The sequence below is a fragment of the Mustela lutreola genome, chromosome X, assembly GCF_030435805.1.
Source record: "Mustela lutreola isolate mMusLut2 chromosome X, mMusLut2.pri, whole genome shotgun sequence".
Taxonomy (NCBI): Eukaryota; Metazoa; Chordata; class Mammalia; order Carnivora; family Mustelidae; genus Mustela; species Mustela lutreola.
The window spans coordinates 101,499,573-101,768,194 of NC_081308.1; the positions used below are offsets into that span (position 1 = coordinate 101,499,573).

A 268,622-nucleotide genomic window follows, 5' to 3' on the forward strand; every position below is an offset into this window, starting at 1 on the left:
GCTCACTCACTTAACCTTTCTGTATCTCCTATCTCATTTGTAAAATCTGGGCTACAATTACTTAACTGTATACAAAGCCTTTTTTTTTTTTTTTTTAACTTCACCACTGTCATTCACAGCATAACATTCCACCTCCTCAGTCAAAACAATCCTGCTTTTGTGAAAACACATTAACTCCAAAGATAGACTTCAACTGAATTTGATGATTATCTCTTGGAGCCTTTGCACAATGGGAAGACAAGTCAGAATAAAACACAGTTCTTGTCCTAAAATAGTGAATCCCAAACACCACTCCACGTACTGGGACTAGTACCTAACAGTTTACACAAGTCCGTGGCAAAACAAAAAGAAAAAAAAAGAGGATAATACAAGGAATGTTCCGTGACTCTACACTTCTATTCAATTTGAACGAATTTCCTTTATTACAAGTTTCTTATGAATATTTCCCTTTTAATATTTTCTAGGCACTGAAATGTTTTGTTTTATCCTATGGTGGGAGGATAGACTTTGCCCCACTTCGCAAAACCAAAAAAAGAAAAAGGCAAAAAATCAGTTCCTTTTTGTCTTTTAATTTTATTGGACGGATAATTTAGAATGAATGAGACTTGCTAAATAACTTCCACCTACTTAAGTCACAAGATCAATCCAGTTTATAGTTTAGTCAAGAAAATTGCTTAAATTTGTTCTATAGAAGTTTCTGTTCTGGAAATTGTTTGAATTTATAATTAGAAGCTCCAAAAAAAGAAAACAGATTTGGAGCTCAAGCTTCGGCGAAAACCAAAACACAACAAAAGGAGCAAAGCCAGTAATAACCAAATGGTGCCTGGCACAAAGAAGGCCTTCAACAAATATTTGCTGAATAAGTAAATAAATTATCAAACAAATACAGATTTGAGTAGTACCTAGTCAGCGCTACAAAAACGAACAAAAAACCCACAACAATAAAAAACAAAGAAACAACAACAATAACAACAAATACCGATAAGGGGATTTTCACTCTTCGGTCAGAATAACATGTAAAACGGCTTTTCTTTTCTAAGTTTTCTTTTCGGTTAGAGAGAACTCGTAAGTATTACATGCCTTCAGCCTAGGAAAGACCTATAGCTCACTTTTCTCTCTTGCCAAGAGTAAATAAAAAGGCAGTGAGGGGCGCCTGGCTGACTCAGTCACAAAAGCATGCAACTCTTGATCTCAGGGTTCTTAGTTCAAGTCCCACTTGGGTGTAGAGATCACTAAAAAAAGAAAACTTTAAAAAAAAAAAAAAAGGTGGTCAGAGGAAACTGAAAACAATTAGGAAATTATATAAACTCATAGAAGTTAGAGACCGAGAGTTAGAAATCACCAACCCATTCTTTTCAATTTATAGATAAGGAAACAGGCTCCGAGAAACCTGCCCAAGTCACCCATGATTTTATATTTGGACCTTGAGAACAAAACTAAGATACTTTTTTTTTTTAGGATTTACTTATTTATTTATTTAAGAGAGAGAGAGAGAGAGAGCTTGCAAGAGCAGGGCAAGGGGCAGAGGAAGAAGGAGAGGAAATCCCAAGCAGATCCCCCCACCGCCCCACATGAGCCCCAATCCCATGATCCCAAGACCGTGACCCGAGCCAGAATCAAGAGTCGGACACACAATCAACTGAGCCACTTAAGTGCCCTAAAACCAAGATACTTCTGCCATTTAACAGCAGTATATCCTAATTGCAGAAAGAAGATAAGCATCATTGAAGACACCTTGGATAGTCAAACTACAAACTTAAAAGCTTTAAAATACATTCAGAGGACAGAGGAAACAAAACAGTAAGCTAGGAAAGGTTCACGTTAGAATTCATGTTGGAGGGTAAGAATTCTAGGGGCAATGGGCTGTGGAAGAACAAAGGTCCAAAGACTAGAGGGGGTACGATGCACTTGGGGGAAACTGAGAGACAGCAAGTTTTAAGTGACTTGTGTATATATCTGCTATCTTTAGGATTACTCCTGTGCCAGAATTCATCAACACTAGATTGGCAAAGAGCTTTTACGATTGACCAGCTATGAGGATATGGAAATAGTCTTGCTCAGCTGAAGCTCACATTAATTAAGTACAGCCATGTTATTACACACAGACTGACAAAACCAAAATAGTATATGTGTAAGGCCATATGATGGAGAATCATTTGTAGTAGCAAAACACTGGAAGCAACTCAAAAGTCTGCCAGCTGGGGACTGCTTAAATAAACTATGGCACATACACACAAAGGGTACACTATTCAGCTATTTAAAAAAATTAAAGAATGAAGAAGACTTCCATATTCTGGTGTGGCATATCAACAGGATCTATTACTAGGGGAAAAAGCAAGAGTAAAACAATGCTTCTATTATGACACATTTTTAGTAGGCTAATCTGAAGGGAAACATACATACACCCCCATATACACACATTCACTTATAGTTTCAAAATGATACAACATAAAGAGGCCCCAGGTGGTTCGGTTGGTTAAGCATCTGCCTTTGGCTCAGGTCATGATCTCAGGGTCGTGGGATCAAGCCCCACATCAGACTCCCCACTCAGCAGAGAGTCTGCCTGTCCCTCTCCACTGTACCTCCTCAGGTTCACTCTCTGTCTCTCCCCAGTGAATAAAATCTTTTAAAAAAATGATACAACAGAAGGATAAACAATAACTAATAAAGATGCTTGGGGGGTAGGGTGGACAGCACAGGGATGATGTTGGGATTTCTTTAAATATACCTTGTTATATATGTTGACTTTGGAACTAAATTAATCAAAAAGAAAAAAATCCCTAAAAATAGAAAGCAAATGGAAACAAATGAACTGAACTTTATAATAAATTGGTGACAAAACAATATGGAGAAAAGAATTATTTCACCTTGACTTCAAAACACAGAATTTTGACTGGACACCGCAAACTGGATATACTGTCAGGACATAGAGAGCTACGAAGAAATTCTAAACTGCATTTGGTAGTTTTATTGTTAATGATAATGGTGTTATTTTTATTTTTATAAGGAGTTATAGGCAACTACATTAATGCTGTTAAGGACCAAGATGTTCAAAATAAGAGAAAGGAGATACATATACAAATTCGAAGCTAGATAAAAACCCTGCAATGTTCAATTTGAATTGGAAATATCACCATAAATTCAGGTTTGTTAGACAAAAAGGTCATTTCTTCCTTGACCACTGAGGAGTCCCATTAGCAATGACCACCTGATAGCAATGAGGAACTGGACACAAATTATGATCTCTGAATATCATCCCCCACTAAATAAACAGGATTCCTTAGAGAAATCGCTGACTCCAGGTCTGGGACAGGGACTGTCCTAGATGAGCTGGGGAGGTCTTCTTGTGCAGGAAAGCAAGGAAGCTATCAACAACTGTTATGATCATGTCAAGAGGTCTCATGAGTCAACTTCTAAAGGGGCTCCCACTAGCCTACTATGGGGCAATTGGGGTATCAAAGTGGAAAAAAAATTACTGACTTACTGAGACACATCCAATATATAAAAATCTCTGAATTCATCATGAGCTGATAAAAATATGTTAGTCGCCACTGAAACTTACTTGGAAGCCAAAATCATTCCGAAGATTGGTAACCACAAGGCAAAAATCAAATAGTTGTCCTACCTTTCCTATAAAAACTGCATTTCAAGATAGACACTATGTTGATGAGGGAAATTTCTTCTTTATAGGGGCGCTTGGAGGGCTCAGTCGGTTAAGAGTCTGCCTTCGGCTCAGGTCATGATCCCAGAGTCCTGAGATCAAGCCCCACATTGGGCTCCCTACTCGAGGTGGGGGGAGGGCTGATTTTTCCTCTCCCTCTGTCACTCCCTCTGCTTGTGCTCTATCTCTCTGTCAAATAAATTTTAAAAATCTTTTTTTTTTAATTTCTTCTTTGTAGAGTTCTAGCTAATGCAGAAGAAATGATGGCATTGGAAAATAATCTCCTCCTTCTAATGAAATAATGGACCTAGGTCATGATCATTGGTGACTGCTAAAATCAGCTTGAAGCTTGATAGGATACTATAATGCAAAAATCAGCCTGAACCACCTGAGTGAACCCCACTCATCAACCCTAGTATTATAAAAAGTGAGACCCCAGACAGTATAGGCCTCCTGATGTCAAGATCCAATATAGGATAAAGAGCACCACCCACAAGGGATTCTTAAAAAGTGAGCCCAAGTCTAATAAAATCTCTAGAAAAAAACATACAGTTATGAAAAGTGTTTGATTTATACTCGAGAAGTAAAAAAGCAAACCAATTCGCATAGCTGAAGCCACTTGAGTAACCCAACCCCACGCCTATAGATTCAGCCAGCCCCCCAAGTTCTGGAACAAATCCTACTTATTTGTTAAGGGGAAATTAAGGAGCCTGAGTTCCATAACTCACATGACTGCATATAGTCAACCTAGCCATTGACCCTGCTAGAACACTGTGACTTATACCCCAGACCCAATTATTAGTTGCCTGCATTGGGTCCCGTGACTACGTTTCTATCTGGTTAACTTACCTATTGTGACAGTTGTTCTGAACCATGGACTCAGCTTTATTCTTACCATATTCCTAATTTGGGCCCTGACCTTGAATTCCAACCCAGCTCCTGGGCCCCACTCAATATTGCTAAGCACCTCCTTATACCTTGTTTCTTGCCTGCTCCCAGGCTGTCTGTTTTTAACTCCTTGCTATCTTATTAGGTGTTTCCTGACCTAGAAATCTTGTGTTAATTTGATCCATACTGGGTCATATTGGCTCAGTGGGTTAAGCGTCTGCCTTTGGCTCAGGTCATGACCCCAGGGTTCTGGGATCGAGTCCCTCATTGGGCTCCTTGCTCAGCAGGGAGCCACCTTCTCCCTCTCCCTCTGCCTGCTGCTCCCCCTGCTTGTGCTCTCTCTCTCCCACAAATAAATAAATAAAATTCAGAGTGAAATTTAGAATAAATATCAGACTGTGTATTATTGCTAATTTGCAACATCCTCAGGAAGGTTAGGGACACTATCCTTGTTTGGAAATGGAACAAAAACATGTGAAACACTCGTTTCTGGCCCCAGAAGATATCTGGGGCAGCGCCGCTATAAACATCCTCAATCTATGTTACCTGGATTTGGCCCCAAACTACTGTCACTGCTGGCCCACTCCAACCATCTTTTCCTTCTCCACACCACTCTACCCCTGCTCCAAGGGGAATGCTTTTTCCCTTCCTTTGAAAGCTTCCACAACCAGGTCAGTCCCCAGGGGTCTAACTTAGCGCTTTGACTCTGTGGATAGGCCCTTCTTGCATTTTTCAATGCTTTATATTTTAAAGTAAAACAGATAAAGAACGCCACACAGGCATATGGCTTAATGAGTTCATATAAAGCAACACTCTTGCAACCATCATCAGGTCAAGAACTAGACCTTTGTCAGTGACCCCAGGAGTCCCTTCCATATGAGGTGGCCAGATCACAAGTTCCTCCTTTACTCATACATACCATTGTCTAAACTTCTTAAAAAATATTTTATGTATTTATGCATTTATTTATTTATTTGAGAGGGAGGAACAGACTCCCCACAGAGCAGGGAGCCTGACATAGGACTTGATCCTAGGACCTCATGACCCAAGCCGAAGGCAGGCACTTAACTGACTGAGCCACCCAGGCACCCCTTGTCTAGACTTTTACAGTCATCACGTCCATGCTTTTCTTTAGAAAGTTTTCTCACTTATGCGTGCATTCCTAGACACTATACGTTAGTCTTACCCATTTAAAAAATTACGTATGTCTTTCATGTGTCTTGTAATCTGTAGGTTCTCCCTGCATTCCCCTTTACCTCCTAAATATCTGTTGAAATACCCAGGCCTTTTGAATACTAGTTTCTCAGCCTGGATTTTGCTAATCAGCGTGCCAGCCTGGGGGCACCTGGGTGGCTCAGTCAGTTAAGAGTCTGCCTTCGGCTCAGGTCTTGACTCCCAGGATCCTGGGATCAAATCCCATGTTGGGGAACCTGTTTCTCCCTTTGCCTTTGCCTCTGCCTCTGTGTGTGTGTGTGTGTGTGTGTGTGTGTTTCTCATGAATAAATAAAGTCATAAGAAAAAAATCAGTGTGCCAGTCCATTGGTATTTTAATGAACTTACTTTCCTCTCATCTCACTAGAGCAGGTTGGCAGCTCCGGCAGCTCTGTGGGAGCTGTCCTCACTGAACTCCACAGCATGACTGACTGAAAGAAGCCAGCTTCCCTGCTCACAGATGCTGCCAGCTAGGGCTCCGTCTGGCTGTTTGGGTGGCTAGCTGACACCAGATACGCTAGTGCTAAAGCTACCCCAGTCCACCTCATTCTGTCCCTTCTTGGTGAGAAGATCCCTGAGACCTAGAAATCCCTTTGATCCCTTTGATCCCGAGACCTAGAAAAGCAGAAACAGAAGCATCCAGGGTGCCCAGGTGGCTCAGTTGGTTGAGCCACTGCCTTCAGCTCGGGTCATGATCCAGGAGTCCAGGGATGGAGTCCTACATCGGGCTCCCTACACAGCAGGGGGTCTGCCTCTCCCTCTGACCTTCCCCCTCTCATGCCCGCTCTCATTCTCTCTCTGTCTCAAATAAATAAAATCTGAAAAAAAGGGAAACAAACAGAAGCACCTGGACTATGGTTGAAACTTGAGGTCCAGGAACCATCATTCCTTCCAATTGCTAGTCAATTTCTCGCAGTGCTTTTTGGGGAACTGAGCAATGTACAATACACCAGCTGAGTTCCCAGATTGGGGCCAGGCTACTTAGGCTCCTGAGTATTTGGTATCTTTTGAAGGGATTTTGTACTCTTAAATGTACTTTACAAAACTTAAATAAAGTTTAAAATCATAGATGCAACAATATTTCAGTCACGCTGTGGGTGAAATTGAGTTTCTGTAGGCCCACCTTGAACCCTAATCAAATACAGCATTATTTCTGTGGGAAACCAAATGCCAAATTCCAAACATGGAACTTAAGAAGTATGGGAATAGATCTCTGCAAATTTGAGGGTTAGCTGTGCAGACAACTACAACATTTTAGACTCTGGTTTATACAAGCATAATGTGATAATACCTTCTTGAGGTCTTCTCCTAAAGAAGGTTTACATAGTCTTAACCCTAACCACCCTCTCAAATGATTTAGAATACCATTTCTTCATCTACTTCCAAATAACAAATAATAATAATAATAATAATAATAATGATGATGATGATTCCCTTTCTGTGATCTAGAAGAAAGGCCAAGAAAAGTATTACTTCAGGCAGCTAATGTCCAAAATCTGACCAGCATACAGAAAGCCACAACACTGGCCAATCCCTAAAAATTCTAGAAGCCAACACAGTGATTATACAAACTGAGCCTCTCGTCACAGAAACAAACCCACCCCCAAACCTTCTAAATTTCCAAGCAATATATGGAATTATTTAAGACATAAATGTGAATCACTGGCAGCTGGGAAATTTTTAGATTTTGAAATGTGATAGTCTCCATTTGCTGGCATCCGGTTAATATTCTCTGTTCTACTTTAAAAGCATCACATCAAAGATAGAGGCAAAATATAATAACACCAAAAAAAGATCTATTTTATTCTGGAGCCCTATGGTAATGATTCTTTAGATTCTTAGACTCATTATAAATTACATTGGGTCCAAGAACACCAACGCATTTTGTAAGGCCTTTCAAATTAGCCAAATAAGGGTATTCAGCCAAGACTCATTCATATTCAGATTTCTAGGACACTCTGATTTGTTAATGTATGTCCCATACAATGCAGTGATAGTTAAATCAGGGCCCTACTGAGGGTTGAGCCTCCTGGAGCAGAGCTGCAATTTAAAGCAACACTGTTCTGGAGGTTTCTATTTTACTAAATTTTCACTTCAAGTTCTAGCTCTGTTTAATAGTTTTATAATGTAAGAAGGGAGCAAAATACTTCAGCAAAGCTAGGAAGATTCAAAATTCGCTATGAGAGTTGGTTTATGCCTCATGTTGGGTATAGAGATTACTTAACAAAAAATAATTTGCTATGAGAATACCAGAAAGACTAAGAGAAAATATTAGGGTGGAAATATAAATATGTCATGATAACAAATACAAAAGTGTAGATACTTAAAAAACTCTTTGACATGTGCATGTAAATCATCACATCCATGTGTTTAAAAAAATTAGATAAAAGTACACACAATTTCTGTATTGAACTAACTGGAATTTAAATAAAATCTTGAAAGAAAAAAGTATAAAAAAACACATTTAGTAACTTAAATAAGTTAAATACTTTGTGATCAGCAAAAGTGACATGCTTACACAAACAAGTAACTGAGGCTTCAAAGCTAGATTTTCAGAACCTAATAATTATGTTGAAGAAGTGAACTAATAATCATACTTTTAAAAGTACATATTTATATAATCTTGAACATAACAATTAAAAAATAAATTCATTTCAAGTATATATGAAACATAAAAAATTGACCCTATCTAGCTGCAGCAATCAGACAAGAAAAAGAAATAAAAGGTAACCAAAGTGGTAAAAAAGAAAGAAAACGTTCACCATTCTCAGATTATGACAAAATCCCTAAAGACTCCACCAAAAAAAAAAAAAAAAAAAGATTAGAACTAATAAATGAATTCAGTGAAGTTGCAGAATACAAAATCAATATACAAAAGTCTACACTAAAATGAAGTGGACAAAAAAGAAATTAAGAAAATAATCCCATTTACAGTTGTATCAAAAAGAATAAAATATTTAGGAATCAATTAAACCAAGGAAGTAAATGGCCTGCCTTCTTAGAACTATAAGACATTGGCTAATGAAAAAGATGACACAAAGGGAAAGATATACCATGTTCATGGACTGGAAGAATATTTTTATAATGTCCACACTACCCAAAGCAATCTACAGATTCCATGCAATCCCTATCAAAATGCCAACCGTTGGAGCACCTGGTTGGCTCAGTCAGGTAAGGGTCTGCCTTTGGCTCAGGTCATGATCTCAGGATCCTGGGATCAAGCCCCACATAGGGCTCCCTACTCAGCAGGGAGTCTGCTTGTTCCTCTCCCTCTGCTCCTCAACCCCACCACACACACTCTTTCTCTCAGAAATAAATAAAATCTGTTCTTAAAAATCCCAACTGTATTTTTCACAAAACTATATTAGAAAAGTAATCCTAAAATTTGTATGGAACCACAAAAGACTCCTAATAGCCAAAGCAATCTCGAAAAAGAAAAACAGGGACGCCTGGGTGGGTCAGTCAGTTAAGCATCTACATTCAGCTCAGATCATGATTCCATGGTCCCAGGATCAAGCCTGCCACTTCCCCCATTTGTGCGTTCTCTCTCTCTCTCTTCTTCTCTATCAAATAAATAAATAAAATCTTTTAAAAAAAGAAAAACAAAGCTGGAGGTATCACCATCCTAGACATCAAGCAATACTACAAAGCTATAGGACTCTAAACAGTATGGCGCTTGTGTAAAATAGACACATAGCTCAACAAGACAGAACACAGATCCCAAAAATAAACATACGCTTATATGATCAATTAATCTGTGACAATGGAGGCAAGAATGTAAAATGGATGAAAGACAGTCTCTTTAATAAATGGTGCTGGGAAAACTGGATAGCTACAAGCAAAAGAATGAAACTCCCAGACCACTTTTTTATATCAGACACAAAAATAAATTCCAGATAGATTAAAGACCTAAATGTGGGCACTTGGCTGGCTCAGTTGGAAGTGTGTGCAATTGTTGATCTAGAGGTCATGAGTTCAAACCTCACACAGGGTGTTGAGATTACTTAAATAAATAAACTTGAAAAAAAAAGTTTTTAAAAAAGATCTAAATGTAAGACCTGAAACCATAAAACTTCTAAATGTAAGTATAGGCAATTATCTCTTAGACATTGGCTTTAGTAACATTTTTCTGAATAGGTCTCTTCCAGCAATGGAAACAAAAGCAAAATTAAACTACTGGAACTACATCAAACTAAAAACTTTTTGCATAGGAGAGGAAACCATCAACAAAATGAAAAGGTAACCTGAATGGGACAAGATATTCCAAATTATATATCTGATAAGGGGTTAATATCCAAAATATATAAAGAACTCATACAACTTAATACCAAAGAAACAAATAATTCATTTATAAAACACTGGATCTGAATAGAGGATCTGAATGGACATTTTTCAAAGGAAGACACAGATGGCCAACAGACACATGAAAAGATGTTCAATATCACTAATTGTCAGGGAACTGCAAATCAAAACCACAATGAGATATCATTTTATACCAGTCAGAATGGCCAGTATCAAAAAGACGAGTAACAAATGCTGGAGAGGATGTGGCAAAAAGGGAAACTTGTGCCCTGCTGGTGGAAAGGTAAATTGATACAGCTACTGTGGAAAACAGCATGGAGGTTCCTGAAAAAACTGAAAACAGAAATGCCATATAATCTAGTAATTATACTGCTAGGTATTTACCCAAAGAAAACAAAAACACCAAGATTAATGAATAAAGAAGATGTGGTATATACACAGACTGGAATATTACTTAGCTGTAAAAAAGAATGAACTCTTGCCTTTGCAACCACCTGGATAGTCCTAGAGAGTATCATGGCAAGTGAAATAGGTCAGAGAAACACAAATACCATACAATTTCACTTATATGAAGAATCTAAAGAACAAACAAAAAACAGAAACAGACTCATAAATAAGGAGGGAAAAACTCGTGGTTGCCAGAGGGGAGGGGGTAGGGGAATGCATATGCGAAAGGGATTAAGGTACAATCTTCCAGTTATAAAATAAATAAATCACAGGGATATAATGCACAACACACAGATATAGTTGACAATATTGTCAACATTTTGTATGGTCATGTATGGTAACTGTCCTTATGGTGATCACTTCATAATGTATATATATATATCAAATCACTATGTTGTACACCTGAAACTAATATAGTAATTACATGTCGACTACACTTCAATAAAAAAGATTTCTGGGGTACCTGGCTGGCTCAGTCACAAGAGCATGGGACTCTTGATCTCGCAGTCCTGAGTTCAAGGCCCAAACTGGGTATAGAGATTACCTAAATAAATAAAACCTTAAAAAATTATTTTGGTGGGATGTTATAAAAGCCATATGGAAGAACAAAGAGCCAAGACGAGTGAGAATATTTATGAAGAAAAGCAAAAGAGAAGAAATTTTGCTTTACAGATTTTCTATAGAAGTAGAGTTCTGGGGTGCCTAGGTGGCTCATTTGGGTAAGTGACTGCCTGGAGTCCTAGGATAGAGTCCCACATAGGGCTCCCTGCTCAGAGGGGATTCTACTTCTCCCTCTGACCCTCCCCTATCTTGTGCGCTCTCTCTCTCTCTCTCTCTCTCAAATAAATAAATAAAATCTTTTTTTAAGGTTTTATTTATTTGTTTGACAGACAGAGATCACAAGTAGGCAGAGAGGCAGGCGGGGGGTGGGCCCGGGGCAGGGGGAGTAGGCTTCGTGCTGAGCAGAGAGCCCATATGGGACTCGATCCCACGATCCTGGGATCATGATCTGAGCCAAAGGCAGAGGCTTTAACCCACTGAGCCACCCAGGTGCACCAAATAAATAAAATCTTAAAAAAAAAAAAAAAAAGGAACTAGAGTTGTGACAGTATGGTAATAGTACGGGGAAAAATAGCCCAAAATAACCAAATAGAAAACTATAAAACAGACCTACACCAACTTAAAACACAACAGAAGTGAAATTACATACAATGGGGAAAGGATGACCCCTATGCAGTAAACGGGGCCAGTTATCCTCTGGGAAAACAAACAAACAAACTACAATCCCTACCTCATGCCACACACAAAAATAAAGTGCATGTACATGTAAAACTATAAATGTGAAAAATGAAACCTGGATTTGTTTATAAGAGAAGAGAGGAGATTATCTTGGGGCACCTGGGTGGCTCAGTCAGTTAAGCGTCAGACTCGGTTTCGGCTCGGGCCACGAGCTCAGGGTTGTGTGATCGAGCCACGAGCTCAGGGTTGTGTGATCGAGCCCTGTGTCAGGCTGATGCTCAGCAGGAAGATTCTCTCTCTCTCAACTAAATAAATTATTAAAAAAAGAAAAGAGACAGGACTGTCTTTATGAAGTCATGGTAGAGATTTTAACAGGACACAAACTTACGAAAACATATAGGAAAATTATGAATTTGACTCACTGAAATCTAAAATGTATGCAACACTATAAAAAATGACAATATAAGCTACAGACTCAGAGAAAATATTTGCAACTCACGTAAGAAAGGATTTATATACAAATGTGTAATAACTACAGATCAATAGCAATCCAATAGGAAAACAGGCAAATAATGCTAGCTAACACATACTGTGTACGTTCTCCTGGGCATTGTTCCAATTGCTTTACTTATATTATTTCATTTTATCCTTAAGGGACATGAATAAGTAAGCCACAGAGGAAGAAACTCAAATGCTCAATAAATTCATGAAAATATACTCAACCTCTCCAACAATTATTATATTTTAAAAAATCAAAATCACAGAATAATGAAATTAATAGAAAAAGATAATTCTTAGTTATTAGCTTGACAAATGTTGTAAGATCTGACAATACCAACTGTTGATAAGGATGTGAAACAGCCTTAACTCACACACCACTGGTGGATTAAGTACACGAGTACAATTATGTTAAACTAGTACAATTAATTCGGAGAGCAATTTGTCAGTACCTGACAGAGTTGAGGATGCACAATTCCCACTGCTGCATATTTCCTAGAGAAACTCTGGCGCTCTGCACTATGTACAAGAATGTTTGTTGCAGCAACAGCAGCAACAGCAAAATTTTAGAAAAATCCTAAAGAATCCATTAATTGGGGAAAAGATAAATTGTGGTATCTTTATACAATGGAATTTCATTTTAAACTACTGAAATTAATGAATGAAGCTCCATATATTGGCATGGATAAATTCTATAACAAAGGGCTGATTTTTTAAAAATATTTTTTATTTTTTATAAACATATTTTTATCCCCAGGGATACAGGTCTGTGAATCGCCAGGTTTACACACTTCACAGCACTCACCAAAGCACATACCCTCCCCAATGTCCATAACCCCACCCCCCCTTCTCCCGACCCTCCTTCCCCCAGCAACCCTCAGTTTGTTTTGTGAGATTAAGAGTCACTTATGGTTTGTCTCCCTCCCAATCCCATCTTGTTTCATTGATTCTTCTCCTACCCACTTAAGCCCCCATGTTGCATCACCAGGGTTCATTTTTTTTTTAAAGATTTACTTGATATAGAAAGCAGGCAAGTGAGTGAGTGGGGGAGGGGCAGAGAGAAAGGTGGTGAATGTCAAGCAGACTCCCCACTGAGCGCAGAGCCCCACCCAAGTCTTGATCCCACGACCTTGTTCTCAGGGTCAAATCAAAGCAGAATGCTCCACCAACTGAGCGACCCAGGGGTTTCAGAATGGTGATTTTAAAAAAAAATCAAGGGGCCCCTGGGTGGCTCAGTGGGTTAAGCCTCTGCCTTCAGTCCAGGTCATGATCTCAGGGTCCTGGGATCAAGCCCCGCATCAGGCTTCCTGCTTGGCGGGGAGCCTGCTTCCCCCTTCTCTCTGCCTGCTTGTGATCTCTCTCTCTCTCTCTGTGTCAAATAAATAAATAAAATCTCAAAAAAAAAAAAAAAAAAAAGAAAAAGCAAGTTGTAGAAGGTTCAGTACAGAGCAGTACCACTAGCAAGGCTTAAACCTATAAAAGAATATCATTTAGGGATATGGTCTTAGGTGTTAAAAGTACAAAAACATGCAAAAGAATGACAAACATCTAACTCTGGGTCCAGTACTGCTATTGTACATTTCCAGGGAGCGCAATTGACATTGTATTCCATAGAACTGTATTCTGGAAAGAGGCATTCACAGACTGGAAGGGAGGAGAAAGTCTCCAGCAAGCTTCCATTGTATGTACAATGTCCCCCCGCCACCAAAGTAAGTAAATAAAAAGTAGTAATGAAAATAAAACAAATTAAGATTTTATAGAATTGAGTGGTGGACACATAGGTGTTCATGATGTTTCTCTCTATGCTTTTCTGCATTCTTATAATTTGTCATAATAAAAGATAAATGGGAATGGGGATAGGCACTCACTCAGTGGCACAGTTGCTAAACACAGTGCCAAACCATGAGACAGAAAAAGCAACAGTGAAATGAGGACTGCTCATCATTGATGGAATTAATTTCAAAAGCTATTTTTCCTTGATTGTCTTCCAGGAACTTTGTTAATTTCATTCTGTCTATGCGTACTCCCTCCTACAGACCTAGTCTTCCTCCCCAGAGCCACCCAGATATTTCCAGCCTGGGTGTTCCCAAGGTCCCCTCCTTCTGGTCTCCCTCTTCCTTTCAGTAGTTAGAAAAACAGTGTTTTGAGCCCCCGTTCCACAAACTGCTGGACGCCCCATGCTCTTTCCCAGAGCTAATACTCACCATGCACTGAATTATGTGTCTGGGGTGGTTCCAAACATTTTCTGACCATGATGTCACTTACTCATCACACAGAGAAGCTTGAGGAGATAGGTCCTATCTTTGTCCCCACTTTTAAGATGAAGAAATTGAGGCTTAAGAGGTCAGATGACTTCCCAAAAAGCCACACTCTTAATGAGTAGCAGTCCCCCACTGGTCTTACTCCAGGACTCTGAGACTTCGATTTCTTTTTTCTACTAAGCTCATGGTCTCAGAAACATCTCGCTTCCTGTAGTCATTTTTGTCTGCCCCATATAGACCTACCTAACCCAGAATGCAGCTCCTCCATGAATCTCCCTAGACACCACAATCAAGGGGATATTACACAGAGAAGCCTTTTGGAAGGAAGGAATCACATGACTCACAATATAATCAACAATTTAAAAAGAAAACTATACATCCCCATCTACTGCCATTAACCCAAATTGTCCAGCTTCATTCCTTAATCTTCCTGTCATGTTTTACTTCTCCTTTCTCTTACCCATTCATTATACTCAACTTCTTTTCTTCTTCTTCTTCTTTTTTTAATGATTTAGGTATGTGTTTTTTATTGTTAAAGATTGTATTTATTTATTTATTTGAGAGAGAGAGAGAAAGAGAGCATGAGCAACAGGAGGACCAGAAGGAGAGGGAGAAGCAGACTCCCTGCTCAGTGGGGCTCGATCCTAGGACCCTGAGATCACGACCAGAGCCAAAGTCAGATGCTTAACCAAGCCATCCAAGTGCTCCTATTTATTTATTTTTTAGAAGCAGGGGGGAAGGAGGGGCAGAGGTTGAGGGAGAGAAAGAATCGAGAGAGAGAGAGAGCGTGCAAGGGAAGGGGCAGAGGGGGAAGGAGAAAGAGATTCTCAAAAAGACTCCTCACTGAGTGTGGACTCTGACTCTGGGCTTGATCCCATGACCCTGAGATCATGACCCAACCTGAAATCAAGAGTCGGGAGCCAAACCAACTGAGCTGCGCAGGCTCCCCTCACATTCCTTTCTTCTTACACTATCTCCATTTGACCCACATTTTTCAAAGTCAACCTTTAGTATAGCGAGAACTTTCATTATTTGTTTCACTCTCTCCTTTCACACACAGTGCCCCCAGCAGGGGTAAGGGATGTGTGGTTCACCATTCAAACTCAAATATGCCATCAAGACATTTTTATGTGCTACTTTGTTTCAGGAGTACTAGAAAACTAATATGGTATCTTCAGCTTGGAACTCGGAGACCACTAAAATGTGGATGCAACAGCTCTGTTCAGTCTTCTCTTCCCCTATAGCTCTTTGACTACCGGAAACTCCAACCAAACCACACCTCTTGCTTTTCCTGCACTTGGCTCCACCCCTTACCCCGGTACAAGCCTGTGCTCAGACTCTGCCCTCTTGCTTAGCAAGATCTTTGCCTACAGCTAACTACCCATCCTTTAGGGTCCATCTCAAATGTCACCTACTTCATAAAGACTATACTAAGTCACCTACCTAGAAACTTTGAGGTCAACCAGACAGATCTAGATATGAATCTAGCTCTATAGCTTACTAGCTGTGTGGCCTTAGCCAAGATGCTAAACTCAGGGTTATCCATGGGCATGAGAAAAAGTTCCCACTTCAATAAGGTAAGCGTGGCAGGGACTGAGTGAGATGAATGAAGCATGTAAAGCATTCAGCGTAGTGCTTGGCACAGAGAAAGCATTCTGGAACTACAAGCTTTCATCATTTCTTTGACCGGAACCCCAAAGGCTTATATTCCCTCTCTTGCTGTCTTTCTCCCTCTATCAAATAAATAAATAAAATCTTAAAAAAATTAAATTAATAAAGATGCCATTATCATATTTCTTCTAATTCTTAGTAGAATACAGGAAATATATGTGTACATAGTATACTCTATGGAAGTTCGTTGAATTAAGTTCTGAATTTTGATTTAAACAACCCTGAAATGCTCATATCCACAGCATTGATCTTGGGGGGAAACCACATTTCTGTATGAAGTTAGAAGTGCAATTTTTTCAATAAGAACAAGTTTAAGGGATACCTGGCTGGCTCAGGCAGTTAAGCATCTACCATGGGCTCAGATCATGATTCCCGGGTCATGGGATCAAGTACCGCATTGGGAGCCTGCTTCTCCCTCTGCCTGCTGCTCCGCTGCTTGTGCCCTCTCTCTGACAAATAGACAAAAATCTTTAAAAAAAAAAAAAAAGTTTAAGCTATAAATACTGTCAACAGCGCTAACAAAATGGGTTGGAACTATTCAGTGTGTATTCACTATTCCTAGAACCAATGAAAAGTGTTGGGAAATAATTCACTGGGTTGTTTTATTTGAGCTTCGTTTTCACAGGAGAAAATACGACCACTTAAAATTTTATAGTCTTTTCCTGGTGATCTGCAGCCAGACCTGGTAACACGAACTAGCCTCTATTTTTAATATCCTTTTTTTTCCCAATCTTTGGCATTGTCAGTGCGCCTTTCCTCTCACAGAGCTTCACAAGCAAAAAAAGCCTTTATGATATAATGTTACAAATGCAGGGGAGAAACTGAGCCAGCGCAGTTGCCTGGTAAGTAGCAAAGGGTCTCCGGGCTACAGTATTCCAAGGGGGGCCCATCTGAAAACCTAAACTCCTAAGAGACTTTTTTTTTTTTAATCTCAGTGGATAAAGCTGACAAGGAAGAAACACAGCAACAACAAAATGTCATTTCCACGCTAAAAGCAATTTCTTTCTAGTAAGTGGTGGGGTTGCCCATGCTCCTTTAAAGGGGGCTCTTCCTTTGTTCTGAGAGAAAAAAAAAAAACACCCAGATGTTAAACAAAGACTCTCTTCTGAAATGGAAATGGGAATTCAGTTTCCCCATTTAGGGATGACAATGTGAAAGTTACCCTGTCTGGGGCACCTGCCGGCTCAGTTCATAGAATGTGACTCTCGACCTCTAGAGGTCACAAGTTCAAGCCCCATGTTGAGCGTAGAGCTTACTTTAAAAAATTAAAAATAATAAAGGTGCCCTCTTTGGAAAGCAGAGCTGCATCTGTGGAGCAGGATACTTTGGGAAAAAATGTGTCTCTGGCATAAGAGGGAGAGGTGACATAGCATCAGTTTGCTCCCTGCCTGGTTCCCTGGACTTGGTTTAAGTCTTGTGTTTAGAGGAGAATCACAGTCACATTGTGACTTTTTTCTGGAAAGGATTTGGAGAAAAGGGAACCCTCCTACATGGCTGGTGGGAATGCAAGCTGGTGCAGTCACTCTGGAAAATAGCATGGAGGTTCCTCAAAGAGATGAAAATAGAGCTACGCTACAACCCAGCAGTCGCATTACTGGGTATTTACCATAAAGATACAAATGCAGTGATCTGAAGGGGCACGAGCACCCAAATGTTTACAGCAGCAATGTCCACAACAGCCAAACTATGGAAAGAACCTAGATGTCCGTCATCAAATGAATGGATAAAGAAGAGGTGGTATATACATATACAATGGAATATTGTGCAGCTATCAAAAGACATGAAATCTTGCCATTTGCAACGATGTGGATGGAACTAGACGCTATTATTCTAAGTGAAATAAATCAATCAGAGAAAGACAATTATTATACGATCTCACTGATATGAGGATTTGAGAAACAAGACAGAGGATTATAGGGGGAGGGAGGGGAAAATGAAACAAGATGAAACCAGAGAGAGAGACAAACCATAAAAGACTCTTAATTTTAGAAAACAAACTGAGGGTTGCTGGAGGGGAGGGGGGCGGGGGGGGGGGTGATGAGGTGGCTGGGGAGGAACAACAGGGAGGGTATGTGCTGTGGTGAGTGCTGTGAAGTGTGTAAATCTGACGATTCACAGACCTGCACCTCTGAAACAAATAATACATTATATGTTAATTTAAAAAAAGATGTGTAATTATTACAAATGACCTTTAGCAAAAGGAAATAAACCCAGTGGTAAATTGTTTTAGTGATGAGCACATACAGGTCCATGACAGAAGGTTTTCAAATTGGATAATGAAATTTGGTCATTTAGTCGGCTTTCTTCGTGGCCCTCTAGCAACTATTCTGATAGCAATGGTGAGGGCTAGCCATACTTATTTTGTATTTACTACGTTTCTAATATCAATAATCAGTGTTGCTCAACTTTCAGTTTTTCTTTTACAGTTTACAGAGAGAAATCAAAGTGTCAGCAAATAATGACCACTTCTGACTCCACTTTTTTCAATAGCTAGATCTTTTAGTCTGATTCTTGGTTTATTAACATTGGCTATAATGTAAGCCCTATGAAAATTAGTTTTCTTGAGTAAATAAAAACACATATGTTTTTAGATGGAAAATCTAACCAAAATAAAAATTATTTTAATTCCTCCAAAATGAATATATATATATATATATATATATATATATATATTTTTTTTTTTTTTTTTTTTTTTTTTTGAGAGCTAGAACAAGCACAAGTTGGCGGGGGTGGGGGGTGCAGAGAGAAAATCTTAAGCAGGCTCTACACCCAGCACAGAGCCTGATGTGCGGCTTGATCTCACAACCCTGAGATCATGACCTGAGCCAAAAGTCAAGAGTCAGACATTTAACCAACTAAGCCACCCAGGCACTCCCCAAAATGAGTATATAAATTTAATGCAATTATAATTAGGATCCCATAATTTTTGTTTCCCTTATTTTATTATTTTTTTAAAGATCTTATTTATTTGCCAGAGAGAGAGAGAGCACAAGCAATGGGAAAGAGCAGAGGGAGACGGAAAAGCAGGCTCCCCATTCAGCAGGGAGTCTGATGTAGGGCTATGTAGGGCTCCATTCTAGGACCCCAAGATCACGATCTAAGCCAAAGGCTAACATTTAACCAACTGAGCCACCCAGGTTCCCCTTATTTTATAAACAGAGCACATGATCTTAAAGCTTCAATGGAAAAATACATACCTAAGAATAGCTAATAAAGTTATAGACAATAAAAACAGTATGAGATAGCTGGTTTTTGTTGTTGTTGTTGTTGTTGTTGTTGTTTTTAAAATTGGGCTCCAAGCTCAATATGGGGCCCAGAGTCAAGATCCCGAAATCAAGATTTGCGTGCTCCAAGGACCAAGCCGGTCTGCTGCTCCTATGCGATATCTGCTTTAAAACATTTTATATATATCATGAAGTCATTATAAACAAAATAGTATGATATTGGCATAGGAATAGACTAATAGATCAGTGGAACAAAGCAAAGCATAGAAACAGAGATGAGTATATGTGGGTCTTTGATATATGACAAAGCTGGTAATTCAATTCAGCAGAAAAAGGGAATTTATTTAATAAAAAGAGACTGGCACCATTGCCTACCAATCTAGAATAAAATTAAACTCTCTACAATATGCCACTTAAAAAATTTGAGACATAATAAAAACACAAGTTTAAACACTAAAACAAGAAAAACTGCAAGAACTTTTAGACAAACACATGTTTAACTTAATAGTTTCAGAACTCTTTTAACTGCTATGGATCACCCGGAAGCTATAAAGAAAATTTTAAACTTATTTACTATGTGCTGTTCTTTTCAAACATTAAGCAGGCTCCACACCCAGCTCAGAGCCTAACCAGGGGCTCAGTCTCTTGACCCAGAGATCATGACCTGAGCCGAAATCAAGACTCCAACATTTAATCAACTGAGCCACTAAACATGTTATTTTTCTAATCAGAAAAAGAATACACCTATTTTCATCGAATGAAAGACAGCTGGGAAGGAGAAAGTAGGGTTCAGTTTTTGAATAGCCACACACAGATGGATTTGGAAACAGCTAGAAACAGAACAATGTAACAGCTACCACAATAGTCTCCAGGTGCTTTGGGGATGATACAGGCTAGGATTATGGCCAATAGAAAAGAAAGAACTGGATATGTTTAAAAGTTATTTCAGGTAAGGGGTTAAGAATGGTTAGCAATTTGGAGGTGCGTATGTGTGTACACACCTACCACTTCGAAGCTTTAAACTAGTAGCCTCCAGGGGAGGGGGTTTTCAGCTCTGTGATTAACAAACAAATTGGGGCACCTGGCTGGCTCAGTCGATAGAACATACGATGCTTGATCTTGGGGTTGGGAGTTCCAGCCCCACATTGGGTATATGCTTTACTTAAAAAGAAATAAATAAAAATAAAACCAATAACATAGGATTAACCCATAAAACTGTCTATATTTAAGGTGTACAACTTGATGTCTTCATATACATATACACTACAAAATGATCACCACAATCAAGCTAATTAACATACCCAACACCTCCCATAGGTACCATTTTCTTTTATTTTCTCCTCTCATATGTGGTGAGAACACCTAAGATCTACTTTCTTGGGGCGCCTGGGTGGCTCAGTCGGTTAAACATCTACTTTTAACTCAGGTCATGATCTCAGGGTCCTGGGATCCAGCCCCACATCAGGCTCCCTGCTCAGCGGGGGGCCTGCTTCTCCCTCTGTCTGCCACTCCCCCTGCTTGTGCTCTCTCTTGCTCTCTCAAATAAATGAATAAAATCTTAAAAAAAAAAAAAACTACCTTCTTAACAAATGTCGAGTATACAATACTGTAGTGTTAACTACAGTGACCATGCTACAGGTTAGACTTCTAGAACTCATTCATCTTGAGTTACTGAAACTTTGTACTCTTCGACCACCAGCTCCCCATGGAGAAAGACACAAGGAAATTCTTTAGTTGTGTGGGTCTCTGGAACCGTTGTCCCTGGCACTGAGGTTTCTGCCTCCACTAATATTCAACAAATTTGTTCCCATCAGCACAGTGAACAAGGTTACATTATTTTTCCTTTCACTAACAACCTCAACAGTCCTCAGTCAAATATATTCCCTTTGCTCAAAGGAAAAAAAGGGGAAGTTTTTGTTTTTGTTTGGTGGGGTAGGGAACTACTCCAGTAGATTTTGCTTCGGGGTCATTTTTATCCATTAAGCCAATGTACAGATGCTAATTCATTACCTACTCATGTATGCCTATAGGAATGTATGGGAGTGCATAGATGTTGGCTTTTCCCATCATTTATCTATCTGCATACCTATCTATTTACTCACACCATTGCTTACTTGAGAAGGGATTTTAAGGGGTCATTAAATATACAACATTTTGTACTTTCAAGAGAGCTACTTCTTGAAAAATAAGTTCTTTCAGCCTTTACTTTCAGGACATGCCCCCCTCTGTGTAAGGACCAGGAAATAGCATCATCAATCTGGTGACTTTGGCTAACCCAAGAGCTCAAGTGAGTCTTCTGAGAATCGCTCCCATCTATCACTGTCCAAAGGATTGTGAAGATGGTCAAACAGCTCAAATCCTTTGTGGAGCAGCCATTTCTGTCAATAAATGCTTGCTGAACTGAGCATTACAGTTACTGTAAGCAGGCATAACAACCCCTCTGCAAAAGCACATCTAAAAGGACATAATCATCCCTGAAGTACTTGGAAGTCAGGCAATCATGTTCAGAACTGAAAGGCAACTGTGCTGACCCAAATTCTGTCCCTGCCCAGCAAATCTTTTGCTTCTGCCTAGAGCATGTCTTTCCACGTCCCCACTGGCCCCTGCTTCTCCCTCATAAAGGCAGCTTGATAGAGCAGACCCAGAGATGCTCAAGTTCAAGACCTCACTGACAATGACTAAGTCCATGGCCTTATTTGAGTCACTTAGTCTCTCTGAGCTTCAGTGTCCTCATCTGCAAACTAGAAACAAGAGTAGTATCGGGATCGCAAGTTCCACTGTAGGTCAAGTACATGGCTCTTGGCTCTGATTAATGTTAATTCACTCCATTCCCCCTTTGCCTTGAGAAATCCTACTCACTCTTCATGGCCCACTAAAAATGTCACCTCCCTTATGAAACCTTCCCTCACTCTCTTTACAGATTAAACCACTCCCTCCTCTGCACATTTATAGCACTCTGATCGGACCCTATTAGACCACTTTCCACATTAAATAGATTTCACAGGGGTGCATGGCAGGCTCGTTCGGAAGAGCACGCAACTCTTGATCTCGGGGTCATGAGTTCCAGCCACACGTTGGGTGTAGCCATGACTTAAATAAAACTTTCAAAAAATAAACCAATAGATTTCATTGCTGTCTCCATAGATCAGAGGCTTTTTGAGAGCCTGATCTATATCATATTCATATTAATATGCCCCAACCTCTTGTAACAATGCCAGTACTTGGCATATAAGAGATTCTTCGTAAATATTTGCCAGATTAATGTTTGCTGTGAGCAAAGAAATGATATCAGTTCAATAGTTCAAGTAAGTCTGGTGTCATGACCAAGTTAAGTGTCTTACTGTGGGGTTTTAGTGGTCTGTGTCATCATTCATCTCCAGAGTTCTCAAAGAGGGTAAATAGATCTCTTGGCCAAAGAGGAACCAGTGTGTCTACTTGATTTAGACTTTCAAAAGGCCTTTGACAACTAGGCACAATTCCAAGGGAAATATTTCCTGCAGGCAGAGAGCTGTCCCTGAAGCCTCTGCTATTCTGCAGGCTGAAATCCTAGCCCTCTCAACGTATCTTTACTATCATCTCCTTCAGGAACCCCTTTTTGGTTCCTCCAAGCTCATAGGGCCCATCCCTCTTTTGAATGCCAAGGGTGTTTTTGCCTGTCCTCTCTTGTGGCACAGTATCATTTTCTTGGCATCTATTATAACACCGTGAATGTATGTTTAGCCCCTCTCCGAGGCAGAGAGTGAGAGGCAGGAACCGGATCTTACTTCTGGTGTCCCTGCAGTGCCTACTGCGGGGCTGTACACATAACAGGCCAGTAATACGCCATCAATGGACTGATTACGTAGACAAGTGTGCTACTGAGTAGGAGAGAGTGTGCGGGCAAAGCCCTGTGATCAAGGTCAGAAGGGAACTTCCCCGGGACATAGCAGAGAAAGAAAAAAGGGAAGGAAGGGACCCGCTTTTGTTGAGTGCCTCCTCCTTAAGCATTTTCATGTGCAGGAAGGGAAAACTGATCTGCACATCTGCTGTGTGCTAGGCTCTGTGTTACGTAGTTTGATGTACCTCGCCTCATCTGGTTCTCCCAGCCGCAAAGACGAGCCGCCTTACTTCTTCCCGGTATTTTTCCCCCTTCAACAGATGTGTATATTCAGCACCTTCAGTTATTTCAGACCCAAAGCCAAAGAAAAGGCACAGAACCAGAGGGGTTCATGAGATGAGCAAGAAGGATATCCACGTAAACAGACAATCATAATACAGAGCATTGAGAAGTTATTTTATAAAAGGTCTTGGAGAGGGTTCCATGCTTAAGAAAAAAAATTTTTAAGATTTTATTTACTTATTTGAGAGAGAGACTAAGACAACGAGTGGGGGTAGAGGGAGAGGGGGAAGCAGGCTCCCCGCTGAGCAGGGAGCCCGATGTGGGGCTCAATCCCAGGACCCTGAGATCATGATCTGAGCTGAAGGCAGACATTTAACTGACTGAGCCACCTGGGTACCCCAAGGGGAAAAAAAAATGATTAAGCCTAGTATGTTTACAGCATCATGACAACGTTTAAAAAAGTCCAGTCCCCCTTCCTGAAACCCTATCCTTCCTCTATTAGCTTTATTCTCAGATGATGACCTAGTCTCTTCACTATGAAGATAAGGACCATCCTGTCTGAGCAATCTAGTTGCCTTAAATCCCCTTCCAAGCCTGGCCTGAGATAACCTGAGAATCACAAACTGGAAGCCTGCACAGGCCAAGGGGGCCACAGAAGAGTGCGAGGGTGGGTTCATGGTGGATTGGAGGGCAACTACTACATCTAGAGGGAGCAATAGCTACTCGGTTCCAGCTGACTGTGACCGTGAACATCCGAAGGCCCAGAGCAACCAGAACTTTGAGACTCTCACGAGAAAGCAGAATTTGAGATTTTCAAAATGTAAACTCTCCTGGCTTCTTTTTTTTAAGTTTATTGTTTTATTATTATTATTAGTAGTAGTAGTAGTAGTAGTAGTAATCTCTACACCCAATGTGGGGCTCGAACTCACAACCCTGAGATCAACAGTCGTAGGCTCTTCCAGCGGAGCCAGCCAGGTGCCCCAAAACCTCCTGGTTGTTAACTGTTGTCTCAAAATGCTTAAAATGTTGTATAGGCCAAAATAAGCACAAACACTGGTTTGTGTTCTTTAACACAAGCGAAGTGACACAAAAAATTAACTCGATTTCATTAACCTCTATGTTCTGCACCTGCTAAAGTTCTCTTGAACTCTGCACACGAAAGCAGTGCTATCACTACTTCCTGCTATCCTTGCCCTGAGTCCTGGCATCAGTGACTTCCTTTGAGACAAATTCAGGGCCGTTTCTCAGCCCTTCCATGCCTTGACCTCTACAGCATTTAGCCAGCGCTATCCTGAGTCCCTGGTTAGTACTGCTTCAACAGGGCCAAGTTTGAATCTCCGTCTCTCCCCTGCTGGAACCTTATAGCCAAACACCTTGCCGTCTCCTGGACAAAAACTGGGGATTTTTCCCATACTTCCTAACTGGTCTCTTGCATTGTGCTGGGGCATTCTGACTTCTCTTTCAATACTGTATTCTCAAAAACACTAACCTGATTATGTTGACTCCCTACTTAAAACCCTTCCCTAGTTTCCTGCTCTTTTCTGGCATGGTGTCCAAGGCCCTTCACCATCCTGTCTCTGCTTATCTCTCCAGCCTCATGTCCCACTACCACACCTCCTAATTCCTTTCCTTGCATCAGCTGAGCCATTGCAGCTCTAGAAATGCCATGCTCTCCGTGCCCCAGTGCCTTGGTACCGCTGTGTCCTCTACCTGGAAAAACCGACTCCCAACCCCCTGATCCAAGGATACAACAACTACTCCCATCATCTTCGGCTCGGAGGGCTGTCTTCCTTGAACGAGCCCCACCTCCAACTGCAACAATGCTGGCTGCTCCCCTTTGTGAAATGATCAGAGCACTTACCTCACTATTCTCATTGTCTGGTTCCTCTGCTAAACCATAAGTTCCTTAAAAAAAAAGGAACTTATTTTTTAAAACCCTGTATCCTCCCTCTCTAGCTCAGTGCACTGCAGGACACAGAGCAAACACTTATCATTTGCCAAATGACTGTATTGATAAATGAGGGTCCCCATACACCCCCCCCCCAAAAAAAAGCACACCTCTACTTCCCAGAGCAGCTGGGCATGAGAACAAAACATGGGACACATGGAAGAGGACTTGTAAGGCTTAGACAGGAAGAAAAGTATCAAAAACCCAGAGTGGTCAAGAACAGCAACAATCTCGAAGCCACACTCAGTTCAACGTTTCCCTGAATTCCTTATTGAAGAGGAAATTGGAAATTCACATCAGAATCCAACACTATTGGAACTGTAGTTTGATACAGATCATTATGCCTCAGTTTAAATTACATTAAAAGAGTTTATAATCCTTGGCTACATCGAGTCATTTCAGTTAAGTCTTTTTGTTGTCTTCAGGTAGAGTTAGCAGGACTACAAGGAACCCATCCGACACGGGCAGTTAAGATTTATGTCTCCAGGGATGCACAGGGGGCTCAGTCGGTGAAGCATCTGCCTTTGGCTCAGGTCATGATCCCAGGATCCTGGGATCGAGTCCCACGTGGGGCTCCCTGCTCAGTGGGGAGCCTGCCTCTCCCTCTACCTGCTGTTCCCTCTGCTTGTGCTTTCTCTCTCTGACAAATCAATAAATAAAATCCTTTTTTAAAAAAAAAGGAAAGAAAAAGAAATCATCTGGCTCAAGCCTTCCTGTTCCACAGGACTCCTATTTCCAGAGCTTCTGTCAGCCTGAGGGAGAAAGAGCAAAGGAGACTAGCAAGAGACCAGCTCCTTAAATGCCTCAGTTTCCCCAGTGGGGGCCCTGGGGCCATCATTGGCACTCACTGGCCAAGCCTGTCTTCTTCTGTAGTTGCTGGTATCCATCCACTCTGCCCCTAACCTGCACTCAGCTCTGATGCTGGGGCCCGGAGCCTCCATGTATTGAGATAACGGAAACTGACACCCGGAGCCGTGATGTGACCTGCCCTAGGACCCCAAGGAAGCAAGGGGGCAGATCCAGGACTTGACACCAGACCTTGCACTGCAGACTTCTGTCTCCTACACTCCCAAAAGGGAGCAGACAATGGGGACAGGTAGAACAGTATCTGATTCCATGAAGAGCTTTGGTTGCCACAGATTTGAATACCACCGACTCAAATACGCCCCTCTTTGTTGAAGCTGTAAGAGGCAATCTCAACATCCTTAGAGCATGGAGAAATTTTGAAATCAAAAAGACTGCCTGGGGAGGAGTCAAGATGGCGGAGAAGTAGCAAGCTGAGACTGCTTCAGCTAGCCGGAGATCAGCTAGATAGCTTATCTAAAGATTGCAAACACCTGAAAATCCATCGGCAGATCGAAGAGAAGAAGAACAGCAATTCTGGAAACAGAAAAACAACCACTTTCTGAAAGGTAGGACCGGCGGAGAAGTGAATCCAAAGCGACGGGAAGATAGACCCCGGGGGGAGGGGCCGGCTCCCGGCAAGCGGCGGAGCAACCGCGCACAAAATCAGGACTTTTAAAAGTCTGTTCCGCGGAGGGACATCGCTCCAGAGGCTAAACCGGAGCGAAGCCCACGCGGGGTCAGCGTGGCCTCAGGTCCCGCAGGGTCACAGAAGGATCGGGGGTGTCTGAGTGTCGCAGAGCTTGCGGGTATTGGAACGGGAAAGCCGGCTACAGAGACAGAGCCGACAGTAAGCTCGCAGCTCCGTGTTACCTTGAACCGGTCGCAGGCTCGGTGAGCTCGGAGCGCGGCCGGAGGTCAGGCAGACGGGAGTAACTGGGCGCTGTTCTCTGAGGGCGCACTGAGGAGTGGGGCCCTGGGCTCTCGGCTCCTCCGGGCCGGAGACCAGGAGGCCGCCATTTGTATTCCCGTCCTCTGGAACTCTACGGAAAGCGCTCAGGGAACAAAAGCTCCTGAAAGCAAACCCGAGCGGATTACTCACCCCGGCCCCGGGTAAGGGCGGTGTAATTCCGCCTGGGGCAAAGACACTTGAAAATCACTACAACAGGCCCCTCCCCCAGAAGATCAACAAGAAATCCAGCCGAGACCAAGCTCACCTACCAAGGAGTGCGGTTTCAATACCAAGGAGAGCAGCAGAATTCCAGAGGAGGAGAAAGCCAAGCACGGAACTCATGGCTTTTTTCCTGTGATTTTTTTTAGTCTTGCAGTTAATTTAATTTTTTCTTTTTCATTTTTTTTTTTTTTTCTCGCCTTCGGGTAAAATTTTTTTTTTTTTTAACTGTTACCTTTTTCTTTTTTAACGATTTTTTACTAGTTTATCTAATATATATATATATTTTTTTACATTTTTCTTAGGTGTTTTCTTTTTTAAAAAAAAATTCTTTTCTTTTTTTTTTTTTTTTCTTTTTTCTTTCTTCCTTTTTGAACCTCTTTTTATCCCCTTTCTCCCCACTCACGATTTTGGATCTCTTCTAATTTGGCTAAAGCATATTTTCCTGGGGTTGTTGCCACCCTTTTAGTATTTTACTTGCCCCTTCATTTACTCTTATCTGGACAAAATGACAAGACGTAAAAATTCACCACAAAAAAAAGAACAAGAGGCAGTACCGAAGGCTAGGGACCTAATCAATACAGACATCGGTAATATGTCAGATCTAGAGTTCAGAATGACAATTCTCAAGGTTCTAGCCGGGCTCGAAAAAGGCATGGAAGATATTAGAGAAACCCTCTCGAGAGATATAAAAGCCCTTTCTGGAGAAATAAAAGAACTAAAATCTAACCAAGTTGAAATCAAAAAAGCTATTAATGAGGTGCAATCAAAAATGGAGGCTCTCACTGCTAGGATAAATGAGGCAGAAGAAAGAATTAGTGATATAGAAGACCAAATGACAGAGAATAAAGAAGCTGATCAAAAGAGGGACAAACAGCTACTGGACCACGAGGGGAGAATTCGAGAAATAAGTGACACCATAAGACGAAACAACATTAGAATAATTGGGATTCCAGAAGAAGAAGAAAGTGAGAGGGGAGCAGAAGGTATACTGGAGAGAATTATTGGGGAGAATTTCCCCAATATGGCAAAGGGAACAAGCATCAAAATTCAGGAGGTTCAGAGAATGCCCCTCAAAATAAATAAGAATAGGCCCACACCCCGTCACATAATAGTAAAATTTACAAGTCTCAATGACAAAGAGAAAATCCTGAAAGCAGCCCGGGAAAAGAAGTCTGTAACATACAATGGTAAAAATATTAGATTGGCAGCTGACTTATCCACAGAGACCTGGCAGGCCAGAAAGAGCTGGCATGATATTTTCAGAGCACTAAACGAGAAAAACATGCAGCCAAGAATACTATATCCAGCTAGGCTATCATTGAAAATAGAAGGAGAGATTAAAAGCTTCCAGGACAAACAACAACTGAAAGAATTTGCAAATACCAAACCAGCTCTACAGGAAATATTGAAAGGGGTCCTCTAAGCAAAGAGAGAGCCTACAAGTGGTAGATCAGAAAGGAACAGAGACCATATACAGTAACAGTCACCTTACAGGCAATACAATGGCACTAAATTCATATCTCTCAATAGTTACCCTGAATGTGAATGGGCTAAATGCCCCTGTCAAAAGACACAGGGTATCAGAATGGATAAAAAAACAAAACCCATCTATATGTTGCCTCCAAGAAACACATTTTAAGCCCGAAGACACCTCCAGATTTAAAGTGAGGGGGTGGAAAAGAATTTACCATGCTAATGGACATCAGAAGAAAGCAGGAGTGGCAATCCTTATATCAGATCAATTAGATTTTAAGCCAAAGACTGTAATAAGAGATGAGGAAGGACACTATATCATACTCAAAGGGTCTGTCCAACAAGAAGATTTAACAATTTTAAATATCTATGCCCCCAACGTGGGAGCAGCCAACTATATAAACCAATTAATAACAAAATCAAAGAAACACATAAACAACAATACAATAATAGTAGGGGACTTTAATATTCCCCTCACTGAAATGGACAGGTCATCCAAGCAAAAGATCAGCAAGGAAATAAAGGCCTTAAATGACACACTGGACCAGATGGACATCACAGATATATTCAGAATATTTCATCCCAAAGCAACAGAATACACATTCTTCTCTAGTGCACATGGTACATTCTCCAGAATAGATCACATCCTCGGTCCTAAATCAGGACTCAACCGGTATCAAAAGATTGGGATCATTCCCTGCATATTTTCAGACCACAATGCTCTAAAGCTAGAACTCAACCACAAAAGGAAGTTTGGAAAGAACCCAAATACATGGAGACTAAACAGTATCCTTCTAAAGAATGAATGGGTCAACCGGGAAATTAAAGAAGAATTGAAAAAAATCATGGAAACAAATGATAATGAAAATACAACGGTTCAAAATCTGTGGGACACAACAAAGGCAGTCCTGAGAGGAAAATATATAGCGGTACAAGCCTTTCTCAAGAAACAAGAAAGGTCTCAGGTACACAACCTAACCCTACACCTAAAGGAGCTGGAGAAGGAACAAGAAAGAAACCCTAAGCCCAGCAGGAGAAGAGAAATCATAAAGATCAGAGCAGAAATCAATGAAATAGAAACCAAAAAAACAATAGAACAAATCAACGAAACTAGGAGCTGGTTCTTTGAAAGAATTAATAAAATTGATAAACCCCTGGCCCGACTTATCAAAAAGAAAAGAGAAAGGACCCAAATAAATAAAATCATGAATGAAAGAGGAGAGATCACAACTAACACCAAGGAAATACAAACTATTATAAGAACATACTATGAGCAACTCTACGGCAATAAATTTGACAATCTGGAAGAAATGGATGCATTCCTAGAAACATATAAACTACCACAACTGAACCATGAAGAAATAGAAAGCCTGAACAGACCCATAACCAGTAAGGAGATTGAAACAGTCATTAAAAATCTCCAAACAAACAAAAGCCCAGGGCCAGACGGCTTCCCGGGGGAATTCTACCAAACATTTAAAGAAGAACTAATTCCTATTCTCCTGAAACTGTTCCAAAAAATAGAAATGGAAGGAAAACTTCCAAACTCATTTTATGAGGCCAGCATCACCTTGATCCCAAAACCAGACAAGGATCCCACCAAAAAAGAGAGCTATAGACCGATATCCTTGATGAACACAGATGCGAAAATACTCAACAAAATACTAGCCAATCGGATTCAACAGTACATTAAAAAGATTATTCACCACGACCAAGTGGGATTTATTCCAGGGCTGCAAGGTTGGTTCAACATCCGCAAATCAGTCAATGTGATACAACACATCAATAAAAGTAAGAACAAGAACCATATGATACTCTCAATAGATGCTGAAAAAGCATTTGACAAAGTACAACATCCCTTCCTGATCAAAACTCTTCAAAGTGTAGGGATAGAGGGCACATACCTCAATATCATCAAAGCCATCTATGAAAAACCCACCGCAAATATCATTCTCAATGGAGAAAAACTGAAAGCTTTTCCGCTAAGGTCAGGAACACGGCAGGGATGTCCATTATCACCACTGCTATTCAACATCGTACTAGAGGTCCTAGCCTCAGCAATCAGACAACAAAAGGAAATTAAAGGCATCCAAATCGGCAAAGAAGAAGTCAAATTATCACTCTTCGCAGATGATATGATACTATATGTGGAAAACCCAAAAGACTCCACTCCAAAACTGCTAGAACTTATACAGGAATTCAGTAAAGTGTCAGGATATAAAATCAATGCACAGAAATCAGTTGCATTTCTCTACACCAACAGCAAGACAGAAGAAAGAGATATTAAGGAGTCAATCCCATTTACAATTGCATCCAAAACCATAAGATACCTAGGAATAAACCTAACCAAAGAGACACAGAATCTATACTCAGAAAACTATAAAGTACTCATGAAAGAAATTGAGGAAGACACAAAGAAATGGAAAAATGTTCCATGCTCCTGGATTGGAAGAATAAATATTGTGAAAATGTCTATGCTACCTAAAGCAATCTACACATTTAATGCAATTCCTATCAAAGTACCATCCATCTTTTTCAAAGAAATGGAACAAATAATTCTAAAATTTATATGGAACCAGAAAAGACCTCGAATAGCCAAAGGGATATTGAAAAAGAAAGCCAACGTTGGTGGCATCACAATTCCGGACTTCAAGCTCTATTACAAAGCTGTCATCATCAAGACAGCATGGTACTGGCACAAAAACAGACACATAGATCAATGGAACAGAATAGAGAGCCCAGAAATAGACCCTCAACTCTATGGTCAACTAATCTTCGACAAAGCAGGAAAGAATGTCCAATGGAAAAAAGACAGCCTTTTCAATAAATGGTGCTGGGAAAATTGGACAGCCACATGCAGAAAAATGAAATTGGACCATTTCCTTACACCACACACAAAAATAGACTCAAAATGGATGAAGGACCTCAATGTACGAAAGGAATCCATCAAAATCCTTGAGGAGAACACGGGCAGCAACCTCTTTGACCTCTGCCGCAGCAACATCTTCCTAGGAACAACGCAAAAGGCAAGGGAAGCAAGGGAAAAAATGAACTACTGGGATTTCATCAAGATCAAAAGCTTTTGCACAGCAAAGGAAACAGTTAACAAAATCAAAAGACAACTGACAGAATGGGAGAAGATATTTGCAAACGACATATCAGATAAAGGACTAGTGTCCAGAATCTATAAAGAACTTAGCAAACTCAATACCCAAAGAACAAATAATCCAATCAAGAAATGGGCAGAAGACATGAACAGACATTTCTGCAAAGAAGACATCCAGATGGCCAACAGACACATGAAAAAGTGCTCCATATCACTTGGCATCAGGGAAATACAAATCAAAACCACAATGAGATATCACCTCACACCAGTCAGAATGGCTAAAATCAACAAGTCAGGAAATGACAGATGCTGGCGAGGATGCGGAGAAAGGGGAACCCTCCTACACTGTTGGTGGGAATGCAAGCTGGTGCAGCCACTCTGGAAAACAGCATGGAGGTTCCTCAAAATGTTGAAAATAGAACTGCCCTATGACCCAGCAATTGCACTATTGGGTATTTACCCTAAAGATACAAATGTAGTGATCCAAAGGGACACATGCACCCGAATGTTTATAGCAGCAATGTCCACAATAGCCAAACTATGGAAAGAACCTAGATGTCCATCAACAGATGAATGGATCAAGAAGATGTGGTATATATACACAATGGAATACTATGCAGCCATCAAAAGAAATGAAATCTTGCCATTTGCAACAACATGGATGGAACTAGAGCGTATCATGCTTAGCGAAATAAGTCAAGCAGAGAAAGACAACTATCATATGATCTCCCTGATATGAGGAAGTGGTGATGCAACATGGAGGCTTAAGTGGGTAGAAGAATAAATGAAACAAGATGGGATTGGGAGGGAGACAAACCATAAGTGACTCTTAATCTCACAAAACAAACTGAGGGTTGCTGGGGGGAGGGGGTTGGGGAGAAGGGGGTGGGATTATGGACATTGGGGAGGGTATGTGATTTGGTGAGTGCTGTGAAGTGTGTAAACCTGGTGATTCACAGACCTGGGGATAAAAATATATGTATATAAAAAATATATGTTTATAAAAAATAAAAATAAAAAAAAAAAAATTAAAAAAAAAAAAAAAAAAAAAAAAAAAAAAAAAGCAAAAAGACTGCCTGTAAAGAAAGAAAAATGCAACCAGATATCTAAAGAGGAAAATTAGAGCCCAGGCACTGCTCTGGAAAGAGGGTGTGAGACCAACCACAAAATCACGTTATCAGTAAAACCACTCCTCTTAATTCTAGCTCCAGGAACCCTTTGCAACAGAAACAAGAAACACTGCACATGCTGCTGCCGGGGAGAGCCCAGGCGAGCAGTCAGCCCAGCTCATGGAAGGGGCAGGCCAAGAAGTCACAAGCTGTTAGCTTGAAGGGAACGGAGGACTACAGCTCTAAGCAGGAAGTGACAGAGCTCTGAGTCAATCTGGAGAGATTAACTGTGTCCTCATTAATTTCTGCTCGTTATAGTCCAGTAAGCGTTGTCAAGGGTTTTAAAGTAGATCATGACAGTGGCGCTGGGCCGTGCCGTGCTGCAGACATCAGCTGGCCGAGCAGTGTCTCAGGAAGAGAAGGTAGCACAGGGCTATTTAATAGATATTTTATAAATATAACACCTGCGGGGGTGTCTGGTTGGCTCCGACAGAAGAGCATGAGACTCTTGATCTTGCGGTCGTGGGTTCAAGCCCCATGCAGGATGTAGACATTATATAAAAAAACAGACTTTTAATTAAAAAAAAAATAGGGGCTCCTGGGTGGCTCAGTCATTAAGCGTCTGCCTTAGGCTCAGGCCATGACCCTGGGGTCCTGGGATTGAGTCCAGTGTCGGCCTCCCTGCTGGGTAGGAAGCCTGCTTCTCCCTCTCCCTCTCCCACTCCCCTGGCTTGTGTTCCCTCTCTTGCTGTCTCTCTCACCCTTTGTGTGTTAAATAAATAAAATCTTTTTAAAAATAAAATAAACAATAATAAATAAAAATAATGAATATATATATACATATATATATATATATATATATATATATGATGCCTATAGATGAGAAAGTGCATGTGTGTAATCATCTACAGACATTTTATCTATAAAATATCCATTAAATAGCTCTGGAGGTCCTAGTTCACAGAAGACACTAAATTGACACAGTATTAATAATAGCCAATACTAACTGAGCATTTTTCCATGCAGTATCTCCTTTAATCCTCCCATTAACCCCGTGAAGCCTTGCACTGTCATTACACTCATTCTACTGCTGCCACAGGAAGGTGAAATGACTTGCCCAGAGTCACACAGCTAGGGAGAAATTGAATTAGAGACTCACCCACTGGCTCCAAAGCCAAGGCTCTAAACGACTATGCCAGAAGGCTCTTCCCCTTTCTGGCTTTGACTTCTGCCTAAATACATTCTTCTCTACTTCTAAAAGAGACTGAAATGTAAAGGTTTTTTTTTCTTTATTTTTATACAGCATTGCTTCCAGGGGTGTCTGGCTGTCTCACTCGGTATAGTGTGCGACTCTTGATGGTGGGGTCATGAGTTCTAGTGCTACGTTGGGTGTAGAGCCTACTTAAAAAAAAAAAAAAGTATAGCTTCCATTTATTGAGCATGTACTATATACCAGGCACTTTTCTAAGTCCTGCAGTATTTAATCTAACCCTTACAATGACCCAAAGAGGTATGTACTGTTCAAATCCACAAGTTACAAATGAGGATACTGAGGCCCAGGGTGGTAAAGAAATGATGAGAGACACACGAAGAGAAAACAGTAGGTTTGCATGAAAGCAATGTGAGAGATCACAGAAGGAATCGCCTTACTTAGAGTCACAGTTGATACAGTCAGCCAGGAGCCTGCTGATGAAGAGCAACGGGCTCTTCAGCAAAAAAACAAAGAGCCCTCTGTTCCAGACAGCAAGATGGAGTAAGCATACCCGCCCTGTCGCATCCACTTAGTGCGGCTACAAATGCAAGACCGATTCACATAGCAGCTATTTGAAGACGCTGAAAAGCACGCGGTAACAGGCAGATTGAAGGAGAAAATCAGAAGGATGCCTGGGTGGCTCAGTTGGTTAAGCATTTGCCTCCGGCTCAGGCTGAGATCCCGGGGTCCTGGGATGGAGCCCTGCGTTAGGCTCCCTGCTCAGCGGGGAGCCTGCTTCTCCCTCTGCCTCTCCAGCCCCCCACCCTCCCCTGCTCTTGTAGGCACACATTCTGTCTCTCAAGTAAATAAATCTTTTCAAAAGGAAGAAGAAGAGGAGGAGGAAGGAGGAGGAGGGAGGAGGGAGAAGAAGGAGGAGGAGCAGGAAGAAGAAAGAAGAAGGAAGAAGGCCAGAATCCAAAGATATCACCAAATAGTGGTGCGTTCACCATCTTCCCCCTGCAGCATTCCCCAGCCTAAACAAAACCGGAAAGTGAGCATCGGCAGGAACACAGAAAGCTCCAGGAGAAACCCTCTAGCCCGGGCTCCAGGACCAGGAAGAGAAACTCCTAATGGTCAGAAAGGTTTTCTTTTCTCTCTCCTTCGTCTCGTGGCTCAGACACCAAACAACTCAGCCGTAACAGTGGCAGAAGAGCCTGCATGAGCCAAACCCGTCCTCTGCGATCAGCCGAGCTGGGGTCCCAACAGGGTGGGCCACACCCCCACTGCTCCTTGGCGGCTTGTGGGCACAGGCACAGAAGTACAAATTAGAAAGAGGGAACTAAAACCTCTGACTTCTGGCTGGAGGGATGAAAAAACTGAATGGTCCCAGAGAGGGCAGAGAGGGAGGAACTCAGGAAAATGACCTCATAGGGTCGTTTATAAACCCCCGAGCATCTGATCCCAATCACCCTGAACCTACTGACCACGATGACAACTTTGAGAACAGAACCATAAGAGAGATCACTGTTCAGGTCCTATACCGTGTACCACCGGGAGGCCCATCCATAGCTGAGATCCAAACAGCTTTAAAAAATCAAACTAAAATTGGAACTACAGCCCACAGAGGTGGGTTAGAAATTATAGCCCAAACCTAACCAGATTGATTGCCGACTAAATATTAACATCTTTTATAGGACTTAATACCGAGCATCTTATAAACACAATAATCAAAATGTCCAGGATGCAATCTAAAAAATATTCAGCATACAAAAGACAAAAAACAGGAAAATATCAATTCACACGGGAATAGCCAACCAACAGACGCCAATGTCAGAATGACATAGATGTTGTAATTATCTGACAATAATCTTAGAACAGCTATTATAGAGAAGGCTCAAGCAAAGCACTCATGAACGTTCTTGGAACAATCTGAAAAATGGAAAGTCTCAAAAAAGGAACAGAAGATATGAAGACATGTAACGTTTCAAATTGAAAAATACAATAACCACAAGTCAAAAACCCACTCTACAGGGTCAAGAGCAGATTGGAGAGGACAGAGGAAGGAGACAATAAACTTTAGGTCAACAGAAGGTATCCATTCTGAACGAGAGGGGGAACAAAAGATTGAAAAACTAAACGCCCCTGATTAGGAGTTTGCCAATTACCATAGTGCAAATAGTTTATCCTGGCTAAAGTTAGGGCACCACCTGGACATCACGGAATGCAGAGTTGGGGACAGATGAGCATAATTGCGTCTTACCACAAACACCTGTCATCCCCCAAGGCAAAACCAACAGGGCTAGAGTCTTTCACCTTCTAACAACACACTCCCCGGGGCCACTGATCACCCTTTTAGGCACGCCCAAGCCCATCTGAGCTGCATTGCAGTTCTCCCCCACCTAATTTGAAATGGATAAGCCTGTGCAGGGGGCATACAATGAAACCTCCAGGGGCCAGTCCCCCAGGCTCTCCGGGAGGCCCGTAAGTGTGAGACATTTCTCCACAAGGGAAACTAGGTAAATGAGCCCCGCTAAAACCAACACAGTATTTCTCAAACTGACAGACTGAGGGCTGACACAAATGGGAAAAAACGTAACCTAGATGAGCAAGTTCAGGGTAGGAACACGCCCTATACGGAGTGACAAAGCTGAGCTTTGAATTGATCCTCGGGTTCCATATTTTCATTTTTGGGCTTTTTCCCAAAAGCTGCTGGAACCTTCTGAATACAACCCTGTGTTAGGATTTTGCAACACCCTCCAAGAAAGGCTGGAAAGCAAGGAAGGCTGAAAGTTTCAAGGACAGGGATCCCATTTTGCCTAAGAATTTGCTTATTCAACAATGAGCAAGTTCAAGGTGGGGACAGTTCTGAGATTCTATTTTTTTTTTAAAGATTTTATTTATTTATTTGACAGAGAGAAATCACAAGTACACTGAGAGGCAGGCAGAGAGAGAGAGAGAGAAGGAAGCAGGCTCCCTGCTGAGCAGAGAGCCCGACGCGGGACTCGATCCCAGGACCCTGAGATCATGACCTGAGCCGAAGGCAGCGGCTTAACCCACTGAGCCACCCAGGCGCCCCGATTCTATTTTTTTTTAAAGATTTTATTTATTTGAGAGAGAAAGAATGATGGGAGGGGCAAAGGGAGAGAGAGAATCTCAAGCAGACTCCCACTGAGTGCTGAGTTCAAAACAGGGCTTGATCTCAGGACCCTGAGATCATGACCTGAGCAGAAACCAAGACTAAAGACTGAGCCACTCAAGACCCTAGTTCTGAGATTCTTTTTTTTTTTTTCCAAAGATTTTATTTATTTATTTGACAGAGAGATCACAAGTAGGCAGAGAGACAGGCAGAGAGAGAGAGAGGAAGCAGGCTCCCCGCTGAGCAGAGAGCCCGACGTGGGACTCGATCCCAGGACCCTGAGATCGTGACCTGAGCCGAAGGCAGCGGCTCAACCCACTGAGCCACCCAGGCGCCCCTAGTTCCGAGATTCTTAAACGAGGTTCTACTACATCTAAGGTCCATGATCCAGAGTTCCCAGGATGGCTTCTGACTGATAGATCCCCCAAAACCACTAATAGTCCCAAAAATAAACGGAACAGTCTTATTTGTACACATTAAGAAACAAAGTTGCAGAGAATAAATGACTTTCTCAATGTCACGTTACTCATGAGCTCCAAGAAAAAAAGGAGGTCTCCTGATTCCCAACCCCGTGCCTCTTTCTTGACATCACACTTCCTCTTACACTTTCTTCTCCGCCCCCGCCCCCCCCAATTCATTTATCTAGCCAGTTGTAACAGTGCTCAAAAAACACTTCGTGTGGTTTGAGGACAAATAAAAAATGAGAGAGTGGGGCCAGTCGCAGCTGAGTTCGATCGCATGGAGGGCAAGCTCGTAGGACTGTTGTTAAGTCAGCTAGAGAATGCTAACTGATGACAAACCTCAGAATCTGGATGATTCCTTCTAAGAGATTAGCAGGCATGCGGCTTCGGAAGGTGCTTGGGGTACAGCTGCAGGGTTATTAGAGCTATGGGGAAAGCTCGGCGCCCAAGGTGGCGAATGTAGCCTGGGTCCTCCCTGCCACCGCCCCGCCTCTGCCGCCCTCACTGCCAAGTCTGGCCAATTGTCTGACAAGGCAGCTGTGTGTGTGCCTGTTAATTACACTGTGGGGCACCAAAGTGCAGTGTCAGGCAGCTGCCTAGAATATCAAATGACTGCTCATGGAATAGGCCGGCTCGAAGGGTTCTCTTCAGCAAGGTCCGGGCGGCAGCTGATTTCCCCCTCCTCCCTCCTCCGCTGGTGCAGCCCCCTTGGAAGTCCTATTATGAAGTCTGCCCTGATGGATTTGCAGTTAGATTAGAATCCATAATGGGACTAGTGTTGCTGATCTTTCTGACATGCCTGGGTGGGATGGATATCCATGTGATCTTACGTTCCTGCGTCTCCTAACGGTAACAGCCCCTTCAAACCAACACACCCTTTGAATTAACGTAGTTAGTCCCATCTGATTTGAATGAGTTGGAAGGATTAAAGTTGCTTCCGAAAATAATGATGGCCAACATTTACACGAGGTTCCCTAGATGCCAAGCCCTTGATGCAGAGTAATTCATTTACTCCCGACGATGACCCCAGGTAGGTGCTATTCTTACTTCCATTTTACAAATAAAGAAATTGAGGCTTCAAGGTTAAATAATTTTGTTTAATATAACACAACTGGTACATAGTAGAGCTGATATTCAAACCCAGGCCACGTGGCATCTCCAAGCTCTTGACTCCACAGACAAAGCTCACAGTCTGGGACCATCGTTCAATATTTATCTGGCATCTGTAATGTGACTATTGGTTCTTCTGTTCTACTTGCTGCCTTTGGAGTCAATGCAATAAGCATTTTCTGTGATTCTACCCAGTACAACGAGGGAAAATTCACTTTGCAACAGGGTGATCATGTAAAGCTTCACGAAGGAGGCTGCTTTGGATTTGGATCTTGAAAGATCGGTTCAGTTTCACCTAGCAGAGATCAGGGAAGTCATGGGGCAAAAAGACAACTGTGAGCAAATTCACACAGGTAGGGAATGTTCATAGAAAAAATAGCAAAGCTGGGAGGCTGGGCTGCTGGATGTGGGCCTGGATCACAAGATTTGGCTTCAGTATGAAGGGTGGACTGATACACTGGTGAGGAAGAGGAGGAGGAGGAAGAAAAGGTAGCATGTACATCTGTGTGTGTCTGTGTGCTTCTGTATGTGTATGAAATAAAGAGAAACCAGAGAAGCTGATGGTCCTTTATTCACAATTGTTCCTCTCTCCTCGCTTCTTCTACCATGACTCTGTCCATCACATGAGTAATTCACTGCTAAGCAAAGGCCCAATGCTGCTGCATTCACAATTTCCCTGCAAATTAAAATCCAGGGGATCATAATTTAACTCGTGTTCCTCTAGAAACAAGATTAAGTTCTTATAGAGTTCTGATGGTGAACTGCACGCACTAGCTCCCTGAACATCCCCAAGACATAGCCACGATAGTGTATTTTCCACCATTTTGCCCGTTTTTATTTTTATTTTCCAACATTTTGAAGCTTGCTTCTTGTTGATACGCCCACGTCTTTTTCTATTTTCCTTTCTAAAAATTGAGGTACGGGGGTGCCCGGCTGGCTCAGTAGAGCAAACGATCATTGGTCTCAGGGTTGCTAGTTCAAGCCCCACACTGGGGGAAGTTTACTTTAAAAAAAAATTGGTTAAAATCAGAGGTATAATTTTCAAGAGTAAAGTTTACCATTTGTGATGTTAGTTTTGTGAGTGTTGACAAACCACGAACAAAATCAATATATAGAATACTTCCTTCACCCTTCAAATGTCCTTCCTGCTGCCCCCCTTTGTGGGCAACCTCTATCCCCCCACCCCACGAACTCCTGAAAACCACAGATCTTTTCTTGTCCCTATAGTTTCACCTTTTCCAGGATGTCACATAAATGGAAACATGATAGTCTATAGCGACTGGAACCTGCATTCTTCCACTTACACATAAAGCATTGGAGTGTCATCCATATTATGTGAATCGGGTATTTTTTCCCTCTCATTGCTGATTAGTATTCCATTTTGTAGATGCACTACAATTTTTTTGACCATTCAGAAGTTGCAAGATCGTTGGATTATTTCCAGTTTTCAGCAATTATGACTAAAGCCACTATAAACACCTGTGTACAGGTTTTTGCATGAACAAAAGTTTTCATTCCATTTCAGTAAATGCTTATCTGATAAAAGGCTTAGACCTGGAATATATGAAGACCTCTGAAAACTCAGTAATGTGGAAAAAGTAATCCAACTTTTAAAAAGGCAAAATAAGGACTCCTGGGTGTCTGTCAGGTAAGCATCTGACTTTGGCTCGGGTCACGATCCCAGGGTCCTAGGATTGAGCCCCATGTCGGGCTCCCTGCTCAGTGGGGAGTCTGCGTCTCCCACTGCCTGCTGCTCTCCCGGCTTGTGCTCTCTTTCTCTCTGTCAAATAAATAAATACAATCTTTTAAAAAAAATTTTTTAATAAAAAAGTTAAAACATAAAACGGCAAAATATCTGAATAGACACTTCACAAAAAAAGACCTACAGATGGCAAATAAGCACATGGAGAGATTCAACATTACGAATCAGGGAAATGCAAATTAAAACCAAAATGACATACCATTGTGCATCTATTAGAATATTAGAATGTTTAAAAACGGACAATACCAAGGGCTGACGAGGACATAGGCCAACAGAAACTCTCAAACATGGCTGGTGGAAATGCAAAATGACACAGCCACTTTGGAAAACTGTTCAGTCGTGTCGTATAAAGTTAAATGTAAACCTTCCATACAGTTCTGCAATCCTGTATCCAGATATTTACTCGAGTGCTTTTCACTTAATTTTTTAGGGTGGAATTTTTTTCCCGGCCTTCTAAATCAGATGAGGAATATAATCGTGTTACTTTTTGATGAGTTGAGTTTAGCATTAATCCAGCAATACTGGATTATACTGGGATCCTGCTTTCATGTCGACCTTCTTCAAAAAGCTGAGTGTCTTTGTTTTTGTTTTGGGTTTTTTTTTTTTTTAAGGTTTTATTTATTTATTTGACAGACAGAGACCACAAGTAGGCGGAGAAGCAGGCAGAGAGGGAGGAGGAAGCAGTCTCTCTGCTGAGCAGACAGCCCTATGCATGGCTTGATCCCAGGACCCTGAGCTCATGACCTGAGCCAAAGGCAGAGGCTTTAACCCACTGAGACACCCAGGCGCCCCAAGCTGAGTGTTACAGGCTGTGTGCTGGGAATACATACAGAGAGGCAAGACAATTTCTATTCTTTTTTTTTTTTAAGAATAGACATATTTTATTTTTTACTGAAGTATAATTCATATGCGATATTATAATGTTTCAGGTGTACAACATACTGATTTCACAATTCTATATATGACTCAGTGCTCACCACGAAAAGGGTAGACACCAATATTGACTACGTTCCCTATGCTGTACTTTTCATCTCCATGACTTACTTAATTTATAACTGGAAGCTTCTACCTCTTAATCCCCTTTAGCTATTTCATCCCTGCCCTCCATCTACCTCCCCCTCTGATATTTCCTATTCTTTGTTTTTTTAATTTTTTTTTAAGATTTTATTTGTTTGACAGAGAGAGATCACAAGTAGGCAGAGAGGCAGGCAGAGAGAGAGAGGAGGAAGCAGGCTCCCCGCTGAGCAGAGAGCCCGATGTGGGGCTCGATCCCAGGACCCTGGGATCATGACCTGAGCTGAAGGCAGAGGCCCTAACCCACTGAGCCACCCAGGTGCCCCTGATATTTCCTATTCTTAAAAGCAGAGAGGCACTCAAGGCGTTGTGGGCCCACATGCTGGTTTGCACCTTCACTCAATGGTCTCGGACTGCTGAGATTTTCTCAGCTTATATATATATATATATATATATCTTCTAAAATTGGACTCCTCCTTTGAATTCAAACTTTCGGCCATTATTTCTTCTGGCTCGTAGTGGACCTGCCGCTGATACCCTCTCATCTAATTTGCTGTGGGCCAGCAAGCCAGATAATGAGGTCTATTAGAATGGTGTACAAAATAAGGTTACTGATTAAAGGTAGAATCTGACTGCCTCTCCTGATGCTTTTCTGACAGGGTAAAGTCCATGGTCTTTGGGATAGTTCTTTCCAACTCCCAAAGGCGTTCTTTGTTTCCTTGTGGACTCTGGCCACCTTCCAGAGAGGTCAGTTAAGATGGCTGGAAGTCTTAACTACAGATAAAGGCGATATTACCAGAGTTTACATCAATCTAGTCTAATCTGCTGCAATGTTTGCTCTTGCTCCGTGCTAGACAGAAGGACCAATGAACCTTCTAATCTGGGAGAACTAGGTTTGCAGAAGCTTAATGTAGTCAGCAACGGAACAATGGAGAACAAGCCATAACCCAAAGACTGAAAGCAAGCCTGTTTGAACAAGAATATAAGGAAAGATAAAATAGGTGCCAAGTTCTGCCTCCTACACTCAGAAGCCTCTATTTCTCATTGGGAATACTGTATTTCAAAGGAAGTGCAGGTTTGTTTTTTTTTTTTTAATTATGTGTATCCCACTTGTATCCAACTCAAATTGAAAGTCCTTCAGCACACATCAGCCTCTCACTATAACTCACAACTGTCCTCTTTCGATCAGAATGGCAAAGCCTCACAGAGGGGCTGAATTACAATTAAAATTTAGCAGTAGAAACAGTTGTTCTAACAGATGCTTTTTTTTTTTTTCCTCTTCCAGCTTGTTAGAAAAGAGTAAGTCTTCAGAAAATAAATTTGAAATAAAGAAAACATTTACCTACTAAAACAAACTCCACTCTACCAAACCCATTCAGACCTTCTGTTGTCTTTTTTTTTTTTTTTTTTTAATCAGCAGGCTTTGGGCAAGGTCTGCTAGAAAAAAAGAACCTAAGACTCATCCTTGCTTTGTGCCAAATACGTGGTCTCAAATACATCAGCGATTTCCATTCCAAAGAAGGGTTCCGTCACTTGCTGAATAAAATAATTTTCCACAGCACAGGAAATGAGGAGATTGGATATTTTATCAGATGGGCAACTGAACAAACAGGGCTCCAGGTGGCTAATGTCACACGGATGAAGGCACCAGGGGAATAAACAGGCTTCTGGGTTTCGATGGCCTTCCCCCTCCATCAACATCCAACATAATATAACTGCATTTCCACCATGAGAGCCTTTTTCCAACCAACCCCCAGAGAATAATCTATTCTAATATAATGCAGTTTCTTTAGAAGGACACAATTTATTGGGATACAAAGCCATTTTTTTCCTTCCTCTTTTTTATTCTCTCTCTTTAATCTTAGTCTTTAAAACAAACAAACAAAGAAAAAAAACCCCACTCTTTCTTGGGCAGTTCCAGGAAAAAAGATGCCAAAGAGCCAAAGAAATAGACCCCTGTTATTTCCATGAAAGACTTTAAAAGGTTCAAAAATTATTTTGTCAGCTTTATTTTAATGAAAATCGACAATGCCATTTTCCCTTCTGAGAAACATCATTTCCAAGAGCTCTGGCTCTGATATAATCACAAGCTTTCTTTAAAAAAAAAAAAAATCTCTTAATGACTTTGTGTCAGTGAAGTGACTTACAGCATTCGCCACTCATAAAAAATGGTTCATTTCCATTATCTGCATTTAGGTAACTCTCTACACAACATCAAGTTCTTTCAATTAAATAAGGCAGCATTTTATACTTGGAAAGGCAGCCATCTTCTTTTCAGGGTTAGCACTGCCCTGTTCGTGGCCTGCTTTCTTCAAAACCCTTAAATTATTTTTAGGAAATACTGTGGGTTCTTTTAAGTGTGGTTATGGTTTGGTATCATGGTTATGTTTGTGTAAAGAATCCTTATATTTTAGGGCACCTGGGTGGCTCAGTTGGTTGGGCGACTGCCTTCAGCTCAGGCTGTGGGCCTAGAGTCCTGCATGGGGCTCCCACCTCCATGAGGAGTCTGCTTCTCCCTCTAACCTTCTCCCCTCTCCTGCTCTCTCTCACTCTGTCTCTCTCTTTCACACACACACATAAATAAACAAATAAATAAAACCTTTAAAAAAGGAATCCTTGTGTATTAGAGATACATACTGAAATATTTATGTATGAAATGATAGGTTGTCTGAGATGTCCGTCAACATGATATGGCAGAAATGGAGCCTGTGGATGAAACGAGAGTGGCCATAAGAGCATGACTGCTGAGGCAGGGTGAAGGCTACAAGAGGAGAAGACAACATACTCTTCTGTTTACTTTTGTATATCCTTCTCATTCTTCATACTTAAAAGGCAAAGCCTTTTATCACTCTAATGCCTAGAGAAGTAGCAACCACTCAGTCTGTCTTTCCAAGCTTTCATGAAGCTTTGCATTTACAAAGTTAACTCTCTTTGAGGGATCTCTACACCCAACATGGGACTCGAACTCATAACCCCAAGATCAAGAATCTCATTCTCTACCGACCGAGCCACCCAGGGGCCCCTACAAGGCTAATTTTGGAACCTACTATCTCCCTATTCCCACTCACACAACCTATGCACCAACCCAACCGGACTACTGATAATTTGCAGAAGATACCCAGTCCATCCACACTTTCGGATTTTAGCACATTTTATTCCATTGGCCAGAATGTCTTGCCTTTCCCACCTCTATTTCTTTTTTTTTTTTTTTTTAAGATTTTATTTATTTATTTTACAGAGAGAGATCACAAGTAGACAGAGAGGCAGGCAGAGAGAGAGAGGGAAGCAGGCTCTCCGCTGAGCAGAGAGCCCGACGTGGGACTCGATCCCAGGACCCTGAGATCATGACCTGAGCTGAAGGCAGTGGCCCAACCCACTGAGCCACCCAGGCACCCTTCCACCTCTATTTTTACCTGTCAGATTCCAACCACTTGTTATATACCACTTGTTCCAAGAAGACTTTTATGATACACACATTAGAAATTGAATCTTACCACACCATTTTCCCTATGCATTATCTGTTTAGGTGACTCTTAGATGATTATCCTATTGAGTGGTAGATAAGTTTAATAGTAAATAGATCACAGAAAATAATGATTTGGTGTGGTTAAGTAGTCAAATGGTATTATATCAAAATATTACCAATGGGACACCCGGGTGGCTCAGTCGGTTAAGCATCTGACTCTTGGTTTCTGCGCAGGTCATGATCTCAGTGCTTGAGATAGAGCCCTATGATAGGCTTTGCCCTCTGCACAGAGTCTGCTTCCCTTCTCCCTCTCTTTCTGCTCCTCCTCTGGTTCACCAACACATGAGTATGCATGCTTTCATACACTCTCTCTCACTAATAAATAAATAAATCTTTAAAAAATACACACACACACATATATATAATCAAATAGATATCAGACAAATGTCACTGTGACTCATTCCTGAAGCATTATATAAAGAACAGAATTTGGTCTCAAAATAAGCACATTTACATTTAACTTTTAATCAAGAATTTGAATGATGGGAGGAAAAGCATGATATTACCAATGAACATTTCCTAGATACCAATCAAAAAATATAAAACTTCCCAAAGAATAATCATAACCATTTGTACAAAAGTAGTTTCTATCACTTCAGCGCTCTTAAACTAAGCCTCAAAATAGATGCAGATGGGACAGACTCAGACAAAAAAAGCACTCAGATTTCAAGAATAAACACATTTGATATGGGAAATTTTCTCATGATATAATATTAAGTTGAAGAAAAACAGGATACAGTGGCGCCTGGGTCACTCGGGCGGTGAAGCGTCTGCCTTCAGCTCAGGCCATGATCCCGGGGTCCTGGGATCAAGCCCCCCATAGGGCTCCCTGCTCAGCGGAAGTCTGCATCTCCTTCTTCCCCTTTCCCATATGTTCTCGCTCTCTCTCTCAAATAAATAAATAAAATCTTTTTTTAAAAAAGAAAAAAAACAGGATAGAGAACTGTATATATAATATGATCCTGACTTTTGTAAGAAAAGAAGCTATGTTTCTATAAATACATAAAAAAAAGAAAGAAAATATATTAACAGTAGATACCTCTAAATAATGGAATAATAGGTGATTTTTCTTTCTTTCTGCTCTTCTGTATCTCTAAGGTTTTTAAAATGAGCAGCTATCACTTACATAACCAGGGGGCAGTTAAAAAGTATAAATTTATACTTTATGAAGAAGTTAAAAAGTATATTTGGGAAATTAAATCGCCACACCATTCCTTATACCAAATGAATTAAATATTTTTATTATTTTTGAATTAAATATTTAAATCTGAAATGGCAGACCATAGAAATACTAGAGGAAAATATGGGTAAAATTTTTTTTAAGATTTTATTTATTTATTTGACAGAGAGAGAGAGATCACAAGTAGGCAGAGAGGCAGGCAGAGAGAGAGGGGAAAGCAAGCTCCCTGCTGAGCAGAGAGCCCGATGCGGGCCTCAATCCCAGGACCCTGGGATCGTGACCTGAGTCGAAGGCAGAGGCTTTAACCCACTGAGCCACCCAGGTGCCCAAAATTTTTAATAATTCCAGGGAGGGGTAAGACCTAACATGCCCTATAAACCAGAACCCATAAAAGCAAAGACTGGTTAATTTGACGATATAATCTAAAGTTACTGTGTCACGCACGCGCGCGCACACACACACACACACATCAGGAAATTAAGACAAACTGGAAAAAAACAGCAATATACAACAAAGACAAAAGACTACTTTTCTTAATATGTGAAGTACTCCTACAAATCAATAAAACTAAGATCAACAACCCAGTTAAAAATTGGTTGATGGATACATATAGATAATTCACAAAAAATGTAACACAAATTTCTCTTAAAACGTATGTAATATGTTCATTTTTACTCATAAGGGAAATGCAAGCTGAATCTAGAACATACAGATCTATGGGGACACCTGGCTGGCTCAGTCAGGGGAGCACACAACTCTTGTTCTTGGGGTTGTAGGTTTGGACCCCATGTTAGGTGTAGAGATTACTTAAAAACCCTATGACCCTGCAATTGCACTACTGGGTATTTACCCCAAAGATGCAGATGTAGTGAAAAGAAGGGTCATCTGTACCCCAATGTTCATAGCAGCAATGGCCACAATCGCCAAACTGTGGAAAGAACCAAGATGCCCTTCAACTGACGAATGGATAAGGAAGATGTGGTCCATATACACTATGGAGTATTATGCCTCCATCAGAAAGGATGAATACCCAACTTTTGTAGCAACATGAACAGAACTGGAGGAGATTATGCGGAGTGAAGTAAGTCAAACAGACAGAGTCAATTATCATATGGTTTCACTTACTTGTGGAGCATAAGGAATAACATGGAGGACATTGGGAGAAGGAGAGGAGAAGTGAGTTGGGGGAAATCGGAGGAGGAGACAAACCATGAGAGACTGTGGACTCTGAGAAACAAACTGAGGGTTTTGGAGGAGAGGAGGGTGGAAGGTTGGTGGTGGGTATTATGGAGGGCACATATTGCATGGAGCACTGGGTGTGGTGCATAAACAATGAATGCTGGAACAATGAAAAGAAATAAAATAAAATGGAAAAAAATAAAATCTTTACAATATATAGATCTATAACATACCCAAGATAAAGAAAGATAAAGGGTTAGGATAATACATTCTGTTACAAAACAGTAAGGAAATAGGCAATCCCATACATTCCTGATGGGATTAATAACTCTTCATCTCAATGGAGACAATTTGGCAATTTCTGTCAGAACTAAAAATGCACCTACCTTTTAACCCAGTAATTCCCTATCTGGGGATTTATGCTTTAGATATATACTCCCACATGTGTAAAAAGACTTTATAAAAATATGTATTATAACGATGTCTATAATAGCCAAAGATTGGAAACCATCTAGATGTCTGTCAACAAATTATCGACCAATCAAGCATTTCTATGCATACAATACAAACTACTTCCAAAATAATATTAAATGATAACGTTGGGTGTAGAAGAGCATATAAAGCATGTTATTGCTTGCATTGTATAAATGTTTAGAATACCTTTGGAGAATAAGCAAGAAATTAATATTAGTTATTATTTCTGGGGGGAAGGGAACTGAATGTCTGGGATTAGGATGGGAAGAAAACTTTTCACTTTTTGAGTTTTTAAAAATTTTTTTAAACTTACTTATTTTTTACTGTTTAGGTTTTGCATTAAGTGTAGATATTACTGATTCTGAAATTATGTTAAAATGCATAGAGGTTAGAGGCATCTAGATGTCTCGATCGGTTGAACAGCTGACTCTTGATTTTGGCCCGGTCATGGCATTGGGCCCTGAGTCGGGCTCCACACTCTGCAGGGAGCCTGCTTGGGATTTTCTCTCCTTCCCTCTCCCTCTGCGCATCCTCCTCCTCCTCCTCCTCCTCCTCCTCTCTCCCTCTAAAATAAATAAATAAATCTTTAAGGGGGAAAAATAGATAGAAGTTAAAAGATCACTAAAAAAAGTACATAGGGGAGAATAATATCTCAAGCTCTGGAGGAAAGTATGAAAGCTTAAGCCTGCTGATCACAGATTTGTAGTAAAGCTTGAAATCAGGCAACGTGATGCCCCCAGTTTTGTCTTTCTTTTCCAACATTTCCTTAGCAATTCGGGGTCTCTTCTAGTTCCATACAAATTTAGGGATTGTTTGTTCCAGCTCTTTGAAAAATGCCGGTGGAATTTTGATCGGGATGGCACTGAAAGCATAGAAGGCTCTAGGCAGTATAGACATTTTAACAATGTTTATTCTTCTGATTCATGAGCATGGAATGTTCTTCCATCTTTTTGTGTCTTCTTCAATTTCTTTCATGAGTGTTCTGTAGTTCCTTGAGTACAGATCCTTTACCTCTTTGGTTAGGTTTATTCCAAGGTATCTTATGGTTCTTGGTGCTATAGTAAATGGAATAGATTCTCTAAATTTCCCTTTCTGTATTTTCATTGTTAGTGTATAAGAAAGCAACTGATTTCTGTGCATTGATTTTGTATCCTGCCATATTACTGGATTGTTGTATGAGTTCTAGTACTTTGGGGGTGGAATCTTTGGGTTTTCCATATAAAGTATCATGTCATCTGTGAAGAGAGAGAGTTTGACTTCTTTGCCAATTTGAATACCTTTTATTTCTCTTCGTTGTCTGATTGCTGTTGCTAGGACTTCTAATACTATGTTGAACAAGAGTGGTGAGAGTGGGCATCCTTGTCGTGTTCTTGATCTCAAAGGGAAGGCTGCCAGCTTTTCCCCACTGAGAATGATATTCGCTGTGGGTTTTTTTTTTTTAAGATTTTTTTAAATTTATTTATCAGAGAGAGAGAGGGGGAGAGAGCGAGCACAGGCAGACAGAATGGCAGGCAGAGGGAGAAGCAAGCTCCCTGCTGAGCAAGGAGCCCGATGTGGGACTTGATCCCAGGATGCTGGGATCATGACCTGAGCCGAAGGCAGCTGCTTAACCAACTGAGCCACCCAGGCGTCCCTCGCTGTGGGTTTTTAATAGATTTTAGAAGTTGAGGAATATCCCTTCTATCCCTATACTTTGAATCATTTTAATCAGGAACGGATGCTGCTGTACTTTGTCAGATGCTTTTTCTGCATCAATTGAGAGAACCATGTGGTTCTTCTCTCTTCTCTTAATGATTTGTTCTATCACCTTAATTGATTTGCAAATGTTGAACCACCCTTGCATCCCAGGGATAAATCTCACCTGGTCATGGTGGATAATCTTTTTAATGTGCTGTTGGATCCTATTAGCTAGGATCTTGTTGAGAATCTTAGCATCCATATTCATCAGGGATATTGGTTTGAAATTCTCCTTTTTGGTGGGGTCTTTGTCTGGTTTAGGGATCAGGTCGGTTGAACAGCTGACTCTTGATTTTGGCCCCGGTCATGGCAATACTGGCATACTGGCTTCATAAAAAGTCTGGAAGTTTTCCTTCTGTTTTTATTTTTTGAAACAACTTCAGGAGAATAGGTATTATTTCTTCTTTGAATGTTTGGTAGAATTCCCCATGGAATCCATCAGGTCCTCGGCTCTTCCTTGTTTTTTGGGAGGTTTTTGATCAGGGCTTCAATCCCATTACTAGATATTGCTCTATTCAGGTTGTCAGTTTCTTCCTGATTCAGTTTTGGAAGTTTATAGTTTTCCAGGAATGCATCCATTTCATCGAGGTTGCTTACCTTATTGGCATATAAAGCTTAAGCCTGCAGATGGAAGGTGGGGTCACTGAGTCCTCGGAATATTGAAAAGAGAATGTTAAGCTATAGATGACTTAAAGTTAAACAAAGATGATCTGAGAGTGTGTTATCGGAGACCACATGACACGAATGACACTGAGATGTAATAAGAGGAATTAAAGAGGCCACAACTTCCCACTGTATTTGGTATTGACATAACCTGCTTTAGGAGCTCTGACCCAATTCACTGCTCCAGGCCAATTCTATAATCAATGGGCAGTTCTTCAGTGATTTGTGGTCAGACATGCCATGGAAAAATCTGTGATTTTTCTTTTTTCCCCTGGGGAATCAACCCAATGGCTGGCGCATGCGTACACACACACACACGCAAAATTCAATTTACTTTACTTTTTCAGTTGTTTTTGTTTTTGCTCTCTTGACTCCAATGCCATGCACACGAGTCATGTCACACCACCACTGCCTTTAACCTTTGCTATGATCCTTAATAGAGTCTGACCCTTCTGTTCTCTCCTGCCAGATCCACCCAGTCTGACCCAGGAGCAAACCAAAAGAAGTGGAACTTAAAGGGAGAGCGGTAGTCCATCGGAAGGAAGCCAGTCTGTCTGAAAACAGAAAGCAGGTAGGATCTAGGGCAAGTGCTTTAAAGCTTCTAAATAAGCAAATGAAATATCACTGAAGACACAAAGGCTTCTTTCACATGAAGCCTAAGGCAGCTAGAAACAGGTATTCAGAAGAGCCACAAAAATTATCTAACTTACACAAAACCAATTAATAAAATTCCCTTGCGCTAGGCTGCTAAGAAGCTTTCTAGGTGAAGTGTGGTCTAAAAGAGCAAAAAGTACAGATTAAGCCTCAAGCCACTGGGAAATGCCCCACATACCCTCAATGGGCCACCATAAACCATTTGAAAGAGCTGGCAGTATTTCATTTGGCCTAATGAGGACTCAGACTATGAATATGTACTTTTGTACTTATTCCCCCCAAATGGAGCATATTTATTATATCCCGTCTGCATTTTACATGTCAATTATGATGTCCTTTCTGCAGTTTTTGCTCTTGTTTCATCAGGAATGCTACCCCAGGAAAAGACTGACGCAGCCGGTAGGAGCCTTGACGTTGTCTCTGCTGACATCTAGTGGAGGGATACCAGATACCACAGTAACTCTATTTTTAGAGCCTCTGTTCTGAGTTAGGTGAACAGTAAATGTGTATCTTTATCCCTCTCATGGTTTCTAAAGATGATCTAAGATCTGATCCGATTTCGAGGTGAAAAGCAAAACTACGTATCTGCAACTGACAGGTCTGAATTTTACATATGTGTACACACACACACACACACACACACTGTTTAAGTGTGTACCTACCAAATGGCCACATTTTCCTGTTTTTTCCTTAGCATGGCACTGTAATTCCATCAGCTCTCCTTTTGTAGGTATACAAGACAGCAAGACCTAGTAATCAAGCATTCATTTCCTGTGGTTGCCGTAAGAAATCATGACAAACTGGGTGGCTTAAAACAACATGTTTATTATCTTACAGTTCTGAAAGTCAGAAGTCCTAAACTTGAAGTGTTAGCAAGGGCTAAATTTCTGGAAGTTCCAGGGAGCTCTTTCCAGCTTCTAGAAGCTGCACACATCCCTTGACTCATGGACTCATAAGTCCATTGCCCCAACTTCATATTTCAGGACGCATATTTCAGGCAGTCACCCTCTCTTCAATGACACAGCAGCATTCGCTCGTCTTGGACCAATATCCAGCTTGCAGTGATCAATTAAATCATGAGGACATTCCTGAGGGGGCAGGCAATGCTCTGCTAGAGAACATTATCTTTAGCCCCTAAATGCTGTGTTTTTAAGCAAGTTTTTGAGGTACATAAGCCATTACACTGAGGTTCAGGAAATCTGGCCTCCTATTTCTAGATTTTCTATTTAACAGGACATGTGGATGGAATATGCAATGGCCTGACATGGCAGGTACCAGGAGAATTGCTGCTTACCTTCTCATCTCTCCACTAATTATTTCATGATAGCTGAATTTGAAGGAAAAAAAAGAAAAGGCAGTCGGCAGAAAGCCATTTATTCAGCAAATGGATAGAATACTTAATATGGGGGCACCTGGGTGGTTCAGTTGGTTGAGCGTCTGCCTTCAGCTCGGGTCATGATCTCTGGGTTCTGGGATCGAGCCCCGCGTCGGGAATCCCTGCTCAGCGGGGAGCCTGCTTCTCCCTCTCCCTCTGCCTGCCTCTCTTTCTCTCTCTGTCAAGTGAATGAATAAAATCTTTTTAAAAAGACTTAATATGATAATAATCCTATAAAAAGATGACATTGATGCCCTCATGCAAATAAGAAATGACCTATATAAGGTTTTTTTCTGCAAAACGTGTTGGTACAGAAGAAAGAGGCAGTCTGACTACCTGAGGGCCTACAGGCGTGAAGCTTTGGTAGAAGAGAGGTGAGGACCACTCACAAGCTAGTCAACTTCACACAGGTGCACATGGCTAGCCCCGTACAAGGAAATGGGGGCTGTGGAGATCTTCAGAAATAGTATGACAAATATAAAATCCTTATTGCTCCTGCGACAGGGACTCTGGGGATGAATGTCAATGTGAGGAGACATTCATTTAGGACTTCAGCAAGAAGTCCCTTGGCCACACCGAGAGAGCCAGAATTGTGGCAAAGTTGGGGAATGACAATCAGAAAGACCAAATTACTTGTCCCACTGTAAGGAAAAAAACGGACTTTTGCAGGACAGGTGGCTTTCCCTGAATAGAGATCTTGGCAAAGTTTAATCAAAACAAAAGCTCTCACCCCATCTAAAGTGAAGTCCACTTAGAGATGGAAAGGAGAGGCATTTCAGTCTTTCCTTGGCACACCAATTACTAAGTGTGACAGTGGCCTAGGAAAAAATATTCCTTCCCCAAGGCCTAATGTCTACCGGGGCTCAGGAGGACAGCTTCCAAAGCAACAATCTAGGTCTTCAGCCACCCCAAGGTTGTTCCATTCTGTACAAAGTTGCAAAGATCATGAGACCTACTGGGACTCGAATTCTGGGACAATTGAAATGGTAGAAAGTGTGGTTTCAGGGCATCCACCTCTTTTACAGGCCAACAGTCAGGCCCATTAGTGTGACAAACCAGTCAGCACTGACCAGACAATGGGGACCCCCGTCTGCGCTATCTTTCACCAAGACGTTCATTATTCCGCAGCGAATGACTCCACAGTCCAGGAATGGAGCCAGACTCTGGGTGATCAAGGTGAACAAACTGCCATCAGGGAGGGAAGGACAACTGCTCACAAATCCAGTAGGAGGTGGAGGGTGCCAGAAAAGCAGTAGGCACTGAGAGGCGAAGCAATGTCAAAGCAGGAATGACTCCTGCCCTGGCAAGAAGGAGAGGGGAGCCACAGGAAGCTTAACTTAGAAGCAGGTTGCTTCGGAGTGGAACGCTGAAAGTGAGAGCACTCTGGGTGACTATTTGTTCTCGTTTGTTACTTTACTAGCTTGCTTCACTGACTAGTTCTGACCCAGCCCCAATACCTCGATCACTCTGCTGCACACACCGCCTAAAGCCTTTCGTTCTCCACCCGTTGGTCCGTTCCTACCTACCCTTACTGCGAGCTTCCCAGCGGCTTAGAGCAACACTCCCCGCTCTCAAAAGATCCTTGCATCTCCTTCTGGCATCAGACAAATGTACCACAACTGAAGATGATTGGAGAGTGAAAGGGTCCAAGTTTCAAGACGCAATAAGAAAAAAAAGGGGGGGGCGACAAAAGAGGAAAAGCTCTTTCTTTCTCCATTTTGGACTTAGAGGACGATAAATAAGTAAAGATAAAAATATCCTCCTGTGGGTTGTCTAGCTTACTCAGAAGAGCATGTGGTTCTTTTTTTTTTTTTTTAAAGATTTGTATATTTATTTATTTGAGAGAGAGAGAGCACTGAGTAGGGGGAGCAGCAGAGGCAGAGGGAGAAGCAGGCTTCCTGCCGAGCAGGAAGCCCAATGCGGGGCTGGATCCCAGGACCCTGAGATCATGACCTGAGCCAAAGGCAGACGTTTAACTGACTAAGCCACCCTGGCGCCCTAAGCATGTGATTCTTGATCACAGGGTCACGAGTTTGAGCCCCATATTGGGTGCAGAGATTACTAAAAATGTAAATAAATAAATAAATTTTATTTTTCAAAACTCTAATAGAGATAGGAAAAGAAGATTTTTCAGGAACTAGGGATGAAATAATTATCACAGTTGAGCATTCAGTTTACTTCTGAGTATCCTGAGAACTGAGACTAGCCAAGCCAAGCCAAAAAACCCCATCTATAGCTCCTGCTGTCTCAACACCTCCACTTCTTACACAGAAACAAATTTTTTCCTGGTACTAAATTCTAGATGGCATTTTTCTTTTTTCTTTTTTAAAAAAATTTTATTTATTTATTCAACAGGGAGATAGAGAGGGAGAGCACAAGTAGACAGCACGGCAGGCATAGGGAGAGAGAGAAGCAGGCTCTCTACTGAGCAGGGAGCCTGATGCGGGGCTCGATTCTAGGACCCTGGGATCATGACCTGAGCCAAAGGCAGATGCCTAACAACTGAGCCACCCAGGCACCCCTGTATGGTATTTTTCTTAAGAGTTATTAGTTAAAAGATAACGAGTAGTACAATCATTTTTGACACATTATACTCTGAAAAATGGAAAATTTCTTTATGTGACTATTTTCTTAATACTATCTCTCAGTAAAAGTCATCTGACCCAAAGGAGTATATGTTTCTCATTACAGTGACAGTCTCTCAGATATATTCAGTTATTCCTTGACCTAAGCTGACTCGAAGTAATTTCAAGATGGACTTCTCTTGTAAGCACCTCAAACACAATATTGGTGTGGAAGTGAGTGGGAAGGTTGGTAGGCTTTATATAACAGAAAGGTGGGGACCAAGGTGGTGAAAATCAAGGAACACAACGTACATTTTATGAAAGACACTGCTGAATGACGGGACCAACTTTTTTTGGTTAATATTTTTTACTTTTTTAGCATGAACAATGATTCTGATCAAAATGTTAGAAGAACCTGGAACCATCCAGGGCAAAGCTATGTGCCCCATGACTCCCTTCTCCAGAACTTTTCCTGCCTTTCTTTTCCATCAAATCTTGCTGCTCCTATTTCTGTCAGTATGATTCTGCTTATTACCAATTATCCTGTAAAAATAGTTTTAGTTTCCTGGGTCACCTGGGTGGCTCAGGCGGTTAAGCGTCTGCCTTCAGCTCAGGTCATGATCCTGGGTTTCTGGGATCAAGTCAGCATCAGGCTCCCTGCTCAGTGGGAAGTCTGCTTCTCCCTCTCCTCCCCACTCATGTTCTCTGTTGCTATCTCTCTCTCTCAAACAAACAAAATCTTAAAAAGAATAAAATAAAATAGTTTTAGTTTTCCAATAGAGTTTCAAATCAACAGATAACGATTAATCAGTATCCGAGAAAGCAGATCTCAATGTATTACCACACTATAAAAGTGCTACCAACATCCTAATTCCAAATAAGATAAATTAAGAGCATCTTTGGTTCAACATTCCCTGCCTTATTCATATACAGTCAACTTGACCCTGAGAAATGACTAGACCACAAGTCTTCCTGTTGAGTGGTACTTCCTATCATCAGGGGGAAGAACAGTGTGTAAATACCAGTGGTATAACAGATGGTACAGGGGCGGTAGGTCTAATTGTGTCTTCTTTGAATGAAATGTAACAGTAATTCTGTTGACTCATATCCCCAACCACAGTTCATTCCGATATGCCACCTAGCCTTTCAGTCTTCCAAACGGAAGATAAAATTGGATCCATTCCTCATACCACAAACCAGGACACATTCTAAATGGATCAGATATTTCAGTGTAAAAATTGAAACTATTTGTTAAAAATGAACTCTTTCTGGGCACCTGCCTGGCTCAGTTGATAGAACACGCAAATCTTGATCTCATGGCTGTGAGTTTGAGCCCCACGCTGGGTGTAGACATTACTTAAAAATAAAATCTTTAGGGGTGTCTAGGTGGCTCAGTCAGTTAAGCATCTGACTCTTGATCTCAGCTCAGGTCTTGATCTTGGGGTCGTGAGTTCAAGCCCCACATTGGGTTCCATGATGGCTGTGGAGTCTACTTAAAATAAATAATAAAAAATTAAAGAATAGGGGCACCTGGGTGGCTCAGTGGGTTAAAGCCTCTGCCCTTCACTCAGGTCATGATCCCAGGGTCCTCAGATCAAGCCCCACATTGGGCTCCCTGCTCAGTGGGGAGTCTCCTTCTCCCTCTGCCACTCCCCCTGCTTATGTTGTCTCTCTCTCTCTCTCCATCAAATAAATAAAAAAAAAATCTTTAAAAAGAAAATATGGATATATTCCTCCATAACCTTAGAGTTAGGAAATCTAATTACAACTCGAACTCTGAAAACAAAAAGAGAAGATATCCAGGATCTATAAAGAACTCCTCAAACTCAACACACACAAAATAGACAATCATATCAAAAAATGGGCAGAAGATATGAACAGACACTTCTCCAATGAAGACATACAAATGGCTATCAGACACATGAAAAAATGTTCATCATCACTAGCCCTCAGGGAGATTCAAATTAAAACCACATTGAGATATCACCTTACACCAGTTAGAATGGCCAAAATGAGCAAGACAGGAAACAACATGTGTTGGAGGGGATGTGGAGAAAGGGGAACCCTCTTACACTGTTGGTGGGAATGCAAGTTGGTGCAGCCTCTTTGGAGAACAGTGTGGAGATTCCTCAAGAAATTAAAAATAGAACTTCCCTATGACCCTGCAATTGCACTACTGGGTATTTACCCCAAAGATACAGATGTAGTGAAAAGAAGGGCCATCTGTACCCCAATGTTTATAGCAGCAATGGCCACGGTCACCAAACTGTGGAAAGAACCAAGATGCTCTTCAATGGATGAATGGATAAGGAAGATGTGATCCATATACACTATGGAGTATTATGCCTCCATCAGAAAGGACGAATATCCAACTTTTGTAGCAACATGGACCGGACTGGAAGAGATTATGCTGAGTGAAATAAGTCAAGCAGAGAGAGTCAACTATCATATGGTTTCACTTATTTGTGGAGCATAACAAATAGCATGGAGGACATGGGGAGTTAGAGAGGAGAAGGGAGTTTGGGGAAATTGGAAGGGGAGGTGAACCATGAGAGACTATGGGCTCTGAAAAACAATCTGAGGGCTTTGAAGGGGTAGGGGGGTGGGAGGTCAGGGTACCAGGTGGTGGGTATTATAGAGGGCACGGATTGCATGGAGCCCTGGGTGTGGTGCAAAAATAATGAATACTGTTATGGTGAAAATAAATAAAAAATAAATTTAAAAAAAAAGAAGATAAATCTAATTACATAAAACCTTTCAAACTTCAGCATGTTGTAAAACAATAAGGAAAGTAAAAAGACATAAGATAGAAGACATTAACACACTGTCCTGAATTTTAATTGAGAACGGAACATCTTACCATACTAGACAGAATGGAAGCTATCTGAAACCACTAGGACTGTGTCTAAAGGACTCAAGATGCCAGATTGGAAGGTCCCAATGTTCAGAGTTGGGACAATTAAAGTATCAGTGAAAAGATTAGCTTCAGTGTACTGAAATCCATGACATTAGTGATCCATCCATTAGTTCATAATTTGGATAAAGGAAAAAATTGGTGACTATTGAAGGATGCTAATAAACCAATTCATTGTTTTGAAAGATGATAAATAAGGGGAAGAACTCAAATATTTTTCCTGCTTTTCCTACACATATTTGTCCTCAGGGTAACCAAATAGTAGATACGAGGAAGTCATACTCTTTCTAGAAGTATTCCAGCTAATAAATGACTTCTTCATTTAGTTAGAATTAGATCATCACCATTTTGCAGACTTTAATGAGTTAATATATCAAGGTACTGATCAATGGTGGGTGACCAACATTTTTTTAAGAGAGAGAGCAGGAGGTGGGGGGCGGAGAAGAGAGAGAGTGGGAGGGGGTGAGGGCGGGCAGGGAAGGAGAGAGAGAATCTTAAGTAGGCTCCATGCCCAGTGTGAGCCCGATATGGGGCTTGATTTCACGACAGAGATCATGACCTGAGCTGAAATCAAGAGTTGGACCTTAACGACTAAGGCACCCAGGTTCCCCAGCTGACTAACATTCTAAAAGAGACAACCAGACCTTCTGGGCTTTCTCATAGAAAATCTATATGATCACACAGTAGGGAACTCTACAGGAGAAAGGAACTACTTTCTTTAACAAATAAATTGCAATAAATTAAGAGATGGAAAGAGAATCTATAGATGAAAAGAATTAAGACACCTAGGAAATAATCATAATGTGTGGTCTTTTTTGATTCATGAGTCAAACAAGCAGTGGGGGGAAAAAGGCCAACCTAGGATGCAATTGGAAGTATGAACATAGACCTGATACTCGATTACAGTAAGAAAACAACTTTTCAGGCGTTAACAAAAGTATGGTGGTTATTTTAACTGTCCTTATCATTTAGAGATTCACATTAAAATATTACCAGTGAAATTTCTTTCATCAAATCTAATTCCTCAAAATATTATTTGCCTCAAAATAATATAGGTGGTGAAAAATAGTAAGCGGAGAGATGAAACAAGGCTGGCCAGGAACTGATCATTGTTGAAGCTGGGTGATGGGTACACAGGGGCACACTACACAAGCAGTGGTGTACTGAATCTGGTTAGTACCTGCTCATGAAAGCCCACCATTGATCTTCTGATCTTCTGGGCATTTTTCACATCAACCTGGGAGCTTGCAGTTGACCACAGTGTGGGTATGTCATCTGGAAAATCAGCACACGCTACAAATCAGCTCCCCGACCCAGAATTGAATGTTAAAACAGTCATCAGTACACCACTGTTATTCTGCCTACTCCTGTATAGTTTGAGCTATTTTCATTCAACAAATATTGATTGCATGCCAACCACATGCTAGGCACTGGACAGGATGCTAAGCATACAGCAGTAAACGAAAAAGCCATCATCCCATATTGATTTCCTAAGGCTGCCACAGCCTTAGGAAATCTTAGGTACAGTTAAAGTACCATTAACTGGGTGCCTTGACACAATAGAAATGTATTCTCTCAGGAGCGCCTGGGTGGCTCAGTCAGTTAAGTGTCTACCTTCGGCTCAGGTCATGATCCCAGGGTCCTCGGATCAAGCCCCATGCTTCTCCCTCTCCCACCCCCCCTGCTTGTGTTCCCTCTCTTGCTGTCTCTTTCTGTGTGTCAAATAAATAAATAAAAGCTGGGAAAAAAAGAAATGTATTCTCTCAGAGTTGTGGAGCCTCGAAGTCTGAAAATAAAGGGGTTGGCAGGACCATGCTCCTTCTGAAAACTGGAGGGGGATCCTTTCCTGCCTCTTCCTAGCTTCTGGTGGTTGCCTGGCTGGAATCTGGTACTCATTGGTTTCCAGCTGCCTTAACTCCAGTCTCTCAGTCATCAGATAGCATTTCCCTTCATGTGACTGTGTCTTCATAGGGCCAGCACCTTATAAAGGACACCAGTCATATTGGATTACAGGCCCACCCAACTCCAGTAGGACTTCACCATATTTGCATTTTTCTTAAACTGTGTTAAAAAACATACAATATAAAATTTCCCACTGTAACCACTTTGAAGCAGCACTGTTCAGTTAAGTCTATTCACATTGTTGTGTAACAGAGCTCTAGAACTTTCTCTTCTTGCAAAACTGAAGCTCTACCCATTTTCCCTTCCTCTTAGTCCTGGCAACCATCATCCTACTATCTCTCTCCCTTTTTTTTTTTTTTTAAGATTTTATTTGTCAGAGAGAGAGGGAGAAGCAGGCTTCTTGCCAAGCAAGGACCCCCACGAGACTTGAACCCAGGACTGTGGGATCATGATGGAGCCGAAGGCAGATGCTTAACTGACTGAGTCACCCAGGCACTCCTCCTACTATCTATTTCTATGAGTTGAACCACTTAAGATATCTCATGTGAGAGAAATCATATAGTACTTGGTTTTTTGTGACTGGGTTATTTTACTAACCATAATATTCTCAAGGTTCATCAATGTACCTTGTGACATAATTTCCTCCTTTTTGAAAGCTGAATATCCCACTGTGTGTATACACCACACTTTCTTTTTTTAAGATTTTATTTATTTGACAGAGAGAAAGATAGCAAGAGAGGGAACACAAGTTGGGGGAGTGGGAGAGGGAGAAGCAGGGAGCCCAATGCGGGTCTCGATCCCATGACCCTGGGATCATGACCTGAGCCAAAGGCAGATGCTTAACAACTGAGCCACCCAGGCATCCCTATATACCACATTTTCTTTATCCATTCATCAATCCATGGACACTGGGTTGCTTCTGCCTCTTGCCTATTGTGAATACAGCCATAATAAACTTGGTATGCAAATAACTCTGAAATCCTGCTTTGAATTGTTTTCTTCTGCATGCATTTTAATATTCCAATCATAAAACTTGTAAAAATATGTGAAGTAGGAAAAGGACTGTATCTCAGGGAATAAAATACATGAAAAGCATAACCAAATTATGTTACAGATGGGATTTTTGTAAATATTATTTAAACCCAATGTTTAGTCAATCTTTTCAACAATTAAATAGCGACTTCATCTAGAAATAGACTCAGGACTAAATTACATTTTCTAGGTAAACATGGCTTTTTATAAAATAAATATAATTAGTGTACTTATATCAAACAGCAGTTCTTCACTCTAGCACATAAATCAATGAAAGGAAGAATATATTTTCCTCCCATATTCATTTCCAAGCACATATGTTTGTATTCTCTATTATGTTTACAGGAACAAACACTTGAATTGAACTCCTAATGTTTCTTTTGATTATGAACACTGAATTGTAATTAAGTTGCATACACTTAGCTGCAATATTTGTGTTGTCTCAGAATTTGCGAGGATGTAAATTCAGACACTCTTCAGTTTCAAAGTAATTGTGGTTATTAGACTTGAAGTGGCCCTTTTAGTCTTCGCATTTTGCCTGGCTTTATGTCACTATAAATTAGCAGAAGGTAGGTAGCAAGCGATAGGATTGAAATATGGTTACTCTTTTCATCTAATGCATTACAATGGAGGAAAATGAAACAATAATTAGTGGGTGAATGGGAAATCAGAAGGAAGAGAAACATGTATTCTGTGTTTCAATAGTTAAGGACCAGATGTATGCTTCAGAATTATAAAGACGTGTTTCCATGGAGAGTTTTTTTTCCAAGGCTGCCCTTTGTTTATATGACTTGTTCTCACGTTTGTTAATTTTCTACAAGTTGTAAGTAATAATGTGATTCCAGAAACCATACTGGCTTGTTCTTCTTGGTCTTGCCTCCCTTCACAGTCTACGCACGCCAATCACATATAGGTATAGAGAGATCATGGATTGGTATTAGAATTCATGCCTTCAGCCAAGTTTTTTTTTTTTTTCTTGGATGGGACTACTTATTTGGTCTCCATTCCATTGGAAACCTAGTACTAGGATTTGGAGCTACAAGATGGCCACAGAGATCTGAAAGCTTAAACTGCATGGGTAAATATATTTCAGCATGAGCAATCATGTCAATACGCCTTTCTGTATCAATGTGGCCGGGGGTCCAGACACAACCCACAACATTCTGGAGGCACTAAGTCAGCTGCTGGGAATACACAACAAGCTTATTGGAGATGCATCACACACCTCCTCCAGTCTTTACCCTAACCCACTGTGGACCATTGCCCTCTGCTGCATAGATATAATGGCAGCACAAAAATTCTAAAATAAGGTGGGAACAAGCAGCAGCTAGAGGTTAGAGAAGAGAACTTGGAGCCCCTGTGAGTCTGGCCCGGAGAACGCCAACATGTAATTTTTCTGGGTACTGTACAGTGGAAACAAGCTCTAATTCTTCTCCCGGGGGGACAGACTTGCCACCTGTGCTCTCCTCTAATTATCTCTGATCAGGCTTATGTGGTAGGAAGTTATGTTTTGGTGGCTGTGATTGGGCCCAGGACATTGCTAAGTCTGTAATTACTAGCTGGTTTAAATCACAGCTCGTCTGGAACTTCACAGCCATTTGTGTAAATTGCCTCAATATTTTTTGACTGTAAGCTTGTCCTTTTATACCTCCACACGAACTCAGAGACGAGCAAGTAACAGTGAAGGAAAAGCAAATCTGTTAAGTGAATTAAGAAATGTGCAAAAATGGGGCGCCTGGGTGGCTCAGTCTTGTAAGCATCTGCCTTTGGCTCTGGTCATGATCTCAGGGTCCTAAAATTGAGCCCCGCATCGGGCTCTCTGCTCAGCAGGGAGCTTGCTTCCCCCTCTCTCTCTCTGCCAGCCTCTCTGCCTACTTGTGATCCCTCTCTCTGTCAAATAAATAAATACAATCTTAAAAAAAAAAAAAGCACAAAATGAAGATAGCTAGCCATGGGCAGGAAAAATGAGTCATCCCTGTAGAGAGAGGTATATGCTCTTGCTCAGTAACCTTCCATGAGGTAGAAAGAGAGGCCAAAACTTTAGAATGAGTCCCCCCAACTGACCACTGAGAATATCAGCTGTCAGAAGACCTGGATTCGGATTCCTGGCTTTCCCACTTATTTCTGGGCTGTATGATGGTACGGGAAACTACTGAACCTCTGTGATCATGAGGTTTCCCATTAAGAAGAAACAAAACTTCCTTGTCACACAATATGGCTGTCGTGAAAAATCAAACAAAATAACAAAAAGAAAATTTCACATCCCCATCAGCAGAGTAATGGCACTTAGTAAGCCCTTAGTAATAACAGCAATGATCATTACTATTACTGAAGTAACTTGGTTTTCCGGGCTCTACAGGGAAGAAGAGAGATTCCTTTGCCCATGCCCCAAGTCTCCATTCCATCCAACTGCTAATCAGAACTACATGGCAGAATAAGGAAAGGGAACTGTGCTCGGGAGAAAGTGAGGGTGCCATCCTCCTCCTGGAGATGAAGAAAGGTTACTCTGCAATGGTGTTTCTTCCCCCTCTCTCTCCAGCATGCCCCTGAGACGTTACAGTTGATGAAGTCCAAGAAAATGGTGCGTAAACAAGCTAATTATTTCCAAAGGAAATGAATACTCATAATAATTTAATGCAGGTGGTGCTTAATAAACAACCCTTTCGCTGAGTAAACAAAAGAGGGAAACTGTGAGTAATTTACAGGCACGTAAGTGAAATCGCTTGACGGTGCCTTCCACGCAGCGGTCCTAAGAACTATATGCTGTTCTACCGTTCACCTCTGAGATATGTGTCAATGGAAGAGTCTGACAATGCGAACACGAAAATATCCTTAATCAAGCGCATATGTGTGGATCCTGCACTTTGCTTAGCGAGGTGGATGAAAAGAATCAGAGCCACTCGCTTATACACTCGGCCAGCTGTGCCGTTGGACCCCTGCCAGCCTGATTCCCCACTGAAACAAAGGAAGCAAACGCTGTGTTCGAGAACAGAAAGCCTCACGCCTCACACTCTGGCCAAACAGTTGTCTCCAAATGTTACCCTCCTTTTAAAGAACTCCTATAATAATTACGAGTGTGTGATTACACGGCATTTGGAAAGATTACCTGTGGGCGTGCAAGATTTAACTTTTCTCATTTGAAGCCATGGTACTATGGCCATTTCCCTGGGCTTTAAAGGGCAACGTCTGACATTTGGTCTGTGGTAGATTTAACAGGCCGCTTGTAAGCTTAAAGGTTTTGCCTGGTTAAATCGGGTTTTTATCACAGAGGCTATTTGCAACTTTATGCTCTGTCTCACAGAAATGTCAGTGTTTGCCTTTACTCGGAACTGGACATGGAAACCCAAGGGTGGTCCCTGAGCAGCTCGAAAATAGAAGATCCTCGGCTTTGGGCCCCATGCTCTTAATCATCCACTGACAACCTCAGCGAAGCCTCCATTTTCACTGAGGGTGCTAGAAGGCTTCTGGACGACTGAGCAGCCGCCATCTTTTGAGAAAAACTAAATGCTTCTAATTCTCTGCCACACTGTAAGTTGCCTGAACGTTTTCTTTTATTCTCTTCTGGTGGGGGAAAAAAACCATTTGGATAATAAGCTTGAGAAATACATTTTCTATGGATTCTGTGGAAATAACTATGTCATTCGGTATGGGAATTCGGACCTCAGCTGGACTGGCACCGAAGGCTTGGCAGGCTTCTTGTTGACTCCCTCGGGAATTTCTTAAACAGTTGTTCGAAATCCAAACTGTTTCCACTGCTCTCAAGTCCCCGGTCCTACCCCAGCTGTCCCTCCTCTCGCGATGACCTCACCGGCTACTTCACTGCAAAGACCGCGACCATGTAGGCTCCCTTGTTCCCTGTCTTTCTTCAAGCCACACAGTGAGGATGGTGCTTCTCCCTGTATTCTCCCACAACCCTCCTGTCCCCAAGAAAGCCATGTCTCTCTTTTTGGGGCCACAGCTATGTCCTCTCCTTGGACACTTGATGCAAACCCCTCTCCACTCCTGAGAAAAATCGTGCCATGAGCTATTTTTCCTGGTCCATAAACACATTCAGGGCTCCTCTGACTTTGACCCAAGTCACCATTCTATCTATGTCTCCTCTTCCTTTTACTGTCACCTGTCACAGGTTCAACTTCTCACAGATGTAGCCCTGGCTCAACCAACCCCTTGTTCAGCACCTGTTCACTCCCCAACCCCTGGGAACCCAGCTTCCACTCCACACTCTATTATACTCCATTGAAACTGCTGTCCTGAAAGTCAGCAATGACCTCATAACTGGCAGATTCTATGGGCTTTTTCTTAGAATTCACCCCACCTGACCTAGCTGCAGCTTTGACCAATGTTGACCAGTTCTTCCCTCCTACAATGGTCTCCCTCGCTTCCATGAAATCACTACACTGGATCTGTGGACTATTTCCTCTATCTATCCCTTAAATGTGAGCATTCCCCATAGGTCCTGTCCATGACCCTTGTCTCATCTAGTCTCTCCCTTTGGATGAACTTATCAATTCTACAGGTTCCATTACCTTCTCTGTGGGGACAGCCACCTAACCTCTATCATTCATTCATGTATACATCCATCAACTATCTGCTAAATGTAGGCCACATGAGCAGAGCGACTATAGAATTTATCATCCCCCTTTTTTGAAGATTTTACTTTTAAGTACTCTCTACACCCAACATGGGGCTCAAATTCACAACCCTGAAATCAAGAGTCACACACTCCACTGACTAAGCCGGCCAGATGCCCCTGTAATTTATCATTCTAACAGGGACATTTTGAGTGTGAAAGGGGGCACTGTTAATACTTACATCAGAGAGGGTGTAAACCTGTATCATCTTAGACAAACCAAGACATGTGGTAACCTAAGCGTAAGGTACTCTGCCAAGTATTATGACACTATGGAAGCAAATCATAAATGCATCCAGCCTTCAAAGAGCACCAAGTCTAGTACAATGATAGAAATGAACATAAGGAAATGGAATACCATTAGAAGGCGATAACCGGGGCACCTGGGTGGCTCTGTCGTTGGGTGTCTGTCTTCAGCTCAGGTCATGATCCCAGCATCCTGGGATCGAGTCCCACACTGGGTCCCTTGCTCGGGGGGTGGGGGGGGGAGCATCCTTCTCTCTCTGCCTGCCACTCCCCCTGATTGTGCTCTCTCTCTCCAACAAATAAATAAATAAAATCTTTAAAACAAAACAAAACAAACAAAAAGAAAAATGGGATAGTGGCAGGTAATTGGCCATGTCTACAAAGGAGGTGAACTCTAGAAGATTGAGAGGGAAAGCCAGGGGGGAAAAGAGATGTCAAGGATGACAAGTTTTCTAGCCTAGGTAGTTAGACAAAGAGTTTTTCCTCTTATTTGAAACTAAACCCAATCTTGATATGGACCAGAGTGGATTTGTGTATTTTAAAGAAGAATTTTATTTATTTATTTTTATTTGACAGAAAGAAAAAACAAGCAGGGGGAACAGCAGAGGCAGAGGGAGAAGCAGGCTTTCTGCTGAGCAGGGGGCCCGATGTGGGGCTTGATCCCAGGACCTCAGGATCATGACCTGAGCCAAAGGTAGACACGGAACTGACTCAGCTACCCAAGCATCTCTAAAGAAGAATTTTAAAATGTTCTTCCTATTTAGAGCAACTCAGAAGACACTACTACTCTAGTCTCACTAGCAGATTTGATTATAGCCATGCAAAGAGCCACCTGGAGTCCTGGCTATTCTAGGCCGTGTCAGCAGTCGTCCTAATCTACACCACCAGACCCTCAAACACACGTTATAAGACAGTAGCCATGTTTTGTTATGATGATGCCTTCAAATGTATTTCCAAGGAGTTCAAATACATTACTGCTTCTTATCACTTTTAATCTAATATACATGATAGGCATAATGGGAGTTACAAAGAAGACAAATAATTTAATCTCCAGGTTATTAACAGGGTCTGTAATAAACTGATGTTCACGGTCAGAGGGTCATAGTGTTTCTCAGATGGCTTCAACAACCAGTTCTCTTTCAGGCTTTCTAGCAAGCAAAGTCTTTTTTCCCAAACAGGTTGGTGACCCCAGCCTTCCCTTCTATTACCCCTCTAAAGGGGACTGGGTGCATACCTTTAACCCTAAATAGGACTGAGGGACACCTGGGTGGCTCAGATGGTTAAGCGTCTGTCTTCAGCTCAGGTCATGATCTCTAGGTCCTGGAACTGGGCACCATGTTGGGCTCCCAGCTCAGTAGGGAGTCTGCTTCTCCATTTCCCTCTGCCTCTCCCCCTGCTCATGCTCTCTCTCTCTCTCTCTGTCTCAAATGAATAAATACAATCTTAAAAAAATAAAAAATAAATAAATAGGACTGAGATTAGGCCTAGATCCCTCAACATACCCAGTATAGCTCTACACGGGCCAGGTAAGATGACTGAAAACAAGTTATGTGTCCTCAAATAGAACTCCCCATTTTCAAAGACCAAGCACCCCAATGTATACAGAAAGTGCTGTCAGATTAGTCAAGAACCCAGACCAAGAGGCATGAGAGACATCTTGGAGAGAAACCTTCCCTACTCTGGACTTGATCAACAGATACAGGAACCGAGAGAAATGTGGAGAGAATATGGGGCGGGGGGGGGGGGGAGCTTATTTTGTGTTTAGCTTTGCTTTCCTTTGCTTTTGGGTAAAAAAGATATACTGTACCTAAATAATGTCTTAATGAGGCAGGTCAGTATTTACAGTCCTTCAAACCCCATTTAACCTTTCTGTGTCTCATCTGTTAAGCATGCTGGCCAAGATCACATACCAAATCACTGACACAGTCATCATGAGGCCCCCAGTGCCTTGTTCCCAGTTTCATATTTTAAATAAGCCAGCGACAAAATAGAGGGGAAAACTGGGTCAGAGAAACAAACTTGGCCTTTAAAAAAAAATCTGCATTTCAAAATAAAGGCAATTACACAAAGACATGACATTCCTTATCCAAACAGAAAAATAAGCTGGAGCCCTAACATCTTTCTTTTCCAACAGGATATACAGAGGCACTTTTAAGGATAAGAAGAGCAAAATGATGGGCCTACCATCGTTGTCAATTCTTTTATCTGATGAGGCTTTATTTCTTAGAAAATTTTAGTGGAGTTACAGACACAAACAAGGTAAAGAACTAGCTAATATAACACAGCTATAAAGATTCAAAAAAAATTTTAAGAAGGGTATATATGCTGAACAAAGCATGTTCAACACCGGAGATAGATTTTTTAAAAAATGCTAGTTGTTGGTATCCATCCTTTAGAATCCTGTTCATCTAGACTGTTTTAAACCAATTTCTTACCAATTTCTTGTTTCCTTAACTTTAAATTCCTAGATTTGTACTCCAACTTTGATGGCTGCCTCTAATCCCATAAATCATGGTGCCCTGTTCATAATTTTTTGAATCTTGGCTTTCTGATCCAGATATCAATGCTTCTGGCTCCATTGTCTATCTGTCTGTCTCTCTCTCTCTCTCTCTCTCTTTCTCATACGCACGCATGCACACACACACACACACACACACACACACCCATGCACAAAGGGGAAACTACAGCAGGTCAGGCAGCTTTCCAGAACTTTCTATCAGGCACCTGGGGAATATGGAAGAGGCCCAATTTTTCTTACTCCTGGGACTCAAGCACTGTGAGGAAAAAATGCAGTAACAGGCCCACACAGTTTTACTTAAGAGAGAGCAAACTAAAGCCAAGGCCAAGTTGCTGCAGTGACTCGGAGTACGCCTACCTGACTCGGCTTCTCCACCCAGACCAAGGCCACTCTAGCAAAATGTCCAGGTTTTCTCCCAAACCTGTAGCTGTTCAGAGATACCAGGACTCACAGCAGGCCTGGGAAAGGGGAGGAGAGGACTGGACAGATGAATTGTCTCAGGTCCTCCCTTAACCAAAGTGATTGTTCATCAACCAGAGATCCCCTCTGGGGGACTACGCAGCACACTGGCATATGGAGAATGCGGGCATGTTGCCAAAACCTCCCACCCTCCAGTTCACCTGTTGGGAACGGCCAAGTACTCCAGAAGAAGGGAGGGGCCTGCACCTGGACCATCAAGACTCAGCCTGCCACCCTCCAGCTCTGACGCACCCCAACAACTCCAGGCCAGAAACCTGAGTACTGGCCTCCCTCCTGCAACTCCAGGGTATGGACCGAGAAACAGGTTGGAGAACTTGCCTTCTGCTTCAAGCACACCACAGAAACTTGTCAGGCACCACGCTGACCTTGGGAAGATGTGGCCTTACCCACCCAAAAAGGGCTGGATTCCTGCCTCTCTAAGCACTTACTCAGGATGACCCATGGCCACCGTCCTTATTGTCCTCAAATCGATTGATGTTTGCTAACAACACCCAGAGCCTGGACTCTTGGCTCCCTACCCCAATGTCAACCTTCATATTTAGCCCCCTTCACTTTTAGTGAGGTTTGGATGATCTCATCTAGTTTTTGACTTGGCCTGTTTGTCCTTCCAAAGTTGAAATTGGGTTATTTTATTTTGATTATAAAAATACTATAGACTCAGGGCACCTGGATGGCTCAGTGGGTTAAAGCCTCTGCCTTCGGCTTGGGTCATGATCTCAGGGTCCTGGGATCAAGCCCCATGTCGGGCTCTCTGCTTGGCAGGGAGCCTGCTTCCTGCCTGCCTCTCTGCCTACTTGTGATCTCTCTCTCTGTCAAATAAATAAATAAAATATTAAAAAAAAAATACTATAGACTCACTGTAAAAAATACATTTACCAAGATCAGCCAACAGAAAATGTATAGAGATGAAACAAATTATTCATGGCCCCACCACCCAGATGATGCCCTCTTCTGACTCAGCCAAGAATTTCCTCATCGAGGAACCCTACCCATCCAAGTTATACCAGCCTCTGATATTCCCCCATGATTAGGTTTGGTCCATTAAACACAAAATGAAAGGATCCAGAACTTCGGCCATGAGCAGAGTGAGGATATTTGGAAATGTCTCTCTCCCTGTTTGCTGGCCACAAGATATATTGGTAAGGCCATCATCCTTATCGGCATTCAAGGCCTAAAAGCCATGTTGGACACCAGCAGATACCTGTGATATGTAAGCAAATGGTTTCAGACAAATGAGCTGGAGCTCCTCAATTCTCCCCAAAGCAAGCACATTCGGGTATCAATTTGAGACTCTTTAGCACTCTTTCGGAGATAGACATGAATGCATACACACACACACACACACACACACACACACACACACGATATTCATATGTAAAGTAATTTATATTATGCAACTCATTTTATTTTTTTTTTTAAAGATTTTATTTATTTATTTGACAGAGAGAAATCACAAGTAGTCGGAGAGGCAGGCAGAGAGAGAGAGGGAAGCAGGCTCCCTGCTGAGCAGAGAGCCCGATGCGGGACTCGATCCCAGGACCCTGAGATCATGACCTGAGCCGAAGGCAGCGGCTTAACCCACTGAGCCACCCAGGCGCCCCTATGCAACTCATTTTAGATTGCCCCATTTTTAAAATAATTTCTCCTGTTTCTGGTTTAAATCTAAAATCTTCAAATAGGGATACGTGGGTGGCTCAGTCGTTAAGCCTCTGCCTTCGGCTCAGGTCATGATCCCAGGCTCCTGGAATCAGGCCCCACGTCGGGCTCCCTGCTCAGCAGGAAACCTGCTTCTCCCTCTCCCACTCCCCCTGCTTGTTTCTCTCTCTCGCCGTGTCTCTGTCAAATAAATAAATAAAATGTTTAAAAATATATATATATAAAACCTTCAAATAGATGTTTTGATTTTTCTGGAAGCAAGCATTTGCCTATCACAAAATATTTAAAGCTCACTCTTCTGCAACGTTTTTCTTTTAAAGAACATGACTACTTTTAGTGTACCAAGTCTATAATCAACTTTAAGTGGCTTTCATTATTATCCCACCATGTACTCAAGTCTTAAAAAAGTTGAATTTGAAAGCTCTGGTGATTTTAGAGTAAGGGAAGAGCTCCACCTTATGGTGATGTTTTGAAGTACACAAAGAAAAGGCCGTTAAGCTCTCGGAACCCAATTTTCTGTCCTCTCTGTCACTCCACCTACAAGATTTTTAGAATTCTCCTAGAAATTTCTAGGGGGAAGGAATAAAAGAACGCAGACCACATCTTCCAACAAACAGCAAATCCTCTTCCACGATATGCTCAAAGTGCCAAAATGGCCAGGACTGAGTTAAGGTTAGGCAAAACGTTTCACTTGGTTGTCAGACGGGGTACTAGATAAGAAGCTACGCGTAAAACACTGGAGCCGTTTTTACTTGATACCGAATAATAATAATACTAGTAATAGCTAGTGATTATTGAGTACTTACTGTGTGTCAGGTTATGTGCCATATATATGCATGAGTGTGTGTGTGTGTGTATAAAATATATATATATATATATATATATATATATACACTAATTTAATACTCATACAACCTTATACGGTAGATATTATTATTAACTCTAATTTATGGATGAAGAAACTGAAGCCTAGAGAAGTTACATGAAACTGTTCAGGCCACATAGCTAGTAAGTGCTATTAAGAGCCAGGTACTTGAAACTCACCAGCCCAGACTCTAAAGCACTGTGCCATACTTCCCCTCTTTATAACTCAAATTTGGTATAAGCGCTCTTGAAATAAACAACTTGAGGCCATGGTCTTGTCCACATTCTTTGTCAAAATTAGCAAAGGTAGGACAAGACCCCTGGTTCGATTTCTATTCCTTCCATGGTCATCACAAATTTCTAATTATTTGGCTTACCTCCTATGTTCTTTCTCTACTCTGGCAAAGATTGTTTGTGATTTTTGAGTAGGAAGTCTTGTAGCAGAATGCTATACATTGAATGTTTGCGTCCCTCCAAAATGCATGGGAGCCATGTCCCATGACATAGGTTATGTTGAAACCTACTCTCCTCTACGATGGTGTTAGCTGGTGGAACCTTTGGAAAGTGCTGAGGTCATGAGAATGGAACCCTCATGAATGGGACTAATGCCCCTCTTAGACACCCGGGAGAGCTCTGTTGCCCCTATACCTCCCTGTGAGGACACAGCCGGAAGTCAGCCTTCTATGAATTAGGAATTGGGCTCTCAGCAGACTGAATCTACTTGATCTTAGATTTTCTGCCTCCAGACCATGAGAAATAAATGTTTGTTGTTTGTGTCACCCAGTCTTTGGTATTTCTTTCTTTCTTTTTTTTTTTTAAGATTTTATTTATTTATTTGTCAGAGAGAGACAGCAAGAGAGAGCACAAGCAGGGGGAGCAGCAAGCAGAGGGAGAAGCAGGTTTCCCACTGAGCAAGGAGCCCAATGCGGGCCTCGATCCCAGGACCTAAGATCATCACATAAGCTGAAAGCAGACGCTTAACTGACTGAGCCACCCAGGCGTCCTCAGTCTTTGGTATTTCTGTAACAACAGTGTGGATTGACTAAGGCACTGAGAGTCTAGATTTTCTGTCCTTTCACCATTTATTTTACACATTTTCCTACTCCCCATCTCAGACCCCTCAAACATCATTCATTTAAAACCATGTTGACGGGGCGCCTGGGTGGCTCAGTGGGTTAAAGCCTCTGCCTTCGGCTCAGGTCATGGTCTCAGGGTCCTGGGACCGAGCCTCACATCAGGCTCTCTGCTCAGTGGGGAACCTGCTTCCTCTTCTCTCTCTGCCTGCCTCTCTGACTACTTGTGATCTCTATCAGATAAATAAATAAAATCTTTTAAATAAATAAATAAAACCATGTTGAAAATCACACATTTCTAAAAAATCCACCAGTGTTAATTCAATTCAAATCAGGATTTTTCTGAAAGCACTTATTTCTGAGACAAAATTGGTCTCCTGTGCTATTTTTTAAAAATTTGGTAAAATCTATAAGCCTGGTGTTTGTTTTCAGTTTGAAGAAGCACTAGTTTTTGTTAGTTTTAAAGTAAGCTTTACTGGGGCACCTGGGTGGCTCAGTTGGTTAAGTGTCTGCCTTGGGCTCAGATCATGATCCCAGGGCTCCCTGCTCAGCAGGGAGCCTGTTTCTCCCTCTCCCTCTGCCCCACCCCCTGCTTGAGCTCTCTTTCAAATAAATAAATAAAATCTTAAAAAATAAAATTAAATAAGCTTTATTAAGGAGGGCACTTGATATAATAAGCACTGGGTGTTATATCCAACTGATGAATCACTAAATTCTACCCCTGAAACTGACAATACAGTACATGTTAACTAAATTGAATTTAAATACAATTAAATTAATTTAATACAATTTTTAAAAAACTTTATTTTGGAATAATTTTAGAATAAAGAAAAGTTGCAAAGATGATGGGGAATTCCTGTATGTCCCTCACCCAGTTGCCCTAATCTTACATAAGTATGACCCAGTACTATGGTACATTATTACTAATTAAACCACGGATTTTAGGTGGATTTTTAAAAAGATCTTATTTATTTATTTGACAGAGAGAGACACAATTGGAGAGGGAACACAAGCAGGGGGAGTGGGAGAGGGAGAAGCAGGCCTCCCACTGAACAAGGAGACCTATGCAGGGCTGGATCCCAGGACTGAAGGTGGACACTTAACGACTGAGCCACCCAGGCGTCCCTTTAGGTGGATTTTATCAGTTTTTCCATGAATGTTCTATTTATCACTCTAAGATCCAACCCCAGATATCACCACAGTTAGTGTAATGACATTTTTCACATCTACCAAAAATGACTTCATTCCTCATCAAATACCCAATCATTAGCCCCACTTCCCTGGCTGGCAAATATGGCTTTTAAGTTTCTTGGAGTCTATAACAGTTCTGCCTCCTTTGTGTTTTCTTGCCACTTGTTTATGGAAGAAACTGGATCATTTGTTCTGGAGACCATTCCACATTTGGGGTTAGGCTGACTGCCTCCCAACGGTGTTGGTTAAGGATACTCCTCTGTCCTCCATATTTCCTGTAAATAGGTATCTAGATCTAGCATGGGGGTTGGTCAAATTTTTCCTCTAAAGATCCAGATAATAAACATTCTAAGCTCTGCAGTTCATATGGTTTCAACTCTGCCATTGCGGTGCAAAAGCAGCCATTGACAATAGGTAAACAAATGGATGTGGTTGGGTCTCAATGAAACTGTATTTATAAAATCGGGTAAAGGGCTGAATTTGGCTGGGAGACCACAGTTTGATGATCCTTATCTAGAGGATCAGTCAGACCGGACTTTAGTGGTTTGGTTTTGTTTTTGTAAGAATAATTCTTTGACAGCACTGGGTATCTCCTGTGGCTTCATCAGGTGGCATATCACATCTGGTTGTGTCTTTTAGTGATGTTGCATTTGGAGGGGTTCAGATGTTACCAGCTTGATCCATCCATCATGAAGGTCTCCTTCAGTGGGCTGTATTTCAACCTTCCTCTCTCTTCTGTGGTTGGGAGCACTTGTGCAGTGCTTGCCTTGAACAACCACTCATGAGCACCTCTGCCCAACATTTGTTATTCCCCTTGGCATCTTTGGTTTCAAACAGCACATAAAATAGTAGCCCTAAACTTTCTTAGAGTGCCACAAACTCTACCACTTGGTAAAGAAGTCTTCAGGGGGGTACCTGGCTGGCTCAGTCAGTGGAGAGTGAGACTTGATCTTGGGGTTGGGAGTTCTGGCCCCCTGGGTGGGTGTAGAGATTACGTAAAAACAAAATCTTAGAGGCACGTGGGTGGTTCAGTCAGTTAAGCATCCTACTTTATTTCGCCTCAGGTCATATCAAGGTCATGAGATCAAGCCCCACGTGAGGCTCTGCACTCAGCACGGAGCCTGCTTGAGATTCTCTCTCTCCCTCTCCCTCTGCTCCTCCCCAGCTCATGCTCACACACATGCTCTCTCTCTCTAAACAAATAAATAAAATCTTCTAAAAAATAAATAAAATCTCTTTAAAAAAATGAAAAAGTTTCCAGATTTCTTGAGGCACAGATTCTGGACTCCTCTAGATCAGAGGTTGTGTACAGACTGCAGGCTTTTTTCCCCCAAAGATTTGTTTATTTATTTGAGAGAGAGAAAGAGAAAGAGAGAGGAGGGAAGATCAGAGGGAGAGAATCTTCAAGCAGACTACCTGCTGAGAGCTGAGCAGGGAGCCTGAAGTGGGACTTCTCCTTGAGATCATGACATAAACCAAAACAAAAAGCTGGACGCTCCCTGGAATAAATCCCACTTGGTCGTGGTGAATAATCTTTTTAATGTACTGTTGAATCCTATTGGCTAGTATTTTGTTGAGTATTTTCGCATCTGTGTTCATCAAGGATATCGGTCTGTAGCTCTCTTTTTTGGTGGGATCCTTGTCTGGTTTTGGGATCAAGGTGATGCTGGCCTCATAAAATGAGTTTGGAAGTTTTCCTTCCATTTCTATTTTTTGGAACAGTTTCAGGAGAATAGGAATTAGTTCTTCTTTAAATGTTTGGTAGAATTCCCCCGGGAAGCCGTCTGGCCCTGGGCTTTTGTTTGTTTGGAGATTTTTAATGACTGTTTCAATCTCCTTACTGGTTATGGGTCTGTTCAGGCTTTCTATTTCTTCCTGGTTCAGTTGTGGTAGTTTATATGTTTCTAGGAATGCATCCATTTCTTCCAGATTGTCAAATTTATTGCCGTAGAGTTGCTCATAGTATGTTCTTATAATAGTTTGTATTTCTTTGGTGTTAGTTGTGATCTCTCCTCTTTCATTCATGATTTTATTTATTTGGGTCCTTTCTCTTTTCTTTTTGATAAGTCGGGCCAGGGGTTTATCAATTTTATTAATTCTTCCAAAGAACCAGCTAAAATCAACAAGTCAGGAAATGACAGATGCTGGCGAGGATGCGGAGAAAGGGGAACCCTCCTACACTGTTGGTGGGAATGCAAGCTGGTGCAGCCACTCTGGAAAACAGCATGGAGGTTCCTCAAAATGTTGAAAATAGAACTGCCCTATGACCCAGCAATTGCACTATTGGGTATTTACCCTAAAGATACAAATGTAGTGATCCAAAGGGGCACGTGCACCCGAATGTTTATAGCAGCAATGTCCACAATAGCCAAACTATGGAAAGAACCTAGATGTCCATCAACAGATGAATGGATCAAGAAGATGTGGTATATATACACAATGGAATACTATGCAGCCATCAAAAGAAATGAAATCTTGCCATTTGCAACAACATGGATGGAACTAGAGCGTATCATGCTTAGCGAAATAAGTCAAGCAGAGAAAGACAACTATCATATGATCTCCCTGATATGAGGAAGTGGTGATGCAACATGGAGGCTTAAGTGGGTAGAAGAAGAATAAATGAAACAAGATGGGATTGGGAGGGAGACAAACCATAAGTGACTCTTAATCTCACAAAACAAACTGAGGGTTGCCGGGGGTAGGGGGTTTGGGAGAAGGGGGTGGGATTATGGACATTGGGGAGGGTATGTGATTTGGTGAGTGCTGTGAAGTGTGTAAACCTGGTGATTCACAGACCTGTACCCCTGGGGATAAAAATATATGTTTATAAAAAATAAAAAATTATATAAAAAAAAAAAAGCTAAAAAAAAAAAAGTGTAAAAAGCACTTTCAAAAAAAAAAAAAAAAAAAAAAAAGCTGGACGCTCAACAGACTGAGCTACCCAGCTGCCCCCAGGCTGCAGTTTTCACTTTCTACAAAAATGAATTCCTTGCTAACTTCTCAAATCTAGAATATTTTCCATAAAAAATCTGGCTTTTCCAGTCCTCTTGGAAAATAAAGGAATCTGGCCACTTTGGACCAGGAGTGGCAAGAACTGACTGGAACTTCAAGCGCCTGCCCCCTTTATATGAGGCCTCCATATTAGGTGCACACTAAGGAATGGTGGGGATTGTGGCCTCCTGCAAAGGCACATCCCCTGCTATTTACCACTTGAGCACCTGTGAGCTTCTCTGGCAACTTCTAAATGAGTTGTTAATGTTTCCATATTTAATACATTTACTTTATGCACCCTTCTCCAAGTTGTCCCATTCTCCTTCCCACTTATATCTCCCACACCCCCAACCTTCACTGGTTTCTTATATGTCTTTCCAGAGTTACTTCATTACAAACAAATGAAGTGTGCAGCAAGCACTAGTTTTCACGGAAAATACGAAATGGTATTTTTCCAATACTTCCAACACTATTACCAAAGTCATATTCCATTAAGAGGAAACCCCTTTCTTACTCATTCATCCAACAAAAATTTATTGAGCTTTTAACTACTCCTGAGCTCTGGGGACACAATAATGAAAAAGCCAAATATGGTCCCTGGTCTGATGGAATTTATGGTTTGGAATATAATTCAAAATAGAAAAGAGAGAAGATGACTGACCCAGGGATGCCTTCTAGATATATATATATATATATATATTTTTTTTTTTTTAATAATGTACTACCTTCAAAGAAGAGTTATCAGCATGCAATTCTCTATGTGACAAAAAAGTATGTTTATAATCTTTGTAATGCATCAATAGAAAGTAAAACCTATGAATATTCCAATGGGGAAAAACAGGATCATGTTCTATATTCGAAAATTACCAGATGACATTTTTCGTAGCCTGCCAAAACAAGGGAATTAGAGAGGTCTAGGGCTGCCCTCGAGGCCACCCTGCCATGGGCATCTTGCCTTTGGAATCTGGAATTCTTTACTAAGCTAGGGACAATCTGAAAGCAGCTCAGCCTGACCCAAATGAGAACCTTGGGTAAATTCCTCCTTGCCTTTTTATGCCTGTGATCCCCAGGCACCACCCAAATTGCAAATGCTGGCTGGCCATCAAGAATCCAACAATGTGTTCAATGCCATTCCACTCCTCCTCCCTTCTTTATCCATTTCTTGCCACTTTTCTCTCTCTCGTTTCCACTGCGCATTTCTTGCCACTTTTCTCTCTCTCGTTTCCACTGCGCAGTCTGGAACTCTTAGTCCATAATAAACAAAGTCTACTCCTATGTCTGCCACGTCTTCCCTGAATACTCACTCTACCTCCTGGTGCTAACTGAAAGCAGGCTCTCTCCTCTACAACACTATGTCCCATAAAGCCGTCTCAAGGCAATTTTTTCTTCGAGAGCTTGCATACTGGGCTGGAGTGAGGGTTAGGGAAAGCCCATTTACTATTCTCCTCATTCCAACCCCCCTGCCCTCACCCCCACACACTGCATTTTCTAAACCAGGGGTTGGCAAACATTTACTTTCAAATACCCGATAGTAGATATTTTAGGCATTGTGGGATCTACTGGCCCTGTTGCAACTACCTAACTCTACTGTTGTAACTTGAAAGCAGCCATAGACAATATGCAAACAAATGTGTCCCAATAAAACTTTATTTACAAAAACAGGCACCAAAACTAGATCTGACCCAAGAAAAGTTTGCTGACTTTGTATTCTAAACTATTACTCTTTCCGACTCCTGCAAAACAAAACAAATCCCTTCTTACTTGAAAATCACATTAACTATATACCCCATCTTACCTCTCCCTTGTTCCCGTCATGTACTCACCTTTGGGTCCAGCCATGTTTACTAAGGATCCTAGCATCTGGTTTATAGGTCACTCCTAGTCCCACCATCATCCTGGATGATTCTTAAATCCAGAAGTATAATCAATGGAACACGACATCCTCACAGTGCCTTGACTTCCTCAATTCTAATGACTGTCACCCCCATTCCATTTCAGTAACTTACTCCTTTGGGAAATATTACACACTTGATACCTCCAGACCAATATCCCAAGCTGACCACAATTCTTATCCTACGGACTTCCCCAACTCTTTGCTCCCCAATAAATCTGCTCTTTGACCTGAGAACCCCTCCATTTTTTCCCAGTTATTTGGCCCCCACCTGGCCTCACTTTCCTCCTCCCCACTATTCCTTCCTCCTCCTCCTCCTCCCCACCATTCCTTAGTGTGCGCCTAATATGGAGCCCTCATGTAAAGGGGGCAGTCGCTTGAAGTTCCAGTCAGTTCTTGCTGCATCTCAATCTCCTTGTACTCCCTTCTTTGTTTTTTTTTTTAATATTTTATTTATTTATTTGACAGACAGAGATCACAAGTAGACAAAGAGGCAGGCAGAGAGAGAGGAGCAGGCCCCACGCTGAGCAGAGAGCCCGATGCGGGGCTCGATCCCAGGACCCTGAGATCATGACCTGAGCTGAAGGCAGAGGCTTTAACCCACTGAGCCATCCAGGTGCCCCACCTTGTACTCCCTTCCTTTCACTGTTCTTCTTTTACTCTCAACACCATATCCCCCTCCTCAATCAATTCAACCCCCAAATTTCTCTGATCCTGTAGCCAAATGGCTGAAGGTACTTGGAGAACACTATACCACTGTATGAATGTGAGCCACAGAAACTTACGATTTTAAATGTTATCTGGTCCCTCACTACCTCTAGTCTATCTTTTTCAGTGGTTTAACTCCCCTATCACATTAAGCTTAGACAAGACAACATAATGCTATAAGGAGATTGTAAATAAATAAATAATCTTAAGAGAGACAGAGAGAGAGATTGATTGCAGGCTTAAAAACCAGAGTCTGAAATCTGATTCCACTCATTAGATGTATGATCTTGAGCAGATTATCTAACTTCCAATCACATCAGGTTTTTCATGAGGAAAATGGAAATACTTCCTACTTTATATATTAAATAAGATTACATATGTAAAACCATTAGTACAGTGCCTTACCCCCAGCAGATGCTCAATAAATGATAGCTATTAATACAAGCTCACATTCAGCAGGAGACTACAAGTACTTCGCCAAGACCCTTAAGTGTTTCTTAGCCCAAGTTCCCCAGAAAGCAGAGAGCAATGGCTGAGGTCCTATTTGATTGAATCATACAAAATTGCTGACATTCAGCTGTTGTGACATTCAGAAACCAAAGGCTTCAGCCTAATCTATTATTAGAGAGTGCAATCCCAGGAAAGCAGTGGGAGAGGTGGCGGGGTGCGGGTGGTATGAAGGAATAAGAGAATCAATACGAAGGTGCACTGGTATCACACTTGAGCTCATGGGGCCATTTCTTGAAAGATCATAAATACATGACTTACAACTCTGATCGGTCGACAAGGAAGATAGAAAGAGAATTTAACAGCTAGCTCTCAGCTTTCATCAGCCAAAGCTTTGCACCGCTAGGTCAGGTTAGCTCCTCTATACTGTGCATGGCGTCTGGGCACCCACAGGAAAGCCCCAGGGCACGTGGTGAGATGCTGGTAGATGGCACTGGTCTGAGCTGATCAGAGCCTACTCAGAGAAGGGGCTAGGACACAAGCAGTAGACCAAAGGCCACTGAAACAGACAAGGTCAAGAGGATCTGGACTGGTAAGAGGTGGCTGATACCACACATGAATTCCCTCCATTTCTTTTTACTCTGCACTTTCCTATAACTGTAATTCACTCTTTCTTTCTGTCAGAGGAAAGGATATCCCTCCACTCATTCAGGCCTAAAGCCCACTCCCACTTGTGCTCTCAATCTCTATCCCTCCCACCTCGGACATTTTACCTTCTTCAACTTCTCCCACTTTCCCGATCCCTTCCCCTCTACCTTTGTACCATCTTTAGGCTTTCCTTAACATCTCCTTCCTTTACTTCACACAGGCTTCCAGCTATTTCCTTCTCTCTTTCCTTTCTTTCTCAGCAAAATATCTTCAATGAACTCCAAAATTACTATCTCTACTTTCTCACCTTAGAACTACATGAACCGATCTCATCGCTGTCCTATAACACATTTGCTGAGGTCACCAACGACATCCATCTGACCAGATCCCTTAGACATGATGCTGGCTCTATCTATCTTGGTTTGGCTGCAGCATTTGGTCCTGTTGACCCCTCCATTCTTACTGAAATTCTTGGTTCAGTTACCACACCACCATTATTTGCTGCTTCTCCTAATTCCTTGGCTGGTCTCTTTCCTCTCAGCCTCTATCTGGTCCTTAAGAGTTGGTGCTCCCAGGAATACTTTCCTCAGCCTCCTTCTTCTCTTACTCCACACACGCTCCCAGGAGGTCATCATCTAGGCCTCAGATTTCAAGTATGACCATGCGCTGATGACTTCCAGATTCGTATCTCCAGCCAGAGCTCTCTACACGCTCATCTTGGAAATGCCCACCAAGCAGCTGGATGTAGCCACCAAAGCAAGATACATCCAGCTGCTTGAGGGGCCCCTCGAACTCCACATATTAACACCTGAGCTCATTATATTCCCAACCATCTCCACTCCAATCTTGCCCACCGAGTTCAGCTGCAGACCATGCCTGCTATCCTCATTCCACTTTGCATTTCATGCAACAGGCAATGCCTAGGCATCTACTCTAGGCCATACAGTGTTCTGGATGCTTGCTCTGACCTCTTCTGGCTCGCCATACCCCAGCACTTGCTTTTTGTTCCTGGACCCTTCATTTGAGCTACCCTTTAAGTTCCTCTACCAGTGAAGGATTGGGGCACTGCAAACACGAGTTTTTCATAGAAAAAAAACCCTGGACCCCTGGCAGCACTAAGGTCAGCTGAAGTACCTGCCCCAGGGTAGGACTGTAGTCCAAGGGCCATACCCTCTGCATCACCCAGCTCAGGGCATAGGGGCACGTGCAGTGGGGGTTGGATAGAGAGGAGGCTATCCTTTCCTCTGAGCAAAAAAAAAAAAAAAAAAAAAAAAGAGTGAATTATAGGAAAGTGCAGAGTAAAAAGAAATAGAGGGAATTCATGTGTTGTATCAGCCACCTCTTACCAGTCCAGATCTTCTTGGCCTTATCTGTCTCAGTGAACTTTGGTCTACTGCTTGAGGTGGCTCTTTGAACAAGCTATACCTCCTCCTTCCAGGAAGTACAAGGGACTACAGAAAATATGTAGCCAGTAACTTTTACCATACTTCATTCAAAGATTAAATCCTGAAATTCCTAGCCTAACACACACCTTCCATTCCATTCTAAGCCTTCCAGCCATAGACTTCAGTCTTTGTCCGTACTATGTCTGGGACATGGATACAAATAGTTGAATCCCAGGTCACGGTTTGGGCACTTTCAAGTTAAAACTCTGGGTGGCTCAGTCAGTTAAACATCTGCCTTTGGCTCAGACAGGGTCCTGGGATTGAGCCCCACATAGGGCTCTCTGCCCAGCAGGGAGCCTCCTTCCCCCTCTCCCTCTTCCCCTCCCCGCTGCTCCTGCTTTCATGCACTCTCTCTCTCATGCTGTCTCCCTCTCTCAAATAAATACATAAAATCTTTCCCCAAAAAATAGCCCTTGTTACTGGTTCCAACTCTGTTCTGACCTAGATGTCCTGGCTGAATGGCTGACACTCCAAAACAAGTGAGTGAAATGGGTGGTTAGACAAGATCATGAAGGGCCTTGAACATGAGATTGTGTAGCCAAACTATGGAAAGAACCTAGATGTCCATCAACAGATGAATGGATAAACAAGATATGGTGTGTGTGTATATATATATATATATATATATATATATATATATATATATATTTATAATGGAATACTATGCAGCCATCAAAAGAAATGAAATCTTGTCATTTGCGACGACGTGGATGGAACTAGAGAATATCATGCTTAGCGAAATAAGTTAATTGGAGAAAGACAACTATCATATGATCTCCTGATATAAGGAAGTAGAGATGCAACATGGGGGGTGTGGGGGGTAGGAAAAGAATAAATGAGACAAGATGGGATCGGGAGGGAGACAAACCATAAGGGACTCTTAATCTCACAAAACAAACTGAGGGTTGCTGGGGGGAGGGGGGTCGGGAGAGGAGGGTGGGGTTATGGACATTGGAGAGGGTATGTGCTATGGTGAGTACTGTGAAGTGTGTAAACCTGGCGATTCACAGACCTGTATCCCTGGGAATAAAAATACATTGTATGTTTATTAAAAAAATTAAAAAATTTAAATCCAAAAAAAAAAAAAAAGAAAGGAAAAAAAAAACACATGAGATTGTGAACCATGGACTTAAACTACTAGGAAGTAAGGAGTCTTTCTTGCAGTTTCTAAGCCAGAAAGCAAGAAGATGAAAACAAAAGCCACGCTTTAGAATCTGGTACAAAGAAACAGTAGCGAAGACTGACTGAGGAGGAAAACTGAATGCAAGGAAATCTATTAGAAAGCTATTTCTGGAATCCAGAAATGAGGTAATCAGCCCAGCCAAGGCAACCACACCTGCCTCATCTCTTCACTCCTAATCCCTTGTCCAACAGAATCTAAATGAGGAACCACAGCCAGCATGAGAGGACAGATGGCTATATTTGGAATAAGTTCAGAACATCATAATGACCAATAATGATTGACATCGCTACAGGTCGCTCTTTTGATGGTTTGGATTTTTAAAAAGAGGTCCTTTGCCAATTCAACATAAATGTCTAAAGTGTCCCCTTCACTTTGAGCACTAAAATTTCAGGCTATTTACTAGGGCACTGCCAAGAAGAGGATGACTGTCTCCTAAATTGCCCATGCCTTACTTTGCCAATTGTCCTTCATTAGCCTCTCAGTTTCTAATTGAAAACCCTTTTTTAAAAAAATTCTCTAAAGGCTCACACAGCTTTCATAGTTACAGCCCTGAAACAGAGATGTTAATTATACCTCTAGTGCTGACAAAAACTAATATGAAAATGTTTGTAATGACATTTAGCCAATCAACTAGAGTTTCATTTACTCATTTAAGGAAAGACATTTTACTCATTTGTTCCTATATACAACTGACTTCTCATGTGAATCTTACCACCAACAGTCCAGGTCTACTATAAAAATATAAAATGTGGAGACGGAAAGAGTGTTAGACAATTTTATAGCCAAGGATTATAAGCTTTTATTTTAATAGTTCCTAGGAAACCAGTGTGATAAACTATAAGACTAAGAAGATAATTAGAACTAGGAAAGAAATATCCATAATTCACTAAAACAAAATATCTTGAACTCCCGAGAAAATTTAATAAAGGTATTGAGATATATTATTGTTCCTCAGCTGTAATGTATCTAAAAGTCTCAAAGATATTTTACATTATCTGCAACAAATTAGCATGATATTCAATTTAAAAACACCATCTGCCTAGGAATAGAAAGAATTTTTATTTAAATTTCAAGAAATAAAATAGGCTAGCATATTTTCCTTAATCACTACACTGCAAAATAGAACAATGCTATGCCCAATCCCACAAGACAGGATCATAATCAAATGCCATTTAAAATAAAGAGTTGGGGCAACTGGGTGGCTCAGTTGGTTAAGAGTTTGCCTTCAGTTCAGGTCATGATCCCAGGGTCCTGGGATTGAGCCCCACATCAGGCTCCTTACTCAGCAAGAAGCCTGCTTCTCCCTCTCCCTCTCCCTCTGCTTTCTGCTCTGCCTACTTGTGCATGCATGCTCTCTCTCTCTCTCTCTCAAATAAATAAATAAAATTGTTAAAAACAAAAAATAAAATAGTTATAGTGCTCGCTTTGGCAGCACATATACTAAAATTGGAATAACACAGAGAAGATTAGCACAGCCCCTGCACAAAGATGATATGCAAATTCATGAAGCATTCCATATTTTAAAAATAAAGAGTTACAAAAATCGAGTACTTTTACTATTTAATACTAAGTCTTGGATGGTCAGAAAATCAGTTGAATTATGAAAAAATTCAAAAGTAAATCAAAATCCAAGGCAAGACCTATTATTTTTCTGACCATGCTAATGGATATTATTAACTATTTTAAACCTTACTCTTCTTAAATGTAAGGGAAGACACATCTCTGAACATTGAGCCCTGGCATGTCAGTTTCCAAACAGTTTTCTGAGATTTCTTCAATATTAGCTACATACAATTTTACTCTGCCTCTAAGAGGTCAGTGGTTTGGTATGGTCTGAGGTTTTCAACATTGTTTCCAGAGCTTAAAATTTTTAGGTCAACCAAAAGATCTAACAAGTGATACAAGTAGCAGATAAATCCTGTATCTGAGTCTCATGGTAGGCAACTGTTTTTCATGTCGCTTGTGTCCACGCTTGCAGAAAAGGAACTCTTAATCCTTTGACTTTCATTTTGGGGTTTAAACAAAGTCAAAATAATAGGTGATGTCAGCATGGACAGAGATACAAAGTGAGATCAGAGGTTGCTTAATAATTATTTGATCTCTATATTTCATCAATCAAAAATATATTCTAAAAAATGTATGGAGGGGCATCTGGCTAACTCAGTCAGTAGAGCATGTGACTCTTGATCTCAGGGTTATGAGTTCTAGTCCCATGTTGGGGGTGGGGCCTACTTCAAAAACAAATGTATGCAGAGGCCAGACTGTGCTTAGTGCTAGAAGGAAGTTGAGCTGAACCAGACAGTCACTTCTCCCATTTACCAGTGGGAAAAAATACAGAGAGAGATCACTACAATACAAAATAAGTGCCATAAAAAGTCTCATTGGATTTCAGGGTGGAAGTAAATGACTACTATTTAACGAATAACAGGGGTGCCTTGGTGCCTCAGTGGGTTAAGCATCTGCCTTTGGCTCAGGTCACGATCTTGGGATCCTGGGATCAAGCCCCAGGTCAGGCTCTGTGCTCAGCAAGGAGTCTGTTTTTCCCTCTCCCTCTGCTCCTCTCCCAGCTTGTGCTCTCTGTCTCTCAAATAAGTGAAATCTTGTTTTGAAACTTTGTTTTAAAAAAAGAATCACAAGACAGGGGCACCTGGTTGGCTCAGCTGGAAGAGCATCCAGCTCTTGATCTCAGGGTCATGAGTTTGAGCCCCACCTTGGGTGTAGAGATTCCTGGGGGAAAAAAAAATCTTTGAAAAATAACAAGACATACCCTTGAAAATATTAAAAACCCTCTAATTCATCAGTAGCCTTTATTCAAGGAATAAACCATGGACATTAAAAGTCCATTAAGGGAGGATGAGAGATTAGCCACTGGCCAGTAGATGAGTATGATTTCAACATCAGCCCCTCATTAGGAGCAAAATCTTCCAGATTGGGCCATCCTGGATGGATAACTTGATATGGAGTATTTTCTGGGTCATCAGAAATGTCCCTCACTTTAAAAAAAATTCTCCCTGGAAACCAACCTCCAGGACTCTTTAGAGATTCCTTACTTTGCTTTAAGTCATTGCATTTCTAGAAAATAAGAGGCAAGTACCTCTAGGAGAAATAGTGCATTAGGTGTAATCAATAGAAACTAGCTTCTTTTGAACATGAAGGGAGATGGGTGAAAATAAATACTTGACACAGACAGGACTTCCTAAAGAGCATGGGCAAGCATGGGATCGTGCAGAGCTTTTAAGAAAGCGAAATGACAGCACAAGAGCGTTACGCAACTGGACCTAAGGGCGCTTCATGAGAGGAGATGAGGCCACATGCTCGTTTCACAATTTTGCCAAAGGCCATCCTGCTTCCAGACATACAAAACAGAAAAATTACTGCCTAATTGTAACAATTCTACACACCTTTCCTAGAGATAATCTTGGTATTAGAAAAATTTTTATCTTTAGCTCAGTAAGATTGGTCAAGATTAAAATGTAAAAACAAGTGGAGCACCTGGCTGGCTCAGTAGGTAGAGCATGCGACTCTTGATCTCAGAGTTATGAGTTCGAGCCCCACGTTCGATGTAGAGATTTCTTGAAAATAAAATCTTAAAAATAAAATGTAACAACACATGAAATTCTGAGTATTGGATTATATTTTTGAGGGGCAAAGGTCTTTCTAAACAGGATGCAAAGCACAAAGCCGTAACATAAAAGACTGATAAGTATGACTCAGAAATAAACCATATAAAGGACTAAAAGAAACACAAAGTCAAAGATAAGAACTAGGACTTAGGTTTAGACTATATGTGCCACTCTTACAACTCAATAAAAAAAATTACCCAATTTTAAAATGGGTAGAGATACTTTCAGTTTCCAAACAGCCACATGAGGAACTTAGAAGTTATAACTCTATCCTAACAATCAAAAAGCCGACCAAACTGAAAAACCAACAACTCTTCCTAGATCCATCAAAGAAGTGAGGTCACAGGGCAAACTGCCGCCCCAACATCAGAAAGACTGCCAGGCAAATACAGAGGCTTGAATACTCCTGGAGCAGGAACCCATAAGCAGAAACCTCCATGGAAACCAGTACCAGTGAAGGAAAACCTGTACTATAACTCACAAATTGCTGGAGGCTCAAGCATAGACAACTCTCAGTGCTTAAAACTCCAGGGTTCCAGCCCGGGTGGCTCAGTGGGTTAAGCCTCTGCCTTCAACTCAGGTCATGATCCTAGGGTCCTGGGATCGAGCCCCGAATCGGGCTCTCTGCTCAGCGGGGAGCCTGCTTCCCTCTCTTTCTCTGCCTGCCTCTCTGCCTACTTGTGATTTCTGTCTGTAAAATAAATAAATAAAATCTTTAAAAAAAAACCAACTCCAGGGTTCCAGTCATAGGGGAGCCCTGATGCTTTTGTGAGTTTTATCCCTAGAAGCTCTAGAAGGTTCTCACAGTGACTATGGAGGAAAGTCCCTCACGCATCCCTCAGGAGAGGGAAAAAAGTAACCATTTTGAAACATATCAGAGGATTCTGTTCTTAAAAAGGCCTCCTCTCAAAAGAAACTATTTTACCAAAGCCTAAACTACTGGAGTCTTAGCAGAGTCTAACCAACTCCGGGAAAGGGGAAAACCCAACTCCAGACCACTCCAGACATCCTATACTATTTAAAGGGAAATGAAACAGAAGGCCACAGTCTAAGGGCATAGGCTTACCAATCATAGCCCCATAGAACACTTCCCCTCTCCTCACACCTTATCACCACACCACTAAAGTCCTATTTACCTATTTATCCTTTTAACAAATACATCATGTCCACCTTGCAACAGAAAATTACAAGGCATACTAAAAGCAAAACAAAACAAAAACCCCAAAATATGAAGATAGAATAAGCAACAGAACCAAATTCAGATATTGCAGGCATGTTGGACTGAACAGATCAGGATTTAAAACAAGCATGATTGGGGCGCCTGGGTGCCTCAGTTGTTAAGCAGCTAAGGTCATGATCCCAGGGTCCTGGGATCGAGCCCTGCACTGGGCTCTCTGCCCCGCAGTAAGCCTGCTTCTCCCTCTCCTGCTCCTCCTGTTTCTGTTCCTTCCCTCTTTCTCTCTCTGTCAAATAAATAAATAAAATTTTTTAAAAAATAAAATAACTATGATTAAGGCAACTATGATTATGGTAAGGGGCCTAGTGGCAAAGTAGACAATATGCAAAAACAATCAGAGAATGTAAGCAGAAAGATGAAAATTCTAAGAATTGGAAGAAAATGCTAAAAATAAAAAACATCATAGCAGAAGTATAGGATGTCCTTCATGGTTTATTAGTAGACTGGACATAGCTGAAGAAAGAGTCTCTGATCTTGATCTCAATAGAAATGTTTTTGGTTTTTTTGTTTTTCTTTGGGGGGATGGGCAGAGAGAGAACCTTAATCAGGCTCCAGCTCAGCAGGGAACTGATGCGGGGCTCAATCTCACGACTCTGAGACCATGACCTGAGCTGAAACCAAGAGTCGGAGTCGGACACTTAACCGACTGAGCCACCCAAGCGCCCCAGTGGAAATTTCTAAAACTGAAAAAGCAAAGGGGGAAAAAAACAGCTAAAAAAAACCCTAAGATCCAAGAACTGTGGGACAACTACAAAAGGAGTAACATGTATGACGGGACAGCCAGAAGAACGAGAGAAAGGAACAGGATAAATATTTAAAGCAATAATAACTGAGTATTTGAAACACCAAACCACAGATCCAAGGAAGCTCAGAGAATACCAAGAAGAATAAATGCCCAAAAAAACTATACCTAGGTATATCATATTCACACTGCAGAAAATCAACAATAAAAGAAAAAAATCTTGAAATAAGCCAGAGGAAAAAACACCTTATCTATAGAGGGGCAAAGGTAAGAATTACATCCAACTTTTCAGAAATCATGAAAGCAAGTGGAGTAAAATATTTAAAGTGTTGGGACAAAAAATCCCACCAACGAAAAATTTTGTACTCTGAAATTATCCTTCATGCACTGTCGTGATGAGCACAGGGTGATGTACGGAAGGGTTGAATCACTATTGCATACGTGAAACTAATACTACACCAAATGTTAACTAACTGGAATTTGAATAAAAACTTATAAAAACTTGGGGTGCCTGGGTGGCTCAGTGGGTTAAAGCCTCATCTCAGGGTCCTGGGATCGAGCCCTGCATCGGGCTCTCTGCTCAGCAGGGAGCCTGCTTCTCCTCCTCTCTCTCTCTGCCTGCCTCTCTGCCTACTTGTGATCTCTGTCTGTCAAGTAAATAAACAAAATCTTTTTTTAAAAAAAAAAACTTATAAAAACTAAATTTTTTAAATAAAGGAGAAATGAAGATTTTTCTCAAACAAAAATTGAGGGAATTTTTTGCCAGCAGACCTGCCTTGCAAGAAATGTTAGAAGTTCTTCAGAGAGATGGAAAATGATAGAGGTCAGGTCATCACAAAGAAAAGAACAGCATCAGGGCACCTGGGTAGCTCAGTTGGTTAAGCATCTGACTCTTGATCTCAACTCGGGTCTTGATCTCAGGGTTATAAGTTCAAGTCCCACACTGGGCTCCACGCTGGGCATGGAGCCTACCTAAAAGAAAAAAAGGAAAGAACAGCATTGAAGAAGTAAGTGAAGGTAAAATAAAAACGTTTATCTTTCTTATTCTTAATCGATTTAACAGATAATACTTTGTTCAAAGTAATAATAGCAATAATCTATTCAGTTATACATGCAGTTGACCCTTGAATAAGGCAGGGGTTAGGGATGCCAACCTCCAGCCCAGCTGGAAATGCATACAAATTTGACCCTCCAAACCTTAACTACTAATAACCTACTGTTGACCAGAAGCCTTACTGATATCATAAACAATGAACACATATTTTGTATATGTATTATATACTGCATTAATAGAATAAAGTAGGCTAGAGGAAAGAAAATATTATTAAGAAAATCAAAAAGAGCAGATACAGAACTGTACTGTATTTATTGAAAAAAATCTGCATACTTGGGGTGCCTGGGTGGCTCAGTCAGTTAAGCATCCAACTCTCAAATTTGGCTCAGGTCATGATCTCAGGGTCACGGCATTGAGCCGCGCACCAAGCTCCACGCTCAGTGGGAAGTCTGCTTGAGATTCTCTCCCTCTCCCTTTGCCCCTCATCCTATTCACACGCTCTCTCCCTAAAAATAAATAAATAAATATTTTTTTAAAAATACACATATCTAGGGATGCTTATATATAAATGAAATGAGTGAGAAGCAATGATACAAGGGCAAAAGGAAGGGATTAAAATTATTTTGTTATTGGAAGGTATGCACACTACCTATGAAGTGGTACAGCATTACTTGAAAGTGGACTTAGATAAGTTATAAATGTACACTGCAAACTCTAGGGTAACCACTAAAAAAATACAGAAAGGGTAACTGAGGGGTGCTTGGTTGTCTTAGTTTGTAGAGCGTGCAACTCATGACCTCGGGGTTTTGAGTCTGAGCCCCACCTTAGGTGTGAAAATTACTTAAAAAATAAAAATCTTGAAAAAAATATTAAGGTCACCTGGGCGGCTCATTTGGTTAAGTGTCTGCCTTTGGTCAGGTCATGATCCCAGGGTCTTGCAATCAAGCCAGTGCAGCTCTCTGCTCAGTGGGCAGTCAGCTTTTCATTCTTCCTCTCCCTCCGTCCCTGCCCCCTGTTCATGTTCTCTCTCTCTCTGTCCTAAATAAATAAAATCTTCAAAAAAAATTCTTTGAGAAATAAAACTGATGGGATGCCTGGGTGGCTCAATGAGTTAAGCATCTGCCTTTTGCTCAGGTTGTGATCCCACAGTCCTGGAACCGGATCCTGCATCAGGCTCCTTGCTCAGCAGGGAGCCTGCTTCTCCCTCTATCTGCCACTCCCCACTGCTTGTGCTCTGTCTCTCTCACTCTCTGACAAATAAATAAATAAATAAAAACTTTACTAAAAAAAAAAAAAAAGAAGAAAGAAAGCTAAAATGCTAAGAAAGAAAACAGAATCATGTAATATTCTCCAATAAAACCAACAAGGCATTAGAAAGTACAGAAGACAAAAGTGGGAACAAATAGAAAACACTAACAAATATGGTGAATGTTAATCCAACTGCACTTTAAAAGTCAGTGGTCTAAATACACCAATTAAAAGGCAAAGACTATCAAAGGGGATCAAAACACAAGACCCAACTATATGTTGTCTACAAGAAATCCACTTTAAATATAAAGATACATATAGGTTAGAAGTAAAGGAATAGAGAAAGATATGTCATATATATGCAAATAATCATACAAAAAGATGCTCAACATCATTTACCATCAGGGAATTGCAAATTAAGATAATGAGAGTCCCCTACACACCTATTAGAATGACCAAAATCCAAAATAATGACAACACCAAATGCTGGGGAGGATGTGGAGCAACAGGAATTCTCATTCACTGCTGCCATAGTCACCTGGATAACAGTTTGGCAGTTTCTTATAAAACTAAACATACTCAGGGCCCCTGGGTGGCTTGGTAGGTTAACTGGCTGCCTTCGGCTCTGTCCATGATCCTAGAGTCCTGGGATCAGGCCCCATGTAGGGCTCTTTGCTCAGCAGGGACCCTGCTTCTCCCTCTCCCTCTGCTGTTCCCCCTGCTTGTGCTCTCTGTCCCTCTCTCTCTCTAATAAGTAAATAAGATATTAAAAAAAAAAAACTAAACATACTCATGCCATGAAAATGAACAGTTGTGCTCTTTGGTATTCACCCAAATGAGTTGAAAACTTATGCCCACACAAAAACCTGCACACAGGGGCACCTGTGTGGCTCAGTCGTTGGGTGGGCATCTGCCTTTGGCTCTGCTGTGGGACGTTGACAGTTGGGGAGGCTGTGCACGCATGGAGAACAGTTCATATAACAACACAGGGGAAAAATAAATGAATAAAGCATGTGCAGACCCCTGTAGTGGTGCTCAAAATGACAGGACCAGTGAATAATTTGTTGACGCTATAAGAAAAAGTATATTTAAGTATCATTAAATGTTAAGGGGTGAACAGATAAAAATACAATACATAGCTTTTCAACCAGCAGAAAAAATAAAGGGAACATAGAAAGATTTATTAATCCACCCAAAGGTTGGAGAGCAGGAGTGGGGTAGGGAGAGGAAGAAGCAAGGAAAAATGGTTGAGAAGTGGAATGAAAACTAAGTGCAAAGATGTGAGCTGCAGAAATACACACACACACACACACACACACACACACACACATAAATAGACACAATTCACATGAAGTCCAAAAATTCCTAGGAGACCAAACTACTTAATGTTTATGGGTACCTACATGATAAACACAAAATTTGTGACAGCAGTTATCTATGGAGAAAAAGGAGAATAGGCTGAATGAATAATATAAAGAGTACAGAAACACTGAACATGTTCATTTCTACTTTCTAAATCTTTTTTTAAATATGAAAACATAGGGGTGCCTGGGTGGCTCAGTCGGTTAGGCATCTGCCTTTGGCTCAGGTCATGATTCTGGCATCCTGAGACTGAGTCCCACATCAGGTTCCCTGCTCAGCAGGGAAGCCTGCTTCTCCCTCTCCCTCTCCCCCTGCTTGTGTTCCCTCTCTCGCTGTCTCTCTCCCTCTGTCAAATAGATGAATAAAATCTTTTAAAAAAGCGGGGAGGACCTGGGTGGTGCAGTTGTTAAGTGTCTGCCTTCAGCTCAGCTCATGGTCCCAGGGTCCTGGGATTGAGTCCCGCATCAGGCTCCCTGCTCAGCCAGGAGTCTGTTTCTCCCTCTCCCACTCCCCCCACTGGCATTCCCTCCCTCGCTGTCTCTCTCTGTGTCAAATAAATAAAATCTTAAAAGTAATTATAATAAAATAATAAATAAATAAATATTGAAACATCATATTAAGACTTAATGAAGAGGGGCATGTGGGTAGCTACGTTGGTTGAGTGTCTGCCTCTTGATTTCTGGCTCCGGTTGTGATCGCGGGGTCATGGGATCCAGCCCGTTGTCAGGCTTCCCACTCAGGAGGGAGTCTGCTTCTCTCCCTCCTTCTCCTTCTGCCCTTTCCCCAGCTTGTTCTCTCTTGCTCACTAAAATGGATAAATAAATCTTTAAAAAAAAAAAAAAGATGAAGCTAGGTGGTGCGTTACCCAGGTATTCATTATTTTACTTCCTATTCTTGTCTCCATGTTTGAAATAATTCCTATTTTAAAAAATAAGTTAAAAAAAGGAGGGCAAGGCATAAAAATTCATGTATATGTACATATTTTATATGAATACTTAAAGTAATGTGGATGTTGGGATAAGCACACAAAAAATGCACCCTCAACTGTTAAGATTGTCTCTAGAGGATTGCATTGCAACCTACTTTCAATATCTGTTATATATTATAATTTTTTGTTTCATTTTACAATAAGCAGGCATTACGATGGTAAGCAGTAACAATAGTTGTTGTTGTTTTTTTTAAGAAGTAGGGACAATATGGGGTGCCTGAGTGGTTCAGTGGGTTAAGCCTCTGCGTTCAGCTCAGCTCACGATCTCAGGGTCTGGGGATGGAGCCCCACATCGGGCTCTCTGCTCAGCCGGGAGCCTGCTTCCCCCACCCAACTCTGCCTGCCTCTCTGCCTGCTTGTGATCTCTGTCAAATAAATAAATAAAATCTTAAAAATTAAAAAGAAATAGGGACAATAAAAAAGAAATTAAGGGAGTCTGAACACAACTTTAGTCTTCTTTTGGAAAACTCAAAGTAACAACAGTTAAGACAAAAGGGGGAAAAAAAAAACTTCCAGAGAAATGCTATTTCCGAGTAAATGCCCTCTGAATGTATTGTCAAAATGCTGGGAGAAGCAATAAACAAATCAGTGCAAAATGTAGATATTTTCTTGTATTCTTGCTCAGCATTTCCATTATTACAAGGGGCAAATATGAAAGAAGAAAATGTCACAATTTTGATGAAAGGGGTGCCTATGCTATCCTATGGCAGCTGGTCTTGAAGATTAGGCCATTCTTGGGCCATAATCGGATAATGCTGGCCTTGCTGATTTGAAGTAGAAGGCTAATCTCGGCAGTTTACAGTGACAAGGAAACTGTTAAGATTGCTGGCACAGTAACAGGAAAAGAAAAAAACAAAATGTAATGAAATAGTGGCAGCTATCATTCATTGCACATTGGGTTTCAAGTATGTTTATATTCCATATAAATATTGTATATTTGCAAGTATAAAAGTCTTAGCATAGATCATGAACATATTATATCATGAATACAGTGACATGCAATCACAAAGACTACATACTATGATTCCATTATATGGTATGTCCAGAATTGGCAAATCTATACAGATATTAGTATTTGCCTAAACCTGATGACCTTAGAGAGAAATTAGGAATGACCACTAATGACCACAGTGTTTCTTCTGGGGGTGTGTCCTGAAAATTGTCCTTTGTGTCTTAAATGTCTCCAAAAATTGATTGTGGCACTGGCTGTAGATCTCTGTGAACACACTGAAACTATTATAGTGTACACTTTGGATACATTTGGAAACACAATACAATGGATGAATTGTACTGTGAACCACATCTCATGAAAACTGTTCTTTGTTTGTTTTAAAGATTTTATTTACTTAGTGGGTGCCTGGGTGGCTCAGTGGGTTAAATCTCTGCTTGTAGCACAGGTCATGATCTCAAGGTCCTGAAATCGAGCCCCACATCAGGCTCTCTGCTCATCAGGGAGCCTGCTTCCCCCTCTCTCTATCTGCCTGCCTCTCTTCCTACTTGTAATCTCTCTGTCAAATAAATAAATAAAATCTTTTTTAAAAAAAGATTTTTTAAAGGGCGCCTGGGTGGCTCAGTGGGTTAAAAAAGATTTTTTTTAAAAAGATTTTTAAAATCTTTAACAAAACATTATATTAAAAAAAATCTTTTTTTTTAATATTTTATTTATTTATTTGACAGAAATCACAAGTAGGCGGAGAGGCAGGCAGAGAGAGAGAGAGAGAGAGAGAGAGAGCAGGAAGCAGGCTCCCTGCTGAGCAGAGAGCCCGATGCGGGGCTCGATCCCAGAACTCTAGGATCACGACCTGAGCCGAAGGCAGAGGCCTTAACCCGCTGAGCCACCCAGGCGCCCCCCAAAAAATCTTTTTTTAAAAAAGATTTTATTTATTTAGTAAAAAGAGAGAGCGCACAAGCAGGGGGAGCAGCAGAGGGAGAGGGAGAAGCAGGCTCCCTGCCAAGCAGGGAGCCTGATGCGGACTCAATCCCAGGATCCTGGGATCATGAGCTGAGCCAAAGACAGAAGCCCACCCAACTGAGCCACCCAAGCACTCCATGAAAACTATTTTTAAAACACCATTTTATAGACATAGATAAAAATAACAAAATTAAAAAGAGAGAAGTATGCATAGAGATGAAATCAAAAGAATTACTATATAATAATTTACTCAATTCTATACAAATAAATTTGAAAACTTATGTGAAATGGATAATTTCCTAGGAAAATTTGAATCACCAAAATTAGCCCAATAATTACTATGAAAGAAACTGGAAATGTTGTTAATGGATACCCTAACAATCGAGGAAGCCCAGAAGTATCAGGTAAATTTGACCAAATCTTCAAGTACTGAATAACTCTGATAGGATTGTTTCACGGCAGGGAAGAATCCAAATTACCTTCTTCAAATTTCAAGGAAAGCTTGAGCTAAATCTCATTTATGAGTAACAAGGCAAACAGATTATGCCAGATGTAAACTAATTACATAGCCTATTGAAAGAATTATACCACCAATCACCAAGTGGTCTATTTATGAAAGTAAAAAATATTAATGTCAGGAAATCCATTAATATAATTCACTATATTCATAGATCAGGGAAGAAAAATAATATGATCATCTTCATAGATGCCAAAATGTATCTGATAAAATTCAACATTGACTGTGTATTTCAAATGCTCTTAATAAACTCGGGATAGATAGTTAAGCAACCTGTTGCTTAACATGGTATTTAAAACCTTTGGATACTGATACATAAACAGAAAGACAGACATAGCAACAGAACAGAATATAGTCCAGAAATAGAGACAAACATATATGGGACTTTAGGAATAAAAGCCACATTTCCAATCAGTGGAGGAAACACTAATATTCAACAAATGGCATAGTAACAACTGGCTGGGCATACACTAGATCCCTACTACATTCCTTGTACCAAAATAAATTACAGATGGGATTAGTTCTGAAGAAACTAAAATATATTAGGAAAAATTAACGGGCTATGCTTATCACTTTGGAATAAGAAGAGTCCATTTAAACAAAGCACAAATTCAAAAGCCCTAAGGAAAATTTTCATATACTTGACATCAATAAAAATTAAAATTCTCTGCAGGAAAAAACACTCCTTACCTCACAATGGTTCCAGATGGATCAAAGATTTAAACATTTTTTAAAAATCATTAAAAAAATAGACAGTTTCTTAAAAATAATCCCAAAGTGGGGAAGAAGTTTCAACAGTGCATAAAATCTAGAAGCCATAAAGAAAATACTGAACAATTTGCATGCATAAAAATTTAAAAGATCTGCCTAGAAAAAAACACTAGAACCAAACTTAAGACAGGCTTGACAAATATTAGCAATTCATATCACACACATCACTAGTTTCCTTAATATATAAAGAAGCCCTACAACTCAAAAAGGAAAAGATCAATAAAGAGACAAAGGATATGGACTGACAGTTCACAAAAAAGGAAATTGCTTTTAGAATGTCAAAATCACTAGAGCTCACTCATTAAAAAGACACACGCTTACAGTGAGATACCATTTTCACCTATTAAGTTGTGAAAGATCTGAAGTCTTAATAGCACTATTTTTTATGAGGGAGTAAGAAAAATAGGCACTCTTAAATATCTTTTCTTTTTAAGATTTTATTTATTTGAGAGAGAGAGAGAGAGAGAAAGAGAGAGCACGAGCAGGGGGAAGGGGCAGAGAGAGAGTAACCAGAATTGGGACTCTAACCCAGGACCCTAATATGGTGATATGAGCCCAAGTCAGATGCTTAACAGACTGAGCCACCCAGGCACCCATGGAAGAATGCATTTTAAATGTCTGGAGAAAAGGACTGGGGAACTGGGGGCTCAAGGAACTTACTTTTTCACTGTATGTCCCTTTGCACTATTGGATTTTTTTAAAACCATAAGCATATATTTACCAATGAGGAAACTGAGGCTCAAACAAGGTTAAGTAACTTGCCCAAAGCTACACAGGTGGTAATCAAACTAACTGTATAGAAGTATGAACCATTCAGCCAATCAATAAGACAGAGCTATTTCTAAGTATAGACCTTTGAACGTATCCCTGTTAAATTTCATCATTTGTATCCATAGGACCAGTTGGCCAAGCTCTCTTTGAGTCATGATTCTGGATCCATTTCATTCATCTTTATGATACCCTTAAATCTGGCAAGCATGCTTTTCAAGTTTCCACCCACATTATTGATGAAAATGTTTAACACATGACAAGGCTTTAGCAGAGCTCTGCTGGTGAAGCTAGGATCCCTCCAGGATCTCATCAATCCATCTCTTTGGGTAATGAGCTGGCTACCAGTCCAAATGATTGAGCCATCTATCAATTCCACTCACATCCCCCCATTTCCCCGTGCCCAAAGGTTATCTGAAGAGCCAAACATTTTACTGCAAAGTGTCCACAGCCTTCCTTTGCTCAGTGAGCTATTCTGAAACCTCTTCTACAGTGGTAAATGATTGGTTTCCTTATTATGTTCTGCAAGCTTCTGAAGTTTACAACCTAGCCAATCCCTCGGAACTCAGACGGTTTCAGGAAGACTGATCTCCACCCCCAAATTTCTCATAATACATTTGAACAGAACATTTTAAAAAGCAGAGATATACAACTGTTTTCCCACTGGAATCAGCCCACTGCCACCCAAAATAACCCAGACAACTGAACACAACAGCTGGCAAAAGGACAGCCGTCTCTAGTCATGGGGGGAAGGGAGTGAAATGCACGCTAGGGAAGAAGCACTCTTTGCAACAAACCCTTGCTCTATTTCTAGCTAAAACACACAGGCTGTAGTCAAAGTGTTGAGGAAGACCATAGTTTCTGCCTTCCCCTGTCATCACACACCATGGCATTGAATGGACATGGGTAATCTTCATAGAACACAACTGCTACGTTTCTGGTAAGTTTACTGCAAAGCAGAATTTAAGGAATTCATTTTTTTCCTTGACTTGCCCACCACATTGGAGCCATACTGCCCTGCAAAGAATTTGGTTTCCTGATTATTAAAAAAAATGATACACATGCAGCAGAATTTTCAATTACATATTTTAGAGAAAAACAACGTGATTAACACTAAAATAATAAGTAACATGGTTTACTCAAAATGTCACAGAGTAGGATGACTAAGAGCAAAAGCACTGTAAAATGTCAAATTCCAGTCATAGGATGACTTAGCTAATATTGCCTCATATGTTTTTCCGCTATGAGAGCTCAGTTTTGTGCCATTTCTAATGCTTTCCCCATTTTAGATCTGCCATTCCCCTTCTCAGACCGCTTCATCAGATTAAGTCTGTATCATTTGTTAAACAATTCGCTTAAGGGGTGCCTGGGTGGCTCAGTTGGATAGGTATCTGCCTTCAGCTCTGGCTGTGGCCTCGGGGTCCTGGGATCGAGTCATTGGGCTCCCTGCTCAGCGGGGAGTCTGCCTCTCCCTCTGCCCCACACCCCCGCCTTGTGCGCAAGCACATGAGTGCATACACACACTCTCTCTCAAATAAATAAATAAAATCTTTTTTAAAAAATCTATTTGCTGGGAATCTGGGTGGCTCAGTGGGTTAAAGTGTCTGCCTTTGGCTCAGGTCATGATCCAGAATCATGACTCAAAAAGAGCTTGGCCAACTGGTCCTACGGATACAAATGATGAAATTTAACAGGGTTCCAGGATCCAGCCCCAATTCGGGCTTCATGCTTAGCAGGAAATCTGCTTCTCCCTCTACCCCTCTCCCACAACTTGTGCTCTCTCTCTCATTCTCTGTCTGAAATAAAATATTTTTAAAAACATTATTTGCTTTGATGGAAAATAACAATGTATAAAGTAGGTCTGTTTAGGGACACCTAGGTGGCTCAGTCAGTTAAGCATCTGCCTTCCAGTGGGGTCATGATCCCAAGGTCTTTGGATGGAGTCCCACAGAAGCCTGCTTCTGCTTCTCCCTCTGCCTGCTATTCCCCTTGCTTGTGCTCTCTCTCTCTGACAAGAAAATGAAATCATTTTCAAAAATTAAATAAATAAAATAAGAATTTTTTTAAAAAACTAAAGTAGATCTGTTTAAATATGCAGTTGACTGGCAGCTGCTTAATGTCCCAAAAATTATGAGTAAACTAAACTGTGACTCTACTATTCCCAATCTAATGGTTAAAATGGTTGTATTGCTCACTGAGCCATGTTAATGTATCAAAACAGTGGCCATTGAGACACAAAATGCTGATCAAAGTAACTCTTTGCTGTCTTTTATCATTCCAGAATAGAGCAAGGAAAGCTAACTTTACTGAGCATTCACTATATACTATATCCTAAATACCATGTGAAGTGTTTTATGTGCATTTTCATATTTAAGGCTGATAACAACCCTACAAAATAGAAATCATTGCTTTCCCCATTTCACAGAAGAAACTGAGGCACAGAGGGGCTAAGCAATTTGACAAAGATCACATGGGAGGTAGCAGAATCTCGTATGAAGCCACATTAATTTCAGAGCCTAAACTCAGCCACTACCCTAGGAAAAGAATGGGGCCTTTCTTCCTTTCTTTCTTTTTTTGAAGATCTCATTTTTAAGTAATCTCTACACCGACTCAAACTCACAACCCTGAGACCAAGAGTCGCACACTCTACCAACTGAGCCAGCCATGCATCTCCAAATTGGGCACATTTGTTGATGATAGATGGGGGGGAATAGATATAAAAGCAGCAACTTTGTTGTTTTTTTTTAAACAATGAGGTTGTAAAAAAAAATACGTGCACAAAAATGAGGTTGCTGTTTGTATTTACTAAATGAATTTCTTGATTTTGGTGTTTCTCTAAATCCATGAATGACAAATGAGAGACACCTATCTACTTCAGTTGGACTCTGTACACTTACCAGGAACACATTAATTAGTTCAGTGCTCTTGACTCAACTCTCTTAAAGGGAACCCTCCTGCACTGTTGGTGGGGTGTGAACTGGTGCAGCCACTCTGGATAACAGCATGGAGGTTCCTTAAGATGGTAAAAATAGTTACCCTATGACCCAGAAAGATATTTACCCCAAAGATACAAATGTAGTGATCCGAAGGGGCACAGGCACCCCAATGTTTATAGCAGCAATGTACACAATAGCCAAACTATGTAAAGAGCCTAGATGCCCATCAACAGATGAATGGATAAAGAAGATGTGGTACATATACGCAATGGAATACTATGCAACCATCAAAAAAGAAAGCTTGCCATTTGCAACTATGTGGATGGAACTAGAGGGCATTATGCTTAGCAAAATAAGTCAATCAGAGAAAGACAATTATATGATCTCACTGATATGGACAATTTGACAAATAAGGCAGAGGATAACAGGGGAAGAGAGGAAAAAATGAAATAAGACGAAACCAGAGAGGGAGATAAACCATAAGAGACTCTTAATCTCAGGAAATAAACTGAGGTTTGCTGGAGGGGAGGGGGCTAGGAGGGATAGGGTGGCTGGATGATGGACATTGGGGAGGGTATGTGCTATGGTGGTCACTGTGAATTATGGAAGACTGGAGAATCACAGACCTGTACTCCTGAAACAAATAATACATTATATGTTAATAAAATTAACAAACAAAAAAGACTGAATTCTCTTTTGCATATAAATTATTGAAAATCCCAATGTGGGGCTCGTTTCCAGGACCTCAGGACCATGACCTGAGCTGAAGGCAGATGCTTAACTGACTAAGCCACCCAGGCATCCCTAACATTGATATTTTACATTATTGTTTTATAGTTAAACAGTCATATTAGAAAACAAGGATTCTAAAACAATGATCCTCTGTTTTAAGTGTACTTAAAATATATATATACTAAATATATATATACTAACCAGGGCACCAGGATGGCTCAGTCTAACTCTTGATTTCAGCTCAGATCCTGCTCTCAGGGTGGTGAGATCGAGCCCTGCATTGGACTCCACACTGGACATGGAGCCTATTTAAGATTCTCTCTCTCCCTCTCCACCTCCCCTTCTCTCCCTCTCCAAAAAAAAAAAAAAGAAGAAGAAGAAGAAGAAGAAACATACACACACACACAGACACACACACACACTAACCAACTGAGCTGCACCCCGACCTCTGAATTATACACAGGTCCTTCTCCCAACCCTCTATAACCTCTCTTCTCTATAAAGTCTCTCACAGTCCCTCTTGAGTAACAACTGCCTGATTATCACAAAACCAGTCCTACATCTTTTCCCCTGAAATATGTGCAAATCACCAATCTTTCACTCTCACTCTAAAATAAATCTCCTGTCCACATCCCAAATCAGTTACTGCTTTTATGCTGTGTCTCTTGATTTAGGAGAGGTAACAATTATTATTATTTCTAGTATTAGTCATGGTTTCCAGAGAAGAGCAAGGCTATAATTCATGCTTTATTGCAACTGGTAAATCGGGCAAGTGAAAAACAGCAGAAGCCCATAATTTAAATCCTCTTTAAGTTCTTAATCTAAGCCTCTGACATTTGAATTAGGAACAATAATATATGGTTAAAATTAAACCATGAAGCAAGCCTATATAAATTACTATAAAATCTAATTCTATCACCCAGAATCTCATAAATTAAGATGTGAGATTAAAACTCTGCTCTTAATTCTTAGTATTATGCCTTAATACTGCAATATATAACATGTTAAATAGATGTATGTTTTGGTTTCATTTAAATTGCCTGTTATATAGAGTAAGGCCTTTTGATCTTAACTAAAAACCAGTAATTTGTGGCTGACAAGTTATTCCTCTGAAAACATATTTTTCTAATTAATGAAATTCCAGAAAGCATTTTTATATCATTAATTCTACACTCCACTTATTCTCAGTAACAGAAATTATATCCTCTTTTCTCTTAATTGTGATTTAAGTCTAGACTCTTTTTCTCATCCCCTACTGTTTCCCTTTGATGCTGGTTTTCTAAGAATCAGCTAAGATTAGCTAAATTGCATGAGACTGGAAATATAGCTTATAAAAAGAAAAACTACCACACTACTTCGGAGGGTGCAAGGGTAGGTGGTCTTTGATGCTGTGTCCCCAGAATTTTTTTCTTTTTTTTTTAAAATATTTTATCTATTTATTTGACAGAAATCACAAGTAGGCAGAGAGAGAGGGAAGCGGGCTCAACCCCAGGACCCTGAGATCATGACCTGAGCTGAAGACAGAGGCTTAACCCACTGAGCCACCCAGACACCCTCTGTGCTCTGTGTCCCCAGATTACATATGAATGGCCACCGCATTGGGGTGGCAGTCACCATTTCCCCTTAGTTCTATTGCAGGCCACTCTCCCTCTCTTACTAGTTCCTTTTTGTCCTGGGGTTAGTAGTACCTCTTCCATTTAGCCCTGGTCCCCACTTGCCTAAGTGCTGACAGACAAATGGACACCTAAAAAAGAAAGGTATGCCACTAACGTTCCTCGAATCCTTTTTGGTGCCAGGCGCTGGGCCAAGCATTTTTACATGTCCTGCCACTTAATTCTATTATCAGCCCTGCAAAACTGGAGCTATTATCCCCGTTGGACAGGTGATACCCACGGGGTAAACTATCAGCTTCGCACACCAGAGCAGAGAGGCCTGATCTGAATTGCAATGAAGTGTGTCACTCCCAATTGTTCTGCAGCTAGTAGAAGAGACATTGCTAGTTTCATGAGTGCCTTGGGCCCGCAGTATCTAGAACCAGGCTTCCTCCCTTTGTGCCCACAAAGCCAAGCTCAAGGGAGTATAATCTGTGCAATCACAGGGAGCTCACACTCACAAGGGCCAGTGCTTGATTTAAGACTCTGCTGTTGTCATCTTGAAATTCTTAATAATTTTATCTTTGGATTTATGTGTTGTAAGTTAAGTTCAACGGGACAATGGATCATTCATGTGAGCCAAGAAGATATTGTGGAAGAAAAAAGCTTTGTATTTTAGTACTTTTAACAGTCTTTTTTTTTTTTTCTTGCTTTTGAAAAAATCATTTTCATTTTGCACTGGGCTGGGCCAATGAGGTAGCCAGTCCCACATGGCCACCCCATTTTTCCTGCAAGACACATCAGCAACTACCACAAATCTGCCAACCAGATACCCTAGCTCTGCTTCAAGGAACCTGAAACTTTAGGACCCTTATTGCCTTTTTTCCCCTTCATTTCACAAAGTACGCTCACTAGAAGGAAATCAGAAAATATGTTTCATCAAAAAGAAAAATATAGGGGTGCCTGTGTGGCTCAGTCGGTTTGCTAAGCATCTGCCTTCGGCTCAGGTCATGACCCCGGGGTCCTGGGATCAAGCCTCACATGGAGCTCCCTGCTCATCAGAGAGTCTGCTTCTCCCTCTGCCTGCTGTCCCCCCTGCTTGTGTTCTCTCTCCCTCTCTCTATCTGATAAATAAATAAATAAATAAATAAAATCTTAAAATTAAAAAAAGAAAATAAAAATATACAAAGATCATTGTAAATCCCGAGATCCAGAGAAAAATACTTCAATATATTGGCATCTCATTCCAGTGTTATTTGGAGAGTGAGCTGGCCCAGGTTCCAGGAACTTTCCAGAGCCTTCTGTAGGTCCCAGCTACATCAATCTAAGTGTCATAGGAAACTAGGGGATGATTTTTTTTCTTTCTTTCAATTCACCATCCCATCACACTCTTTTTAAACTTTTATCTCAATAGGATCATGTTGAACCCGATACTTCTCTAGGGGAGCCTACTGTTTCCCTAGCCTACATTTAGAGATGCAGGCCCTACTTACTGCTCTAAGCATCTCTCAAACTTCTTTGGGACCACTCCACTCTCCTTCTGAGGCCATTGCCTACAGGAACAGAAAGGGTTTATATTTTACTTCTTCCTATGTGGACAAGACAAAATGTCCCTTCTCAAAGTGGCATTCACTCTCTCCATTTCCTAGAGACTTAGTGGTGGAAAGGTATCACAGTATCAAAAATGAGACACACTGAGAGGTATTTCAAAAATTATCCATGTCACACACATTTTAAGGCCTCAAGACTTATTACCAAACGACCCTACAAAATACAGTACCAATTTAAACTGCCAGTAGCAACATATGAAGTGCCCTTTCTCATAGTTCTTGAACAATGGACACCTAACTTGGCCAAAATGTGCAAAATCTCGTTATTTCAATCTTTTAGTTTGCATTTCTTCAAGTACTAGTGAAATTGACAGACTGTGTTATGTTTATTTGTTCTTTTGTGTATTCCCTGCTCAAGCTCTTTGACTATTATTCTACTCATCTTTTTATATTTTTCTTATTGATTTATGAGTACTCCTTATGTTACCAACTAGACCCTAAGATCTGGCCTTCACTACCCACCTGCTTGTACCCACTAATCTTTGTCTTACATTTTCCTCTAAGCTCTTCACTCCGGCTTTCCTCTTGACTCTGGGCAAATGAAACCCAAAAGCACCCCCAAGGTAAGTGGCAACCTCTTGACAACACCTCACTGGCCCAGACCACCCAGATGCCTTTGAGCTAAACCTGACGTGCACCTGTGCAGATAGACCATGAAGTGAGGCCTTAAAATGTGTGTGGAGGTCTGGAATGACCTCCAATTACCTTTACCTCATTATAATACTAAAATCTCTTACATAACATACAATGCATATATAGGCATCTTTCCTTAAGGAACATGCGGGACTTTCTGCCGGCCTCTACACTGGATGACAAGGCTTCCCTATCTAAATATTCATCCTAACACTAAACGGAAGGAACCCATTCACCCTCTCTTGGGGAGTCAGAGCTTTGGAAGCCATTCCCCATGATCTCTGTGGGACCACTCAACCTGGTGCCATTGGACTCACCGAGGAGCGAACCCACATTGGTTTACTAACACTTATATATACAAATGCTGACAAGTTTGCCATTTGTCTTTCAATTTTATTTATGGTATGTTTTCCTTTTCAGGATTTAAAAAAAATTTATGAAGTCAAATCTATCATTTTTTTCTTTTTATATTTTCTTTGTCTTTGTATTTAGAAGGGCCTCTACACACTGATTATATGAATATGTAACATTTTGTACCATACTTTTGTGTTTTCTGTTTCCATTTAAGTATATATTTTGGTGCAAGATGTGAGGTAAGGCTCTTTGTTTCACCAAATGATTAACAAGTGGTCATAATGTCCTGGTGTTCTTTGTAAAGAAGAAAAATGGAGTGTTCTTGATTTTCCAGGGCACTGTGTCTTCAATGTATTAAGTGTAAATGACCACCATAAATGTATTTTCTCAAATGACACCCACTCTGAGGCATCTAGGTCTAACCTAAATTCAGTCTCCTAAGGTACATGATCATCTGGACTTGAATGAATGGGGTATATAGAAAGTGACCTTCCAGATGTATCTTAGAGAGGCAGAATATCTGCTGATGCCCTCTGCCCCAACCATTTTCCAAAGACCAATCGCTGGGATTTCTCCCAGTGTCCTGGCCAGAGTCTCACTGGTCTTGAAGAACTCTCTGAGTTTCTGCTATCATAATGTACCATTCCTGAGCCTATCCAGAAATGTTTCTTTTAGAAGGCTTAGAGCTACAAAGCACAAATTCTTCAGGGTTGCACTATCTTCATGATGCTGGACAAAGTATCATTATCTTGGGAGTGGAAACCCCCCTAAACTCTTAAGGACATCAAACAATTACTGGAGTTCCCCCAATTTTCTATCACCACCCTAGTCACCTTCCTAGCAGCCCTTGAGAAAGAAAGCTTCTACCCAATCCTTGGCTGCAGTCATGACATGGCAGCAACTGAAATCATTGTTTTCCTCTGCCTTTACCCTTGCCTCCCATACCCCAACATGCTCCTAAGTTATTAAAACCAACCTCCAATTTAGGGTACCCAACTGGCTCAGTCAGAAGAGCATGCCACTCTGGATCTCCAGGTCCTAAGTTTGAGCCCCACGTTGGGTATAGAGATCACTCAAAAAACAAACTTTTTTAAAAAATCAAAGAGGCACCAGGGTGGCTCAGTTGGTTTAGCATAGGACACTTGATCTTGGCTCTGGTCATGATCTCAGGATTGTGAGACTGAGCCTCCACATCAGGCTCCGTGATCCAGCGGGAGTCAGCTTGGAATTCTGTCTCTCCTTTTCCCTCTGCCCCTCCTCCCTGCACTCTCTCTCTCTCTCAACCTCTCTCTCCCTCCTCTCTCTTTCTTTCAAATAAATAAACCTTTAAAAAAATTTTTTTAAATAATAAAACCAACCTCCAATTCTATGGAGAGATGCATTAATCCCAGGTTTCCTCCAAAATGTATTACCTTACTCTTGTACCTACATCTTAAAGCATCTGGCTTCGGCTGAATTTAAGAACATAGTATAGAAACAACAATTCTGGTCTTTTAACTGTAGACCTACTACTTCAAAGTACTCAATTCCTTGGGACCCTAAGGTTAGAACACCATTGGCTCAAGTAACCAGGGAAATCAGAAAACTGTTTTGATAAATAAGGAGGGCAATATTTGTAGATATAAATTTGTTTCACATCCAATAGAGGCAGGACCACTCACCCAATGCCCTACCACATAAGCCAGAATACCAGGGAGCCTCAGAGTTCACTCCATCCCCAAAGATCCCCAGTCTAAAAAATTATATCCACCTAGTATCATGTGGAATTACAACACACTAGGGAAAGCAGAAGAACACTAAGTAGACTGATGTATGGCTGAGGCGCAGAGCTTCCCAGGGCATCATTTGTTGAGATGGAAAGCAAACGGGAGGCTGGGAGGATAGATACACTCTTTCCTAAGGACTTTCCATAGGTCTGAGAGGAGCCCACATGTAACTGATGTACATTCGCCACAAGTAACACCCCAGTTCTGCAAAAATGACCTCCCCAAAGACCCTCCCATGCACCCACACTTGTGAAACATGTACCCAGATCAAGAATGCATTAATTCCACAAACACTGCACGTTGTTTCTGTGCCATATTCCAGGAGAGAGGGTGAGGGTGCAATGAGGAACCAACCAGTCGTGTTTCCAGTCCTCATGGTTTCGGGGATAGTGAAGGTAAGGAGATATTAGACACATCGTTACAATAGAGTTGATCGTACTCCTATGATTCAGAAAGTATAAGAGAGATCCAGAAGGCCCAAAGGGTTCCTATTTGGGGTCCTGCTCCCAATTTTAATGTGTGTGTTGGGGATGAGGGACGGTTCCTCCATACCACCAACAAACAATGCTCCAGACATCAGCTGGGTATCTTACCACTCACCTCAATTCAGATACTATCTACCCGGAGATGACATGGGGTCTCACAGGTTAAGGGTTCAGTCCCACAAGACTGCACCCCCCCAACACACACACATACACACACACTCTTCAGAGAGCAGAAGTGAGCCCAGGTTGTTATCTGTGCTTCTGAACAACAGGATACAACAACCCTCTACCAACTCAGGATACCAGTTACAAGTCCAGGTTCTTTCCTGTACATCTGATGGCTATAAATCAGAAATTCCCCTGACCCTCTCCTTGGGTCCCTTTAATTTGCTAGAGCAGCTCTCAGAACTCAGGAAACCTGTGGTCTCTCTCCCAGTGGGATGGGGGGGGGCCAAATGTGGGGCAACGGGTCGGGTGGGAGCCAGTGCCATGGATAGCGAAAGCACTCACCCAAAACAAAACAAAGGAGATGGAAGTTTATCGAATACACCGGGAGGGAGCTAGAGGCAGGACAGCAAAGGAGAAACTCTCTGCAACAGGGCACTGGGCAGGGGCTGTATTTAAAGTGGGAAGTTGAGAAGGAGGTATGGAACCATATGGAATTTTCCTCGTTTTGGCCACTGTGCCTGGTTGTGAGTAGCCCATTGGTCAGTTCAGGCTGGATATACTGTGGTGGGGTGACAGATGGGCCTGTCTGGATTCAGCCACCAGGGGGTTGCTGTGGGCCCTTTCTACATCCCATCACTCAAGCCTGTGGCCTGAAAGTGGCCTCTACAAACCCCATTTACTTCTAGATTATTGGTTTAGTATGAAAGGATTTAATTCGGAAGCAGCCATATGGAAGGGATGCACCAGACAAAGCCTGGGGAGAGGGCAAGGAGCCTTCCATGCACTCCCAGTGTGCCACTCTCCCCAGTTCTCCACAAGTTCAAAACCCCAGAAGCTCTCCAAACCCTGTCCTTCTGGATTTTTATAGAGGCTCCATTACGTAGGCATGACTGATTGAATGGTTGGCCACTGGAGATGGAGTCAACCTCCAGCTCCTCTCCTCTCTCTGGAAATCAGGGGGTGGGACTGAAAGTTCCAATCTCTCTCCTATTCCAGGCTGATTTCCCTGGCAACCAGCCCCCATTCTTAGGTGCATTCTGAAACTCGCCTGCTTAACATGAGCCTAGTGGTAGTGGAAAGGGGCTTGTTCTAAATAACAAATCAGCCGTTTCACCTTTATGGCTCTGAAAAGATGTCAGGCACTGAGGTAAGAGACCAAATATTATAATAAAAGATGTTCCCATTACCCTTACGTTCAGGAAATTCTGAGGGTTTTGGCAGCTGTAAGCCAGGAACCCGGAAAAAAAAAAAAACAAAACAAGTATTTATGAGAATTATATTTTGATCACAATTTTTTTACAATTTTATTTTTAACTAATCTCTACACCCAACATAGGGTTGAAACTTCCAACCCCAAGATCAAGAGTCATATGGTCCACTGGCTAAGCCAGGCACCCCTTTATTTCTTATAAATCACAGTACCCTAGTTCCCCTACTTATTCTTAATTTCCGAACATTCCAGAAAATTGTCTCTATTGATAATACCATGTAGCTCTCCCTAAAGCTATGATTCATTGTGCTGTTAGCAGAATCATCTCTCTAAAACAAATCTCTCTCTAAAACAAAGCAGAATCATCTCTCTAAAACAAATCTGGTCATGATACAAATTTATTTCAAATTTTTTGGTGCCAACCAAATACATCAAGCTCCTTGGTTAGCTTGACAACGAACGTCCTTCACAATCCACCCCTCTAGCCCACACTGAGCTCCTCCCAACAGATACTGTCAGGGAGTTAAGACCTTCCTTGGCCCTATGGTTCTTTTAGCTCAACTTAGAAACATAGTGATATGAGACAGAGTAACAGGGGAAAATCAAATTTAATGGGCGTACCTACATGGGAGTCCACAAACGTTTGGAAATTCCCAAAACAGTTAGGCAAAACAAAAAGCTTCTTTGAGCTGAGGAGAGGGGTAAGGCCCTGAGGACTGCAAGGTGAAAGGAAGTATTTGGAAAAACAAAGTTGGCCTGATTATGCAGATAAGTTCCTTAGGTAAAGGGTGGGTCTCAGTGAACAGCTCACTTCCTGGTACAGCCTCTCCTTTCCAAAGTCAATCTAGGCAGACGTGGGGAGGCAGAGAGCTTGTCTGGCATCAGTTGGGTTTTAATTACTTTTCACTCAAAATAATCCTTATGCCAAAGTGGCAGGTTCTGAGGTGTCTCACCCTGCACCCCTTCAACACCATGGATTTTCAGGTTCCCAGCTAATCCTATCCTAGGGGTGGTAGGGATTGATCATTGCTGCTGTTGTTTGACTTCTACTCTAATCTAGCCTCAGCACAGTGAACAGGACTGGAAATGGGCGTCTGACCAAGTAATTTCCCAGTGGTTCCCCTGCCTGTGTAGGATAAAATTCCCACCTTTTAACATGGCCTACAAGGCCATCCATGATCCCGCCTCCTCTGACTTCTTGAATGCCCCACCACTCTCTGCAATGTATTTCATGCTCTGGCAGCTCAAAGTGCTTATAATTCCCCACTTGGTATTTTTCTCTCTGACTTACTGGTGCTCTTCCCTCTAAGAATGCCTCAGCCCTTCCTCCCCACAACCCCTTCATCTGCTTAATTCCTACAGGTTTCTTAACACTTAGCTCAGCTGTCATTCCCTCCAGGAAATCTTCCCTGGTTGCCTTCTCAAGCATCTCTCATTCCTCCTCCTAGAATACAGAATGTAAAGTCCTATTAAAGTTTGTTGTTCGCTGTATTATAATCGTATTTTTGTGCATGCTGAGGACAAAGCAGAAGCTGACACCCCCACAACCCTCCCCTCCCCACGGGATATATGTGACAGTCCTCATGCGCTCCTGGCCACCCTAAAGCTAAGGACAGGAAAAACAAATAGTTCACTTGTAGAGCTCACAATCCTGCAAGACCTGAGTCTCCCTCAGTTTACAAATGTCTTGGTGATCTACAAGAACAAAAGCATTTCTTTTTTTTTTAATTTTCAGCATAACAGTATTCATTGTTTATATACCACACCCAGTGCTCCATGCAATCCATGCCCTCTATAATACCCACCACCTGGTACCCCGACCTCCAACCCCCCGCCCCTTCAAAGCCCTCAGATTGTTTTTCAGAGTCCATAGTCTCTCATGGTTCACCTCCCCTTCCAATTTTCCCCAACTCCCTTCTCCTCTCTATCTCCCCATGTCCTCCATGCTATTTGTCATGCTCCACAAATAAGTGAAACCATATGATAATTGACTCTCTCTGCTTGACTTATTTCACTCAGCATAATCTATTCCAGTCCCGTCCATGTTGCTACAAAAGTTGGGTATTCATCCTTTCTGATGGAGGCATAATACTCCATAGTGTATATGGATCACATCTTCCTTATCCATTCATCCATTGAAGGGCATCTTGGTTCTTTCCACAGTTTGGTGACCGTGGCCATTGCTGCTATAAACACTGGGGTACAGATGGCCCTTCTTTTCACTACATCTGTATCTTTGGGGTAAATACCCAGTAGTGCAATTGCAGGGTCATAGGGAAGTTCTATTTTTAATTTCTTGAGGAATCTCCACACTGTTCTCCAAAGAGGCTGCACCAACTTGCATTCCCACCAACAATGGAAGAGGGTTCCCCTTTCTCCACATCCCCTCCAACACATGTTGTTTCCTGTCTTGCTCATTTTGGCCATTCTACCTGATGTAAGGTGATATCTCAATGTGGTTTTAATTTGAATCTCCCTGATGGCTAGTGATGATGAACATTTTCTCATGTGTCTGATAGCCATTTGTATGTCTTCATTGGAGAAGTGTCTGTCCATATCTTCTGCTCATTTTTTGATATGATTGTCTGTTTTGTGTGTGTTGAGTTTGAGGAGTTCTTTATAGATCCTGGATATCAATCTTTTGTCTGTACTGTCATTTGCAAATATCTTCTCCCATTCCGTGGGTTGCCTCTTTGTTTTCTTGACTGTTTCCTTTGCTGTGCAGAAGCTTTTGATTTTGATGAAGTCCCAAAAGTTCATTTTCGCTTTGAACAAAAGCATTTCTACCAATAACCTCGCTTCCAGAAGGAAATGCAGACACAATTAAATGTCATAACCTGCAGTCCATTGACAGAAACTTGAAGTGGGCACAGTGGAAGGTTCCTCCAGGAAGCTCCCTACTATCTTCAAGTTAATGCCTTGCTAGAGAGGAAAACAACCTTAACTCGACAATGGCAAGGCCTACAGTATCTTACAGGTGATCTTTAGTGTATGAAAGTTCTTTTAAAACCTCCCTTTTCCCCTACCTCCCCCAACCTCTGAATCAGCCATCACTCAGAATCCTGGGGCAGAAGCTCTTTCTGCCCATGGGCCCTGTCCCCGTGCTTTCATAAACTACCATTTTGCTCCTAAGATGTCTCAAGAATTCCTTCTTGGTCATGGGCTCTGAACTCCACCCTATCGAACCTCACCTATATTCCAAAACCACATCAACGTGAGCCCACCTGATTGTAGTTTTCTCTAAAGGGAGACACTGTCTTACCCTCCCAGTACCCCAAAGTCTAACAATATGTGGCACACAATAGGCCTACAGTAAATGCTTATTGATTAAATTAACAAATAAATAGACTGTGTCCTATCAATTGCTTGGCGAATGAATCTCCCTGCCCCAATCCAAAACTGAAAAAGTGCTTTGGAGGAGGGGGGAAATCAGCTACAAACTAAGTCACAAACACATTTTGAGAAACCTCTCAAATTTGGTTAAGATTCTTTAGCATAGCCCATATATAGCATCTCTACCCAAATATTTGGCCAAAGGGACATCTTCATTGAGGGAACAGACTGTCCTAATGAAGAATCATTTGTATTTTACATAATGGCTTGTTGTGCTGATCTGTTCCTGTATCTCTGTCTCAAGGCTGTCAACAACCCTTAACAAACAGTAAGCACTCAATAAATGCTTATTGAATAAATCATATAAGACATATACTCATGCTGTCTCCTCTACCAGAAATGCCCCTTCTCCCTCTCCTTTTCCATCTACAAAAATTATACCTTGTCCTTCAGGGTTCAGCTGAAATGTCAACCTTTCTAACTCAGCAAAAAACAGAAATAATTGCCTTCTCAGAACTACTTTAGTTCTTTAAACATAGTTTTCTCTTTTAAGTCTTTTTTTCTTTTTAAAGTAATTTCTAATCCCAATGTGGGGCTCGAACCCATGACCTTGAGATCAAAAGTCATGTGCTCCTCTGACTGAGCCAGCCAGGCATGCCTATACCTATAGTACTTGTAGCATCTACTACATGGTACTGTAATCAGTTAAATTTAAGACCCATTGCCCACTCTTTGTAAATTCCTCAAGAGCAGAAACTATCTTATTTACATTTTTTTAAAGATTTTATTTATTTATTTGAGAGAAAGAGAGAGAAAACAAGCAGGGGGAGTGGAAGAGGGAGAAGCAGGCTTCCCTGCAGATCAGGGAGGCTGATGTGGGTCTTGATCCCAGGACCCTGGGATCACGACCTGAGCTGAAGGCAGACACTTAACAACTGAGCCACCCAGGTGCCCCTATCTTATTTACATTCGTATCTCCATGTGGGTACCTAAAAATTGAAGGCCCTAATTAATTAATTTTTGTTAAATTAGATTGAAAGGGGGGGTAATAGTAAGAACAGAAAGGAGGAGATATGTGTGATAACAATTGGTCAAGACCAAAGCAAGAGAAATTTCTTTAAAGATTTTATTTATTTATTTGACAGAGAGACACAGTGAGAGAGAGAACACAAACAGAGGGGAGTGGGAGAGGGAGAAGCAGGCTTCCCGCTGAGCAGGGAGCCCCATGCCGGGCTCGATCCCAGGACCCTAAGATCATGACCTGACCTGAAGACAGAGGCTTAACCCACTGAGCCACCCAGGTGCCCGTACATTTGATTTTGGACGTGCTGAGTTTAAGGTTCCAGGAAATATCTAGCCAACATTTAAAAACCCAAATCTTAATTTAAAATGCAAGAGAGCAGGGTGCCTGGGTGGCTCAGTTGGTGAAGCATCTGCCTTCAGCTCAGGTCATGACCCATGGGTCCTGGGATCAAGTCCTTCATCAGGCTCCCTGCTCATCAGAGAGCCTGCTTCTCTCTCTCACTCTACTGCTCCCCCTGCTTGTGCTTGCTCTCTCTCTCTGTCAAATGAATAAGTAAAATCTTAAAAATAAATAAATAAATAAAATGCAAGAGGGGCAGAGTGCCCAGGTGGCTTAGTCAGTTAAGCTTCCTTTTTTTTTTTTCTTAAGATTTATTTATTTCAGAGATTGGGGGGCAGTGGGTGCTGGAGAAGGGGCAGAAGGGAGGCAGACTCCCCACTGAGTGCAGAACCCCACTCTGGGTTCAATGCAGAGCTTGATCTCCAGACATGGAGATCATGACCTGAGCCAAAACCAGGAGTCAGATGCTTAGCCAACCAACTGAACCACACAGGAAGCCCAAGCATCTGACTCTTGATTTCGGTTGAGGTCATGATCTCTGTGTTGTGAGATCAAGCCCCACTTATTGGGCTCTGTGATCAGCGGGGAGTCTGCTTCTCTCCCTCCGTCTCCACTCTGTAGTCTCTCTGTTTCTCTCTAAAATAAATGAGGGGCACCTGGGTGGCTCAGTTGTTAATCATCTGCCTTCGGCTCAGGTCATGATCCTAGGGTCCTAGGATCAAGCCCCACATCAGGCTCCCTGCTCAAAAAGAAGCCTGCTTCTCCCTCTCCCTCTGCTTGTATTTCCTCTCTCGCTGTGTCTCTCTCTGTCAAATAAATAAATAAAATCTTTAGTAATTAATTAATTAAAGAAATAAATCTAAGAAACAAGTAAATAAAATAAAATAAAACAAAATGCAAGAGAGGAGTGCCTAGCTGGCTCAATCAGTGGAGTGCATAACTCTTGATCTCAGTCATGAGTTCAAGCTCCACGTTGAGCCTAGAGCTTATTTTAAAATAATCTAAAAAATAAAATGCAAGAGATGCAAGCTTAACAGTCATCTCTGCTTGGAATTATTAGGATTAAGTGACAAGAAAAAAATACCCACTTTCACCATATTGATCTTAGTAAAAAAAATTAAAAGGAAGAAAATTGAGTGCTAAATATTGGAAAGTAAGAGACAGCTTATTTGCTGATAATACGATGGCCTAACTTGAAAAGGTATAAAATAAAATAAAAACTAATAAAATTACAGGAGTCAAGATAAAACATGAAGACACAAAATCAATTGTTTTCAGTATAATGATAATCACTAACCAAAAATACACTGAAAAAAGCCCATATTCATGACAACAGCAAAACTATAATAGGTATAAAATACCTAGAAAAACTGTGTAAAATCAATATCAAGAAAACTATAAAATTCACTGAAGCACATAAAAGAACATCTTCAAAATTAAAAAACAGGGACACCTGGGCAGCTCAGTCGGTTAAGCCTTTGTCTTCAGCTCAGGTCATGACCCCAAAATCCTGGGATTGAGGCCCACATCAGGTTCTCTGCTCAGTGGAGAGAGAGTCTGTTTTTCCCTTTCCCACTCCCCCTGCTTGTGTTCTCTCTTGTTGTCTCTCTCTCTCTGTCAAATAAATAAATAAAATCTTCTTGAAAAATAAAATTTTTAAAAATTGAGATGTAGGGACATCTGGGTGGCTCAGGTGGTTAAGCATCTGCCTTCGGCTCAAGTCATGGTCCCAGGGTCCTGGGGTTGAGGCCCAGGTCAAGCTCCTAGCTCAGAGGGCAGTCTGCTTCTCCCTCTCCTGCTGCCCCTCCATCCCCACCCTCTTGTGTGCGTGCTCTTTCTCTCTCGCAAATAAATAAATAAAATCTTAAAAAAAAAAACCAAATCAAAGGACTAGAATACTTAAAGAACAGCATTTCCTCAAATCAATAGGAAACAACCATCCAAAGGAAAAAATAGGCAAACAGGCAAACAGGCAAAAAGATGAAAAGTAGGGATTTCTAGTAAGACATTAATTAAATATTATTATTTTTTAAGATTTTATTTATTAATTTGAGAGAGAGAAAGAGTGAGAGAGAGCATGCGTGTGAGTGCTTGAGTGGGGGAGAGGGATGGAGGGACAGAGACCAGTGGACTCTGTGCTGAGCAGGGAGCCTCGCACAGGGTTCAGTTCCAGGACTCTGAAATCATGACCTGAGCTGAAGTCAGTTGCTTAACCGTCTGAGCCACACAGGTGCCCCACCAGTAAGAGTTTTTTTTAATTTTTATTTAAGTAATCTCTACCCAACATGGGGCTCGAACTCATGACCCCGAGATCAATAGTCACATGTTCTTCTCACCGAGCCAACCCACCCAACAAAGCATTTTCCAAATGATCAGCCTTCCTAATAATGAAAACATGCAAATAAAAACAGTGAGGCCTCTTCTTTTTACCATCACATTGGCAAAAATGAAAACAATCATGTTAACTAACCAGAATTTAAAGAAAAACTAAAAAAAAGGAAAGAAGAAAAAAAAAAAGAACACTCATGCGCTTGTTAATATCCAGTGGTACTGATGAGGGTGTGGAGAAATGAACTCTATTAAACTCTACTGGTGAGAGTGACTAGAAATTGCTTCGAACTTTTCAGAAGGCAAATTACTGACTATTAAAGCTCTACAATAAATTCTATTAAAATGTTCATAGGAGGGGCGCCTGGGTGGCGCGGTCAGTAAGTACCACATCCAACTCTTGGCTGCCGCTCAGGGTCATGGGATCGAGCCCCAGGTCAGCCTGTGCGCTCAGCAGGGAGTCTGCTAAAGGTTCCCTCTCCATCTCCCTCTGCCCTTTTCTACCCTTTCACTGCTCTTTCTCTCTCTCTCTGTAAAATAAATAAATAAATATTTTTTAAAAGCAAATAAAATGTTCATTATATATTATCTATTTCAACTGTTCATATGTGTACCCATGCATCCAGCAATTATGGTGTGCCTCATAGATCCTGTTTCCTTCAGTCACAGCAGCCATCCAAACCTCTTGTTTATCATAATTTATATTTTAATTTGCATACTGCACTCCTCCTCTTCTAAGAAAACCAAATCTCTCGCTCTCCTTACCCTCCCAAATTCTTCTACTGTGTCCTCTAAAACTCAATTATTACCAACATGAAACTTTGCTAAACCTCAGCCTCTTCCCTAAATGTTTCCTTCCCCTTGTTCTCACTGAAACCTCACACTTCCCTAAGCAAGATGCTTTCCCCAGAGCCCTGTCAAGTGGAAGTTGTTTCCCTTCCACAGAAGTTACACGACTGAACATGGAGGTAAAGTGCTCTCCTTGTTGCCCATTGTCCTAGTGGCCATCTCCACTTCCTTCCTCGTTCAAAATCACCGGTTCCACACATTGTGACTGTCTTCTAGCCCTCAGTCACGATGACTCTGCCATCAGTCTGACATCTTGCTCTCTAAAACCATTGCATCATTCTTGGTGACTTTGATATTCCCATGGATGACCACTGAATCCCTCTACTTGATCAGTTCCTTGACCTGGTCACATCCAGTGATGTTTTTCTCCAGGCTACCTCAGCTGCCCACTTCTACCGCCATAACCTAAACCTTGTAATGACTTTAACTGAACCACCTGTCAGTGTTAACACTGGAAACTGAAACACAGTAGAGCAATGCTGGGCCACCACCTGGGTGGCTCAGTTGGTTAGGCATCTGCCTTCGGCTCAGGTCACCATCCCAGGGTCCTGGGATCAAGCCCCGAATTGGGCTCCCTGCTCAGTGGGGAGCCTGCTTCTCTCTCTTCCACTCCTGCTGCTTGTGTTCCCTCTCTCCCTATGTTTCTCTATCAAATAAATAAAATCCTAAAAAAAAAAAAAAAGACAAAACAATAGAGCAATGCCTTCAAAATTTGAAGGAAGACTACTTCCAAACCAAAATTCTGTACATGGCCAAACCATTAATCAAGTGACAGGGTAGAGTAAAAACATTTTTTTTTTAAGATTTTTATTTATTTATTTGACAGACTGATCACAAGTAGGCAGAGAGAGAGAGGAGGAAGTAGGCTCCCCGATGAGCAGAGAGCCCAATGCGGGGCTTGATCCCAGGACCCTGGGATCATGATCTGAGCCAAAGGTAAATGCTTTAACCCACTGAGCCACCCAGGCGCCCTGAGTAAAAACATTTTAAACAGGCAAGATCTAAAGTAACCTCTGATGACCCGAGCAGATAAAGATTCTCATTCCCCTTCTCCCAAGGCACACACACAGAAGTGTTACCTTAGTTTTCCTTTGTTTTGTCTGCTTTTAAAGATTTTATCTCTCCATTCGACAGAGAAAGAGAGTGTGAGGGCGCACGCAAAAGCAGGATGAGGAGCGGCAGGCAGAGGGAGAGGGAGAAGCAGACTCCCCACTGAGCAGGGAGCCCAATGTGGGGCTAAATCCCAGGACCCTGGGACCATGACCTGAGCCAAAGGCAGACGCTTACCTGACTGAGCCACCCAGGTACCCTGAAGTATTACGTTTTGATCTGAAGAGCTGGAGGGTTGACCATGGTGAGCTTAAAAAAATACAGGGCAGCCTGGATGCCTGGGTGGCTCAGTCCATTAAGCATCTACCTTTGGCTCAGGTAGATAAGCCTGGGGGTCCTGGGATTGGGCCCCCTATCCTGCTCCCTGCTCAGGGATGTGTATGTGTTTTTTTTAGTATGTGTTTTTCAATACACTTCTATATGTGTATAAATATATACTGTATATATTTATATTTATTTTATATTGTATATTATAATTTATATAAATTTATATCTACATAAATTTATATTTATATTATATATTGTACATTAATGTATATGCTTTTATATCTGTATGAAAGCATAATATATATTGATATTATAATATATAATAAAAATACATATTATATGTATTAAAAAGCATATCAGAAAGCATATACACATACACGTATTATATAAAAGCATGGAACATTTTGAAGGCAACTCACTAAACTCTTATAGTTACCACATGTTGGGGAATGTGACTGGAAAACAGCCAGGGGAAGACTAACAATTACAACATTTAACTTCTGTATTGTATGAATCTTCATAAGCATGTGCCTGAAGATTTCTTGTACAATTATAATATAAAATGTTAATATTTGCATAGTTGGTAGTGAAATTTTTACAAAAATATATGTTTAATAATGCTTAATTTAGTATCGATTTGACTGGGACCTCTTTTTTCTTAAGATTTTATTTTCTTATTTGAGAGAGAGAGAGAGAGAGAATGAGAGAGGGGAAGAGCAGAGGGAGAGAGAGAAGCAGACTCCCCACTGAGCAGGAAAACTGATGTAGGGCTTTATCCCAGGACCCTGAGATCATGACCTGAGCTGAAGGCAGACACTTGACTGAGCCACCCTAGTACCCTAACTGGGATCTCTCTTTTTTTTTAAGATATTTATTTATTTATTTATTTATTTATTATTTATTTATTTATTTATTTGACAGAAGGAGACAGAAAGAGAGGGAACACAAGCAAGGGGAGTTGGGAGAAGGGGAAGCAGGCCTCTCACAGAGTGGGTAGCCAGATGTGGAGCTCGATCCCAGGACCCAGGGATCACGACCTGAGCTGAAGGCCAACACTTAATGACTGAGCCACCCAGGTGCTCCTGGACCTCTTCTAACAGTAATCCAGATTAGTTCTGTCAAAGCAGCTTATGGATAATATGAAATCACAATCACAAAATAGCATATCTCTGACTCCACTTCCTCTGCTCTGCAGAAGTTATAAATAACCCTTCTTAAGTTTTTCTCAAATATTTCTGGCAGTAAGTCCTCTGAGGCTATCTCACATATGCTCTGTAAATGAGTATGCTTTGCTGCTATGTGGTGCCTGCCATTTTTCTCCAGTAATGATGTCTCCTGTTCCTTTCATGACCAAGAGTGGCTTGTATGGTAACAATGCTCATGAAGGCCACGTGAGCTGATGTCTGAGCTGAAGCCACCGATGCTGGTTGTCAAAGACACTGAAGGTACCGGGGCGCCTGGGTGGCTCAGTTGTTAAGCGTCTGCCTTTGGCTCAGGTCATGATCCAAGGGTCCTGGGATCAGGCTCCACATCGGGCTCCCTGCTCAGCAGGAAAGTCTGCTTCTCTCTCTCCCACTCCCCCTGCTTGTGTCCCATCTCTCACTGTGTCTCTCTCTGTCCTATAAATAAATAAAATTTAAAAAAACAACAAGACACTGAAGGTACCATTACTGAAAGAGTTACTGTCCTCAACAATGACACTACCAAAACTGCTGCCATCATCGCCATCATCCAAGACCCCATATCCCATTTATCGATAAGTTGTATGGATTCCGGTGCCTGGGTGGCTCAATCAGTTAAGCGTCTGCCTTTGGCTCAGCTCATGATCTCGGTGTCCTGGGATTGCGCCCTGTGTTGGGCTCCCTGCTCAGATGGGAGTCTATTTCTCCCTCTGTGCCTCCTCATACTAGTTCTCTCAACCTCTCTCTTCCTCTCAAATAAATAAAATCTTTAAAATATATATACATATATGTACGTGTGTGTGTGTGTATATATATATGTACATATATATATATATATATATATATATGCACAAAGTTGTATGAAGTCAATGTCCAAAACATATCTCAAATAGGCCAACTTTTCTCCAAGTCCACTATCATCACCCCATCCCAAGGCACTACCATATCTTATTTGTGTTCTCGTAATTACCCCAGTAAGTGTTCTCCCCATTTCCTTTCTTTCTCCAATCCAATCCATTTCCCACAACAGTAGTAGGAATGGTCCTTTAAAATATAAAGTAGGTTTTATCATTTCCTTGCTCAGAACCATTCAGTGACTCTCCATCACACTTAGATCACAATTCAGACTTCAGCAACAACAGCAAAAACCAAATTTCAGAGTTTACCATGACCTATTCGACCGTACATGATCTGGTTTGTGACTTGTGCCAGAGGCTCATCGTGCACCGCTCTCTCCTCCGTCAATCCAGTCCAGCCCCATAGCCTCCATTCTGTTCCTCAAGTGTGAAAGCAGCTCCTACCTTTGGGTCATTATATTTGCTATTGCCCTTGCCTACAGTGTTCTTCTCCCTGAGTTTTCTACGGCTCCCTCCTTCTTGTCATTCACACATTATAATGTCCTCCCTGCAGACAGCAACCTCCTTGACCTACCAAACCAAGGAGACACTCACTCTATCATATAACTCCATTTAATATCCTGCATAGTACTTCTCTCTCCGTGATGGTTTATCAGTCCTTCTGGACCAACACAACTACTACAGTCCATGATCTAAGAGAGAGGCCCTGGTCAATCCTCTTTGCCTAGCACACAGGACAGGCTCTCAAGAAAATGTTGCTAAAGGAATCACCATCACCATTACTACCGGTGTTGCTGCCAATGCCATAGCTGTTAACTCCTTATGTTCTTACTACTATCCTGCTGAGTTTTAGAGGACACCATGTTTTGGCTTTTACTCTTTTTTTTAAAGATTTTATTTGTAACATAATCTCGATGCCCAATATGGGGCTCGAACACACAACCCCCAAGATCGAGAGTTGAATGCTCTACAGACTGAATCACCCAGGCGCCCCAGGGTTGATGCTTTTGTAGCTCCTTAGATGTAGGTCTCAAGGACGGCAATTCAGGTGTGGCCACAGGTAGGAACCCCCACCACCCCCACCCCACGCCCCGTGGGAGCTAAACCCAGGGGTAATTGGATTGGTAGACCCTGGCTGCACCCAGAACCACTCCTCCTCTTGCCAATATCCAATATCAGCCAAGGATATCAGCCAATATCCTTATCTCAGCCCTGTGTATTGGTATGTTCTTATCCTCTACAGCAGCCGTTTCTCAATGTTGGCTGTACAAAGAATTATCTGAGGAAGCTTAATAAATATTAATGCCTGGCCAATTAATTCTGATTAATTGGTCTGGGATGCATTGTGGGCATCAAAAATTTTTTTAAGCTCTCCAAGTGATTCTTTGTAGCCAAAAGTGATGACCACAGGAGTAGAATACATTCTTCCATGGAGGACTCCTTGATTTTTCACATAAATAGATTCCTGGTAGCTCAATTTCAAATCCTCTTGACTCTCCCAGAATTAGTGTAAATAACAACTTTTTTTTAAAGATTTTATTTATTTGACAGAGAGAGACAGTGAGAGAGAGAACACAAGCAGGGGAAGAGGGAGAAGGAGAAGCAGACTCCCCACCGAGCAGGGAGCCTGATGCAGGGCTCGATCCCAGGACCCTGGGATCAGGACCTGAGCTGATGACTGAGCCACCCAGGCACCTCCAAATACATCTTTCGTAGACCCTTCTTTTGCATACTAGCATCTGATGTCACCAGCCTTGCAGTTCCCCCACCCGCACCTTTGCAAGCAAAATTTCTTCACCCTATAAGGCCCTTCCTCTTCTTTTTTTTTTTTTCCAAAGATTTTATTTATTTATTTGACAGAGAAATCACAAGTAGGCAGAGAAGCAGACAGAGAGAGAGGAGGAAGCAGGCTCCCCGCTGAGAAGAGAGCCTGATGCGGGGCTCGATCCCAGGACCCTGAGATCATGACCTGAGCTGAAGGCAGAGGCTTTAACCCACTGAGCCACCCAGGCGCCCCCCTCTTCTTTTTAACCTGGTGGAATACTCCCCCTTCAAAATTCAGCTACAGAGTGTCCTTCTCTTCCCAGGCAAAGGCCATCCCTCTGGTGCCATCTGGGCATCAGAATTTTTCACAGCTCTCCAAGTGATTCTGATGTGTGTCTAATGTTGAGAACCATTGTCACCATATATTGCCAATACTACACTGTATTTCAATCACTTTTCAGCATATTTGTCCTCTTTTCTACACTCTAAGGTCTGCGAGGAAATAAACCAAGTCTTACTCAGTTTTGTAATCCCATGCTGAATGAATGAATGAATGAACCTTATAAGTAATAGAAAAACACAAGTTTCCATTAATATTGTTTTTTTTTTTAAAGATTTTATTTATTTGTCAGAGAGAGAGAGGGAGAGAGAGCGAGCACAGGCAGACAGAATGGCAGGCAGAGGGAGAAGCAAGCTCCCTGCTGAGCAAGGAGCCCGATGTGGGACTTGATCCCAGGACACTGGGATCATGACCTGAGCCGAAGGCAGTCGCTTAACCAACTGAGCCACCCAGGCATCCCTAATATTGGTTTTTAAGTGGGCTTCACACCCAACATGGGTCTTGAACTCATAACCCTGAGATCAAGAGTTGGATGCTCTACCAACTGAGCCAGCCAGGCAACCCTCCATTACTACTTTTGTTATAACCATGTAAAGTTCTCTTTTCTAAAAATATGAAGCAATGTTACCTTGTAAGAATGTAAGAACTGTCTTGCTCATTTAAATATTGTCACTAATAGTATAAAGAACATGATTGTCCTCACTGACAATATCTCAATCTGCTCAAAGATATGGCTGTAATAATTCTAGCTTCCTGTAATAATTTATCATCAAACCATTGTAGGTAGATTAATAAATCTCTTTAGCAGCTATTTATAATTCCACTTAGTCTTGTTTTGTGGGGATAGATTTACTATTGGCATGCAAGAACGTTCCAGGGCCCGGTATTTGACACAGAGTGCAATGAAGCCACCTAAAATTTTCTTTTTTAGACAGAACTTGATCCTGGGACCGAGGACAATTTATCCCCAGAGCAGCTTCCTTGGATGCCTTCATTACACCATCACATTCTTATCAACAGCTGCTTAGATAAAAAGTCCTGAGGACAGCTCAGCCAGCCTAGCCCAAGGAACCTGAAGATATTTCTGGGATTAGAAGAGAGATAGTTGACAGACCATGGAAATAGAGGACATCTGTTGTTGTCATTCCACAACAAAGAAGACACCAGAAAACTGCGGCCTTTATCCTAGGTGGGAGTGCCTAACCATGATTTGGAGGTCTCTAGCCATGGGGAAATGTGAAGGCCCGACCCAGGCTGGGTCTGCGACTCTAATCTACGCCCTGCTTTGGCAGGGGTGTCCTACTAAAGGGCCCTCTCGAATCCTTTCACCCCGTTTCCCTAGACACACACACGGTATTTGTGGACCAGGACCATTACCCCTCTCTAAAAGAACAGATCCCTGAATATTCAAGAAGGCCGTGAACTGGCAGTAAGAAAGTGCCTTGGTGCGTGTGTGGTCAGAACAAGAAAGTCAGTGTTCAGAAGGAGTTGGGGCACATATCCACAAACGCACACAGGAGCATAAACTAAAGCTACAGACAGCTGGGAGCCTAGTTGTTGGCTGCAGACCTGGTCTAAGGAGGACTGTTTGGATATAAAGGCATTCTTCCTCTTTTCAGGACTTAAGGGGTGAGCATCCTGTTCTTCAAATGAAGGGTCTGTGGGGGCTGTTGATGGAATGAAATGGACCTGGAGGCGTACCTGGGTGGCTCAGTCGGTTAAGTGTCTGCCTTCAGTTCAGGTCATGATCCCAGGGTCCTGGGATCAAGACCCTTATCAGGCTGCCTGCTCAGTGGGGAGCCTGCTTCTCCTCCACCCTCTCCCTCTGCCCCTCTGCCCCTGGCTCGTGTGCTCTCTCTCTCTCTCTCTCTCTCTCAAATATGTTAAAAATCTTGAAAAGAAAAGAAAGAAGGAAGGAGCCTGCATACCCTCCAGCTGGGGTCCTCATTGTTGTTTCTCTACTGACCAGGTCCCTTGGTCTATTCCTGATGCAAGTAAATTTAAAGCAGTTAGAGGAAAATCCGGGTGGGGGAGGGAGCTATTTACATTTGTAGTGATGGCAAAGTACAACTCAACTCCGCATAGCCTGAGCTACTAACTAGGTCTTTCTGGTAGTCCTGCTAACATTCCTTATAGTATAAGGACTCCCCATAGTGAGTAAACCCTTACCAGAAGACCAGTTTTGCTAATTAATTTTCCCTACTTGCACTTTTTAATCCCAGATTACGATATAAGCCTTTTGGTCTTTTGAGGAGCAAAGTTCTTTCTTTTTTCTTTTCTTTCTTTTTTCTTTTTTTTAAAGATTTTATTCATTTATCTGACAGACAGAGATCACAAGTAGGCAGAGAGGCAGGCAGAGAGAGAGAGGAGGAAGCAGGCTCCCTGCTGAGCAGAGAGCCCAATGCGGGGCTCGATCCCAGGACCCTGAAATCATGACCTGAGCCGAAGGCAAATGCTTTAACCCACTGAGCCACTCAGGTGCCCCCCCTTTTTTTTTTTTTTTTAAGATTTTATTTATTTATTTGACAGAGAGAGACACAACAAGGGAGGGAACACAAGCAGGGGGAGTGGCAGAGAGAGAAGCAGGCCTCCCATGGAGGAGGAAGCCTAATCCCAGGACCCTGGGATCATGACCTGAGCCCAAGGCAGCCACTTAATGACTGAGCCATCCAGGTGCCCCAAGCAAAGTCCTTTCTTGTCTAGCCTTCAGCAGACATGGTTTTAGGCTTTGAACTGAAGCAGCACTAACTTTCTGCCCACCTCTCAACACCCAGAGGGCTAGTTTCCCTCTGGCTGCTCCCAGGATGTCCTGTTTCTATCTCTTCCTCCCTGAGGCGCTAAACCCACACTGTTCCTACCCCTGCCCCTAGGATTAGAGCATCCTGAATGGTCCGCAGTCTTTCTCTCTGTTGTCTCTCTCCCTGGCTGCTGCACCTTCCAACTTCCAACATATATTCTGTACCTAGCTTTCTAAAGCTTCTCCCTGTCCCTGACTCTGGTTGTCCTGCACATTTTCTGTCTCTTCTTTTTCAATAAACACTTTAGAATTTTGGATCTGTTTTTTTTTTTTTTTTTCCCAAATCTACCCCTAGGGAATACACCCACCTCCCCCAACATTTCCTTACCTCCCTCTAGTTCAATTTTTCCCCCCATTCAGGCTTGAATAACATTTATCTTCAGAACCATCCCACATATATATGCTAACTGCCATCAAGCATTTGCAAAGACTTAAAATACTTATATTTATATTTAATAGTCCTGGGATGCCCGGCTGGCTCAGCTGGTGGAGCATGTGACTCCCCCACAGTGGTGTAGAGATTACTAATCTATATATATTTATTTATTACTAACATGTATGTATATATATATTTACACTAATATATATAAAAGAAGTATGTTTATAAGTACATAAGTATATTTCTATATAAATATATGTAATATATTTGTTATATATAACATACATAAATATATATTAGAGTATACATATACATTAAAATATATATATTTTTTAATAGTCCCACTATTAGACCCCTCCTCCCCACTGTCACAGTCACTTAGAGAAAAGAAGGCATTTCTTCTATAAACATCTCTGAGTATTTATGGCTGGGATCTTCAGTCCAATGGCCAAATGGCAATCCTTAGGTATGAAAACATAACATGAAGCTTCTTCAAATCAACCTTGTTTAAAGTGTTGCCAAAGCACCACCTGCATCACAGTAAAATGCTGATTTCAGGGGTGCGTGGCCAGCTCATTCGGTAGAGCACGTAGCTCTTGATCTCCGGGTTGTGAGTTTGAGCCCCACACTGGGTGTCGAGATCACTTAAATAACTTTTTTTAACTTTTAAAAAATAAATAAATAAAATGCTGATTCCAGGGTCTTCTCAGAGATCAGATTTGACAGGTCTAGGGTAAAGTCCCAGAATCTATATTTCAACAGGCTCCCCACATGAGTATATAGCTTGGAAAGCACTGCAGTAAGACATGCTGCTTCACGGCTTTATTTCCTTCAGGTGTCAGGACCTTGACTGTGGCCATCATGACAAACCCGTTAACAGGTGTTTGTTAGAGAGAGAGGCAGTGTGACCAGCAGAGGTGGGGGATAGAGGGAGAGAGAGAATCTTAACCAGGCTCTACGCCCAGCACAGAGCCTGACTGGGGCTCCATCTCACATCTCTGAGATCATGACTGGAGCCAAAATGAAGTACTGGGCGCTTAACTGGCTGAGCCACCCAGGCGCCCTGTGGTGTTGTTTTTTCAAAGATTTTCTTTTTTCTTTTTTTTTTTTTTAAAGATTTTATTTATTTATTTATTTGTCAGGGAGAGAGAGGGCACAAGCAGGCAGAGCAGCAGGCAGAGGCAGAGAGAGAAGCAGGCTCCCTGCTGAGCAAGGAGTCCGATGTGAGACTTGATCCCAGGACCCTGACCATAGCCGACGGTAGACACTTCACCAACTGAGTCACCCAGGCGTCCCAAAATTTTCTTTTTGAAATCAGTTTCTAACAGATTGAACCTCCATTACTTCCTAGACAGACTAGATACCCTTATACTCTTCCGGAGAGAATGGAGTCTCACCTTCTGCCCAAACAGTGCTCGAACCCCTTTCTGCAATTCTCCAGTCCAGAAAAGTAGCCTCTTCAGAACCAGCTGCTGGGTGAAGTAGTTGACACACTACCTGATCCAGGGCTTCAAACATCCTTATTTTTTCAGAGACGCTGTAAAATCTGTTGATAACATCTCCGCCACCACAGCTATGTTATAGCCTGATCAAGAGAAACCCAAAGGCTGAGCTTCTGTATAGTCACTTTTACTATCTGCTGGACAGACCGCATCCATGACAATTCTCCCAGGACTGAATCCCCCTCTCCAAAGCCCTATCTTTCCGTGGAACAGAACTGAACAGAGATAATAGAGCAGCGGAGATGGCTGAAGAAATACCTGTAATACAGCGCATCTTAAAATGAGAGATGATTATGCTGAGTGAAATAAGTCAAGCAGAGAGAGTCAATTATCATATGGTTTCACTTATTTGTGGAGCATAACGAATAACATGGAGGACAAGGAGAGTTAGAGAGGAGAAGGGAGTTGGGGTAAATTGGAAGGGGAGGTGAACCATAAGAGACTATGGACTCTGAAAAACAATCTGAGGGTTTTGAAGTGGCGGGGGGGGGGTGGGAGGTTGGGGTACCAGGTGGTATTAGAGAGGGCACAGATTGCATGGAGCACTGGGTTTGGTGCAAAAATAATGAATACTGTTATGCTGAAAATAAATAAATTTTTAAAAATTGGGGGGAAAAAAACGAGAGATGAGACAGAGAGAGGACAGAGAGACTATGTCCTTTTAAAGATTTTATTTATTTGAGAGACAGAGAGCGCGCGTGATCACCCACGCCGGGTGCGGGGGTAGGGGAGGCAGAGGCAGAGGCAGAAGCAGAGAAACAACCCTAAGCAGGCTCCATGCTCAGCATGGAGCCCCCCATGCAGGGCGTGATCTCAAGACCCTGAGATCATGACCTGAGCCAAAATCAAGAGTCAGAGGCTTAACCAACTGTGCCACCCAGACACCCCAGACAGTGTCCTCTTAAATGCGGGGCTGATGGTTGAGATGGTGGGAAAATAAGAGCCAATAAGAAGACATGAGCACTAATCCAGAGGAAACAAAGGAAGCTATAAAGCTGGCTTTTACCCTCCATAGTTACTGCTTCTTCAGGATCCCGGAGAGTAGTTTTAATGGGTCAATCAAGTGCAAGGGACAAAAGGAACAAATGGCCCAGGCAAGGTTACAAGCTGGATCAGGCACACAGCATCTCCCTCCTTCTCTGCTTAAAGTCACATCTCCAGGGATGATGTCCTTAATGGATGAAAAGGGGGGAGGGACCACCACCAACAACAAAAGAGTACCTAGAGGCAGATGGAAGAGATATGTGCTGGTCTTGGTTTTGTCTCTGGGTAGAATAGAAAAAGGGGGAGGGGGAAATTCCCTTTAGACATCATAACCCCAAACTTGTACTCAGACATGTTTGGGTCCAGAAGTCACATTACATATGCAGTCAAAACCCCACACATCAGAAATGTAGCTTAAAATAGGTTGTATTGGCAGTGCAATTGATCCTTGAACAACACAGGTTTGAACAGCAAAGGTCCACTTACATGCAGATTTTTTTAAATAAACACAATATAGTACTGTAAATGTATTTTCTCTTCCTTATGATTTTTTTAAAAGATTTTATTTATTTATTTGTGAGACAGAGAGCACAAGCAGGGGGAGGGGCCTAGGGAGAGGGAGAAGCAGGCTCTCCTCTGAGCAGGGAGCCCGACGTGAGACTCGATCCTGGGACCCTGGGATCATGAACTGAGCTGAAGGCAGACGTCCAATAGACTGAGCCTCCCTAGGTGCCCCATCTTCCTTATGATTATTTTTTAAATAAGCTCTATATCCATGTGGGGCTTTGAACTCAGGACCCTGAGATCAAGAGTCGCATGCTCTATTGACTGAGCCAGCCAGGCGACCGTCCTATGATTTTCTTTCTTTCTTTCTTTTTTATGATTTTTATTTATTTGACACAGAGAGAAAGAGTACACACAGGGGAAGTGGGAGAGGGAGGTTTTATTAATAGGCTTTCACGCTGAGCAGGGAGCCCGATGCAGGGCTCGATCCCAGGACCCTGCGATCACAACTCGAGCTAAAGGCAGATGCCCAACCAGCTGAGCCACCAGGCACCCCTTGTGATTTTCTTAACATTTTCCTTTCTCTAACTTACTTTACTGTAAAATACAGTGTATAATACACACAACATACAAAATATGCATTAATTGGCTGTTTATGGTATCAATAAGTCTTCTGGCCAACAGCAACCTATTAGTAGTTAACTTTTTTAGGGTGGCAAAAGTTATACAGATTTTTACCACATGGGGGTTGGTACCCCTAACTCCCACATTGTTCAAGGGTCAAGTGGATTTCCAGGTGACTCGTAGGAGGAAATACAACTCTCTTCTGGAAGAATTCACTTCAAACCCAGATCTCAAAGAATCTCCGAAGAGAAGGGTCCAGTAAAGGTATGCTCTCGAATAAATATCACATCCACGAAAGGAAAAACGTGAAGCACAGGTTAAAACATATAAAGGATCTAATGAGAAGGACCAACATGCATCTAATAGGAATTCCAGAAGGAAATATTAAAGAAAATAAGAGAGGTGGGGCACCTGGCTGGCTCAGTCAATAAAGTATGTACCTCTTGATCTTGGGGCCATGAGTTCAAGCCCCATACTGGGTGTGAAGATTAATTTTTTTGAGACTTTTTTTTTAATTAAGAGAGAGAGAGAGCAAGAGAGAGAGACAGTATCTAAAGACAATGGCTGAGGAGGTTCCAAAAGTAATGAAATGAAAAAATCCTCAGATGTAGGCCACATTTAGTTAGCAGCCTTACTCTGTCTACTAAACTTACTAGGCTAAAGCCAACCCTTCACTTGCCCACATGAGGTACCCAGTCATGTCTCATCCCCAAAAGGAGCAAAGGACAATTAGCATAGTTGCTTGAGTAAGTCTCAGAAGGACTAGGCCGTACCATTGTCATCCTACCACATGGCACATAGTAAGCCCTTAATAAATGTCTGCTGAATGAATGAATGGATGATCAAGCCACCATGGGGAAGCCAGAGAACAATACTGAAAGGTCATAGTAACAGTAACAGTGAAACTCAACCCAGATTCTGAATGCAAGGAGGTTCCTTCAAGGGTAAAAGACCACAGAAGCAGGGGCTCCTAGTCCCTAATATCACATGGGTAGCAGGATTACAAGGCTTCAGAGATTTTGCAAATGGGGTTGAATTTGGGGGTGTAGTCTGGGTGGGAGTGTACATGAAGCAAGATACTTCTTTTATATTGTAAATGCATATTGGGTTATTTTTTTCTAAATTCACTGTTTTTCTCTTCTGTTGCATTACACCTGAATGTTCGCTCCAGCATGAACATTCATTTCTGAGTGCGCTCAAGGACTTCAGAAAGCAAACAACATCTGTTGACCTATTACACTTGTTTTACCATGACCTACTTAGATCTGTTGTCCTTTTTTTTTTTTTTTAGATTTTATTTTTTAAGTAATCTCTGCACCCAATGTGGGGCTCGAATTTACAACCCAGGGATCAAGAGTTGCATGTTCTGCTCACTGAGCCTGCAAAGCACCCCTAGATCTGTCGTTCTTAACTGGCAGAGGGAGAATAGGGATATTTATCCCTGTAATTGTTTTTTGTTCTTTTTTTAAAGTAATCTCTATGCCCAACGTTTGAGCTCACGACCCTGAGATCAAGAGTCACAAGCTCTACCCACTGAGCCAGTCAGGTGGCCCTCCCTGTAATAGTTTCTATTGCTTTGTAACAAATTACCCAAAAGTTAGTGGCTTTGAAAAATACAAATTTGTTATCTTGCAGTTCTGTAAATCAGAAGTCTTGGGGACAGTGGTGGCCAGGCTCGGCTCAGGGTCTCACAAGGCTGAAATAAGGGTGTTGGCCTGGCTGCATTCTTCTAAGGAGCTTGGGGTCCCTTTCCCAGCTTGTTCAGACTGCTGGCCGAATTCAGTTCCTTGCAACCACAAGACTGAGGGCTCCAATTCCTTCCTATCAGCAAGGGGTCATTCTCAGTTGGTAGAGGCCACATTCCACACCTCATCAGCAGTTCACAGCATGTTTGCTTTCTTCCAAGCCAGCCAGAGTGCATTGCTCTGACTTCCTCTTCCCCACCAGCCAGAGAAATCTTGGCTTTTATAGGGCTCATGTGATTAGGTCAAATCTACCTGTATAATCTCCCTATCTTAAAGTCAACTGATTTAGGACTTTAATGACATATGCAAAATCCCTTCCTAGCAGCACCTAGATGAGCATTGAATTGAATAACTGGGAGGAAGAGTGAGTCTACTGGAGCTAGGAAATCTTGGGGTCTATCCCACAATTCTGCTGACCACCACACCCAATGTTGAGATGTACCCATTTAGATTAGGAATACATAAAAATAGAAGAAAGAAAGAAACATCAACTAGTTGCTTTAATCTTTTCATTGTAAGTTTATCATTTCTGACACTTCGCTCGTTAACATGGCTCAGTTGCTACAGGCTAGTAAAACTACAGGAAACTCTGGGGAGATAATGAATAAAATAGAATAAAAGTGTGACCTTAGGCTCAAATCTTGACCACTAAATGCCAACTGTGGGCAAGTTACTTAATTGCTCTAAATTTGTTTCCCTAATTATAAAATAGTATATTCTTCATACATTATGTGGATTAAGTGAAATAATACATGTAAAGTACTTAATAAAGTACCTAGAACTAACTTAATGAGAGCTATTATTATTATATTATCATTGAATGATGTAAGAGATGTGAAACTATCTATATAATAAGTATAGTTATTCTAATGTAATATATTATTACTAGGTACACACAGAGAGCATACTGTTAGGCAGGTACCCTACATATGGGTAGACATGTATAGCATGTACACATATTAGCCTATACTTCTTTTTTTTTAAAGATTTATTTATTTGACAGAGAGAGACATAGCGAGAGAGGGAGCACAAGCAGAGGGTGAGGGAACATAAGCAGAGGGAGAGGGAGAAGCAGCTTCCCACCGAGCAGAGTACCCGACGTGGGGCTTGATCCCAGGACCCTGGGATCATGACCTGAGCCCAAGGCAGACGCTTAATGACTGAGCCATCCAGGTATCCCTGTCCCCTACTTCTTTAATGTACATTTGTGCATTTGAAATTCCCATTTGTCTTTGTCTCCGAACACATTTAGTGTAAACACATCAGTGCATATTCTCAAAATAAAAAATAATAGAGGACGGATAACTATGTTTAAATAGATTAAAGGTTTTATATAGACTTACTAACCAGAATTATAACCAGTAGATGTAAATTAGAAACACAGATTGTTAACATTTATCAAAAAGTGGGTTAGGAAAAAAAGAACAAAAAACTGGATTGGGTAAGTTTGTCCTGGTGGGCTCAGTCAGTAGAGCATGTGACTCTTGATCTTTAGGTCATGAGCTCAAGCCCCACATTGGGTGTACAGATTAGCTAAAAAATAAAATAGTAGGGGCGCCTGGGTGGCTCAGTGGTTTGGGCTGCTGCCTTCGGCTCGGGTCATGATCTTGGGGTCCTGGGATCGAGCCCCGCATCGGGCTCCCTGCTCCGCAGGAAGCCTGCTTCCCTCTCTCTCTCTCTCTCTGCCTGCCTCTCTGCCTACTTGTGATCTCTGTCTGTCAAATAAATAAATAAAATCTTTAAAAAAAATAAAAAATAAAAATAAAATAAATAAAATAAAATGAAATCAGGGGCACCTGGGTGATTCAGTAGGTTAAGTGTCTGCCTTTGGCTCAGGTCATGATCCCCAGGTCCCAGGATGGAGCTCTGCATTGGGCTCCCTGCCCACTGGGGAGTCTGCTTCTCTATGCCCCTCTGCCCCTCTCATTCTACATCTCTCCATGCTCGTGCATGCTCTCTCTCTCTCCCTCTCTCTCTGTCTCTTTCTTGCAAATAAATAAATAAATAAAATCTTTTTTAAAAAGTTAAAAAAAAAAAGTGGATTGGGTAAATAGTAAACTCCATGTCCCCGAACAACCATTTATCAGGAAGACTTGTAAAAGGAATTCATGTTTCAGATATGAGGTCTGGACTAGTGATTTTTAAAGTCCCTTCCTGTTGTAAGAGTCCATGAAATTCTAATTGTTGTTATTGAGTGTGTCTGTGTGTATGCACGCACTTGTGTGTATTAGCCTGATGACTAAGATTTCTAAATAAATGTTTGTCATCTGATTCAGGTTTAGCAATTAAAAATACATGTAGGGGAGCCTGGGTGGCTCAGTTCGTTAAGCCTCTGCCTTTGGCTCAGGTCATGATCAGGGTCCTGGGATTGAGTCCCGCATCAGGCTCTCTGCTCAGTGGGGAGCCTGCTTCCTCCTCTTTCTCTGCCTGCCTCTCTGCATACTTGTGATCTGTCTCTGTCAAATAAATAAATAAATTCTTTAAAAGAAAATACATGTAAATGTCAAGGTGAGGAAAAAAATCCTCTTCTCTAGTTTTTGACCTTAATATTTGAAGCATAAAGTTCGTATGTTTTAGTTTACCCCTGTTTAGATCAGGCCATATATATTGCTTGTTGTTCTGAAAAACAAAATTATGGTTAGTTCATATTATTAAAAGTGAACCTCTAATATTATACTTTGCCTCTAGAAGCTTCACATCAATCCATCATTTCGTAGCTGCTTTGGAAATTTCTATTATCATTCTCTGTGTGTCAGGCCTGCAGTGCAAAAAAATAGTACTTTTTACTGGTAGACTAACTATATTCCAAGATTTGCTTTATGGGTGTTTTTTCCAAGTTCAGCTTTAGTGGCACTTACTGAACTAGTCTTGAAGCTAAGTGTGACAATAGGCCCAGGACTCATAGTTGTGTATTATACAGGCAACAAATCTCAGCTCTTGATTTTGTATTTAAGTCTACCTTGGATATGATCGGTTATTATTTCTTTTACTATTTTCCCTCATTTATTTTATTTTTTTAATTTCTTAAAAGATTATTTATTTTTTTATTTATTTGAGAGAGATTGAGAGAGACAGAGGGAGAGAGCATGAGCAGGGAGAGGAAGAAGTAGACTCCCCTGCGGAAAAGGGATTCCAACTTAGGGCTCAAACCCAGAACCCTGGGATCACGATCTGAGCTGAAGGCAGACGTTCAACTGACTGAGCCACCCAGGCATCCTTATTTTCCCTCATTTAAAAAGTAATATGGGGCACCTGGCTGGCTCAGTCAGTGGAACATATGACCCTTGATCTCAGGGTTGTGAATTCAAGCCCTGCTCTGGGTGCAGAGATTACTTAAAAGTAAAAATCTTAAAAACAAAAAATAAAAAGTAATATACATTCACTGTAGAAAATGCAATCATTATATGAAGATATAATTAAGGCAAATATCTCATTATTTTAATTAGCAGCCAAAGACCATCATCACCAATCATTTCTGAACACTCTTCCAAAATTCTCTATGCTTATACATGCATATACATAGATAAATGATTTTACATAAATGGGATTATTCCACATGCAGTATTTTATAACATCTGTTTTCAATTAACACATCATGAGCTTTTGTCATGTCAATGACTACAGAGACCAAGCCATTAATAACTGTGGTTAGCACATTGTTCCTGTCTGCTAGTAACCCTCTTTTGGAAAAAACAACCACTGCATATTCCATGTAGTCCTAGTGAGAAAGATACTCATAGTCGTCTCTTCCCACTTGGTGTGTAGCAGGGAATCAGCCTGCCTTAGCCTGACAAATAAGAGTTCTCTATGCCTTTATCTAGAGGAATTTCCTAAGGCCAATCAACATCATCTCTGAGACTTAATATATGACCACTGGGCCAAAAAAAGTCTCACTTCTTTTAGGATTATTAGGACATTATAAACTCAAGCTGCCTGTAGCCCTCTTCACTGACTTCAAAAAGGAAGCTGTCTGTGATAGGAAAATTGAAGCTACATGACAAAAAGAAGCAGAGATAAGCAAAGATGAGAAATGGGTAAGAGGAGAGAGTACTCCTATATTGCACCCTGGATCCCACTATATCTAAAGCTACTTCATCTGGACTACAGTCAGTGCTGCCGTGTGGTGACATATGCTTTCCTAAAAATCACTCCACTATACAAAGTTGTTCAGTAAGAACCCCAGGGTTTATGTGGAAAATGCGGCTAGGAGTACACCATTCAAAAACTTCATTTATAGACAGGGTGCCTGGGTGCCTCGGTCGGTTAGGCATCTGCCTTTGGCTCAGGTCATGATCTCGGGGTCCTGGGACTAAGCCCCACATTGGGCTCCCTGCTCAGCTGGGAGTCTGTTTCTCCCTCTAATCCTCCTCCCTGCTCATTCTCTTTCTCCTTCACGCTCTCTCTCAAGTAAATAAAAAATGTTTTAAAAAAACAACTTTGGGGGTGCCTGGGTGGCTCAGTGGGTTAAGTCGCTGCCTTCGGCTCAGGTCATGATCTCAGGGTTCTGGGATCGAGTCCCGCATCGGGCTCTCTGCTCAGCAGGGAGCCTGCTTCCTCCTCTCTCTCTCTCTGCCCCTCTGCCTACTTGTGATCTCTCTCTGTCAAATAAATAAATAAAATCTTTAAAAAAAAAACAACTTTGTGTATAGAGATGTGAAGTCACTATATTGTACACCTGAATCTAATGTAATACTGTTAACTATACTCAAATAAAACAATTTTTAAAAATCATACCAAGAAAATATGTGTTTCTGAAAACTGAATAACACCTAACTGCTCTAAAAAAAAAACCCCAAAAAACCCACACCAAAAACCTTTGTCAGTGGCACATACCCCAAAACATACAAACCTAATAAAAATGGTAGTGGCAGGATTTTACACTTCCTAAGTGGTTATGAAATAAACAGATAAATAATGAAACAAATAGGGCACTTTATTTTGAAAAAGACCCGAAGTTTGCTTGTGAAAATGGGTATCAGAGGGGCTGTAGCTTGTGAGTTATTGTGAATGGGTAGAAGGAGGGTTCTCTGAAATCAGACTCGGAAGGAAAGTTCTAGTGCTTCGATATGGATGGGTGGTGACTCAAAACACACACAATGATCTGAGGTAGGGTGGTTGTCTGAGGTAGATGGGTGTGTATTTTGTGCATTCCTATGGGACTTGATTGAGCTGGCTGTACTTTTCTGCTTTTACCTAGTGCTGACAAAAATCTGGCTGACAAAAATCACACTTAAGGAAATGCAAAATTTGCTTTATGCTCAAATTCTTTTCTAATATATTAATCACAAAGGAACAGACAAGTGTTATCGCAGTCTATGTTTGATTATGCGAATGAATAAATTCCTTTTTTTGTTGTTTTGTTTATGATAATCCCAGTTAGTTCGATTCCAGAGTCCTGAACAGAATACACAGCTACTTAGTACTCCACTACATAACAGTAAGACAATTTAAATCCCAAGCTGACTTTCCTGCATCTCTCTTTCTTTTTCCTGCCTCTCGTAACACATTTCTAGACATTTCTCTACTTTCAGTTCTTGTGTGTGCAGATATTGAAAAATCACTTTAATATTAATATCAAGAAAACATCATTAAGAAGGTGGTATGGACCTAAAAAAGGTATAAAGATTCCAAAGCCAAATAGAAAGGATTTTTTTTTTTTTAATATTTACCATCATAATCTGGAACACAGCTGATCTTTCCAACATAACTGGTGGTTGATGATTACAGAATTTTAGCTTGGTTGGTCCCGAGAAATTTTGGCCAGTTTCAGAATTATTTTCTTTTACGGATTCTGATACTCCGAAATCCATAAAAACTCTCACAGAGATTGCAATATTAAATCAGGTCATGTCAATATTGTATTTCAAATCCTGACCCTGTGTATAAAGTTTCTCCCTGCGTTATCACTTTAACTCCTGTTTGTAACAAAAGCCTACCCCCTGTAACAGTCTTGTCACTGATCTTCCCAGTGATTACCCTTGAGGTTAGAGCAAAGCTGGCCCCAAGTATACTTCTGGTTTGTATTATCCTTGCCAAGTGAAGACAGAGAGCATCCCACAGACAAACTGCTCGATACCTTGACTGTAACTTCTCGCTTTTTAACTCCTAAGTAGAGTTTATGCTGTGCAGATGAGACAGAAAAAGCTTCCTTAAACCCACTTTAACCTTAGGCCCAGGTAGTTTTTATTTTATTTTATTTTTTAAATGTTTTATTTATTTGAGAGAGAGAAAATGAGAGAGAGAAAGAGAATGAGAAAGAGAGAGACCATGAGAAGTAGAGGGTCAGAGGGAGAAGCAGACTCCCTGCTGAGCGAAGCCTGACAGGGGACTTGATTACGACCTGAGCCAAAGGCAGTCACCTAACCGACTGAGCCACCCAGGTGCCCCTAGACCTGAGTAGTTTTTAAAGCTACTAGGAATGAGCCGGGGCGGGGGGAACGTTTTATCCTCATTCTTATTTGTATATATGATTTTGTGGCATTGTACAATTCTGTTTTGAAACGAATTCAAATAACCATTTAATATGCATGTACTTTCAGTTCTGGGGTACCTTAGACAGTAGCATCCTATGGACCAAAGGTGGGCAAAATGTTGTGTAAAGAGCCTGGTAGTAAATATTTTAGTCTTTGTGGTGGGCCATGGAGTCTCTGTCCCAATTACTCAACTCTGCCCTAAACGCAGACATACAATACTTAGACAACTAGGCCTGGCTGTGTTCCAATAAAATTTTACAGTAGTCCTGCTTTATCCATGGGGAATATGTCAGAGGACCCCCTGAGAAACTGAACCTTGCAGTACTTGAAACTACATATAGGACTGAACCCCATATATACTCTGTTTTTTCCTATACACACATACCTACAATAAAGTTTAATTTATAAATTGGGCCTCAGCAGAAGATTAACAACAATAACTAATGATACAGTAGAATAATGATAACAAGATAGTGTAAGAAAAGGTATGTGAATGCGGGCTATCTCAAAATATCGTATTGCATTGTACTCACCCTTCTTGTGGTGGTATGAAATGATAAAATGTCTATGTGATGAGATAAAGGGAGGTAAACGATGGAGATGTTCTGATGTACTGTTAGGTGACATGTCAGAAGGATGAGCATCGGCTTCTGAACCACAGTTGATCTTGGGCAACTGAAACTGCAGAAAAGCGAAACCACAGATAAGGGGGGAATTGCTGTTTTTACAAAAACAGACAGTGGGAAAGATTTGTCCAGTGTACCATCATTTGCCAATCCCTGCTTTAGATCAGTAGCCTCTGATTTTTTTTAATGGTGCCCTGGGGCAGTCTCTGGACCCTCAGGGACCTGAACTATTTCTGCTTCAACTGGAGCAGTTTTTCTTTCTATGGTAAGTAGACTTTAGGTTTAATTAAAAAGTTTCATTTCTAATAAGGAGAAAAGCTTTAAAACTACTCCCTTGGACTAAACCTAAAACCTGCTGCTTTAAAACTTTAGATGATTCAGGCAAAACATCTTTAAAAATGATGACACGGGGTGGGGGGAGGTGGCTGGCTGGTTCCACTGGTGGGAGTGTGGAACTGTTGGTCTCAGGGCTGTGAGTTCAAGCCCCATGTGTACAGATTACTTAAAAGTCAAATCTTAAAAACAGTTATGAGGGGCACCTGGGTGGCTCAGTGGGTTGAGCATCCAACTGTTGGTTTGGGTTCAGGTCATGATTTCAGGGTTACTGGATCAAGTCACTGGCCACGCCCCTGCCCCTCCCCCAACTTGTGCTCTCTTTCTAAATAAATAAATCTTTTTTTTTAAAAATTATGACACGTAGTACACATGTGTTTTGATTTTACCAGAAACTCACTGTCTCACATAACTGATAAAAGCATTTAAACAGGCAACTTTAATAGCTCTAATATGTTTTCTGTTTATCATTTCTCCACTTTAATTTTTTCTAAGCATAATGTTTATGGTAACTGAAAAGGTCCAAGAGGAAAAGAAAGATCCAAGAAAGGTGATATGGTATAGTGAAAAAAAAGGGCACCAAATTAGGAATCCATATTTGGATCTCTTGCTAGATTGTAAGCTCCTGGAAGACAGGAACTAAAATATCTTACTCATATATTTTTTTTAAATGATCTCTACGCCCAAGGTGGGGCTCAAACTCAGGACCCCAAGATCAAAAGCCATATGCTCTACCAACTGAACCAGTCAGGCACCCCCAACACCAAACTTAATTTTTAAGGCAAACATAAATTCACTACTAGATGACTAGGAGGAGAATACACTCAAGTAGTTTATCTTCCCATAATCCGTAAGGAAAAAAGCATATCTTTCCTAGTGAGCAATAAAACACATAAAAGCTAATAAATTACTAGATTGTGACAAAAGGACACAAGGACCCAGAAATCTGCTATTTTGAAATCCAATAAACTCTGGAAACTAAGAATCTTCTTTGTAGTTTTAGTAACTTATTTGACAGTCTAATTAATCTTACCTAAACTTATTCAGCAGTACTATCTGACCTGAACCGAATGAGGTTATTCACTGCTATTCATTTAATCCATATGAATTATTATATGGTTTGCTGAAAAAAATTACCATATTTGAACATGCAGTGTTTCCCCTGAATTCCCTGGGATGTTACAGAAGTTACAGTATATGGCATTTGGTTTTACTCCAGTACACCAACAACGCCAGGTCTTTCCCTGGTTGCTTTACAAGGAGAAATTTAGAACTTCACTGTAGCCTCTCAGGCCAAGTGCCCAGCCAGACCCAATCCAGTCTTTCCTGCTGCCATCTTGAGCAGTAGTTGAGTCTGAGCAAACAGTCCTGAGAGCCTTCCTGTGATGACGTCAATGGTAAATGTGTTTCAGCGATCATATAGAAAGTCAATGTTATCACTTTGGCGGTTAATGATCCGGTAAGAAAGAACATCTTGGTCTTTCAAAAACAATTTTTCTATTTTCATCACTGGACATTGGGCAATCAAGGGTCAGAATAAAGTTACTAGCTCTTAGCTTTGCAACGGTATCTGTTCAATGTACATTTACCATTGACTGATCCACCTCTTGGCCGGTCTAAGAATTTCTCTCCCATTAAGCATGGGCAGCAACAAATATTTGTAGAAGAGAGTAACTGGAGGCCCTATGCTGGCTCTGATCCAGCAATAAATCCATCATTACTTCATGGAATTGGCACACTCCCCACGTATCTCTCTTGGACCCCACCCTCTGGCCCGCAGAATATTATCTAGGGGTCTCAACTAGAGATCCTGTAGTAAATAGGGAGAGTTATTCCCTTAACGCTAGAGAAGGTGGACCTGCCTATGCCCAAGGGTGGGATATTCTGGGCTTCGATAAATTAAGACGACCTAAATAAATGTAAACCACAATGCCAATGCTTCCAGACAGCATTTCCTCTCAAGGGAAAAAAGCAGACTCAAAACCACCCCTCCGCAGATGCCTCTCTTTGAAACTGCAAAGTTACAGTATAAGATCATCTGCCGGACCCCACCTACGTCGGGCTCGCTCGCTCAGCTCTAAGGTACCACGCCGCTCCTGCGCAGGTTGTAGGCTCCACCCTCCTCGGCTACTTCCGGCCTTCACCGAACGCCCTCAACGCGCTTGCGCCGTTATGATAGGCCTCTCGGGTAGAAGAAATCTGAGCTCTGCCGCTTTGGAACCGCCCCCGCCTCTTCGTCGCCCCGCCCACGCTTTAACCGGCCCCTCCCGAAATCTCGCGAGGTTAGGTGCGCGTCCGTATTTTGCGGGCAACTGACTCTCAGCTGCTGTAATTGCTGCTGCGGGAGAAATTGGAGCTGCTGTCGTCGGCGCGCCCGCCCTCCCCCACAGAGAGCCACCGCCTCTTCTCTCGCTCTCCTTGTACACCTATCGCCGGGAGCGGCGACTGCAACTGTCCGTGGACCTACCGCCGCCTTCTCAGACTGCCGCTCGGCCGGTCATTCCCGCAGCCCGGCAGCTGACGGCGGCCCCTGCCCCTCGTCGGCTCCTCACTCTAGATCGTCTCCCCGGTCCCTGTCCTCGCCCGGGACCCACCACCCCACGGTCTCGCCGGAGCGGAGGACGACGAGGAGGAGACGAAAGTCACCCTCCCTCCAGGCGGCGCCGGCCCCCTCACCCGCGGGTGTGTCCTATAAATGGCGTCGGAAAGCGACACCGAGGAATTCTTTGATGCCTCTGAAGATGTGCACCTGGGGGGCGGCTACCCTGTGGGGTAAGTAACTGGAGCTATGGCCCAGAAGCCGCGCGCTCCAGTCCCCGGGCTTCCCCGGTGCCTTCCTCCGGCACCCCTCCCAGGTCCCGCTGTGTCTGCCACCGCTGCTCCTGTGTCTCACTCGGGCACTTCAGAGGGAGTCGGGGGAGGGGGAATCGCCCACCTCGGCCAAACCCCCGCCTTTCTCTGGTGAGCGGCCCCTGGGGCTAAGGATCCCCTCTCTCGTCTGGTCCAGCTTTCTTCGAGGTGGGACAGCTTACGTGCCCGAGAGCCGGCGATTTGTATTTGTGGGGTTTCTGCGCTTTACCTTCGAAACATCCGTTTTGGCCCTAGGGACCACAGATTAAAGGAGCAGTAACAGGACAAATTGCATTTCCCATGGGTTTTGTTCTTTTGCCGCTAACTTACCTGTTCGTTTCAGAGGTAGCTGTAACTATCTGCCGTCCTCTTCGTTGCACCGAAAGAAAAGGAGCGGGGGAATGGTTGGGTATTTTACTTGGGAAAGTCCTCTAGCTGATGTACTGTAGATCAACAGTGTTTAATTAAAATAGCACCTTACGGTGAGGCAAAGGAAATCAAAGACAAGGTCCTTACAATTAAGGGAGAATGCCGTCTTAAGAGTAGCTGGACTCAGTTGTACATAACCAACTACAGAGATACAAACAAGTGCTGAGTAATCTGGTGGTTGGAAGGAGAGCCACAGCTTTGTGTTATTTATCTAATTCTGCAAGATGTTTTAGTGATGATTCGAATGAGAGATTCTGCTTAAGGAAGCGCAGTAGTTGGAATGCTTCGCTTGACTGGGACTTCTACTTACCCACTCCTCCACTTTTCAAAGTTGAAACAGGATTTAAAGCTATTTTGCCGAACTCTTCTACCGACTTTTGTGGAAGTAGAGGCAGTGAAATATATTTTCATGCTGTAAGAACTTAAGAATTGGTAAAATTTGAATGTTAATGTAAGTAGACAGTAATATGGTTACAAGAGTTCCACTGCCTTCAATTCCCACACTTACCCCCTGGAAGAAATACCGTGTTTGATGCAAATAAAATTTATCTGTACTTTCTAGAAATCATTCTAAAGCCTAATATATTTTATATATAACATACACCGAAAAAGTTGGGACAGCAAAATCAGGAAGAAATGTACATTCGTGGATCGCAGATGAGTTTCCACCAACCTCCTATCACTATTATGAGATTTTTGGGTGGCAGTGACCAGTCTTGAGGTGGTACTGAGTCTCCAAGTTCAGTATCTGAAACGAGTTCATAGCTAGATGGTATAGGATTGAAAATACTTTTGAATTTCCAAATAGATTGAATTCCCTTGAAATTAAATTTTGTTTCCCCTCAAAGTAATGAATTGTTGAACTGTCGATTTAGGTTAAATGACAGACCTAATGGTTTAATGCTTTTGAGTGTGCGTTTGTGGAGTGGGGGAAGGAAATAACTATATGATCTTAATCAGTTTAGAAATTTGTGAATATTGTTCCTTTTCAATGAATGAAACATTTAATTTTGAAGGACAGTTATATCAGGAGTGTATATTGTCTAGCCTAGAACCTGGCACAGAGAAAGAACCCAAATGTCCATTCCCTTCCTTCTTTCTTGGAATTAAAAAATTTAACTTCACACAGTGGTTACTTTGGGAGGAAGTATGCAGAAGTGGAGCTGTTTAACTTACTTAAACTCAGTGAGTCATTTTGATAGAATTGATAGAATCACTTCTTGCTTCTTGGGATAATAGAGCTTCTCAGGCACTTTGATCCTTTGATATTAGGTGAAAAGTAAAAACGTCTCTCCCATGGGACCCAGCCTTCTAATTTTAACTCTGACCTCTCCAACCTCTCCAAATACTAATGGTGTTGAGCTCTATGGGTAAAGCTTTAGTGTCAGTCTGTGAATTTCATGGCTCCATTCTGTATTAGTTGGGGGAGGGGGTTGAAAGAGAATTAGATTCATCTAGAGAATTGCATCTGAAAAGAACTAGCAGTACTGGGAGGACTGAAAAAGTTGGCATCATTAACATTTCCTCTGTCCTTTGTGACTGCTTTTGTCTTTTGCATAAGGTACCATAAGGTACCGTGAAGAGAAAGGCAGTGAGAAATCTTAATTTGTGGAAACAGGTGGTATCACTAGATATGTGGTCATCAGAAGTATCTTCTGTCCCTTGATAATGAATTGGAGTGGCACACCATACAAACTCTGAGAGGTTAACAGACTGAGTTTGCAAACTTTAATAAATGTTCCTTGCTGTTGGGTGTGCCACAGTACACAGACCATTTCATCAAATTGTAGTAAACGGATGGGCAAGTGAGAGTTCTCATATGTTTTGTTAATCAGAATCCAAATACACAATCCTTTGTGTTCCCTGAAATTTATTTATTTCTTCTGTTCCCCTCCATTGGTGTCTTCAGCTTTGTTGTTCTACTCTTTGAAAGTTCAAAATCAGCCCAGTTTTTTAATAGAAAGACTTGATTCCAGTACAGCCTACTTTTCCACAGTGGCAGATCTCCAGTCACCCAGTTTTGCAATATTACCATGTTAATTTTTTTTTAATTTTTAAAAAGATTTTAATTTATTATTTATTTGAGAGAGAGAGCACAAGCAGGGGGGTGTGTTGTGGGGGAAGAAAGAGAGAAGCAGGCTTCCCACTGAGCAGGGAGCCTGAAGGGAGATTTGATTCCAGGACCCTGGGATCATGACCTCAGCTGAAGGCAGAGGCTTAAATGGCTGAGCCACCCAGGCGCCCCTTGTACCACATTTATAATGCTTTATTTTGATTTATATTTTGGGTCGGATTTCCTTGTTTTCTCCATTTTTACCTATGAGGAGCCTTTGGCTCAGAGAGGTTAATGAATTGGCCCAAGAGACACAGTTTGTAAGTGACAGAACTAGGATTTGAAGCCAGTTCTTCAGATTCCTCGTCCGGTATTTTTTTTTCCAGTACATTATAGCTGTCCCACACTGTGTGTATGCTTTTGTGTGTAGAGATTCCGGAGTAAAATGCTTTAGGACCAGTTTGCTGAATTGAACTGATAATTTCTGTATATAAATTATTGTGAAAATCAAAGCCTAGGGACTTGTCCAAGGTGCCACAGCAAATTAATGGCAATTAGAACCAGAATTCAGGTCAGTTTCAGTCTAGCATTCTTTTTGCTACTATGCTGTCTTTTGATAAAGCAGGAAAGGGAGGAGGAAGTGTGGTATAATAGAAAAAAGCCCTGCATTCTGAGTCATTTCATTTCTTCATCTTTAAATTGAGATTACACTGAGAACTCTTCTTAATTCTAAAAGTCTCTCATCATGTTGAGGTTTAATAGTGTGCTTTTACTGATAAGCTTTTGTTCTTGGGAAATCTTTACATTTTTTAAAAAATATTTTGTTTATTTGACAGAGAGACAGGGAGAGAGGGAACACAAGCAGGGGGAGTGCGAGGGGGGAGAAGCAGGCTTCCCGCTGAGCAGGGAGCCCAATGTGGGACTCAAACCCAGGACCTTGGGATCATGACCTGAGCCGAAGGCTGATGCTTAATGACTGAGCCACCCAGGCGTGCCCCTATTTTCTTAAAGTTTTTGAAAAAATATTTATTTGAGAAAGAGAGAACGCACAAGCAGTGGGAGTGGGAGCCAGAGAAGCAGGCTCTCCGCTGAGCAAGGAGCCAGATTCGGGGCTCCATACCAGGACCCCGGGATGATGATCTGAGCTGAACACGGCCATTTAGCGGACTGAGCCACTTGGGCACCCTTTTTTTAGTTTTCAGTTTAACAAATCTGATACTATTTAGTACATGATTCAGGACCCATAGACTTTATTTTTTGTTATTTTAAGATCAATAGATTTTATTTTTATTTAAAAAATTTTTAAAAAGATTTTGTTTGAGAGAGAGAGTGTGCATGTGCAAGAAGGAAGAGGAGCAGAGGGAGAGGCGAAGCCGACTTCCCGCTGAGCAGGGAGTCCCACATAGAGATTAGATCCCAGGACCCTGAGATGGTGACCTAAGCCAAAGTCAGGTGTTTAACCACTCAGGTGCCCCCAGACCCATAGATTTTTAAATTAAATGTTTACTGGGTAAATTATATATGACATGAATGCTCCTCCTAGTTTGTGTGAATTATACATACACATACTAAAGGTTGGCAGTGAGAACACGTTATAAAAATGAATGTGACATTTTGAGCAGTCTTTATTTTTTTAGTGGCAACCAAAATATTTTTGAGGCCTTGAAAGGATGGATAGAATGGTAACATTTTTATTTTAATGGAACACAAGCAGGGGGAGTGGGAGAGGGAGAAGCAGGCTTCCCACTGAGCAGGAAGCTTGATGAGGGGCTCCGTCCCAGGAGCCTGGGATCATGACCTGAGCCAAAGGTAGGCGCTTGACGACTGAGCCACCCAGGCACCCCTGATGGTAACATTTTTAGAGAGGAAAGAATCAGAGATCATTCAGTCCAACTGTCCCATTTAACTGAAAGAGAAACCTAGGCTCAGAGAGGGGAAGTCAACACATTGCTGATTAATGGCAGACTTGAAACTGGAACCCAAGTCTCCTGATTCCTCATTTATACCATGCTGCCTTTTCTCTGGAAGGAGGGAAGTATTGATGGCTATTCCTGCTCTAGGTTATTGGCACTTAACCTGTTAGTGGGGCTCTGTTTGTTTGGTTTTTTTCTTTCTTCTTCTTTTTTTTTTTTTTTCCTGTTAGTGGGGATCTTAAGGTGGTCTTCTATCCAACGTGATTTTGTTTTGTTGCTGTCAGAGGACATGGACTGTTCTGTCTAGGGTTCTAACTTTTGCTCACTAATTTTCTCTGAATCAGGATGGTGGCAGAATAGTTGATCTAAGAACAGTGATTATTATCTAGTTCAGTTTCAGGAGTCTATAATTAGTATGAACCCCACTCTTTTTTTTTTTTTTTTAAGAAGGCTCCATGCCCAACATGGGGGCTTGAACTCAAGACCCCGAGATCAAGAGTTGCATGCTCTCCCAACTGAGTCAGCCAGGCGCCCCACTAGTCTGTCGTAATGGGTGAAATCTTGATTTTCAAGTCACGAGAACCGAGATCAGACTGTCCTGAAGAATTGTTCAATCTGTAAACAAAAAGTTGCATAGCCGCCTCTGTTGAAAACGTAGCTTCTCACTTTCTTAGGTATTAGAAAGATTTCCCTCTGAAGTGAAAATTGATACAAGTTTGAATTTAAAAAACGTTTGTGCAAATAGGTTGCTTTAAGAATGTTTACTTCAAATGGCTGTTCAGGGGTTGGATTTAATCAGATTATATTTATAAATCCTGGATTATTGTTGGTTGCTTTTGGCTTTGTGGATTGATAGAAATACATTTGTAAAAGCTGTTTATCACACCCACATAACATCATGTTGAAGTGAGGGGAACCTACATATAAGGTAAATTCAGGCTCTAAATTTAGTGTCCTCCAACTGTCAATTGGTGACTCATGGAGACAGGACAGTCCTTATTAGTATGGCAATTTGGGGGGTTCTCAATTTGAATCCATACAAACTCCTATAAACTAAAATCCATACAAACTCCTATAAACTACTGCATAAAATAGAGTAGATAAAATTTAATTTTGGAGGGCACCCAGGTGGCTCAGTGAATGCCGCTGCCTTCAGCTCGGGTCGTTATCCCAGGGTCCTGGGATCAGCCCCGCATCGGGCTCTCTGCTCAGTAGGGAGCCTGCTTCCCCCTCTTTCTCTGCCAGCCTCTCTGCCTACTTGTGATCTCTCTGTCAAGTAAATAAATAAAATCTTTTAAAAATTTTTGATATTTGGAATGTATTTAGTTTTAGGATGTTGACAGTTCAGTGGTGGACCTACAGAACAGAAAGAAGATTGTAATTGTTGATATTTTAGACTTACTGTGTAACCTTTACATTACACAGCCATCCATGTGTTCTCTACATTATTTTAACTTTGAAAAAGGTGAATTTGCCAGGCAAGCCCCTTAGAGACGCTGTTTGTTTCCCCCTCATAGTGGGCTGCAGTTCTGGTAATTACCTCCTGGGGTAGTGTAAGTGGAAGATGGGATTGGTTGGTGGGGGTGTGGTGATGGAGGTAGAGGTGGTGGAGGTAGGCCCAGCAGCCGTCATGGAGACCAGGTTATAAGGTTGCTTCCTGGAGTGTAGATAACTGAGATAAAACAAAGCACACCATTTAGTATTGTTTTAGATTCACACCTACACAGTGCGAATTAAAAAATCCTTTTTGTAAGAGATTAAGAGCCCACAAGGAATAACTCAAAATTTAAAGTAACAAAAATTAATAGGTACTTTAGGATGTTCTCCTGATAACTAACTCGATAAATAACCTACATTCTGGTTTTCTACCCAGAGCTAAACTAATTTCTACAGACTTTCACAAGGCCTGTTCTCTTTTAGCTGTGGGATATTAATGAGCTAAACAGCTAAACCTTTAATTGGGTGCTTTCTTTACTCTTCAGAGCAGAAGCCCATTCTCTTCTTTCAAACCGAGTGGTCTTTGTGTTAGTTTGTCATCTTGTGATTGAAAATTGAGGAAAGAAGCACATGAAACATAATGTGGGTCTCATACCTGATGGCAACCCCAGTGTTTTTCCCAAGTCAGTACACAAATTTACCTTGGTTACCCTGGCAACCAGCCTATCAGTTATTCTTCCAGCTCCTTTGCCTTGTCTCAGATACTGGGATTACCATATAATCAGGTTCTGCTAAAGCTCTTCAGTTTTTAGCGTTTTATTACCAGCTGCAGCTGTCCCGCAGTTTACAGTTTGGCATTCCATCAGGGTCAGTTAGTTTTAAGTCCACAAAACCTTTTTGTCTCCCAATATTTTAAGCATACAGAATTTAACAAGAATGCATTTAGGCAACAGTTCCTCACTCTCATGTTCCCAGTTCCATTGTTAGTCTTTGTCCTTGTCACGGACATCCAGTGGCCATCCTTTTGTAATATCAGCTAGAGTAAGTTTCAAGATTAAGAGTGGCCATGTAAGAAATAGTATTTGCAAATGTGAATTTTAGACTAAGTATCATCAGAAGCTAGCTCAAGTGATTTATTTTTATTTTATTTTATTTTTTTTTAAAGATTTTATTTATTTACTTGACAGAGAGAAATCACAAGTAGATGGAGAGGCAGGCAGAGAGAGAGAGGGAAGCAGGCTCCCTGCTGAGCAGAGAGCCCGATGCGGGCCTCGATCCCAGGACCCTGAGATCATGACCTGAGCCGAAGGCAGCGGCTTAACCCACTGAGCCACCCAGGCGCCCAGAAGCTAGCTCAAGTGATTTAAAAGCCACCTTGATTCATCAGCAGCTACCAAATAAGTAATCTGGCTTATAACAAAAATAATTTCTGTAGGTTATAGAAAGAATGGCCCTTAGATTAATTCATTCTAATTTGAGAAAATTGTTTAGATATGTAATAGGAAAGGTTATCTTTCTTTTTCAGCCTTTGAATAAACAGGAAAGGTAAAGACTGACTGTGGGTCATTATTATGAGTCTTTCTATTTACTTGACAAGCGCATTTTTTATTTCTTAAAAACCTCAGAATTCATATAAATATATTAGTTTTGAATTATAAATGTTCACTTGTCTTGCTAAAAATAAGAATATTGAAGGGGCATCTGGATGGCTTTGTTGTTTGTAGAGGGTGTGACTCGATCTCAGGGTCATGAGTTCAAGCCCCACATTGTGTAGAGTTTATTTTAGAAAAAAAAAAGGATATTGAAATATTTAGGATTTATAAATGGTTGGTTTATGTATTAGTGTCTTTGGTGCTAATGCTTGTTAATACTGTATGGTGTAGTAGTGACTTCTAAATATGCGCAATTAATCTCTTGGGTTACCTGAATTGGACATGGTTAATCTGCTAATGATTTAGCTAATACTGGTATCTGTTTCTGTATATAAGTAATGTCGATTTAAAAATCAAAATAGAGGGACACCTTGGTGGCTCAGTCGGCTAAGCTGCTGCCTTGGGCTCAGGTCATGATCCCTGGGTCCTGGGATCAAGTTCCACATCAGGCTCCTTGCTCAGTGGGGAGCCTGCTTCTCTCTCTCTGCCTCTCTGCCTCTGCCTGCTTGTGCTCTCGCTCTCTCTCTGACAAATAAATAAAATCTTTAAAAAAAAAAAAGTAGAATTTCAGTCTTAGGATTTTTTTTTTTTTTTTTACTTTTCAAAACATGTTTATCTTGTTGAACTAGAAAATTACATACTAGGATTGTATATTTGTGAAATGATTACATCTTCCTGGTTTGAATTTTTGTTGAAATCATGATTTGAATGGCTTCATCTTAGGACTGGTGTATCTTAATCAAAACTGTGGTTGAAGTTTGATAATTCTCCAAGGAGAACTTTATTTTAATTGCACAGATAGATTTAGGGGCAGTAGAAGTTTTACTTTCTCCACAGGGCCCTAATCCTGAACATTGTTTTATAGAAAGCGGGGGTAGGGGGGTTCAGGGGGGTGGAGTGGGGAGGAAGATAAATAGTTGTGTTTTGTTTTGTTTTGTTTTGTTTTAGAAGCATGAAGGGGGTGCCTGGGTGGCCCAGGTTGTGGTTGCAGGGTTCTGGGATCGAGCCCCGAATCCAGTTGAGAATCGGGCTCCCTGCTCAGCGAGAAGCCTGCTTCTCCCTCTCCCATTCCTCCTGCTTGTGTTCCCTCTGTCTCTCTGTCTCTGTCAAATAAATAAATAAAGTCTTTAAAAGTATATAAATGGGGTGCCTGGGTGGCTCAGTGGGTTAAGCCTCTGCCTTCGGCTCAGGTCATAATCTCAGGGTGGGATTGAGCCCCGCATGGGGCTCTCTGCTCAGCAGGGAGCCTGCTTCCCCCCCCCCTCTCTCTGCCTGCCTCTCTGCCTACTTGTGATCTCTCTCTCTCTCTCTCTCTCTCTCTCTGTCAAAAAAAGTATATAAATAAAAGCATGAAGCATAAAATTTTTGGAACTTCTGACTGAAAACCTTAATATTTTCTAGTAGGCAGCCTGTATAGAGCAAGCCATTCCTGTGTAAAACCTACCTGAGCACTACTAATTGTCATAGACTGTTCCAGTGCAAACTAATTGAACTGTGGGCATTCTTTTGAACCACAGGTCAGACTTTCTAGAGAACCAATAAATAGAATGTAGAGCTGTATTCAAACCCACTTTCTCAGAAGCAAGCATTCTGGTTACTAAGTAGGTTCATGAGAAGAGGTAGGAGTGTTTTGTTTTGTTTTTCCTGGCATTGCTCTTGAACTGGAAAAATTAGCCATGGATGAATTTAATATCAATAGTTCTCCTTTAAATTTCTTCCTGAAAGTGTGTTAAATTGGGAATCTGAGGGAATCATCTTTCTGGTTATTAGCAGTACTATTAATAATTTGTGTGTTTTTATTTATTTTTTTAAAATTTATTTATTTATTGATAAACATATAATGTATTAGCCCAGGTGTACAGATCTGTGAATTGATATTTATTTATTTTTAAAAAGATTTTTTTTTAATGTGCTTATCTACTCGTGTCAAACTGAAAATGTCAGGTTGTTTGAACATTACTCCAGCCCCAGTCTCACCCCGTTTACCCCCATCTTTCTCCTTTGCTTACCCAATGTCATTAATACAGAGATTCACTACATATAATTACTTACTGTCCCTTAGGATGGAAAAGGGGCCCTGATGGCTGAAATATAGTGGGTGGGTCTTTGGGAAGAGGTAGAGAAAGATTAATTAAATAGGGTATAGTGAATGTGTTGGTAAGTGGGATAGGTTAGCATCACAGGTTGGGTAGATTTATTGGGTTAGTGTAAGATAGGTGAACGGAGTGAATAAATAGGTAGTTTGATAAAACTAGGACATTTGTGAGTGAAAGTGAGTAGTTTGTCAATATTTTGCAATTGGTATTTTATCTTTATTGGGTTGGCTTTAGAGATTACGGCTAATGACTGAGATCAGTTTTTTTTCCCTTTAGGTGAACTTTACTATCCGTATTTTGTTTCAGGTCATAGCTCTTGGCTATATTGACTTTTAACCTTTGCCTTATTTCCCAGCACAGAGAGATGTCTACAGCTGCTGTGTAGTAGCAACAAAGGGTTTAGATGGTGATAGGGATGGTGAGTAGGCATGCTCTGTGGTGTTCCACTTCTTTTCCCATTTTCTTCTACTTTTGAACTTCCTGGTTCCCTCAAATCTGCACTCCCACCCCCACCCCAGTTCCTTTAAGAGCAAAGAGGGAGGAAAAGGAGGGGGCTGAGGCAAGGACATTGGTTTGGATTTATGGAACCTTTGTAATTTGATGACATCCTGTACTCAGAGAATATTAAATGTTAACAGTGAAGCCGTGGGAGGTTTTGCCAGTTATCCTGTAGTCCTATCAATTTCTTGTTTTCAACTTTTTCTTCCAGTGATGAATGGGTTCATAATAAGAACCCGTAATAAGAATATAGCCCTACATGTAAAGAATGATGGTATACCATCAACCAGTGTTGGTCATTAGTTTACAAGGTACTTCTTTAGTCTCATTATCTCTTCTGATTTCTTGCAGCTGCGTGAGACAAAAGGACAATTTTTGTGAGATAGGCAGGGCAATTATTATGCTAATTTTGCAAATAAAACTCACCTGGGGTAGATTAAGGCCAGCCAGCAGAAGTGGAACTTCACTACTTTGTGATAATTAGGTGATGGTTTTGAATGAAGTTCTAAAACATTAGATCTTAAGGCTCCTGGGTGGCTCAATTGGTTAAGCATCTGCCTTCAGCTCAGGCCATGATCCCAGGGACCTGCGATTGAGAGTCTTGGCATCAAGCTCCCAGCATCGCAGGGAGCCTGCTTCTTCTGCCTCTGCCTTCCTCTCTTTCTCTCTGTCTCTCATGAATAAATACATAAAATCTAAAAAAAAAAAAAAAAAAAAAAAAAAAAAGATTAGGTCTCTCCTTATTTTGCTTTTCTAAACTATAAACATTTGTGATGTCATTTTTTTTTAAGATTTCATTTATTTATGTGGCAGAGAGAGATCATAAGTAGGCCAAGAGGCAGGCAGAGAGAGAGGAGGAAGCAGGCTCCCTGCTGAGCAGAGGGGCTCGATCCCAGGACCCCCGAGACCATGACCCGAGCCGAAGGCAGAGGCTTTAACCCACTAAGCCACCCAGGCGCCCGTCATGTCATGTTTTAAATGTGAATTATTAGAATGATGAGACTAACTCTTCTGCCATTTGGGTATGTATAATTTATTGTTTAAAACAATAAAAAGCAGTATTTTTTAAAAAGATTTTATTAGAGAGAGAAAGAGAAAGAGAGCGCACACGCACACACAAGCAGGGGGAGTGGCAGGCAGAGGGAGAGAAAGAAGCAGGCTCCAGGCTGAGCAGAGCCTAGATCTGAGCCAAAGGCAGATGTTTAACCTACCGAGCCACCCAGGCTCCCCTAAAAAGGAGTATTTTTAATGTTCTTTTCAAACTTTGACGGAATTAATTATGGTACAGTAGCTAGGTCAGAAAATGACCTTGCTACTGCAAGAGCTGGAATTCCAGATACTGCAAACTACATTTCTTAGGGTATGTTCTTTGTTCCTAAGGGAAAACCCCTCAAGATGTGAGCCACTGCTGATTGGGCTTCTGTGCCGCATCAAAGAAGTCTTAATCCTAGATTTTTTCCCCCCTGTATTTGTTTTATAGCTTGTTGTCAGTTGTTTACTTAGACCACAGTTGGGGGGGGGCAGGGGTTAGGTCTTTTGTTTTTTGTTTTTTAGTATAACTGATTCATATTTTTGGCTACAAGCCACTAATTGGAAACACAATGCTTCTTTTTTTCCCCTTTCCCTTCAGAGGTGTTTTCTAGCAGTCACAATGAATGCATGTGGTAGTTATTAATTTTTTCCACCTAATCAAACCCCTGTTGGCTGTCAAATTAATGGGGAAAATGCATTCCTCATAGCTAAGTAATTAGAAAAATAACATTATTAGTAATTACTATTTAAGATCTAAATAAGATTGAATAACCATTTTTATGATAAAAAACTTGCCACTCAGAATGTTATTTTTTTTAAGATTTTTATTTATTTGACAGAGAGAGATCACAAGTAGGCAGAGAGGCAGGCAGAGAGAGAGAGAGAGAGGAGGAAGCAGGCTCCCTACTGAGTAGAGAGCCCCATGCGGGACTCGATCCTGGGACCCTGAGATCATGACCTGAGCCGAAGGCAGCGGCTTAACCCACTGAGCCACCCAGGTGCCCCCAGAATGTTATTTTAAAGATTTTATTTATTTATTTGAGAAAGAGCGAGAGAGCATGAGAGGGGGCAGAGGGAGAAGCCAACTCTGCAGAGCAGGAAGCTGGATGCGGGACTCGATCCCATCCCAGGACTCCAGGCAGTCGCTTAACCAACTGAACCACCCAGGTGCTCCCACTCAGAATGTTTATGTAGGTAAGCATTCTAGGTGATTCGATATTTTTCTAGAGAATTATCAAGTCTTTAATACATATTTCATTAAAGAATGCAAAAGTAGAAATTCAAATACATAAAGCATAGTAATCAAATTTATAAAATAAAATGCTTACTATTAAATGTACTGAAATCTGATCATTTTTCTATTATTCATGATATGGGTGGAGAACATGAACAATTAAAAACTATCAGTTACGGGACGCCTGGGTGGCTCAGTTGGTTAAGCAGCTGCCTTCGGCTCAGGTCATGATCCCAGCGTCCAGGGATCAAGTCCCACATCGGGCTCCTTGCTCGGCAGGGAGCCTGCTTCTCCCTCTGCCTCTGCCTGCCATTCTGTCTGCCTGTGCTCGCTCTCTCTCCCTCTCTCTCACTGACAAATAAATAAAAAAAATCTTTAAAAAAAAAAAACTATCAGTTACACCAACGCCTCCTTTCCCATCAATCTTTTATCACAGATAACAGTAAATTTTAAAAAAATTAAAAACAAAATAAATGATTTCGTTTGATTTTTGTCCCTCTGCCCATCTTTGGTGATAAGCAGTAAACTCAGAGAAAAGTGAAGAATCTCAAAGTCTGAATAAACCTGTTCACTGATCATAGAATTAATTTATGTAAAACTTTTTAAAGGGGGGATTGTGACAGATTTTTTTTAAAGATTTTATTTATTTATTTGACACAGAGATAGAGAAAGAGCACAAGTAGGCAGAGCATCAGGGGCAGAGGGAGGAGAAGCAGGCTCTCCACTGAGCAGGAAGTCCGACGCAGGGTTCATTCTCAGGATCCTGGGATCATGACCTGAGCCGAAGGCAGACTCCTAACGGACTGAGCCAGTCAGGTGCTTCATGACAGATTCTTTAAAGCTCTAATTTTTATATAGGGTGACCTTAGATGTTATAGGGATTTACTTTTTTTTTTTTTTTTTTTAAAGTAAGCTCTGCCTAACATGGGACTTTTATTAGAGAGAGAGAAAGACCGAGGATCAAGAATCGCCTGCTCCACTGACGAAGCCAGACAGGCACCCCTGGCATTTACTTTTTAAGATTAGTACACTACTGGATGTTTTAGATAACTTGCAAAATCATATTAGCACATTAACTTGCTAAAGCTTTTGATATAACCTGTAGACCAACCTCTTGTTTACTTTTTAAAAAGTAGGTTGCAAAGTGATTTAGCATGACTGCATTAGTAATGACTTCTCTAGGCAGTCAAAAATTTAGTTACCTGTTTCTGTTATGGTTTTACTAAAAATTACTTGAAATCATTAAGAGATGTGATTTTATCTAACCCACTCTGACAAATTGGGACATTGTGAGATAGATGCCCTCTCCTTGAATTACTGTTTTAATGTGGGTATTTATTGAAAGTCTGTAAATGTGCAAAGTAGAATGTTAGTTTAGAATTCTTGAGTAGGCCCAGGGAGCGGATATATTTTTCTGTTATTTTTGTCAGTAAATAGATTATCAAGATATTCTTTCAGGAATATGGCATAAAACTACATGGATTATGTAAATTAGTTTTGAAAAATCAGGTTGTCATTTTAGAAAAAATACATATCATTAAGGATCTACTTTAAGTTTGTAATTATTTCACATGTGATTAGATTTATATTTATGAAGTTTTCTTTTATTATAGATTGTTTATAAATGTAACCACAAAAATACACTTTGGAAAAACAGAGCCATTGTGCCAAATTTTTTTCACTATCTATTCCCATTAATATCATGGATAAAATAGTTATATTAGGTATTTTAGATATATTCTACTTCTTCACTTTCATAGTATTTAAAACTTAAAATAGTCTTTCAAAGAATAATAGAAATAATAATTCACATCTCAAAGATTCAGTTAATTCCCTATTTGATAATTATAACTATATTCTTGGCTTTTGTTAATGTTAATAAATCAGTGTTGCCATGTATCTAGGGAAATATGAGTCCTATTTTCAACTGCTTAGTTAAAACATGCCATTATAGATTGTACTAGGAAAATTGACTCATTTGTGATTGCCTAACATTTTTTTTTCTGCTATTCCTAGACTTTTCCGGTTGGGATTTTCACTTTTGGTAGCAGCCAACTTAAAATAGAGCTGTGAGAATGGGTGTGGTACTGTCACAAATTATTTTTTTTATTTTTACGAATGATTCGATTTTGAAAGGCCAGCAAATAATTTTCTCTTAGATCTCATTTCTTTAGTTCGAGTACTGTTATTAGTTGAAGGTGTTCTTTGACTTACCACTTTCTGTGGATGATTTTATTGCTTCATATTTGATTAGTAAACCTTACCATAAGAATCTGCCTGGGCAGCTGGGTGGCTCAGTAGGTTGGATGTCTGACTCTTGATTTGGGCTTGGGTCATGATCTCAGGGTTGTGGGATTGGGCCCTGCATTGGGCTCCACACTCAACGTGGAATCTGCTTGTCCCTCTTTCTCTGCTCCTCCCCGAGTGCGCTCACATGCGTGCTCCATCTCTCAAATAAATATTTTAAAAATCTTTTTAAAATGTGATTAATAAAATCAGTGTATATACCTCAAGTCCAATGAATAATACTGCACACCAAATTTTATTCATTCATTTATTTATTTATTTATTTTTAAGATTTTATTTATTTATTTGACAGAGATCACAAGTAGGTGGAGAGGCAGGCTGAGAGAGAGAGAGAGAGAGAGAGAGAGAGAGGAGGAAGCAGGCTCCCTCCTAAGCAGAGAACCCAATATGGGGCTTGATCCCAGGACCCTGGTATCATGACCTGAGCCAAAGGCAGAGGCTTAGCCGACTGAGCCACCCAGGCGCCCCTATTTATTTATTTTTTAAGATTTTATTTATTTGACAGAGAGAGAGACAGAAGGAGAGGGAACACAACCAGGGAGTAGGGGAAAGGGAGAAGCAGGCTTTCCGCTGAGCAGGGAGCCCGATGCGGGGCTTGATCCCAGGACCCTGGGATCATGACCTGAGCCCAAGGCAGATGCTTAACCAACTGAGCCACCCAGTCACCCGCCTCTCCCTTTAAGATTTTATTTATAGAGCAAGATTTTAAAGATAAAACTATATCTTATCTATTTGAACTGTTTTCAATTTTTGTTCAACCCTGGGTTTTTGTTTTTGTCTTTGGCTTTCTGTTTGATGTTCTTTTCCTGCCTGACCTAAGTGGGGAGAAAATCTTCATGTCAAGGTTTTCTGATCACCAGAACCCTTCTGATTCCTAATTTAGACTTAGCCACTTGGGTGTTGGTCTTAGTTTACCATCATATCTTCCTGTTTCAGCTTACTGGGTTTTAGAAAGCAAAACTCTTTAATACCTGTTTATTTGAATGACTTGGTAAGGCCTTATCTATGCTCATATCCTATTCACCTCAAGGACCTTAGAATCCCAGCACCCACTTTGTACAGGCCAGCTGTTCTTTGTTCTGCTTGATTCGATTCCCTGAAAAACTGCTTAAGCTCATTTTACTTTTATATTTTCCTGATGGCAAAGGCAAAAAGAAGAGGAGGATAAAAACAAGATCAAGCTATAGGGTAATTCTCTCTTAAGCCGTTGGTAGCCACCTTCTTATAAGAAAAATGTTCTTATGTCCCAGCTTTGTTCCAGTTGATTCACTCTATATTCCTTCTTCCATGTCATTGCTGCTTTTTACCCCTTTAGGACTCTGCCAGGAATTTTGCAACCTGACAAGAGGCTTCTTCAGAGCCAACCAACTTTTTTTTTTTTTCCTCAGAGCCTAGAAAAAGGTGCATCCTCTTACTGACAGAAAAAGACTTTGTTCATCCATTTTTCTTTGTGTTGCAAAATTGTTTTGGTATATTTTTTTCATCTAGTATAGTATAAAGTCTGGAAATGTGAATGTTAAGTATGAGATTGCTTTTAATATTTTATTTGTGTGCTTTAGGAAGTGGATCTTTGAGTTCCTAGTCGTTTAGTTGACTATGAAGCAGGTGGCAAATGTAGGTTTAGTTTGCACTCTCCTTCCTTCCTATTGTCAGAAGGCTTACAGATTGTGTTTGTTTGCTTTTCAGATAACCCTCAGGTAAGAGGTAGAGGAACAGCAAGCCCAAAGGCATGATCTGTAACTAAAGGATGAGAAACTAGAGGTAGGGTGGTTTGTGGGATCTGGTTTTTTGAAACCACATAAATGCAGTATTCTTTTCTAAAACAGACTTAAGCACTTGCACCATGATTTTAAGGCCTGATTACCATAAAGCCATAGCATGTGAGTGATGAAGATTTAAGTTTAAAATTGGAAAAAGTGGGGCGCCTTGGTGGCTCAGTGTGTTAAAGCCTCTGCCTTCACCTCAGGTCATAATCCCAGGGTCCTGGGATTGAGAGCCTGCATCAGGCGCTCTGCTCCTCAGGGAGCCTGCTTCCCTTCCCCTCTCTGCCTGCCTCTCTGCCTACTTGTGGTCTCTGTCTGTCAAATAAATAAAAAGTCTTTCAAAAAAAAATTGGAAAAGGTGATCCAGTGATTTCCTGGAGAGAAACCACTTGCTGAAGCTCTGAAAAACCAAGACTCCTATCTATAATCACACAGGTCAATACCTGATTTCAAAACGTGGGTTTTGCAGTAAGCCAGGCAAAACAGTACATGCAACTAGCTTCTATTTGGGGAATTTAATCTATAAAGGTTCTTAATACACACTTGTATTGATTGCCATTCAAATCTAGGGGCTATTAGTGCTTGTGGTTATGGAAGGATTTTGAGATTATGTAATGACAGACTTGGGAAGCAAATCCTTCATATTGCAGAAGACTGCAAAAAAAATTTTTTTGGTTGACAAATAATGTATCTGAAATATTTCTAGTATCCTTTTTATAAAATGAAGAGTGTCCTGGGGTGCCTGGGTAGCTCAGTGGGTTAAAGCCTCTGCCTTCAAATTCAGCTCAGGTCATGATCCCAGGGTCCCGGGGTCAAGCCCCGCATCGGGTTCTCTGCTTGGCGGGGAGCCTGCTTCCCCCGCTCTCTCTGCCTGCTTCTCTGCCTACTTGTGATCTCTGTCTGTCAAATAAATAGGTAAAATCTTTTTTTAAAAAATGAAGAGTGTCCTAAAAAGATATTGTATATATAATAATTGAATCCCCCCCTTTTTAAAAAGATTTTATTTATTTGGGAGAGAGGGAGAGAGAGAGGGCATGAACAGGAGGAAGCTGCAGAGGAAGAAGCAGATTCCCTGCTGAGTGGATCATGACCTGAGTTAAAGGCAGATGCCTACGGATTGAGCCACCCAGGCGCCCTGAGAGAATCTTAAGCAGTCTCCATGCCCAGCACCGAGCCCAAGCAGGGCTTAATCTCACAAACCTGAGATCACGACCTGGGCCAAAATCAAGAGTCGGACACTTAACTAACTGAGCCATTCAGGTGCCCCTTATTTATTTATTTTTAAGGGTTTTAGTTAATTAAGTAATCTTTATACCCAATTGTGGGGCTTGAACTCAAAACCCCAAGATCAAGAGTCATATGCTCCACCTACTTAGCCATCTAGGTGCCACTTGGATCCCTTTTAACCCACTGAGCCACCCAGGCGCCCCTGGATCCCTTTTAAATGGCAACATAATTTTAACTGATACTGATCTAGAAAGTTGGCTGTTGATGTTTATTCGAACTATATAGGTTACCCTCACTTTGAACATGTTGACTGAGAACAGCTTCAAAATGATATAAATATCTTTAAATAATGGTTATAAGTCAATTTGCATATCTAGAGGTTTTGTCAATTTGTTATAGTAGCCATCTTGTTTTTTTATTTATTTTTTGATTTTTGGGGAAGGCGATAATCTAAGCCAAAATAATTAAGCTATTAATATGCCTTCGTACTCTTTGCTGAGCACTTTTGAAAAACGTACTTAACTACATATATACAGTAGTATTTGCTTTTGGGCATATGCACTGAATGCATTGTGGGAAAGCTTTAAATTCACACATGTGCAAGGTTTTTTTTTCTTTTTTTCTGGTCAGTGAACACTATTGAATACTTCGATGAATATTTATGCAATGATAGTGACCATTCAGTTCCTCCCACTTTTTCCCTTTACCACACACTAACAGATCATAGGATTAGTTGTCCACTTAATTAACTTGGGTGTGGAATAGTCACCAAATAAAATATAGGACTGCCAGTGAAATTCCAGTTTTAGGTCAATATACCAAAAATGTATTTGTTATTTATCTGAAATTGGAATTTAACTGGACAGCCTATATTTGTAGTTGCTAAATCTGGCAGCCCTTGGTGGGAGAGAAGCAGAAGATGACTGGTGGTTATGGGCACAGTTGTGAGATTTAAATACAACTAGAGTATGCAATGATAAAGGTAGCCTTCACTCTAACAGGAATACTAACATTTTTGAGTGCAGTGTTTAATTTTGAATCTAACACTTTTTTCTTTGGAAGTGCATCAGTGAAAACAAAGCTCAGAAACAACAATGTATTGTTTAAGGATACCTTACTTTTTTTTTTTTTTTTAAGATTTTGTTTATTTACTTGACAGAGAGAGATCACAAGCAGGCAGAGAGGCGGCAGAGAGGGAGGGGGAAGCAGGCTCCCCGCTGAGCAGAGAGCCTGATGCCGGGCTGGATCCCAGGACTCTGGGATCATGACCCGAGCCGAAGGCAGAGGCTTAACCCACTGAGCCACCCAGTCGCCCTGATACCTTACATTTTTAAATGATAAAGTAAGGGAACAATAAATCAAATCTGGGCTAGTGGTTTCCTCAGAGGGAAAGGCAGCAGATAGAGCAACACAGTAGCTGTACTGGTCTTGATGCTATTCTTGTTCTCAGGTGACATGGGGAATCATTGTTCATTGTATTTGTTATGCTTCAGAATTACATGCATATGCTACATGTACTTTTTTGTACATATCAAAAATAAAGTAAGAGTTTAGAATATGTTTCAGTGAGAAAATTAGACTATATGCAGAGTTTCACTGCCTGTACTTTCCAAAATAAATTCCAGATCCAAAAAGTAGGGTCATTCATTTCCTTCCTTATCTTCTCCAGGTTAGCATCTTTAGTTTTATGTATAATTCTGCTTGGTTTCTAGAACATTCACTAAATTGTTTCTCTTTTTCAAATATGTTCTGTTTCATCAGTGTTTCTCTTAAATTGTGGTATCCCAATTGTACACAATATTCTTATTTATTTATTTATTTATTTATTTTACAGAGGGAGAAAGAGAGTAGAGTGGGTGGGCGGAGGGAGAGGGAGAGAGAATCTCAAGCAGACTCCCCGCTGAGTGCAGAGCCTGATGCAGGGCTTGATATGACCCTGAGATCATGACCTGATACCTAAATGTTTTTACCTGGTTTGCTCTTAAATCACATCTCCCCAATGATTCATTTTACCATTATCCCTACTACACTGCAGTCTTTTAAGATTTGGTTTATTGTTCTAATGTGTTATAAAATATTTTGGGGCCTTGTCAGCTAGTATATTCCTTATCCCTCACTTTGTGTCATCTGTAAATTTGGTAGATAGGCCCTCAGTGTCCACGTTCAAGACATTAATAAGAATAAAATAGGATGGAGTGCCTGGCTGGCTCAGTTGGTAGAGCATGAGACTCTTGATCTCAGGGTTGTAAATTCAAGCCACACATCGGGTGTCAAGATTACTTAAAAAAAAAAAAAAGGAAGGAAGACAGAGCACAGGAGAAATTATTTAATAGTTCCTTATGATTTTTCATTGATTTGTTAATCAGCATACCTTGAGTAATGTTTAACCAGTTACAAACCTACCTAAGTGTATTCTAGCCTACATCTCTTTGCTGTCTATCATGGCTGGCTCAGTGGGTCAAGCATGTGACTTTTGATCTCAGGGTTATGGGTTTGAGCCCCACATTGGATATAGAGATTACTTAAAAATAAAACATTTATTTATTTATTTATTTATTTCAAGATTTTATTTATTTGACAGAGAGATATAGCGAGATAGGGAACACAAGCAGGGGGAGTGGGAAAGGGAGAAGCAGGCTGCCCACCAAGCAGGGAACCTGATGCAGGGCTTGATCCCAGGATTTTGGGATCATGACCTGAGCCAGAGGCAGATGCTTAAGGACTGAGCCACCCAGATGCCCTTAAAATCTCTTTTTTAAGAAAAGGGATTTAGTGCTTAAATCCAGATTTTTTTGTATGTATAGGGTATTCCTTTATATTGTAGGCCAGTAACCCTATCAGAAAAGGAAATTAGGTTAATCTCATATGATTGGCTTTCTGTGAATGCTTACTGACTCTTAATTATCTTTTACCCACACCTAGGGCCCTTAATCCATTTAATGGTATACTGAAGAATTTTGCTTAGAATTGACTCTGTTTATAGTTTTTAGCATCTACCTGCTTTCCAATGTTGACTATCTAGTGTTTTTCTCATTTTCTTCTTCCAGACTCTTGATTCTTTAAAGGTTTTAGATAAGGAAGTAAGCTGTGTGAATTCTTGGGGGTATGCTAGGGTATAATTTGTCTGGGACAGGAAAACTGAACTCATTTAGATTATCTAGGTACTTTTATCTCCTTGAATGCTTTGGGATCAAATTTCTCATTCTGCAGTTTTGCTTTTTTCTGGTTTGACTGTCAGTAATCTTGATTGGAAAAAGAAGAAGAATTAAGGCAGCCTTTTACATTATACTATTTGTCTATACATATAAGCAGACCTGTACCTTTTCTTGTTCTTGTTCTGAATATAAATTAAAATTTGTGTCTTTTTTTTTTAAATCCTAGCACATTTTGAGCTATTTGTGATATTGTGATATTGTTCTTACAGGTGTTTGCAGTTTTCTTTGGACAAGTACCCGTTTCCTCCTTCCAATTTCTTCTGCATGTTTTCCTTTATTTTTTTAAAGATTTTATTTATTTATTTGACAGAGATCACAAGTAGGCAGAGAGGCAGGCAGAGAAAGAGAGGAGGAAGCAGGCTCCCCGCCCTGCGGAGAGCCCAACGTGGGGCTCGATCCCAGGACCCTGGGATCATGACAGGAGCTGAAGGCAGAGGCTTTAACCCACTGAGCCACCCAGGCGCCCCCTGCATATTTTCCTTTAAAATATGTTTTATGATATGACATTGTGGAAATGCAGTCAACAAAATTCAGACCATAAGAATTTCTACAGGATGAACAGCGTAGTTTCTTTTTTTGTTGTTGTTTGATTGGTTGATTTAAGACCTTTTTTTTTAAAGAGCAGTTATAGGTTCACAGCAAAATTGAGAGGAAGGTACAGAGATTCCCCATTTACCTCCTCCCACTCACACAGGCGTAACCTCCCACATTATCAGCATACCTTACCAGAGTGGTACACTTGTTACAATTGAGGAATCTGCGTTGACACATCATAATCACCCAAAGTCCATAGTTTACTTGAGGGTTCACCCTTGGTGTTAGACATGCTACAGGTTTGGACAAATGTATGACATGTACTCCTCATTATGGTATCATAAAGAGTAGTTTAACTGCCCTGAAAATCCTCTTCAGGATGAATAACCTATTTCTTCCAATACATGAACTGCAAGAAATAAGAGATTGAAGGGGACCCTACTGATTGAGAGAGACGTATCAATTGATTATAACACATGGACCTTATTTGGATATTAATTGAAAGAAACCAACTGTAAAAACTAATTGAGACAATCTGGGTAATATGAATTCGTGACTGTATACTAGAGTATTGTTAAATTTGATAATAGTATTGTGGTTATGTTTTATTTTTTTAATGTGTTTTTTTAAAGAATTATTTATTTATTTGACAGAGAGAGAGACAGAGTGAGAGAGAGACAGAGTGAGCGCAAGCAGGCAGAGTAGCAGGTAGAGGGAGAGGGAAAGGAGAAGCAGGCTCCCTGTTGAGCCAGGAGCCAGATGTGGGACTCCATCTCAGGACCAATCATGATCTGAGTCGAAGGCAGTCACCAAACTAACTGAGCCACCCAGGTGCCCCTGTGGTGTTATGTTTAAATAGAAGTCTCTTTTAGATACATAACATTTTTCTGGGTAAAAATAAAACAGTTTCTGGGATTTGCTTCAGAATAATCTGGCAGGGGTGTGGGGGAAGAGTATTGGTGTCATTATTGAACATGGTCAATATATTGTACATGTGGGTTCATAATATTATCCAATTTTGTATATGTTTGAAATGGCCGTAATTGAAAGTTGGAAAAACTCCCCCAGAATATGTTTTTATGGTCAGTCACATTGTTACTAGCAGATCCAGGACTAAAAGGCCTACCTCTTGGTTCTAGCTCATGTTATAAACTTCTAGCCCTTCAACTTCCAAATTGATGTTATGTTGCCTTCTCAGTCTCTGGGCCCCCCGTGTCTTCCCCAGGCAATTTGTGGTGGCACTTTGGATTATCAAAGCTGTAATAAGTGGCCAGTTCTACTTGGTTGGCTACATACCCATGTGAAACCATGGTTTTTAGAATTATTAGGGTAAGTTCACAGGCTGCATGGGTTGTTAGAATCAGCAAAGAGGCTTGTGTCCTAGTCCTAACTAGGCCTTTGATCTTAGGTTAAGCTCTACAGTGGTTGGGATCATGTTGGCTTTGTTCATTGTTTTACACCCAGGGCTTAGCACTGTGCTGGTACATGGTAAACAGTAGGTAAATGTTAAATGAATGGGTTAATGTCTCCTTATTTAGCCTCATTTTCCTCACATATGAAATGAGATCATTAGTATAAATGGTTCTTAAACTTCCTTCAGACACTTTTAAAAAATTATTTTTCCCATGGTACCTGAGTGGCTCGATTGGCTAAGCGTCTGATTTAGGCTCAGGTCATGATCTCAGGGTTGGGAGATTGAGCCCCGTGTTGGACTCCGTGCTTAGTGGGGATTCTGCTCCCTCTTCCTCTGCTCCGAACCCTGCTTGCTTGCCCGCTCGCTCTCTCAAATAAATAAAATCTTCAAAAAAATTATTCTTCCCTTTAAAAAAAAATCCTTTTAGGATTTCAGGGTTTGGTTTTGTTCTGTTTACTTTTTAGGATTTTGAAAAGAATTACTATAAATTTCTTTAACGCCAGGCAACATCAATAGATAGGTATATGCACTTCTGTGCCCTGTAACAGAAAACCCACAGTTATGTTGCATCCACATCTCTTAAAAATAGCCTGCTGCTCTGCATTTTCTATAAGACTGATTTTGTTTTTCCAAAGTAAATGAGTATGTTCTTACAGTTACTAGAGTCAGGTTTAGCGAGTTACAAAGTCAAGGTATCTAGGAGGATTAACAAAGTGTTGTTTGCTTGCATATTTGTTAAGCTTTCACTGAAATTGTATTGAATGCAGTATTATTGTGTCAGAGCTTATAAAGGATTGGACATTGTGCTTCCCATGTACACTTGGTGAGCAATTTTTAGGTAAGTTGCAGTTATTGTCCTCAGATCCAAGTCTAGTGACTGGGCATAGGAAGTGTGACCTTATTATTCTAATGAAATTGTGCTGAAGGTATGTATAGGCTATCGCTGGATCAGGTCAGAGTTTATAAAAGAAAAGTAACTCCTGTATTGTCTTGCACAATCACCAAGGCAATGTTTTGAATCCATGTAAATTAAAAAAATAATGAATATTGTGCAGACATTAAAATGAATTGTTCTAAACACAAATACCCTAGCTGCAAAAGGAAAACTATAATTAAAATGCTAAATGGATAGGGACTTAGAGAAACCATCTGTCACATTTATTTTATATACAAACATGAACTTTGTTAGTGTAAGCTCAACATAGTAAGTACATGAAAATAACTTTCTTATACAAAACAGAATATAATGAGGGGTGCCTGGGTGGCTCAGTACATTAAGTATCTACCTTTGGCTCAGGTCATGATCCAGGGGTCCTAGGATGAAGCCCTGTGCTGGACTCCCTGCTCAGCAGTGAGTTTGCTTCTCCCTCCTCCTCTCCCTCTGTGATCTCGTTCACTCTCACTTTCTCTCAAATAAAATCTTTTTAAAAGGGTTTAATGACTTGAGATACTCTCTCTGTATTGAAAATTACTGAAGTTCTAGTTTGATAATTTTATTTTTATTCAAAACCCAAGTGGAAGCCACAGTAAAAATAATTTTAATGTTTGATCTGTAAGCCCTGTGGGGTTTTTTTTTAGTAGAATACCAGTATTTTTTTTTTTTACAACAGCCTTTATTATAAAGCTATTTTAGAAATTGCTTGTTTTTCATGTTTAAATTTAATAGTGTCATTGGTAGATATTGTCTTCAATTTCAGAAACTTGCAAACTCAAAGATTTTCTTTCTTTGTAACTAGTATTATTAGTATGTTTGAAGTTTTACTTATGCTATTAGGTAGTCAAGGAAGTTTAGCTTTTATGTTTTGTTCAACTTTATAAGAAACACATTTATTATTTAAATTAAACTTTGTCAATCAGATATTTAAATATGTTGAAAATATTTCATTTAAAAATACTCTGTTGGGGCACCTGAGTGGCTCAGTCAGTTAAGCATCTTCCTTTGGCTCAGGTCATGATCCCAGGGTCCCGGGATTGAGCCCTGCATCAGATTCTCTACTCAGCGGAGCCTGCTTCTCCCTCTCCCCCTGCCTGCCACTCCGCGTACTTGTACTCTATCTCTGTGTCAAATGAATAAAAAAGTCTTTGAAAAAAATAAAAATAAATAAAATTACCCTATGATAAAACTTTTCAAATGAAAAAATGAACTTTTGAAGCTCTCATTTTGGTTTGTTAGGTTTTATTTAAGTAGGGGTATACTACCAATACATAAGTATGTCTACCTATTTGGAGTTTGGTTTGGTTTGGTTTGGTTTTTTTTTAAGCAGGCTCCATACCCAGTGTGGGTCTTGGATTCAGGACTCAAAGACTTAAAGTCCTTGCTCTAGGGGCGCCTGGGTGGCTCAGGTCATGATCTCAGGGTCCTGGGATCGAGTCCCGCATCGGGCTCTCTGCTCAGCAGGGAGCCTGCTTCCTTCTCTCTCTCTCTCTCTGCCTGCCTTTCCATCTACTTGTGATTTCTCTCTGTCAAATAAATAAATAAAATCTTAAAAAAAAAAAAAGTCCTTGCTCTACTGACCAAGTCAGCCAGGCGCCCCATTTTAGAATTTCTTTAAGATTTCACTTGTGTGGGGTGCAGTAAAAGTTACTTTTATGTAGGCATTTAGACTTTTCCTGGGGAAAAAGGTACTGACCTTAACCTGTAAAAACAATGAATCTAATTTATGATATTTAGCGTCTACAAAATTTTGAAGGAATATTTTTCTAGTTAACTAGATGTATAAAGTAATACTGGCCGTTTCTGGATGTGTGTGTTGGATTATGTCATTGTTTCCCACAGTATATCTCAAGTTTAAGGGAAATCTGAGGGTATAAGATTTAGATCATTAATCATGATATAAATCAGCATCTTCTCTCCTAAGCTAATGAACGGTCTTAAAATATCCTAAAATTACAGGAACTCTAAAAAAAACTCCTGCTTAAAGGTCATGCAGCTGTTTGTTGGGAATACCTAAAGTAGAACTTAATTTTCTTGACCTCCAGACACCCATTTCTCCTGTCCCCAAACTTGAAGATGAATAGTTTAGGCCCATAATCGCCTTGATATAGTATAGTGTTATCTCTACTTTGAAGTTAGAGACGGAGAAATAGAGGCTGAGTTGAGCTATTGTCCAGAGATACTTAAGATTACGGACTCCTCCCTTACCTGGCAGCCACTTCTTTGGAAATGGATTCTCTAGTACAGCTGAAAATAAGAAGTAATAACTTAAGCAGTCTGAACAATCAAAAAAAGTGCCACAAAGTCCACAGTAAAATCGTGTACAAAAATTCTCATGGGGAGACCCCCACTCAGAATTTCTGGATTCTTCCTTTAGATTTACAATTCCAGTTTTGAAAACCTGGTTTCCCCTCTCAATGAGGATTAGAAGCAAAAATTAGGAGGGGATGGGGTACCTGGGTGGCTTAGTCAGTTAAGTATCTGCCTTTGGCGCAGCTCATCATCCCAGGACTCCTGGCGTTAAGCTCTGCTTGGGCTCCCTGCTCCCAAGGGGGAGCCTGCCTCTCCCTCTCCCACTGCCTGCCACTCCCTGTGCTTGGACTTGCTCACTTTCTCTCTCTGTCACAAAAATAAATAAAATCTTTAAAAAAAATTAGAAGGGGATGGGGAGAGAAGCTTTTAAAGATAGGTACATGGCCAACTGTAAGAAGTGACCAATTAAAATGACCACTTAAATTGAAGAAAGAGATTCAAAACTGTAAAACAGAAATTCCAACCATAATAGCCTAGGGTCCTATAGTGTGAAGGCAAATAAAGTCCCTGCAAATAAGTGTCCCTGGAGGGCAGTACTATATTAAAATGTAGTGTGGTATTTGAGCATAATTACTCAAAGTCAATAAGAAAGGGAAAATTTTATATCCTTTAAGAAGGTATTTTCAAGGGGAAGATTACTGAAATGGCAAGACTTAGCCCATGATGTGCTTATTTACAAACAGCTTTTGAAATGGAAATTCAAAAATAATTAAAATACTTTCAAAAAATAGGCACTGAAAGAGAACCTTCATCTCTTGAAATATTATATATAGAATGTTTCATTATTTTATTCCCTAGCAGTGCCAAATCAATTAGGTGTTAATTGTAATTGTACAAGGCACATTAGGATTCAGAGCTTTTGACTTAATCAATCTGGTCCAACTCAAGAAGCAGCACTAATTGCTTTTACTTCGATGTTCATTCATAACACCAATTAGGATATTTTCATAATCATCATCTTAACACCTTACCCAGAAAGGAGGCAGTATTGCGAGGTATTTTAGAGCGTGGGCTCTCAGCATCAAACTGACTGGGATCTAATTCTGGCCCAACTATTTATTAGCAGTGCAATTTAAATGACCTCATCTGACCCAAGCCTCAAGTTTTGTTGTGTAAAATAGGGAAGGTAATAAAACTACCTCATAGGAAAGTTGTGAGGACGAAAGAAGCTGGAACAAGTCAAGTCTTAGCAAGGTTTGAGGCACATGCTTAATAAATGTTGGCCATTGTTTTATTATTATTACAGTGCCCCATTAGGAACACTTCCTGTGGGAATACTAAGTAATGATTTACTGTTTCTTAGGTTGAAACTAATCGTCCTTTTATAAACTTGGCACATAATACAAATCATTTTAGCTAAGATTTTATTTATTTGACAGAGATCACAAGTAGACAGAGAGGCAGGCAGAGAGGGGAGGGAAAGCAGGCTCCCCGCAGAGCAGAGAGCACGACTCGGGGCTTGATCCCAGGACCCCAAGATCACAACCCGAGCCGAAGGCAGAGGCCCAACCTACTGAGCCACCCAGATGCCACTACTTTCACTTTTTACTAGATGCCAATGTTCTATAAATGGTTCCAAAAAATGTATCATAAAAGAATTCTGGTCTTACCTGCAGGCTACCCTGGTAAAGACCATCTTAGGCTTGATTAGCCTAGAAGAAGGTATAGTAGTCTGAAATGTTTTACTGCCTACCAAGACCATAACAACTTCATAACACTTAAAATAATGTTTCAAACATGAGTGTCTTTTGTTACTAGTTTTTTGTTTAATGGCATCACAGAATGTAAGCCAGATCCATTTTAATCACCAGCTCAGTATAATCTGATTTTTTTCATATTCCCTGTTGGTAAGTGGGCTGGAGTTTGACAGCCTTTAGGGTATCTTTTCTGTGTTCAAAAACTGGACTCGGGCTCCCCGCTGCTGACAAACTGCCAGAGTATCTTGGAGGCACTTGCTGAAGCTCATCATTTGTGAGTTTGGATGAAGCAGTTTAAAGCTGCTAAAGAAACTCCCACTTACTGTGGGTGCCCTATGGCTCTCACTTAGTCCTTACAGAAGTTCTGTGAAATAGAGTGCTTTTACCCTTTTACAGAGGAGATTGAGGTTTGGAGAAATTAAATGATTTGATCAAGATCACATGTAGAGTAAATGGTAGAAAGACTATTGAAGCAGAGTCCATATGCTTTTGAAAGCTCTTGCTCTTTTCATTATGTCCCCTTGGCTCTCAGAAGGAAGTAATAAATTACTCTTTACAGTTTGTACATCGCTATATGTAAAGTCCTGTTAGAACCAATCTGGACTATTTCCATGTGTGTCAACAATTGGCCCATAATTTAGATCCTGTGACTAAACGGCCAGAAAGCGTTCTTTATGAAATTGGTTACGTAACAGATAAATGTGGCTCCACATTCTGTGTGTATTTTTTTTTCTTTGACAGCTAAAAAACCTGGTTAGATTTCTCAAAGTGAAGGCCATAGGGAAAGTAGATTTTCTTTTTCTTCCCTTTTCTACCTCATACGGGGCTTCAGTTTTTGTTTTTTTTTTAAATCTTACTTCATTTTGCATCTACACCTCTGAGGTGGGTGATTTTTTTTTTCCTAATTGGCATTCAGAATATATGCCACAGCGGCGCCTGGGTGGCTCAGTGGGTTAAGCCTCTGCCTTCGGCTCAGGTCATAATCTCAGGGTCCTGGGATCGAGCCCCGCATTGGGCTCTCTGCTCAGCGGGGAGCCTGCTTCCTCCTCTCTCTCTGCCTGCTTCTCTGCCTACTTGTGATCTCTCTCTGTCAAATAAATAAATAAAAATCTTTAATAAAAAATAAATTTAAAAAAATTAAAAATTTAAAAAAAAAAACAGAATATATGCCACATAGAAATTCAAGCCCCTTCAAGGTTTTTGTTTTTATTTTTGTAATTTTGATTGCACTTACATTGTTCTAGACATCCTTTGTGTGGAATCTTTTTTCTTTTTCTAAGATTTATTTATTTGAGAGACCGTGTGCTTGAATGGGGGGGTAGAGGGAAAAGGAGAAAAGCAGACTCTCCATGGAGGGTAGAGCCGAATGTGGGGCTTGATCTCACCATCGTGAGATCAGATCAAGAGTCCAAGGCTTAACCTACTGAGCCACCCAAGCACCGCTCTTTTTTCCTTTTTTTAAATATCATAATGGCCTTGGTCCTAATCACCTCTGGATAAAGAGAATTTTGTTACATAGCAGTATAGGTTTGCCCAGGAAGCCAAATAATTGGGAATATATTTTTCATTTCTGGAAATTGTCCTTTGTTAATATGGAATTATATTGTCCAGGTACTACAGTTACATGGTGCACATTATTTTATATAGCTACTGGGGTTTTTGTTTGTTTGTTTTGGGTTTTGTTTTAAGATTTACTTACTTTTAGAGAGAAAATACACATGACATGGGGAGGGGGGGGTGAAGGGAGAGGGAGAGAGAGACTCTTAAGCAGGCTCCATGCCCAATGTGGAGCCCTACTGTGGTCTTGATCTCACAAACCTGAGATCATGACCCAAGCTGAAATCAAGAGTTGGGAGCTGAACCGACTGAGCCACCCAGGCACCCATAGAAAATTTACTTTAAAGACATTTATCATGGAAGAGCACAGAATTTTATTTCCAAGGATACTTATTATAGGGTTAAACATCATAAGTACCTGGGAAGAGAAAAGGTATATACTCAAATCTTTAGATTGTAGGATTATGGGTCACTTGTATTTTCTTCTCTACTTCTTTATGTTTTCTACATTTTCTATGTGCACAGAAGACTTTTTTCAATCACAAACTATATAAATTTTTTTTATGTGGGCTTCTCTTGAATAAATGTATAGAAGTATTTCCTTTCTTGATTCCACTATTCACCTCCTTCCTTTTATTTCTGTACAGGTCTCCAGGAAAGGTTGGGATTTCAACATTAAAGGTAAGTTGTGTTTTCTGAGAGTTATATTTCTACAAGTAGTGTACACTTCTCATTCATTTTTCTATTTTATGTAAATCTTCATTTTCTTGCTTTTGCTGTTACTTATTTTTTGGTAAATAATATTGTCCCTGTGTCTTACTAGGTTTTATTAGGTACTCTAGAAATAACAAATATTGTGCTATAAGGAAGGGACTGTTAATTTTTAGATTTCCACTAATTTTGTTTTATAATTTTTAGAATAGAAGAATACTATAAAATACATGTGTATGTTAATTGAAAAAATAATTCTTGCGTGACAGAAATGCGGAATAACCAAAACAATTGTATATTTCTTATAGGCACATGCCTTGGCATCATCAATCTATATAAAAATCAATCCCAGCTTTATTTCCAAGCAAAGGAGTTTGATATTGAGATGTTATGCAAGTGAGAGCAATTTTAGGTCCAAGAATATCACCAAACAAAACTGTTTCCATCAAACAGAATATATACTGTATGTGTATGTTTGAGTATGTCTGTGTATAATATATGTATAATTTCAAACATGCTATATATTTTTTTAGTACCAGTGTCCCTACCTTCTATTTATACACATTGGATACTGATCTCTTTTATAAATTGTGATATGTTCATATGGCATATTCTATAGCAGCAGATATGAATGAATTGGTAATATACAGTGACATAGATGAATTTCAGCACCATAGTGTTAAGTGGGGGAAAAACAAGTCACAGTAAGATACATACAGTAAGATTCCATTTATATTAAGTTCAAAAACACGTGAAAGAATATATTCTTTAGAATGTAATGTTTAGCGATAGAAACCTGGTAAAACTGTAAAGAACGGCAAGCGATGATAAACACAAAATTCAAGGGATCCGACATCTCTGGGGGGAAAGAATGTAATAAAAATGAAGAAGGATATGCAAGAGGTTGAAAGCTAATGGTAATGTTCTTTTTCTTAAACTGAGTGTTTAAGGGTGTTCTTCATTCCTTATATTTTTTAATAAAAGTTCTCGTATTTACTCTATTTGATGAAAACAGTTTTTAAAAATAATTCCTGACATGGTTAAAATCTGCTCAGTACAAAAAGTAGATGGTTGAAAATGTAGCTTCTCTCCCATTCCTCATCCTCCACTTCCCAGTCCCCACACCCAGAGACAATTGCTGTTTATGCCTATACGTTTTAAAAGCCACTTAGCTCTAAGATATTTATAGGTTATAAGAAATAGGTTTGCGAGAAAAAAAAAGAAATAGGTTTGCGAGAAAAAAAAATAGGTTTGCGAAATTTACTTTGTCTCAGTAGTTATAGATTGTGCTTAACTTGAATAAAATTAGAAAATATACATATTTAGTAAAAAAAAAAAGTTGGATGGTGTTCTTTTTTACTTTTTATTTTGAAATAATTACAGATTATAAGAAGCTGCGAACAGAGTACAGAGAACTCCTGTGTATCTGTCATGCATTTCACCCAGTGGTTATATCTTAATTATAGTACCATATCAAAATCAGAAATTTAACATTGGTACAATATGAATGTATGGTTTTGCTTCAGTTTATTACATATATATATATTTGTGTAACTACCACCACAAGGTGCAGATCTATTTCATCATGATAAAGATCTCCCTTGTGCCACCCTTTTATAAAGTCACGCCCACCCCCTCCCTCACATTATCCCTAACCCCAGGCAGCCACTAAGCTGTTTTCCATTCCGGTAATCTTGTCATTTGAGAATATCCTATAAATGTAATTATATAGTATGTGACCTTTTGAGACTGACTCAAAGGATTGTGAGCCAAATTGTTGCTTGTATCAACAGTTTATTCCTTTTTATTAAATAGTAGTCTATGGTATGAATGTACTCAGACTATTGAGTGCATATCATGTATAACAGCGTATCTATTGATATTAAGCAGTCCAAAGACAGATTTGGTATAGTCCTGATTTTTGTCTGATTTTACAGTCTCACAGAAGAGGGATGTATATGAGGTATTGGCGTTTGTAGAATAGAGTACACTTTAAGTGCTCCAAGCAGTTTGGAAGAGGAAGGAGGTGATAGAACAACAGGAGAGAGCATGGGTACCTGGAATTGCAAAGAAAAGTTTTCAGGAAGGAGGAAGAACTTGGGCTGGCTTTGAAAATTGGGAGAGAACTGCGTAGGCAGATAGAGAAAAATTGGGAAAGCATTATATGTTAGGCAATAGCATAAGCTCATTAATATGCAAAAGTATAGAATTTGCTGGGAGCATTGAAAAGCTGGTGTGACCTATATAAATGTTGCATCAGTGAAATGATGGAAAAGTAAAGTGGGGGCAGATTTGATGAACCTCAAATGTCAGTTTAAGAACTCTGGGCTTTGGAACACCTGGGTGGCTCAGTCAGTTTAGCTTCCAACATTTGGTTTCTGTTCAGGTCATGATTGAGCCAGGGCTCTGTATGGAGTCAACTTGTCCCTTTCTCCCCTACCCCCCACTTTCCGATAAATAAAATCCTTAAAAAAAAAAAAAAACAAAAACTCTTGGCTTTAAAATTTTGAAGCAAGACATTTTAAAAGTCAATTTTTATATGTCTTAACAGTTGTGCTCTTCAGAGTTTTTTGGCTGGGGGAAAGGTGGAAGGGTGGGAGATAGTTTGGAGGAAAGAGACTAAGTGCAGGGAGAGCTGTTAAGAGGCATTTAGAATGTCACGACTTGAGACTTGGACAAAGGATCTGTGTTGATAGGAATTGATGGATGGACATGACCACTATTTTAAGAATTATTCTTGGTTGTTTTTCTTTTTTCCTCTTCGCAGCAAAAGAGAGTAGAGGTCATGTCTCTAAATAAAATGTTTTTTATTTATTTTTTATTTTTTTTTAAAGATTTTATTTATCTGACAGAGAGGGACACAGCCAGAGAGGGACACAAGCAGGGGGAGTGGGAGAAGGAGAAGCAGGCTTCTGCTGAGCAGAGAGCCCGATGTGGGGCTCGAACCCAGGACCTTGGGATTATGACCTGAGCCGAAGGCAGAGGCTTAATGACTGAGCCACCCAGGCGCCCCTAAAATATTTTTTTTAATTTCACTTTTGGGGCATGTAACTGCTTCAGTCAGAAGAGCATGCGACTCTTGGCTTGATCTGAGAATCATGAGTTGGAGCCCCACACTGGGGGTAAAGGTTAACAAAAAATAAAAACAATAAATAAACTTTTAAAAAGTTAAGTAAATACATAAAATTTTACTTCAGTTGCTGTTAATAGCTTCCCCTTCCTCACTAGTAAGAACTAGAAGTGACCTGAATTTTTTAATAACTGACATTTTGAGCTTACTGTTCTTTAGTAGATAATAATGAAAATCTCCTAGAGTGTAGATTACTTTTTTTTAAAGATCTTATTTATTTGGGGCACCTGGGTGGCTCAGTCGGTTAAAGCCTCTGCCTTCGGCTCGGGTCATGATCTCAGGGCCCTGGGATCGAGTTCCGAATCAGGCTCTCTGCTGGGCGGGGAGCCTGCTTCCCTGCCCCCACCCCCCCCCCCCCCCCGCCTGCCTCTCTGCCTACTTGTGATCTCTGCCTGCCAAATAAATAAATAAAATCTTTTTTAAAAAAAGATTTTATTTATTTGACAGAGCACAAGGAGGGGGAACAGCGGAGGAAGAGAGAGAAGCAGGCTCTCTGCTGAGCTGGGAGTCAGATGCAGGAATCGATCCCTGGACCCTGGGATCATGACCTGAGCCCAAGCAGACACTTAACAGACTGAGCCACCCAGGCACCCCAGGTATAGATTACTCTTGTACAAATTATTTGTTAAAATGATTAGTCTTTTATTGGATGTGCTCATTAAAATTAAAAAGCTCAAACTGTAGAACTGAGTACTATGAGGAGGGTACAAGTGGCTTTCTAATATCCAACAGAGATGGAGGGAAACCATGGACTGAATTGCTAGACACTGAATGATCCTACCGTACCTCTTTTTTTTTTTTAGGTTTTATTTATTTATTTGAGAAAGAGAGCATGATCAGGGTGGGAGGGTGGATGCGGGGAAGGGACAAAGTATGAGGGAGAAGCAGACTCCCCACTGAGCATGGAGCAGGATGCGGGACTCAGTCCCAAGGCCTTGAGATTATGACCTGAGCTGAAGGCAGATGTTTAACCAGCTGAGCCACCACCCATGCACCACCCCTCCCCCAATTATACCTCTTAAGGAAATCTATTCCTGGGGTTGTGATAGGCATGGGTTAAAGCAATGGCCCGATGGTGGGAAGCTGGGATTTGGTAGGCCTTGTGCTTTGGTAATGCAGCAGCGCATCTTCTGAAGGAGGTAATAACTGAGGCGTGTCTGAACTTCTAGTTGGTGTTGGTTGTCTGCAGACACACTCTTGGCTTCCATTGCTTTACCTCCATAGCCTGATCAGGGTGCTAGGGGAAAGACCTGAACCTTAGACATACCTGAGAGAGAATCACAGCTGACTATATATGTGCTGGATCAGGTTTTACTAAGAAACCTTCTGATGAACTTCTCTAGAGATTAGATCCTCTGGTAGGTGCCATATCACTCCATTAAACTTGTGACTTAACCGCAGTTTACCTTATAGAGGTTGATACCTTTCAAAGGTTCAAAGTCCAGGAGAGTTTTGTTAAAGCTAGATAAAATAGAAGTCTCACCACTGCTTGGCAGTTTTGATCAGTGTGACAATGTTAATCTGTGATGGTTGTAAGTACTTAATTCAAACAAATTAAATTGAGGCACAGGAATTATTAGTGTGTATGTTTGCTAGGTTTAATTTAGGGAACATACCCATGGAATTAATGTTGTATAGTGCTTCTGATTTTCCTACTAATGAACAGTTATTGGAGGATAATTGTATAAATGTACTTAATTCGTAAGATAGTTGAAGCTGGTTCTCTAATATGCATTAACTGTACTTGATGACCATCAGCCTTTCAAGTATTCTCTGTCCTTCATCTTATCAATATTATCTTTCCTTAATTGGTTTTGATCAGAGTTCTTTTTCTTTTAGTTTAAAACCAGAATTTAATTAAAGATACATAAACTTAAGGTATGTGTATTTACTAAAGAAATGCCAGAGCCACGCATTATTCAGCATTCATTTAGCAAATGCTTACCTTTCCTGGCACTGCTTTAGGTGCTGGGTACATAGTGGTAGACAGAGCACAGCCCCTGCTCTCATGGAGCTTACATTCTAGCCGGGCAGGGAAGAGATAAAAAAAAAAATAAGCAAGTTAACAGGGTCGTTTCAGATGGAGATAAGTACGATGAAGAAATGGAAAATATAGATAATGTGATAGAAAGTTAAGCAGGTAAGGATATTTTAAGGTGGTCAGGGAAGGTTTTTCTAATGTGATAACATGTGAGCTGTCACCCTAAGGCGGTAAAAAACCATCCAGTTGGCCACAGTGTGATTGTAGGGTTATGGTGGCCAAGGGAGATGAGAAATACAGAAGGTGTCAAAGATGTAGGCCTTCATGGGTTGTGGTAGAGTTAGGATTTTTTTAACCTGACACTTTAAACTCCATGAAACAACTTTTCAGCTTGAAGATATCGGAAATCCTAAGGAAATGTCTCTAACACATTAAATCTTCAGCATTGTGTTGATCTGGAGTAATTTTATCACATCACTTATCATGATCATATCCTAATACTTGTATAAGTGCTACCTTCATATGTACATCGTTATGTGCCTTGGGTTGCTTATCTGTCAAAAATGGTTATTGTGACCTTCTCTGACTCAATCATGTGTACCAAGAATTATGAAAAGTTTTCTTTTCTCAGCATCATTAATAGCATTCAAATTGCTATACTTCTGTAAACATAATGACATTTTAGAATGGAGACAAATACTATGTTTACATTTGCAAATGTGTAATTGTCTTATTTTACCAGAATTTTTTTCCCAGCAGAAAAGCCATACCCATTTCTACGTTGTCTGACCTCCCAAATATATATATATATGTACGTATGTGTATATGAATGTATACGTAGATATATATGTATTTTTGGTGGGTTTAATTTTCATCTGTTACTGTTTGGAGGACTTTATTTAACTTCTGTTGTCTTGATTCCTTTCATCTAAAGCATGTAGCATTTTTAAGAAAACTGTTCTCTGAATGTGGTTTTTTACATAATGTACTTTTATATTTATGCATATTTATGGAGCAATACTCTGGGAAAAATAGGAATTCTGATTCTTGCTTTAAATCCTTCATCCTTTTTTTAAAAAATCCTCCATCTTTTAAAATTACAGAGGTACTCAGTAGTTTTTACCTTCCTGTATGGTTCTTAATGTTAAAAAGATGGGCACAGTTATAGGAAAATAACTTATTGCCATAGAAATCCGAAAATTGGGTGCCTGGGTGGCTCAGTGGGTTAAGCCTCAGGTCATGATCTCGGGGTCCTGGGATGGAATCCTGCATCGGGCTCTTCACTCAGTGGGGAGCCTGCTTCCCTCTCTCTCTCTGCCAGCCTCTCTGCCTGCTTGTGATCTCTCTCTGTCAAATAAATAAATAAAATCTTAAAAAAGAAAATACCGGGCGCCTGGGTGGCTCAGTGGGTTAAGCCGCTGCCTTCGGCTCAGGTCATGATCTCAGAGTCCTGAGATCGAGTCCCGCATCGGGCTCTCTGCTCAGCAGGGAGCCTGCTTCCCTCTCTCTCTGCCTGCCTCTCCATCTACTTGTGATTTCTCTCTGTCAAATAAATAAATAAAAAAAAAAAAAAAAAAAAAAAAAAAAAGAAAATACCAAAAATTGCTGACCAGTAGTAACCTTATACAAATCACATTTTCCTGCTTAGCATAAAATACCTGGCCATCTTCCTCAGACAAACATCTAAGCCCTTTATGGGCCTTTGCTTTATTAATGCTGTGTTTTCTAATTTGTACCCATCTTAAGCAGAATTTTAAAGAAGTCATCATTTGATCTGTTTTTCTTTTCTTTTCTTTTTAATATAGGAAACTGAGAACACTGCACACCAAGTTGGAAATGAGTCTCCTGTGCAAGAACTCAAACAAGATGTGTCTAAAAAGGTTGGTAAGATATAATGCCAGTATTAGTTTAACAGATGTCATATGTATATGTTGTATTTAAAGTGGAAAACTTTCTATATCATTTTAGTACAGTGCTGTGTACTTGGCAGATGTTCAGTACATGTTCTTTGAATCTTGAGTTTGAGATTAAAGACACATCAGACTTTTTAGAGGTCATTTCAGAAGCAAACTAGTCTATCATTGTTCCTTTAAACAATATTTTGAAAAATGTTTTGTAATGTATTTTTATTTTTTATGCTCTGTTTTTATAGAATAAGCTGTGGCTATTCTTGAAGTTACTACCCAGAGTTTAAAAGGTTTTGAAAAGCTCAGTGCAGCAAATTCTGATGTCTTTAGGAGCTAGAGGTTACAAGAAGTCATTACTCTGATAATGCCTTTGATACCTTTTAAAGAATTAATGCTTTAAAGCTTTAGAGTTCAGTTTACTAGAAGAGACTGAGCACAAGATAAAAATTTTGACAATGGGTAGTTCATAGAATCAGGAGAAAACCCGAGGAGAAAGGATGCCTTGTGTTCATTCAGTTATACTTCTTGTGAGTACTTTCTGGGCCTCTGGCCGCTTATTAGTCAGTGGGTTTCTGGAGACAAGGAACATGACACATTCTCTGTCCCAGAGTTGCTCAATAGTAACACTTTGGGCTGAATTATTTTTTATTGCGGAGGGAAGGAGACACTTTTCTGTGCATCATAGGATATTTAGCAGCGTCCCTGGCTTCTACCCACTAGACATCAGTCGATTCCTCCCTACCTGCACCCTACCGTAACAACTAAAAATGTCCTACAGACATCACCGGAATTCTGGGAAGGAGTACTAGGCCAGATCACCCTCGATGAAGATCCATTGTTCTTCCCTTATGGAATTTATAAATTTAATGAACTCCATATTTTAAGTGTTATTTTATTTTATTTATTAGGGAGGGAGAAAGAGTGGGGAGGAGCAGAGAGAGAGAGCCAATCTTAAGCAGACTCCATGCCCAGCATGGAGCCCAATTCCACAACCCTGAGATCATGATCTGGGCCAAAATCAAGAGTCAGATGCTGAGGAATGCCTGAGTGGCTCAGTCAGTTGAGCGTCTGCCTTCAGGTCAGGGTCATGATGCCAGGGTCCTGGGATCAAGTCTCACAGTGGATGCCTTGCTTGCCAGGGGGCCTGCTTCTCCTGTCTGCCATTCCTCTTGCTGTCCTCTCTCTGTCTTCCTCTCTGACAAATAAATAAATAAAGTTTAAAAAAAAAAAAGAGTCTGATGCTGAACCAACTGAGAGACCCAGGTGCCCCATTGGACTCTATATTTTAATATTGATCAGCTTTTTTCCTTTAAAAGGAATTTTGGGGGGAGAAATGGTATTGTGTATCAGCATAAATAAGACAACAAAACTAATACCATTTTTTTCCTTTTTAGATCAGAAGTTGCCCACAGTTCTACACTGTAACAGTGGTCTTAATTTTTCAGCATTCCTTTCAGCATTCCTCTCACGCATTTGCATGCATTTTTGTTTTTTTGGTTTTCTTTGCTTAATAATAGTGTAGAAAGAATTCTGTATTTTACTTTTTCCTCTTACCATTATTAGTTTTCATCATATTTCTACACAATTTCAATATTCAATTTTCATCTGATAATGTCAGTTTCTGTCTAATGTATTACAAGGCATCTAGCCATTTTTATTGTTGAAAACTTGAAATGTTTCTATTTTTTCCACTAGAGTTTTTCTTTTCCTTCTTAAGAATTTTTTTTTAGGATAAATAATAGTGTTCAAAAAAGGTGATTTTTAAGGAGACTTTAGAAACTGAAAAAATAGTAAACATTATGGAACAGTTGAGTGAAGCTTAAGGCTAAGTCTCACTTTAAGTTCTAGTCTTTTCAGTTGATTTAAGTATCACATCTGAATGATAAAGGCTGTGGGAATATACACTGCTCCAGGCAGGACATAGTCCCTGTCTCCAGGAGCTTATTATGTTTTAGTAGAGGCAATTAGTTAAACACAAAACTGAATGTAAAGTGTTTATATAAACTTACAAAACTGTAATAAGAACAGAAAGGGAGACTTAACTTCCTGCTTGAGGATAGGAATGGGGAAGACCTCATGGAGGAAGTAACGTCTGAGCTGGTTCTTGATGAATGGATAAGATTTACACAGGCAGGGGTGAGAGTTGAAAGGCATAACCAAAGGCATGGGGAAGAGAAAATGAGCAGAATGGTTGCAGATGAGACTAGAGCCCCAGCTTAGGGCCAAACTATGGGAATGCCTCTTATATCATTCTAAAACATCTGGTTTTATAGTCACTGGAAAATCAGTTTTTTGAAGCAGGGGGGTTGTTGTGGAGCTAACAGTTGCTTTAACATGTTTATCTCTATGTTGGTCTCTTTTTTTAAATTTCATTTGTCATTATGTCTTTATTAAATATAAACAACAAAACAATTTGGGGACTGACTCAAGCACCATTTGCCATAGAGATCCTTTTAGTTTAAAGAAAGTACATTTTGGAAGTATGTCAAGGGGAGAATATGATAATTCTTTTGTAATACAAAGGGTGAAGTGATGGAGTTCGTATCACAGAAGATGAGAAGGGAAGATAAGAGGGTATGTCCCCTGTTAGTGTGTCTTTTTTCCTCTTCTATTTTTTTAAATTAACATATAATGTATTATTTGTTTCAGGGGTACAGGTGTGTGATTTATCAGTCTTACACAATACACAGAGCTCACCACTACACAAACGCTCCCCAATGTCCATCATCCAGCCACCCCATCCCCCTCCACCCCCTTCTGCTCCAGCAATCCTCGTTTGTTTCCTGAGATTAAGGTTTGTCTCCCTCTCTGGTTTGGTCTTGCTTCATTTTCCCTTCCCTTCCTCTATGATCCTTTGTCTTGTTTCTCAAATTCTTCATATCAGTGAAATCGGATGATAGTTATCTTTCTCTGATTGACTTATTTCACTTAGCATAATAACCTCTAGTTCCATCCACATCTTGAAAATGGCAAAAGTTCATTTCTTTTTTGATGGCTGCATAATATTTGTGTGTGTGTGTGTGTGTGTGTGTACACACATATATACACATGCATACACACACCACATTTTCTTTATCCATTGATCTGTCGATAGAATTCTAGGTTCTTTCCAGTTTGGCTATTGTGGACATGCTGTTAGAAACCTTGGGGTGCACATGCCCCTTCACATCACTATGTTTGTATCTTTGGAGTAAATACTCAGTAGTGCAATTGCTGGGTCATAGAGTAGCTCTATTTTTAGCTTTCTGAGGAAGCTCCATGCTGTTATCCAGAGTGGCTTCACCAGCTGGGATTCCCACCAACAGTGTTGCATCCTCACCAACATCTGTCATTTCCTGACTTGTTAATTTTAGCCATTCTGACTGGTGTGAGGTGGCATCTCATTGAGGTTTTGATTTGGATTTCCCTGATACTGAGTGATGCTGAGCACTTTTTCATGTGTCTGTTGGCCATTTGGATATCTTCTTCGCAGAAATGTCTGTTCATGCCTTCTACCCATTTATGGATGGGATTATTTGTTCTTTGGGTGTTGAGTTTGATAAGTTCTTTATAGATTTTGGATACTAGCCCTTTTTATCCAATATGTCGCTTGCAGATACCTTCTCCCATTCTGTCAGTTGTCGTTAGGTTTTGTTGACTATTTCCTTTGCTGTGTAAAAACTTTTGATCTTGAAGTCCCAATCTATGTTGGTCTTGATTCTCACTGTTCTTTTGGTCTTTCCCTGCTTGCTACTTCCTGAAGCCCAGAAAATAAAAATTACAGGGTTAGGTACCACACGTAGGTGCCATGAGGGCTTGTGGAGAGGGGGAAAATATGGGCCTTGTGTTTCAAAAGCTAATATTTGCTATGGAGAATATATAGAAAGAGCTAGCCCATATACTACTTTGTGTTTATATTATAGTTCATACTCTAGTGAATGGTAAGACTGATACAAGTTTAGTGAAGGGATAAGGGATTGGGGAAGACTTATGGTTTTTTACCTCATTTTAACCCCTCTTCTGGCATTAGCCTTTCCATTATGCATTTCAGACCTTTACAGTCACTTCATGCTCACTGCGCCCACATGTATCCTGTTCACTTTCAGCAGATAACCTTGTTTCTGACTGCAGGAAGACATTAGAGACTAAGAAGCCTGAATTTACACCGTTTCTGCTCTCACTTCCCTTGTCTGCAAATTCATTTTTATCTTTTGCCTCTTTTTCAAGTCTGAGAATATAGTATTTTTTTTTCTGTCCAAAGTAGCATGGTATAATATAAAAAACACTGGATTTTTGGGGAAAACCTGGATTTCAGATTCGACTTTGTAGTTTACTAGCTGTAGGACCTTGGACAAAATTTTTTTTCTTGGTCAAAATTCCTAATGCCTTTACCTCAGATTCTTGTTTCTATAGAAGGGAGATAATCTAGCTATCTCAAGGCCTGTGTGATGATTAAATAGAAAATATGTGTGCAGGCCTAATACACAATAGACCCTCTTTCTTTTGTTCTCCAGAACTTTGTTATCTTACTTTACATTGGCTCCTTCCCCTCAGCTTGTGAAAATGCTGGGTCACTTTCTTGCAGCCTCTTCCATTTATAGTCAAGCCTTTTGAAAACATGGGTTGTGCTATCTCTATGTTGTCACCTCTTACTCATTCTTAAACCCACTGGCTTCTGTTATCACTGAGGTACTCAGTGCTCAGTAACCACCTAATTGACAAAGTAGGTGGATCCTAGTTAATATTCCTGTGTTAAAAGTGTGATCAAAACTAAGATAAGAGGCGCCTGGGGGGCTCAGTTGGTTAAGTGACTGCTTTCCACTCAGGTGGCCCTGGGATCCAGCCCCATGTTGGGCTCCTTGCTCAGTGGGGAGCCTGCTTCTCCCTCTCCCTCTCTCTCTGCCTGCCACTCTCCCTCCCTCCCCCCCCCCCCCCAGCTTATGTGTTCTCTCTCTCTCTCTCTCTCTCTCTCTCTCTCTCTCGGATAAATCTTTTTTTTTTTTTTTTTTTTTTTTTAAAGACTAAGGTAAAAATTTGAAGGTTGAGAAAAATTATGTAGACTATGCTGGGAAATCAGAGAGGAATATTATTGAGCAGCAGTTATGTTGGGTTCAAGTCAGCAAGAATTTGTGGTAAGCGAGATCAGGATGGCTCTGTGATACGTTCTGTTAACTTTCTGGAGCCAAGGAATTGAGAAAGCAGAAGTCATCCGTAGTTGGGCATGGTGGAAATATAAGTGGACTGAGAGATTTTATGTGGTAATAATGACAGTACTGGGTAGAAAATACCTTTTCTTTTAAATGTTGGTAGAACATATAGAAACCCCATCTTTAAGTTTCAGCTACAGAGAAGAAATAAAAAGGGAAAGGCCAAGGTGAGCTGAGGGTTTGAACTCTTTTCGTGGTCCTGCCGCTTCTCTGAATGGTGCAATATTACGTGTAGTTTGTTTAAGAATGTTAATCTCCCTGCATCTGCTGGCTTTTTCTGTCTTAGGCTTGAGTTCAGAAGTAAACAATTCTTTGTGCTAGGTGGTTTTGAGTCTTATGGTTTTGTTAACTAGGCTCAAAGCAGTAGGTTGTTACTGGAACTAACTTGGCATAAATATGTAAATGAAGAATGACATGAAGAGTCTGAATGTAAATTTAGGTCTGAACTTTATTTTACAAGGTTGGTTGAACTTTGTGATTATACATGCTAACAGATTCCCTATTATAATGGCTAAAAGTTCAGATTCTGGAACCAAACTCCCAGGATTTTTGCCAACTTCATCGCTTACAAGCTCTGTGTCTTGGGACAAATCACTTGATCCCTCTATGCCTTTGTTCCTTCATTTGTGTAATGATGATATTAAGAATGCAATCGCATATGGTTATTTGTGAAGATTAAAAATGTAGGGGCGCCGGGGTGGCTCAGTGGGTTAAGCCTCTGCCTTTGGCTCAGGTCATCATCTCAGGGTCCTGGGATCAAGCCCCACATCAGGCTCTCTGCTCAGCAGGGAGCCAGCTTCCTCTTCTCTCTCTGCCTGCCTCTCTGCCTACTTGTGACCTCTCTCTCTGTCAAATAAATAAAATCTTAAAAAAAAAAGATTAAAAATGTAAAGTGTTAACATTCCCTGGCACATAGTAAGTACTATGTAAATGGTTAGCTGTTGTGTTCTTGTAAATAGCCTCATTTTTTTAAAGCTGTTTTTTTTTAACCTTTCATCAGATTATTGAAAGTATTATAGAGGAGACTCAGAAAGTACTACACCTGGAAGATGACTCCTCAGATTCTAAAGGAAAAGGGCACTCTGACCAGGCTACTGCCAGTTCTGTCGTGGCTGGAACAGATCTTAGCAATATACCTGGACTATTAGCCATAGATCAAGTACTGCAGGAAGATTCCAAAAAGGCAGAGAGTCAGAATGCAACAGAAGAAACTGAATTAAAATCAAAAAGACATTTTCCTTCTGATGAATCCTATGAGAAGTCAGTAGATGAAATCACTAAGTTAACTGAAGTAAGTTCAACTGAGCCACATCATGTGCCTGAAACGGAAACAGAAGTATTGAACAAGGAAGCCATGGAAGTCAAAGGAAGTGAGGTTCTAGAACCTGTGTCCTCAGACTCTTCATCTGCTAAAGATTTTGCTGCCATGGAAGAAGTGGCTCCTGCCAAACCCCCTAGACAGCTCACTCCAGAGCCTGACATTGTGGCTAGCACAAAGAAGCCTGTTCCAGCGCGCCCTCCCCCTCCAGCTAACTTCCCGCCTCCGAGACCCCCACCTCCGTCTCGGCCTGCTCCGCCACCAAGAAAAAAGAAAAGTGAATTGGAGTTTGAGGCCCTTAAAACGCCTGATCTAGATGGCAAGTATTTAACTGAGAAAGAACTTTTTGTGGAGAGATTCTGGAGTTGAAACTCTGACTTTCTGGTTTTGTTTCAGTTTATGCTTTATACAACCACATCATGACCATGCCCAAGTTTTAAAAGTTATTTTAGTGATGAAAAGTGAGAATGTTTACATTGGTAGTAACTATGTTCTAACATTTTAGTAGACTTCAAACTTTCAAATCTGTTACTATGGGAGACTTAAGAGGAATTGAAATGACTTGTTTGAACCCTGGTTTCTCCATATATGAAATGAGAGTAATAAAACCACTTTCCTCATGGGATTGTTGGTAAGAATCAGACAAAGGTTAAAACACTTTTCAAGCTCTATATAAGGTCCTGTATAGATACTAGTTATTGCCATTATCCTCCTCCTCATTATTATTATCATCGTCGTCTTTGCAGTTCCCAAAGAGAATATTGCATCTGATACTCTCCTAAGTTCGAACATGCCTTCAGAGAATACAGTCAAGGATTCCCAGCCCTCTCTTGACTTGGCAAGTGCTACCAGTGGAGATAAAGTAGTTACTGCCCAGGTTGGTGAATTCATGTTATATTTGATAGAGGCTTTAACTTTCGGTAGCTGTCCAGTTTGTTGCTTGTTGAACCTTCTCCAGGCAGAATATTTCCTTGTCCTTAAAATCTGGCCTTCTTAAACCCCTTTTTTAGCTCTGCTACTGCATAGCTAGGTGATTCTAACAAACTATTTAATATCTGAGTTTCAGATGTCCCATTGATAAAATGATGGAAAAACCTTCCTTGGAAGTTGTCTTGCAAGGACGAAATGAGCTGAAGTATACCAAGTACTTGGCATGCAGTAGGCAATCAAAAAAATGAAAGATGCTGCTATTTGTAATATTATTATATTGTTAATAAACATCAACTCTAGTCTTCATTTACCTTACCTGTGATGGTCAAAATTGAGGACTTTTATTTATAATATCCTCTACCTAATCATGAAACAAAACCTTCATATATAGGCTATATATCTATATATGAAGCAATAGAAAGCACCTGATAGCATGAATTTTTACCATAGCCCAATTTCTGGGACTGAAAGCTTACTTCTGTGGTAGCTGTGGTAGGGACAGGTTAGCAAACGGGGAGATATGGCACTTCAGTCTTGTCATAGCCTTAGCACAGAGACTGGCAGTAGTGTGTTTTTGTAGAGTCCCTGAACTAAGAATAGGCTTTACATTTTTAAAGAATTATAAGGGGAAAAAAAAGGAATATGTGAAGCAGAAAGCCTAAAACATTTACTATCTGGTTCTTTATAGAAAAGGTTTGCCAATCCCTGCCTTTGAGATAAGCACAAGTATAACCCTGATTAATGGCACTCTTAGTGCTGACATTCTGCTAATAGAGAACTGCTTTCAGGTCAGGTTCAAATGGAACGTTTATTTGCTTTCAAGACGAAGACATTATTTCGTGGGCAGCAGTGTTTTTCAGCATGTTGGGAATAATAAAGGACTGAAATGGAGTATTTCATTTAAATTTTCAGTAGGCTCCATTATGTGAATTATGGAATTCTTTAGAGCTATGTGTGGTAATGAATAATTGAGTGTTTATAGAAATTGACTCCATCTACTTTCTGTTTATAACATAATTTTAGGAAAATGGAAAAGCACCTGATGGGCAGACCATAGCAGGGGAAGTGATGGGCCCTCAGAGACCTAGGTCCAACTCCGGGAGAGAGCTTACTGATGAGGTATAATTAGATTTGTTTTGTTCTTAATGTAAAATATAAAAAACATAATGAGAAGATGAAGTTCTTAAGATGAATGGTGGTGATGTTTGCACAGCATTGTGAATGTGCTTAATACTGCTGAACTATATACAACCTAAAAATATTTTACCATGATTAAAAAATTTTTTTAAGTTTATTGCTGTTAAGCAAAAAAATATAAAGTAGAGCAAAAGATAAAAATTGATGATTTTCTTAGTTTTTAAACATTTATCTATTTATTTATTTATTTGCTTATTTATAAGCACTACATCCAGTGTGGGGCTCAAACTCACAACCCTGAAATCAAGAGTTACGTGGTCTACTGACTGAGCCAGCCAGGCATCCCAGTTTGGGGGTTGTTTTTTTGGTTTTGTTTCTTTGTTTTTAAAGATTTTAGTTATTTATTTATTTGAGAGAGAGAGAGACAGAGATAGCAAATGGAGAGAGAGGAGCAGGCTCCCCACTGAGCAGGGAGCCTGACTCAAGGCTTAATCCCAGGACCCTGGGATCATGACCTGAATCAAAGGCAGACGCTTAACTGACTAAGCCACCCAGGTACCCCAGTTTTTGTTTTTTTAATATTTTGGAACTTGTAACTCTAACTTAAAACTACCTTTTTTATACCATTATGGGGTAGAAAAAATGTATTAAGAACAAAGACCAAATTTAATAGAGAGTGGGCTTAAAAAGAACTCGATGTTATAATTACATGTTTTTATACTTGCTGGGTGATAATACAGTGTTATACAGACTCAGTACTTACTTACCGTTAAAATTTAGTATATATTGATTGGCCAATTCTGAATAAAGTTTTTGAAGCAAAATCTTAGTTTTGTTTTGTTTTGTTTTGTTTTAAGATTTTTTTAAAGTAATCTCTACACGCAATGTAGTGCTCAGACTCAACCCCAATATTGAAGCTGCATGCTCCACCGACTAAACCAGCCATGCGCCCCAGTTTTCATTTCTTTTAAATGATACATTTAAAAAAATTATTGTACTTTGGAAAACAGTATGGCAGTTCCTCAAAACCTTAGACATTGAGTTACCATGATCCAGCAGCTTTACTCCTATGTATACACCAATAGAAATGAAAATATATGTCTACCCAGAAAAGGTACACAAGTGGGGTGCCTGGATGGCTCAGTCAAGTGTCTGCCTTTGGCTCAGGTCATGGTCCCAAGAGTCCTGCATAGGGCTCCCTGCTCAGCGGGGAGTTTCCCTCTCCTTCTGCCCTTCTTTCACCCCTTGTCTGAGCTTGTGTGCTCTCTCTCCTCCCCTCTCTGTTAGATAAATAAAATCTTTTTTTAAAAAGTACAAAAGTGGGGCGCCTGGGTGGCTCAGTGGGTTAAGCCGCTGCCTTCAGCTCAGGTCATGATCTCAGAGTCCTGGGATCGAGCCCCGCATCGGGCTCTCTGCTTGGCAGGGAGCCTGCTTCCTCCTCTCTGCCTGCCTCTCTGCCTGCCTCTCTGCCTGCTTGTGATCTCTGTCTGTCAAATAAATAAATAAAATCTTTTTAAAAAAATAAAAATAAATAAAAAATTAAAAAGTACAAAAGTATTTATAATAGCCAAGTGTGGAAACCACACAAGTGTTCATCGCCCATGAATGGACAAATAAAATGTGGTATATCCAGTCCACATGGACTGTTTTTTGGCAATTTAAAGGAATGAAGGGGCGCCTGGATGGCTCAGTTGTTAAGCGTCTGCCTTTGGTTCAGGACCTGGGATCAAGCCCCGCATCAGGCTCCCAGCTCAGCAGGGAGCCTGCTTTTCCATCTCCCACTCCTCCTGCTTATGTTCCCTCTTTCGCTGTGTCTCTCTCTGTCAAATTAATAAATAAAATCTTTTTAAAAAATTAAAAGGAATGAAGTTCTGACACATGCTGCAGTATGGACAAACCTTGAAAACATGGTGCTGAGTGAAAGAAGCCAATCACAAAAGACCACATACAGGATGACTTTACTTATATGAAATGTCTGGAATAGGCAAACCATAGAAACAAAGAGTAAAATACTCATTGCCAGGGGCGGGGAGGAGAAGGGAATGAGGTATGACATTTAATGAGTATGGCGTTTCTTTTCGACATAGTGGAAATACTCTTAAATAAAGTTGATTGTTGCACAACTTTGAATTTACTCAAAATCATTGAATTACACACTTTAAATGAGTACATTTTGCAGTGTATGGATTGTGTATCATGAAAAAAGTTAAAAATTACTGTACACAATACTGAATGTATCTAGAAAGTCCTTAGCTTAAATGTTTGAGGATTTTGAAGACTCAAAAAGATAATTAAATTATAGGTCCTCTTGGTGTTATTTTTTACCTCAGGAAATTTTAGCCAGTGTCATGATTAAGAACCTGGATACTGGAGAAGAAATACCTTTGAGTCTCGCGGAAGAGAAACTGCCAACAGGTATTAATCCTCTCACTCTACACATCATGAGAAGGACTAAGGAATATGTAAGGTATGGCCTATTGTTACTATTTATCATTCGTAGTATTTTAGAGTGTTGAAGATTTCTCTGTTAATGAACTACAACAGTTCCTAATTTGGTTTCACTCAGTCTTCTTTTTTTTAATTTGGGGATTAAAATAGAGTTAGTTAATTTATGTATTCAACATTGTTCTCTCTTAAGAGCATACAGTTACTTGGGGGAGAACAGTATATATCCCAAATCTCTTAGTATTTCGTTTCTCTTTTAAAATGACATTATTGAAGCATTTTGAGGGTAAAAAACCATGTGAAATGAAGACCTGGTTTCTGAAACCTAATTGTATTACAATTTTGTAATTGTATTATCTGTGTAGGTCAGAAAATGGCTTTAGAGTGAGGTGATTGACATTACTGTGAGATCTGTGTAGATCGAAGAAATGATTATTGTGAAAGGAAATCTTAATAAAGTGTAATACATGATGTACCTGAAGAGCAAAGAGGAAGCTAATTTGTCATTTTTGTGCAGCACGTTTTATCCAGCAAAAAGCCTTGTTGGTAGTAGGTTTTCCATAAGTTCCTAAATTGTTTTCACTTGCATTTGTACATTACATCATGCTTAACGATTCTGTTCTTTGATCTCTCAAGTCTTACATTCTCAGGATCATCATTAAAATTAAACTTAAAGTGTGTTAATGTAGTTTTATTCTGAGTACCTGAGTATATCGTATACATGGATTGTTGGGAGGTGTAGGGGAAATGGCTTCTTTTAAAATGACTTCTTCCCCTTCTTGTAGTAATGATGCAGCGCAGTCAGATGATGAAGAGAAGTTACAGTCTCAGACAACAGATACTGATGGTGGAAGGTTAAAACAGAAAACGTAAGTTACAATACATTCCTTTTTTTTATTTCACACATGAGTTATGGTACAACTCTTTATTTCAAGCATTTATTTAAAAAATATGTGACTTGCCATACTATTTTAAATCTGTTTTATCTAGTTTATATGTCCATTTGCCATCAGCGTTTCCTGTCCCCAGCCAAGGCATTAAGAGTTGTTCAAGGCTGTGTTGGTGGTCATTTCTATAATATCTGACAGATAGTAATAGATCAATAAATTTTGCATCATGCCTGCATTATTTTTCTGATGGTAGGTCCCAGAAGTGTTAGTAGAACATGATTGTTCTTGAAATTGCTTTTAAATCCTATTTGTTTTTCTAAACTCCACAATTTTTCCCAACTACTCCGTGTCCTAGTAAATTTCTTCCTCAATTTTAGTGACATCTGCAGTCTGTATAACTTACACTTAAATTTTACCTTTATGTTATCTTAAAGTGTTTTCTGAGTTTTTTAAATTTTTAAAAATATTTTATTATTTATTTATTTATCTATCTACCAGAGAGAGAGAGAGAGAGACAGCAAGAGAGGGAATATAAGCAGGGGGAGTGGGAGAGGGAGAAGCAAGCTTCCCACTGAACTGGGAGCCAGATGTGGGGCTCAATCCCAGGACCCTGGGATCATGACCAGAGGTGAGGGCAGACGCTTGACTAAGCTACCCAGGCGCCCCTCCTGAGTTTTTTTTTTTAAAGATTTTATTTATTTATTTGAGAGAAACAAACAGAGCATGAGTAGGGGGAGGGCAGAGGGAGAGGAAGAAGCAGACTCCCCGCATGAGCAGAGCGCAGGGCTCAATCCCAGGACCCCAGGGTCATGACCTGAGCCAAAGGCCAACCCTTAACCAACTGAGCTGTCAGGCACCCTGTTTTCTGACTTTTTTTTTTTTTTTTTTAAGATTTTATTTATTTGTCAGAGAGAGAGAGTAAAGCAGGGGGAGAAGCAGGCTACCCGCTGAGCAGGGAGCCCGATGTAGGACTCGATCCCAGAACCCTAAGATCATGACCCAAGGTGAAGGCACATGCTTAACCGACTGAGCCACCCAGGCGTTCCTGTTTCCTGACTTTGAAAAACAAGATAAATGGGTGCTAAATAACTAAATCATATGTTGCAAAAGGATTGTAATCATGACATCCTTCTGATTTCCTTACAAACATCCAGCAGAAATGGTGGGCATATAGATTTTGCTTGACTATACACTGGTCATTTATTTGACAGTAATTCCCCAAAGCAAATTCTCCACTATACTGATCTTTGCCTAGTGTGGGAAGTGTATCAATGAAACCACTGGGAATTCTTATAAAAGATCTACCCACAATACAGGTGTATAGATGAAACCTCAGAGATCTGGAGCTCGGCTGTCCAGCAGTGGCAACTATCAGAAATCAGAATTATGAATGATTAAAGAGATAGGTAAACACCTAGGAGAACTGTCACTTATTCCATGCATTAAAGCTCATTCTTTTTCTTCTTTTTTTAAGTCCTGCATGAGGCTTGAACTCAAAACCCCGAGACCAAGACCTAAGTTGAGAGCATGAATTCGTTAACCCATTGAGCCACCCCGGCACCCTGGCTTATTATTTTTCTAAAAGAAAAGCTCTTTAGGTTTATTCAAAGCCATTATACTTACTTTTTACATAATTTTTTAAAAATCTGGTCATCTGGTATCTGAGGTCAAAGCAAAATAGAAGTAGCAAACTGTGACAACGTGTAAGTCGACACATAAGAATGTCAGGTAATATTTTGATCACACGAAGGGAATCCAGAAAATGATAAAAGGACTCATTACATAGAATAGCAATTCCATATGTTACTGCTTTCAACTTTTTCTCAACACACACAAAACACGGTAATAGTTCCTCTGAACACTGGGCAAGCTAATGAATCTGCTAATGGCCAGAGGAGTCTGCCCAGGGTTCTGGCTTCCCTGGATCCTGCTCTGTCACCTTGAAGGCTGAGGGGGAGCTAATATTATGGCCCACTTACAATCCATATGAAAGGCCCTGGCTATATTAAAAGTGAAGGTGGTATTTGGCTGTTTTTAATAAGGAAAGCAATTTATCAAACATTGAGTGCCATTGAAGAAGTCACAAAAACACACATTTTAGAAATGTTCTCATCCAAAATGATTAAAATATGCTTTCTTGCCTAAATAGTAGTAAATCTATTATTATCCAGAAAATATAATTTCTGAGTTATAGGTAGCAGAGAACTTATAATGATTTTTTTAAAAAAGATTTTATTTATTCATTTGAGAGAATGCATGAGAGAGCGAGCGAGTGAGAGAAGGTGAGAGAACACAAGCAGCGAGAGGGGCAGAGGGAGAAGCAAGCTCCCTGCTAAGCAGGGAGCCTGATGTGGGGCTCGATCCCAGGACTCCAGGATCACGACGTGAGCTGAAGGCAGATGCTTAACTGACCGACCAAGCCACCCAGGAGCCCTATGATTTTTTTTTGCAAGAGAGATTGAGAGCACACATGCAAGTGGCGGGGTGGGGGTTGTTAGGGGAGGGCAGAGGGAGAGAGAGGGCATGGAGCCTGATGTGGGGTTAGATCTCATGATTCTGAGATAAAATCAAGAGTTGGACACTTAACCCGCTGTGCTACCCAGGCACCCCCTTATAGTAGTTTTAAAAATGGTTTATCATCTGTGTTTTCTTATTATCAAAACTAAAACAGAGACACCTGGCCGGGCTGGCTCAGTCAGTGGAGCTGCAACTCTTGATCTCAGGTTTGTGAGTATAAGCCCCATGCCAGGTGTAGAGATTACTTTAACAACAAGAACAGAAAAACTAATACAGAAATACGGAAAATGAGGGTCTCATACTCTCACCCCCAGAAATAACCAGTGTTAATTAAATAATTACGTGTATTCTCCACAGAATTTTTTTTTTCCTCACAAAAGTAGAATTAATACTGTGCCTGTAGTTTGTTGGCTCGCTTTTTCTTTTTTGCAACCCCCACCCCCTGCTTTATTTTAAAGTAAACTCCATGACCAACGTGGTGCTTGAACTCACAACCCTGAGATCAAGAGCCACATGCTCTGCTGACTGAGCCAGCCAGGTGCCCTGTCAGCTTGTTTTTGTTTTTGTTTTTTAATTTTTATTATTTTATTTATTTATTTTAAAAGAGTGATTTTATTTATTTGACAGAGAATGAGAGAGCACAAGCAGGGGTAGCAGCAGAGGGAGCAGGAGAAGCAGGCTCCCTGCTCAGCAGGGAGCCTGATGGGAGGCTTGATCCCAGGATTCCAGGATCATGACCTGAGCCAAAGGCAATCACTTAACCATCAGAGCCATCCACATGCCCCAAGCTTGCTTTTTTAAGAATATGTGATACATAATGTACATCTTTTCATACCAGTATCAACAGTAAATATATTATAGCCTTTCTGTCAGGCAGACATGGGAGTTCAGTGCTGTAAATATAATAGTTAAGACAGTAGTAGTCTCTGCCCTCCTAGAGCTTCCAGTTAAATAGGAGAAATACATAATTGCAATAAAAGAAATACATGGGGTACTCTTGGCATACAAAACAGGAAAACCTGCTCTGAAGAGTCAAGGAGGGCTTTTCTGAGAAATCATGTTTGGTCTGAGTCCTAATAGATGAGTAGAAATTAGCCAGGGGAGGAATGTTCCAGGCAGAAATAACATGTGCATTGGCCCTGAGGTGACTTGAGAGCTCAGTACTACGGAAGAACTGAGGTTTGCCTCATTTATTTTATTGCATTCCATTTTGAGAATATACTGGCGTTTATTTACACATTGCTCTGTTAATGAAAAATCAGTTTGTCTCTACTTTTTATGCTTTTTTCCCTACTCTTTACACTTTGTAAATAATGCTGCAGTGAACATCTTTGTATATATAGCTTAGCAGCTTAATCAGGTAGTATCCTTTAATATCATGAACCCCCATGAATTGGTAAAAATTCCCTCCTATAAATTCTGTTTTGGTTTTAGAGATCATGTATATACTGTGTTTTTTATGATCTTAATATATGAAATTGGAGACTGAGATTATTAGAAAAGCAATAAGTAAGTCCTATTTATAGAAGCTTGAGATGCATCCTTGCATTACCTTGTGTTTGGGAATACTTCCCGGGAAAGCTCAACCTAACTGTATTGCACGCAAATACCCAAACTGAAAGAGAAGAAACAGACGGCCATTGTAGGGTACCAAACATTTTATTCTGTAAGTAAATACCTCTTTATAGTTTCTTTCTTTCTGTCTTTTTTTTAAGATTTTATTTTTAAGTATTCCCTATACCCAAGATGGGGCTCAGACTCAGAACCCCAAGATCAAGAGTCACGTGCTCTTCTGACTGAGCCAGCCAGGCATCCCTATAGTTTTTTTATGGGTAGAAATGTGGTTTTAAGGATTACTCTTTTTTTTTTTTTTTAAAGATTTTATTTATTTATTTGACAGAGAGAAATCACAAGTAGACGGAGAGGCAGGCAGAGAGAGAGAGGGAAGCAGGCTCCCTGCCAAGCAGAGAGCCCGATGCGGGACTCGATCCCAGGACCCTGAGATCATGACCTGAGCCGAAGGCTGTGGCTTAACCCACTGAGCCACCCAGGCGCCCGTCCTTTTTTTTTTTTTTAAGATTTATTTACTTATTTTAGGAGGGAAAAGAGCTGGCACTCACAGTGGGCCGGGGAGGGGCCAAGGGAGAGGAGAAGCATCTCAAGGAGACTTGATGCTGAGCTCAGAGGCCAAAGTGGGACTCAGTATCATGACCGGAGATCATGACCTAAGCTGAAACCAAGATTCAGACATTCAACCAACTGAGCCACCCAGGCACCCCAAGGATTATTCCTCTTTAAAGCAGTCTTCTCAAAGACATTCTCATTGCAGATTAATGGCCTGACCTGAGACACTCTAAATCATATGATCTGCAGATGGGTCTCAGGTTCCTATGCTTTAAACACTCCCCTCCCACCCCATCCCCACCAATTTTTTATTCACCGTTGAAAGCCAGTATTTGAGGAGTGCCTGGGTGGTTCGGTCAGTTAAACGTTAGACTCCTGATTTCAGCTCATGTCATGATCTCAAGGTTGTGAGATCAAGCCCCTTGCTGGGGAAGGAACCTGCTTGGGATTCTCTCTCTCCCCCTCTTCTTGTGACCCCTAACCTTTGCTTGAGCTCTTTCTCTCCCAAAGAAAGAAAGAGGGGGGAAAAGGGAAGGAAGAAGGGAAGAAAAGAAAAGAAGGAAAACCAGTGCTTTAGAGTATATGATGCTGTACATCCAGAAGTGTCTGTATTTTCTTTGTAGCCATATTGACTTGAATGTATTTATTCCATAGAACAAAGGATACAGGAATTCAAAGACCTATTTTTTATGTTAAAAGGAGTTATTTCAAAATAATACACTATTCTTGTGGCCGTTATGAAATTATCTGTGAATTATTGAGCTTTTACAGTTAGTTAATAATTTTGGTTTTGGGGATCACCTGGGTGGCTCAGTTGGGTAGGTGTTCATGATCTCAGGATCCTGAGATGAAGCCCTGGGTCAGGCTTCTTGCCAGCAGGGAGTCTGCTTGTCCCTCCCCAGTGCCCCTCTCTCTGCTCATGAGCTTGCTCTCTCTCAAATAAATAGGTAAAATCTTTTTAAAAAAATAATTTTGGTTTTTTGTATTTTTGGTAAGGACTCAACTAAAGAAGTTCTTAGGAAAATCAGTAAAGAGAGCAAAGCACCTTGCAGAGGAATATGGTGAACGTGCTGTGAATAAAGTTAAAAGTGTTAGAGATGAAGGTAAGTGAAATAGAACATTGCAAGTGAATATTTAATTGATTTGTAATCATCCAAAGTTAGTCTATAATTTATAAGAGGCATTCTTCTTACTGAAATTAAGAAACCTTGGTAGCAGACATCTTAGCATTTCAGTAAATCATGTTATTCTAGGTATCACTTATCTTTATGAGCAGGAAGAAAAATAAATTTGTTCGTCTTGAACATGAATTTGTACATACTTTGTAAGTATGGCAACCTGGAAGAGATGAGTGTTCATTATTCAGTTGTAAATTAGTTTTGTAAGGTTAGTTTTTATAAATATTTTCCAAAATTTGGAAAATTTTCTAAATTTGTACAGATTTTCACTTCCTGTGTCATTTGTTGTAATTGTACTCATTTATTTTATTTAATAAACACTAATACAGTAATTATTTTGTGCTAGACACTGTTCTAAGCACTTGGTACTATATTCATTCATTTACCCTTCATAAAAACCCTGTGAGGTAAATACTATTATTATCTCCATTTTACAGATGAGAAAACCAAGGCACAAAAAGGTCCAGTGCTTTGGCTATGGTCACACAGAAAATAAATGACAGAGCTGGATTTGGACCCAGACAGTCTGGCATGAGATCCTGTGCTCTTAACTAATAAGCTATTTAGTAATAGACTGATACTGTTTTTCCATTTAATAAATTTTCTTGGTTAACAGTAGAGTGAAAATCTTGATAGTAACTTTATCTACATTAGCCACTGATGATTTCTGTATTGCCTTTCTATTCAGTGTTTCATACTGATCAAGATGATCCTTCATCAAGTGATGATGAGGGAATGCCATATACAAGACCAGTCAAATTCAAAGCAGCACATGGTTTCAAAGGACCTTATGATTTTGATCAGATCAAAGTGGTGCAAGATCTTAGTGGTGAACATATGGTAAGCAGTCTTTATATTTTTCAGGATTGATTCTGTTTTCATTGAGAGAAGTACTTTGGCTTCTATAAAGCCAATCTCTTATGTACATAATTTTGCTAACCTGATTCAAGGAAAGTAAATTAATATTAATAATGATTTAATGCCTAGGTAATGCAGAGTCTGTCTCTGGATTATTGTTTAAGAACTGAAAGGTTTTTTAAATTATTTTTAAAGATTTTATTATTTATTTATTTGAGAGAGAGAGAGAGAGGATGAGAGGGAGAAGGTCAGAGGGAGAAACAGACTCCTCGTGGAGCTGGGAGCCCGATGCGGGACTCAATCCTGGGACTCCAGGATCATGACCTGAGCTGAAGGCAGCAGCTCAACCAACTGAGCCACCCAGGTGCCCCAGGTTTTTTAAATTTTTATTTAAATTTTAGTTCATGCAGTGCAGTACTGGTTTCAGGAGTAGAATTCAATAATTCATTACTTATATACAATACCCAGTGCTCATCAAAGCAAGTGCCCTCCTTAATACTCATCTAGCCCATCCCCCCTCCACCTCCCTCTGTCAATCTTCAATTTGTTCTCTATTGTGAGGAGTCTCTTACGGTTTGGGGCACCTGGCTGGCTAAGTCAGTTGAGCGTCTGACTCTTGTTTTCAGCTCAGGTCATGATCTCGAGTTTTGGGATTGAGTCCCTTGCTGAGCTTTGTGTTCAGCAGGGAGTCTGCTTGAGATTCCCTCTGTTTCCTTCTCTCTCAGCCCCTCTCTCCACTTGTGCGTGCATGCGCTCGCTCTCTCTCTCTCTCTCTCTTGCTCTCGCTCTCTGTCTCTAAAATGAATGGATAAATCCTTAAAAAGAAGAGTCTCTTATGGTTTGTGTCCCCCCACCCCCGCAACTTCCCTACTGTTCATCTGTTTTGTTTTTTAAATTCCACATATGGGGGCATCTGGGTGGCTCAGTCGTTTCAGTGGCTGTGTTGGGCTCAGGTCATGATCCTAGAGTCCTGGGATTGGACCCCACATCAGACTCCTTGTTCAGTGGGGACTCTGCTTCTCCCTCCCCCTTCTCTTGTGCTTGCACCTGTTCTCTCTCTCTCTCTCTCTCTCCCCCCCTCAAATAAATACAAATAAAATCTTAAAAAATTAAATTCCACATATGAGTGTGAAATCATATGGTATTTGTCTTTCTCAGATTGACTTACTTTTACTTAGGATAATACATTCTGGCTCCATCCACGTCATTACAAATGGCAAGATATCATTTTTTCTGATGACTGAGTAGTATCCCATTGTATATATGTATATACCACATCTTCTTTTATCGTTCATCAGTCAGTGGACATTTCAGCTCTCTCCATAGGCTGTTGTTGATAATGCTGCTGTAAACATCGGGGTGTAAAAACCCTTCAAATCTCTATTTTTGTTTCCTTTGGATAAATACTTAGTAGTATACTTGCTGGATTATAGGGTAGTTTTATTTTTAGTTTTTTGAGGAACCTCCATATTGCTCTCTGGAGTGGCTCCACCAGTTTGCATTCCCACCAACAGTGCAAGAGGGCTGCCCTTTCTCCACATCCTTGCCAACACCTTTTGGCCATTCTGACAGGTGTGAGATGGTATGTCAACATGGTTTTGATTTATATTTCCCTGATGATGAGCGACGTTGAACTTCTTTTTATGGGTCTATTAGCATCTGGATATCTTCTATGGAAAAATGTCTATTCCTGTCTTTTGCCCATTTTTTAACTGTGTTATTTGTTTGTTGGGTGTTGAGTTTGATAAGTTCTTTATTTTGGATACTAACACTTTATCAGATATGTTGCTTGCAGGGTGCCTGGCTGGCTCAGTCGTTAAGCCTCTGCCTTCGGCTCAGGTCATGATCCCAGGGTCCTGGGGTCAAGCCTCACATGGGGCTCCCTGCTTCACAGGAAGCCTGTTCTCCCTCTCCAACTCTCCCTGCTTGTGTTCCCTCTCTGGCTGTGTCTCTCTGTCAAATAAATAAAATCTTTTAAAAAATTTAAAAGATATGTTGCTTGCAACTATCAAGAAGTGAAAGTTTTTGTTTTTAAAGATTTTACTTATTTGAGAGAGAGAGAGCATGAGCAGGGGGAGGGGGCAGAGAGAGAGGGACAAGGAGACTGTGCTGAGCAGGGAGCCCAATGCTGGGCTTGATCCCAGGACCCTGAGATCGTGATCAGAGCCGAAGTCAGACACATAACCAACTGAGCCACCCAGGCGCCCCTTAAGAAGTGAAATTTTTTGAATAAGTAAACTCTAGTCCCATATCATGAAGAAAGCTATGTAAAGGTACCAGACTTTAAAGGAGTTAAATTTGCAGGGTGGTCTGTGTCTTTGGAAACCATTTAAAATGTTCCCAGGGTATATTTTTAAAAGATTTTATTTATCGAGAGAGAGAGAACGAGTGAGCAGGGGGAGGAGCAGAGTGAGAGGAACGAGCAGATGCCATACTGAGCCCAGGAACCGATATGGGGCTCGATCTCACGACCAGAAGATCATGACCTGAGCCGAAATTGAGTTGGATGCTTAACTGACTGAGGCACCCAGACGCCCCTTCCTGGGTGTATTTTAAATAATGAACACAAATACTGCAGTAGGTTCGTGTATTTTGTAAAATGGCAGCTAAAACCAGGAGACATAGGTGTAAGTTTTCTACCAGAGTTAAAATGTACGAAAGTGGGGATAAAGTGCACAAGTGATATTGTAGTTATATCCCTTAAAAATGCCAGGAACACAGGGAAGCCGGTAATAAACTGCTGGACGGGACGATGATGCTGTCAGTCTTTGATCAGGGAATCTATTTTTCTATTTAGATTTTAAATCCAAGATGTGATTTAACTGGAAAGAAGCAACCATAAACACATCAGATGGCAGCCAGATTGGAATTTAAACTTCAGTGCTTATGATCTCCACATAAAATATTTGATTTGATTATAGTAACTTCCTTAAGGAACTGATGAACTTCCTTGTACTGTTTTGATTCACTTTCATTATTTCCAGTTTTAAGTAAAGTCTCATTGTAGTAGGTTCCCAATAACAAATTTCTTAATATGCTTGCATTTTATGGAAATGAATGTTATTTCATTATATGAACTATTGCCTCTAACTTGGATAATCTTTTTTTTCAAGTTTATATTTATTTTTAAGTAATCTCTACACCCAACATAGGGCTCAAACTCATGACCTAGAGACCAAGAGTTGCATGGTCTCCCAACCCAGCAGGCACCCCTAAGTTAGATAATCTTTTTGATCTGCATACATATGTGTTGTAATAGGAGTTCAAACAACATTTGTTGTAATAGCATTTGGCTTTTCCAAGTTAAGGGTTCATGTTCTTAAATCATGCCTCCTCCACCTCCCAACACATACCCACACACTTCCCTATTGCTAGCAGTTTCTGGGAATTCTAACCGTACACTGTAAAATCTTGTTTCTGGGGGAAAAACAGGTTGAGATCACACCATTCCAACACTTGCAAATGCCCAGTGCCACAAGGGTCACTGCTAACATGGGCCTGTTTTTCCCTCAGCCTTGGTCAAGGGTATTAGTTGCATCTTGAGGGCTCTGCCTCCTCCAGTGCCACTCCCTCTTCTGTTCAGCTAGGAGACTGAAATCCCCAACTAGGATTTCTGTTTTTACAATTATTTATGGCCTCCTCAGAACTCCGTTTCCATTAATTTGTAGACAAAGCTTGGGGCTTTGAACTTGTTAGTTTAGATTACAGTAAACTGCTATCTTATCCTACTTTTCTCTTAGAAGTTGCTCTTTGTGCTGTTGTGTCATCATTGAATTGTTGGCCTTAAGTGGTATTAGTAATATGAGGATTATCTTAGTATCATTTGGAATAATTCTTTACTTTGGCTTTAAAATAATGTTTCAACTCTTAGGGGTGCCTGCTTGCTCAGTCGGTAGAGTATGCAACTCTTGATCTTGGACTTGTAAATTCAAGCCCCACATTGGGTGTAGAGATTACTTAAAAATAAAATCTTAAATGTTTCAACTTCTAAAGAAATAACTCTGAACCTTTCTTTGTTTTTATAGGGAGCTGTTTGGACCATGAAATTTTCTCACTGTGGCCGATTACTTGCCTCAGCTGGACAAGACAATGTAGTGAGAATATGGGCTTTAAAAAATGCTTTTGACTATTTCAACAATATGCGAATGAAATACAATACCGAAGGTATTTTTTATTTACTGTGGGCCTTAAAACTCTAGAGATACCTGGTATTTTTACATTTTAGGTATAATAATGCCCTCTTCTCTGACAACCGTTTGCAGCAACCACTATTTTTAATAGTGGCCACAAACCTAAAAGAACAGAAGTCAACACTGAAAAAGCGTCTGAATCCCATGGAAAACGCTACCATAGAGCTTTTGACTTTATCCCATTTGAAGTATTGTGCAGAGTTTAATTCATCAGCTATTGAGAACAAAGTTGCTTGGTTTCTCCTGACAACTTTTAGTTCTCTCCTGGGTTTAAAAGTGAAATAACCTGATTAATTTAGAAAAGGAATGAGAATAATAATATCCATCCAGTAAGGAAAGAAAAAAGGAGACCCAGCCATGAAAAGGAAATATGATTTGTCAGTACATCAGAGGTATATGAAAAAAGGTTAAATGGCAGAGAGAAACTTCAGAATGTGATGTGTGTACACCATGAGTACAACTATATAAAATATTTCTGTATATTGGTAACTTACCAGGAAAGCATGTAGATCTGGTGTAGGTAAGAGCTTTATGTTTATGGGATTTTTTTTCTTATAATTATTTAACTACAATAAATTTTCTCCACAAACCCCTCCCTTCCACTCCCATCCTCGCCCTAGCCCACTAAGACTGAAACCAAGAGGATAAGGGATGGGAGAAAGGAGAATAGGTGGCCGGCCATGGGCTGGAGGATAGGAGTTCGCTGTGTGAGAGAAGGCATATTTAAAGCACCGATTGAGGAACATAGAAATCTAGGGAGATCCACTAAACTGGCAAATGATCCGTGTATACTTTAGTGGCCCTATGGGTATTGCTTGCATTATAATACATAATTGAAGATGAAATTGGGTTGGCAAAAAGTTAAACTATGTTTACAATACATTTTTTTTATTGCCCTGCCTGGAGCAGACAGACTGTTCCAGCGGCCCTTGCGACTTCTACCACCCCAGACCCTTTGTGTCCCTTTATTGTTCATCTTGTTTGTATTCACTATGAATAATGAAGATTTAATAATATTTTATTAAATAGATGATATGGTTATTCTAGATTTTATGATAAAAATGATAAAACCTATTATTTTGGTGCCCAGAGAATTAATACTTCACTTATTTAGAAAATGTGTTTTTTCAGAATGTTACATTCTATGACTATTAATTAGGTGTTCATGTGTCATTATTTCTGATTGATGTGTGTGTGTGTGTGTGTGTGTGTATGTACATGCCTGTTTATAATTATTATTTTGTTTTTAGGACGTGTATCTCCGTCACCTTCTCAGGAAAGTCTGAATTCATCAAAGTCTGATACAGATACAGGGGTATGTTCTGTATTTTATGGTTACTCTTGTTAAGTACTATAATTTGATTTATTTACCATGAACTACCTTGTTGTCTGTCAGAAATTACAGTTACATGAAAACAGTTAATTAAGATAAGTTATAGACAAGAGTTTCTTCTGTTAGAAGTGGTAAATGAAAAATTGTTTCGTACAGTGCATGATACTACTTCAGCGACCAAACTACTAATACAAACTTAATAAACAAAATCCCCTCCCCTCAAATCCATGTTACAATTTTAAAAAATATTGGATACTGAATAAGGAGTGATGGAGGAAAGAGAAAAAGTACAGAAATATTTTAATTTTTCCATCTTCTTGGTTTAATAAATGCTTCAACACAGTTTCAGGTAGTTTAAAATATTTGTTGTGGTCTGATAGCTGGAAGGTTAAATATAACCAATATTACACCTAAAAAGCAAACTGGAGAATATTATTCTAAGCTGTCCCTTGTGCTTCTTGTGTATTGACCTAGACAAGGGTGATGTAAAACAAAGAACCTAAAATGTCTACCTGCTCAACAGTATTTTCCTGAAATTTCACTGTCTTTATAGTATTTGACACTAATGTTTCCATACTCTAAACACATTCCTCTCAGCTTTCAAAGGTTCTATTTTTCCTTGTTCTCTTCCTACACCCTTGCTGTCTCTTCCTCTTTCTCTCACTCAAATGATGCTGTTTTTCAGAGTTGTGTCCTTGGCCATCCTTGTCTGACATACTCATTTGTTGCCTCCAGACCTGAATTGGCTTTTACCTTCATAATTCTTGTTGCCTTTGAGAATAGCTGATTTCTAAACAAACAGAAGATCTTACTGGGCATGCTACTCTTTTCATGTAACAGTGTGTGTAGGATCTCTCCATCGGTGTACTCACCGTGCACACTGGCTGAAAGGTCTAAAACTAAACTCCCTCAACAAATGTTTTTTGAGTGCCTGTTAATGTGCCAGATACTGCTAGATTGTGCAAAGTCAAATGAGACATAGTCTCTGCCTGGGGACTGTGGTGACTGGTGAAGTCAGTGTATCCACAATTCTAGTATTGGATGGGAATATTCTACAGAAGGTACTACACAAGTACAGGAGTTTTAGTTATCCCAACACATCAGAGCGTGAGGAAAGTCTTCCTGGAGGCATTGTGTGTGAGCCAGGAGTTCGCTGTGTGAGAGAAGGCAGCAGCGCGTGGGAGTGATCAGCTAGTGCAGAGGCCTGGAGGCAGAGACGGCCCAGCAGGGTAAGGGTGCTGCCGGAAGTTCCAGGTGGCTGGAGCCAAGCGGGCGCGTGTGAGAGTTGGAGGATTTTCAGTGGTCCTTTGTGTTAAACCAGGAAGTTCGGACTTTGTCCTATAAACTGCGGGGGAATGGGAAGGGGCTTTCAGGGGCTTCAATCAGGAGCTTAATTAAAATATTAAGATTTTTGTTTCCGGGAGCGCTTTCTGGTAAATACTGTAAAGGATCAGCTAGAATGGGGGCTCCAGGCTAGAGACCAGGAAGACTGCTTCAGAGGGTATTAACCCAGGAGAGAAACAGTACTTTGATTATGAAGCAGTGAGTCTAGAAACCATAATGATGAGCTGAATTTGAGAGACTGTGGAAGAGATAGGATCTCTGGCACTTGGTGACCGGCTCGCTGGGTTGGCGGGTGAATAGTTTAGGAAGATTCCCAGCTGTCTGGCTTGAGTAACTGGCTAGATGTTAATGTTCACTCATGGAAATATTTTTATTACCTACCCAGAACCCTGCTTCCCTCTTTGAGTCTTTAATGGCATCACCATCCATAAGTTACTTTTTTAACGTTGTCAGAAGATACTCCATTATGTTCTTCCTTACCCAGATACCAAATGAGTTACAAATTTCTATCCACTCTGCCTCCATTTACAAATGCCTGTGGAATCTGTTCGCTCATTCTCTGTTGTCACTCACATTATCTAGGCCTTCATCATTCATTGAAATGTTTGCTGTAGCTTCCTAATTGCTTTTTCTGTCTCCGGTCTCTACGCAATTAAATTTTCTGTACTGCCACCAGCTTTTTTTCAAAATCCCAATCTGATGCCATTTTGTGGTTTAAAATCTTTTGATGCCTCCTTGTCACCTGCAGAATAAGGCCCTTCCTGATACTGCCTCATCTTACCCTTTTAAAAAAAATTTATGATAGCAAGTGCAATTTTTTTTTTAAGATTTTATTTATTTATCAGAGAGAGAGAGCGAGCACAGGCAGACAGAGGCAGAGGGAGAAGCAGGCTCCCCGCCGAGCAAGGAGCCCGATGCGGGACTCGATCCCAGGATGCTGGGATCATGACCTGAGCTGAAGGCAGCTGCTTAACCAACTAAGCCACCCAGGCGTCCCAGCAAGTGCAATTTTTAAAAAAAGATTTTACCTATTTGAGAGTGAGAAAGAAAGAGCATGAACGGGGGAGGGGCAGAGGGAGAGGCAGACTCCCCGCTGAGCAGGGAGCCTAATGTGGGGCTCGATCCCAGGACCCCAGGATTATGACCTGAGCTGAAGTCAGAGGCTTAACTGACTGAGCCACCCATGAGTCCCCTCATGTTACCTTTTTAACTCTGTTCTAATTCCCTGCTGCCTTTGCCCCGTACTCACCATGCTGGACATGGGTCTGTACCCTAGCCATTCTTTTACTTTGCTGCCTTTGTCCATGCTATTTGCTTTGCCCTGAGTGCCCTTCTTTTCTCACTGCCCTCCCTTTTCTCACTGGTCAGAGCCCTATTCATCCTTCAAGATTCAGTTCAAAAAAAAGAAAAAGGATATGGTTCAAATATCTTATCGTCTCTTAATATTTTCCCTGAATCAGGCAGGGAGAATTGTTCCTCATTTTTATTCCGACAGAATGTTATGGGTATTTTGACACTGATATTACTTACCATGTCTTCTTTGGCAGTTTGTCTCACTGGCTAGCCTCTGGGCTGATTTAAGGCAAAAAACTATACTTCACAGATCTTAGTGTCCTTGGAACCTAACCCCATGCCTGACTGTAGTGCCCCTGAATCAGCGTGGAACTCCTCCTTCTGTGCCTTTGTTCCTATCTCCTTATCTGGAGGCCTGTAATCTCCTTTCTTTCTGTTCGAAGCTTGCTGTTCTTCAAGGCCCACTTCCTCCATAAAGCCTTCATTGACTAATGTAGCAGTAAAAATTTTAACCACTTTGCTTTGGGGGAAAGGTTTTGCTTTTATTAGTTTAATTCACTGTAAAGCTTCCAGGCATTGATGATTATTAAAAACCGGAACTATTTGTCCCAACATGTATTAAGCTTATTTCAGCAATCCTACTAACAGGTCATTTTATGTATTTTTTTGCAAAGATTTTATTTATTTATTTGACAGAGAGAGAGGGAGATCACAAGTACACAGAGAGGCAGGCAGAGAGAAGAGGAAGCAGGCTCTCCCCACTGAGCAGAGAGCCCGATGTGGGACTCGATCCCAGGACCCTGAGATCATGACCTGAGCTGAAGACAGAGGCTTAACCCACTGAGCCACCCAGGCGCCCCGATCATTTTATGTATTTTTAATTTTTTTTTAAAGCTTTTACTTGGGGCGCCTGGGTGGCTCAGTGGGTTAAGCCGCTGCCTTCGGCTCAGGTCATGATCTCAGGGTCCTGGGATCGAGTCCCGCATCGGGCTCTCTGCTCAGCAGGGAGCCTGCTTCCTTCTCTCTCTCTCTGCCTGCCTCTCAATGTACTTGTAATTTCTCTCTGTCAAATAAATAAATAAAATCTTTAAAAAAAAAGCTTTTACTTATTTATTTGACAGAGATCACAAGTAGGCAGAGACACAGATAGAGAGAGAGCGGGGTTGGGGGGGAAGCAAGCTCCCTGCTGAGCAGAGAGCCCGATGCGGGGCTCGATCCCAGAACCCCGGGATCATGCCCCGAGCCGAAGGCAGAGGCTTTAACCCACTAAGCCACCCAGGCGCCCCGATTTTATGTAATTTTAAAGATTTTATTTATTACTTATTTTAGAGAGAGAGCACAAGTTGGGGGTAGGAGCGGAGGAACAGGGAGAAAGAGAATACTAAACCAGCTCTGAGCTGAGCTCCGAGGCTTCAATCCCAGGACCCTGAGATCATGACCTGAGGTGAAATCAAGAGTTGGAAGTTCAACTGACTAAGCCAGCCAGGCTCCCTCCTACTGAACAGATCCTTAACTATGTCTATCTACCCCACTTCATCCCTGCAAAAAGCCTAAGTAACTTCCCATCTTGTTTGAATACAGGCCTTTTATTATTTTTTTAAAGATTCATCTATTTGAGAAAGCGAGAGTACAAGCCTGTGGGGTGTGGTGGGGCAGAGGGAGAGGGAGAAAGAAACTCCAGCAGATTGCATGCTGAGCACCAGAGCCCAATGCGGGGTTTGATCTCACGACTCTGAGACCACAACCGGAGCCAAAAATAAGAATCGGACGCTCAGCCACCTGTGTCAACTGGGCACCCCAAATACAGGCCTTTTAAATGAGGAGCATAACAGTTCTTTGGCACAAAAAGTAGTGACCCCCCCCGTATTACTGAGCTTTTTTCCTGTAGTAGTTGAGAATCATTTATATCTGTTGTTTCCAAGAGTAGATTTATTTCTTTCGCTTCTGTCATTTTGATTGGGGATGGTTAGAAGAGCCCTGTATTTCATATGCCTTTGGATTATGGTACCTGCTGTGTTATCTGGGAACCTAGTGCTAGCTATAATGAGGGGTGGTATGTACAGTGTAGTTTATTCATTTATTAATTTTCCTGATGTGTGTGTGCTTTTTTTCTTTTCTCATGATAGTGATGTATTTATCTCTTTTTAACTATATCCTCACTCTTGTTAGCACTCATGTAAAATAGAGTACCTGAAAGTGTACCTATAGTACTGTAGAGTGGCACACCCAAGATCCCTAACTTATTCATTGGTCACGCCAAGCCTAGAATTCTGCCTGCTGTGCTCTCTATTCCTACTGATTTCCAAAAGTAGCTCAGTGCATGTATGCAAGAAAGGAAGAGGGCCTGCCTAGCTTGCTCCATTATGGTAGATTTGTAAAATTTCTGCTGGAAACTAGAAGTTGTAACTATGCTGTTAACCTAGGAATTGGCACTTTGCTCAGGTTCGATCTGTGTTGGGTGTGCTTGACTAGTGGAAACATCAGTATGGGTGCCTCAGCATTTCACTGCTGCTCGGAATTCTTGAGAGAAGATTATAGGGAGAGAAAAAATTTGCTCTACTCTCTTGGGTTCCACAGCAATGATTTTGCAGCTGAGATCCATGAATAACCTGACAAAAGACAGATTCACAGGAGAAACAGTTTACTATGTATGTGTGTATATAGACACACACACACACCCACACACACACACACACACACACACACACACTATATGGAGGCCTTCATAGAAAACTTCTGAATGCAAAAAAAAAAAGAAAGAAAGAAAGAAAGAAAAATACTGAATGCCTAAAGAGGCAGTTAGACCCAGGGGTTTATATATAATTTTAATAAAGAATGATAAGTTTGTTGAGAAGTGACAAGAAAAAGAGGGGCGGTAGGCATTAAGGGCAGTATATTGTGACCAGGTAAAAATATTGGGGGAAACTAATGGAGGATAATAATTACTTAGTACTATCTCCAGAGGCAAGATTATTTTCCCCTTCCTGGCAAGGAAGAGGTAAAGGGGACACACCTTCACAAAGAGAATTTCATGCCCTGCTTTCAGGTAGAAGTAGGGAGGGCAAGGACTTTTTCTTGTGTCTGCTTATTCTCAGTTGCCTTCAGCCCAAAATGATCTTTATGCAAAGGGAATATTTTGGGGTGACATAGTCTGGTCTCCTTCAAGATTATTAGGATCTAAAACTTGGATGAAAGGAGTCAACTATAAGGCGCTGAGGTAATTTTTGTGAAATTGTACATGTGCAACATTTTATTTAAAAAATATGTATTGATGGGGCACCTGGGTGGCTCGGGGTCGTTAAGTGGCTGCTTTCAGCTCAGGTCCTGATCCCAGTGTCCTGGGATCCTTGCTCTGCGGGAGGCCTGCTTCTCCCTTTCCCACTCCCCCGCTTGTGTTCCCTCTCTCTTTGTGTCTCTGTCAAATAAATATAAAATCTTTAAAAGAAAAAAATATATATATATATATATATGTATCGCTGGGCACCTGGGTAGCTCAGTTGGTTAAGCCTCCCACTCTTGATTTTTGGTTCAGGTCATGATCTCAGGGTCATAAGATCAAGCCCCTCATCAGGCTCTGCACTCAGTGCAGAATTTACTTAAAAATTATCTCTCTCAGGGCACCTGGGTGGCTCAGTGGGTTAAAGCCTCTGCCTTCGGCTCAGGTCATGATCCCAGGGTCCTGGGATCGAGCCCTGCATCGGGCTCTCTGCTCAGCAGGGAGCTTGCTTCCTCCTCTCTCTCTGCCTGTCTCTCTGCCTCCTTGTGATCTCTGTCTGTCAAATAAATAAATGATGTCTTAAAAAAAAATTATCTCTCTCTTCCTCTGCCCACTCCCCACTTTCTCTTTAAAAAAAAAAATTGGCTGCTCCCATATTGGGGGCATAGATATTTACAATTGTTAGATCATCTTTGTGGATAGTCCCTTTAAGAATTATGTAGTGTCCTTCTGTACCTCTGACTACAGTCTTTAGTTTAAAATCCAATTTATCTGATATGAGAATCGCTACCTACCCCTGCCTTATTTTGAGGCCCATTGGCATGAAAGATGCTTCTCCATCCCTTCACTTTCAGCCTGGGTGTATCCTTAGGTTAGAAATGGGTCTCTTGTAGACAACATATGGATGGGTCCTGTCATTTTATCCAGTCTGCAACCCTGTGTCGTTTTATGGGCACATTTAGGCCATTCACATTGAGAGTGATTATTAATAGATACGTTTTTATTGACATCATATTACCTTTGAAGTCTTTACTGCCTAGAGCCATATATACTTTTAATGCCATTCTGATCAAAATTCCACTGGTATTTTTCAAAGAGCTGGAGCAAATAATCCTAAAATTTGTATGGAATTAGAAGAGACCCCAAATTGCTAAGGAAATGTTGAAAAACAAAACTGGGGGCATCACATTAACCTGATTTCAAGCTTTACTACAAATCTGTGATCACCAAGACAGCATGGTACTGGCATAAAAATAGACACACAGACCAGTGGAACAGAGTAGAGAGCCCAGATATGGACACTCAACTCTATGGTCAAATAATCTTCGACAAAGCAGGAAAAAATGTACAGTGGATAAAAGACAGTCTCTTAAATAAATGGTGCTGGGAAAATTGGACAGCTATATGTAGAAGAATGAAACTCAACCATTCTCTTACACCGAACACAAAGATAAACTCAAAATGGATAAAAGACCTCAACGTGAGACAAGAATCCATCAGAATCCTAGAGGAGAACATAGGCAGTAACCTCTTCGATATCAGCCACAGCAACTTCTTTCAAGATATGTCTCCAAAGGCAAAGAAAACAAAAGCGAAGATGAACTTTTGGGACTTCATCAAAATCAAAAGCTTCTGCACAGCAAAGGAAACAGTCAAGAAAACAAAGAGGCAACCCACTGAATGGGAGAAGATATTTGCAAATGACAGTACAGACAAAAGATTGATATCCAAGATCTATAAAGAACTTCTCAAACTCAACACACACAAAATAGATAATCATGTCAAAAAATGGGCAGAAGACATGAACAGACACTTCTCTAATGAAGACATACAAATGGCTATCAGACACGTGAAAAAATGTTCATCATCACTAGCCATCAGGGAGATTCAAATTAAAACCACATTGAGATACCACCTTATACCTGTTTGAATGGCCAAAATTAGCAAGACAGGAAGCAACATGTGTTGGAGAGGATGCAGAGAAAGGGGAACCTTCTTACACTATTGGTGGGAATGCAAGTTGGTGCAGCCACTTTGGAAAACAGAGTGGAGATTCCTCAAGAAATTAAAAATAGAGCTTCCCTATGACCCTGCAGTTGCACTCCTGGGTATTTACCCCAAAGATACAGATGTAGAGAAAAGAAGGGCCATCTGTACCCCAGTGTTTATAGCAGCAATGGCCACGGTCACCAAACTGTGGAAAGAACCAAGATGCCCTTCAACGGACGAATGGATAAGGAAGATGTGGTCCATATACACTATGGAGTATTATGCCTCCATCGGAAAGGATGAATATCTAACTTTTGTAGCAACATGGACGGGACTGGAAGAGATTATGCTGAGTGAAATAAGTCAAGCAGAGAGAGTCAATTATCACATGGTTTCACTTATTTGTGGAGCATAACAAATAACACGGAGGACATAGGGAGATGGGGAGGAGAGGGGAGTTGAGGGAAATTGGAGGGGGAGATGAACCATGAGAGACTATGGACTCTGAAAAACAATCTGAGTGTTTTGCAGGGGCAGGGGGTGGGAGGTTGGGGGAGCCAGGTGGTAGGTATTGTGGAGGGCACGGATTGCATGGAGCACTGGGTGTGGTGCGTAAACAATGAATTCTGTTATGCTGAAAATAAATTTAAAAAAGAAGAAGAAGAAGAAGAAAGTCACGGAGGTGTAGAAGGGGGAACAATGTGTAAGCCATAACAGGGATTGTGGCTTTTACTCTGAGAGAGATGGAAGCCAGTGGAGGGTCTTTGAACAGAGAATGACAAAATTTAACATATTTTAAATAGTGAGAATAGATAATTAGAAACTAAGAAATGTCTTATTCATTTTTTTTATCTCAAATAACTAGCACAGTATCTGGTATATAGTCAGTGTTAATAAATATCAAAAGGCTTAAAAGTTTTCATAGCAGTCCATCTTTAAAATGACGTTTTTAGATAACCAGGATACTTTAATATGGATTAGATATTAGATGATATAAATGGTATTTTTTAGGTGTGATACTAGTATAGTAGTTATATTTGAAAGAGGGCTTATTAGTTAGAAATACATAAAGAATATTTACTGATAAAATCAATAGTATTTAGATCTTGCTTTCAGTGTTCCAGCAAAAATAAGCAAATATGTAAAAGTGGGAGGACTGATAAAACAAGATGAGTAAAATACTGATAACCATTAAAGCAAGTGACGGATGTATGGGGTTCGTTCTACTATTACATCATTCTACTTCTGTGTATATTTGAAATGGCCATAATAAAGTTGTATATATGTTTATATAGAGACATAAACATATATTTATCTTTCTAGATACAGATACCTGTTTATAGAGATGTATATGTATAGATAAAACACATAACATTTTACTTGGTGATTATACCTTTAATAATTCTACCTTTAAAAATCTATCATAAAGAAATAATCAGATGGGGGTACCTGACTGGCTCAGTCAGTAGAGCAAGGGACACTTGACCTCAGGATCCTGAATTGAAGCCCCACCTTATGTGTAGAACTTCCTTTTAAAAGAAAAGAGGAGGGGTGCCCGGGTGCCTCAGTTGGTTAAGTGGCTGCCTTTAGCTCAGGTGGTGATCCCAGGGTCCTGGGATCCAGCCCCCCCACCACTTCCTTCCTCAGCGGGTAGTCTTGTTCTCCTTCTCTCACTGCCCCTCCCCCCACTCGTGGGCATGCTGTCTCTCAAATAAATAAATAAAATCTTTTAGAAAAAAACCATCAGATAGGCTCGGATGTAAATAAAACGATTTTCATCTTAGAGTTCTAAAAATAGCTAAAATTTAGAGGGACGCCTGGGTGGCTCAGTGGGCTAAAAATAGCTAAAATTTAAACAACTACATTTTTAACAGCTGGAAAATAAAAACTGGTGTTTTTGTTAAAGTAGAATACTCTGCAGTCCTTAGGTTGTTTTCAAAGACTAATGACTTTAAAAATATTCAAAATAAAATGTTAAGTGAAAAAAAACAGAATGAAAAAGTGAAAAAAGCAGAATGAAAAATTGAATTATCCCAGTTTTTATTAAGCATATCTAAATACTTTGTAGATTAAAATTTCAAAGAAATACACTAAATTTGGGGCATCTGGCTGACTCAGTCAGTAGAACATGTGACTCTGGATCTCAGGGTTGTGAGTTTAAGCCCCACATTGGGTGTAGAGAGTACTAAAAAACAATCTTTGGGAAAGAAAAGAAATATACTAAATTATTACTAGTATCAACTCTAGGTGCTCAAATTACTAGTATCAAATCTAGGTGGATTTTAGGTCTTCTTTTTTTCTTTTACTCTTTATACTTCTCTGTACTTCTAAGATTTTCGTTATTTTTAAGATTTTACTTATTTATATGACAGAGAAAGAGATAGAGGGAAGGCACAAGCAGTGGGAGCTGCAGGCCTAGATCCCAGGACCCTGGGATCATGACCTGAGCCAAAGGCAGATGCCTACTGACTGAGCCACCCAGGCACCCCTAAAATTTTCTTTAGTAAGCATACCTGCTTTTATTAAAACAGATAACAGAAGATACTGTCAAAGTCTCAAGCTCAAAACCTTTTGACCATAATACCCTTTATATTAAATAAATAATAAAATAGACATAAAGATTCATGTTACAGGATGTTCACTGAATTGCTATTTATGCTAGCAAGAAACTTGGAAATATCTAAATGACCAGTCAGTTGGAGAATGGTTAAATTATGGCACTTTGATGTGCAGCTAGTAAATGTTTTCAGAGAGTGAAGTACTGAAAATACTCATGGTATAGTAGGAAGATACTGAATCGTGTGTGATTTAAATTAATGTTTTTTAAAAAATGAAAGATGAAGGCAGTCATCATGTTAGCAAAATGTTGTTTTTGTTTTATTACTTCCTGTGCTTTCTGAATTATCTACACTGGCCATGTATTTATAATCAAAAATGTAATTAAGTATTTTGAAACAAAATACAGAGTACAAGGAGAAGAACATTGGATGTTTGAGGAGAAAAATAAGATCTGGAATCACTGCTAGAGGAATAATGCTGAGGACTTAATGAAATGTAAATGATTATTAAACAAAAAGTTGGACTTTATGTAATGGGTCAAGCCTGTTTAGTTTTATGTGTTTCAGCTGTGCTCACCAGGCTGGCAGCACAAGGAGAGGCCGGAGCCTAGTCCTCTAGGATTAGGAGTGCTTGGCAAAAGGTCAGGGCACCATTGTAGCTGCTGTACCTCCACAGTGGTATGAAGATGCTTTTTCTACACTGTCAAGTTCTAGGCAAACAGTAATGGTAGTTCTCGTCTGTCCCTCGGCTCCAGGCCTAGTTGCAGCCCTCCTTATTCTTACTCACACTTACTGACTGCTCTTTCTGCCTCCACACTTCCTCCCTACCATCTTTTACCTTCCTGCTTAGCTTTCTCTTTCTAAAGCACCAGTCACGTCGTGTTATTCTCTTTTCAGAAGGCTGTGCTGGCTCTCCATCTCCTTAGAATATCTGAGCTTTTAAGCCACAAATGCGAGGCTCATTAGGATCTGGTCCCAAAGTACCTTTCCCGCCTGATCCTCTGCTGTATATCTCCGTACACCTTTTTCCTGGGCCGCACCATCCTACCTGTCCTTCCCTAAGTAAGCAAGGCTTGTTAGCTGACAACTCCGTATTTTTGCTCTTGCTACATCCTCTGGAACATTTGAGGGACAGTCTTTGAACTTACAGTTGTTATTTCTGCTTTGTTTCTGCCGTTTACAGATGGCTGTGTGAGCTTTAATATGTTATTTTGATCTCTTTGAGCATCAGGTGTTTTTCTTAATTTCTTCATCTTCATAATGTTACTACCTACCTGACCGAGTTGTTAGGAATTCACTCAGGTAATGACTACAAACGCATGTTGTAAGCTAAATGCACACACATATGGCATTATTTTCTACCTACTTCTGTCAGGATGCTTTTGACTTCAAATAACAGAAATCCAACTGAAAATGGCTTAAACAATGAGGAAGCAAGTCTGGAGGTAAGGCAGTTCCAAGGTTGGTTCATGCAGCAGCTCAGTAGTGTCATCAGGGACACAGGGTCCTGCCATCGTCCTGCTCTGCTCTTCTTTGTTATTCTTAGGTTTGTTCCCCTCATGGTAGTAAGATGGCAGCTACAGTGTTAGGTGTCACACAGATGGCTATGTTCAGAAGAAGGAGAGAATATCCCTTTAGTATGCCCCTTAGGAAATCTTTCTGGAAGCTTCTCCCCTGTCTCCACCCACCCTTTTCCCCTATAAACTTTCCATCATGTCTGATTGAAAAAAACTGCCGCACATGCCCATGCCTAAACCAGTCATTGCTGGGAAAGGGAATGAGCTCATCTTAATTAGCTCAGACCAATCATGACTCACCCCCTGGTGCTGGCTCCCATCTCTCCAAAAGGAACCAATGCTCAGAAAAGGACAAAGTAGGGGCTGTGTTAGGGAGGGAAAGATTGCAATAGCACAGGCTTCAGGGATGATCCTGGTTTGTGGGAACAGGGAGGTAAATGAGTGATAAGTAGTAGATTCATCGTAAAGGGGAGTTTGTTTCTGGTCGATCAAGATTTTGGCCAGGCAGCAAATGATGAGAGGACAGACGGGGTGGGAAGAGTGTGAAGTTTTTGCTTTTCTAGTTTTAACATTTGTCTTTATATCTAAATAGGTGTGCAGTGGAGCTGATGAAGACCCTGACGATAAAAACGCACCGTTTCGGCAGCGGCCATTTTGCAAATATAAAGGACATACCGCTGATCTCCTTGATCTTTCCTGGTCTAAAGTACGAAATTCTTACTTGGAGAGTGTATTAATTCTACATAACTAGGACTTCAGGATAAAAACAGATGTTTTGTTTTTCAAGTGTTTTGTTATGTATACTACATGGGAGTTACCTACAAAGTAATCGGTTAAAAGAGGAGAAACATTCAATTAGGCTAATACAGTGTTTATATTAAGGGTTTCTGTCTGGATCTGTCTTTATACCTGTATTTTTGGCTTCTTTAGAAACTAATTTTGTTTGCAAAGCTGCTGTTCTTACAAAATGAATATATGATTTCAGCTACAGTGCTAAAGTCAGATCTATCTAATCAAGACTGCTTTGGTTAATCTGCTATATTTATTAAATCATTAAGTTTAACAATATATGATTCTTTGATAAGTCATCACTTTATGTGTTTTTTCCCTTAGAGCAAAATTATTTCAGAAGTAGAGGGCCTGTTTTGCCACTGAACAAATATCTTAGCAGTTTTGCAAAAATTTAAAGAAATACTTTAAATTTTATTTAAGGCATTTGAAGCATGAAGCAGTGTTTGGAATTCCATCTCCTACCCAGCTCCCCTCCAGCATCCCTCAGTTAGTTTCCTAGAGTTAAGATGTCTCTCTTTCTCAGACTGATGTAGTTCACTTAGCATAATACCCTCTAGTTCCATTCACATCGCTGCAAATGGTAAGGTTTCATTCTTTTTAATGGCTGAGTAATATTGTACCAGAATTCTTTTTTTTTTTTAAGATTTTATTTATTTATTTGACAGACAGAGATCACAAGTAGGCAGAGAGGCAGGCAGAGAGAGAGGAGGAAGCAGGCTCCCTGCTGAGCAGGGAGCCTGATGCGGGGCTTGATCCCAGGACTCTGGGATCATGACCTGAGCCGAAGGCAGAGGCTTTAACCCACTGAGCCACCCAGGTGCCCCTTGTACCAGAATTCTATTTTTTGGTTGTATAATACACTATCTATTTATTTTTATTTTTTTAAAGATTTTATTTATTTGACAGATCACAAGTAGGCGGGGCGGGGTGGGGGGGAGCAGGCTCCCTGCTGAGCAGAGCCCAATGCAGGGCTTGATCTCAGAACCCTGAGATCATCACCTGAGCTAAAGGCAGAAGCTTAACCTGAGCCACCCAGGCACCCTTACACTATCTATTTAAAAACAAGTAGGGGGGTACCTGTGTCACTCAGTTAAACATCAGACTCTTGATTTCTGAGAGTCTGCTTAAGGATTCTTTCTGTCTTCCTCTGCTCCTCCCCTCCATGTACGCAGGCAGCACATGTGCGCATGCTCTCTCTCTCATTAATTAATTAAATAAAAACAGGTATACCACATAAAACATACACTTTTACAGCTAGCCCCAAATATCATATATTTATCAGTGCAGTAACATATCCAAATTGATATTTGCGCTTAGATTTTAACAATGTTCTCATTTGGGAAGGAGGATAATGATATACCTAGTTCATAGTATAGTGTTAACAATTTTTAGTACATTACAGGTACTCAATAAATGTCATCATTGCTTTGATTTGTTTAGCACCTTTAGGAATACCAGAGAATACTAGGGTCTCTTTGTGTTGCCTCATTCAGTATAACACATAGGTCTTAAATTATGCCAAAAAGTTAAAGAACTTCTGCCAACTGGAAACTTTTGACAGATGGATGTTTGGTTCCTGGGTGATGGGCCATCAGCATGACTAAAGCAGTTACACTCCCCTCTTGTAGCTTCTAGAAAATTCTATGATCTATTCTGAGATGTTTGACGATTTCTCTTCTCTCATTTTCTTGCCTTGGGTGTGACAGGTGCACAATAACTTTTCATTTCCATGCTGCATTATAGGGTAATCTTTTTGAAGGCATTTTAAGTGGCAGTTAGGGAATTCTTGTGAGTTAAAATTCACCAGTGTTGCCAATGTCAGAATAGCTAAAGTGACAATCATGTGAATGGATGTCTTATATTCATAGCCTGGTTTCACTATATGGGGATTATAAAAACTAAGGCACACCTTAGTCGTCTTGGTGCTTAGCAGATTTGTTTTAACATAGATCGTTAGGATAATCCTAATTTTAGAACAGGTCATATAAAAAAAGTCTTAGAACCAAAGGAGTATGGCATGTAATGGGGAGAAAAATGGGATCTTCCAAGTGAATTGGATAATCTTTTGTTCTTTCTAATGCTAGGTATAACAATAATAATAACAAAACTGTTGAGATACATAGAACTGAAAGTTTGCTTTTATTGTGCATGTCGTGTTTTCTTAGGGTGATAAAATGATCAATGTCAATTTCTCACTAGAACTACTTCCTGCTTTCTTCTTCGATGGATAAAACGGTCAGGTTATGGCACATTTCCAGAAGAGAATGCCTTTGCTGTTTCCAACATATAGATTTTGTCACTGCCATAGCTTTCCATCCAAGAGTAAGTAATTTTTTAAAAATTTTATCTATTTATTTGACAGAGAGAGAGATCACAAGTAGGCAGAGGCAGGCAGAGAGAGGGGGAAGCAGGCTCCCCACTGAGCAGACAGCCCAATGTGGGGCTCGATCCCAGGACCCTGAGATCATGACCTGAGCTGAAGGCAGAGGCTTTAATCCACTGAGCCACCCAGGTGCCCCAGAATTGTTTTTATATATTTTTTATTAGACCATAAGGAAGGTGAGGGAACCTGGTTTCTCTGGAGGGCTGTTGAACTATAGGAAAAAAATTATTAACAGCCACATAGTTAAGAATAACTTAATTTAGTCTTTCTCTTTCTTTCCTTCTTTCCTCCCACCTCCCTTCCTCCCTTCCTCATTTTTTTATTTTAGAGTAGGTTCCACACCCAGCATGGAGCCCAGTATGGGGCTTTAGCTCACAACCCAGAGATGAAGACCTGAGCTGAGATCAAGAATTGGACTCTTAACTGAGCCACCCAGGCAGCCTCTTTTTTTTTTTTTTTTTTTTTTTTTCCGGTTAAGATTTATTTATTTTGAGAGAGAGAGAGAGAGACACCAGCATATGAGGTGGGGTGGGGAGGGAGAGGAGGGAAAGAGGGAGGAAGATTCTCCAGCAGACTCCCTTCTGAGCACAGAGCCCGACAATATGCGGCTCAATCTCACAACCCTGAGACTGTGACCTGAGCCAAAACCAGGAGTCAGATTGATGCTCAACCACCTGAGACCCCAGGCGCCCATTAAGCATCTGACTCTTGATCTCAGCTCAGGTCTTGAACTCCAGGTTGTGAGTTTAAGCCCCACCTTGGGTTACAAGCATGTAGCCTATTTAAAGAAAAGAGAAGAAAGGAAATATTCTGCTAATCTGTATTAGAACTAGAAATGTTACAGTCTAACTATAATAATGAAAGCCATCCCAAATCTTTAATAACATATGCAGGGTGTAAATAACGTATCCTGTTAAAGATGAGAGAGATTGGAGGTGGAGGAAGAAGAGACAGCAGGTGGGTAAATAAGCGAGGGAAGCATGTAGGGGAGAATAGTGGGGGGGTGGGGTGAGAAGAGACAAAGAAGAAAAGGTTGAAAGAGGTAAAGACCAAAATTCACTATAAGGTATACCGAATTCCTGTTTAATGTCTGGAAATACTGTTTTGGTTTTTTGGTTGGGTGTTGTGGGTTTTTGTTTTGTTTTGTTTTAGTGAGCTCTGCACCCAGCATGGGGCTTGAACTCAACGACCCCGAGATCAAGAGTCTCATGCTCTACCGACTGAACCAGCCAGGCGCCCCTGGAAATACTGTTAATCATGAGATCCATGTTAATTCATTTTCAGTGTAGAAAATCCCTCACAGTCTTTCCTCTGAAAAGGAAGTATTTCATATGATTTCAACCAAAGGAGGAAAATTCATCTTGGGATTGCTGACTTTATTATGTTCTTATAGGATAAAGCCACCAAATGAGTAAGGCTAAATTAATTTTCACTCTTTACAACTAGAAGCACAAGGGAAGGCTGGTGCCGGTGCTGCTCCACTAGCTGGGCTGAGATAAGTGGAGGACTTGAGCTGACCTGACTTACCCTCCCCCATGTTGATGTAATCCTATTTCTGTTCACATCCCCATCTCTGTATGTTTAACACCCAATATCATGTTAATGCAGCATTTTATTTACACTCACATTTCTTCTTCTTTTTCCCCAAATTAAGAGAGAAGAATGACTTTTTTCCCCTTTCAGTATCATTTCCCTCCCAGGGCAGGCTTATAATATAGACCCTTAGAAGACTTTGGTTTAGAAGTTGGCAAATTAAAAATGCTTAATCTTTGCGGATACCTTATCAGTTTGGACCATCAAGCTTTTTGAGGCGTCTTTCTGAATAACACCCCCATCCTGTCAGCCAAGGATGCAGCAAAAGAATGGCTTTGCTCCTGTCAGCAACTGTGAACAAAATCCTTCCCTCACCTCTATTTTAACTAATATGTCAGGGTGGAAAGGGAGAGGTATTAGTTGTAATAGTTACCTATGTAGTACTTTACTATTAAGGTTCTTGTTTAGTCATTACTTTTTCTATACTTACATTTGGTTTCATTTTTTGAAACCAAAAAGCCCTAATTCTAAAATTCCGTAGATCTGAAGGGTTTTTAAGAGGGGCTGGGGTAGGATGGTATGGTGTTAACATTTTCTTAGGAAACGTGACTCTATTAAAATAATGTTATCTAGAAAGAAGGAAGCAGAATTATAAAAGAAATAGCAAAATGAAGATAATATATGCACACACATATACACACACATATGCATGTATGTAAATAAAATTCTGGTTTTAAGACCAACATGAAGTCTTTTTACTTGTTCTACTCTTCTACTGGTAGTCATCAAGTAGAGCCTACTATACCACAGCTAAAAAATGTCCTTTCTCTATAAATTGTCTTTGACAAGCCTCGGAGGTGAGTAAAAATGATAGTCTTAAGCAGAAGGGAATACTTCTTGTTTTGGCATTCCAATTATTTTACTCTTAATTCTTACATTACCAACAAACCAGTTTAGGTGATATTTTTGCAACATATACAAATCTTGAATCATTGTGTTATACTTCGAAACTAATATAACATTGTCTGCCAATGATCTCTCATTAGACCAGCTTAGTAGGCCTGGTTTAGTGTATAGCAGGGTTTCTCATTCCTGGCACTTGACATTTTGAGCTGGATCATTCTTTGTTGTAAAGGGAATAAATTCTGTCCTGTGCATTGCAGAGTGTTTAACAGGATTCCTGTCTTCTCCCCACTAGATGCCCAGAACATGCCACCCCCAGGTGTGACAGTCAAAAATGTCTCCAGGCATTTCTAGATGTCCTCTATGGGGCCAACTTGCCCCCTGTTGAGAAGCCCTGCTTTGGGATTGAGAATTTAAATACTGAAGCAATTTCCTACTGACATGGTGTCAAAATTAACCACAAAGCAACTGGTTCTCTGGGCTAACCAGCTTTAGTCTTTTATCCAAGTACTATGTGGATCCCAGAGGAAGATCCGGACAAACATATCATTACAGGATAGTTTCTCCCAAAGCGTGTTCCTTGAGGGTGCTAACCCTGCTAGGTGTTCCTGCCAGCGCTCTCCCAACTGCAACACCCACCCACCCCGCAAAAAAAGGTCCCTGGTTATATAAGTTGGAAAATGCTACCTACTTTATTCCTCTTTTGGAGACCGAGAATGCATATTAACTGAGAATCCTCTCTAACTTTCTGTAACCCAGAATCTCTCAAACTTAAGTGAACCATTGTCCCACACAACCATTCTCCAGCACATTATCCATTAACATCCATACTTTGGGAAAAGCAGTTTAAGGATATGATAAAGTAAATAGAAATTCATTTTTCTTTTTTGTTAATATTTTATTTATATGACAGAGATCACAAGTAGGCAGAGAGGCAGAGAGAGAGAGAGAAGCAGGCTCCCTGCTGAGCAGAGAGCCCAATGAGGGGCTCGATCCCAGGACCCTGAGCTCAGGACCTGAGCCGAAGGCAGAGGCTTTAACCCACTGAGCCACCCAGGCACCCCTAGAAAGTCATTTTTCCAAAGCGAATACTGAAGTTTCTAATAGTTGTTTTTAGTGAATAAAATAATGCTTGGTTGGGGGTGCCTGGCTAGCTCAATCCATAGAGCATGTGACTCTTGATCTCCTTGGGGTTGTCAGTTCAGGCCCCACATTGGGTATAGAGATTACTTAAAAATAAAATCTGGAGGGCGCCTGGGTGGCTCAGTGGGTTAAGCCGCTGCCTTCGGCTCAGGTCATGATCTCAGGGTCCTGGGATCGAGGCCCGCATCGGGCTCTCTGCTCAGCAGGGAGCCTGCTTCCCTCTCTCTCTCTCTGCCTGCCTCTCCATCTACTTGTGATTTCTCTCTGTCAAATAAATAAATAAAATCTTTAAAAAAAAAAAATAAAAAATAAAATAAAATCTGGAAAAAAATACTTAAAGATTAGTATTTTATAAATGGGATCTAAATATTTTTAAAGCATTAATTCTAACAGGCTTTATGTTTTGACTTGCTAATGAATTTTTCTTGATCTGGTAAAATGAGAGCCTTTCTCTTTTGCAACATTTTTAGGATGACAGGTATTTTCTAAGTGGATCATTGGATGGAAAGCTCCGCCTCTGGAACATACCTGACAAAAAAGTCGCTTTGTGGAATGAAGTAGATGGTCAAACAAAATTGATCACAGCTGCAAATTTCTGTCAGAATGGCAAATACGCGGTGATTGGGACATATGATGGCAGATGTATTTTCTATGATACAGAGGTAAAGGATTATGTTGTGTAAATTGCATGATGGAATACTTAGCAGTTTCGTATAAGTTGGTATATCCTCTCTGGGCATATAAATTGGGGTGAACAATACTCGGCCTCTCTGTAGGTTGTATCAGATGATCTTTGAGGTTCCTTCTAATCCTCGTATTTTAAATTTGTGTTTTCTTTTCAGCATTTGAAATACCACACACAAATACATGTCCGGTCTACCAGAGGACGCAACAAAGTTGGAAGAAAAATTACTGGCATTGAACCTCTACCTGGAGAAAATAAGGTACTAAGTATTCAAAACCATCTCTCCTCACACTGTATATAGACTCCTGAAAATTCTTACTGTCTTGGCTTAAGAATGTATTTTCTGTCATGTGGAATATAGGTTTTTCTAGTTTTGAGGTATATTCTCTCTGTATATGTGTATGTAATATCCTTTTTGGTTATACCTTAACTTAGATTAAAAGATGGCATTTTTAATTTTTCCTTTGATTTATTTTTAGATACTGGTAACCTCAAATGACTCCAGAATCAGACTATATGATCTTAGAGATTTGTCACTGTCCATGAAGTATAAGGGTTATGTCAACAGTAGCAGCCAGATCAAAGCAAGTTTCAGGTAAACTGGCAATGAGAAATTCCAAAAGAGATATTTCTCTTCTACTCCCATATTTTCTTTGATCTATGCCTTACACGTTTCTATGGTGTTTTTCCTTTCTTTGCACTTTTAAAACTGGCCACTCACCTTGTCACCCTGCAGTCCTAACCGTGTCCACCTGTTCAGTCGACAGAGTTGAGTTGCCCCTACTCTGCAGACAAAGAAACCGAGACTCAGAAAATGAAGTGATTTGTCTGAAGTCACTGGTAGTTGCAGAGCTGGGATTAGAAGACTCACTCCCAGCTCTGGAATTAGTGGTTTTGTACTTTTATGTCAGCTTTTCTAAGAGGAAGCTTACCTGCCACCCACCCATGGTCTTGATCCTTTTAGGTACTGAAGCTGATAAAGCATTTTAACACCCTGAAGTATGGCATCCTGTATTTATACCTTTACATCACGTTATTATTTGAACTCTTAATTGGGGGTCTGGAGGCGCTCCTGAAATTACTGCGTCTTCTTCCTCATAGCCCTCTTTCATTCAGCCCTTTCCTTAACAGTTTCCTTTCTTCTTGAATTACCCAGTAATTACCAAGAAATTTAGTTGGTGAAGTGTTCTGCTTCTCTCTTTCATCTCTTAAGTAGGCGTTTCTCTCGATGTGGGCTAACAGGCAGCACAGTTATCTAGAGCTTTCGTGAAAATCCTTGTGCCTCTGGGCTCCATGTTAGACCTGCATGTTCAGAACCTCTCGAGTGAGACTAGGAGTCTGTATGTCAACAAGCTCTCCTGGGTGTTCGCTTGGGATTCTTAAAGTAGGAAGGGCTGATAGAAGGAAACCTAAAACATCCAAAACTGACTTCTTTTTCTTTCCCAAATTTAGCCATGATTTTAGTTACCTCGTCAGTGGCTCAGAAGATAAGTATGTTTATATCTGGAGTACTTACCATGACCTCAGCAAGTTTACTTCAGTCAGGAGAGACCGGAATGATTTTTGGGAAGGTATTAAGGGTAAGTAAATGCCCGCTCCTGTGTGTCCTCCAAATGAGTAAAGTTAAGATGGAGATGTATTAGGGGCACCTGGGTGGCTTAGTGGGTTAAAGCCTCTGCCTTCCGGCTCTGGTCATGATCCCAGGGTCCTGGGATCGAGCCCTGCATCGGGCTCTCTGCTCTGCAGGGAACCTGCTTCCTCCTCTCTCTCTGCCTGCCTCTCTACCTACTTGTGATCTCTCTCTGTCAAATAAAGAAATAGGGCACCTGGATGGCTCAATTGGTTGAGCGACTGCCTTCGGCTCAGGTCACGGTCCTGGAGTCCCAGGATTGAGTACTACATCAGGCTCCCAGCTCCAAGGGGAGTCTGCCTCTCCCTCTGACCTTCTCGCCTCTCATGTTCTCTCTCACTGTCTCTCTCAAATAAATAAATAAAATCTTTTAAAAAAAAAAAAAAGAAAGAAAGAAAAATATTTTTTTTAAAAAAAGATGGAGATGTCTTACAAGTAAGTGTGAATAGGCATTACTTCAGAGACAGTCTGGCAGCCATAACTGCTTTTGCTTTGTATTTGGCTTTGTTTGACTTTTCTATACCAAGGCCGAACTTATACAGGCACACCTCATTTTAATTAAGCTGGGTACGTTGTTTTTGTACCTAATTCTGTTGCACATTAATTGACTGCAGCACAGGATAGATACAATTTTTATATATGCACTGGCAAACAGAAAAATTAGTTTGACTTGCTTAACTGCAATGTCCGCTTTTTTACAATGATCTGAAATAACCTGCAATATCTCTGAGGTATGCCTGTATGTGCTTTTTTTTTTTTAAGCACATATATTTGGGTTTTAAATAGTTCTTAATTACTTATGTGCTAATTTTAAAGGATACTAGCTAATAACATATACTGTTTAAAAAACTACACTATTGTATTTTTTGCATATGATGCTTTCTGTCTGGATGTTTAGGATCAAGTTTATTAGTTATGCTGAAGTACATTTTTTTTCCCCAGCACATAATGCAGTTGTTACATCAGCCATCTTTGCTCCAAACCCAAGTTTGATGTTGTCTTTGGATATGCAATCCGAAAAAGCAGAAGGGAATGAAAAAGGTGAAGATGCTGAAGTTTTAGATACCATGCCCTCTGGTAGGTACTCATATTTTATTTGACCTACATTTTTTCTAGTCAGCACTTCCAGCTTCATTGACCTACGTTGGGTATTGTGAGGTTTTTGTGTGGGTATGAAGAAATATTTCTTGTTTATGACATAAGTGTGAGTTTCCCCTTCCAAACATTTCAGTAACCTTTTTGTTGCAAGTTTTACTTCATTTAGATTTACCTTTGAATTAAAAATGAAAATTTTGGAAGTTCTTTTTCTTTTTAAAGGTTGTTTTTTTTTTTAAGATTTTATTTATTTATTTGACAGAGAAATCACAAGTAAGCAGAGAGGCAGGCAGAGAGAGAGAGAGAGGGGAGGAAGCAGGCCCCCTGCTGAGCAGAGAGCCCGATGTGGGACTCGATCCCAGGACCCTGAGATCATGACCTGAGCCGAAGGTAGAGGCTTAACCCACTGAGCCACCCAGGCGCCCTATTTTTTTTTTTTTTTTTTTTTTTTGAAAGAGAGCACAAGCCAAGTGCTTGATTTCAGGACCCTAGGATCATGACCAGCTGAAGGTAGAACCACCCAGCTGCCCCCATCATTAATTATTTTTTTTTAAGATTTTATTTATTTTAGAGAGTGAGATCATGAGCAGGGGGGGAAGGATAGAGGGAGAAGCAGACTCCCCGCTGAGCAGGGAGCCCAGCGCAGGACTCAGTCCCATCATGACCTGAGCTGAAGGCAGATACTTAATTGACTGTGCCACCCAGACTCCCCAAAAGTTCATTATTTTTTTTTTATGGGCAGTTGTTCCCTTTGGAGAAGTACAAACAAGACATACAATACAAAATTTCTTTGTTGTCTGTCTCTTCTAGCAGACTCTCATTCTGAGGACAGAGACTTATATATGTCCTATATATTATTCTAATGCCATTGCCTACATATAGTTGGTCCTAATAAGTATGTGTTGAGCAAATGAATTAAACCAAATAAAAGTAGCGTCCTTTTCTACTTGCCACAAACTGATAGCTTTATAACTTCCCAGGTAGCTATTTACAAGCCTGTGATTTCTTGTGATTTGCAGCATATGTTTAGGGAAATAAGGAGTAATTCCAGTTATATAAAATGGTCAGATTAGAAAGTAAAAAGAAAACACCAAAAAGTTGTACCGAGTGTCAATTATATAAAAATGGTTCCTGTTAGGGGTGCCTGGGTGACTCAGTTGGTTGAGCGTCTGACTCTTGATTTTTTTTTTTTTTAAAGATTTTATTTATTTATTTGACAGAGAGAGATCACAAGCAGGCAGAGAGGCAGGCAGAGAGAGGAGGAAGCAGGCTCCCTGCCAAGCAGAGAGCCCGATGCGGGGCTCGATCCCAGGACTCTGAGATCATGACCTGAGCCGAAGGTAGCGGCTTAACCCACTGAGCCACCCAGGCGCCGCCTGACTCTTGATTTTGGCTCAGGTCATGATCTCAGGGTCGTGAGATCAGCAGAGAGTCTGCTGGAGAGCCTCTCCCTCTCCCTCCCATCCAGCTCTCTCCCAAATTAAAAAAAAAGAAGAAGAAGAAGTCCCTGTTAGCCCTTAGGAGCGTGGTGAGACCATATAAATTTGGAAAACAAATGTATTGTTGAAATAAATTTCAGAATAGTTTATTAAATGTTCTTTTTCTTTCTAGAGACTATAGCTAGACTTTTTAGAGAGTTTTAAACCACAACAAAAGTTACAGTATACAAACGGCTCTTCTAAAAGTATTTGAATACTTTAGAGTTCACAAGTATTTTATTTCATTTAATCTCAAGTAATTTCCCTTGCGGTATTATTTATACTGTGCACTACACTAAATACACTATTTCTTCTGTCTGTGATAGCAAAGATGAACTTCGGTCTAGCACTTCCTTCAGTTACAAGATTTAGAAATATACCAGGTCAGCATTATTAAACCTTTACTAAATACCTGTTTGGCAATTTTTCTTTTTCTTTTTCTTTTTTTCTCAGAACCAGATCCAGTGTTCTCCTTTAACTCATCATTTGGGCTATTTTTTCCCTCCCAGTGATACCTTTTTATACTCTGTGCATCTCCCCTCCACATTTCACTGAAAATTCTAGCCTTTTTAAGGATTTTTTTTTAAAAGATTTTATTTATTCATTTGACAGAGATCACAAGTAGGCAGAAAGGCAGGCAGAGAGAGAGGGGGAAGCAGGTTCCTTGCTGAGCAGAGAGCCTGATGTGGGGCTCAATCCCAGGACCCTGGAACTATGACCTGAGCCAAAGGCAGAGGCTTTAACCCACTGAGCCACCCAGGCGCCCCTTAAGGATTTATTTTTTTAGAGAGAGTGTGAACTGGAGGGGAGAACCAGAGGGAGAGAGAGAATCCCAAGGAGTCTCCATACCCGAGTGCAGAGCTCTCACAGAAGTCTCACAGCCCTGATCTCATGATCTGAGCTGAAATCAAGAGTTGGATGCTTAACTGACTGAGCCATCCAGTTGCCTCTGAAAATTCTCATGATTAAAACAACTTGAAAGATGAAAAAGTCCTTTTTAAACATTTTTTTCAGAACTCCACCATATTAACAAGGTTCAGTTGACTTGCTGAGTCCTTTTTACAGAGGCACAACTTTTAATGAATTATACTCAGATTTGTGTTTGTGGTTTTGTACCCATCGAGGTAAAATGTAAAAAGAAAACTCTGAAAACTAGTATGAGATCATAAAATCTATCTGATTGCCCTCTGTCTGACATAGTTGGCAATTTACACTTCAGTTTTTCTTATGTATAAAGTCATGATAATCCCTAGTTTATAAGTTTATGATAAAAATTAAAGAGAATATATAAAGTGTCTAGCAAAATGCCTGCTGTGTAGGAGACGTCTTTATTGTTGTTGTATCTTACAGAGCATTTATCTGTACACTAGGAATTATATTCTTCTCCAGCCTTTCTCATCATCTCTTATCTCAAGTCCTTTGCTGCCTCCTACTGCCTAGCACAAGGTTGATATAGGCCAGAGAGTGGGAAGGAATGTTCACAGGCTTAGGATATGTTTTTAGCAGATCTAAATGAAGCCATTTTGTCTTAACCCATTCTGTACCCAAATTTCCAGTTAAAGTTTGGATTATTTTCTTCCTTACTAATCAGTCCTTCATAAATCTGTAGTTTTTACCCATGCATAATGGAATTGTGAATTTTGTTAAATGCTTTTTACTGGTAAATGTCAGAGGTAGGCATTTCGCCCTTCAGCATAGCTACATGGCTCTTCATACAAACCATGGAAGCAAGTTGCTGTCAGCATTCACAGAGGCATCATGTGTACTTCATTTCCTGGCAATTTCAGTATGTCTGCTGGACCATGAACCTTACTGTCCACCTCACTAGAGACCCCTGATAACAGCACACTTGGCCCAGCTGATGCCATTCTGCCTGCATTCCAGTCCTGGAGCTGAACGACATGCTATCCTCTTGCCGTGAAGTGAAGCACTGGACAGTTTAGAGACCTAGGCTGCCTGGGAGTAAATCTAGGCATCCAGGCCCCAAGGGTCTGTAATCTCCCCAAGCCAGGGAAAGACTGGCTAAGGCACCGGAAGTGGAAGTGAGCCTCAGAGAGGAGGAGAGTACAGGAGAATGAAAGGATTACTGGAGCGAGCTGGAAAAGAGACTGGCACCTGGCTGGCTCGGTCAGGGGAATGTATGACTCTTAATCTTGGGGTTGTGAGTTTGAGCCCCACTTTGGGTGTAGAGATTACTACAAAAAAAATCTTGGGGCACCTGGGTGGCTCAGTGGGTTAATAAGCCTCTGCCTTCGGCTCAGGTCATGATCCCAGGGTCCTGGGATCAAGCCCCATGTTGGGCTCTCTGCTCGGGGAGCCTGCTTCCTTCTTTCTCTGTTTCTGCCTGCCTCTCTGCCTATTTGTGATCTCTGTCTGTGAAATAAATAAAATCTTTAAAAAAAAATCTTGAGAGGAAAGACTGAAAACATGGGGAAAATGTGTGGGGTCACGGGCACGTGACACTTCAAACAGCAGACTTTATATTCAACTAAAAACTTTTTTTTATGCTTTTAAGGTATCATGAAGACAGATAATACAGAAGTTCTTCTTTCTGCTGACTTCACTGGAGCAATCAAAGTGTTTATTAACAAAAGGAAAAATGTATCTTAATTTGAAATGACATTTAAGATAAACATATCAGTAAGTTTCTGTATGTATCAGAACTGAAAAAGTATATTCTAGTGTTTCAGGCTAACATCCTTTTTTTTGTTGTTTAATTTTTATTGGAAGTTGTTCAAATATAATATATTTTTTGAGCGGCAGTGTTAATGACCTATAAACCCTGGACTGATAGACTAGACAGAAATGTGGCTAGAATAACATTGCCAAACATTAGGCTTTATGTTTTGTTATATTTGTGTTTTTGTTACATAATTGTGAACATGCGCAGGTTTCTGCATGAAAATATATTAATATATTAATCACATGTGTGTGCCTTTTGGTTACATGCACTAAATCTAACAGAGTTAAGTTATTTCAGTGGCCCTTTTGGCCTCTTATGGTGGGAGGGGAGGAGTCTTGTTTCTAGCTTATAAAGTTTCTTTTGCACAAAACTTCATTTTTCAGAAAAGTGGTATTGACTGAGTTACTGTTTTGAAAATGTTATACAGGTTTTCAATAGGTCAACAACCGTGTGTAAATGGTTTTTATAAACTTCTCAATTTGGGGACAAGATTTTTTTTGTGTGTGGTTTAAATTGTGGACTTAAGATTCTTTTCTATGTATGTATATATATAATTTTTCTTCCTTTCTCTTTATCTTCTTTTGTTTTTCTTTTTCTCATTCTTTTTTTTTTTTTTTTTTTGCTACACTGGAGCACAATGTTTCTATGTAAAAAATTCTTTTCATTCATTATCCATGAGCACCAGGCTTTGCTCACTTAAAAAAATTAAGCCGCATTAAGGAGTGAGTCTTCTTTTTTACAATAATGTAAAAATGAACTGTTTACATTTTTTTAAAGCATTGTAGTTTTAAAAATTAAGCTGTTTTGTTTTGTGTTGTTGAATTTGAAAGCCTTTGTAAATATTGATATAATGTACCAATGAAATAACATCTGGGGCAATGGAACCCTTATCATGTTGTTGATGGTTAGCATATGTTTCTGAAAATTAAATATGCATTATTAAAAGTTGGTCACCAAACACTTGTTAAATATGTGACTTTATTTTCAGATGACCTTGGGAAACTGAGGAATGTAAGAAAAGCAAAGTCTTACTTTATACTTTGATTTTTAACAAGCAGAAGACCGGATTTTGGACCCCTGACTTACAGTGCATTAACCACATACCTTACAAAAAAATATTTTTCTAATTCTAAACTGTTAAGAGTTTACCTGTGTGCATATGTGTTCTTTATTGCATTTGTTTTTGGTATCTGCGTGAGAAGCTGGAAAGCCATGATCATATCCTTATTAATCAGCATGGTCTTGGAGTGTTCTGGATATTCTGTTTCATTTCATGTTGTTTGCCTTGGTTTCACCCCTGTGCTGCTTTTTTTTTTTCCCTTCACTATTGCCAGTGCTATGCTCTCCCCCTTCTCTGCTCACTCTTCTGTACTCTGCCTGACACATGGAGTTGTTAGGCCATTGGCTCTGTAACCGGTCCGTTGCTTCAGTCTCAAGATCTGGCTGGTAGTTGGATTGATCTAGTGTTTCAGAGAATTTGATGTCTTCAACTCCTAGAGGCAGCTTGGCTTTCACTGACTTCTGCCCAAAGACTTGTAGTACTGTTGTGGCACTAATCATTTCAATTGCAGATAATTGGGTCCTTGCCGTATGAATATTTCCTGATAGGTTTCATGTGGTTTCTGGAAAGAAAAGGCCAAAAATAGTTGGCATGCAAGTTTGAGAGACTAATACTAACCTTTCTAGGTTTAGTTTTTTAAATGTTTGCTGACACTACATAAATAAACATGCAGATTTACAAGTCAGAAGGTGAATTTGAAAACAGAGACTCAAGATGTATACTAAGAAAAACTGATTAATATTTCTCTGTAAAATGAGTATTAGAAACTCACTATATTAAGTGGTGCGGAAGAAAGAGCACAGAGTGTAGAATCAGATAAACTTAGTTTTGGCTCCCTCCATTAGCACATTCCTTGGGTAAGTTATTTATCCTATATTAATTTCCATTTCCTTGTCTATAATAGGAGAATACCTAACTGAAATTATGAATTTTTACTGAGAAATAATGTATGTCTAAAGCTTGGTGCCTAGTAAGTAGGTGTTCTCAACAAATGTACATTTCTCACTACCTTTCCCAAATCCCTTCGTGCCCTCTAAACCCTCTTCCCCCGTAAAAAATATACAGAAGTGCTTTCTAGACATCTGAGATTTCGTGGGTGAATACTCTTTTAGGGGTTGACATAAGGCACCAACTTTTTTTTTCCAACTTGATGCTTTAATCTTAAACCATCTACCATCACCTCTTCAGAAGAGAGAACATTTTAATAGTTAAAAAAAGTTAGCTATAATCTTACCATCTTAGAGCAGTGAACAATCTATTAAAGTGAATAAACCTAGCTTGTGAAAAAAAGAAAAAAAGTAACCATACTCTCCTTTTTTCCAATTTCTCCTTCTGTGTATTAAAAGCTCTTTGAAAAAGTCATTTTGAGCTTTTTTCTCTCTCTCTCTCCATTTACCTTAATTGGAATTAAAATATTAATGACTCAACATAATTTAGCATGCCATTTTCTATGATCTTCAAATGGTACAGCTGGTCAGAGACTTTTTATTCTTGAAATAACATGTTTAACAATGTATTCTCCCTCAAATCCCGATTTCAGTTGTGTAACTTTGAGAATCAGAGGCCAGATATCCCTACTCACGAAAAAAAGAATATTTTTCTTAAGGATTTCCGTTATTTTTAGTTAAAGAAAAGCAGCCTTTTCCAAGGGTTAGAATATTTTTAAATAACCTCAGTTACTATGAGGATTCAAGGTAAAGACCTGTTTGGGATTTAATGTTTCCCCATCAGTTTTCAAAAGAAAAACATTAACAGTTTTACTGGTTTCTAGCTCTCTGACTTACTTATTCATGAAGCAGGTGTTTATTGAATACCTACCACACACACAGCACTGCTGGGGCTATAGCAGAATAAGACAGCATTCCTGTGCCAGGAGAACTCACAGTCTGGCGGAGAAGATGCCCACAGAAACAAGTAAGAGGCTTGGAACCATCTTGTGGCTATGGCCCCAGAAATGCCCCTTCTCGTCCTCACCCCTGTCTGTTGCACCCTTCCTGGTTACTGGTGGCAGCCACTTGATCTCAGGCCAATCTTTGTTCATCTGATATTACCAGCAGCAAGGATAGTATGGGTAACAGAGTTTATAAGTAAGGCAGAGAAAACCGAGTACCCTCCGTAGTGATATTTTCCCTGGTCTCTGGTCCTCTCCTCCCGGCCTGAAATCTTTGCTTATTTCCCCCCAAAATCTTAACGGTCTTCTGCTTTGAGCTAACTGCAGCTTAATAGACCCCTGCGGGGGCACCTGGTTGGCTCAGTGGGTTAAAGCCTCTGCCTTCAGCTCAGGTCATGATCCCAGGGTCCTGGGATCGAGCCCCAAGTCGGGCTCTCTGCTCAGTAGGGAGTCTGCTTTCTCTTCTCTCTCCCTGCCTGCCTCTCTGCCTACTTGTGATGTCTATCAAATAAATAAAATCTTTAACAAAAAAAATAGACCCCTGCGCTCAGCTGCTCTCCGGCTCCCTTCAGTTCGGAAGCTTTGCCTGTTGCATTTTGTTCTGTTTTGTTCTCTAGATTGGAGTCATCCATGCTCCTGGAGAGACCAGGCTTCCCTTCCTAACCACGGGCACTGCTCTGGTGTAGATTCACACACATGAAAGACATTCAGGTGGACGCAGCGAGGTGGAGGGCGGTGGCAGTGTAGACTGCAAGAAAAGATCTGTCGCAGAGTCCCAAACAAACCAAATGCCGTCATGGAAGTTAGCTAGGTCCAAGCAGATAGTTTGCTCATACATCCAGCTACCCTGCATTACATTTTTTTTGAATAAAATTTTTACTTTGGAATAACTTTAGATTTACAAAAAAGTTGCAGAAAATACGGAATTCCCATATACTCAGTTGCCCGTCATGTTGACAACTACATTACTATGGGGCGTTAGTCAACACGAAGAAACCAACCTGGTACACTACTGTTAAGTAAAGTCCAGACTCTTCAAACTGCACCAGTTTTTTTCCTTTAGTGTCCTTTTTCAGTTCTAAGATCCAATACAGAATACCATATTGCATTTAGTCATATGATGTTTTCTTAATTTAAATAAACATTTTATTTGAGAATATTAAGGGGCACCTGGGTGGCTCGATTGGTTAAGCACCTGACTTGATTTTGGCTCAGGTCTTGATCCTTGGGGTCATGGGATTGAGCCCTGCACTGGGCTTCACTGCACTCAGAGTGGAGTCTGCTGGAGATTCTCTCTCTGCCCCTTCTCCCCACCTTCAAATAAATAAATCTTTTTTAAAAGAGAAATAGCAGCTGATTAAAGCCTCTGCCTTTGGCTCAGGTCATGATCTCAGGGTCCTGGGATCGAGCCCCACATTGGGCTCTCTGCTCAGCAGGGAGCCTGCTTCCTCCTCTCTCTGCCTGCCTCTCTGCTGACTTGTCATCTCTGTCAAATAAATAAATGAAATCTTAAAAAAAAATAGTTTCTAAGATTTTCAGGAAAGTTTGCAAAGAGTTCCTGTATCTCCCATACCACTTTCTCTGTTGTTAATGTCTTACGTTACTGTGGTACATTTTTCACATCAAAAAACCAGCAATTGGTACATTACTACTAAACTGTGTGCTTTATTCAGATTTCAGTAGCTAATGTCCTTTTTCTGTTCTGGGATCTCTTCCAGGATATGATATTACTGTGGTTGTCAGGTCTCCTCAGGCTCCTCTTAGCCATAATGGTTTTTCAGATTTTTCATGCTTTTGATAACCTCAACAGTTTCGAGAAGTACTGGTCAAGTATGTTGTTGAATGTCCCTGGATTTGGGTTTGTCTTTAGTTTTTCTCCTCATTTGACTGCGTTTATGGACTGGGAGGAGAACAACAGAGGTAAATCGCGCTTTGCATTGCATCACATTAAGGAAACGTACTATGAACATGACTTAGCACCTGGCTGACGTTGTGTTTGTCAGGCTTCTCCACTACAGAGTTAATGTTTTCTTTCTTCTATAAATCTGCTCTTTGGAAATGAATCACTACGCACAACCCAAACTCAAAGTGTGGAGAGGAGTTACGGCCCGCCTCCTCGAGGGGCAGGTAGCTCTGCAACTTATTTGCATTGTCATGTGCGGGAGATAGGTCTCTTCTGTCTCATTTATACATATATTAACTCAACCCTTTCTTGATGTTAGCATGGGCTCGTGGGTATTTATTTTATGCTTTGAGTTGTAAACCAATACTGTATTATTTTGTTGTTTAACTTGTTCCAGCCCTTAACAATTAAGAATTATTTCAAGGTAGCTTCTGTATCCAGTTGACAGAGCCCCCCCCCCCCCTTTTTGAGCATTTCTTTGCTTTCTGTCACTCCAAGATGCTCCAGGCTCCTCTTCTCTGTTTCCTGCCCCAGCCATTTAATCAAGGAGCCCTGGTTACTTTTATGGGAGAAGGGTATCAGAAACCACCATCTGGGTGGGAGATGTGCTCATCGCCACCAGGTGTCCTTTCTCTTGGGCCTTCTCAGCTGGCAGAGCAAGGACATATGTGTATACACTAATATCTGTATATACAAATTACAAATATTTCTATGTAACTGTCAGTATTTAATTAAATATGAGTTCTTATTGATGTCTCTAACTAATCCTTTAATACATAGATCTTTCTAGTTTCTTCTGCTTATCAGTAACCTCCTCCAACAGTGAGAAACCTGGCTCCCACCATTTACTATCCATTTACTTCTTTATTCAATACCAGCACAGCACATTCAGCAGTTTCAGAATTGGTAACCCATACCCCATAAGAAACAACTTTACCAACAGGAGTGCAGTTTTTACGTATAGTCCTTTATCTTTGGTGTCATGGTTCTGATCACAACACTGTCTTCTAAAGTTATGTAGGTGAGCACCTTTCTCTCCACCCACATTATCTTTTTAGTATTAGATTAAATTATCTGTCCCTTTATAAAAATCATTTGGGATTTGATGATGTACATAGCCATCCTTATGTAATAAGTAAGCTGTGGCATTTTTTTGTAGACCACTTCCTGCCTTGCTTAGCATTTTCTTCCTGCCAGATGCTTAGCATTTTCCTAAAGTAGTTGGTGTTCTGTCCTGTTACTGCACTGAGGTTCCACTCATTCAGCAAACATCAAGGGCTTAGTCTGTGTCAAGATCTTAAGGGAGTCTAAAAGGAGAAACAAACAAGAATGTAATTCTGTTAAGACTGTGTTTACATGATTAAAGTGGTCATCTCTGATTTTCTTGCCTCAGTGTCAGCCCATTTATTGAGGGAGAGGGGAATATATATGTATTTGTGTATATAAATAACTTACATGAAGAAAAGAATTTATGGGGTACCTGGGTGGCTCAGTGGGTTAAGCCTCTGCCTTTAGCTCAGGTCATGATCTCAGAGTCCTGGGATCGAGCCCCATATTGGGCTGTCTGCTCAGTGGGAAGTCTGCTTCCCCACCCCCACCGCCTGCCTCTGCCTACTTGTGATCTCTCTCTCTGTCAAATAAAAAAATAAAATCTTTTAAAAAATGTATAAGGAATACATAAGTCTCTACATATGAATGTCCGTTTCCTAGAAACCCACTTCTCGAATTCAACATGCAAGCAGGTGTTCATTACACTTGGCTTATATATAAGCAGGATTCTGAGTTGTCAAAAAGCAAACATTTGAGAACACATGATTTAGTGACATGAAGAATTAGTAATTCTTTAGAAGATAAGAAAGGCATTCTTTCCAAGAAAGTCATTTCTGACTTGGTTATGCATAACTTAATCCTCTCTCTCGATGAAAAGCCACTGAAGTACCCCCATTCTAAGGGACACTGTAGAAGTTGAGGGCATTGATGGTTGGGATTCATACTGTGGATCTTCCTGGAGGCAAACCTGACAGCCCATAACTCAGTTGCAGATGAGTCTGCCTGCATTCATTTGCTTGTTCTGTCATAACAAAATACCACAGCCTGAGTGACTTCAACAACACAAACTTGTTTTCTCACAGTTCTGGAGGTTAGAAGTCTAAGATCAAGATGCTGGCAGCTTCGGTTTCTTCGGAGGCCTCTCTCCTTGGCTGGCAGATGCCCACCCTCAGGCTACTCTTCCCAGGTCATCCCTAGGAGCACACGTGCCCCTCATGCCTCCCTTCCTGTCCTGATCTCCACTTCCTAAAAGGACACCAGTTCAAATTGGGTGAAGCCTCACCTGAAGGCCTGACTGTATCACCTCTTTAAAGGCCCTATCCTTATCATAGAGTCACATTCCAAGGTTTTAGGGATTAGGGCTTCAACATAGGAACTTGGGGGCAACATAAATCCATTCATGACACTGCCCTGATGGTCATTTTATTTAAAATGAACCTAAAAATTGACAAAACTGTACTAAGAGGAGGAAACCGGGAAATTAAAAATACTAAAGACTGGGCACCTGGGTGGCTCAGTTGGTTAAGCGGCTGCCTTCGGCTCAAGTCATGATCCTGGAGTCCCAGGATCGAGTCCCACATCGGGCTCCCAGCCAGGGAAGCCTGCTTCTCCCTCTGACCTCCCCTCTCATGCTCTCTCTCTCTCTCTAAAATAAATAAATAAAATATTTTTTAAAAACTACTAGTGACTCAGCCTCCGAGCTCAGAGTTATACATGAAATCCCTCTAAAACAGAAATCTCAAATATGAAAGTGACTGTAAAATAGAATGTCAAGGCTTATAAATTTATATATACACATGTACATTATTATCTATACACACATAATACACATTTTGTATATACACACACATACAGTTGGCCCTTGAACAACATGGGAACACAAGTTTGAACTGTGTAGGTCCACTTATAAGCAGATTTTTTTCCTTGAAAGGTTTTTTGTTTTGTTTTTTTATGTCAATCTCTACACCCTGTGTAGGGCTTAAACTCACAACCCTGAGTTCGAGAGTCACATACTCTACCCACCAAGCCAGCCAGGCGCCCCTATAAGCAGATTTTTTTCCCAGTGAATACAGTTCTGTAAATGTATTTTCTTTATGATTTTCTTAATATTGTTTTTCCTCGCTTACTTCATTGTAACAATACGGTATATAATACATGTAACACAGAAAATATGTGTTAATCAACTATTTATGTTATTAGTAAGCTTCCAGCCAAGAGTAAGCTATTAGTAGTGAAGTTCTTAGGAAGTCAAAAGTTATAAGTGGATTTTTGGGTGCCTGGGTGGCTCAGTGGGTTGGGCCGCTGCCTTCAGCTCAGGTCATGACCTCAGAGTCCTGGGATCGGGTCCTGCATCGGGCTCTCTGCTCAGCAGGGAGCCTGCTTCTCTCTCTCTCTCTCTCTCTCTCTGCCTGCCTCTCCATCTACTTGTGATCTCTCTCTGTCAAATAAATAAAATCTTTAAAAAAAAAAAGTTATAAGTGGATTTTTGACTGCATGGGGGTTCAGCCCCCCAACCCCTGCATCTTTGAAGGGTGTGTGTGTGTGTGTGTGTGTGTGTGTGTGTGTAGTGTTTACACATACACAGATACTAAAACAAATGTCTTAAAATTCAAAGTCATTCCTTCTCGTGCACTTTTAAACATCTTTATTGATATAAAATTCACATGCCATAAAATTCACCCATGTAGTGATGTGCAAACATCACCACCAAGTTTATAATATTTTCATCACCCCAAGAAGAAATCTTGTGCCCACAGCAATCACTTCCCACTTCCCAGTTCCGTGCACCCAGTCCCAGCCCCACTAGTCTACTGTCTCCGTGGATTTGCTTATTGTGGACATTTCGTACAAATGGAATCATTAAATATGTGTTCTTTTGTCTCTGGCTTTTTTTAGTTAATATTTTCATCCATGTCGTATCATATATCTGTATTCCATTTCATGTCTAAATAATACCCCATTGTACCTTTGTCTTATTTCCCGTCTTTGGCTACTATGACTAATAATGTTTTGAACTTTGGTGTACATCTTTTTGTGTGGACATTTGTTTTCTTTTTCTTTTTTTTTTTTTAAGGTTTTATTTATTTATTTGGCAGAGAGAGACATAGCAAGAGAGGGAACACAAGCAGGGGGAGTGGGAGAAGGAAAAGCAGGCTTCCTGCTGAGCAGAAAGCCAGATGCCGGCTCGATCCCAGGGTCCTGGGATCAGGACCTGAGTCGAAGGAGTCAAAGGCGTCCCCTGGGCACTTGTTTTCAATTCTCTTAGGTATAAACCTAGGAATAGAATTGCTGGGTAACGTGGTAACTTTTTATTTAGTTTCTGAGGAACTGCTAAGCTGTTTTCTGCAGTGGCTGCACCGCTTTGCCCTCCCACTAGCAGTGTGTCAGGGGTCCAGTTTCCTCACGTTCTCATCAACAACTGGTTATAGTCCATTTTTAAAATTACAGCTATCCTTGTGGAAGTGAAATCTATTTTCATTACGGTCTTGATCTGCATTTCTTTCTTTCTTGTTTTTTTTTTTTGAAAGATTTTATTTATTTAACAGAGAGAGAGATCACAAGTAGGCAGAGAGGCAGGCAGAGAGAGAGAGGGGGAAACAGGCTCCCCACTGAGCAGAGAGCCTGATACGGGTCTCCATCCCAGGACCCTGAGATCATGACCTGATTTTTTTTTTTTAAAGATTTTATTTATTTATTTGACAGAGAGAAATCACAAGTAGACGGAGAGGCAGGCAGAGAGAGAGAGGGAAACAGGCTCCCTGCTGAGCAGAGAGCCCGATGCGGGACTCGATCCCAGGACCCTGAGATCATGACCTGAGCCGAAGGCAGCGGCTTAACCCACTGAGCCACCCAAGTGCATCTTTTCATGTGCTTGTTCAGCATTTGTATGTCTTTGGGAAAATGTCTATTTAAATATTTTGCCCATTTTTAAACTGAGTTATTTTTCTTTTTGTTACTGACTTGTAAGAGTACTTTATGTATTCTGGGTACAAATCCCTTATCAGCTATATGATTTGAAAATATATTGACCATGATGTGCCCTTCGAAGCACAAGTCTTTCTAATTTTCATATATTGATTTTTTTCTTTTGTCATTTTTGCTTTTGATGTCATATCTAGGAAACCACTGCCAAATTCAATTAGAATTTGTTCCTAAGTTGTTTTGTTTTTTAATAAAAGTCTTATGGTTTTATTTCTTACATTTAGGTCTATGATCTGTTTTGAGTTTTTATTTTTTTTATTTTAGCTTTTATTTCTGGAGTCGCAATTCTGTTCCATTGATCTATATGCCCATCCATCTTCCAGTGCCAAATTGTCTTGATTACTCCACCTGGGTAATAACTTTTGAAATTGGGAACTATGAGTCTTCCATCTTTGTTTCTCCTTTTCAAAATTGTTTTAGCTGGGGCGCCTGGGTGGCTCAGTAGGTTAAAGCCTCTGCCTTAGGCTCAGGTCATGATCTCAGGGTCCTGGGATCAAGCCCAGAATCGGGCTCTCTGCTCAGCAGGGAGCCTGCTTCCCTTCCTCTCTCTCTGCCTGCCTCTCTGCCTGCTTGTGATCTCTGTCTGTCAAATAAATAAATAAAATCTTTTTAAAAAAATTGTTTTAGCTGTTCTGGGTCACTCGCATTTCCACGTGAATTTGAAGATCCACTTAGCAATTTCTGCAAAAACTTTTGGTATTTAATGGGAAAAGTAACCCTAATTTCTCTGACAAAATATATTTTTGATATACTTCTGAAGAGCTCATCAGAATTTCAAAACTCCGTGTGAACCAAGTTTGAAGCAGCTAGTCGAGGCTAAAACAAGACAAGAAAAATTTCAAAGCAAAAAAATTTCAGATAATCACCTAGGTTGCCTTGAACCATGTGTAATATGAATGCTTTGGATCTTAGATACTCATGAAAGAGTTACAATATATGATTTCAGTCATTTTATTGCATGTTTTCTGAGTTCCTACTCTATTAAGTACTGTAAAGGGCAGAAAGATAATAAGGTACGGCCCTTTCCCTTTCCCTCCAAAGTCACAGTCAGAACACCCTTCATTAATAGAAAGCTTTTCTGGGGCACCTGGGTGGCTCAGTGGGTTAAGCCTCTGCCTTCAGCTCAGGTCATGATCTCAGGATCCTGGGATCGAGCCCCATATCGGGCTCTCTGCTCAGCAGGGAGCCTGCTTCCTCTTCTCTCTCTGCCTGCTTCTCTGCCTACTTGTGATCTCTGTCTGTCAAATAAATAAATAAAATCTTTAAAAAAAAATAGAAAGCTTCCCCACTATTAGAATTGGTAATAAAGCCTTTTCAGATTAATGCAAGGACATAAACAACGTGAAGATCCGTGACATGTATACTCAAGTTTCAGTTTCATGAGAAACCTAAATCTTAAGAAGATTTGGTGAAAATCTATGATTTTTAAGTCATAGATTTTTTTAAATTTTTAAGAATTTTTTTATTTTTAAAATTTTTAAAATTTAAATTTTTTAATTTTTTTAAAAAGCCATGATTTAAGGATTATGCACATGCAAAATATTACCCTTGGGGCAGCATTTGTGGGACCGGAGTTGAATTCTATATGCTGATTGCTGATTAGGACTAGTAGCAAGGCTTAAACATTAGAGATGATTTGGTTGCTGGCATAACAGATGCATAAGCTGACACAAATTCATAAGAAATCTTTTTTAACTTAAGATTTTATTTATTTCACTTTAATACTTGCTCATCACAGAAAACCTGGCATATGCCAAACAGTATAAATAAATAATTACCCAGAATATTGTAATTCAGAGATAACCAGTACTAATATTTTAGTATATTTAATCTAATGCATATATATTTTTAAGAGCTTATACAATTATACAAGGTAATTTGAATAATATGCTACATATGGGCAGTTTCCCTATTTTTTACGGCGTATAAATGTTCTATCATATGGACACGGTTTAAGCATCTATTAAACATTCAGGATGTACCTGTATTTTATTACTATGAGTAACAATGAGAGATATAGACATAAATATCTTTGTCAGAATTTCTAATTAGAAAGATAGGGCATTGAAAAAATGTTGGAAGAAAGGGAAGCAGAAGGGGTTGTCTGTGTGGCTCAGTCAGTTAAGCATCTGTCTTCAGCTCTGAACATGATCCCAAGGTTCCGGGATCAAGCCCCACATCAGGCTCCCTGCTCAGCTCAGCGGGGAGCCTGCTTCTCCTTCTCCCTCTGCCGTTCCCACTGCTTGTGCTCTCTTGATCTCTCTCTCTCTTTCTGTAAAATAAATAAAAATCTTTTTAAAAAGATGAAAGAAAGGGAAACAGGGGAAATAGGAATTGTTTCTGGGGCTGGCTGTGCTAGACCCAGAGCAACTAGGAACCCCAACTGGACCAGCCCCATCACCCCATCTCACCCAGCTGTCAGGACAGGTCAGGCTTTGTGCTAGTAACGTCTTTTTTTTTTTTTTAAATACAGTTGACACACAACGTTACATTAATTTCAGGAGTACAACTTAGTGATTTGACAAGTTTATAGCTTATGCTCCGCTCCCCACAAGCGTAGCTCCCATCTGTCCCATTGCTCACTATGACAGCATCACGGACGTTACTCCTTATGCTGTGCCTTTTATTCCTGCGACTTGTTCATTTGGTAACTGGAAACGCGAATCTCCTGATCCCTCTCACCCACCTTACCCAGCGTTCCCCTTAGCCAGCCATCAGGGTCTGGTTCTGCTTTTTGTTTATTCAGTTGTTTTTGTTCTTAATGTCTTTAATGTCCTTCTGATCTGTGGCACCAGACTGACATAATCAGTGACCTGGGTTCTAGCCCTTGAATTTCCTTTTTTTTTTTTTAACAATTTTTTTAAGAGATTTTATTTCTTCATTTGACAGAGATTACAAGCAGGCGGAGAGGCAGGCAAAGAGAGAGGAGGAAGCAGGCTCCCTGCTGAGCAGAGAGAGCCTGATTCGGGGCTCGATGCGGGGCTCGATCCCAGGGCCCTGGGATCATGACCTAATCTCAAGGCAGAGGCTTTAACCCACTGAGCCACCCAGGCACCCTAGCCCTCCAATTTCTATTTACAACTGGTCGTGCTTCACATCAGTATACTGAGAAGCATTTTCCCTAATGTTTTTTTCCACAAACACGTGCATCAACAGGATCAATGAATATTGCCTCCCCACCTGGTACTCAGCATTAGTGTACAGTATTCATTATCTGGATGAGAAAACCAAAAGCATGACTTCAAATTCCTAGAAGAACAAGGGCTTAGATTTTCACCAGCCCCAGTTGGCGAGGGGTGTGGGGAGGAATATCACAGCAAATGGCAGTACTTTGCTTCTCCTGGGACCAAATCCAACAGAAGGAGCCAAAATACAGGAATGAACTGAACCCCAAAACCAATTTCACATCTATTTTATTGAAGCGCGAAACTGACTTGTTATTTACAAAATAAAGTGTTTAGCAAAACAGTGCTTTACTAAAAGCAGAACCAGAACGAAACTGATTTTCTTAAAATGTTGGCTATGAGTAATTAAAATAATGGCCACAGAGAACTTAAATCGAATCTCACTTAGGTAGGTCAGAGTCCATAATCAGGAGAGTCTTCAGAAAGGTGAGTTTTGGATGAGGCAAAAAAGAAAGGTACACTTGGTCTTAATGAAGCTCTGTGTGTGGTAAGAGTGAACCCCAAACTATGAGGCCCCTGGGGTCAGCGGAGACAGACACAGCGGGCAATGGGACTGGAAGGTGGTGGAAAGCCTTAAAACCCTCTGGGAATCAAGTTGGAATAAACACAGAAAACAAGTGAATCATTCCTCTTCCTTGTTAATTATTACGGACTGACCCATAGGTGCATATGACAATTGATCCCGAAGCCTTATAAGCATGAGGTGCTCCACAAATATTCCATCTGAATTGTGTCTGCTGCATTGCTCAGTACAATGTAAAAAGGTTGGAATAATAGAAGAGAGATTGGAAATTACATGTGACTACTTTGGTTCGATTTTTGCTTTGACATGAGCATTCACTAAATGAAAGGAATAAACCATTAGAGGCAGAGTTGGGTCAGCCAAGCTCTCATGCATCTCCATTAGAGAAAGGGTTTATTTTAAGCTTATAAAATATAAACAAGTACATGAAAGCTTTTTGCCCTCATGCATTCATGTCAAGAACAGGACATTTTGTTTCTCCTTTTTCCATTTCCTCTCCCGTTGCTCTGATGTTCTCAAATTGTGGTCTGTCTGGTTGGTTCACCTTCCTCTCCTCGGAGGCACCTGGGGGCTTGTTAAACACGCAGACTCCTGGGGCACACTGAGTCAGAAATGGGGGGAGGGGGAGGAGGGTCAGGAATCTATTTTGGAAAACTTTCTAGAAGATTGGACCCTCAAGTTTAAAAACCCCTGAGCTAGGAATGGAAGTTCAAGGAACTAACTCAATTTGGTAAAGGTTAAGAGGCAGACAGGCAAGGCCACCAATTTGCCCAAGGCCAACAACCAGTGGTGGGCATGCAGAGAAGGGCTTGAATGGATGGCACTCTAAAAGCAAGCCCGGATTCACAGCATATGCCATTTTTGTTGTGTAAATACACTTACTGCAGCCCATTTCTGTCTACCAGTGACCCAACCCTAACGCGCAAGAAGCAGAGGCACAGGGCAGAGCGCTTTTCTGTGGCATTTCCACCATACAGAGGTGATAGATGGAAATAATCACAAGATCGTAAGTGAGAGCAAAAAGTGAGGAAAAAATTAGGAAGGGACATGTCCTGAGTATTATTTTTTACCTTCGTCTTTATTATATTTTTATTTTGCTGCAATTAAATTTTCTTTTTTCTTTTTCCTTTTTGCAATGTAAGTGGTAACTAGGACTCTTGAACAAATGGCTTGCAGCTTTAATGACTGGCTCTCACAGGCACTGCAAGCCGACACCAGTGTTCCCAAAAGACACACAACCTACAGGTCGGCCTGTGGACCCATCATGGCGCATGACTAACCTCCGAGAAGCTGCCACCTGCCCGGCGACCAAAGAGTAGGGTGTCCAAAGGGCAGGGTGTGGGGAGGGTGGAGGACGGGCTGTTTAGGGAAGGATTTTGCCAGCGGCCAGCATGCATGAATTGCTGTTGGTTTGTTCACTCCCCTGGGACTTAACGTGGCCCTCATGGAGCCCACTAGGCAGCTACTTGAGCCTCATTCAGAGCCCTGCCCTTGACCCTGAGCTAAGCGAAAAGGGCCCCAAGTGGTTGGGGATCTGTGCATGCCTGCAGCCCATGAGCAAATTGTCCTTTGCCTCTTGAACTCTAGCCCAGGCTATCCTGAGTGTCAAGCCCAGACAATGCGCACCGTTTGGGAAGGCGGCGGTCGGGGGTGGGGGGGTGGGGGCTGCTCCCAATTCAGCATCACAAGGAACCAGCCCCAGAATCTGCTTCTTTACAAACTCGCCAAGCCATTCCAGAGAGTCGTAAAATCTTGGAACTCCTGGGTTGCAGCTGCTGGGAAGGACACATGCCTCCACTTTCGTATGTTCTCGGAGTTCCTAAAATCCCTCTGTCTGAGGAAGAGGCAGCATGGAGACTCTCCTTTCCGGACCACCTGTCTCTCCCCTTGACAGACAGAAAATCCTGCTTCTCCTCCAACCCAAGACTTACTGCAGGGACTGGCCCCAGGGCAGAAAAAGCTCCCTACAGACAAACAGAGGGAAAATTCCAAATACTGGTGCCGGGGGCCAGTCTCGTGGTTTCTGATGCTTTGCCCACAGAAAATTGAAGGAATACCTCATCTGGGGCTCAGTCCCACCGCGCTCAGTCAGTAGGGCCTGACACTCTTCATCTCGGGGCTGTGAGTTCAAGCCCACGTGGGGTGTGAAGCTTCCTTTGCAAAACTAGCTTTGATAATAGATCACTGCGTTCTTTATATATACTTGGAAAGGGTTCAAAGAACTGAGTGGCATAGCTCTAGCAAAATTGTCACCTACTGAAAATTGTGAATAAGGTTCCTCAATGCTTATATCTATAAAAGGAAAGAAAAATAGGAATAAAATTGAGGCTGAACCCCGTCTCCTTTTAGCAGTAAGAAAAAGTGATCTGCAGGGGCGCCTGGGTGGCTCAGTCGGTTGAGCATCTGCCTTCGGCTCAGGTCATGATACCGGGGTCCTGGGATGGAGTCACGCATCGGGCTCTCTGCTCAGCCCAGAGTCTTGCTTCTCCTCTGCCCCCTCCACCCCTCCGGGTGCTTGTGCATTCTCTTTCAAGTAAATAGATAAAATCTTAAAATTTTAAAGAAGAGTCATCCACAGAAATATGAACTAATTTAAATATAGTCCCATACACCTCATTTAGAGCCGTACTTCCAATAAAAATTTACTTCTCAGGGGGCCTGGGTGGCTCAGACGGTTAAACGTCTACCTTCGGCTCAGGTCCTGATCCGAGAGTCCTGGGATCCATCCCTGAGTCGGTCTCCCTGCTCAGCGGGGAGCCTGCTTCTCCCTCTCCCTCTGCCTGCCTCTCTCTCAAGTAAATAAGTAAAATCTTTTAAAAAAATGTACTTCTCATGTTTAATAATTACTGGTTAAAACTGATCAAGTGTGCGGCAACAAAACTGTAAGACTAACTCGCTTCAAGAGAGGTGTTAAACATTTAGAGCACTATGGTCACAGGAAATGAAAAATACAAGTTTAACGTGTGTATCTGTGCTGCACGGAATTATGATGGGATGATCAATATAAACGCTTTCAAGAATAAAGATACATGGCATTAGGATACAAAGAGGAAGAGAAAGGAAGTACCGTCCGTCCCCGCTTATCCGCGGGGGATATGTCCCAAGGTCCGCACTGGATGCCTGATAATGCAGATAGTAATGAACCCAGTATATACACTATTTTTTCCTATACAAACATACCTTTGATGAAGTATAATTTATTAATAAGTCTCAGTAAAAGATTAAGAATAATAATGAACTACATAATTATAGCAATAAACTGTAATAAACGTTATGTGCATGCGGCCTCTCTCAACCTATCTTACTGGACTCCCCCTCCTTGTGATGAGGGGAGATGAGAAAATGCCTACGTGATGAGACACAGAGGTGGGAATGGCGTCAGCATGGTGATGTAACGTTAGGCTCCTAGTGACCTTCTGACAACGTGTCAGATAGAGCAACATCTGCTTCTGGACAGTGTCGACTGCAGGTAACTGAAACACAGATGAGGGGGACTACTGTATATATTCAAGGAGAAGAAGAGAACCAATGGTTTTTAACTGTTAAAGAAACTTGTCTATGTGTTTGTTAAAGAAATGGTGATAGCTATCAAATTATTATGGTATGAATCTTATGATATACGAAATATATCTTAATAAAGGTGTTATTTAAAAAGAAAAAAATTGGAATGGAATGGGATATACGGTATTTTGGAATAACTAGTAGTTGCTCCTGCATTCCTAAAAGTAAATTTCTGGGGGCGCCTGGGTGGCTCACTCGGTTAAGAGTCCAACCCTTGATTTTAGCTCAGGTCCTGATCTCAGGGTTGTGAGTTCAAGCCCCGTGCTGGGCACGGAGCTTACTTAAATAAAATAAGTCAAATGGGATTTCTGAAAAAGATATATTGGATGACAAAGTACTATGACATTTAAATCAGTTCTTCTGCTTTCAACCGGACTAAGTTGCGAGTTTTGTTTTGTTTTGTTTTTTAAACAGAAGAGTTTCAAGGATTTCCTTAAAATGATGGTGGATACCAGGAAAGAGAGTATATTCTGACTCTGCCATTAGCTTTATGACTGAGCAAGTAGCTTCCTCCCTCCCAGACCTCAGTTTCCCTATCTGAGAAAGAAGGGATTGGACACAATGGTACTTCAAGTCCTTGCAGGTCTAGCTGGTGATCACAGCACCCAGCTCGCCTAGCTGGTGGTTTAGTCTTCAAGCCATTGTATCATTTCAGTTCATGTCCACTAGAGGGTAGCCAGAGAAAGGAGATGAGACTCCAAACAGTTGCCTGTATTTTTTGCGTTTAGTCCTGACCGCCCCCCCCCCCTGCAACATCCCACCCACCGCGCAAAAAAAGTGATTCAGTGATGTTACACAGACAAAAACAAAACAGGGATTTCTGTTGGTTTCCTTTATTTTAGCTGTTGTGCTGCTAGATTACACCAAGAAATTATGTCTTGCAGAATGTTCTTTTTATTCCATTTGAGGAAACCAAGAATATACCTGATTGTCAGGGCACCTGGCTGGCTCAGTCAGGGCAGCACGCGTCTCTCGATCTCAGGGTTGTGAGTTGGAGTCCCACATTGGGGCTCTTGGCGGGGGGAGAAAATAAAACTCTTGGGAGGGGGGAGAAAAAAAAGAATATACTTGATTGACAATGTCATGTCCAAACAGTCTAACCCCAGCCAAAAATGTTGATCTTCACCAAACCAGCCCTTCACATTTTTCTTCCTGGGATTTCCAATTGAGAATTCTGATCAGGAACTTTCAGTGATTTCCCTTTGCTTACCACAAGAAATCTCAGCTCTCTAGACAACTTTCTAATCAAACTTGTCTTCCGTCACTCCCCAGAAATTATCTTGGTCCCTTGAAAGGCACCTTCCCATAAAAATCTCACAAACATTGTCTTGGTGTTGGCAGGGCGGACCCCATTGTGGTGTGATAGAAAGAGCCATAAATGGGGATGCCTGGGTGGCTCAGTCAGTTAAGCATCTGCCTTCAGCTCGGGTCATGATCCTGGGGTCCTGGGATTGAGCCCTGCGTGGGGCTCTCTGCTCAGTGGGGAGCCAGCTTCTCCCTCTCCTTCTGTCTCTCGCCGTGCTTGTGCGTTTTCTCTCTTCTCTCTCTCTCTCTCAGCTGAAGAAATAAAATATTTAAAAAATAAATAAATAAAAAGGGGGCTCCTGGGTGCCTCAGTGGGTTAAAGCCTCTGCCTTAGGCTCAGGTCATGATCCCAGGGTCCTGGGATTGAGCCCCACATCGGGCTCTCTGCTCAGCAGGGAGCCTGCTTTCCTTTCTTTCTCTCTCTGCCTGCCTCTCTGCCTACCTGTGATCTCTGTCTGTCAAATAAATAAATAGGAAAGAAAGAAAAAGAAAAGAAAGAGTCACAAACTGAACTCACAGAGCTCCTTGGAGAAATGGCTGATTCCGGGACTGGGCAAGGTAGGCACAAGATAAGCCAGGAACACACTGTTATGCCAGAAATTAAGGAAGTGCTCAAAATAAATGACTGGGGTATGCCACAAGGACAGGAACCAGCTTGACAGGGCCGTCGGCCAAATCTGTGACAAACTGAGAATCAAAATAATTCAGTACAGTAATAAATTATGAAACATTGGAAAAATAGAACGCCATGAGTCTGTACCAATAAGAAAAGGAACTGTATAACTAACTAAACAAAATAGACTAGGAGGGAGGGCTCTCATTTACTGTGAATGCAGCTGGTGAAGCGAAGGCGTGTGGGAGTTGGAAAATCAGCATTTTGTAACCAGCACATTAAATATCAGACAAGGGCCATCAATGGCTTTCGATTAGGAGTAGGATATTTGCATGGTCTTAAAGCATTACCCCACAAAGCGCTTGTTCACTGCACAGTAAAACAATAATTATACAGGGAAGAAATGGAACAACACCTTCCCCAAGTGATCAAAATTACCACCACCTGTGTGGTGCAGATGGCTACGTGTCTCCAATCCTGAGTCCCCCAAGTAGGACCTAGCATCACTATCATCAGATTCCAGCCGGGACCACATCACCTGAATTAATGGTGAAAAAACTTCAACCAAACCCCAAATAAGGAATGTTCTGTTGAAGGAGGCGGGGGGGGGGGGGGAGGAGAGGGGCATGAGGTATTCTTCAAAAATGCCCATGTCGTGTGGCTCCTGGTTGGCCCAGTTGGTAGACCATGCGACTCCTGATTTCAGGGACATGGGTTTGAGCTCCGCGTAGGGGGTAGAGATTATTTAAATGATTAAAAAAAAAAAAACCTTTAAAAAATGTCAATGTCATAAGAGCAAAGCCTGTGGAAGTGTTTCCAGATTAAAGGAGATTGAAGAGACAACACCATTAAATGCGTACCTGATCCTAGACTGGAGCCTGTTAGGGGAGGGTGGGTAACATTATAAAAAACACCATCGGGTCAGTTGACAAAATCGGAACATGATGACAGATTACGTAAAAATTGTATCGATATTAAATTCAATGAAGTTGGTTACTGTGGTCAAGGAAAAGAATATCTCCATTCTTTTAAAAAAAAAAAAAGATGTATGTATTTATTTGAGAATGAGAGAGTATGTGCGGGGGGAGAGGGAAAGGAAGAAGGAATCTCATCAAGCAGACTCTGAGCAAAGTACGGAGCTGGACTTGGGGCTCGATCTCATAATCCTGAGATCACGACCTGAGCTGAAACCAAGAGTGGGAAGCTTAACTGACAGTGCCATCCAGGCCCTCCGAGAATATCCTTAAATTATGAAATAAACACTGAAATATTTAGGGGTAATAGGTCATACATTACATAACTTCTCAAATGGGTCAGAAAAGAAGAAGAGTACGAACACATAGAAAAAGAGCAGGTACCCATGAGCTATAAAGATAGTAATAGGAGTTTTCTGTACCATTCTTATTTTTGCAACTTTTCTCTAATTTTGGAATGATTTCTCAATTTCAAAGCTTAAAATAGAAGATGTGGTTGCAAATCCTGGCCATGCCCCTTAGATCTCTCTGACCACAGACAACATATATGAATTCTCAGCAGAGACAGTTACCGATCACTGAGCACTTACTATGGGTCAGGCACCATGGCGAGCATTATCTCAATCCTAAAAATAGTGCTTCAAGAGAGGTTCCATCTAGGTTGGGATCAGGAAATCGACGCTCAGAGAAGTTAAACAGCTTACACAACATCACCTGGTTATTAAGTGGAAGGGTTGAGATTCGAACCAGTTCTGAAACTAATACCCCATTTCTTTTTTTTTAAAGTTTTATTTATTTATTTGACAGAGAGAGAGAGATCACAAGCAGGCAGGGCGGCAGGCAGAGGGAGAGGGGGAAGCAGACTCCCCACTGAGCAGGGAGCCCGATGCAGGGCTGGATCCCAGGATCCTGGGATCATGACCTGAGCTGAAGGCAGCCACTTAACCAATTGAGCCACCCAGGTGCCCCTTTTTGCTGTAACTTTTAAAAAATATTTTCATTTATTTTTAGAGCGAGGGCAAGAACAAGCGGGGGGAGGAGTAGAGGGAGAGGGACAAGGAGACTCTGCGCTGAGTGCAGAGCCTGACATGGGGTTCGATTCCACGATCCGCCCAAGAGCCGGACCCGAGCCGAAACCAAGAGTCAGATGCTTAACTGACTGAGCAACCCCCACCCGAGGCGCCCCTGCTGTAACTTTTGAACGAGTTTGTATCTTTCAAGCAGAGACCCTATCAGTTCTTTCAAAGCTTGGGGAGCAATGAAAAGTCTCCTGCTCACAGAACAAAGGTGGGAAGGCTTCTACCTTGCATGCCTGTGATCAGCTGGACGACAGCCAGGCCATAGGCACACTCTGCTTCCATTTACGAAACATCTTGAAAGCACTCAGTTACTGGAAAGTAATTTTAAAATATGGGTAGTTTCCAATCTTTTTTGGCTCTTAGACACTTGCAAGGAAACCCTTCATTTCCAAAGGAGACAGATTTTCCATGCCATTGGAAATGAAAATTTGATGGTAATATCTCTGTTCTAGGAGCCCCAAGAAAGGCTAAAAAAAAATCTTGGTGGACTGGCAGGAGGGGGAAACTCAAGACCAGACCAAACAACATGGAGATCTCAGGCATGTCCTTGGTCCATTGTGCTGGTTCCACTTTAAGGAGGAAAGAAACAGAAAGAATGAGGAAAAAAATAATATGTCAGCCAAACAAAAGAAAGAGGTAGTGTGTGATTGTCATAAGAACATGGTCAGGTTTTGCTAACCCCTTAATCCCGGGCCCTAGCCCAGTGCCTGGCATATAGTAGGTACTCAATAAATATTCATGAACTGACGGGCTGTCTGCTTTTGCTGCAGAAGCCGCCCCACACGTCTCAGATACTTACGACCAGTCTTGCTCTTTTGCAAGAAGGAAGCCCAAATGCAGGAACACAAAAGCCAAAATACAAAAATACAACACCTCTTACAGCCTGGGCTCAGAACATTGAATACGGGCCAAATGGAGTCTTTGGTCAAGATAAGACATAGGACCAAGGTCAAAGTCAATGCAATGGGGAAATGTATTCCACTTACACTACCGGGTGTGGTGTGCTTCATCGTTGCACAGCAAAGGATGCAGATGTATAATTCTATTGTAGGGAGAAGGTAGAGACAAGAAGAATCATCTCACATCCCAGGCACTCTGGTCCATATGCCAGAGAAGAGCTGAGAGGGCTGTGAAGGCCTCTTTATGTAATTCTGGTTATAATCAGTCATGCATTGTGACTTACTTAATTAAGACTTACCACTTGCACTGGATAAGATCTCCTTGAGGGTTCGGTTGGTGTTAGGTTTGGCTCACCAATGAATCCCCAGCACCTAGAACAGTGCCTAATACATAAGAGTTGCCTTCTTTTCTTCTTCTTCTTCTTTTTTTTTTAAGAACAACTTAGCAAAATAAAATTCCTTTTTACTGTTGGATATATAGTAGATACCTAATAAATATTGTTAAAATAATGGACAAATGAATGGCATGCTCTGTGTTCCACTGGCGTTTCTACATGACCCTCCACTCCAAAAATCTCAGTGTTTTCACAGTTCAGCCCGAAATCCCCTGCAATCACTTCAGGGAACAAAGGTCACTGTGAGGGTTTGAAGGAAAATATTACAAAAGGACAAAGGTTTGCTTAAGAGATTCTAGAAGAGGAATCTACAAGCTGGAATTTAGGTCTGATTCTGCAATCATAGAATGTATCTGGAAAGCCTTGATAAGAAAGTCCTCTGGGGTGACACTTGATTTCCGGCATATATCGAGTAAAGTTGAATAGAGACAACATTGTTACCCAGTCTCGCACAAGAACTTGAGGACATAAACCAAGTAGACAAGGAAGAAAACCTCTTTGTGCAAGCTTTGAGGGAGGAAAAGAAATAATTATTACCCATTTACTTAGTTGTGTTGAATGAATCTTTTTTCCAGTTTTATTGAAAAATTCATTGGAGCCCTGACTGGCTCTGTCACTAGAGCACAGAACTCTTGATCTCCAGGTCGAGGCCTATGTTGGACATAGAGCTTACTTTCTTTATTTCTTTATTGTTTTTAGAAGATCTTATTGACTTATTATTTATTTGAGGAGGGGTAAGGAGTAGAGGGAGAGGGACAAGCCGACTCCATGCTGAGCCCAATGTGGGGCTCGATCCCATGATCCCAAGATCACAATGTGAGCCGAAATCAAGAGTCAGATGCCCAACCGACTGAGCCACCCAGGCACCTCAGGTGTAGAGCTTACTTTAATAAATAAAAAGGAATAAAGAAAAAATAATTGACATATGTCACTGTATAAGTTTAGGGCATAGGGCGTGATGGCTTCATTTACACTTATTGTGAAATGAGTGCCACAATAGGTTGAGCTAGGATCCATCTTCTCACAGTCACAATAAAAAGAAAAGAAGGGAGCCTGGCTGGCTCAGTCGGTAGAGTGTGGGACTCTTGATCTTGGCGTTGTAAGTTTGAGCGCCGTATTGGGTGTAGAGATTACTTAAAAATAAAAAAAGAATCTTAAAAAATGAAGAAAAGGAAAAAGGAGAAAAAAATCCTTCTTGTGATGAGAACTAATAGGATTTACTCCCTTAAGAATTTTTCTATCACACAGCAGTGCTAACCATTGTCATCACGCTGTTACATTCTGTCCCTAGTACTTATTTATCTTATAACTGGAAGTTTGTACCGTTTGACCACCTTCCTTCAATTCCTCCTCACTCTTGCCCCCACCTGTAATTACAAATCTGATCTCTCTATCTCTCTTTCTTTTTTTCTAAAGTAAGCTCTGAGCCCAATGTGGGGCTTAAACTCACGACTCCAAGATCAAGAGTCTTGTCTCCACCCACTGAGCCAGTCAGGTGCCCTTGATCTCTTTTTTTAATTGGATAGTAATTAGCCCAAAATAGTATGTTTAGTTTTAGTAGTACAGTATATTGATTCAACAATTCTATGTATTACTTATGGGCTCACCACGATAATTGTAGTCACTATCTGTCACCATACGACATTACTATAATATTATTATTATTATTCTAAGATTTATTTATTTATTTTAGAGAAAGAGAGTGCAAGCAGGGGGAGGGGGCGGAGAAAGACAGAGAGAGAGAAAGTTAAGCAGATTCCTTGCTCACACGGAGTCAGATACAAGGCTCGATCTCATGACCTCGAGACAGTGACCTGAGCTGAAATCACACATCATCCATTTAACTGACTGAGCCACCCAGGCACCCCTACTACAATATTATTAACTATATTCCCTATTCTACATTTGTCATCTGATCTCCTTTTCTATGAGTCTGGGTTTTCTGTGAGAGTGGGGCTTGAACTCACAACCCTGAGATCAAGGGGCTCAGGCTCCACTGAACTGAGCCAGCCAGGTGCCCCTATGAGTCTGGAGTTTGTTTTGTTTTGTTTTAGATTCCACATATGAGCTCGTGCTGTATTTGTCTTTCTTTGTCTGATTTATCTCACTTAGAATAGTGCCCTCGAGGTTTTACCTGTGTCACAAATGGTAGGATTTCTTCATTTTTTTAAAGATTGTATTTATTTATTCATGAGAGACAGAGAAAGAGAGAGGCAGAGGGAGAAGCAGACTCCCCACTGAGCTGACGTGGGGCTCGATCCCAGGGGCCTGGGATCATGACCTGAGCCGAAGGCAGATACTTAACCGACTGAGCCACCTGGGCGCCCAAGAGTTCTTCATTTTGCATGGCTGAATAATATTCCAATATATATATATATACATAATGTAATATAACATATAATATAACATATGATATATAATAATATGTATTATTTGCATATTTTATATACACACACACATATCACAACTTCTTGACTCCACATAAATGCCAAGTTGTTCAATAAATTGAGCCTTATTCTCAGTTACTGGCCTCTCCCACCTCTGGACTCACTACACAGTCAGACAGAGATGTTCTGTGAAGAAACCATATGGCTCAGATACGGGGAGAAATTGAATGCCTACCTGAGAGGCAGAAGTACACCCTTCTGTACTTGCCACATTTTTCTACAGAAATATTCCGAAGCAGAGGTGTATGAATGCTGTAAGCATAAAGTTTCACTGAAGTTGGGTTTTACTTTAAAAATCCATGACTGTGATTTATCCATGTGAAATATGTGGATAAAATATGAAATATCCAAGTTTGTTATAATGTAAAAATGCCATTTGGGACACCTGGCTGGCTCAGTGGAGCATGTGTCTCTTGACCTTGGGACTGTGAGTTCTAGGTCCATGTTGGGTATAGAGATGACTTAAAAATAAGATTTTAAGGAGTCAAGATGGCGGAGAAGTAGCAAGCTGAGACTGCTTCAGCTAGCCGGAGATCAGCTAGATAGCTTATCTAAAGATTGCAAACACCTGAAAATCCATCGGCAGTTCGAAGAGAAGAAGAACAGCAATTCTGGAAACAGAAAAACAACCACTTTCTGAAAGGTAGGACCGGCGGAGAAGTGAATCCAAAGCGACGGGAAGATAGACCCCGGGGGGAGGGGCCGGCTCCTGGCAAGCGGCGGAGCAACCGCAACCGCGCACAAAATCAGGACTTTTAAAAGTCTGTTCCGCTGAGGGACATCGCTCCAGAGGCTAAACCGGGGCGAAGCCCACGCGGGGTCAGCGTGGCCTCAGGTCCCGCAGGGTCACAGAAGGATCGGGGGTGTCTGAGTGTCGCAGAGCTTGCGGGTATTGGAACGGGAAAGCCGGCTACAGAGACAGAGCCGACAGTAAGCTCGCAGCTCCGTGTTACCTTGAACCGGTCGCAGGCTCGGTGAGCTCGGAGCGCGGCCGGAGGTCAGGCAGATGGGAGTAACTGGGCGCTGTTCTCTGAGGGCGCACTGAGGAGTGGGGCCCTGGGCTCTCGGCTCCTCCGGGCTGGAGACCAGGAGGCCGCCATTTGTATTCCCGTCCTCTGGAACTCTACGGAAAGCGCTCAGGGAACAAAAGCTCCTGAAAGCAAACCCGAGCGGATTACTCACCCCGGCCCCGGGTAAGGGCGGTGTAATTCCGCCTGGGGCAAAGACACTTGAGAATCACTACAACAGGCCCCTCCCCCAGAAGATCAACAAGAAATCCAGCCGAGACCAAGTTCACCTACCAAGGAGTGCGGTTTCAATACCAAGGAGAGCAGCAGAATTCCAGAGGAGGAGAAAGCCAAGCACGGAACTCATGGCTTTTTTCCTGTGATTTTTTTTAGTCTTGCAGTTAATTTAATTTTTTCTTTTTCATTTTTTTTTTTTTCTCGCCTTCGGGTAAAATTTTTTTTTTTAACTGTTACCTTTTTCTTTTTTAACGATTTTTTACTAGTTTATCTAATATATATATATATATATATTTTTTACATTTTTCTTAGGTGTTTTCTTTTTTTAAAAAAATTCTTTTCTTTTCTTTTCTTTTCTTTTCTTTTTTTTTCTTTTTTCTTTCTTCCTTTTTGAACCTCTTTTTATCCCCTTTCTCCCCACTCACGATTTTGGATCTCTTCTAATTTGGCTAAAGCATATTTTCCTGGGGTTGTTGCCACCCTTTTAGTATTTTACTTGCCCCTTCATTTACTCTTATCTGGACAAAATGACAAGACGTAAAAATTCACCACAAAAAAAAGAACAAGAGGCAGTACCGAAGGCTAGGGACCTAATCAATACAGACATCGGTAATATGTCAGATCTAGAGTTCAGAATGACAATTCTCAAGGTTCTAGCCGGGCTCGAAAAAGGCATGGAAGATATTAGAGAAACCCTCTCGAGAGATATAAAAGCCCTTTCTGGAGAAATAAAAGAACTAAAATCTAACCAAGTTGAAATCAAAAAAGCTATTAATGAGGTGCAATCAAAAATGGAGGCTCTCACTGCTAGGATAAATGAGGCAGAAGAAAGAATTAGTGATATAGAAGACCAAATGACAGAGAATAAAGAAGCTGATCAAAAGAGGGACAAACAGCTACTGGACCACGAGGGGAGAATTCGAGAAATAAGTGACACCATAAGACGAAACAACATTAGAATAATTGGGATTCCAGAAGAAGAAGAAAGTGAGAGGGGAGCAGAAGGTATACTGGAGAGAATTATTGGGGAGAATTTCCCCAATATGGCAAAGGGAACGAGCATCAAAATTCAGGAGGTTCAGAGAATGCCCCTCAAAATCAATAAGAATAGGCCCACACCCCGTCACATAATAGTAAAATTTACAAGTCTCAATGACAAAGAGAAAATCCTGAAAGCAGCCCGGGAAAAGAAGTCTGTAACATACAATGGTAAAAATATTAGATTGGCAGCTGACTTATCCACAGAGACCTGGCAGGCCAGAAAGAGCTGGCATGATATTTTCAGAGCACTAAACGAGAAAAACATGCAGCCAAGAATACTATATCCAGCTAGGCTATCATTGAAAATAGAAGGAGAGATTAAAAGCTTCCAGGACAAACAACAACTGAAAGAATTTGCAAATACCAAACCAGCTCTACAGGAAATATTGAAAGGGGTCCTCTAAGCAAAGAGAGAGCCTACAAGTGGTAGATCAGAAAGGAACAGAGACCATATACAGTAACAGTCACCTTACAGGCAATACAATGGCACTAAATTCATATCTCTCAATACTTACCCTGAATGTGAATGGGCTAAATGCCCCTGTCAAAAGACACAGGGTATCAGAATGGATTAAAAAACAAAACCCATCTATATGTTGCCTCCAAGAAACTCATTTTAAGCCCGAAGACACCTCCAGATTTAAAGTGAGGGGGTGGAAAAGAATTTACCATGCTAATGGACATCAGAAGAAAGCAGGAGTGGCAATCCTTATATCAGATCAATTAGATTTTAAGCCAAAGACTATAATAAGAGATGAGGAAGGACACTATATCATACTCAAAGGGTCTGTCCAACAAGAAGATTTAACAATTTTAAATATCTACGCCCCCAATGTGGGAGCAGCCAACTATATAAACCAATTAATAACAAAATCAAAGAAACACATCAACAATAATACAATAATAGTAGGGGACTTTAACACTCCCCTCACTGAAATGGACAGGTCATCCAAGCAAAAGATCAGCAAGGAAATAAAGGCCTTAAATGACACACTGGACCAGATGGACATCACAGATATATTCAGAATATTTCATCCCAAAGCAACAGAATACACATTCTTCTCTAGTGCACATGGAACATTCTCCAGAATAGATCACATCCTCGGTCCTAAATCAGGACTCAACCGGTATCAAAAGATTGGGATCATTCCCTGCATATTTTCAGACCACAATGCTCTAAAGCTAGAACTCAACCACAAAAGGAAGTTTGGAAAGAACCCAAATACATGGAGACTAAACAGTATCCTTCTAAAGAATGAATGGGTCAACCGGGAAATTAAAGAAGAATTGAAAAAAATCATGGAAACAAATGATAATGAAAATACAACGGTTCAAAATCTGTGGGACACAACAAAGGCAGTCCTGAGAGGAAAATATATAGCGGTACAAGCCTTTCTCAAGAAACAAGAAAGGTCTCAGGTACACAACCTAACCCTACACCTAAAGGAGCTGGAGAAAGAACAAGAAAGAAACCCTAAGCCCAGCAGGAGAAGAGAAATCATAAAGATCAGAGCAGAAATCAATGAAATAGAAACCAAAAAAACAATAGAACAAATCAACGAAACTAGGAGCTGGTTCTTTGAAAGAATTAATAAAATTGATAAACCCCTGGCCCGACTTATCAAAAAGAAAAGAGAAAGGACCCAAATAAATAAAATCATGAATGAAAGAGGAGAGATCACAACTAACACCAAAGAAATACAAACTATTATAAGAACATACTATGAGCAACTCTACGGCAATAAATTTGACAATCTGGAAGAAATGGATGCATTCCTAGAAACATATAAACTACCACAACTGAACCAGGAAGAAATAGAAAGCCTGAACAGACCCATAACCAGTAAGGAGATTGAAACAGTCATTAAAAATCTCCAAACAAACAAAAGCCCAGGGCCAGACGGCTTCCCGGGGGAATTCTACCAAACATTTAAAGAAGAACTAATTCCTATTCTCCTGAAACTGTTCCAAAAAATAGAAATGGAAGGAAAACTTCCAAACTCATTTTATGAGGCCAGCATCACCTTGATCCCAAAACCAGACAAGGATCCCACCAAAAAAGAGAGCTATAGACCGATATCCTTGATGAACACAGATGCGAAAATACTCAACAAAATACTAGCCAATAGGATTCAACAGTACATTAAAAAGATTATTCACCACGACCAAGTGGGATTTATTCCAGGGCTGCAAGGTTGGTTCAACATCCGCAAATCAGTCAATGTGATACAACACATCAATAAAAGAAAGAACAAGAACCATATGATACTCTCAATAGATGCTGAAAAAGCATTTGACAAAGTACAACATCCCTTCCTGATCAAAACTCTTCAAAGTGTAGGGATAGAGGGCACATACCTCAATATCATCAAAGCCATCTATGAAAAACCCACCGCAAATATCATTCTCAATGGAGAAAAACTGAAAGCTTTTCCGCTAAGGTCAGGAACACGGCAGGGATGTCCATTATCACCACTGCTATTCAACATCGTACTAGAGGTCCTAGCCTCAGCAATCAGACAACAAAAGGAAATTAAAGGCATCCAAATCGGCAAAGAAGAAGTCAAATTATCACTCTTCGCAGATGATATGATACTTTATGTGGAAAACCCAAAAGACTCCACTCCAAAACTGCTAGAACTTATACAGGAATTCAGTAAAGTGTCAGGATATAAAATCAATGCACAGAAATCAGTTGCATTTCTCTACACCAACAGCAAGACAGAAGAAAGAGATATTAAGGAGTCAATCCCATTTACAATTGCATCCAAAACCATAAGATACCTAGGAATAAACCTAACCAAAGAGACACAGAATCTATACTCAGAAAACTATAAAGTACTCATGAAAGAAATTGAGGAAGACACAAAGAAATGGAAAAATGTTCCATGCTCCTGGATTGGAAGAATAAATATTGTGAAAATGTCTATGCTACCTAAAGCAATCTACACATTTAATGCAATTCCTATCAAAGTACCATCCATCTTTTTCAAAGAAATGGAACAAATAATGCTAAAATTTATATGGAACCAGAAAAGACCTCGAATAGCCAAAGGGATATTGAAAAAGAAAGCCAAAGTTGGTGGCATCACAATTCCGGACTTCAAGCTCTATTACAAAGCTGTCATCATCAAGACAGCATGGTACTGGCACAAAAACAGACACATAGATCAATGGAACAGAATAGAGAGCCCAGAAATAGACCCTCAACTCTATGGTCAACTAATCTTCGACAAAACAGGAAAGAATGTCCAATGGAAAAAAGACAGCCTTTTCAATAAATGGTGCTGGGAAAATTGGACAGCCACATGCAGAAAAATGAAATTGGACCATTTCCTTACACCACACACAAAAATAGACTCAAAATGGATGAAGGACCTCAATGTACGAAAGGAATCCATCAAAATCCTTGAGGAGAACACGGGCAGCAACCTCTTCGACCTCTGCCGCAGCAACATCTTCCTAGGAACAACGCAAAAGGCAAGGGAAGCAAGGGAAAAAATGAACTACTGGGATTTCATCAAGATCAAAAGCTTTTGCACAGCAAAGGAAACAGTTAACAAAATCAAAAGACAACTGACAGAATGGGAGAAGATATTTGCAAACGACATATCAGATAAAGGACTAGTGTCCAGAATCTATAAAGAACTTAGCAAACTCAACACCCAAAGAACAAATAATCCAATCAAGAAATGGGCAGAAGACATGAACAGACATTTCTGCAAAGAAGACATCCAGATGGCGAACAGACACATGAAAAAGTGCTCCATATCACTCGGCATCAGGGAAATACAAATCAAAACCACAATGAGATATCACCTCACACCAGTCAGAATGGCTAAAATCAACAAGTCAGGAAATGACAGATGCTGGCGAGGATGCGGAGAAAGGGGAACCCTCCTACACTGTTGGTGGGAATGCAAGCTGGTGCAGCCACTCTGGAAAACAGCATGGAGGTTCCTGAAAATGTTGAAAATAGAACTGCCCTATGACCCAGCAATTGCACTATTGGGTATTTACCCTAAAGATACAAATGTAGTGATCCAAAGGGACACATGCACCCGAATGTTTATAGCAGCAATGTCCACAATAGCCAAACTATGGAAAGAACCTAGATGTCCATCAACAGATGAATGGATCAAGAAGATGTGGTATATATACACAATGGAATACTATGCAGCCATCAAAAGAAATGAAATCTTGCCATTTGCAACAACGTGGATGGAACTAGAGCATATCATGCTTAGCGAAATAAGTCAAGCAGAGAAAGACAACTATCATATGATCTCCCTGATATGAGGAAGTGGTGATGCAACATGGAGGCTTAAGTGGGTAGAAGAATAAATGAAACAAGATGGGATTGGGAGGGAGACAAACCATAAGTGACTCTTAATCTCACAAAACAAACTGAGGGTTGCCGGGGGGAGGGGGTTGGGGAGAAGGGGGTGGGATTATGGACATTGGGGAGGGTATGTGATTTGGTGAGTGCTGTGAAGTGTGTAAACCTGGTGATTCACAGACCTGGGGATAAAAATATATGTTTATAAAAAAATATATGTTTATAAAAAATAAAAAATTAAAAAAAAATAAGATTTTAAAATAATTTTTTAAAATACTGTTTAAAGTTACTCATCATCTAATAAAAATGTACACTCCAAGAAGATGCATTTTGTTGATGTCTTTAGCCGTATTATGACATTGAGATTAGCCTCGGTACATTTTTCTGCCTCATACAGGAGGGATTTCCAAAAATGGATGTCAGAAGGGAGTCAGGGGCTATTAAGCAAGCGAAAAGCAAACAATGAGAAGCCAAGTGAGATATTTCTCCAAGAGGCTTGAAGGTATTTTTCCGGAAGTTCTGTTGTGGGGCGCCTGGGTGGCTCAGTTGTTAAGCGTCTGCCTTCAGCTCAGATCATGATCCCAGGGTCCTGGGATCCAACCCACCTCAGGCTCCCTGTTCAATGGGGAGCCTGCTTCTCCCTCTCCCTCTGCCCCTCCCCCTGCTGGTACTCAAATAAATAAATAAATCGTTAAGAAAATAATAAATAAATAAACAAAATCTTTAAGGAAAAAAAGAAAGAAAGAAAGAAATTCTGTTGTGAATGGCATCGAAAGAAGCAGTGAGCTCTTTTGCTATCCTGTTCTCATGGCCTAACTTGAGATGTCACTCTAAAATTCCACTCCTATGGGGGTGCCTCATGGTGCAGTCAGTTGAGCATCCGACTCTTGATTTTGGCTTGGGTTGTGATCTCGGGTCATGGGATTGAGCCCTGTGTGGGGCTCTGTGCTCAGTGTGCAGCCTGCTTCAGATTCTCTCTCCCTCTCCCTCTGTTACTCTGGTTTGTGCTCTCTCTCTCTAAAATAAATAAATCTTTAAAAGAACAAAAATAAGGGGCACCTGGGCGGCTCAGTCGTTAAGCGTCTGCTTTCGGCTCAGGTCATGATCCCAGGGTCCTGGAATGGAGCCCTGCGTTGGGCTCCCTGCTCCGCAGGAAGCCTGCTTCTCCCTCTGCCATTACCCCAGCTTGTGTTCCCTCTCGCCGTGTCTCCCTGTCAAAAAAGAAAAGAAGAGAAAAGAAAGGAAAAGAAAAGGAAAAAAAATAAAAACTTCTGGGCGCCAGGGTGGCTCAGTGGGTTAAGCCTCTGCCTTCAGCTCAGGTCATGATCCCAGGGTCCTGGGATCGGGGCCACATCGGGCTTTCTGCTCAACGGGGAGCCTGCTTCCTCCTCTCTCTTTGCCTGCCTCTCTGCCTACTTGTGATCTCTGTCAAATAAATAAATAAAATCTTTAAAAAAAAAGAAAAATAAAAAAGCTTTTTAAAAAATATAAATAAAATAAATTTAAAAATAATAAAAATCCCATTACCATGGAATCCCCACCCCCACAGAAATCACCCAGTTTGTTTGCACAACACAAAGGTGTCTGCTCAGTAGGCTATAGATTATCCAATCGGGTTAGAGAAGAGATTTCTTTTTATGACTACAAGAGCAATTCTTTTTTTTTTTTTTTAAGATTTTATTTTTAAGGGTACCTGGGTGGCTCAGTGGGTTAAAGCCTCTGCCTTCAGCTCAGGTCATGATCCCAGGGTTCTGGGATGGAGCCCCCAATCGGGCTCTCTGCTCGGCAGGGAACCTGCTTTCTCCTCTCTCTCTGCCTGCCTCTCTGCCTACTTGTGATCTCTGTCAAATAAATAAATAAAATCTTAATAAAATAAATAAATAAAATAAAATAAAAAATATAAAATATATAAAATATATAAAATAAATAAATAAATAAATAAAAGATTTTATTTTTAAGTAATCACTACACCCAACATGGGGCTCCAGCTCTAAATCTTGAAATCAAGAGTTCCCCACTCCCCCCACTGACCCCGACAGGCGCTCCTACAAGAATAATTCTTACTCACGCTGTAACAAATCGAAAAGTATAAAAAAGCAGATAAAAGTAAGCTGATAACCCAGAGCAACCCCATTTGGGCGTATTTTCTTCCAGCTTCTTTTCCTTCCTTTTTTGGTTGGTTTTTACACACTAGAGATCATAAGACATATGTACATTTTTATCTTGATTTTGTCAGTTAATAGTATAGCATTTTCCATGTCCTTAAATATTCCTCTAACTATTCCATTTAATGATTGCACCTGTTTCTAGAACTAGATGTTTGAGTTAGATTGTTTCCAATTGTTCCGTTTTCTAAATAACCCTTAGATGAACACCTTTGTGCACAAATTTTCATCCACAGTACAGAGTAAATGCAAGTAAATGTCCTAGAATGGGGACTCAACGTCCCCATTTAAGGGGACATTTAAAGATTTTCATTTAAAGATTTAAAGATTTTCATTTATTTAATTGACAGAGACACAGTAAGGAAAGGAACACAAGCAGGGGGAGTGGGAGAGGGAGAAGCAGACTCCCCGCTGAGCAGGGAGCCCGATTTGGGGCTCAATCCCAGGACCCTGGAATCATGACCTGAGCCCAGGGCAGACGCTTAACAACTCGGCTACCCAGGCGCCCCTTTAAGATTTTATTTGTAATCAATCTCTACATCCAATGTGGGGCTTGAACCCACAGCCTGGAAATCAAGCATCACAAGCTCCACCGACTGAGCCAGCCAGGTGGCCCCGATCAGTCAGGATTCTTGAAATCAGGAGCAATAGATGCTGACTCTGGAAGGTCAAGCCGAAAAGGAGTTTACCGAAGGATATTGAGTTTTTCGCAGCATTGTTGGCAGGACTGGAAAATCAGATCTAAACTGCCAGAAAAGATGCCCCAAACCAGGTCAGCGAACAAGCATGACGCAACAGAGCATAACCTAAGTAAATGGCACATCCCAGAGTTGTACATATACGGCGGCTTTGAACCTCACTATAAAAAACCCCACTGCCCTACACTGTCGCCAGCCCCAGAAAAAAGCAGAATCTCTCCTTTCATCATCCATGTCAGCAAAAAGAGAAGCTCCATGCAGAGTCTGGTTTAATTACCACCCTCACCGTCAAATCTCAGTCTCCTGAAAGCGAAGCTGAGGTCACCGGCTTACAGGCTAGCGGCAAGACACACTGAGAATCTGAGAAAGGGCTTATCTAGACTTGGAATTTCCACAAATATAAAAAAAGGAGGTTGCCAGATGAAATGCGGGTTAAGTTCAAATTTCAGAGAAATTTGAATGGATGGATGGGACATCATTACACTTCAAAATGATTTGTTGTTCGACGTGGATGGAACTAGAGGGTGTCATGCTGAGCGAAATAAGTCAATCAGAGAAAGACAATTATCCTATGATCTCACTAGTATGAGGAATTTGAGAAACAAGACAGCGGGTCATGGGGGAAGGGAAGGAGAAATGAAACAAGAGGAAACTGGAGCGGGAGACAAACCGTAGGAGACTCTTAATCTCAGGAAACAAACTGAGGGCTGCTGAGCGGGGAGGAACTGTTGGGGTGACTGGGTGATGGACACTGGGGACGGTATGTGCAATGGTGAGTGCTGTGAAATGTGTAAGCCTGACGATTCACAGACCTGTACCCCTGAAACAAATAACACGTTATATGTTAATAAAAAATGAATTATTTGTTGTTTATCTGAAGTGCAAAGTTAACCAGGTGTCCTAGATTTGTATTTGCTAAATCTGGCGACCCTAACAGAAAGGTTGAAACTGTTGAAAACGTGACGGGCATTCGTGAACGAGTATTTCAAACACCCACATCGCTTTACTGAAAAGCAGCACGGGCAACGAATAGAAGTTTCTGACAGTCTCACTTCAAAAAAATGTTTGCTAGTTCGATAGGCAAGAAATGACATTTAATTATTGTTTTAATTTACCTTCCTGGGATTTTTAGTGGGGCTGAACAACTTTTCAGTCCTTCATTATGTTTATCTCCCCCTTAGCGAACAGATCCGTCTTGCGCACGTCATTTCTCTGTTGGGGTCTTTCTGTGTTGGTTACCAGAGACAGTGTCAGATCTCCGTGCAATGAGGACATTATTCTTGGGCCTGGCTTATTGTTAATCTTTTAATTCATAATCCTTTTATTTGCAGAGGTTTACACAATCAATCTCTTGCTTCCCTGCCCCCATACATAGAACAATTTTCCCCTTCTAGAGATCAGATAAATATTCACTTAGACCATCTTCTGGATTTTAATGGTTTTTGCTAATTTATTTTTACTCTTTAATGTGCATGGAGTGAGACAATGATAAATAGACTTTCTTTTAAACAGTTAAATAGCGGGGGTGCCTGGCTGGCTCAGTCAGTGGAATGTGTGACTCAGGGTTCTGAGTTCAAGCCCCATGTTGGGCTTAGAGTTTACTTAAGAAAAAAAAAAAACAGGGGTGCCTGGGTGGCTCAGTGGGTTAGGCCGCTGCCTTCGGCTCGGGTCATGATCTCAGGGTCCTGGGATCGAGCCCCGCATCGGGCTCTCTGCTCAGCGGGGAGCCTGGTTCCTCCTCTCTCTCTGCCTGCCTCTTTGCCTGCTTGTGATCTCTGTCTGTCAAATAAATAAATAAATAAATAAATAAAAGAAAAAAGAAAAAAATATATATATATACACATGTGTACATATATATAAATTCAAGAGGATTCTATATACTAAGTAGGACTAATCAAAAAATAAAATAGAAAAAAACGTACTCATAATAGGACAAAAGCTATTAAACAACTAGATTTTCAGCAAATTTAACAAAAGATATGTAAAACCTTTCTAATGACAATTAGAAGATGACAATACTAAAGAGAGAGGTACACTATATTCAAAGATGGGAAGACACAATATCATAAAGAGATCCATTCTTTCGCAAATGATCTATATATTTAATACAATTGCAGTAAAATTCGCTGCAGGGGTGTGTGTGTGTGTGAAATCTGATAAGCTGGTCCGCCAAATTGTATGGAAGAGAAAAGAGTCAGTGACTCCCACATTCTTAAGGACAATAAGAGTGACTTTTCCTTACCAGATAGGATGACTTGTTATAAAGATACAGGAATAGGAGCACCTGGGTGGCTCAGTGGGTTAGGCCTCTGCCTTCGGCTCAGGTCATGATCTCGGGGTCCTGGGATGGAGTCCCGCGTCGAGCTCTCTGCTCAGCACGGAGCCTACTTCCCCCCACCCCTGCCTGCCTCTCTGCCTACTTGTGATCTCTGTCTGTCAGATAAATAAATAAAATATTTTTAAAAATTTTTAAAAAATACATCAATGAAGACATTATGGTATTGGCCCAGGGACAGATAAGAGTTTCAGTGGAATGGAACAGAGAAACCAGGACAGACACACTCATATATGGAGACTTGCTACATGACTAAGGTGACTTTATAAATAAGAGGAGAGAGGATGGTCTGCTTATTAAATGGTTCTGGAAAAACTGGTTGTCCAAATGGAAGACATTGATAATGTTAGATCACTACCACAGGCCATGGACAAAAATAAATCCCAGAATAATGAAATACTTCATCATGAGAACAGAATGTGAATGCTTTTCGAAGGATGTCTAATCATAACAATGATTAGGAATTTTCATAAATTGCTAGTTCATGGGAAAGGTGAGGCTGGTCCCGGCTATTCCAACTCCAGAGAAACTCTTACCTGGGCGCACAAGAAAACACGTCTAGAAGGGTTGTTCCACTGCTCAGTTGGCCAACACATACACTGAAACTGTATTGACACAGAGAAGATTAGCATGGCCCCATGCAGGACACAGAAATTCACGAAATGTTCCATATTTTATTTTTAACAATTTTATTTATTTATTTTTTAATTTTTATTTTTGTTGCTGTTTAAGGATTTTTTATTTCTCTGAGAGAGAGAAAGAGCACACAAACAGGGGGAGGGACAGAAGGAGAGGGAGAAACAGACTCCTCGCTGAATGGGGAGCCTGACATCGGGCTCAATCTGAGGACCCCGACACAATGACCTGAGTAGAAGGCAAATGCTTAATCGACTAAGCCACTCATCAGGAGCTCCTAAAGATTTCACTTTTAAGTAATCTCTGTATCCAGTGTGGAGCTCAAACTCACATCCCCCAGACCAAGAGTTGCGGGCTTCATTGACTGAGCCAGCCAAGTGCACCGCATTCCCTATTTTCAAAAAAAAGTCACCCCAGTATAATTGGCGATGGTGAAAAACTGAAGCAAATCTGTGAGTCAGTAGTAGAATAGGTAAACAAATTGTAGCGTATTCATACAATGGAATCACTTTCAACAGTTCAAAGGAATGAGCTATATATGCATGTATTAATATGAACAACACTCAAAAATTACTGTTGATTGACACTTGGGCTCTTTCCATATTTTGGGTATTGTGGGCATTGCTGCTATAAACATTGGGGTCCCAGACGTCCATCAATAGATGAATGGGTAAAGAAGATGTGGTATATGTATGCCAGGGAATATTACTCAGCCATTGAAAAAAATGAAATCTTGTCATTTGCAATGATGTGGAAGAAACTAGAAAGTATTATGCTAAGTGAAATAATTCAGTCAGAGAAAGACAAATACCATACGATTTCAGTCAAAAGTGCAATTTTAAAAAACAAAACAGATGAGGGATGCCTGGGTGGCTCAGTCAGCTAAGTGTCTGCCTGCAGCTCAGGTCATGATCTCAAGGTCTTGGGATCGAGCCCTGCATTGGCGGGGCGGGGGGTGTGTGTGTGGGGGGGTCCCTGCTCAGCGGGAAGCCTGCTTCTCCCTCTCCCTTGGCTGCTCCCCCTGCTTGTGCATGCACTCTCTCTCTCTCTCAAGTAAATAAAGAAAATCTCTAAAAATAAAAAATAGATGAAAAAACAGATGAACATAGGGGAAGGGAAGGAAAAATAAAAACAGAGCGGGAGACAAACCATTAGAGTTTTTTTTTTTTTAAGATATTTATTTGACAGAAAGAGTGAGAGCCCAAGCAGGGGAAGCAACAGAAGGAGAGGGAGAAGCAGGCTCCCTGCTCAGCAGAGAGCCCAATGTGAGACCCTGATCCCAAGACCCTGAGATCATGACTTGAACTAAAGGCGGTCGCTAAACCCACCGAGCCACCCAGGCGCCCCAAGAGATTCTTAACTCTAGGAAACAAACTGAGGGTTGCTGGAGGGGAGCTGGGTGGGGATGGGGGTTACTGGGGGATGGGCATTAAGGAGAGCACTTGATGTTACGTGCAAATGATGAATCATTAAATTCTACCTTTGAAACTAATAATACACTATATGTTAATGAAATTGAATTTAAATCTAAAAATTTTCAAAAATAATTATGTTGAATTAGAACAGCAATCTGTAGGACATTGGGTACAATATGCCATTTCTGTAAAATTTTTAAATACACAATACAATACTCTAGATTGTTACTAGATAAATGCATATGTAGCAAGAGTAGCAAACCTTGTGTGGAAGTTGTACACAGAATTTAGATAGTGGTTACTTCTAAGGGAGCAGAGAATAGGATTGAGGAAAGGGACAGAGGACATTTTGTATTAACAATGTTTTATTTCTTGAGAAACTCTGAAATTTTTTTTCATAACTATATGGTGAGATGGCTATTAATTAAACTTATTGTGGTAATCATTTTGCAAAATACGTACTTCCAGTCATTGTGCCCTATACCCTCAATTTATCCAGAGATGTACGTCAATTACAGCTCAGTAAAACTGAAACAGGGGCTCCTGCCTGACTCAGTTGGAGGAGCATGTGACTCTTGATCTCGGGGCTACGGGTTCAAGCCCTGCCTTGGGTATAGAGATGACTTAAAGAAACAAAACCGTTATATATATTTAAAAAAACCTGGAACAAAAATTCTATTTATTTATTTTAACTTTATTTATTTAAGTCCTCTCTACACCCAAGCGGTGCTCGAACTCACAACCCTGAGATCAAGAGTCACACGCTCTTCCGAAGGAGTCAACCGGGTGTCCCGCGGAACAAGAGCTTTAAGGAAAAAAGAAAAACTCTGAAACATGTGTGGCAAAACATTAGGATTTGTCATGTCTGAGCTTTGGTTAAACAGGTGTTTATTTTCTGCTCCTTTCTATGTGTTTGAAATATTTCATAAGTTCAAACCATTTTTTTTTTAAAGAATCAACAAGACTAGGTGAGTGTGGGTGTGAAGTCAAAAAAGGAGTCAAAGATGACTCGGGTTTCATGGCTGGTGATGATGTCATTGACAGAAGATGAGAAGCTAGGGAAGCTGGCTTTGTCGAAGATAAGGAGCTGTATTTCTGGCATGTTTGACTTAAAGACACAGTGGGACAACCAGCTAAGAAACACGCATTGGGATGTGAGTAGCCAGAGGGCCTGCGAACAGGGAGTGGCAAAGCAGGACTTGGGCCCCGGGCCTCACCCTCTCGTGTCGCAGGGAGCGGGCCATACCAGTCTTTTTTTTTTTTTTTTCCTTTTTTCTTAGGAGCCTTTAATGGAGAAGAGAGTCAAGAGGGAGAGAACAGGGGGCACCTGGGTGGCTCAGTGGGTTAAGTCTCTGCCTTTGGCTCAGGTCATGATCTGAGGGTCCTGGGATCGAGCCCCGCATCGGGCTCTCTGCTCACTATCTCCGCCTGTCTCTCTCAAATAAATACATACAATCCTAAAAAGAAAAAAAAAAAAAGGAAATAAGAGCACTAATCTCATCTGTGAGGGCTCCACTCTCATGACCTAATCACCCCCCAAAATCCCCACATTCTAATACCATCACATTGAACATTAGGA

At 40.8% G+C, this 268,622-nt stretch overlaps 1 protein-coding gene, 1 long non-coding RNA gene and 2 other non-coding genes across 7 annotated transcripts; 3 read left to right on the plus strand and 1 right to left on the minus strand.

Moving 5' to 3' along the window:
- Positions 1-39,039: 39,039 nt before the first annotated feature.
- LOC131821911 (uncharacterized) lies at positions 39,040-140,208 on the minus strand. Of its 3 annotated transcripts, XR_009350014.1 has the most exons (4): positions 140,124-140,208; positions 137,646-137,793; positions 92,308-92,343; positions 88,315-89,574 (listed from the first exon to the last, which is right to left on the minus strand). It is a non-coding gene; the product is annotated as an uncharacterized LOC131821911 (long non-coding RNA). The 3 variants fall into 3 exon arrangements; XR_009350016.1 differs by lacking the exons at positions 88,315-89,574; positions 92,308-92,343 and adding an exon at positions 39,040-39,730; XR_009350015.1 differs by lacking the exon at positions 92,308-92,343 and having other exon boundaries at positions 88,315-89,578.
- Positions 84,421-84,527, plus strand: LOC131822267 (U6 spliceosomal RNA). The gene has a single exon (XR_009350149.1). It is a non-coding gene; the product is annotated as a U6 spliceosomal RNA (small nuclear RNA).
- Positions 140,209-140,352: 144 nt separating the features above from the next.
- On the plus strand, positions 140,353-229,262 carry WDR44 (WD repeat domain 44). 2 transcript variants are annotated; one of them, XM_059157121.1, is made up of 21 exons: positions 140,353-140,843; positions 170,874-170,907; positions 177,854-177,928; positions 180,479-180,529; positions 184,142-184,778; positions 185,206-185,336; positions 186,413-186,508; positions 188,857-188,993; positions 189,757-189,840; positions 195,499-195,605; positions 196,369-196,520; positions 200,564-200,702; positions 201,979-202,043; positions 214,572-214,685; positions 216,971-217,093; positions 221,204-221,395; positions 221,576-221,677; positions 221,898-222,013; positions 222,871-222,998; positions 223,991-224,125; positions 228,137-229,262. In XM_059157121.1, the coding sequence occupies exons 1-21, from the start codon at positions 140,767-140,769 to the stop codon at positions 228,229-228,231; spliced, it is 2,790 nt and encodes a 929-aa protein (XP_059013104.1). In that variant the 5' UTR covers positions 140,353-140,766; the 3' UTR covers positions 228,232-229,262. The 2 variants fall into 2 exon arrangements, with proteins under 2 accessions (XP_059013104.1, XP_059013105.1); XM_059157122.1 differs by lacking the exon at positions 180,479-180,529.
- Positions 229,263-265,559: 36,297 nt separating this feature from the next.
- LOC131822379 (U6 spliceosomal RNA) lies at positions 265,560-265,669 on the plus strand. The gene has a single exon (XR_009350243.1). It is a non-coding gene; the product is annotated as a U6 spliceosomal RNA (small nuclear RNA).
- The last annotated feature ends 2,953 nt before the right edge of the window (positions 265,670-268,622 follow it).

What these genes read in the sequence shown, in the direction of transcription:
- WDR44 (XM_059157121.1), top strand. Translation starts at nt 140,767, where the DNA reads ATGGCGTCGGAAAGCGACACCGAGGAATTCTTTGATGCCTCTGAAGAT. An exon ending in ATCTTAGTGGTGAACATATG is followed by an intron (nt 196,521 to 200,563) that starts GTAAGCAGTCTT and finishes TTGTTTTTATAG; the next exon opens with GGAGCTGTTTGGACCATGAA. An exon ending in CCATAGCTTTCCATCCAAGA is followed by an intron (nt 217,094 to 221,203) that starts GTAAGTAATTTT and finishes CAACATTTTTAG; the next exon opens with GATGACAGGTATTTTCTAAG.